At 39.9% G+C, this 288358-nt stretch overlaps 7 protein-coding genes and 1 long non-coding RNA gene across 18 annotated transcripts in view; 5 read left to right on the plus strand and 3 right to left on the minus strand.

The window, feature by feature from the left end:
• Positions 1–6348: 6348 nt before the first annotated feature.
• Positions 6349–53918, plus strand: kcnk4b (potassium channel, subfamily K, member 4b). 2 transcript variants are annotated; one of them, XM_061963391.1, is made up of 8 exons: positions 6349–6367; positions 20353–20473; positions 20632–20902; positions 46971–47085; positions 47175–47335; positions 47423–47609; positions 52958–53100; positions 53170–53918. In XM_061963391.1, exons 3-8 carry the CDS (start codon positions 20714–20716, stop codon positions 53731–53733), a joined length of 1359 nt encoding a protein of 452 aa, XP_061819375.1. In that variant the 5' UTR covers positions 6349–6367; positions 20353–20473; positions 20632–20713; the 3' UTR covers positions 53734–53918. The 2 variants fall into 2 exon arrangements, with proteins under 2 accessions (XP_061819375.1, XP_061819376.1); XM_061963392.1 differs by lacking the exon at positions 6349–6367 and having other exon boundaries at positions 20455–20473; positions 20635–20902.
• LOC133607295 (uncharacterized) lies at positions 10079–18900 on the minus strand. Its single transcript, XM_061961780.2, has 5 exons — positions 18383–18900; positions 13138–18012; positions 11612–12732; positions 10191–10316; positions 10079–10112 (listed from the first exon to the last, which is right to left on the minus strand). The coding sequence occupies exons 2-5, from the start codon at positions 17671–17673 to the stop codon at positions 10079–10081; spliced, it is 5817 nt and encodes a 1938-aa protein (XP_061817764.1). The 5' UTR covers positions 17674–18012; positions 18383–18900.
• Positions 53919–63548: 9630 nt separating the features above from the next.
• esrra (estrogen-related receptor alpha) lies at positions 63549–96589 on the plus strand. 3 transcript variants are annotated; one of them, XM_061962029.2, is made up of 9 exons: positions 63549–63875; positions 65026–65119; positions 78874–79257; positions 80542–80610; positions 85109–85225; positions 85349–85462; positions 86428–86595; positions 90363–90632; positions 95770–96589. In XM_061962029.2, the coding sequence occupies exons 3-9, from the start codon at positions 78879–78881 to the stop codon at positions 96021–96023; spliced, it is 1371 nt and encodes a 456-aa protein (XP_061818013.1). In that variant the 5' UTR covers positions 63549–63875; positions 65026–65119; positions 78874–78878; the 3' UTR covers positions 96024–96589. The 3 variants fall into 3 exon arrangements, with proteins under 3 accessions (XP_061818013.1, XP_061818015.1, XP_061818014.1); XM_061962031.2 differs by lacking the exon at positions 80542–80610 and having other exon boundaries at positions 63573–63875; XM_061962030.2 differs by lacking the exons at positions 63549–63875; positions 65026–65119 and adding an exon at positions 72797–73075.
• Positions 96590–99423: 2834 nt separating this feature from the next.
• Positions 99424–109575, plus strand: prdx5 (peroxiredoxin 5). Its single transcript, XM_061963386.2, has 6 exons — positions 99424–99615; positions 106507–106641; positions 106717–106848; positions 106977–107015; positions 109101–109165; positions 109275–109575. The coding sequence occupies exons 1-6, from the start codon at positions 99520–99522 to the stop codon at positions 109378–109380; spliced, it is 573 nt and encodes a 190-aa protein (XP_061819370.1). The 5' UTR covers positions 99424–99519; the 3' UTR covers positions 109381–109575.
• A 1448-nt stretch (positions 109576–111023) lies between these two features.
• banf1 (barrier to autointegration nuclear assembly factor 1) lies at positions 111024–134847 on the plus strand. Its single transcript, XM_061963385.1, has 3 exons — positions 111024–111166; positions 119597–119746; positions 134389–134847. Exons 2-3 carry the CDS (start codon positions 119621–119623, stop codon positions 134533–134535), a joined length of 273 nt encoding a protein of 90 aa, XP_061819369.1. The 5' UTR covers positions 111024–111166; positions 119597–119620; the 3' UTR covers positions 134536–134847.
• A 1933-nt stretch (positions 134848–136780) lies between these two features.
• On the minus strand, positions 136781–216887 carry LOC133607294 (uncharacterized). Its single transcript, XM_061961779.2, has 7 exons — positions 216628–216887; positions 183279–185347; positions 176988–177290; positions 165764–166023; positions 162025–162068; positions 146059–146158; positions 136781–138874 (listed from the first exon to the last, which is right to left on the minus strand). The coding sequence occupies exons 2-7, from the start codon at positions 185329–185331 to the stop codon at positions 138746–138748; spliced, it is 2889 nt and encodes a 962-aa protein (XP_061817763.1). The 5' UTR covers positions 185332–185347; positions 216628–216887; the 3' UTR covers positions 136781–138745.
• On the plus strand, positions 147677–160866 carry LOC133607422 (uncharacterized). Of its 2 annotated transcripts, XR_009815413.2 has the most exons (5): positions 147677–147757; positions 148954–149001; positions 149494–149599; positions 157224–157351; positions 159892–160866. It is a non-coding gene; the product is annotated as an uncharacterized lncRNA (long non-coding RNA). The 2 variants fall into 2 exon arrangements; XR_009815412.2 differs by lacking the exon at positions 157224–157351 and having other exon boundaries at positions 159889–160866.
• A 9021-nt stretch (positions 216888–225908) lies between the features above and the next one.
• slc8a4a (solute carrier family 8 member 4a) overlaps positions 225909–288358 on the minus strand; it is a 102389-nt gene continuing 39939 nt past the window's right edge. For all 7 annotated transcript variants that reach the window (XM_061963384.1, XM_061963383.2, XM_061963379.2 and 4 more), the window contains 5 exons: positions 264005–264111; positions 261665–261783; positions 250771–250870; positions 243202–243474; positions 225909–227246 (listed from right to left, as the gene is read on the minus strand). In XM_061963384.1, coding sequence (XP_061819368.1) covers positions 226867–227246; positions 243202–243474; positions 250771–250870; positions 261665–261783; positions 264005–264111 — 979 coding nt within the window. In that variant the 3' untranslated portion in view covers positions 225909–226866. The remainder of the gene's footprint in view (positions 227247–243201; positions 243475–250770; positions 250871–261664; positions 261784–264004; positions 264112–288358) is intronic.

The raw sequence follows: 288358 nt of genomic DNA on the forward strand, positions 1-288358 counted from the left end.
TATTGTCCAACTCTTAATTACCGATACCGATATAAACCGATACCGATATATACAGTCGTGGAATCAACACATTATTATGCCTAATTTGGACAACCAGGTCTGGTGAAGATAAGGTCCTTTTTTAAAAAAATTATAAAATAAGATAAATAAATTAAAAACATTTTCTTGAATAAAAAAGAAAGTAAAACAATATAAAAACAGTTACATAGAAACTAGTAATTAATGAAAATGAGTAAAATTAACTGTTAAAGGTTAGTACTATTAGTGGACCAGCAGCACGCACAATCATGTGTGCTTACGGACTGTATCCCTTGCAGACTGTATTGATATATATTGATATATAATGTAGGAACCAGAATATTAATAACAGAAAGAAACAACCCTTTTGTGTGAATGAGTGTGAATGGGGGAGGGAGGTTTTTTGGGTTGGTGCACTAATTGTAAGTGTATCTTGTGTTTTTTATGTTGATTTAATAAAAAACAAAAAACAAAAAAAACAAAAAAACAACGATACCGATAATTAAAAAAACGATACCGATCATTTCCGATATTACATTGTAAAGCATTTATCGGCCGATAATATCGGTAGGCCGATAGTATCGGACATCCGAAATTATTGATTTGCAAAAAATATTTTTTGGACCAATTAGGTGAAGTTGCATAATTTCCCACGGCACACCAGACAATATCTCACGGCACACTAGTGTGCCACGGCACAGCGGTTGAAAATCACTGGTCTATGTCATGTCATCTCCATGTGGGCTCATTTGGTTCAAGTCACAAAGACTCGTTCGACAAAGTACAACACCTAGTTTCTCCCAAAATGGCCACTTGGAATCAACATGGCCGACTTCCTGTTCGTTCTGGGGCATACGTTCTTGAGGCTTTTTTGTGGCCCTCCCATGACAGACGTCCCCGCCTAGTTTCGTGAAGATCCGAGCCCCGGGTGCTGGGGGATATGTTTTTCCTAACTTTGTAAGGGGCCACTAGTCAGTCTGTTTGGGGTGATCTTTATATTGGATTTTTACTTCCTGTATCAACTCTGGACCAAATATGACCATCTGCAGTCCAATTATGACTCTTTGGTGGTCACTGGCGAAGGCAGAACCTTCGCCGCCATGCCACAGCCACCACGTGTGCTGAGCATGCATGTGGTTGACAACCCCAACTCATTATTCTGTCTTACATGCTGACACTCAATGGGATGTCCATCAGACAAACCCGCAGGAGCAGAACACTAATGTGCGTTTTTCATGGCACTTCCTGTCACCACTAGGTGGCACTGAGACTAATTCAGGAAGTGACCTATCCATAAGAGGTCCTGGTCATTATGGATACCAAATATGATGCAAATATGATGATGTTTTATGGCAAATTGTCAATTTGACCATCAAGGTTTGTCATCATGCAACGCCCACATCGTTTATAGAGGCCTGCAACTTTGTTTATAGTGAAGTGCCACATCGTTTATAATGGCTCCCCACATCCTTTAAAGCATTGGTCCCCAACCGGTCCGTGGATCGATTGGTACCGGGCCGCACAAGAAATAAAAATTAAAAATTAAAAATTAAAACAATTAAACATTTTAATTTTTTTTTAAATTATTAAATCAACATAAAAAAAACACGAGATACACTTACAATTAGTGCACCAACCCAAAAAACCTCCCTCCCACATTCACACTCATTCACACAAAAGGGTTGTTTCTTTCTGTTATTAATATTTCTGGTTCCTACATTATATATCAATATATATCAATACAGTCTGCAGGGATACAGTCCATAAGCACATATGATTGTATATCTTTATGACAAAAAAATTTTTTTTTTTAAAATACCACCCCAAAATGACACCCCTCAATGTTTACAATGCCATTTGAAAGAGCGTTGTAGTGCTGGCCCGATGGTCTTGTAGCTAAATTTGTGAAACTTGCTGCTCACGTACTGATGAATCCTTTGGCCATCAGTGTGTGAATGTATGTGTGAATGTGTGAATGTGGAAATAATGTCAAAGCGTTTTGAGTACCTTGAAGGTAGATAAGCGCTACACGAGTATAACATATTTACTCTTTACCATTTTTTGTCCTTGCTTACACATCTTGTTCCCTCCATATAAAAATGTGCCCGAGTTGTTCCTCTTTTTAAAAGTGGAGAGCCAACTGATGCTAACAATTATATTACCAATTTCCGTAGTCTCTGTAAATAAAAACATTTTTGAAAAACACATTATGTCACTCAAGCTAATATTTTATCTCCATATCAATCCGGTTTTCATCCTAATTTTTCTACAACTACAATTCTATTACATTTTCAAATGACTCGTTTGCTGCATCCGACACTGGCCAACTTACAGGTGCAATTTTCATTGATTTATCAAAAGCTTTTGATATGGTCGACCATTATCTTCTCCTGGACAAACTGCATCATATTGGACTGAGTCAAAATGCTGTCCTTTGGTTTAACTCTTACCTTCACAATAGATATTAATATGTTTTTGTCAATCACTGTCCATCTAATTAAATGTTAACTGATAGAGGTGTCCCACAGGGTTCTGTTTTAGGCCCACTTCTTTTCTCTATTTTTATTAATGATTCACCTCAAATGTGCTCATTTTGTCATGTTCATTTCTGTGCCGACGACTCTGTTATTTACTATTCCAATTCTGATATGTCACAAATCGAGTACAACTTGCAACAACATTAAACGCTGGTGTAATAACAACAAGCTTGTTCTTGATATGAACAAATCCATCCATCCATCCATTTTCTACCGCTTATTCCCTTTGGGGTCGCGGGGGGCGCTGGAGCCTATCTCAGCTACAATCGGGCGGAAGATTGAACAAATCATGTTCAATTTAAAAGACTGTTTAAAAAAGAAGTACTGAAGAAGTACGAGGAGGAAAGAGAGTGATGCCCTCAGCACAGAGCGATGGGAGAGAGGTGTATGGTCAGAGAGTGTTTGGGCCTGTGTGTGTGTGTGTGTGTGTGTGTGTGTGTGTGTGTGTGTGTGTGTGTGTGTGTGTGTGTGTGTGTGTGTGTGTGTGTGTGTGTGTGTGTGTGTGTGTGTGTGTGTGTGTTTTGTCTCGTCTTGTCTTGTCTCATAGTAACAGTGGTACTATTGTATTGTTAGTGTACAGGAGCTTTTCTTGTTTTTGTTTGTATAGTATTGTTCTTGTATTATATTGTTTGTTAAATGTGGAATGAGTGAGAGGGGTTGGGATATTATAAGCATCTGCTTCATCCAACCCCTTTTCAAGCCTTTCATAAATGTCCCTGCCAAAATGTTTAAAAAAAAAAAGTGTGTTGTTGTACTGTGCAGGTTTGAAATAAATAATTCAATCAATCAAATGTTCTATGGTGTTTGGCACAACATATCGCTACATATTAATTTCAATGATGGAACTCCACTAGAACGAGTTTATGTATTTAAATACCTTGGTCTTTGGATCCACCCTGAGCTTACCTTTAAACCACATATTGGTTATATTTGTAAGAAAATGTATGGCTGTTTGGGTTCTCTCTACAGATCAATCCGTCGTTTTTAATTTTTGGTTAGAAAAAGAATCATTTCATAATTGTTAGTTCCCATACTAGTGTCTGCGGATGTTGTTTACCAAAACACTACTGACTCTATGCTTAAACCACTCAACATTTTAAATATGTTTTGTGCAGATTTGTCCTGAAGTGCCATTTCAGAACTCACCATTATGTCGTGTACAAGGCTGTTAATTGGCTCTGTCCTAAATCGACTTTCCACTTACATTGGGTTTTGTTTCTTTTAAAAAGTATTTACTTACATGTTTCACCATACTTAAAACAACTTTTACTTCAGTATACAGCTCCCCATTCGCTTAGACATATGAATGATCCATTTTTTACGGTACCAAAAATTAATTAGGGAAATCATCAATCAGCCCCATCTGATTGGAATAATCTTCCTGCTTCTTTGAAGTCTATTACTTCTTTTTTTTTTAAATCTTTGATTCACATTTATTTTCCAACCTGCAAACAAGGTGTTCTTGTTTCTGATTTTGAAGTTGTATTATGTTGCTCCTGATGTTGTTGTATATTATTGCATTGTAATCGATTGCAATGGTTTATGTAAATGTGTGTGAGCAGGTGTGATGTGGGGTGCTTTAGAAGTGGTAGAAGCAGTGTGTTTTTGGGTTTAATTTTGTTTTTTTGTGATTTTTTGTGTTTCTGTGTTTGTGTTAGGACCCCATTGAAAACAAGATGTTGCCTGTCAAGGAGCTATCCTGAATAAATTGAAATTGAAGTTTAAATTAATGGAATACATGTCATTTATTTGCCTGAAACTTGGTAACAGTTTTATTGAACGCCCAGTCAGGGTTTATTTTGGAGTGAAATTTTGCAGTGAGCACACAAGTCTTCTCACTCATCTTTGTACTGGTGTAAGCATTGACATGATCACTGACCGTATAACAACACTCACCTTTCAGGTAACCATTCACACTTAAAAATAAACTGTGTTATTGATCTCTGTATAACCATAATTAATTCAATATTTATTAAAATTATAATATAATCAAATGCATATGCAATTGTGTAATAATATGATGAGCCTATCATACATTTATATTCATATATATTCACTGTTATAAGCAGCTCTCTGAGGGTAGCCATAACTGTAAAGTGTCCCTCAATGAAAACAAGTTTGACACCTCTGATATGGGGCCATAGATTGTGCATTTGAGTGCCCAAGCAAATAATCCCATGCATTTGTGACTCAATTCATTTATCCATTTCATTCCTCATTTATACCAGGGGGGTTCTTAACTTTTTTGACCTCGGGGTCCAACTTTTCCCTACAGAGGAGCCCACTGAAATATTAACACTGAATTAGTAATCTTACTCTTGATTTGAATCTTATTCAATAATTATATCTATCCTACTTACAGTTTAACAGGATACATCTTGTAAAATTATATAAAAGCATGTGTTAATCACAAAGATTATTACCAAGGCTTAGGTCAGGCAGATTACAAAAATAAATACTAATCAAATATAAAGTATAAGAAGGTACTCATAAAAACTGACGAAAAATAAATGTACATGCAATTGCACAGTGCAGTGCTGAAATAAATACATTTTAATTGAATGATCGATGATAATAATGATAATATAGGTTTCTTAAATAAACTGTCAATAAAATTAGAGTGCAAATGAAAATACAGCGTCACCACTTTAGTCATTATTTTTGCACTTAAGAAACTTCTCTATGACTTTAGCTCCAGACTTCTTCTGTTTGTTTGATATTGTCAATACTGCCACAAGTGGTGGAAAAGTGTATTACAACTGAGTACTGCTGCTGCCCAAAAGCACCACATCTGAGAAACAGTTATTTATGGCGGCCCTCTACTGGGCGGCCGCGGCCAAACAATAGCCACTATACACTGATTTATATCATCCTGAGAACTAGCGTCCTCCACAGAGGACAAATAAATATCCACTACAGAGGATGCTAGTTCTCAGGATATGTAATTTGCATTGCTTGTCTGCATGTAAATGATTGTCTATAAAATGTGTTTTGTGTTAACATTCCCACTTCTTAAGTAAAAAATTGCTTCAGTTTTCGTATGATTGTACATGACACACAAAAATTGAGATATGACGTGTATTTTTTTTCCGCTGGCTTATGGTGAAGTCTGCCTGGCAACAAGTGGCAAAGGTGCGAGATTGTCGCTCTTATGTAAGAAAATAAACCACACTCAGCTATACAATAAGATCGTTCATTTCTCTGATATGTGCTTTCATAGCTTCCATCAAATAATAAAAAAGATGACGTATACATTATGCGCTTTATTGGGTTTTAGAACTAATTTAAGCTTGATCCCCACCCACTAACTGAAGTGCACAATACAGCATCAGTGTCTACACACACACACACACACACACACACACACACACACACACACACACACACACACACACACACACACACACACACACACACACACACACGCACGCAGGAGGGGATCTGCATTACTCGTGTCAAGCAGAGTGTGGGCTTATTGAGTTTTCTCCCCAGTCGGCAGCCATCAGACCTCAATGAATCCCTGCATCGACCCCACCTGAATACTCTATCCATAACCCTTGCAAAGACCACCGTCACCGTCAGTTCTCACTCGGTCGGTTCCTTCATCAAGTCAGCTTTCTTGAGTATTTTCTCCCCTCTTGTGGGTTCAGCAGCAACCTCCCCTTGCTCACAATGCACACACACACACAAACAAACACACTGTCTGCTGAGGCACACTCCCCATACAGTATGTGACTGCCTGAACTCAACACTGCACACTGCATGAGGCGACTGCAATTCCGCTTTCTTAAATTATTCTTCATTTTTTGAAGGTAAGTGCACATTATTGTACTCTTGGACCTCCACGCCCGAGACATTTTTACTACGACCATGCTTCAATGAAGCTGCATCAGCATTATCTGCAGTGCTATTGGCACACATAGTATATTCCTTTGTGGAGAGGTGTTAAATCTCACTGTGTTATAGAGACAGCATTCATTTGCAACAATGTTACGTATGTGTGTGTGTGTGTGTGTGTGTGTGTGTGTGTGTGTGTGTGTGTGTGTGTGTGTGTGTGTGTGTGTGTGTGTGTGTGTGTGTGTGTGTGTGTGTGTGTGAGATGCATCAGTGGTTGTATAGTGTGTTCACTTTCAAATTGATATCTGGTGATAAACTAAGACGCCTATAAAGAAGCATTCAAATATATTTCAACCCATGCATGCATTGGAATAAAAATATAGTTTTGTTTACATATGTATTTACAGATTCACAGCCGGATCCTGTGCTAAATTAGTTCCCTTTTTGCCAAACATGAAATACACAAATATGCTGCCGTTTTTCATAAAATAAATAAAATAAATAAAATAAATTAAAAAATAAATAAATACATAAAATAAAATACAATTTAATAAAATTTAATTAAATTAAATGTAATTAAATTTAATTAAAGTTAATTAAATGTACTTAAATGTATTACATTTAATTAAATTCATTAAATACAATACAATTTAATTAAATACATCCATCCATTTTCTACCGCTTGTCCCTTTTGCATGTCCTCCCCGTGACTGCGTGGGTTCCCTCCGGGTACTCCGGCTTCCTCCCACTTCCAAAGACATGCACCTGGGGATAGGTTGATTGGCAACACTAAATTGGCCCTAGTGTGTGGATGTGAGTGTGAATGTTGTCTGTCTATCTGTGTTGGCCCTGCGATGAGGTGGCGACTTGTCCAGGGTGTACCCCGCCTTCCGCCCGATTGTAGCTGAGATAGGCTCCAGCGCCCCCCGCTACCCCAAAGGGAATAAACGGTAGAAAATGGATGGATGGATGGATGTCCCTTTTGGGGTTGCGCGGGGTGCTGGACCTATCTCAGTACAATTAAATTAAATTAAATTAAATGTTTTAATATTTACTTTGCATTTCTTGTGACTGTTTTTTTTTAGAGAGACTCTAATACTTCATACTAGACATGGCCAGTATGTTTTTTTTCAGGGCTGACACCGATTATTAGTGGTCAAGGAGGCCGGTAACTGATATTTGGAGCTGATATTAATTTGCAGTAAAAGATATTTAAAAATGAATAGAATGCGTTAGTAAACAGTTGGACAAGGCTTTCAGTTGGTTTTTCACAACATTATTTTTGAGTAAACGTCGGACCAGTAGCGACATGTTTTATGTGTTGGTTAATTTATGCTGCAGTCAGAGGAGCATCAACATTTGCATTTCAAAATATTGGGAATCTTCTGGGAAAATTGGTAAACATATGGAACTTCTCTACGTCACAATAACTCGCCATATACTCAGTTTTATACAATGTTGTTAGAGTTCATGGATCTAATACACTGTAAAGTTTTTCTTCGTGAGGAACACTGAAATATTGCGAAAAATTTTAATGAAATAAATTCTAGGCTCCTTCACGTAGCTCACATTTGAGACATTTTTCAAGCTGCCTGACATAATTTCTTCCTGGATGTTACAGAAAGTACAAAAATGGTGCATCTTCTTCTTTTCTTCTATTATAAGTTCCCTATTTATATATTTACACAGAATTTGGATTTTTGGCAGGGATATCTTTTCTGTCATCTTAATGTCCATCCACCTCTGCCGGGTTATTTGATTGAAGCACATAACGTTACTGTTATGCCTTGGCGAGAATGAGGACTCAGGTGTAGAAGGGGGACGATTGACACAGGCTTTATTTCAGCAGTTTCTTTGAACTCTCTTTGGACAGAGTGATTTAAACAAAATGGCTACAAACTCTATACTTGATACACTAGAGTAACAAAACATACATAGCATAGGGCAGGGGTCGGCAACCCGCGGCTCCGGAGCCGCATGCGGCTCTTTGACCACTCTGATGCGGCTCAGCTGCATACTTGCCGACACTCCCGGTTTTTCAGGGAGACTTCCGGATTTCAGTGCCTCTCCCAGGGCAAATATTCTCCGATTTTCACCCGGAAAACAATATTGAGGGCGTGCCGTGATGGCACTACCTTTTTTAGCGTCCTCTACAATCTGTCGTTGCGTCAGCTTTTTCACCATACTATCTGAGTGCCGGCCCAGTCACATGTTGTATGCGGCCTCTGCTTACACACGTGAGTGACTGCAAGGCATACTTGGTCAACAGCCATACAGGTCACACTGAGGGTGGCGGTATAAACAACTTTAACACTCTTACTAATATGCGCCACACTGTGAACCCACACCAAACAAGAATGACAAACACATTTCGGGAGAACATCCGCACCGTAACACAACATAAACACAACAGAACAAATACCCAGAATCCCATGCATCCCTAACTCTTCCGGGCTACATTATACACCCCCGCTACCACCAAACCCCGCCCACCTCAACCAACGCACGGACGGGGTGGAAGGGGGGTTGATGTGTGGGGGGGCAGGGTTGGGGGGGCAGTGTTTGGTGGTAGCGGGGGTGTATAATGTAGCCCAGAAGAGTTAGGGATGCATGGGATTCTGGGTATTTGTTCTGTTGTGTTTATGTTGTGTTACGGTGCGGATGTTCTCCCGAAATGTGTTTGTCATTCTTGTTTGGTGTGGGTTCACAGTGTGGCACATATTAGTAAGAGTGTTAAAGTTGTTTATACCGCCACTCTCAGTGTGACCTGTATGGCTGTTGACCAAGTATGCCTTGCAGTCACTCATGTGTGTCTGCAGAAGCCTCATCTAACATGTGACTGGGCTGGAACGCTGCATGTACAGGTTGTAGAGGGCGCTAAATGCAGTGCCATCACGGCACGCCCTTATTATTGTTGTTTGGGTGAAAATCAGCAGACATTCGAGAGAATGATTCCCCTAAAATTCGGGTGTCTCCCGGAAGTATGACGCTGTCAAACGGCATTCATATAAAACTCGCGGGCCGCGCTAACATTACATTTTCATATTAAGGTGCGGGCCGCGTGTCTGAGACCCCTGGTTTTATAAATAGCACAAAGCAAAAACAAACTTTGTATGCAGTGTTATTTCATTTTAAATTTCAAAAGTTTTGTGGCTCCCATTGTTTTCTTTAATTTGTGAAACGGGTCAAAATGTCTCTTTGAGTGGTAAAGGTTGCCGACCCCTGGCATAGGGCATAAAACAATAAACGGAAAATCACTCCATAGGGAGGAAAAAGGCAATAGCAAAAATCTACACTGATCTAATAACAAAAAAACAACAGTATATGATTTGCTACACAAAAGGAAAATCACTCATGCAGAGGAGGAGACAAGTAGCTATAAACAAAAAGTACGCTATAAAGAGCTGAGAAAACTACAAACGAAAGCGCTCCAAGAGGAGGAAAAATTAGCACAAAAAACTGACCAAAAAACTTTAGCAAACCAAAATCACTCTTTATCAGAGGGTACAAAGAAACCAATGAATAAGGCGAGGCAATACTCAACAACTTGGGTCAAGACTGTGGACGACGGCTGGAGGTACGTGACGAGACGATATACTCTGGCAACAAGACAGGGGAAGACGAGGACTATATACACATGAGGAAGGGTGACACAGGTGGGCACAATCAGGCAATCAGGAGAGACATCAGACCAGTGACACAGAAGGAAGGGCGAGTGGCCTGAAACGAGAGGAGGATCAGATTTTCAACATAAAACAGGAAATTTGCCAGACAACCCCAAAACAGGACTTCCCTCACCGCTGTGTGACAGTTACACTCGCTGCGCTCTGAGCCCACACTCCGAGTGCTGTGGACGGAGGATTGGTTGTTGTGTTACAGGCCTCGCACTGAGTAGCCTGGTCCCAGTGTTCGATGTGGTGTGTCCTGTTTTATAGGAATAAAAACGAGACACAAAGTGCTTGATTGCGTTGTCATCTCAGGGTGTGACCTGACTTTTTTTTATTAAACATTTCTTGACTTCTTTACTCTCATTTGCATTTCTATTGTGCTTTTAATCACTTTCAAATAGTTTCGATAATGTTATTTCAATTCCCCATTTTTCATTCACATTGTTAAACAATGACATCCTTACTTTTGAAATTATAAAACAAATCCACAAAAACATGGAGGATTGATCGTTACATACCCCAACACTATATTTCTTGTGTAAAAACATCACGTAACGGTACTGTTACTTTAATGAACATCTTCATTTTACATGTTTGTACTGTATCCTGACATTGCTTCTTTTTAATATTGCTGCTTTCTTGAACGCTTTTTTGTCATTATAAATCAATTACAATTACACACATTGTTACCTGACTATACCTATAATACTTCTTAACAATCACAGTTTATCTTTAACAAGTCTCCACTGCCGCCGCCATTCCCGCCCAACCACGCGCTCGCACACAAAGGGAGACATCGCTTATTGAACATAACAAATTTCATCACAAATACACACTTTTAACAACATACTTCGATATTTCTATTTTCAGAAACGCTTATAATTGCTTGGAGACAAATGTGTTAATATTATCACACTTTACCGACCTGTTTTATAGGAATAAAAACGAGACACAAAGTGCTTGATTGCGTTGTCATCTCAGGGTGTGACCTGACTGAGACACGGAAGTACTAACAAGCACCTCCCATTTTCCTCCTTTCCTATAGGAGTGCTCCCTCTGCTGGCGTGGCGGAATAACATGTCTTGTGGCATTCAGCTTGGAAACATACACTTAAACTGTGACTTTAGATATGAAAATACCTCGAACTAAATTAGGATACTCTATTTACACATTCATTTTACAAAACAATTGTGACTACTAATTGTAAGTGTCACAACACACCCCAACAAAAAAAGGAATGACTCCCGACATTTCACAACTTCAAAATACAACTATCACAAACTCTGTACATCTATGTAGGTGCCTTATGAGACGTACATTGGCATGTGCGGAGATGTTGGTATGGTGTACACGTGTGGTGAACAGAATGACGGGTTGAAAAATTGGGATGGCACGGGATAGGGAAGCAACGGGTGTCCTAGAATACTCCAGGCAACCATTGAGGGGCCTGCATACACCTCTGCACTGTTAACTACTGAGGGCACATGAAAAGAAGGCTGACCAAGGGTATCATAAGTAAATCGAGATGCCGGTTGCCTATTTCTAGTGGACCTTCTTGGGGGTGGTACCTCAGCGTCAGGAGTGGGGCTCAGTTGCGCTTGTTCGTCTTGCGAAAAAGACTGCTCTCGTTCACATCCCTCTTCCATGACAGGTAGATTTCTGGGTTCATATCCTTTAGTTCCCTCATATCCCTCTATATCCCCATCACTGATGTCCTCCAAAATATGTTCATCATTGTCCCGTAAATGATCTCTCTTTCCTGGTCCTTCTGTCCCATTCATGGGTGCATGTCTCCTATTTGCTGAGTCTCTTTTCCTCAAAGTTGGTCCTTGGTTGGCGATTTGGCTGAGCTCCAGCGGGCCTGATTGAATTTTGGGGACCAAGGAGGGTTCCACGTCTGGTCTGTCTTCTGTACAAAAGTTATATCTTAGCTCATAATAGCTAGAACTGCCATCATCATCAGAGCCTGTGTCACTGTTTGAATCAGGTGGAATATTTATGTGAGTTGTTCTTGGTCTCCTTTCTGGTACCTTCTTTCCTCTCTCTTCCTCTACTGGTAGGTTGACAGGTAGGTCATTAATAAGATGCAATAAATTACGATGCAAAACGCGTGACTTGCTGCCATCTTTTTCCGAAACTACCCTGTACACGGGATTGTCACCAACCTGGTCTTTCACAACATAAGTGCTGTTTTCCCAATAGGACCTTAACTTTCCAGGGCCACCTCTTTCACTTAGGTTGCGTACCAGCACTCGATCTCCCGGTTGCAACACTACTCCTTTCGCATGCTTGTCGTAGTACTTCTTACCGCGGGCACTTGACTTTTTGCTGTTTTCTGAAGCTATCCTGTAAGCTTCGGTCATGCGTTTTGCCCATTTCTCGGCATACCTTTTGGTTGTCTGCGGTTCCTCCTGGTGAGTCATCCTGAGGAGCAGGTCTATCGGCAATCGTGGATGACGCCCGAAAAGCAAGAAGAAAGGTGAGTAACCAGTTGCTTCATGACGTGTGCTGTTGTATGCACTGACAATCTGGGGTATGTAATCTTTCCACTTTTCCTTCTTCTCCTCACTCAGGGTTCGCAACATTTGCAGCACTGTGCGGTTAAAGCGCTCGGCCGGATTACCCTGAGGGTGGTATGGGGTCGTCCGGGAATGTCCCACTCCGCTCAGTTGCTGTAGTGTTCGGAATAAATTATTTTCAAATTCGCGCCCTTGGTCATGATGCAGTTTCAAGGGATAGCCAAATCTGGGGATATAATCATTAAAGATTTTCTCCGCCGCAGTTTTCCCTGACTTATTACGGGTCGCATAACATTGTGCAAATCTGGTAAAGTGATCAACTACCACTAGGATATATTGGTAGCCTCCTCTACTCTGTTCTAAATGCAAATAGTCAATTGAGACAAGCTCCAGTGGAGAATTGGTTGTTATGCTACTCATTGGGGCTCGTACGTGTGTCACAGGTTTTTTTTGTTTTATGCACTGGCATTGTCTGGTAACATATGTCTCAATCTCTCGCCTCATGTAAGGCCAATAGAACCTCTGTCTTGCTAAACTTAGGACTCTTTCAGTGCCTACGTGACCCATGTCGTCATGTAAGTGCTTGAGAACCAATGCTTTGAGACTAGCAGGTAAAACTAGTTGACGTCGCTCTGCGACTCTACGATAGAGGATTCCATCTTCGATGTGCAGCCTTGTCCACTCATGCATTACTTTTCTGCCTAACCCTTGCTGACTTTGCTTCATGCTGTCAGTTAGTGTTGCATTTGACTCTTTCAGTCGTAGAATATTTCCAATCACTGGGTCCTTTTGCTGGGCCTGTTGGAGTTCAGTGAGACTAAATGGTGTCAATGTTTCTTTGGTCTTGGGTTCAAGCTGGTCACCCTGGGCCAGAGCCAAAGCAGCTATCCAGGCTACATCTCCCCTTTCGCCTGCTCTGCACCCTCCCCATGTCGTGGTAACAACTTCCCTGGTCAATTCCTGTGTACACTCACTGACATATTTGTTGATATCTAGGGGGCAACGTGAGAGTGTATCAGCGTCAACATTTATTTTGCCTGGTCTGTACCGTATATCAAATCTAAAATCTGACAGTTCACCCACCCACCTGTGGCCAACTGCATTTAATTTAGCAGTGCTCATGACATAAGTTAAAGGGTTATTGTCAGTGTAGATAGTAAAGTGTGGGGCATAATACAAATAATCCCTAAACTTTTCGCATACTGACCATTTGAGGGCGAGGAATTCTAACTTGCCTGAGTGTAGTCTGTAGTTTTTCTCAGCTGGTGTGAGAGTCCTTGATCCATACGCAACCACTCTGAGCATTCCATTCTGTCTCTGATAAAGAACCGCTCCAAGTCCCTTGTCAGAAGCGTCTGTGTGGACTATGTAAGGCAGTTCAAAATCAGGATATGCCAGCACAGGTGGCTCTACCAACTGGTCAATCAGCTTGCATAAGGCTTCTTGATGCGTCCTGGTCCATTCAATTGGGGTTTTGGATGGCAATTGAGCACCTTTTCCTTTTTGAGCCCCTGATCTATTCAGCAATGGTTGTCTCAAACTTCTCCCTGGTTGGAGGAGTTCATAAATAGGGCTTGCCATTCTGGAGAAATCCTGTATATAGGACCTGTAGTAGCTCAAAAAGCCTACAATCCTTCTTACATCTCCGATTGTAGTCGGAGGGTCATTCTTCAAGGCATACACAGCTTCCAAGTCTTTGGGGTCAATGCGCACGCCTTCGGCTGACACCAAGCGACCGACGTACCGCACTTCATTTTTAAAAAGGTCACATTTTGTGGGCCTGAGTTTCACTCCATGCGTCTGCAGGGCTCTCAAAACTTTCCTGAGCACTTCAATGTGATCTTCAAAGGTCTTTGCAAAACACAATATGTCATCCAGGTACGGGATGCAACACTCATCCCTCAGGGGTGCAAGCATTTCCTCCATACTGCGCTGAAATGCGGCTGGCGCATTTGTCAGGCCGAATGGTATGCGTACCCACTCAAATAGACCCCATGGGGTGATAAAGGCGGTCAGATGACGTGAACCTTCTGCAATAAACCCTTGATGGTATGCCTTTCCCTGATCTAAGATGGAGAACCAAGTATACCCCCCCAGGGTGTCTGTGAGATCTTGGATCCTGGGAAGGGGATGGCGGTCAGGGACTGTGCGATGGTTCAGAAGGCGATAGTCAATACATAGTCTAAGTGTCCCATCCTTTTTACGCACGCAAATGACTGGTGCGGAGTAGGGGGATTTAGACTTAACAATCCATCCTTTAGCAAGGAGATCCTCAATATACTCCTTGACCTCCTTGTACAAGGGTTTCGGAATGGATGCATAAGATTTTTGAACAGGGGTATTGTCTTTAAGTGCAATCGACATTTCTAAACTTTTGATACACCCCATGTCATTGTCATCTCGAGCAAATGCTCCTGCCTCCTCTTGCAAGAGTTGTTTGGCTATTTCCTGTTGTTCCTCTGTCAGGTGGTCAATGTTTACAGGTGGGTCCCATGGCTCCACCACACAAGATCTTGTATCCTGTTTGGTGTTTTGAGACACAGCATTTGGGGACTCAAAAGGAACTTTTGTTTCAGTCAGCTGTGGTTCGTCAGTTGATACTATCTTGACAACAGGCTCAATGCTGCCTAATATTGTTTTACAGGATAATGTGACCTCATGCTTGTTGTGGTTGCCTATGGGGATTCTCAAGCAGGGTACTTTTGCGTGGTTGATCTCCAAGAGACTGTCACCGACATCAAGCTGCTGTAACTGTGGGTTATTTTCATTGGGTTCAAAGAGCACCAGGGGGTTTGATGTGTCAAACATAGGTGGAATCCTGCACTTTACTTGTCTAACCGCACCGGCTGGAATAACAACATCATGAAATCCCACTTTAAGCATACCATGTCTGACATCACTATCATGAGAGGCATGTGTCTGAATCAGACTGACAAGTGCTATTGCTTTGTCATTCTCAATGCTTAAGGCTCCACGTAGGAGGGTCACAAGGGCTGATATGAAGTCAGACTCACCCTTCGGTCCCATTATCAAGCATTCAATTACGTTAAAACCAATAAGGGGGCGGTCCATGGGCACACTACTTACTAAGAAGGGTACCTGTATTGATAGGTTTGGGTCGCTATTATCAGGGAGACTCACATTCACTCCCACCCAACCGTCATACGGCAAGGGCTCACCATTCACTGCGAGCACACTTAGAGGTTTACGCCCTATGAGATCTGCTAATGGGCGTGGCTTATGGTCGGGAAGGTAAGTTTTTACCCACTTACGATCAAGAAGACTCACTTGAGCACCTGTGTCAAGCAAACATTCAACTGTAAAATTGTTAATGTTGCACTTGACCCTGCATTTCTTCCCTACTAACTGGGCTACTTGTTCACGCACCTCAGTATCTTTGGACTGAAGAGAGGACATTCCAATGTTTCTTACATGTGCCGGTCTCTCCCCTGGTGGCTTCACCTCTGTAGGGCTCCAGGGGCTGCTGTTCATTATGGTGTGGACATCAGCAGGGGGTTGGTTAGCACTCTGGACACGAGGCCTCTTGAGACAGCCAACAGCTCTGTGCCCGACCTCCCCACATAGAAAACAATGGTGACATGGGCTTGTGCCTTCTTCAGCACACTTGGGGCAGCTATATTGTCTTGCTGTTTGCCTTGGCCTTGGTCTGGCATTTGTGCATCTACAGGGTTGTTCTAACATTTGGTTAGCTGTGAGAGACTCAACCAGTTTTGTCAGGGCATCAACTTTGGAACTAAGTTCCTCTATCACATTGCTTTTATTCTTTGTCTTATGCTGTAATGTTTTTTCCATGTCCTTATCAGTCTCAAGTTGGGCACTGTGAGCATGTGTTACCTTTTGACGAGATCCGTGAGCAAGTCTTCGCTGCCTCTCACTCTCTTCACTGCACACCTGGCTCACATGCCGAATTAGTGCTTCATCTGACACAGCATAGTCGGACAACATTGGTTTAAGTTCGGTGCGAATGTCACTAAATTTGGGTAGGAGACCCTGGAGAATAGTGCGCAAAAACACATTCTGCACTGTACGAGGTTCATACTCAATGTCCATATTACCTTGTCTAGATGCAAACAGCACTTTTTGTTTTAGTCCAATCATCCTGTACAGGAACTGTTGGGGACTTTCACTCTCAAGCTGCCGGGTGCTCATTAACTCCTGGAACAACTCACTTCCACTTTTTCCACTTAAGTGGGAGCGCAAAAAGCTTCTGAGTTCACAGAGTGTTAAATCATCCTTGTTAACTAGCATATCTTTGAACTGTCCGGGTCTGACAATACGGAAGATGCCCTGGATGATTTCACCTTCAGAGTAACTTGCTTTGAGCCCCTCATCTATCTGTTTACAAAGTCCATGGTAGCTAATATCTGACACACTGTCCCCCACCTGACCCCCGTGAACTTTAAATTCTCTACGCTGAAGTAGGGGTATTTCTCGTAAAGGAACCATACTACTAGGGCGAGCGTGAGAAGCGGCTTGATGTAGTGTTTGGGTACCAGCTGAGGTGGGTGTGTGCATGGCGGTATGAGCTTGCCGTGTATCAGTTAAAGTAGGCATGTTTGTGGAGTCGTACATATGTGTTGCGTTATACGTGCGTGTCTTCTGTGTTTCATATTCAGATATCTTTCTCCCCAAAGACTCATAATTGGCCATTAATATTTGGTACTCGAGTGCTTGTGAATCAGCGGAAACATGTGGCAATGTGTCATCACTGTTGTCCCTCTGTCCCTGTTGCATAGTTGTCAGTTGTAAGGGTGGTGGGTTAATGATAACACTTTCTGTTTGCTTAGCGTGACGGACTTCGGCGAAACGACTGGCTCTGATGTCATTAATCGTATCTCTTAGAGATAGCAAGCATGAAATACCTTGGTCTTCTGACTCTAGTAGTGTCCTACAATTTAAGTAAGTACATATATAGTCAAAACAACTCTCTTCATCACCCTTAATTACCCCAGAAGAATCAACATCTGATACCGGTGTGATGTCCTCAATAATTTCAAAAAGTTCTTGTGCTGTCAACTCGTGGAGTATTTTCTTTACCTCCCACGTCAGCTCTTTACGTACACGTTCTCCCATGTTGATTGTGTTACTCAACGACAGACTGTAGCTTTGTTGTCTCGGGCAAGCGGTGCTGCACTCCTCCAGCGAAGGTCCCTCTCACACGCGTTGGTCCTGTTGCTGCCTCAGTCGCACACTGCTTCAACTTGCTTCTGCCGTCACGTCTGCCTTGGATTCGTAGATTAGGAGATCAGCATCTTCTTTTGTCGGATGCCGATCCCAGCGGTGCCTCCAGAATTCTGTTACAGGCCTCGCACTGAGTAGCCTGGTCCCAGTGTTCGATGTGGTGTGTCCTGTTTTATAGGAATAAAAACGAGACACAAAGTGCTTGATTGCGTTGTCATCTCAGGGTGTGACCTGACTTTTTTTTATTAAACATTTCTTGACTTCTTTACTCTCATTTGCATTTCTATTGTGCTTTTAATCACTTTCAAATAGTTTCGATAATGTTATTTCAATTCCCCATTTTTCATTCACATTGTTAAACAATGACATCCTTACTTTTGAAATTATAAAACAAATCCACAAAAACATGGAGGATTGATCGTTACATACCCCAACACTATATTTCTTGTGTAAAAACATCACGTAACGGTACTGTTACTTTAATGAACATCTTCATTTTACATGTTTGTACTGTATCCTGACATTGCTTCTTTTTAATATTGCTGCTTTCTTGAACGCTTTTTTGTCATTATAAATCAATTACAATTACACACATTGTTACCTGACTATACCTATAATACTTCTTAACAATCACAGTTTATCTTTAACAAGTCTCCACTGCCGCCGCCATTCCCGCCCAACCACGCGCTCGCACACAAAGGGAGACATCGCTTATTGAACATAACAAATTTCATCACAAATACACACTTTTAACAACATACTTCGATATTTCTATTTTCAGAAACGCTTATAATTGCTTGGAGACAAATGTGTTAATATTATCACACTTTACCGACCTGTTTTATAGGAATAAAAACGAGACACAAAGTGCTTGATTGCGTTGTCATCTCAGGGTGTGACCTGACTGAGACACGGAAGTACTAACAAGCACCTCCCATTTTCCTCCTTTCCTATAGGAGTGCTCCCTCTGCTGGCGTGGCGGAATAACATGTCTTGTGGCATTCAGCTTGGAAACATACACTTAAACTGTGACTTTAGATATGAAAATACCTCGAACTAAATTAGGATACTCTATTTACACATTCATTTTACAAAACAATTGTGACTACTAATTGTAAGTGTCACAGTTGCAGTAGCGAAGCAAGGGAAAGAAGGACAAAAACTGGATTTACTGGGGTGGAAGACCATTTTGAAAGCTAAGCAGAAGAGATCAATCTGTACATGTAATATGTCAAGCAACCAACCTTGCAGGAGGAAGAGAAAGTGAGGGTGGGGCTGGGCGGTTTTCTAAGCACTGCAGTGAAAAAAAGGCAACTCTTCACAAGCAGAGCAAAGGGGCTGGTGCTTGAGCAATGTTTATAACTATCTACTTGACTAATAATTGTTTTAAATACTAAATACTGATATAATATGTGAATATACTGCATCTGCTAATGTAATTATGTTGTAGTTGTAAAAAAAAGAAAGAAAAAAGACAGATACTTATGGGAAAAAAAAGGCAGATACCAATAAATGTAATCGTTCGATCTTTTGGATTCTACTGTACTTTTCCAACGTATCACATTTATCATTTATGCATTGTAAAATCAGTGACGTGCTGTGAAGTTCATGGCTTCTTACGCACTGACAGCCTTGGATTCCCCCACAAATACTTTAACTTCTTGTGCTTTTTGCAATGTTAATTAAGGTTGCTCATAACAATGAAAATAATTCACTTTTGGTCAACGTTTTTGTTTTAAAAATGTCTTTATATATGTATGTATGTATGTATGTATGTATGTATATATATATATATATATATATATATATATATATATATATATATATATATATATATATATGCATATACTGTATATGTATATTTATATATATATATATATATATATATATATATATATATATATATATATATATATATATAGCCCACCCTCTGGCCAAATTGCCTTAACCCAACATGGACACCTGTTCTTAAGTCTTTATTAACAAAAAGTAGATGAACAAAGAAGCAACGAAAAGCCATTGTGGCTGTGTGAATGGCACACCGTGGAAAAAAATGCAAAAATACCAATGGCAAAAACAGGTAGCAACTGGGCCTGCCAGGAGACACGGGGAATAATCCAAAATGGGGGTTACGGACATGAAGGTAAGGAGCCCCTGACTAAGATGCTGTGAAGAAAACAGTAACCAAAAGGCCACCTCTACGCCCGATGTAGCTGATGAGGCTGGTTAGTGGCAGCTGAGCCCAGTGGCTCCACCATGCTCATCTCCAGGGGAGACAGAATGTAACAGATATTTAGTTTTTTGGGGGAGCTAAAGACCTTCCACACTGTTTGTGGAATACAAGCATGTTGATGGCGAGGAATGCAAACTTACTCGTACCCCAATTTGGAAGATGGGCCTGCAGTGCACTTCTACGCCACTAAAAAATACAAACGTGCTGATAAATAAGTGTGTCAATCAAACCTGAGCAGTATTAGCTCCCAACTATGTGCTATTTGTCGTATACGTTCCTAATGAAGTGTCCAGTGAGTGCTCGGTACATCTCCCTGATGCATTCCTGCCTGTCTGTAGTGTCACCTCCTCCAGAGTGTGATGTGGATGGGCTTCCCAGCGGTTACGGATCCAGGGACTCCATACTCAAACCTGGTGATAAGAAAGACTGGAAGAGGCGAAGGCGTGGTCGCTACAACAGGTTTGTGCAGCTGAAACAACAGCTGCGCTTGTTTGCATGTGATTGTTGACAGTGTCACTTTCCTGATGGTGTTGCATCCGCTGTGTGTCAGCACTGCGGTGTGGCCCATTTGATGCCCTGTGTTGTGTGACGCGTGTGAGGGCATGTTTCTGCTGCAGCAGCTGGGATCAAGGCCACGACAGCGCGGACCCCGGCAGAACAAAACAGGCGCCCGCATTTGAAGTGAGCGGAGGTGCGGCCATGCGCTGCTCCACACTGCTGGCCATCCTCACGGGGGTGCTTTTGTACCTGGTGCTGGGCGCCGTGGTGTTCCGGGCCTTGGAGGCGCAGCGAGAAGAAGGCAAGCACATGCAGCTGCAGGGAGCATGTCGAGACTTCCTGACCAACTTCACATGTGTCGGCCCGGAGAACCTGCAAGCGCTCATCGAGGTACAGCAGGTCTAATTCTTTCCAACAATATGTTTTTATCTTCTTTTTAAGGGGAACACATTCAATGAAACACACCTCAGAGTAGTCAGTGTGCAGCCTGTGTAGCAGTATAAAATTAGTATCATCTACTTAAAAAGGGCAACATAGTTTTTTTAGTGTCTAAAATGTTTTGCAACACAAGTCGGTTTGTCCCGATATTGGTCTGATATGTATGGTGGCCTGGAAGTGCCAAACACTTTTACATTTCATGAAACTATTTACAAGAAAATGGATTAACAAATGACAAAACAACCTGTAATTTCACAAACCAAATTCACAAAAGACGAAACAATCTGTACAAAAAACATGTGCAAAATGATTTCTTGACTTGGCAGTGGTTTGTGTAATTGTGAGTTGTTTTGTCTTTTGTTTATGTTCCCTGAAAGTGTAAGTATTTTTAAATTTTCATAATTTAGTTTGTGTAATCATAAGTTGTTTTGTATCTTGGTAATTTGGTTTGTGTAATCTTAAATTGTTAGTTTTTTCTGTTGATTTGATTTGTTTAATCGTAAGTTCTTTATTTTTTTGTTATTTAGTTTGTGTAATTGCTATTTTGTTTGTCTTTTGTTAATTTGGTTTGTGTAATTGTAAGTTATTTAGTCCTTTTGATGATTAGTTTTATGTAACTAAGTTGTTTTGTGTCTATGAATGTTGTCATTCATCCAGGTCGCAACTGGACTGTTTGGTTTGTCATCCGAGTCGACTTCATCAGTTCGTGCTCATAGACTTAGATTGGTCAGATTTAAGTTGTTTTGTCCTACCGTAATTATATAATAATAATCAAAAGCCTCAATCAACGCTTTATATACACACTGCATGTCTGTATACAGTAAATAAGTCTATTTATAATGTACTAACAGACACGTTCATGACAATATGTAATATGTACAATATTTACCTTATCTTGGTCTTTTTAATCAACAGCAGGACTTCCTTCTCTGGCGCATTTATTTCTGTTTCCATAGCAGCGCACATCCGACTCCCGGCATCTACTGTGTGTTCCTACTTCTGCAAAAAACACATAAGTGTGTTGTAATCATGGCAAACTTGGTAACGGACAGCGAAGATGACTATATATATATATACGGAGTATGAACTGCTGCTTATAGAAGCGAGCACAAAGAAGAGTTTGAAACGTCCAGAGAGTGAGGTCGGTGCGATTTGGTCACGCTGCAAATCTGGAACTTTTGAGCCAAGATATGCCGAATCGACTGGAAACGTCCCCCGGCCAGCTTGACTAAACGGACAACTGTCCATCGAGAATTTCCCCATCACTCGATAACTTGAGCAGAGAGCATAAACAATCATATTACAGTATTTGTAAAGTATTAGCCCACATTTCATGTTTCCTTTGTACACAGCTAGCCAGAAAGTGTATGTAGTTGTACTAAAAAGCATGGTGTGCTGTGTGCATCATGATCAATATTATAGTACCGGTAACTCACTCCATGGACACTTGTCTGTTTGGTCCAGCTGACTTTGGGTAAGCACGCCATTTACGTCCGCATTAGTTGGCTCTAGGGTTGTCCCGATACCGATATTTTGGTACCGGTACCGGTACTTTTCGATACTTTTTGATACTTTTCTAAAAAAAGGGGACCAAAAAAAATGGTATTATTGGCTTTATTTTAACAAAACATCTTGCATTTCATTAAACATGTTTTTTTTATTGCAATCAGAACAATTTTGGCCTTAAATAAAATAGTGAACAGATTAGACAACTTGTCTTTTAGTAGTAAGTAAACAAACAAAGGCTCCTAATTAGTCAGCTGACGTATGCAGTAACATATTGTGTCATTTATCATTCTATTATTTTGTCAAAATTATAAAGGACGAGCTGTAAAAATGTATAATTAATCTACTTGTTCATTTACTGTTAATATCTGCTTATTTTCTGTTTTAACATGTTCTATCTACACTTCTGTTAAAATGTAATAATCCTTTACATTAGTTTTGGATGATACCACAAATTTAGGTATCGCTCTGATACCAAGTAGTTACAGGATCAGACATTGGTCATATTCAAAGTCCTCATGTGTCCAGGGACATATTTCCTGAGTTTTTAAACATAATATTAATTTTTTAAAAAGGAAAACATTTTTGTGACGATAAAAAATATCGATGTAATCATAGTAGTATCGACTAGATACACTATTGTACTTGGTATCATTACAGTGGATGTCAGGCGTAGATCCACCCATGGCATTTGTTTACATTCAGACGCGCTAGCTTTTGTTAGCGGTGACGCCGCTGAGCTACTGCGTCCTCTTACGGTGTGTAGTGAAGCATGTTTAGCTATTCCTCGTCCTGCAGGGGTGATACTAGTACAAGGCGTACTTCATTTGTCACCATGGAGGCGAGGATTAGTGATTTAGAAGTACCTAAAACACTGCCGACAGCGGCTGGACTTTAGCCGCTAGCATCGCTAGCCATGTCTTAAAGCACCTCTTCCTGAGGGCGTTTCACCGTTATAGCTCCACCTTTATCGTTAGTTTTTAGGCCAAAATGTGTCCGTTCTCCCTTTTCTGTCTACACACTGTGTCTGCTTGTAAGTACTATGTGATTGTGCGCTGCCGAACATGCTTGTCTGCTCGTAAACCCAGCAATGTCGTGATGTGATGGCACGCCGTCATGCCCGCTAAAAAAAATCCATATAAAAAAATTGGGAACCCATGCATCCATCCTTTTCCTACGGATTGTCCCTTTTGGGGTCGCGGGGGGGGGGGGGGGGGGGGTGTGCTGGAGTCTATCTCAGCTGCAATCGGGCGGTAGGCGGGGTACACCCTGGACAAGTTGCCACCTCATCGCAGGGCCAACACAGTTAGACAGAACCGGTACTTTTCAAACAGTATGGTACCGTTTTTGATTCATCAGTACCGCGATACTATACTAGTACCGGTATACCGTACAACCCTAGTTGGCTCCAAGTTCTACATTTATACCGGCAAGTCATGCACAGCTCACTCTCTCTGCTTCCGTATGCTCCAACCTTTTACTCTTTCTTCCTGCTCACTTCTACAAGCAGCAGTATGTTCAGCTTCAAAAAGATAAGGTTGTGAAGCCTCATTTGTCCAAAAATAGTCGTCTTCGCTGTCTGTTACCAAGTCTGCCATGATTACAACACACTCGCGTTTGTTTGCTGAAGTAGGAACACACACTTGTTGTCGGAAGTCGGATGTGCGCTGCTATAGAAACAGAAATGAATACGCTGAGGTAATTCATAATACGATCAAAATACGGCAAATATTGAAAATATTGTTATGAACGATTCTGTTACTACATTATATATAGACTTGCATTGTGTAAAACGTTGATGAAGGGTTTTGAAAATGTTTTAAAAGTCTTTGAAGGCTACAACGGTGACTCCCATTATCCACATTTTGCAAGCGTAAAAAAATCCTAAAAAAAAGACGTGTGTGTTACTGCCTCCCATAAGGATTGTGAATGATAGGTAAAATTCCCCAAAAAGCGCAGTTCCCCTTTAAGCGGATGCCACTTTTGTACGTCGCTAGAAGTTATTTATTTAATTTAAAAGTCTTTCTCAAATCCTTTATCAAAGTACGGGCACTCCCAACTTTAGCCGCATACATTGTTGAGCTAGCTGTGTACAAACAAAACATGAAATGTGGGCTAATATTTTACAGATACTGTAATATGATTGTTCATGTTTTTCAGTTAGTACAGATTGGTGTCCTATCGCATTGTGTTGTGCATTACAAACTCTAACGCGTTTCATGCTGATGTAGAAGCTAGCTTATCTCTTTCCGTAGTTAGCTTTTACAGCTAATACCGTAGCACGCCGATGTGTCACTACGATAGAAAAAGAGTTCGTCGGTGTTCGCTCTTAAAATAACAATGTCGCTACAGCTTGGTTATTATACAGGTTACGGAATGTAAATAAAGCATTGTTGGCGGTTTTTGAATGCATTTGCTGCATTGCTAGCCACCAAGCACAAACCGATTTATATATGTTAGAAAGTGGGAAAAAAACTAAAAATCTTTGTCTTCTTGTCTTTCATAAGTATTGCGAACAATAGGCCAAATTCCCAAAAAAGTGCAGTTCACCTTAAGACCTTTAGTACGTCAGGATTAAGTAAAGAAATCAAACAATGTACTAATATGATCCAATTTAAGAAACTCTTCAAACTCAAAGTGTTTACAAAGTACAAAGAAGAAAAAACATGATAAACGGTCCGTGTACCTTCCGTTCATTCTATTTCCAATTCTGAAACGCAAATCAAACAATTAAATTAGGTCAGTTTTTTAATTTTTATTATACATGGCAGATTTTAAAACAAACAAAAAGGGGTTGATTTTTATTCAAATATTGTCATAAAATTGGATTTTGTGCTGTTTTCCTTTTATGGATTTTTATTTTTCCAGATAAACACAAAAATCGAAAAAAATGTGCAAAAATGCATGGTTATCTGTGTGATGACAAAATGAACCGGAAGCAGTATTTTAGCTTTTCCTTTGCATTTAGCATGTTTTTAGCATAGCGGTAATATCTTTGTTCAGCAGGAGTCCTAAAAATCTATTTTTGGACCTTTTTTTTCTATTTTCATTTCTGAAACAAAAGTTGGACACCTATTTAATGACACTTTTTTATATACAGGACTCAATAGGAGTCCTGCTGAACAAAGATGTTACTGTAATGCTAAAAACATGCTAAACGCAAAGGAAAAGCTAAAATACTGTTTCCGGTTCAATTTGTCATCACACAGATAACCACAAATGTTTGCACATTTTTTGGCGTTCATCTGTAAAAATTAAAATCCATAAAAGCAAAACAGCAAAAAATCAAATTTTATGGGAATATTTGAATGAAAATCAACCCTTTTTTGTTTGTTTTAAAATCTGCCATATAAAATAAAAATAGAAAAAAACCGCCCTAATTTTATTTTTTGATTTGCATTTCAGAATTGGACATAGAATGAACGGAAGGTACACGGACCATAAACATTCTGAATTTACCGATAATCTCACCTTATGAAATACAACTTACTTCACTATTTATTATTTATTCATCTATTTAGTAATGTTATTATGTATGGAGTATATTGTGAATAAATTGAGAACAGGAAGTGACCAAAAGTGTTGGAAAAGGTGTAAGATTAAATAAGCTCTGCTTCTTCCCACTTCTTTTCAAACATGTTGAAAAGAGAAACTGAAAATGGTGATGTATCATGTTGTAAATGTATGCGTGTTTGATAAAATAACCATACCCATATTGTTGATTAGAAGTACTTCATTGCATGCCAAATGAGTGAATGAAAATCATGTACACAGAGCATTTAGCATGATGTGAACACGCTGTAAAAGTGACAATGTGCCAGCAGAGGAATGATGTATGAAGTCAAAGTCATGAGTGACGAGACCAGCAAAGTGATCCATCACAGGGAAATGGAATGTTATGGGCCAAGTTGTGGTCCAAGATGCATGTTGTTGCTATTACTTGTGTCATTACTGTATGTATTCGCTGTAAATGCAGCAGCACTTTAGGACCAAAGTGAGTCGGAGCCAACAAGGCCGTGCAAAATAAATATTTGAAAAATAATGCCTCTTTAACATTTGCATAAAAAATGGTGCCACTAGACTGACGAGGGAACCAAGCAGCTGCTTAAATCATTCCTCAAATGCTGATCTGAGCAACAAGCGTGCATTGTGGGATTGGGTTTCAACAAACAGGTTTCAGCGGGTCTTCAATAGATCCAAAGCCTTCCAAGACGATCTGTTCTCGTCTTAAGTAATGTGAGAAGTCTCCTGCTATTATGGCATGGTGCAGGCTGCAAATGCCCCAGCAGTGATTGTGTGGACAGAGTGGCATTGATTCCACTTGTTTATAGAATGCAGTGGTTCCTAGTTTTGTGTAAGTAATCAAAAAGTAATTTCAAAAACTCAGATGAAGACCTAATTGTAAACAAACAGATACTATATTTTCCATGAGAAATATTATATCATAAATGTGATTAATGTACAAAATATTACCAGAAACAAAAAAAATATTTTCTAGAGCTGGGGTCTTCAATGTTTTCAAGGCCAAGGACCCCAAAACCGATGGAGATAAGGTGCGGGGACGCCCTACTTAAATATCTTGTATAAAATTATGATTGTATTACGTATTATTGTAGTACTAGCTGGCAACGGGCGTGTTAATCACTAGCTGACAACTATCGCACTAACCGCTAGCTGGCAAGTAACGCATTAATCACTAGCTGCACACAAACTAGTATGCTGATCGGTTGTTGGCAACTAGAGCACTAATCGCTAGCTGATAACTAGCACGCTGATCATTAGCTGGCAACTAGAGTGTTAATCGCTATCTGAAAACTAGTGCGCTAATTGCTATCTGGCAACTAATGTGGCAATCTCTAGCTGAGAACCAAAATACTAATTGCTAGCTGACAACTAGTGCACAAATCACTGGCTGGCAACTAGCATGTTGATCACTAGCTGGCAACTTGCACGCCAATCGCTAGCTGGCAACTAACGTGCAAATTGTTATCCGACAATTAGGGCATTAATCACTAGCTGACAACTATCGCACAAACCGCTAGCTGGCAAGTAACGCATTAATCACTAGCTGCACACAAACTAGTATGCTGATCGGTTGTTGGCAACTAGAGCACTAATCGCTAGCTGACAACTAGCACGCTGATCATTAGCTGGCAACTAGAGTGTTAATCGCTATCTGAAAACTAGCGCGCTAATTGCTATCTGGCAACTAATGTGTCAATCCCTAGCTGAGAACCAAAATACTAATTGCTAGCTAACAACTAGTGCACAAATCACTGGCTGGCAACTAGCATGTTAATCGCTAGCTGGCAACTTGCACGTCAATCGCTAGCTGGCAACTAATGTGCAAATTGCTATCCGACAATTAGGGCGTTAATCGTTAGCTGGCAAACAGAGTGCTAATCGCTAGATGGCAACTAGCCCGCTAATCATTAGCTGTCAACCAGAGAACTGACCGCTAGCCAGCAAAAAGAGCGCTAATCGCTAGCTGACAACTAGCACGCCAATCGCTAGCTGGCAACTAACACGCCATTTGCTATTCGACAACAAACATGCAAATTGCTAGTTGACAACTTGGGTGTTAATTGTTAACTGACAACTAATGTGATAATCGCTAGCTGGTAATAAGCGCGCTAAACTCTAGCTGACAACTAGAGTGCTAATCGCTGGCTGTCTTAAAATGTTATCATAAATGTAATGATTTATGTAATTATTAATTCATGGCATATGTTATTACTTATCATCAATCAATCAATGTTTACTTATCTACCCCTTAATCACAAATGTATCAAAGGGCTACACAAGCCCCAATGACATCCTCGGCTCAGATCCCACACCAGGGCAAGAAAAAACTCAACCCAATGGGAACAACGAGAAACTTTGGAAGGGACCTCAGATGTGGGTATCCCCACCTGGGTGACCGGTGCAAAGGATGTCGAGTGGATACAGTTAATAAAGTGAGAGCCCAGTCCACAGAGGGGCCAATTTAGTCATGTTAAACTACCGTACAATGTTTTGTCTTCGTATTTAGAGACATGTACATTTGTAAAAAGCTAAATATAGTTTAGAAAATCTACCAAAAATTTCACAGTCCCCCTGCAGTACCTCTGCGGACCCCTGGGGTCGGTACCTTTTGTTGAAGACCTCTATTCTAGAGGATAATTATAGTTTTACAAACAGAATACAAAACACATGACAAATAACTCGAGCAGAGAGCATGACCAATCATATTACGGTATGTGTAAAGTATTAGCCCACAGTTCATGTTTTTGTCTGTACACAGCTAACTCGACAGCGTATGCACTGTAGTTGTAATAACAAACATGGTGTTCTGCGTGTATCATGATCGATATTATTTTGACTCACTCGATGGACACTTGTCTGTTTGGTCCCGCTGACTTTGGGTAAGCACGCCATTTATGTCCGCATTACTTGCCTCCAAATTCTACATTTACACCGGCACGGCGACCCCACTCTCTCTGCTTCCATCTGCTCCAACCTTTTACTTTTCCTTCGTGCTTGCTTCTATAAAAAGCAGTTCATCCTCCGTATATTCAGGTTCAAAAATATAAGGTTGTAAATCCTCATTGTCCAAAAATAATAATAATAATAATAACTGGGATTTATATAGCGCTTTTCTAAGTACCCAAAGTCGCTTTACATGTAGAACCCATTAATCATTCACACCTGGTGGTGGTAAGCTACTTTCATAGCCACAGCTGCCCTGGGGTAGACTGACGGAAGCGTGACTGCAATTTGCGCCAACGGCCCCTCCGACCACCACCTATCATTCTTCATTCAATTCACCGGTGTGAGTGGCACCGGGGGCAAAGGGTGAAGTGTCCCGCCCAAGGACACAACGGCAGCGATTTTTTGGATGGTAAGAGGCGGGGAGCGAACCTGCAACCCTCAGGTTTCTGGCACGGTTGCTCTACCCACTATGCCATGCCGCCCCTAAAAATAGTCGTCTTCGTTGTCTGTTACCACCTCTGCCATGATTACAACACACTCGCGTTTGTCCCGGAAATAGGAACACACCTTGGTGGCAGGAAGTCGGAAGTGCGCCGGAAAGAAGTTCCGGTAATTCATCAAATGACCAAAATACAGTAGTGTGTATACAAAACGTTGATGAAGGGTTTTTAAGTTGTTTTAAAAGGCTTTGAAGGCTACAACGGTGACTCTCATTATCTGCATTTTGCAAACGTTTTTTTTGTCATCTTTAGGATCCTAAAAAAAAGATGTGTGTTACTGCCTCCCATAAGGATTGTGAATGATAGGTAACTTTTGTACTTTGCTACAAGTTCTTTCTTTAATTTAAGTGTTTCTCAACTTTTTTTTATCAAAGTGCTGGCACTCACAACTTTCTGTTCACAACTCTAGCTGCTCAGGCTAAATTTGGGCCGTTTGCAAAATTTTATTTGGAGACCACGCCCCAGTTTAGATTGTTTCCCCCACATTTTTTTACTTATGTGAAATCGGTTTTTAATGTTTCAATCAAACTTGAATTTAATTTGATGCATGTTTTGTACTAAAACTAATTAATTGAAAAGTAAAACGTGATCAATATTTATTTTTTGTGGAAAATAACCTGAACCCTTCAAAGTATTTTGGGGACTTTTTTATCCTTTAAGGTACATTTTTGGTCTATTTTTGGCCATAGTTTCGGTTAAGTTACTCTGAATGGAATAATTTTTTTCCTAATAGGTTTCTTATATATTAAATTTTGACCTTTTTTTTCAGATTCTTTCATATATCAACAATAGATTGATTGATTTTTTAGCTCGATAGGGTAGCTAAAGGACAAAAAAACACACCTGCTACAAAAAACATGACAGAACAAACACTGTTGTGTCACGACTTGGACTATGGTGTGGTTTGTTCTCCCGAGGTGCAAGTGAATTGGACTGGTCACGGCATGAAGGTAAATACATAATTTAATAATAACACTCAAACGAACAAAAGGCGCGCTCAAGGCGGATGTACAAACTTGACTAATGAAAACAAAAGACTTGCACGGGGGCAAAAAACTATGAACAATTAAACAAAACACTAACTGTGGCATGAATCGAAACAAAACTTACTTGGCATGGACATAAGTGCGCAGCGGAGGACAGAGTGTGACAGGGGGCATAAATGCGGGGATGTCGTCACAAAAACAAACTGAAAAACACTGAACTTAAATACTACAGACATGATTAACGAAAACAGGTGCGTGACTCAAGACGTGAAACAGGTGCGTGACGTGACAGGTGAAAACTAATAGTTGCTATGGTGACCAGACAAGGGAGTGAAAGACGGAAACTAAACAAAACATGACTTAAAACAAAACATGATAATACAGACATGACAGAACCCCTCCCTTAAGGACAGATACCAGATGTCCAAAACTTAACAAAAGTCATGGGAGGGCGGGAGGGGGACATGGCGGTGGGTCGCCAGCCCAAGTGGCCCCGAATCCACCGAGGCAAAGTCAAGTGGCGGCGGCGAGTGGAACGCCGCTGCAGCAGGCGAGGCGGACGCCCAGGGATTGGCCACATTCGTGGCCGACTGGGAGGTGGGCGCACTTGGCGTGGCGGGCGACCAGGTAGCGGCCATATCCGTAGCCGACGAGGAGGCAGGCGCGTCGTCAACTTGGCAGGCGTGGCAGCTCGGCGTGGCAAGTCAGGCGGCGAAGCTCGGCGTGACGCGTCCAGCGGCGAAGCTCGGCGTGACGCGTCCAGCGGCGAAGCTCGGCGTGGGTCTTGGTCTTGGTGTGGGTCTTGGTCTTGGCATGGCGAGTCTTGGTCTTGGCATGGCGAGCCTTGGTCTTGGCATGGCGAGCCTTGGTCTTGGCATGGCGAGCCTTGGTCTTGGCATGGCGAGCCTTGGTCTTGGCATGGCGAGTCTTGGTCTTGGCATGGCGAGTCTTGGTCTTGGCATGGCGAGTCTTGGTCTTGGCATGGCGTGTCTTGGTCTTGGCATGGCGGGTCTTGGTCTTGGTCTTGGCATGGCGGGTCTTGGTCTTGGCATGGCGGGTCTTGGTCTTGGTCTTGGCATGGCGGGTCTTGGTCTTGGTCTTGGCATGGCGGGTCTTGGCGTCGTGGAGCTGCGACTGGCGGCACTTGGCGTCGTGGAGCTGCGACTGGCGGCACTTGGCGTCGTGGAGCTGCGACTGGCGGCACTTGGCGTCGTGGAGCTGCGACTGGCGGCACTTGGCGTCGTGGAGCTGCGACTGGCGGCACTTGGCGTCGTGGAGCTGCGACTGGCGGCACTTGGCGTCGTGGAGCTGCGACTGGCGGCACTTGGCGTCGTGGAGCTGCGACTGGCGGCACTTGGCGTCGTGGAGCTGCGACTGGCGGCACTTGGCGTCGTGGAGCTGCGACTGGCGGCACTTGGCGTCGTGGAGCTGCGACTGGCGGCACTTGGCGTCGTGGAGCTGCGACTGGCGGCACTTGGCGTCGTGGAGCTGCGACTGGCGGCACTTGGCGTCGTGGAGCTGGTACCGGAGCTTGGCGTCGTGGAGCTGGTACCGGAGCTTGGCGTCGTGGAGCTGGTACCGGAGCTTGGCGTCGTGGAGCTGGTAGCGGAGCTTGGCGAGGAACTTGGCATGGTGGAGCTGGTGCGGCAACAGGTGCTAGCCTTGGTGCAGGTGGAGGTGGCCTAGCTGGGGGTTGCGGCTTGGCAGGTCGGAAGACTGGTGAGGGCGGTCGTGCTGGAGGCTGTGGCTTGACCGGTCGGTAGACTGGTGGTGGCGGCCGTGAGGGAGGCTGTGGCTTGGCATGGTGATGCCGAGCCACCCCACCAACACAGCTCCCGACCCCAGCCCCCCCCTCAAGGGGCGGATACCAGACGCGCTCCCTGCGGTCTGGAACTCTCTGTAGGGGTGGGTGGGGGAGGGCAGAAATGTCCCCTTTATTTTGGCCAAATTGTTTTGTTTTTTTATCCCCCACCTGGGGTTGTGTGGGCGGTAAAAAAGAAAAAAATTGTGACGGGGGCGGGACTTGAGTCTTGGGGGGCGGGGCATGAGTCTTGGGGGGCGGGGCATGAGTCTTGGGGGGCGGGGCATGAAATTGGGATGGCTGTGACTGACTAGACCTGATTTCTAAAAACATGTTTTGATAATGCTTTATCAAAGACATGGCATTAGAGTCTTTTGTTGGAGGCGGGTGTTCAAAAGAAAAAAAGTTGGAAAAAAAATCCTGGGCTGTGATGTCATCCGGGCGAAGCCGGGCTGGCTGCTGCTTGCTTCCGCCCGGAGGGGGAGGGGCTTGTGGGAGCGGCGTGTCCTGCTGGCTCGCGGAAGTTCTTCCTGAAGTCCTTCGTCGGGAGCGGCGCTTCCGGCACTGCGGCGCTGCGTCCTCCCATTCCTGGGACCAAATGGAGTTTCTGTACTCCACGGAGGAGTAGCGCCGAGTTTCCTCCTCCATCGCGCACAGGACCGCCCAAGAAGCCTCGTCCGCATTGTCCAACTCGGCCAACTTCCTTGCGGAAAAGCGGGTCTGCTGACGACATCTGTCACGACTTGGACTATGGTGTGGTTTGTTCTCCCGAGGTGCAAGTGAATTGGACTGGTCACGGCATGAAGGTAAATACATAATTTAATAATAACACTCAAACGAACAAAAGGCGCGCTCAAGGCGGATGTACAAACTTGACTAATGAAAACAAAAGACTTGCACGGGGGCAAAAAACTATGAACAATTAAACAAAACACTAACTGTGGCATGAATCGAAACAAAACTTACTTGGCATGGACATAAGTGCGCAGCGGAGGACAGAGTGTGACAGGGGGCATAAATGCGGGGATGTCGTCACAAAAACAAACTGAAAAACACTGAACTTAAATACTACAGACATGATTAACGAAAACAGGTGCGTGACTCAAGACGTGAAACAGGTGCGTGACGTGACAGGTGAAAACTAATAGTTGCTATGGTGACCAGACAAGGGAGTGAAAGACGGAAACTAAACAAAACATGACTTAAAACAAAACATGATAATACAGACATGACATGTTGTCCTAATCATTTGTTTTGTTACGTCATCACGCCATTACAGATCACCCCCGTCTGACCGGAAGCCACCAGTGTCAAAGTCCTGTGAGAAACACCAAATTTGTCCCACTTAATTCCAAACAATAAAAATGTAAAACTGTACTCTTTTTCTTCTAAATTAAACCTTGAAATAAAAAAAATGCATGATTATATTGTGTAAAACTGTACAGAAAAACATTGTCGTTACGGTAGTCAAGGGGGACTTATATGTCCTTTGATACTAAACCGCTGTTAGGTTTGGAATTTGACAGAGCAAAAAAAAAAACAATCTATCAAAATGTGTTTTTTAATCAAAATCACTAATCGTATGTATATTTAGTTCTGCTCTTTACCCAAGTACCTCAGCCCTTTTTAACATTTTTTTTTCTAAATAAAACAAATAGTTAAATGGGCATACAAAGGGTAAGCTATTTTTATTTAGGTCTAAAGTTGATTGAGAGATGGAAATAAAAATAGAAAATGAATCTAAATACGTTTATGCACGCTGAACTCCTTTTGGACATTTCGTACTTGTGCTACTCTATTGCTATTTGTTTTATTTATGTATGCCCCACAGAGTTAAACATCAACTTTTAATGATTCCCACTCCTACATCTTTACCAGGATAAAATGCCATTACCACCCCCTTTTGAGATGAGCACTAACGGTGTGCGCCACCGGAGCTAATGTGATTGCATGGCGATTACCAGCGCTTCACTTTTGCCACTTTTTGTTATGTTACAGCATTATTCCAAAATTGAATCAATCAACCTTTGTCCTCAAAATTCTACACGCTTTATGACCCTGGGAGTGGGGATTTATGACCCCGGGAACTGGAAAATCTGTTAAGGGTTCTAACGGGGCTTGATTTATGACCCCGCAAGTGAGCGTAGCATAAACCGGAAATAGGAAGTATACGTCATATTCGACCGCCATTTTAATTTTGTAGTTTGAACTATTAAATCCGCCATCTTGGTTGTAGTTAAAAAATTTTTACTAGGTGACATATGCCTTATATTTTTTTTATCTATGGCAAAGGCACAAGCCTTTTTTTTAAAAGCTTTTTTTTAAGTTAGCTCTAACCACTTTGTATTAATAATGTAACAGTTTCAGTAACAGAGTTGAGTTATTGTCCCATCATAATTAAGTTAAAGTTAAAGTACCAATGATTGTCACACACACACTAGGTGTGGCGAAATTATTCTCTGCATTTGACCCATCACCCTTGATCACCCCCTGTGAGGGGAGGTGAGCAGTGAGCAGCAGCAGGGGCCGCGCCCGGGAATCATTTTTGGTGATTTAACCCCCAATTGCAACCCTTGATGCTGAGTGCCAAGCAGGGAGGTAATGGGTCCCATTTCTATTAATACACATACACTATATTTTAAGCCTTTAGGATGTATTATTTAATTTGCTTTAATTTAACATTAGTTTACATAACATTTTTATTGTTTTATAAACATTATTTAGCTTTAAGCTTAATAACTTAAATAATTAGCTTAATTACTAGTTTACAAGATTTTTTATTTCCCATCCTCACAGACCAGAATACACATACACTATATTTTAAGCCTTTAGGATGTATTATTTAATGTGCTTTAACTTAAATTTAGTTCACATACTATTTTATACACATGAAAAAAAACTAGGCTCTTTCTAGCCTCACGCATGCACCATCACACACGCACACACACGCACATTTAATCACGTTGACATGGTGTCTTCAATTACCGATCAAAAAGGTACTATCACACGTATCCTTATCCCACAGCATCAAAGGGGATTGTCACAAGAAGGAATCGGGGGCCAAATGGCGTTGTTCTACAGATAATATGTTATTGTATAGTATTCTAACTTTTTTTTTTTTTTTACTTGAAATACTTCAATTTCATTCTATAAATCTTAATCCATTCTTCTTAAAGTGGAATGTAATTTGTATTTCTTAATCCACTGTTTTAAAGTTATCATACAACCTGATCATTAATTCATATGCCTTAGGAAAGCCTTCAAAGTTGTTTATTCTAACCCCCATTCCTCACAAGGCAATTTGCATTCACACACACTTACAGACGGGAACACCTAAGCCGCTTCCACAGAATGTGTCATATGTTTAATTGAAAAGCTTCAATTAAACCTTAGCTTCTTGATTTACAATGTTTAAACAAGGGTAAATGTCTACTTTATAGAGCTTTTAGACAATCATGCATTCTTATGGTTTTAACATTGTTTTTCCTCGAGCTAAACTTATTTTGTATGTTGTTTGTATTTTAGAGCACCTTTTTTTTTTTTTATCCAGCCCTAACCCTTTACTAAAGTAATATTAATAATGATAATAATAATAAGAACAATAATAATAATAATAATAATTTTGCAAACTATATTTGCAATATATAGTTTTGGTTTGCATAGCCTCTTGTATGCTTTGGGCCAACCCCATGCGGCAATCGTATTTTGCCTATTTTTTGGTCCCTTGATTAAATAATTATTTTAAACTGCAAACTACCTTCTTCGGGTTTCTGCATTTCCGGTAACACGCCAGATATCGCCGTGATGCGATACGACCGTCACAGAATTGATTTTATTCCGCTAATTGTTTTTATTTTTTTGCATTTTAAAGCTGAGGTATTACACATGCAAAACAAACATAACTAATACTTTAAAAACTATATGTGAATGTACATAATCCAAGACTTAGATTTTAAACATTTAGACATTGTTTTGGATAGCATCCAATTCAGTAATGTATGTCTAATACAGGGGTGTCAAACTCATTTTGGATCGGGGGCCACATGGCGTTGTTCTACAGATAATATGTTATTGTATAGTATTCTAACTTTTTTTTTTTTTTTACTTGAAATACTTCAATTTCATTCTATAAATCTTAATCCATTCTTCTTAAAGTGGAATGTAATTTGTATTTCTTAATCCACTGTTTTAAAGTTATCATACAACCTGATCATTAATTCATATGCCTTAGGAAAGCCTTCAAAGTTGTTTATTCTAACCCCCATTCCTCACAAGGCAATTTGCATTCACACACACTTACAGACGGGAACACCTAAGCCGCTTCCACAGAATGTGTCATATGTTTAATTGAAAAGCTTCAATTAAACCTTAGCTTCTTGATTTACAATGTTTAAACAAGGGTAAATGTCTACTTTATAGAGCTTTTAGACAATCATGCATTCTTATGGTTTTAACATTGTTTTTCCTCGAGCTAAACTTATTTTGTATGTTGTTTGTATTTTAGAGCACCTTTTTTTTTTTTTATCCAGCCCTAACCCTTTACTAAAGTAATATTAATAATGATAATAATAATAAGAACAATAATAATAATAATAATAATTTTGCAAACTATATTTGCAATATATAGTTTTGGTTTGCATAGCCTCTTGTATGCTTTGGGCCAACCCCATGCGGCAATCGTATTTTGCCTATTTTTTGGTCCCTTGATTAAATAATTATTTTAAACTGCAAACTACCTTCTTCGGGTTTCTGCATTTCCGGTAACACGCCAGATATCGCCGTGATGCGATACGACCGTCACAGAATTGATTTTATTCCGCTAATTGTTTTTATTTTTTTGCATTTTAAAGCTGAGGTATTACACATGCAAAACAAACATAACTAATACTTTAAAAACTATATGTGAATGTACATAATCCAAGACTTAGATTTTAAACATTTAGACATTGTTTTGGATAGCATCCAATTCAGTAATGTATGTCTAATACAGGGGTGTCAAACTCATTTTGGATCGGGGGCCACATGGATAAAAATCTACTCCCAAGTGGGCCGGACTGGTAAAAACACGGCACGGTAACTTAAAAATAAAGACAACTTCAGATTGCTTTCTTTGTTTAAAAATGGAACAAGCAGAATTTGAAATTGTACAAATCATAATGTTGTTGGTTTTTTTTACACTTACATGTTGTGGTTAATAGTATTCTATCTTTATTTGTCGTTATTTATATTTTCTGAATACATTATGTGATAATGTTCATCAGTCAACTCATTGGTGTTCATTTTCAATCCATCAATATAAAAAAATATATCAAAATCAAATTACAGTATGTTATTTATGTAGTTTAAATAATTTTCCTCGACTGATGTACTAACATCATGTGGTTTATTTTGTACATATGTAGCATCATCTACAAAGATACAAATAATTGCTATTGCGACATCCAGTGGACACATTTAGAACAGCTTTTTCCTTCATTAAATAAATAATAATGATAAATGGGTTGTACTTGTATAGCGCTTTTCTACCTTCAAGGTACTCAAAGCGCTTTGACACTACTTCCACATTTACCCATTCACACACACATTCACACACTGATGGAGGGAGCTGCCATGCAAGGCGCTAACCAGCACCCATCAGGAGCAAGGGTGAAGTGTCTTGCTCAGGACACAACGGACATGACGAGGTTGGTACTAGGTGGGGATTGAACCAGGGACCCTCGGGTCGCGCACGGCCATTCTTCCACTGCGCCACGCCGTCCCCCATTAAAAAATTTCTGGTTAATTTTTATACTTAGAAAACTCATCCTGCGAGCCGGATAAAACCTGTTTGCAGATAATATATCTAACGCTAATCCTTCAAGTAAAAATCAGTATTTATGTTCAAATTCTACATTTGAAGGCGATCATGCTTTTTGTCAACTTCCTCTGTTTTTTAGTATTTTACAACGTCTAATTTAATGTTGGGGTACGTTAATTGTCTTAACAACAATAATCTTGCAGACTGTTTAAATTAGTAAGCCTATACTTTACTAAAATACAAGTTTCACATGACCATGTCCCTACATGCCCCCCGCCATTCGGTCTATTGGACAAGCCTAAGTTGAACAGATAGTTATAACTACACGATCATACTAAACACAAGCCCTTCTAACGCCCAGAACACATCACTTTGAGACCAATATGAGTTTAAAGAACCTCTGTTGTGATCCAAATTGATATGGATCACTCAGCTGGTAAGTCCTAAAAATTACACTCATCAATAATCGAGAATTTTTTTTTTTCATGTCATACAATTTTTTAAAGCCTGTTTTTATTTATCCTAATACAGGGGTGCTATAAAGGAATCAACGGAGGTAAAAAGGCATGGGTGGTTACCTGGCAAAGGTGCACGATGGACTTGAACACCGCATGGTCACATACGAATGGATAGACATTCTGTCGAGGGCAATACATTACACATCCAACACACCCAGACATGAGGAAAATGAAATCATGGAGAAATGTATGCAAAAAACCAGCACTTTGTCACCCCTGACTGTTCCATGGGATTTGATGGTCCTGAATGTTGCTCACATGTCTAAAACAAAACTGCCTGACATTTTGTAAAATGTGTTAATGGATGGGAATAGTGACCGTTTTCACGTAGCCCGCCTATTCATCGTGTACGCACAGTTTATCAATGTTGTGAGGTATTTCATATGAAATTCCATACCTATAAAAATATTACCGCAGAGTTAACAAACAATAATTGAATTGAAAGCAAAACAATCCATATTAAAGCAGGGTCTCATGGTCATCCAATCATGATGTTTTTATATTGTTTTATTTTTATAGTAGTTTCAATATTATTTATTTCAGTCATTAGATCATTATGTTTGAATAAGTCATATGATAACCCTAACCCCAACCCTTTGTAAACTTTTTTAAATGCTAGTCATAACATGTTTATCTTCATAATTTGGAAATATTTTTAATTATGCTAACTTTTAATTATGCTAAATTATACTAACTGTGTTTTTATGATGTACTAAATACAGCTCATAATCCTAACTTATTAGTTTTATAGTAGCTTTATTATTGTATTTATTTAATTCACTAAATCATTATGTTTAAATGAATTATGCTAACCACAACCCTTTTCTTAAATGCTAACCATAACATTTTTTTCCCTTCATAAGTTGTAAATATTTTTTCTAACCAACTTGTTTTTGAGTACACCATTTCTGTAAACTTTTTTAAATGCTAACATTTTTTCTTTCATAAGTTGGAATATTTTTCGAACCTATTAGTCTTTCATTTTCTCATCAATGTACACTTTCTTAAACCTAACCATTTTGTTTTGTGTCTATGAATGTTCTGATCCGTCATCCAGGTCATTGTCATATCAGGGCATTCAATCGATGGCAACTGGACTGTCGATTACATGCCCTGAGATCTTTTTGTTTTGTATTTTCTTCCATTCATTGCATTTTTTTTCCAAACTTGCAAAGAAATCCTCAAAAATGCCAATTTTAAAAATTTCTATTCACTTTACATGGAAAGTGTGGACAATTTGTTTTCACTTGGCAAATATTTTTTTCTTTCAGAAATATTTTTTTTACCAAAATAAATCAAATCACTAACACGTAACCCTAACTTTGTTTCTTATTCCCTCAGCCTTATGCACATTGTTAAACGCTAACGTGTTTACTGTTTATCAATGTTGTGTATAAATGTCCAACCCCTACCTTAACCCTCACGTCTAAATAAATTGTGCTAACCATATCTCTTTTCCTTCATAAGTTGGAAACATTTTTAAGTTATGCCAACCCTCGCTCTAACCCTAATCTTAAATATTTTTTAATGATGTACTGAAATAAATACATCCATCAACCCCAACCCTTTTTTATTATATATTGTTTATAGTTTTAATAGTGTATTTATTTAATTCATTAGATTACTATGTTTAAATAAATTATGGTAACCTTAACCCTTTGTAACATTTTTTCCCTTCATAAGTTGAAAATGTTTTTTGTAACCAACTTGTTTTTGAGTACTCCATGTTTGTATACTTACTTAAATGATAACATTTTTCTTTGATAGAATGGAAATATTATTTTAGCCCCTTAGTTTGAAATGTTCGCATCGTTGTACATTTTCTTAAACTTAACCTGTTTTGTATTATTTTCCAGTCCTTTCGTGTTTTTATATTCTTTCCAAACTTGCAAAAAAATTCTCAAAAGCGCCAACTTTTTTTCTAAAATCCATTGGCTTTACATGGAAAGTGAAGCTGAGATAGGCTCCAGCACCCCCTACAACATCCAAATGGACAAGCGATAGAAAATGGATGGATGGATGGATGGATGGATGGAAAGTGTGAAAATGTTGTTTTCACTTTGCAAAGATTTTTCCCATTCTTGCAAAAATGTTTCCAAGACCTGCATGTTGTTTTTCTTTCAGAGATATTTTATTTGTGTTCTAAAATAAATAAAATCATTAGACTTAGACTTAGACTTAAACTTCCTTTATTGTCATTCAAATTTGAACTTTACAGTACAGATAAGAACTAAATTTTGTTGCATTAGCTCGTTGTATTACAGGATGAAAGAGCAATAAGGTGCAGAGTGTTTTCATTTACAAAAGAAGGTGCAGATATGAATAGATTACTGTACAGATAAATATATTGCACTTTTGCAAATGCATCCATGTTTATGGATGTATGTTATATTATCTTTATAGTTCACCGAGTTAATCCGTTTTTTGGAGGAATAAGGGGGTTATTATGATGCGTTCAAGAGTCTTATGGCCTGAGGGAAGAAGCTGTTACAGAACCTGGAGGTTCTGCTACGGAGGCTGCGGAACATCTTTCCACAGTCCAGCAGTGAAAACAGTCCTTGGTGGGGGTGGGTGGAGTCTGTACTGATTTTCTGAGCCCTGGTCAGGCAGCGGCTTTTTGCGGTCTCCCGGATAGGAGGATGAGGAGTCCTGATGATCTTTTCCGCCATCTTCACCACTCTCTGCAGAGACTTACAGGCTGAGGCATTGCAGGCTCCAGTCCAGACAGAGATGCAGTTGGTCAGTAGGCTCTTTATAGTGCCTCTGTAGAATGTGGTGAGAATGGAGGGAGGGAGCTGTGCTCTTTTCCTCCGACACAAAAAGTGCATGCGCTGCTGAGCTCTTTTTATAAGAGCTCCAGTGTGTAGGGACCAGGTCAGATTGACAGTTATCTGCACCCCCAGGAACTTGGTGCTGCTTATCATCTCCACTGCTGTGCCGTTGATGAAGAGTGGAGCGTGGCTGGACTGGTGCTTCCTGAAGTCGACGATGATCTCCTTGGTCTTGTCAACGTTCAGGACCAGGTTGTTGGTTCTGCACCAGTCAACCAGATGTTTCACCTCCTCCCTGTAGTCCATGTCGTTGTTGTCACGGATGAGGCCCACTACTGTTGTGTCGTCCAATGTGGTTAGTAGTGGACCTGGCGCAGCAGTCATGGGTCATCAGTGTGAACAGCAGCGGACTCAGGACGCAGCCCTGGGGGGAGCCGGTGCTCAGAGAGATGGCACTGGAGGTATTGTCGCCCACTCTCATAGACTGGAGTCTGTCTGTGAGGAAGTCAATCAGCCAGTTGCATAGGGGGGTGCTGAATCCAAGGGGGGCCAGTTTGCTCACCATGTGCAGCGGGATGATTGTGTTGAACGCAGAGCTGAAGTAGAGAAACAACATCCGCACGTGTGTGTCCTTTCCTTCCAGATGTTCTAAGCTCAGGTGGAGTGCAGAGGAGATAGCGTCCTCTGTGGAGCGGTGAGGGCTATAAGGAAACTGGTACGGGTCGAATGTCGGGGGGAAGTCTGGAGACAATGTGTTCCTTTACCAGCCTCTCGAAGCATTTCATTATGATGGGGGTGAGTGCCACGGGGCGAAAATCATTGAGGGAGAAGATTGTGGGTTTTTTAGGCACTGGAATGATTGTAGCAGTCTTAAAACATGATGGTACCACAGCCTGGATCAGCGAGGTGTTGAAGATGTCTGTGAGAACCCCAGCCAGCTGGTCTGCACATCACTTAATCCCAGAATGTCATCAGGTCCTGCTGCTTTCCGTGGGTTCACTCTCTTCAGGGTTCTCCGGACATCCGCTGTGTCCAGGTTGAGTGGCTGCTCATCAGGGTGAGGGATGGATTTCCTCGCCGGAGTGGTGTTAAGTGCCTCAAACCTTGCAAAGTGGTTGTTGAGGTCCTTGAGAAAGCTGATGCTGTTGTCACAGGGGGCGGGGGAGTAGCTTTATAGTCCGTGATGACATGTATTCCCTGCCACATTCGTCTGGTGTTCATGGGGTTCCCGAAGAAGTCTTGCACTTTCTGACTGTGAGCACGCTCTGCAACCCTAATGGCACGGTTCAGGTTGGTGCTACCATGTCGCCAGATTTAAAAGCGTTGTTCCGAGCCTTCAGCATTGCACGTACCTCACTGTTTATCCAGGGTTTCTCGTTAGACCGTGTGGGGATGTTCTTGATCACACTAACATCCTCCATGCACTTCTGAATGTATGCGGACACAGACTCTGCATACTCACATGTGTGATGATTGTCTGTGGCGGCCCCCTTGAACATGTCCCAGTCTGTGCATTCCAAGCAGTCTTGTATTGCTTCCATTGGTCCCTCTGGACAGGACCTCACCTGCTTCACTGTAGCTTGTTTCCTGATCAGCAGGGGCTTGTATGCAGGAATTAACATCACAGAGAGATGGTCTGAGGAGCCAAGGGGGGGGGGGGGCGGGGTGCAGCTTTGAATGCCTGTTTGATGTTGCTGTAGACCATGTCCAGCGTGCTTCCACCCCTGGTTGCAAAATCCACATATTGATGGAAATGGGGGAACACAGTTTTCATGTTAGCTTAATTGAAGTCCCCTGCCATGATGAAAACTCCCTCTGGATGTATAGATTGCAGCTCACTGATTGAGCAGTATAAGGCATTCAGGGCTTCTTTGGTGTTTGCACTGGGAGGAATGCACACTGCTGTGAAGATCATAGCACTGAATTCCCGGAGTGAATAAAATGGCCTGCCTTTTATAGTCAGTAGTTCTACATCGGGAGAGCAGTGACATGAGACCGTCTCCCCGTTGTTGCACCAGTTGTTGTTGGTGTATATGCAAACACCGCCACCTCGGGATTTACCGGTGAGAGTGCTGCTCCTGTCTAACCGAAACAGTGTTAGCCCCTCAATGCTAACTGCCTCGTCTGGAACGGAGGGTTTCAGCCATGTTCCTGTGAGAAATATTGCGCAGCAGTCCCTCATCTCCCGTCTTGCATTTAAATCCAGCTTCAGGTAGTCCAGTTTGTTCTCCACGGAGCGGACATTTGAAAGCAGGATGGAAGGAAGCGGCGTTCTGTGAGGATTAGCTTTTAGCTTTGCTGTTAGCATCGTTCGTCATCCCCGTTTCTGCTTCTTGTCACACCGCTTACGTCTCCTCCGTCGACGGTCCCCGCTGGTACGAGACTCCACTGCTTCACAGGCCGCTGGGTGTACTCTTAACTTATTTTCTTATTCACTCAACTTTATGTACATTCTTAAATGCCCCTTTTTTTTTACTTAGTCACACAGCTTTATCTACATTCCTAAATGCTAAACCTAACCCATTTTTATTTCATAAAGTAGTCATTAGAATCCTTGTTAATAATCATAACCCTTCTTTCATTCATAAAGTAGTGATTTGCGAATGTTTAAGCTGCTTTGAAACTGGAAAATCCAACTTACAATACAATTTGACGGTTTATATTTGAACAATGTATGCCATTAAAATAAAAATCATACAATTTTAGATTTTAAAATATTAGCACCAGTGATACTAAGCACAATTTTACAAAGGCATAATTGCATTGTGCATTGCAAAATTCCAAATCACTACTTTATAACTGAAAGAAGGGTTATGATTATGAACAAAAAATCTAATTACTACTTTATGAAATAAAAATAGATTAGGTTTAGCATTTAAGAATGTGCATAAAGGTATGTGACTAAGTAAAAAAGGAGGGTAGTATTCAAGAATGTGCATTAAGATGAGTAAATAAGAAACACAGTTAGGGTTAAGTGTTAATGATTTTCATTATTTTAGTGCAAAATTTTAATATTTTTGAAAGAAAAACAACATGCAGCTTGAGGAAGTTTTTTGCAAAAGTGGGAAAAATCTTTGCGAAGTAAAAACAAAATTTCAATGGACTTTACAAAAAAAGTTTGTGCTTTTGAGAATTTATTTTTGCTAGTTTGGAAAAAAAAACATGCAAGGACTGATAAACAGTGTTGGGTTAGTTACTGAAAACCAGTAACTAGTTACAGTTACTAGTTACTTTATTTCAAAAGTAACTCAGTTACTAACTCAGTTACTTAAACCAAAAAGTAATGCGTTACTGTGAAAAGTAACTATTTAGTTACTTATATATTTATTTTTTATTTTTTTAAGGCCCCATTTAATGCCCTTTTAGCCTTCATTTTAGTACTGTTATTGCACTGGAGAATAATACAATCTGTTGATCAACTTGACATGCATTTGCATCACTGAACTCTGCTAAGCAATGTGCTCTACATACAACACACAAAGACAAAGATATGTTTTAAAGGGCCAATTTGTTTCAGACCAGAACAAATTGACAAAACTATTTTAAATAGCTGCAACTTAACATACATAAGTAACAAACAGCATAATAACAACATAGCTGTAAAACAAGAAAGGCACACACTACATACATAAAGCCTAACCAGGCGTTTTCTCAACGAATTCTGAAATAAAATCATGTCTGAAGCCCAGAACACTCTACACATTTCCCCACTTAGTTTAGAGAAAAGGAAATATTAGCCTGGCCCACTAGTATCCCTCTTTAGGTTTGTGAACTTTATAGTCTAAACATTTAGAGTGATGTGATAATCAAACACTCTAAAAGTTTAAAATGAAAGAGTATATAAGAGAATTGACAGAGTGTGTGTACCTTCAGTGTGCAGTGCCTCATTAAAATCCAGCTGCTGTTGGAGGTGAAGTGTGTGTCTCTTTACTAGCTTCGTCGAAGCATGTTGTTTTTGTTGCTGTTTCAGCATATTTGAAACTTACAGTCAACTAAAATGTTCTTTTCTTTGTGGTCGATAAAATATCTCCATTTTAAGAAACTCGGCTTCGGAGTCCGCCATGACGTCTTGATAGTAGACACAGACACGCCCCCTCCCACACACACACACTCACACACCCACACACACGTACACACAGACAGCGCGCGGTGCGCCTCTTTTTTGTCGCCTCTTCAGCAGCGCTGCAACACTCAGATCTTCTCAGTTTCTAGCCGATACTACTTAAAAAATAATGCAAAATAACGCAGTAACGCATCATGTAGTAACGGTAACGGAGTTACTGAATATAAAAAATTACGCGTTAGATTACTAGTTACCGCCGATAGTAACGGCGTTACAGTAACGCGTTACTTTGTAACGCGTTAGTCCCAACACTGCTGATAAATAACACAAAACAAAAAATATGAGGTTTAAGAAAGTGTACAAAGATGAGAAAAATCTAAACTAATAGGTTACAAAAATATTACCTCGAGTGGGAACGACGAGCTAAATAATGCCCCTCCATAACCCTCCATCGGCCAGCCAGCTTTCTGTGGTAACTGTCAATATGTACATGTTATCATTACTCATGAATAGCGATTTTGCATGTATTGAGATGGACTCTTATGGTATTGCATGCATACTGATGGAGGGTCGGCTCTCTGTATTGGCAGAAATGTTGTTACTATGGTTCTGCTTCGGCACAATGTCATATGTGCAAAGTCAAGAGTCCTATTGGGGGAAAATAACCAATACTAACCCATAGGGAATTTAACCCCTAACCCAAATCTGTTGAAAGACAAATCTTGAACAAACAGAACTAATCCATACATTAGGCACACTAGGTTATAAGGCGCACCGTCGATTTTTGAGAAAATTAAAGAATTTTAAGTGCGCCTAATGGTCGGACAAATACGGTATTGATTTAATGAACCAGCGTTGCAAGAGAGGAGACACTGGCAGATAAACCCTTCTGATTGGCAATCAGGGACAGTTGAATCTCCTAATTGCCAACAAGGAATAAGTGAGTAGAAAAGGCTTTCAGAAACAGTAGTGAAATCACAAAAAGACAGACAAAAATAGGAAAGAGTAACCAAAATAAGAGCGTGGTACAGGAAGGAACACTAAACACAGGAAAATAACCCAAAAGTCCAAAACAAACGCCCCTACAATAATATGTGGCAGATGGACTAGTTTCTTGGCCATAAGGCAAAATGTTTATCAAAAAATCAAATCATAAAAAAAGGGGGCGTACAAGAACTGGGGTACTACTGTACACTCTTCAGCAACTATAACAGCAATTTTATCATATGCTTCTTTGAAACTGCTTTTTTTTTTGCACAGAAATGGTTCTGAATACATCAGAGTCTAACATGCATGTACGTATCTATGGCACGCTAGAAAAACCTTTTCAGCACTTTGCACCATGAAAGTAGGGTCAGCAGAACTGTTTTTATCAATCACACACATTCAAAACAAACACACACACACACGCACGCACGCACACACACTTTAATGAGAAACCTCTTGTTCATTATACGTAATGATTGCACCGTATGAGTCATTTTGAACTGAAACAAATAATTAGATCACGAAATGTCTTTGTTCCTGCCCATTTACTCAGAATGAGACAGAAATCTGGGTTGTTTTTAGCTTCTCTGTCTGACTTGTACAAAATGTCTCCATGCCAGGAGGTGGCAGAGGCCATTGGTGCAGGTGTGGACCCTAACAGCAACGCCACATATGTAAGTCAGTGGAATCTAGCCAGTGCCTTTTTTTTCTCCGGAACTATCATCACAACCATCGGTGAGTGCATCACTACAACTTCTACACACACCCTGCACGGCAACACATTCACTTTGATTCTGATTGGTGATTTGATTATGCACATGCAGGTTTCGGAAACATCTCCCCCAAGACAGAAGGTGGTCAGTTGTTCTGTATTTTCTATGCCTTGGTTGGAATTCCATTGTTTGGCATCCTGCTTGCTGGAGTTGGAGACCATCTAGGGACCGGGTTGAGGAAAACGGTTGCCAAAATAGAGACTCTCTTCCTGGTTAGAGTCATTAATAGAACTATACTAGCACTGTGTGTTGGCTTTGTTTGACACCCTATTCCACTATGGTTGCCTCTCTATTGACAGAAATGGCGTGTTAGTCCCACCATTGTGCGTGTGATCTCTGCCGTCTTGTCCATCCTGCTTGGGTGCCTGCTGTTTGTCGCAGCGCCAATCCTGATTTTCCAAAAGGTTGAAGGCTGGACCATGCTGGAGTCTGCGTACTTTGTAGTTATCACCCTGACAACAGTGGGGTTTGGTGACTATGTTGCAGGTAAAACACAAGTCTGACAGCTCACTTTGGGTACCTCACTGTTCGATTATGATTCAAGGGCCAAGGTTTGATTATGAATCGATTATTGATGCATCTTTGTCACGCAGCTCAAAGAGGTGTGTTACATCTACCAATCTGATACGTGGATGACAGTGTTGTTGAACTGTGTGAATAATATTCTCTCCTGACTTACTAGTTCTGGGGGAAAATTTAACGCGTAACATGCCCTTTTTTTTAAATAAAATAAAATAAAATAAACTTTTAGATAAGACATTTTGTATAAGAAACATTACAATAGAATGTACTACAAACAACTACAGTAGTTTGACGAAATAATGTAATAATAATGCAGTAAATGTACAGCATTAACCTTGGAGAGTGGACTTCTACGGCATCCTCTTCCAGCTGCTTATCAAGCAAACACAATATCAGCAGCTTTTCCATATTTTCATGAATAAATGTTTGTTGTTTATGTATATTATTTTAACATTCTTTGTTGGCCTTCTGCCTCAGTATGGTGAAGAGCAGTGATACGCTTAAATTGCTTCGCTAAGATGGCAACGCGTTCTGTCATGTTTTTGATGATTTAATTTTTTTATTTAATGAATATAACCCACTTCTTCTCAGCTCTGTCCTTCACACTTACTCTCTTTCTTCACATGGTTGGAAAAAAAGATCTCGATCTCTAGCTATAAACTAATGCTAGCGATTATTAACAGATGTTTTGGTTCACGGTGACATTTGTTACGCCAACTCGTAGCAGGGAATGAACATTTTTGCAACTGAAATGTTTGCTTGCAACTTAAAGCATAATAGTTAGCCAAGAGACATCTTTTATCTCAAAACAGTTGGGGCACTCTTAAGTAGAGGTAGCATTGTATTTTAATTTGATGAATTATAGGTTTGTTTGTTGTTTTGTACCAAAAATATATATTTTTAACAATTTGTTTCCCATGTATTTGTATTGGCCGTGGTCTTATAGTGGTAAGTATTCTTTGTTGTGGCAGCAGCAACCGTGGTTCGATTCCGGGTCATGGCACCAATTGTTGTAAATTACTGGAGTTCTTTCGGTTGAACAGTCAAGGTTCAGGTCATTTATCAATCAATTAATCAAACAAAGTTCATCTATATAGCCGTAATCACAGATGCCTCGAAATTTAAAGGTATAACACGATCTACTTAAAACATGTGGCGAAATAAAGTCAGGTTAAGGGTGAACTAGAATTTCTCGGAACGAAGTGGGCCAATCTGCACCAAACATTCCAGAGCCAGATTTTTGTGCCAGCCGCCCCTGGTGCCTACTGTGATAAAAGTGTATTATTTTATTGACATGCATTTATTTTGAAAGCCTGAAGGACAAGCGATAGAAAATGGATGAATGGATGGATTTTATAGGTTACATGTGCTACACTGAGGATTTTTTTTCATGAAATTTTACTGGGAAATACAGGAACGGGAAGATATTAAACTGTGATCAAAGCATGTGACATGATCCAACATGACAGTTTTACATTTGTTCGTTATTTTCATGTTTCGTACATTTTCCTGCCTTGGTGCTCCCTATTTTAGCTGTACTTCCTGTTGGATTCCTTGTTTTGCTGCACCTTTACTTTTTGGTAATTTTTTTGCCTGCACATCTGTTTTTCATTAGTTAATCTAACCTATTTAGTTTCACCTGTTGCTCCTTGCCGGTACTCGATCATTGTGCTTTGTACCTCAGAAAGTGTTTGTTTCCTGTGCCCTTTCATGCTGCACGAGATTTGTTTTGCACGACCTGTGTTTTCCCTAATTAACCTTACTTCTTGCCTGTACATCACCTCCGTTGCTCTGCATCCTGAAGTCCAGACCAGAGACTGTAACAGCATGTTGCTTTTAGCTGCAAGTCTGTTTTAGCTGTTAGTTTGCTCGTTTTGAGCCATTGTGTTGACTTGATTAATGTGAAACTGTGCTGGTAAAACCTTAACAAGTCAGCCATAAACATCCATCCATCCATCCATCCATCCATCCATCCATCCATCTTCTTCCGCTTATTCGAGGTCGGATCGCGGGGGCAGCAGTCTAAGTAGAGAAGCCCAGACTTCCCTTTATCCAGCCACCTCATCCAGCTCCTCCCAGGGTGATCCTGAGGTGTTCCCAGGCCAGCCGGGAGACATAGTCTCCCCAATGTGTCCTGGGTCTTCCCCGTGGCCTACTACCGGTCAGACATGCCCATAACACCTCCCCAGGTAGGCGTCCCGGGGGCATCCCGACCAGATGCCCGAACCACCTCACCTGGCTTCTCTCAATTTGGAGGAGCAGCGGCTTTACTTGGACCTCCTGCCGAATAACAGAGCTTCTCACCCTATCTCTAAGGGAGAGCCCCTCCATCCGACGGAGGCAACTCATTTCGGCCGCCTGTACCCATGATCTTGTCCTTTTAGTCATTACCCAAAGTTAATGATCATAGGTCAGGATAGGAACATAGATCGACCTTCCGGCTCAGCTCCTTCTTTACCGCAACGGATCGATACAGGGTCCGCAATACTGCAGACGCCGCACCGATCCGTCTGTCGATCTCATAATCCACTCTTCCCTCGCTGGTGAACAACATTGCGAGGTATTTGAACTCCTCCACTTGGGGCAGGATCTGCTCCCCAACCCAGAGATGGCACTCCACTCTTTTCCGGTTGAGAACCATGGACTCGGACTTGGAGGTGCTGATTCTCATTCAAGTCGCTTCACACTCAGCAGCGAACCGATCTAATGAGAGCTGAAGATCCTGGCCAAATGATGGCATCAGAACCACAAAAAGCAGAGACCTAATTCTACAACCACCAAACAGAATCCTCTCAACGCCCTGATTGCGCCAAGACATTCTGTACATAAAAGTTATGAACAAAATTGGTTAAAAAGGGCAGCTCTGGGGGAGTCCAAACTTCACTGAAAATGTGTCCAACTTACTGCCGGCAACACGGACCAAACTCTGACCCTGATCATACAGGGAGCGGACCGCCACAATCAGCCGGTATACCCCATACTCTCCGAGCACTCCCTACAGGACTTCCCAAGAGACACAGTCAAATGCCTTCTCCAAGTCCACAAAGCACATGTAGGCTGGTTGGGCTCCCATGCACTCTCAAAGACCCTGCCGAAAGTATAGAGCTGCTCCACAGTTCCACGACCAGGACGAAACCCACACTGCTACTACTGAATCAAATGTTTAACAATCCGGCACAGCCTCCTCTCCAGTACAGCTGAATAGACCTTACCGGGAAGGCTGAGGAGTGTGATCCCACGATATTGGAACACACCTTCCGGTTCCCCTTCTTAAATAGAGAAACCACCGTCCCCAATGTCCACTCAATATTGCAGAGTCTTATCAACCAAAACAGCCCCATAGTATACAAAGCCTTAAGGACCACCAAGGAGCTTTTTAACTACCTCGGTAACCTCAGCCCCAGAAATAGAAGAGCCCGCCACAGATTCCCCAGGCACTGGTTTTTCATAGGAAGACATGTAGGTGGGATCGATGAGGTCTTTGAAGTATTCCCTCCATCGATCCACAACATACTGAGTCGAGGTCAGCAACACACCAGCCCCGCTATACACAGTGTTAACAGTACACTGCTTTCCCCTCCTGAGGTGGCGGATGGTGGTCCAAAATCACTTCAAAGCCGTTTACCATGGCTTCCCCGAACTCTTCCTATGTCTGAGTTTTTGCCTCTGCGACTGCCAAACCCGCGTGCCATTTGGCCTGTCCGTACCTGTCCGCTGCCTCTGGGGTTCCATGAGCCAAAAGGAGCCAATAGGACTCATTCTTCAGCTTGACGGCTTGATGGGTTCTGGAATTACCGCCCAGACAGACACCAACCACCTTGAGGCCACAGCTCTGACTGCCCACCTTGACAATAGAGGTACGGAACATGGTCCACTCAAACTCAATGTCCAGCGCCTCGCTCGTGACATGTTCAAAGTTCTTCCAGAGGTGTGAATTGAAACTTTCTCTGACGTGAGACTCTGCTAGACGTTCCCAACAGACCCTCACATTGCGTATGGGCCTGCCAGGTCTGTCCGGCATCCTACCCCACAATTGGAGCCAACTCACCACCAGGTGGTGATCGGTAGAAAGCTCCGCCTCTCTCTTCACCCGTGTGTCCAAAACAAGAGACCGCAAATCCAATGACACAACCACACAATTGATCATTGACTGCGGTCCAGGGTATCCTGGTGCCAAGTGCACATATGGACACCTTTATGTTTGAACATGTTGTTTGTTATGGACAATCTGTCACGAGCACAAAAGTCCAATAACAAAGCACCACTCGGGTTCAGATCTGGACGGCCATTCCTCCCAATCACGCCTCTCCAGGTTTGACTGTCGTTGCCAATGTGAGCGTTGAAGTCACCCAGCAGAACAAGGGAATCATCTGAGGGAGCACACTCCAGTACTCCCTCGAGGGAATCCAAAAAGAGCGGGTACTCTGAGTTACTTTGCGCAAACAATAGTTAGGACACGTCTCCCCACCCTAAGGCGGAGGGAAGCTAGCCTCTCGTCCACCGTGTTAAACTCCAACGTGCAGGCTCTGAGCCGCGGGGCAACATTAATTTCCACCCCAGCCCATCGCCTCTGGCTGCTTGCAACGCCAGAGTGGAAGAGAGTCCAGCTCCTCTCAAGAGGACTGGTTCCAGAGCCCTTGCTGTGCGTAGAAGTGAGTCTGACAATAACCAGACGGAACTTCTAGCTTCTTCAAAGCTAGTATCTGTAGCCGAGGATCGAACCGCCAAGGGATCCTAACTTTGGCCGCCGCCCAGCTCACACAGCCCCAAGCCTCTATGCCCCCTCCCATGAGAGGTGAGCCCATTGGAGGAGGCACCCATGTTGCCTCTTCGGGCAGTGCCCGGCCAGGCCCCATGGGAAAAGGCCCGGCCACCAGGCGCTTGCTATCGAGCCCCACCTCCATGCCTGGCTCCAGAGGGGTGCCCCGGTGATCCGTGTCCTGGTGAGGGAAATCTGAGTCCTCGTTTTTATCTTTTACATGAAGGTGAGTTGCTTTTTTTCTGGTCCCTCACCTAGGACCTGTTTGTCTTGGGAGACACTACCAGGGAGCAAAGAAGCCCCGTGACAACATAGTTCCTAGGATCATTCGGACATGCAAACTCCTCTACCATGATAAAGTGGCAGCTCAGAGAGGAGGAGCCATAAACATTCAAGGATTAATTTCGCTTGTTTTAAATTTCCCAGTAAATCTTTTTTTTTTTGGTATGAAAGATGAAGTTTTTATTTTATCTGCTGTATTGGTGTCTTCTGTCCTAAATTTTGATTCGCAGCACATGTATGGAAGTGTTGACGTAAACTCATACTCTTAAAGGGGATTCGGGACTGGAGGGCAGTGACCACTGGTACAAGCCTCTGGTGTGGTTCTGGATCTTGCTAGGTCTTGCCTACTTTGCATCCGTCCTGTCAATGATTGGGAATTGGCTTCGAGTTCTATCCAAGAAAACAAGAGCTGAGGTACTTTTTCCCCCTGTCTTGTCATTTGTCTGTATCGCATCATTGCTGAGTTTGCGTTCTCCGTGCTAGATGGAGGAGCTACGAGCTCACGCCACCGACTGGACTCAGAACATCCAGAATATAGATTTTCGCATCGCAGGAAAAATTGATGATCCCTTCAGACGGCGTCGGCGAAGGCGGCGCCATGGTGCTCGCAGCCACGGCCACGGTGGCTCCGCTCCTGGAGCTCCTGACGGGGAAGGAGACCAAAATGAAAGCGAAACCGATTCGGAATCGTACACGTCTTACACATCCGAGTCCGAGTCTGGATCAGAGTCAGAAGAACCCACGCAAACAGAGCAGGTCCCTGAAGTTAAGAAGGACCCCCACTTTTCTCAACCTCTGGACTATTTTGGGGAGAACCTAGCCTTCATTGATGAGTCATCAGATGCTCAGAGTGGTACAATACACACAGATCCTCAAATGAGTCCAAAACGCACCCGTTCAGTCAAGAGGAAACACAATAGGAGGCCAGTCCTGCAAATAAGCCCCAAAAGTGACAGAATCAAACGGTCCAGTCTTAGCAAACAGGAGCACAACGGAACAGCAAAACCGGTTCAGAATGTACTGGCGCCGCCAAAGCCTCAGGTTTGATGCAGCGTTAGCACAGGAAATGAATCAGCAAAAAAAAATCCCCTTTGTTGGACAAATCGGCAAAAAATATAGACAAGACTGATTAATATAGCAAGCTATTTGTGAAAATTGTATATTTACAGGCACATGGAATGGAAATGTGGCACAAGTGTTGGCCTTATGTGGTTTGCAAATAATGTTCTTACTTTAGCACGTATGCCTTAATCTTGTGATTGATGACTGTTATGTCTCATATGCACCTGCGTTTGTCTGAGGCATTGCTGCTCTCTACTGGGCTAAGAGAGAATATTCACATTTGATATTATTTATTTATGCACTGTATTCAATTTTAATGAAGTCCTCCAAGATCATGCAGAAACAATTTTTTAAAAAATCAAGAAGGACAAACCAAAAAGTCATAATTTGGTGGTGCTGATTTGAGATAATTGCCTGCAAACAAATCTTTGTGTACTTTTTTGGGTGTTTAACAACATTTTCTATGTCAATACTTGCATTTTGATTGCCTTATGAAGTAATATCACCAGACCTCGAACATGTAAATAATAAAGACAGGAAATGCAAGCAGTGTGTTGTTCAAATCAAGTCCATTTTACAACAGAAGTTATCTCGAGGTGTAGAACCTTCAACATAGGCAGTTGTTATACAGCTGTATACCCTGAAAAGGAAAAGAAGAAAGAATCAAACGGACAGATTTATTTAAACATTTGTAGGTTCTGTTTTATTTATTTTTGTGGGTGGGGAGGGGGTGGTCACCCTGAACAAATCATGCATCAAATCAATTTCCAGTTTGATTTTGAAAAAGTCTAAAAATGGTTTCACATACATTAAAAAAGTGAACAAACCTTGTAATGGGTTGGCTTAGGGGCCCCCAATGTAGGAAGCCTGAATAGAAAGCCGCTCCTCACACAGATAAATATGAAGGGGCAATGGTGACCCTTATCAGCCGTACCTCCGGAAGCAGGGAGAAGCAACCACAAAGAGACTGCATTGTTTACTGTGTAAACAAAGTGCATGATGACAGTGCTGATAAATGTTGTGCTCTAGCTGACACTGTAAACATTACAAACACACGCTTATGTTAATTGATGCTATCTGAGTTGGTGAACTCAAATTTCCAGTTTTACAGAACTCTTGCACAACATTTGACAATTGGTTTTAATTCTTCCTTTTACTAAGACTTTTGTAGGTGGGAGCAGTTTTAGAGTCATGTTCCAGCATGACTGTTCCATAGTTCCTGGTTCGTCAAAGGCATGCTTGGGGGAATTTGGCGAGAAGGAACATTGCACTTCAAACACCTTCAGGATGAACTAAGTCATACATTGTCTGTGACTTTTGACCTCATATTTCATCCTATTATTACTTCCTATGGATGCAGGTGTCCCAATACATCTGTCTACATGGTGCACGCTGGTGAGGACACATTTAGGCTCAGGCTGCAAGACTGGAATAGCACACATACCGACAAGAAACACTCATGCATGCTGTAGAGGACTCAAAAGTCTGACTCAGCACCATGCAAAGATAGATTTATTATGAAATATAGGAAGTCAGAAACGAGCAAACAATTGCTAAAAGCAATCGCAAAAAAAGGCTGAAGGAAGAAATGTGTTCAACATACATGAGAGTGAATGGGATCACACAGGCTGAATATCACATGAGGGTTGATGATCGCAGACAGGTGATACACAACAGGAAACACAATGACAGGAAGTAACGTGTCTGCAATGGGTAACAAATTTTAAAAAAAAAGAATCAAGCGTGACATAATCATGTATTTTTCTAAGTCGACAGTTTATACAAGAACAGAGATATCAAAAAAAATATCCTTCAGATTTTCAAACATGCTAAATCATTTCAATGTAGGTCAAAATGTGTCGTTAAATATATTGAACTCCGCTTTGTGTTGTTGGGGGAAAAGTCAGCAGTTTGAACAGAATATATTACATCCTTGCAGAAAAGCAAATAATGGATAAGACTTTTGTAACTCTCAGCCCTTAATATGCCTTAAACTTATTTATTAACACATTTTAAATGGTCAAAATGTTTAGTTGGTCGCCACTAATAATTCATGAACGATAAGTTGAGCTGGCCTTTAACCTGGTTGTCATGCAAACGCTACATTCGCGCTTCTGTTGCCTGCAGCGCCGCCTTTGTCTCCTTCTAGAGCGGCTAGCGGTGGTACGCGGCTCTAGGTCCTTTCGGCCATAGAGATAACCAGATTTGACGGCGCGCTGAGGCAGCCATGCTACGCGACGTGCTTGCGTGGCGGCCATTTTACCGGGAGTTACCGTTTAAGGCAGGGGTCGGCAACCCAAAACGTTGAAAGAGCCATATTGGACCAAAAATACAAAAAACAAATCTGTCTGGAGCCGCAAACAATTAAAAGCCGTATATAAGTCTTATAATGAAGGCAACATATGACGTAAGTGTATTAGCTATAATAGCCTACTATCAAAATGACTATTTGTCGGAGACTGAAGCAAATCTTCGTTGACAGAAATGTTGACATTTGATATTTGTTCTTCACATTTTTATACATCCATCTTTTAAATCGTCACCAGTATTTTTAGACACGGTGGAAAATTAATTTCATAAACATTATATAGATTCACCCGGTCACAACATTAGGTCCACCTGCACACTTGACTTGGAAAGTGAATATAAAACTGCTGTTTTTAGCAACATTTATGTTGCTGCATGTCACACATATGTGTTGTTATGCACATGCCAATATTAAATGAAAATAATATTTTATCTTACCTTTGTTGTGTTTCCCCTTGACTTGAAGCAAAGGGGAGGAAGCTTTGAATATTGCAAATTCACCTCATCGCATATTTTTGGGGGATATTTTAAAAAAATTTTAGGACCATATTACGGTATTTAAAAAAATGTCTACATTTTCAAAAATAAAAATGACTAACTAAACTAAACATATCAATACTACAGTTGTATTGGCCACTAGATGAGACCAAACCAATCAGAGTGCACTGTTTAGTATCATGGTCACTGATTGGCTCAGCCTGGGGCAGTAATGCTATATTGGATAAAATGACTGTAAAGGTGACTAAAGGGTGTTATTTAATGTTTAGAGGGTTCTCATCTAGTTTAACAAATACAGTATATACAGATGGTCATGAACAATTTTTTTATGTGTTTGCTATTAAAATGTAATCCTTTTAATTAATGATTCCTACTTCGTGGAGTGTCATTTATCGCGGTCATGTCCGGAACCAATTGACAGCGATAAACGAGGGACAACTGTATCCAACATTGTAACATTTATAAGTCAGATAAGACAACATTCATCATAGGTCCCCTTTAATTAGCTAACATCAGTCCATAATGACTGACACCATATATTAGAGATTGATTGAATCTATAGCTGAAGGCAGAGATTGTTTACACATTGGCAATCTAAATTAAATGTGAGAATGTGGAGTTTGTCAGAATGAGGGAAGTCTTATGGTACAAATGAAGAGTCCAAATCATCCCTCTGCTGGCAGCAGCAGGAAAAGAGCAGCAGCCGACTTCATGACATTCACAGGGGAGTGCAAGTATGCCAGCGTGTGTGTGTGCGTGTGCGTGTGTGTGTGTGTGTGCGTGTGCGTGTGCGTGTGCGTGTGCGTGTGCGTGTGTGTGTGTGTGTGCGTGTTTGCGCACGTGCGTGTGTGTACGAGTATGTGTGTGCGTGTGTGTGTCCTCCAGTAAAAGGTCACCCACTGCCAGTGCACATCATCACAGCCTGCTGACTTCCTGATTGTCATGCCAGAAGGCTGCCTGTCATCTTTATACATGGTACAGTAAACTGTTCATTTGCCATGGGAGGAGGGCGGGGCCTGTTAATGCTCACTAGCTTTTTACTCGTCATGCATGTACGCATGCAACAACACCCTGTATAACAAACATAGCAGCACAATATAGATCACATTTCACATTAGTTACTCGTTGAATGCACATAAGCAGGTCAAAGTGTGCAGACATGAGATGCGTTTGAGATGTATGAATATCATTGATTTTCAATAGGACTTGAAAATATGACATGGAAACACAATGCATCATGGGTCTTACCATGAGGTTTATGAGACTGTTTCAGTTGTGTGTGTGAGAGAAAAGCATTTCAGTTGTTTATGTGAGAGCATTTCATTAGTGTGTATAAGAGTGTTTCAGTACTGTGAATTAGAGTGTTCCAGTTGTGTGTATGAGAGCGTTTCAGTAGTGTGTATGAGTGTTTCTGTAGTGTGGGTGAGAGAAAAACATTCCAGTTGTTTATGTGAGAGCATTTCAGTAGTGTGTACAAGAGTCTTTCAATAGTGTGTATGAGAGTGTTTCAGTAGTGTGTGAAAGAAAAACATTTCAGTTGTTTATGTGAGAGCATTTCAGTAGTGTGTATAAGCGCGTTTCAGTAGTGTGCGTGAGAGAAAAACATTTCAGTTGTTTATGTGAGAGCATTTCAGTAGTGTGTATAAGAGCGTTTCAGTAGTGTGTATGAGATAGTTTCAGTAGTGTGTGTGAGAGAAAAACATTTCAGTTGTTTATGTGAGAGCATTTCAGTAGTGTGTATAAAAGTGTTTCAGTAGTGTGTATGAGAGGGTTTGAGTAGTGTGTGTGACAGAAAAACATTTCAGTTGTTTATGTGAGAGCATTTCAGTAGTGTGTATAAGAGGTATTCTGAATAATGTCCCTAACGGCCCCTCATATCTTACTGCATCGGTATAGCAATCTTTACATCGGGTGGAATGCAAGACTTCTAAAGTCCTAAAATTGTGTTGTTTTTTTTAACAAGTTCCAAATATGTCGCAAACGTGCTGAATCAATAACTGCAAGAATGGTTGTTATGATCGCTTCAGGAAAAAAGGATTTGGTGAGATTTGTCTAATTTCCAACAGCTTAGTGAGAAAATAAAGAGATGATGAATAGTCCAGATAGCAACCGTGAGATGATCAAACCTGCCATCACTCTGGTAAGTTTGAATCAATGCCTGTTTTATTCTGTTGCACACATAGCATTTAGTAGGCTGTAATCGTTAGCTAAGCTAAGTTAGCTGTGGGTTAGGAACAACGCACAGTATTTGGGGAAAAAAGCAATACCCCCATTCATAGATCAATAACTGGTAGGATTTTAAATATTTCCCACATTAATGGACAGTGTATTTCAGACTTAAAATATATTTAGTTTGAAACAAATTTCTCCTGGAGACATCACATAGTGACAAGTCCTGTTGACTTAATACCTTCTGAAAGAACAACACTCTTCTCTTTGTGATTTAAAATTTAGAGGTCCTGCAAACAACCAAAGTTGGTTTGTCCATGAGCATTTACAGACTTGGCATTCCTAAATGTTTGGCCTGTAAAAAACCCAGACTCCGTTTATGACCGAAATACAGGACACGTTAAGGCAGCCTGCTCAAATCGGATGTGCTCACATGGATCAATTCCACCAATTGTACTTAATTTGTAAGGTGGTGAGCCTTTAGAATAAGGTCCAATTTTTTTTGAGATTTTTTTTTCCTCCAATCTTTTTTAATCCAGTATGTTTTTCTCTCTCACTGTACTGCTAGTTGAGTACAACCATGTCAAAAAAAAACTTTGTCCGGGGACAATGACTACCCAGCCTCCACAATGCATTGCCAAATCACCTGCCTTTTCAAGCCCAATAAGAGGGGGGTGTCCAAAGTGTGGCCTGGGGGCCAATGACTACATTGCTAACGATGTAGTACGCATGAAATAAAGTTAATTACTCTACCAATTATAAACGCCCAACAACACATCGTATACGTTATATGTTTTTTAGTGCAACATAAAATAGTCAGAAGTGCTGATAATGGATATTAGAGAAGCTTAAATTATTGTATACACTCAAAGCAGCAATCTTTGAAATCCAACTTGGCGGTGAGGACTCTACGACTTTCCGAGTATAAGTCTAACCTCGGAAGGCCTACCTGTTAAAACTTCCGACTACGAACTCGGTATTTCCAACTTCTCAGTACAAATGGAACACACCACATACAGTATAGGTGCATGGACTTTGTGTACAAATAAAGGTAAGACCACAAAAAAATCACATCAAGAAGTAAGTCTATTTGAAAAATGTTTTGACTTGAATACTAAATCAACACTAAATCGAGTGAGAAAAAAGCAAGTAGTTTTCATTATACAACGCTTTGTATTGCATTGCCTTAAACCGAGTGTCACCAAATTCGCGGCTCTCGAGTCTATAGTCCCTGGAGCATTTTTAAAAAAGGATTGAAAATGGAAAAAGATGGGGAAAAAATATTTTATTTGTTTTAGTATGTTTTTGTTTTTTTTAGGACAAACATGACACACAACTTCCCAATTGTTAGAAATGCCACTGTTTAATAGTTTGTGTATGCTTCACTGATGAGAGTATTTGGTGAACATCCTTTTGTTCTACTAATTTTGGCGGTTCTTGAACTCACCATAGTGTGGACTGTGACGCAACAGTTTATTTACATGTAAAATCTTCCACTCCTTCTTTGTCTCATATTGTCCACCAAACATTTTATGCTGCTGCGATGAGGTGGCGACTTGTCCAGGGTGTACCCCGCCTTCCGCCCGATTGTAGCTGAGATAGGCTCCAGCGCCCCCCGCGACCCCGAAGGGAATAAGCGGTAGAAAATGGATGGATGGACATTTTATGCTGTGTGTGAATGCAGAAAGGTGAGCTTTGTTGATGTTATTGACTTGTTGGAGTGCCAATCAGGCATATTTGGTCAGTGCATGACTGCAAGCTAACCAATGCTAACATGTTATTTAGACAAGCTGTATTGGCATATTGCATAATTATGCCTTGTTTGTAGGTATATTTGAGCTAATTTAGTTTAGTTTTGCATGTCTCATGACACATTATTTCTGTATGTGATATTGGATGCATTTTTGTGTGCCATGTTGTTCCAGACCACAGCAAACATTACCTAGCTTGCCAAAGATTGTAATAAATCTGTTAAAAGAAAACAGCCTGCCGTTTCCTTTAACTTGGACACACATCTATACATTTGGCCATTAAAAGTCAGTAATTTCCAGGAGTTATCTCATCTTCTAAGTAGCTTCTGTATACTAATGGTTTGTAATATTGTAATATTATATATGTATATATATATATATACATGTAATATTATATATGTATATATATATATATATATACATATATATATATATATATATATATATATATATATATATATATATATATATATATATATATACACATATATATAAACCGGGGTGTCCAAACTTTTTCCACCGAGGGCCGTATAACGAAAAGTATGCAGCCCTTTTGGTATTTTTTATTTTGTAAAAAAAAAAAATCTAAAATCAGAGATTATATATATTTAAAATCAAAACTTGATGTGAGCTTTGTGTTAAAGGTGACAAAGTGTGCAATATTTAGTTATTACTGAGGTGTCTAAAGTGCGGCCGGCCAGGGGACCATTTGTGGCCTGCTGCTTGAGTTTGATGGCCCACAACATAATGTCCGAAAAAAGCAACAATACAAATGTAAGGAAAAATAGCAAAAAGATGGTAACAGGCAAAAAAGCAGAAATTTTGATTCTAATCATTAATAATAGTACAATGTGGCACTTATAACACAAAGCGGACACTAGGTTTTAATGTATGTTTGTTAATACTTGGCATGTTTTTTTGTTTTTACAAAATACAAACTATCCAAATGGGCCTCACAACCTTTCACTTTTGAAAGTTTCGACACCTTTACTTATTAATATCAAATGTTTGCCTTCTTTTCTCAAAACATTATGTCTTTTTACTATTTTTCCTGATATTTTTACTGTTGCTTTCCGACAACATGATGTGGGCCAACAAAACTCGAGCTGCAGGCCACAATGCCCTTCGGGCCGCACCTTAGAGATCCCTGATTTAAACTACATTACATATATTTGATTTAAATTATGATGCTTCTGGAGAGGGTGGGTGTGGTTTCATTTACAGTCTGGGAACAGCTTGCAGACATAACAAACAGGTTTTAAAAGCAAATGTGAAACAAAATGTACCAATATGTATCATCGAGACCAGCGATTTTCAAACCGGGGCTCCATCTAGTGGTACACCGAAGACTCACAAGATTAAACTACAGTGTTTTATTTTTCTATATTCAAACAGTGTTACTGTTTAAACTGTGTGTAATGTTATAGTGGCCAACGATATGTTATTATATATTATTCTGCCTTGTTTTTAATGAATACTTAGGCCCACTACGCTACTGTATTTTAATGTTGGTCATGAGGGTGGTGTTTGGAGAGTATTTTCTGAGGTGGTACTTGGTGAACAAGGTTTAAGAACCACTGATAAAGATCACAAGGAAATGTTTTGAATGTGTAGTTAAAATCATTGTTGGTCCCCTTCAAACACCGTAACTGTTGTAATTCATCTTATGTTTAGAATATTTCTGTGCATTTTGGTTATAAAGAGCTGCAAAGTGTGCATCCTACTAACCTAGTCATCAAACCGTTATGGAGCAGACGTCTTACCAGTGACTCAATGATGCAGTAATGTGCTTTTCCTGTACATCAAACACATATGCTTCTTGGTATTTATGTAGTCTATCAGCTGACACCTGTCTCAGGTTAGGACCTGCTGTAACAAGCACCCCAGTGACCCCTAGCTGGCATTCACTGTTTGTTTGAACCACCATTCAATATAGTTAGTTCAAGCATGTCCCGTGACATGTAGATAAATCTTGCAATGCATGAGCGCATGTAACAGTAAATCGTATTGTTTGATTTATATGCTAATTCAAAGTTCTAAATCCTGCCTATGCACAGTCAGGTTAATAACGCACACTGCACCAGCACGATGCAGTCCCACAGAATCGCAGTGTCTGCAGCAGACTTCATGACCTTGCTTCAAGGTCGCAATGACACTGCCGTCAGTTCCCCCCCCCCCCCCTCGGCCAACCTGCACCCACAGCACCGTTTCATGCCTGACCACTGCTAGGCGCACCTTTTTACACTGCTCTATGGGGGTGGAGGGTTAATTAGTGCAGGCACAATATCAGCTAAATATAAACAAATGCAATGCCAATTATCTTTATTAATACAGCTCTCATGTAATGTCTTCTTGTTTTTAAAATAGAGAGTTGGCACAACGTCACTGTATGCTGCACAGTTGCATTTTGGGTAAGTGTTACATATGGTGTGTCCCATAGCTCCCTCACTGAGGTGAGGTAGGCCATTGGTCACAAGACCAAAAAGCATGACCACATTTTCCATAGAGGTGTGCTTGCTTTTTCCCTCTCTCTTTCTTCTGTCTCTCTCACTTTCTCTTGTCAGCACTCCCAAATAGATTATGATTATTTCATGAAAAAAGCACAATATTGTTTGGCATTATGATGAGTTACAATGAGTAAACTGACTTTATGTAGTTATGTATTGGTAAATTAAGATATGCGGATAGTGCACGTGCACATGTAGCAAACTCACCTGAAAGTTAACTATTCTATTTTTGTAATACTTACTCTGTGCCCCCGTTATGAAGTTGATGACGCTTTTGGACGATACGCACTGACGTCACGGAGAAAGCAGACGCAAATTGGACAGCGGGAGGAGCCAAGGCACGGGACAGAGGCTGACGTCACTGAGCCGCCAGCAAGTTTGCGAGTAAAACTAGCAACAACGGAATCGTACAACGTCAAAATAAAACAGTAATTAATATCAAAATCAGATTAAACCCTCACTTGCTAAAGTACGCACATGTGAAGTTGCCATATTTTACATTCAAATTGCCTATTTTATTTTAGAGTAGTTTACAACCTGAGAAGTGTGCGTAAGATTTAGCTACAACGACCGGCGGTGTTTTATTGTGAAAAGCATACACAACCGGAAGTTGTATTTCAATATCTTGAACTCGACTCTTAGAAACAGCTTGAGCGGTGGTAGTCGAAGGCGATATTTTTTTTTATCACCACCACCAGTGTCTGGAAGCAAGCAGGAGAAGAAGACGGTATGTCGTCGATTGCTGTCATCACATACTTCCCGGTAAAGTCGCCGTGAGGTGTAAAGAAACGTGACATTGCTCGGACAGCGCTGTTAAACTGCTACAAAAAAAAAACACGGTGGACCTGCCAGTCCCAAAGACCTGCCTGGCTCCAGATTAAGACAACGCGACCCGGTAGGTGTCACCACAAACGTGCGGGGTATCTTAATAGCACATTAATATGAGTATTTGCGGGTGTTTGTCAGTTTATGCATGTCTTGTCGGTTGTCGCTTGGCTTGTATGCACGCTGAAGCAGAGTGGCTATTCACGTTATTGGGGGTAGGGTGCATAAGCCGCAGGAGAATTCATCATTTAGTGTAGTCGTTATTTACTGGCCCCGCACCTCTTGTTTATGCCCATGCACAAAGGACCACTTGCAGACATCATCAGCGGTATTAAAGTTACACGACCAAGCCCCTAAGTCTTTTATGAACCTCCACAAAACATTTGCAAACATTGAGTAAGTCGCAGCAGACCAAAACTACTTCATTGCTGTGATAAATATTTCCTGACTTCTTCCCTCAGTCCCTGCCTTAACACACTGACCTCTGGAAGTAACCAAGGCTGCTGCGGGCCCCAGGATTGAGATCACTGATCTGACGGCGTAATCCACTTTGGCAATTAACCTTTTCACCGGTTGGAGATCAGTAGGCAAGGTCACCCCTGGGTGCCTGTTCTTGGCTGCACAACGGCAGCATGTCCAAAGCTCTAAAATACTTTTAAGTGCACTTATTTGATGCATGCTAGCGAGTAGAGGACATTGTACTTTACACATATGGCACTTTCAGTATGCCGGTTCAAAGTCTGCAAACATTTATATCCCTCTTCTCTTTTGCTAATTTGGTTCCATATCTGAAGTAATCAATAAAGTACTATCTATCTATCTATATCTGCGCCGCCAACTAAAACATGTTTGAAATAATTTTGCACAACTTGTCCATGTAATGATTGATTTACTAAGCGCTGCTGCTACCCAACTTTTCAGCGTCAAACTTAGTACAAGTGAGAGACAAGGTGTTGGCTCCGCTGTCTGTCCTTGAAGCATTCCTGTGACTTTGACCTTTGGAGTGTATCACGCAGCATAAGGGAAGAAGGGGGGTGCGGGGGTGTGTCTCCATAGATCCAAATACATCCAGGTCAGTATACATATCAAGGAAGAACAGACAAATGCTTGACAAAAAAATAACGTTGCCGTGGTCACCACACTGGATCGTGCTTTTAGTGCCATGATTTGATTTGAATGTGGAAAATATGTAACTGCATGAACCTTCATTCACGTTGCAGGACTGATACATCTGAGATCTGCAACCGAAAGCCGCAACAAACACCAGGAGTCATCACGTTCTGTTAAGGCTTCAAATTCCAGTCCAGCAAACAGGTAATGCCCTCTTGTAGCTATTGTTTGAGCTTAGACCACTATTATGCAGTGTGTTGATATAACCTTACAATGCCGTTCTGTCACCGGTTAAGTGCAATTGAGGATTGAAGAAACTAGGCTTTTCAGTTGACGTTAGTAGCATTTTGTTTGGAAATGATTGTGCAAAGGGTTTTTTTATAGCCAAAACACTTTTATCCACAGTACTTCCATCTTTTTAAAAGCAAACAAAAAGCAACTACTCTAATCAAGTAGTTCCATCAGTACACTTCATTAGGAATACTGTGCACTAAGGGTGGGCTATATGGCCTAAAATCTATATTGCAGCCTCCAGTGATAGCGTTTTTATATCACAATATATTAATTGTTATGTAAATGATAATAGAACCATTTCAAAGCAGATTTCAAGGCGTTTAATTTAACTGTTGACGTATGCGGTAACCTATTGCGTCATTTCCGGTTTATATTATTTTGTTAAAACTGCTATTAATCTACTTGCTAATTTACTGTTAATATCTGATTACTTTCTGTTTTAACATGGTTTATCTACATTTCTGTTGAACTGTAGCAAGCATTTAATTATTGTGGTTTATTTGGTCACTTAACATTAGTTTTCAGTTCAGTTTAGTCTATTTCGAACATTCAATTTGATTTTGATTTTTATTAAGGATCCCCATTAGCTGGTTGCCACAACAACCCACTAGTCTTCCTGGGGTCCACAAACTCAATACAATTACAAGTAAAAGCATATAATTATAACTACACAATACAGAAACAAATAAAAGCATCAATAAGCAAACAAGAAAACAATTTAAAGTCAAATAATATTAATTACCATATAAATATAACTACACTATACAAAACCAAACAAAAATCATCAACAAGCAAACTAATTTACAGACTCAGATAAAATATTACTTTCCTTTTAAAAACCTGTTTACTGTCAATGCCGGTGAGAATTCGAGGCAGGTTATTCCAGAGCGATACAGATCTATACATAAAAAGTGCATACGATACAATGTAATGCATCACATATTTCCAGTTGTTTCATTACGGCAGGTCCGAAAAGGAGTAGGAAGAAGCAGAGCTTATTTAATCCTACCTCTTTTCATATCATAGCAGTTTGATCCCATTTGCTTGTTCTCTGTTTGTAACAGAACGATGAATAAATAAATAATAAATGAATAAACATACCATATGTAAGTAAACAAATATTAAACACATAAATAACCATTATATCTTTGTTTTTTTTAAGATTCAAGATGTTCATCATAATTGTTCTTCTTTGTACTTTGTGAACACTTGTAGTTTGAACAGTCTCTTAAACCGAATGATATTGGTTTTGGGCGATACTAAACATTTGGGTATCGACCCAGTACCATGTTGTTACAGGGGCAGTATTGGTCACAATCAAATGGTCAAGATCACTGAATGATTACATTTTTGATTGCAATTACATAACACAAAACGCAGAATGGCGGTGTAACAATATCAATTAAATATTTAAATGATTTCCTCCCACTGGCTCTGATTTAAATCATTTGGTACTTGCCCTTAAATCACTCTTGTGTCCAGAGACTTACTTCCTGAGTTTCTTAACCATAACAAAAAAGGACAGAAGGTTTTTGGAGAATAGAAAATATTGATCCAACCACAGCAGTATCGACAATATGCTGATACTATACTTGGAATCGTTACTGTCGATATTTGCATTAAGCCACCCACCTTTATTTATGTTCAAGAGCTCTAGCTTGCTGTTAGCATATCCTCCTATAGTGTGTAGGGTAGTATGTTTAGCTGTTCCTCAACCTACACTGATGATCCTTTTAAGAAACATAGTTTATTTGTTGACTTAGAAGTTATTTTGCACTGTGGAGGGACGTTAGCCACTCGCAAGAATGTTACATTGCGGTGAGGACACGTTCATTCGCTTGACACTGTTACATTTTCAGGACACAGCTTGAATTTGTCATCTACATGCATTATCACGATATAACAATATTATTAAAAACTTTATCGTCAACGATTTTTTACCATTTATATCACGAAACCTTCCTGTGTACTACTGAACACTCCGTACTTGGAATAATGATGATCGCAATATTTACCTATGTCGTCATTATTTCAAATTAGTTTCTACCCTTTTGCTACGTAGCCAAGATGGCGTCCAGCACTGCTCTCTCACCATTTTGACACTACACTGCATTTTGCCATACTTCACCTTCAGTCTCTTGATTCATTAATAGCTCTTCTGCATTTGCTGACGCATGACTTTCAATTTTGTTCTGAAACACTGGAGGACAGTGTTTTCCTCTGTGAGCAAAAACAGCTTTTGTTGACTAGCTATTACCGTATTTTTCGGAGTATAAGTCGCACCGGAGTATAAGTCTCACCTGCCGAAAATGCATAATAAAGAAGGAAAAAAAACATAAATCGCACTGGAGCCCGGCCAAACTATGAAAAAAACTGCGACTTATAGTCCGAAAAATAGGGTAACTTCCTGTGTGTAGTTAGTGTAAACAATAGCGTCTCAAGCAACATCCATATTGTTGTTGGAGCTGGAACTAATCATTTTGAAACAATGGTCACTTTTACTGTCCATATTGCTCTGAAACCAGAGGAGGAGAACATTTTCACGAAGATGGGTTGTGCGCCCCCTGAACGAGTCGAGGGAGAGGAAGGGCAGGAAGGCAAACACCGAAAATATGTACTAAAAAGTCTACCAAACACAGCTCTGTCGTCCGCTAAATTTTTTGTAGGTGCAAGTAAAGGTATGCCGGAAGGGGGCACAGCTAGCCGGCCTCAGTCATGCAAGCTATGTGATGCAAGAGCAATTTTCAGCCTTCAGTGCAAACGCGCGTTTGCACTCAGAGGACTAAGTGTACTGTAAGTACGTCAGTGCAAAATTTAAGACACTGTACACGACTTTCAGAATATGCTGCTTTTGCCGTTTTAGTGTTTCTTGTTCTTTCATTAATTTGGCAGCTCGTTACAAATACATTTGGACTGCTACGAATAGATTTGTCGCTAATCAGGCGGCATGCCTAATTATAAGCACCTAGTCTGCAAGAGAATAAGAAGGTAGCAGGAGGGATAAGTGTTGCCTCCTTTGTCACTATATTTAACGAGTATTCAGACCCATATGGAATACACTAGGAGTGTAATGGTAAATGTATTCAGATTCATTTTCAATCATCAATCAATCAATTGATATAGCCCTTAATCACAAATGTCTCAAAGGGCTGCACAAGCCACAACGACATCAGATCCCACATCAGGGCAAGAAAAAACTCAACCCATTGAGCGCAGTGAGAAACCTTGGAGGGGACCGCAGATGCGGGCACCGCCCCCGGGCAACCGGTGCAATGGATGCTGAGTGGATACGGTTAATAATGTGAGAGTCCAGTCCGTAGTGGGGCCAGCAGGGGCTACCAAATTCCCACCAGTACGTATTAAAAGTAAAAATAAGGAAGTGTTACTAGTACTGAAATACACGAAAGATTGCAATGGATGCACAGTGGGAGCAGCTGATCCAGACATGCAGGGCGCCTCCACAAACAAGCCTGGGGAGTGTGCATTACCGCCGCCGGGAAAGTTGTGGCATGGAAGCGTGCAGAGCACTTCCACAAGCGTACAGTCCAACCTTTCATTAGCAGGAGTCATGACTAACGATAGTGCTAAAATCGAAAAATGTGACGTTCGCTCTTTTAAAGATCAATCTTCCTTCAAAGAGCCATAAATCCCATCTCTACTAAAAACTGAGCTTGGAGATATTCTTTTGGGTCGGTCATTTAGTAACACTTTGTTTTCCCGGTAAAATACAACATGTAAACCAGGCCACATCAAATTACGCCCCGGGGGCTAGTTGTGGACTGTAGTTACTTTTTTATGGGCATGTAGAACAAAATTGCAACCTAATGTAACAAGAACAAACTAACATGTTGATATAAGGAATCAGGTCTATTAATAACAGAAAAATGAATACTGTTTCATTATTCCAACATTGTATGCACATGCGTCATGCAAATTAGATTACTATACCTGGACAAAGATCAAACAGTATTACCTTGAGTATATTTTGATAGACCAAATAACTTGTGAATAATGGGAATTGATGGAATGATGTTGTAGGTCTTCTAATACCACGTCATGTTTTTATTTCAGCCATGCCGGTTGTAAAACTGACTTGCAACAGATTCATATAAGGCAGGTGTCGCCAACCCATCGATCGCAATATACCAGTCGATCTTTGAGACCCTACCGGACGATTGCAAAAATATTAGGGGGGGGAGAAAAAGTATTAATATGACATTAGTGACACCCCCACCTGGAGATTGGCCAACAGGCATGCATTTTAATCCCTGAACATGCCTGCACGCTTCACATACATATTACCCGCTTGTCTCCCAAAGAAAATGTGGGTGGTGCTAAGGTGTAGTGAAAACATAACATTTAGATTGTTACTGTGACTGTGTTAGTAAGTACGATGACATAAAAGCTCAACAGAAATGAAAGACAGTATGGCAGGATGTCGACATTTTTATTGCAAACATATGGCAGGATGTCGACGTTTTTATTGCAAACAGTCGATCCGTCATTAAAACATATCAAGACACTTTCTCAAACCAATCACGCACTTTTTCGGCTTCAAAATAAAAGCGCTACGCCATACATTCGGTTGAACTACGTTTAGGGTTTCTTCTTAATGTACATGCTTGATATTAGGCGCCACACCTACCAAAATAAAGTAATATAATGTATTGTAGCGTTCAGAAGATAACAAAGTCTGACGTTCTTTTTAGCTTTTATGGCCACTTTTATGCCAACAAGGGGCTCAATTCCAACAAGTATTTTCTCCGTGCACACACGTCTGTCTCCGTGTTTCACTCCTAGACATACAACATTTGTTCATTCTCCACCGACACGGTGTGTTCAAAGACCACTGGAAAAATTACCACCATAACACACTAACATACACATTAACACCAGCCATATGCACGGGGTTGTCTGGAGCGAGGGCAGCGTGTCCACGCTGTGGATGTACTTTAATGAATTTGAAATATACCCGCGGACAGTGATCTTCGCAATTTAAGATGACACTGGCGGTTTTTAATGAGAGAAAAGCTCCCAGCAACATGAAGCAAGTGTGACATGAGGCTCTCCGTAGCTTGCTTTTCGTCACAGACATGGCGCGACAGAATCTAAACAGTGTCTCTAAACACGAGTACAGTCGACAATAACACCAAAACTAGATGCAAGATTTGTTGCCAATCGTTTATTACAGAAAAAGTGACTAAAAGGAAGAAGAGCAATGTCACATTAGCTATGGTTGTAGTTGACCTACATCCATACAGCTTCTCCAGGCAGCATTATTCTGCTCAATACAACACTGGCAGGAGTTCAAAACGTTCAGGAAGATTCAACAATACCTTTTTTTAAGAATTGCAATTCTCCTTCAAATTCCTATTGTAGAAATCCCACATACAATGCAAATAAGGCTTATAAGTAAGTACTACGCCTGGGTGATAAATCGATTTTATCGATGAGTTTTTAGTTTTTTGTCACAGACAATAACAAAATATTAATAAAATCGATGTTTTTTTCTCTTCTTGCATGTTTTATTTCAAACGCACCACCCATATAACCTTAGGGGAGATTGACTCATAGCAAATCATGGCTAATGCTAACGCCAACGAGAGCGAGACATTTGTTCCAAAGTGTTGTCAGTGGTTTTGTTTTGCGGCAACAGGCATGGAACAAATGGCTGCAAAGTTTGTTTAAAAAAGGCAGCAGCCCGACAAACTTATTCCAGCATTTGAAGTCGAGTGGAAGAAATGCAACTCTTTACGAGGCGAACAAGAACATAACAAACAAAACTTCCGCTAAAAGCAGCGTACTATGATGGAATACTTTACACAAAGTATGTATGATGATAAGAAAGAAACAGTGGAAAATGATCATTAAAGCAGTCGCTCTGTACATTGACAGTGGACAGTGAAAAAGACCGTGTTTATCCAGCGATTAAAACTATAGTGACCTCTCAATGCTACATTTTTATTTAAAGAAGTATTTTATTCAAGACAGATGACGTTTTGCCTCACATAGGAAGCTCAATATTGAATAACTTTATTTATTTCAAACAGTCCTACACAAATAGTGGGGCAGGCCCTCCTGGGGGGGGCGCTTTTGACCACGGGAACATGCTTTTTTTTAAAAGCTTGGCTTCACTGTAACCATGGTAGGAGACAAGGAAAGACCGGTGTGTTGTTTCCCTTAATGTTAATGAGCTTACAATGTTATGCAGAGATATAGTTATAACAATTTTATAGACAAATTATACTATTTATAGTCAGAGTGGAGAATGCGGCCGGGGGGGGCACAAAATATTTTCTTCTCCCTGGGGGGAGAACAGAAAATATTTGAGAAGCACTGATTTATAACAATGCCTATTAATCAACATATGAACAAAAGCATTACAGTAAATATGCCGTAACAATCTATAATAGCTAAATTTCATCTGTTTTGTTTTTTGGAAAATGATTTCATACAAAGTCCTATTTATATCTGTTTTAAAAATAACCCAATTTAGAACAAATATTTTGCTAGAGTACTATGCAGTGGCATTTCAAACTGAGATAGGCTCCAGCAACACCGTGACCCCAAAAGGGACAAGCGGTAGGTAATGGATGGATGGATGGCATTTCAAAGTACTTTTGATCAAATAAAAGTGAAACATCTTATGAATTATCTTGGTCCTTTGTATTCATTGGGTTATTTAAAAAGTAGATTGTAAAAAATCTCTAATCATTTTTTTGTGAAAATTTGTAGATTTTATTTTAGGCCATATTGCCCAGGCTTAGTAGGTGCAATTATTTTCCAGATGTGGCATGTAAATGTTGTGATTTAGGGCTATATAAATAAACATTGATTGATTGATTGATTGATTGATTGCTTTTCTCACCATGATTTACTCCTGATCTTGTATAATAAAGCCAATAACTGATTAAATTATTAAGGGACAAGCGGTAGAAAATGGATGGATGGAGAACTGATCTATTTAGAACACATTGATGTAAATTGTGTACACATTGAAAACAGGAAGTGAGCGTATGTGTTAGCAATTGCTATTAAGTGGTAAAAGGGTAGGATTAAATAAGCTTTGCTTCTTCCTACTCCTTTTTGGAATTGTCCTAGTGGTTAGAGTGACAGCCCTGAGATCGGTAGATCGTGAGTTCAAACCACGGCCGAGTCATACCAAAGACTATAAAAATGGGACCCATTACCTCCCTGCTTGGCACTCAGCATCAAGGGTTGGAATTGGGGTTTAAAAATCACCAAAATGATTCCCGGCCGCGGCCACCGCTGCTGCTCATTGCTCCCCTCACCTCCCAGGGAAGTGAACAAGGGGATGGGTCAAATGCAGAGGTTAATTTCAACACACCTAGTGTGTGCGTGTGTGTGTGTGACAATCATTGGTACTTTTTTACTTTAACTTTTGGAATTGTAAGAAAAATGTATAATATGTGATGGAGCATATTGATACAATATAACTTAGACATCTGTTCATAGCTTTGTATGTATTATACAACATTTATAAATGGTGTTGACTGTTAGTTATTTAAAAAAGCTTGATGTTAACATATATATATGTAACGGATAACAATATCCAGAAGGCACGTAGTGAAGTGGAGTATTGTTGGTCATGCAGCTGCAAGCTAGCTAGTTGTCCGGTACATTGAAATGTTGCAGCCTGTTTTCGTTCTAATCTGTGTCATTGTATCGCATATTCGGGAAGTGTACGTGCTACACCAGCCTCCATTTCCAGGTAAAACGAATCATAGTCTGGGTTAACGGCCAAAATAAATCACGGCCCTGGAGGAAATAGCGTGGGTTCCATGGATTAACGCTCAGCGACAGCTAGCTGTTTAGCTAACGGAAGCTGACGTTCATGCTAACACGGTAAGCTAATGCTAACATAATGCTACATTAGATTGCAGTATTTGTGACACGCTGCAATGGAACTTTAAACTCCAGACTCGTGAACTGAGCTAACGGTCACTGCGTGAGTTATAGGCGCAGACAGCAAAACGAACATGTAACGTTAGCTTTAAAATGCTTGTGTGTGACCAATGTTCTTCATTTCGAGTCACACCAATATGTATGTCGATGCACGTAGAATTGAGAAATACTTCCATCCATTTCCTACCGCTTGTCCCGTTCGAGGTCGCGGGGGTGCTGGAGCCTATCTCAGCTGCATTCAAGCGGAAGGCGGGGTACTTCCCACTAAAAAGATTGCATGTGTAATTTGGAATGACGCGATAATTGCCTGATAGAAAACTGCATTTTAAAGCTACTGGGGTTGACTGTGCTGCACTCTCAAACTCCAAATGAAGTTACTTACATTTACTTGTGTTTGAGTTGTATTGCGGTATGTTGAAGCATTTCGTTACAAGTGGGACTTGTTGGGGTGTCTAGATAGGGCATGTGATCCTGCGTGGTCATGTCATTTTAAAGCTTTAGGCCAGACTTTTTCCACTGAGAGCCGCACACTGAAAAATTAAAAGCATATGCAAGAGCCATTTTGATATTTTTAATTTTCAGATTTTTTTTAGCCTTTAGGGCTCCCCTCAAATTTGGTCTCGGAGACCTAAAAGGGCATCAGTCATAAACATTTAAAAATGAGTCATATTGTCCAGGGTGTACGCTGCCTTCCGCCCCAATGCAGCTGGGATAGGCCCCAGCCTGTACCCAAGAGCAACAAGCAGTAGAAAAAGGATGGTAATGTATATATTATTCAACGCTTAACTCTCTAAATCAATTTCAGGTCTATTTGTCATATGTTTTTATGTTTTATGCCAAAGAAACCCTTTTTTAATGGCAAAAATGTCCATCCATCCATCCATTCATTTTCTACCGCTTGTCCCTTTCGGGGTCGCGGGGGGTGCTGGAGCCTATCTCAGCTGCATTCGGGCGGAAGGCGGAGTACACCCTGTACAAGTCGCCACCTCATCACAGGGCCAACACAGATAGACAGACAACATTCACACACTAGGGCCAATTTTAGTGTTGCCAATCAACCTATCCCCAGGTGCATGTCTTTGGAAGTGGGAGGAAGCTGGAGTACCCGGAGGGAACCCAAGCAGTCACGGAGAGAACATGCAAACTGCACACAGAAAGATCCCGAGCCGGGGTTAAACTCAGGACCTTCGTATTGTGAGGCACATGCACTACCCCTGAGCCTTAAATACATCAATAATTCATACCCCATCCATCCATTTTCTACCGCGTGTCCCTTTTGGGATCGCGGCGGGTGCTGGAGCCTATCTCAGCTGCATTACCATTGATTTGAATTCGTTATTATTTTTTGAGCAATGACAACTCGAAAAAAATCTCACTAGAATTCTTGAGGATCCAAAAGGGCCCTATCAATAAAAATGTTAAAAATATATATATATATATATATTTTAATACTTTCAACGCTTGTATGTCGAGGTCAACATATAATCTATCTGTTGTTTAAAAGTTTTTTGTTTTTTTTAAATATGTTTTTGTTTGTTCTATGCCCTTTTTGTCAACGGTTTTTCGTTGTTCTCATTGGGTTGAGTTTTTTCTTGCCATGATGTGGGATCTGAGCCGAGGATGTCGTTGTGGCTTGTGTAGCCCTTTGAGACATTTGTGATAAAGGGCTATATAAGTAAACTTTGATTGATTGGAAGAAAACTTAGTATTTTATATGGCAAACCAACAAAATATGCAATATTTTCACTAAGAAATATTTCAAAGTGGAATATTGATGTGAAGTAATTGGAGCCTTAAATTGGTTACTAAATTATAATATTGATTTTGATTCATATTGAATTTTTGAGCAATGACCGTTTAAAGAAAAAAAACAGCCTGCATGGCAGTTTTGTGTTATTAGAGTTGACATTCCAACTTTGTACCATTTATATTTTACTGTTTCCTCTTTAATTCCACATTTTTATTTTATTTTTATTTTTAATAGTTTTTTTGTTTTTTTTTCAATAGGCTGTTAAAAATTAGCTGGCCCTCAGGTTGCACTTTGGACACCTCTGCTTTATGCTGAACAGAAACTATGTTTATTGGGAATAAAATACAAAAATATAAAACAAAATCTTATAATCCATAAATGAGTTGAGGTACTATGTGGCAACCCTGCATGAAAATAATAAAAAAATGCAATATACAGGTACTTCCTGAGAACAGATTATCAGCACAATTGTTGTGACTTGTCTGCATTGTGCACGCATTCAAGCAAGGTGATCTAGAGGACTTTTCTCCTCATCCTCACATACTGATCTATTATTCTGGGACAGCAGCAGTAGATTAAGACAGTACAAAATGTCCACCTTGGCTTGAAGTGCCTTTTGCACCACTCATACTGTGTCATAGTTAATTTGATATTTGATATCGTCTGTCTATTGAGGTGTAACTTTGCCCACAATATGACACAAATAGGAACCCACCTGCTTGGCCCCCATTGGATTTTATGACATCCTGTGTCAAAGACACACTTGGCTTTACTATGAGTCTCTGGAATGTGCACGGCATAGACAACAACTAAATCAGATGATGAAACTACTCCTATTTAAAAATTGCGTGTATTTTTGGTGCACTCCTTGTGATGCTATTCAGTTTTTTTTTTTAAATTACATTTGATGTATTATAATTGTGATTGTAGAAAACTTAAGTGTGGTAGTCAACACATTTGTTAGTAATTGTCAGTGGGGACTGTGTTGGTATGTAAATTACTTTCTTCTGTATTCGCTAATATAATGTATTGTTACTTTTTGTGTTCAAAGGTATGAGAGGTTCTAAGTACAGACACAGAGGAGAAGGAAAGCACTTTGCTGCAGCACTCTTACAGCCTCACACGAACATTACTTATGCGCCTGGAAAGTGAAGAGCGATCACGCTTTATGAGCCGCGTGACCTTTATCCAGTCACCTTGGCTATTTTAATTTACAAAGATGCCAGTGACAAAGACTTCACACCGACCATGCTTAAAGATTGCAGTTTTTAATAGGTGCGAATGGTTTTGATTGAGTTGAAGCTAATGTGTTTATTTCATGGCTTAAAAATAATAGCTGATAAGCGCACAGGCTTTTCTGTAGATTACTTTTTACTTCAGTGACAATAATAAACAAAGGCTATGCAAAGTAATTCACTAGTGATTGTCAGAGTTGTTGACAAGATGATATAATCCTTTAATAGTCCCACAATAGGTAAATTCATAAACACGTTATTATTGACAGGGAGCTTTCACCTATGTTGGGCAACATTTACACTTCGACCACATACCGCGTTTTTTATAGTAAACATGTCAACTTAAATATAAAATACATTGTTTTTACAAAGTAAAATGCTCCAGCAACACAATGCAGTATTCTTATTTCGGTATTCAGTGTTACTCACAAATACATTCGGTGCTGCCTGTTGCTCCCTGGCTCATAAACACATTATAATGGGACTGTCCATGACTGCAGCTTGTTGTTACAAATCCCTACTAAGATTGCACAATACACATGATATCCCATAAAATGTATGTATTTGGCCCACAATAGAGAGATTAATTCCTACCGTTCAATCGCGCTAATGCATGTGTATGACTCATGCTAACCTCTAAGATAGCGTATGTAAGGAAACAAAAAATAGATTACAACTGGAAATAAAGCAATATATTACCACAAAAGCCAGCAGCCAAAGGAGAAACTTTTGCTGCCTGTAACTTGTTTTGAATTGCTTCTATTATCATTTAAATGACAATTATCGTTATTGTAACCAGTCTCTACGCTGTACAGTAACTGCTTCTTAACACACCTCATCTGCACATAGCAGGAGCGATTATTGTTGCTAACTTAGCGGCTATTCTAAGTTACCAGTGACAAATTGTTTTCCGGTACCGGTACTCAAAGTTACCAATTTTCGGTACTTTTGTGTATGTTCATGTGGTAATAAATCTTTAATTTGTGTAATAATTAAATCTCATAATGTTTCAATTTAACATATTTATTTCTCTATATTTACCCGGCTCCATATAGTCCTTTCAATTTCCATCTGGAAAATATGTGCTGGGGGTCCATTGGGGCAACTAAATTATAAACAAATGAACAAAAAAAGATTGAGTAAAAATAGACAAATATTTTTCAAAAAGTAATAATCTACAAATGAAAGTGAAGCAAAAACTTTACATTAACATTATAAAGTTAAGTACGAGGAACCGAGCTGACTATGATAACTATCGCAAGTTAAAATGCAAAATGCTTCTTACACACTAGATTAGCAGGTGAAGATGATTATGATGTTGCTGTGAGCATCACCAAATGTTAACGCCGTTTCTTCCCTCGTGTCCCTGGCTGCAGCCAAGTCGATAAAGGTGCCAAGTGCAGGAGTTGTAGCCGTACATCTAACTTGGCAGTCAAAAATTCCGCACTCTTCAGCAATGAGAAAAACCCTAAACCCTGTGTTTAACCGGGTGCTTCCTTACATTGCGAGTGTTGCGGATACTTGCCTTGAGTTTTGCGTCACAAATATTGCAGCAAGCGTAATCTGCATCGGTGTCGCATTTGAAAAGACGGGCCACACTTAAGAGCAGGGGTGTCCAACTCATTTTAGCTCAGGGACCGCATGGAGGAAAATCTATTCCCACATGTGCCGGATGGGTAAAATCATGGCATAATAACTTAAAAATAGAACTACGACAACTTCAGATTGTTTTCTTTGTTTTACTTTGGCCAAAAATAGAAAAAGCACATTCTGAAAATGTATATATTACAAATTACCCTCTTGACAAAACATTTCAAGTAGGTATCAACTAACTAATTTGTCATTTCCACTGTTCACTTTCTTTACATTTGCGAAGAAGGCAATCATTTTCTATATCAATGTGCAGTCTCTCATGGTGCGTTTGAAATGGGGTTACCAATTGTTTATTGTACTCCTGTTTGTTTTAAGTTGGGTGGAGGGGGAGGAGTCGCAGCCCCGCTTTACCGTGTACCTCTTGCTTGGTATACTTGCTGGCACCGGAATAAACGTTTGCTTTCCTAACAGGATTGCTATTGTGACATCCTGTGGACACATTTAGAACAGCAGTTTCTTTAATTTAAAAATGCAGCTCAATTTTACACTTAGCAAACTCATCTCACGGGCCGGATTGAACCTGTTCCGCGGACTGCATGTTTGACATGGTATGATATTGTATGTTTGGCATGGTATGATCTTTGGGTTTTTGTCAAGAAGCATTGATGGATTGCAAGATTACTAAGAGCATGTCCGCTTTGAAATCGCCTGTTCTCCACTCAAGTGCTAGCAAATACTCGCCACTCGCCAGTGCTAATACAACCAGATGTGATGCAACCCCTGCACCAGCACCGAAACATGGCACTGCTGGATCTCAAATGAATCGGTGCCCGGTAGCACCGGCCTGGTTTAGGTTGGTGCCAAAAAAGTACTGGATCCGGTGCTGGATCCCTACTTTTGACATAAAACACATATAGAAGCGACAATGCTTTCAATGTTTTATTTACTCTCATGCATCGTGGCCAATTATGTAAATTAGATGAAGGTGTCGTCTCACCACAGATAGATTGCAGTCCTGTGGCAAACACTAATTTTTTTCAGTATTTTTATTAGGCACTATATTATTATAGACCTTTAAAATAGGATTGCAACTTATGTTTGTTCACTGTGTTAGACAATGTTAAGTTAAAGTTTTCTTTACATGTTTTCTTCCCTTTCAGACATCATGTCTTCCAGGGATCGCCGGTCCGACGTCTACATCAAGGCAGAACCGAGCAGTCCGGAGGGAGGCGGAGGAGGGCGAACCAGTCCCGGAGGAGCCTCCTCCGATTCCTCCCAAAGTGGAGGTGGAGAGACCAGGGGAGACTGTGCTAAGCGCTATTCACCGCCGCTTTACACACCAGCCTTGCGTTGCCACTTCAAAGACGAAAGCGGCGATGGGGCGGATGAGGGATCCACTGGAAACGGAGCTGGTCGTTGCAAGTACGCCCTCAGCACACTACCCAAGAGGCTGTGTTTGGTCTGCGGGGATGTGGCATCAGGCTACCACTACGGCGTGGCTTCCTGTGAGGCCTGCAAAGCCTTCTTTAAGAGAACCATCCAAGGTACGACAGTCCACATTTATGATTCACTATGATATTAAGACACAATGTAATGATTTGTGAGTTAAAAGATGGAATTGACTGCAATTTGTAAACACAACTGTGGTGTGGGCAGCAGGCCACTAGCTATAAATTTACTATACAGTCATGTTCTCTGCTTGAACAAATATCATTTGTCATGTTAAATTAACAGTGATTACCCTAAATATGATTTACTGAATGGCTTCAAAAGTTGGCAATCACCCATAATGCACACACTGACATACTCTGAGAATTTCAAAAAACTCACATATCATAACTCCTCCCTGTGAAACCTGTCGTTTAGAAGTGTGTGGATGTTGCTGATTCGACTGTGCCTTTGCATTGCAGGTTCTTTACCTTGTAGAGTCAGCGATTTAACGGTTTACACGGACAACAATTTTCCTCAAACGTAGCATTGTATTATTATTATGTCTGCTTCGCCCCTCACACCTGTGACATCCTGAATGGTAGTTGATAAAATCCCCCACAAATACTTCCAATGTGTTATGCAATTGATCATATATTAAATTGTCTTTGTAATGTACTTGTATACAGGACAATTGTATTCTGTTTTTAGCAATGTTTTAAATTGTGTCCCAAAGTTATTCAAATACAGTATATGTCGTACTTGTATGTTCTACAATGTGACAGCAAACATTTGGAGCCCTTATACCATATCAACTACAGCGGCCACACAACCCTCGTTTATCGCGGTTAATTGGTTACTGACCTGAAAGTGATAAGTGAGTTTCTGCAAAAGTAGGATTCTTATTAATAAATAGAATATTTTTATAAAGCATACAAAAACTGTTTACCACCTACTAATCACATTTTTTAAACATGATTAGAGCAATCTAGAATTGAAACAACACTCTTATAGTCACTTTTACACTCGTTTTACCCAATAGAGTGGACATAATAATAGAAAATAAGACCTATAATATACTTTTAATACATATAGGACATAAATAAGACAATGCGGTATGTACAATAATATAGATTATCACACATGCGCTCTAGGATTGCGCGATATAGACGATATACTACATAAATGACATGAATTTGGCAGACGATAATTTTCAACACAATTGTGATATTGTGATGATGTGTGTTGATGACGCAGCTGTGTCTGCAAATTTGACAGTGACAATTGAACGAAAACACTGTAACATTCTAGCTAGCGGCCAACTTCCCTCCACGGTACAAAGCCACTTTGAAGTCAGCAATCTTTGCCTCCATGGCAGCAAATAAACTACTTTCTTACAGGTATCATCTTTGGGGGACAAGGAATAGCTAAACATGCTACACTACACACCATAGGAGGATATGCTAAACGTAAGCTAAAGCTCTTGAATGTAAACCAAGGTGGGCGGATCAATACAAATATAGATAGCAACGATACCAAGTATAATATAAATATTTGGTCGATACTACAGTGGTTAGATTGTTGATTTTGTTATTGTTTACAAACACTGCATCCTGTGTATTTATCTGATTAGAACTGTGATCAAAAATCAAAAATGAATTTAATGATCTTAAAAATTTTAAGTATCAGCATTGGTATGACCAATACTGCCCCAGTAAATACTTGGTATTGGATTGATAGCCACATTTGTATTATCGCCCAAAACTGATGTAAAGTGTACAAACAGCGGAAGAATAAGTGGTTATAGAACCATGTTAAAACAAAGTAACCTGCTTTTAACAGTAAATTAACAAGAACTGAAGACGAATATTAGTTTTGAGAAAATAATACAACTGGAAATGACGCAATGTATAACCACATATAATATGTCAGCATCTGAATTAGAAACCTTTTTAATCCGTTTTGAAATTAATTTATTGGCATTTATATACCAAGTAATATATCGTTTTAGCAGGTGGCTGCAATATATATCGCAACAAAAATTTTAGGCCATTAATCTTGTATTTTTTTAGTGAAATGACAATAAAACCATTGTATTCTATATCGGCCATCCCTCGCGCGCGCACACACACACACACACACACGCATGCACGCACATGCACATTTCTTAAACACTAAAACCACTAACCTGTGAAAATACTGCAACCTGATGATCTACTGTGCAATACAGATTTGTTTTTCCCGCTAAGTTAATTGATCCATTTTTATGTTTTAAAAGGTTAGATTTAGGACACAAATCTGTAAAATGTGCTTAAAAATGCACAGGCCAAAGTCAAAATTAAAACAGTGAGGAACTGTGATTTGATTTTTAAGACAGAAATACACATTAAAAAAAACGCGACAGTCCATCCATCCATCCATCTTCTTCCACTTATCCGAGGTCGGGTCGCGGGGGCAGCAGCCTAAGCAGGGAAGCCCAGACTTTCCTCTCCCCAGCCACTTCGTCCAGCTCTTCCTGGAGGATCCCGAGGTGTTCCCAGGCCAGCCGGGAGACATAGTCTTCCCAACGTGTCCTGGGTCTTCCCTGTGGCCTCCTACCGGTTGTACGTGCCCTAAACGTGGCATCCTGACCAGGTGCCCGAACCACCTCATCTGGCTCCTCTCGATGTGGAGGAGCAGCAGCTTTACTTTGAGCTACCCCCTGATGACAGAGCTTCTCACCCTATCTCTAAGGGAGAGGCCCTCCACCCGGCGGAGGAAACTCATTTCGGCCGCTTGTACCCGTGATCTTGTCCTTTCGGTCATAACCTAAAGCTCATGACCATAGGTGAGGATGGGAATGTAGATCGACCGGTAAGTTGAGAGCTTTGCCTTCCGGCACATCTCCTTCTTCACCACAACAGATCGATACAGCGTCCGCATTACTGAAGATGCCGCACCGATCCGCCTGTCGATCTCACGATCCACTCTTCCCTCACTTGTGAACAAGACTCCTAGGTACTTGAACTCCTCCACTTGGGTCAGGGTCTCCTCCCCAACCTGGAGATGTCATTCCACCCTTTTCCGGGTGAGAGCCATGGACTCGGACTTGGAGGTGCTGATTCTCATCCCAGTCGCTTCACACTCGGCTGCGAGCCGATCCAGTGAGAGCTGAAGATCCTGGCCAGATGAAGCCATCAGGACCACATCATCTGCAAAAAGCAGAAACCTAATTCTGCAGCCACCAAACTGGATCCCCTCAACGCCTTGACTGCGCCTAGAAATTCTGTCCATAAAAGTTATGAACAGAATCGGTGACAAAGGGCAGCCTTGGCGGAGTCCAACCCTCACTGGAAATGTGTCCGACTTACTGCCGGCAATGCGGACCAAGCGCTGACACTGATCGGACAGGGAGCGGACCGCCACAATCAGACAGTCCGATACCCCATACTCTCTGAGCACTCTCCACAGGACATCCCGAGGGACACGATCGAATGCCTTCTCCAAGTCCACAAAGCACATGTAGACTGGTTGGGCAAACTCCCATGCACCCTCAAGGACCCTGACGAGAGTATAGAGCTGGTCCACAGATCCACGACCAGGACGAAAACCACACTGTTCCTCCTAAATCCGAGGTTCGACTATCCGGCGTAGCCTCCTTCCAGTACACCTGAATAAACCTTACCGGGAAGGCTGAGGAGTGTGATCCCACGATAGTTGGAACACACACTACGGTTCCCCTTCTTAAAGAGAGGAACCACCACCCCGGTCTGCCAATCCAGAGGTACTGCCCCCGATGTCCACGCGATGCTGCAGAGTCTTGTCAACCAAGACAACCCCACAGCATCCAGAGCCTTTAGGAACTCCGGGCTGATCTCATCCACCCCCGGGGCCTTGCCACCGAGGAGCTTTTTAACTACCTCAGCAACCTCAGCCCCAGAAATAGGAGAGCCCACCACAGATTCCCCAGGCACTGCTTCCTCACAGGAAGATGTGTTGGTGGGTTTGAGGAGGTCTTCGAAATATTTCCTCCACCGATCCACAACATCCGCAGTCGAGGTCAGCAGAACACCATCCGCACCATACACTGTGTTGACAGTGCACTGCTTCCCCTTCCTGAGGCGGCGGATGGTGGTCCAGAAACGCTTCGAAGCCGTCCGGTAGTCGTTTTCCATGGCTTCCCCGAACTCCTTCCATGTCCGAGTTTTTGCCTCTGCGACCGCTGAAGCTGCACACCGCATGGCCTGTCGGTACCTGTCCGCTGCCTCCGGAGTCCTACGAGCCAAAAGAACCTGATAGGACTCCTTCTTCAGCTTGACGGCATCCCTCACCGCCGGTGTCCACCAACGGGTTCTAGGATTACCGCCACGACAGGCACCAACTACCTTGCGGCCACAGCTCCAATCAGCCGCATCGACAATAGAGGCACGGAACATGGTCCACTCGGACTCAATGTCCAGCACCTCCCTCGTGACATGTTCAAAGTTCTTCCGGAGGTGGGAATTGAAACTCTCTGACAGGAGACTCTGCCAGACGTTCCCAGTAGACCCTCACAATGCGTTTGGGCCTGCCAGATCTGTCCGGCATCCTCCCCCACCATCGCAGCCAACTCACCACAAGGTGGTGATTGGTAGAAAGCTCCTCCCCTCTCTTCACCCGAGTGTCCAAAACATGAGGCCGCAAATCCGATGACACAACTACAAAGTCGATCATGGAACTGCAGCTTAGGGTGTCCTGGTGCCAAGTGCACATATGGACACTCTTATGTTTGAACATGGTGTTTGTTATGGACAATCTGTGACGAGCACAAAAGTCCAATAACAAAACACCACTGGAGTTCAGATCCGGGCGGCCATTCTTCCCAATCTCGCCTCTCCAGGTTTCACTGTCGTTGCCAACGTGAGTGTTGAAGTGCCCCAGTAGGACAAGGGAATCACCCGGGGGAGCACTTTCCAGTACTCCCTCGAGTGTATCCAAAAAGGATGGGTACTCTGAACTGCTGTTTGGTGCGTAAGCACAAATCACAGTCAGGACCCACCCCCCCCACCCGAAGGCGGAGGGAGGCTACCCTCTCGTCCACTGGGTTGAACTTCAATGTGCAGGCTTTGAGCCGGGGGGGCAACAAGAATTGCTACCCCAGCTCGTCGCCTCTCACTGCGTGCAACGCCAGTGTGGAGGAGAGTCCAGCCCCTCTCGAGAGAACTGGTTCCAGAGCCCTTGCTGTGCGTCGAGGTGAGTCTGACTATATCCAGCCGGAACTTCTCTACCTCGCACACTAGCTCAGGCTCCTTCCCCCCCAGCGAGGTGACGTTCCACGTCCCAAGAGCTAGCTTATGTAGCCGAGGATCAGACCGCCAAGTGCCCTGCCTTCAGCTTCTGCCCAGCTCACAATGCACCCGACCTCTATGGCCCCTCCCATGAGTGGTGAGCCCATTGGAGGGGTGACCCACGTTGCCTCTTCGGGCTGTGCCCAGACGGGCACCATGGGGACAGGCCTGGCCACCAGGCGCTCGCCATCGTGCCCCAACTCCGGGCCTGGCTCCAGAGAGGGGCCCCGGTGACCTGCATTCTGGCGAGGGAAATCTGAGTCCCTGTTGATGCATTCCCATAGAAGTCTTCGAGCTGCTCTTTGTCTACGCGACAGTGAAGCCTCAAAATTCGAAGCACGAAGTGGCGATGGACGACTATAGCTGTTATAAGTAAGTCGAATATACATCAAAACAGTTTTAATTACTTTCTAGTGCCTGCTTTACATTCATCAACTATATCCTTGGAGCGGGGTAAATTTAAATGAATAATTCTGTTAAATTGATGCAATAGTGACTAAAATCTCACAAGCTTAAATGGAAATTCAAAATTATTCAGCTGATTCATTCATATTTACATTCTGTTAGATTGCATTAGAGTAAAGGTCATTTTCATTCATCTGAAGTATTCATTAATCACTGTCTGCCTAATAACCTTTTCATCTTCTGTTCTTGCGTGAAGGTAACATTGAATACAGCTGTCCAGCATCAAATGAGTGTGAGATCACCAAAAGGCGCAGAAAGGCTTGCCAGGCATGCCGCTTCACCAAGTGCCTCAAAGTGGGCATGCTGAAAGAAGGTGAGTGTAACTTCTGCAAAGCCAGAAGCTGTTTGGACTTTTACTATCTGACCATTCGCTGGGCATCTTTTTATTACATCTGGACAATAAGTATACACTTTTTCCCCATGTATTGTGGTGCAGGAGTTCGTCTTGATAGGGTTCGAGGTGGACGACAGAAATACAAAAGGCGCCCTGAAGTGGAGAATGCAACTTACCAGAGTGTTCCCCTGCCACTGACTAAGGAGAATGAAAAGGGTTTGTATTTTTATCTACAAATAGAAACCAATCTCACTGTACTAGAACTAACTTACTGAATCAAACGTAGAAAAAACAATGTACAAACTCTTGTAACCCAGTGGAAATTATTTTTAAAAAGTGCCGTCTACTGCTCTGCCCTGATTTTTTGTGTGTTACACGTTAAAGGTTTGCTTTTTATAATGTATGCTGAAGTAAATGTATTTAATATTTTGGCATATTTTATTAATGTATGCTTTATTCAACCTGTGATTAAGTCCTCATAATGTGCTGTTCTGTGTTTTGATTGGACTGCCTACTTAGTTTCTGTCAAAATATAACGATCAGCTCAAAGTCAAGTCGCTGCATGTTTTTCGTACAAGACTGAATTGTTTTGTAATGTAGCACTGTCAACTGCTGATGCATCATATTTGGAGGAAAAATGCTTCTGTCTTACTATTAAGCCTATCATATGATTTTTTGTTTTTAAATCAGATTAATCACACTTGAATTTGGATTATTAATGATTAATCACAGGTTATTACTCGCTTACATAATTTAAATTACCTTAAAAAGACTCCCAATATTTGGACACAAATGCAGTTTTATTTTCAGAATGTCATAGAGGAAATATTGTAACTGTTTTACTTGAATGCACATCATTTATTTGCTCAAACTTGAGTAGCTAACAGTTTTATCTAAAGTCCAGTCAGGGTGTGAAATTTACCAGCGAGCATACCAGTAGGAATCTCCTCACTCTTCTTTGCACTGGCGTACGCATTGATGCGATCATTGACCGTATAATAACCTTTCTAGTAACCATCCGCAGTTATAGTAGAGGATCATGTACGGTCAAAATCAATTGCGTGATTAATCAGCGTATATACATGATTATTGCGATCTTTTCTTGTTGTTGATAACATCAAGGATTTTTGACAGCCCTACTTATGCTTGCTGATGATGTGCTGCTGTGTTTTGTACCACAGGTTCGTCCATCATCATTGTGTCTCACCTGTTAGTCGCAGAGCCAGAAAAGTTATTTGCCATGCCTGACCCCCTCCAGCCTGACACAGCCCAGCGCACACTTACAACCCTTTGTGACCTTGCTGACCGTGAACTGGTTGTCATCATTGGCTGGGCCAAACACATTCCAGGTAAGAGTCGCAGGGGGCAACAGAACTGGGAAGCTAGTGATGCTTGACAATTAAAGTGAATATAATCTGTTTTCTACCAAACAAATAGAAAACATCACTAAGCTTTGGCCAATAAATAAATTGAAAAAAATTAACTTGATATCTTTGCTGTCATTGATAAATGGCCATGTTGTGTGTGTTTTCTTTGTCTCTCCCTTTTTAAACAAGGTACAAGAGGGTTCACTCTGTGCATTGCTCTCAGCACCTGAGCAATAGCAGAGTTTTCAATTAAAAAAATAAGAGTGAATCCCCCTGTCAGTCATCCACAATCTTTGTCTGTGGACGGTGGCAAAACCGCCCACTTACACACGCAGGATGCACGGATAGAGAGCCTCACTAGTCATGACTACCTAGTGAGAAGCACCATGAGGTAACAACAATTAGGAGGAAAAAAGATGATTGCTAAGCCAAATGTCCCTAGGTGGGAATATTTAGCTTCAAAGAAGCGAGAATGATGAGCCTATTAACATGGATGAATGAGCATATATGCCCAATTTGTTGTGAAGTGATAGCAAAAAAAAAAACTGACCTAGTTTTCCAACTGAGGAACAACTGCACATGTTGAAGTGCAATTTTTTTTTTTTTTTTTCAGAGATTGCGAGTCTTTTTTATTTTTGTTTAACTGAATGGATGGATGGATAATTTAGGATAATTAGACGTTATTGACCTTCCAATTGCAATGGTAAAAAGAAAACCTTTGAGAAGTCAAAGTTTTTTGCATTTGAAAGGAATACTTGCGATATAATTATTATATATTATGATTACATCAGCGCTTAATTTGGTCTGAAAATAATACTGACAATATTGTTTATCTGTAATCATTTGTGAGACAATATATCGTCCAGCAAAATGTATCCGCCCCGACCTAAACATCACCTATTTTTAAGGAGGCAACCATCTTTCCCCCGGGGGTGGATGAGATCCGCCCGGAGTTCCTTAAGGCTCTGGATGTTGTGGGGCTGTCTTGGTTGACAAGACTCTGCAACATCGCGTGGACATCGGGGGCGGTACCTCTGGATTGGCAGACCGGGGTGGTGGTTCCTCTCTTTAAGAAGGGGAACCGGAGGGTGTGTTCCAACTATCGTGGGATCACACTCCTCAGCCTTCCCGGTAAGGTCTATTCAGGTGTACTGGAGAGAAGGCTACGCCGGATAGTCGAACCTCGGATTCAGGAGGAACAGTGTGGTTTTCGTCCTGGTCGTGGAACTGTGGACCAGCTCTATACTCTCGGCAGGGTCCTTGAGGGTGCATGGGAGTTTGCCCAACCAGTCTACATGTGCTTTGTGGACTTGGAGAAGGCATTCGACCGTGTACCCCGGGAAGTCCTGTGGGGAGTGCTCAGAGAGTATGGGGTAACGGACTGTCTTATTGTGGCAGTTCGCTCCCTGTATAATCAGTGTCAGAGCTTGGTCCGCATTGCCGGCAGTAAGTCGGACACGTTTCCAGTGAGGGTTGGACTCCGCCAAGGCTGCCCTTTGTCACTGATTCTGTTCATAACCTTTATGGACAGAATTTCTAGGCGCAGTCAGGGCGTTGAGGGGATCTGGTTTGGTGGCTGCAGGATTAGGTCACTGCTATTTGCAGATGATGTGGTCCTGATGGCTTCCTCCGGCCAAGATCTTCAGCTCTCACTGGATCGGTTCGCAGCCGAGTGTGAAGCGACTGGGATGGGAATCAGCACCTCCAAGTCCGAGTCCATGGTTCTCTCCCGGAAAAGGGTGGAGTGCCATCTCCGGGTTGGGGAGGAGATCTTGCCCCAAGTGGAGGAGTTCAAGTACCTCGGAGTCTTGTTCACGAGTGGGGGAAGAGTGGATCGTGAGATCGACAGGCGGATCGGTGCGGCGTCTTCAGTAATGCGGACGCTGTATCGATCCGTTGTGGTGAAGAAGGAGCTGAGCCGGAAGGCAAAGCTCTCGATTTACCGGTCGATCTACGTTCCCATCCTCACCTATGGTCATGAGCTTTGGGTCATGACCGAAAGGACAAGATCACGGGTACAAGCGGCCGAAATGAGTTTCCTCCGCCGAGTGGCGGGGCTCTCCCTTAGAGATAGGGTGAGAAGCTCTGTCATTCGGGGGGAGCTCAAAGTAAAGCCGCTGCTCCTCCACATCGAGAGGAGCCAGATGAGGTGGTTCGGGCATCTGGTCAGGATGCCACCCGAACTCCTCCCTAGGAAGGTTTTTCGGGCACGTCCGACCGGTAGGAGGCCACGGGGAAGACCCAGGACACGCTGGGAAGACTATCTCTCCCGGCTGGCCTGGGAACGCCTCGGGATCTCCCAGGAGGAGCTGGACGAAGTGGCTGGGGAGAGGGAAGTCTGGGCTTCCCTGCTTAAGCTGCTGCCCCCGCGACCCGACCTCGGATAAGCGGAAGAAGATGGATGGATGGATGGATGGATGGAACCATCTTTCCCAATGTCTATATGGAGTTCTCAGGGCATTTAATCAATCGCTACTGGATTGTTCCGTTTGTCTTAGAAAACGTTTTGTTTTGCCTCTCATCCAAGTAGGTTTTATCATTTCAGTTGTAGACTTAGATTGGTCAGATCTGGTGTTAGACTCTATATCAGGGCTCTCAAATGTACGGCCTGCGGGCCGGATCAGGCCCTTGAACAGATACGATACAGCCCGCAAGATGACTTGGCTAAGTATAAAAATGAGCTGAAATTTTTGAATGAAAGAAACTGCTGTTCTAAATGTGTCGCATTAGTAATTTTTTTTTCATCCCCTGCGCCAGAGCCTGCATGACTTCATAGGGGGCAGAACTATGTTCGTGTTAAAATAGGAGAATAGAGGCAACAATTTTGTGTTTGGATGCTTCGTATTTACGGTACTTATTAGTCATAGTATATAAAATGTGGCTTGCCTTGATTGTCAAGGATGTTGTTGATAATGTAAGCTGTGACATTTCTACCCCCATAACCCATAAATACCGTTTGCTGATATAATATGTATCCCCTTCTAACTTCATGTGATCTTTATGAAATTGGTCTAAATTCACAATGTTTGTTGTAGATGATTGTATATATGTAAATAAATAACCACATGATGTTAGTACATCAGTTAAGGAAAATTAGTAAATCACATTATTAAAATCCTGTAACTTGATTTTGATATTACTAATTTCATCTTCTAATAGGTTAAAATTAACACCAATGGGAGCATTTTAAAACTCTGCCAGAGTTAATTCCATCTAGTTGACTGATGAACATTATCACATCATTTATTCAGAAAGTATAAATAACAACAAAAGAAGACAGAATATTATTAACTGCAACATGTAAGTCAAAACAAATAGCATTTTGATTTGTACATTTTCAGATTGTGAATGGTCTATGTTTAAACAAAGAAAAAAAATGTGAAGTTGTCTTAATTTTAAGTTATCATATGATTTTACCTGTCCGGCCCACTTGGGAATAGATTTTCCTCCATGTGGCTCTTGAGCTAAAATGAGTTTGACACCCCTGCTCTATATGGAGTATAAACTACCTGTGTTGATTAAAATGTGCTGTATGTTGTGATTTATTTTGAAAATATCTTGATAGTTCTACCATAGAATGTTCTACTCTGCATGCTAGAGGTGTGAGCATCAAGTGGATCTCAGTATTGGGGTAATCTAAAGCCCTGCTGCCAGTGCTTGTCTCAGCTCACTCTCAAATTAGAGGCCATTGCCAGTTTTCCTCGTTAACATTCAGATCCTTCACTCTCCCGCTTTTTCTGTTCCCCCAGGCTTCCTGTCGCTGTCGCTGGCAGACCAGATGTCTGTGCTACAGTCGGTTTGGCTGGAGGTGCTGGTGCTGGGTGTGGCGTACCGCTCACTTGGCTGTGAAGATGAGGTTGTCTTCGCCGAGGATTTTGTCCTAGATGAGGAAATGTCTCGTGTTGCAGGCCTGACGGAGCTAAATGCAGCAATTAGTCAACTCGCCCGACGTTTCCGCACCCTTAATGTGGACCGAGAGGAGTTTGTCATGCTGAAAGCCATCGCGCTAACTAACTCAGGTATACTTGTATATCTGTGCATACAGACACTCACATGCAGTAACAGGGTTTCTGTGGTGCATTTTAAGTCATTAAATGGATTTTGCGAAAATTAGGGTCTTAAATGGCAATAAAAAGCATTAAATACGATGTCCAGAGGCATTAAAATGTAATACAATAGTATTGGGCCGATAGTCAATACGTCAATCAATCAAACCATTAATGAAAAATAACTTAATGTTGTGGTCATCGATATATTGCAAACATGCATCAGTTGCATTCTTAGTATGATGTGCATTTATTATTCCATAAAACCTTTTATATTTAAGCCTTTTTAGAGCACATGATTTTAAAGAGATACAATTCAAAAAATGACTTATATAATGTATTGATCAACTAATTCAGAATCAGATGTTCATTTAGAGTGCAGTTTCCCTCTAATAATTTTGATGAATAGTTTTGATTGAAGGTACAGTGTGATGATTGACAGACAGAACCTTTTAATTGGCTATTGTCTATGGCCGGTGCATGAAGTCAGAACACTGGATGCTTGGAATGCTACATCCTGTAAACGTGCTCATGCTGTGCTGAAAGCGTGTAAATGAATACATGTTGGGAAAATGGTAAACTGCAAATTTCAGCCAAAGTGACTGGCTGGCCAACTTTTCAAAACTTTGTGAAAGCCCGTTGATTGTAAACCCTGAAAGGTGTTCTGCAGTATGTGCAAAAAGACCTTCAAACTTTGCTCAATGGGCATCAATGCAGTGAAATTATAAATGCTACTAGCTGATCACAATTTGGTGATTAAAGGCAGGCAGCAGTTAACTGTGCCAAATTTCTTTGGCATGACCAACAAAAGCCACTTCTGGTGTTACCACCACAACTGTCAGCTGTTGCTACCCCTACAGAAAAATAAATACATAACAATTCTCAGATGAAACAGTCTTGCGAGCCAACTTTTCCAATATTCAAGGTTATCATTGTCAAAAGCTTACAACTGCGTTTATAAAGACAATTGTAAGCTTTTGACTACCGGTATATTTTATGCAGTCGGACATGGACATTACATTTTAGCTGATAACTGTAGAAATCCTAAATACACTGTAAGATCCAATAATGTCCTGCACTTTGTGAGATGTTTGTTCTATTCTTACATCTTGTAGCTAAATATGAATAACCATAATATTGGAAAAACATCTAACTGAATGATCACCTGTTTATGAACGATGTCAGCTCGTCGTTGTTTGGTTGCAACAGTTTTTCTTTGTTTTGATAGGACATAACTTTGTCAAAATATTTTCAAAAGTTTGTGTGTTCAGTCAAATTTAGTTGAAAACTAGAAATTGGCGCCTCCCATGTACATATACATAAATATGTCTCCTTGATGTTTTTATTTTGGCAAATGTTAGAGGCTCTTGTCTAAGTATGATGTAAACATACTGCTATAATAATACCTTGTGGGGCGGTATAGCTCGGTTGGTAGAGTGGCCGTGCCAGCAACTTGAGGGTTGCAGGTTCGATCCCCGCTTCCGCCATCCTAGTCACTGCCGTTGTGTCCTTGGGCAAGACACTTTACCCACCTGCTCCCAGTGCCACCCACACTGGTTTAAATGTAACTTAGATATTGGGTTTCACTATGTAAAGCATTTTGAGTCACTAGAGAAAAAGCGCTATATAAATATAATTCACTTCACTTCACCTCCAAATAAACCACCAAAAGTAGCATAAGCATCCTTTTAAAAGCAGAACTCATTCAATTGTAACCAGCGAGAGAGAAACTACAATGTAGAACATTTTGTTTAGTTTTCACAGAATTTTACTGAGCCAGAAAGTTTTCATGTAGCAATCTGAAATGATGTATCGAAATTTTCTAGGTCTTGAGGAACACAAAATTTGGTTTTATGGTTAGAGTCCTGTTAATAGTAGGTCACATTTTGGTGGACCTTATGTGCCTTTTTTTCTCCAACTGATGCTTGTGTTAAATAATGCTATCTTTAGAGATAGTCGTCCGTGGTTTATTGCTGTTAATTGGTTCCGGACATGACGACAAATTAATTTCCGCAAAGTAGGAATTAGTATAAATCAAATATTTTCATAGTTAGGGTATATTTAACAAACCTGTTAACGCCCTTCTAAATCCGTTTATAAAAAAAAAAAAAAGTATGAGAGGTCTCCAGACCTTAAAAAACACCCTTTAGTCACCTTTACACTCTTAATCCAATATAAAAATGCTGTCTGAGCCGGATCCCTCCAAGGTTTCTTGTTGTTCCTATTGGGTTTAATTTTTTTCTTTCCCTGATGTGGGATCTGAGCCGAGGATGTCGTTGTGGCTTGTGCAGCCCTTTGAGACATTTGTGTTTAAGGGCTGTATAAGTAAACTTTGAATGATGAGCCAATCAGTGGCTTTGATACTGAACAGCCCACTCGGATTTGCTTGGTCTTCTTTAGTGGCCTATAGACTACTTCAATATTGATATTTTCTTATTGTTTTGCCTTTTTATGCTTAAAAATACTTAATTTAGGACATAATGATTGTAAAATATGCTTTATCCCTCCATTTTCTGCCGCTTGTCCCTCTTCGAGTTGTGGGGGATGCTGGAGCCTATCCCAGGTACACCCTGGACAAGTCGTCATCTCATCGCAAGGCCAAAACAGATAGACAACATTCACACTCACATTCACACACCAGGGCCAATTTAGTCTTGCCCATCAACCTATCCCCAGGTGCATGTCTTTGGAGGTGGGAAGAAGCCAGAGTACCGGGAGGGAACCCACACAGTCACGGGGAGAACATGCGAACTCTACACAGAAAGACCCCGAGCGCAGGAATCAAACCCAGGACCTTCGTAATGTAAAACACAAACTAACCCTTGTATCACTGTGCTGTAAAATATGCTTTCGAAAAGTGCGATGTGGCGAGGTATGACTTTACCCAAGTTATTGGTATTAAATCCGTTCCAAATCCAAACCGTACAAAAACCAAAGCAATTTTTCTAATAAGAAATACTGAAAAATACAAGGCAAACCCATATTATTTAGATTGATTATATATTTAAATGCAGGAAACAATGCAAAATACATATACATTACATAAATTAACATTTAAGACTCCTACCTTTTAGTGAAGTGAAGTGAAGTGAATTACATTTATATAGCACTTTTTCTCAAGTGACTCAAAGCGCTTTACATTGTGAAACCCAATATCTAAGTTACATTTAAACCAGTGTGGGTGGCACTGGGAGCAGGTGGGTAAAGTGTCTTGCCCAAGGACACAACGGCAGTGACTAGGATGGCTGAAGCGGGGATCGAACCTTCAACACTCAAGTTGCTGGTACGGCCGCTCTCCCAGCCGAGCTATACCGCCCTAAATCACTCGTGATTTAGGGCTTTGAAAGCTAAGGACTGAGGGGCAGTAACTCTCCCTTCACTAATATTCTTATTTTGAGAACTAGCGTCTTCTGCAGCAGACATTTGTTTTTGTCCATTTCTATTTTCTATTGCAAAACACACGTGTCCACTGCAGAGGATGCTGACTCTCATAATGGTGAAATGTCAAAACAAGGATCTGCCTTCCCATAAACGTTTTACTTTACAACATGCCCAGTTTAAATCAAAACACAAGCAATATGTTTACACAGGTCCAAGTTCCTCCATACAACAGGAGCACTCTGCTGTTTTTAAGGACTTTCTGCAAGAAAGCTGGTCAAAGATCATCTATGTGACAGCGCTTTGGTGATTTTAGAAATCTGCTGCAAAAAGTTTAGTCTCTCCTAAGTTTTGAACTGAACTCAAGAGACGGTTTGGTGTCATTCCCAGGCTTGAATTAAATAACCCTGTACTAGTTTGTTGGGTGCAATGTTTGGGACGTATGTAGGGATGTAACAATAAACAGTAATAATGATAACCGCCGTAAAACTACTGACGACCGGTATTACCGTTTTGAATTAAAATGATCAAAAGAGCGAGATCGATAACCGCACTTTGATAAAACTCAGACTGACTGGCGCCAGCTTGCTAGCTTAAATGCTAACATGAAAAAAAGGTACATTGTCTTTCCCCATTAAGAAGTGAATGGAATTAAATTTATATAGCGCTTTTCTCCAGCGACTCAAAGCGCTTTACATTGTGAAACCCATTATCTACATCTTTAAGCTACATTTCAACCAGTGTGGGAGCAGGTGGTTAAGTGTCCTGCCCAAGGACACAACGGCAGTAATGGCAGAAGGAGGGATCGAACCTGGGACCCTGAAGTTGCAGGCACGCCATACCCCAATCTAAACTTATATAGCAACTAAGCTCTTCAAGTGTGCACATTGAACCTACAAGCTGTGATTGTTCTATACTAAGAGAATACGAGACAGTGCGTTCAAGGACAGCTGAACAGAGTAGGAAATAATAAATACTAATAGATTTTATTTGTTACGCACTTTTCATTTAAATAAGTGACTGCAGTACAAACCAACATTTACAACAATAAAAGTTTAGCCATTAAAACAAATAAAATACTAAGACTAAAACACAATCAGTGAAGCATATGAAACACAAAACATGCAAAATAGTAGGTTTTCTAACTGTTTATTTAAAAAAAAAAAAAAATGTTGTCAAAACATTTCAGTGTGTGTAAGTACTTTGACAATACTGCGGTATGAATGGTAACTGTGAAATGAAGTTTCATATTGTTACGTCCCGGGTTGTATGATGAGATGATGTATGAAAACAAAAGCAAAAAATGTTTGTCATTTGGATCATACAAAAAATGGGGCGTACGAAAATTAAAGTACCATTGTATGGTCGACCAACTTTTTAGCCTGTTAACAGAGACTTACAGTATGTGCTTCAGTCCCTAAGACGGATGAGATAATGCATCCAGATAATAACCCAATAACGTAGGGGATATGCGCTTGGTTGTATTTTGAGTTTGTGTTTCAATACAACAACAAATGAAAACTACACAGAAGATTGAGTCTTTTGAAAAGGTTATGCTTTTGTTTGCTACAATCCCAACATGTATGACAATCCCAACATGTATGTACGGGCACACGTAGAAGTAATTACAGTCAACTGCAGGTCATCTGGCAGTTAACATCCACTGTTTTGTAAATAAAGGTTTAGAAAATAAACATTACACGCATTAGCTTACTATGTTTTTCTCCGTCAGACTCTGTTTACATCGAGGATATGGAAGCTGTGCAGAAGCTTCGGGACCTCCTCCACCAGACCCTGCTGGAGCTGGAGTGCCAGCGCCGCCCGGACGATCCCCAGCGAGCGGGACGGCTTCTCCTGACGCTGCCGCTCCTCAGACAGACCGCCGGCCGGGCTCTGACTACATTCTACAGCATCAAGACGCGTGGCGGCATACCCATGCACAAACTATTCTTGGAGATGCTTGAAGCCATGATGGACTCTCCCTAGAGGAGAGCACATCAGGATGACGCAGAGACTGAGCAGTGTTCTTATCTAGTCTTTGAGTGGATGAGTTGTTTGTCACAAAGGAAATGTGTTATTCGAGAATTATTCATGAGGAAGGGGTTTTTTCCCCTTACACAATGAGAGAAATGGTTTAAAAAGAAAGACTTTGCCAGCTCTAAAGCTGTAGCCGTCGGACTTCAGGCAAGCACCCTCAAGATCCACAAAAAGTGTGGAAATAGTAAAAATTCCAAGTTCTTTGCAGTGGCTTCCATGGTGTGTTTCATCACGGCATCATTCTGAAATTGCATAACCACTGGAGAACACAGAAGTAGCAAGAACTGACTGCAGTCATGTGGCTTTTGAACTTGGTGACTCATGAAAGCCATAACATCCGGCAAGGACTTGAAGGTCCACTTTAGTACACAGGGTGCATTCGTCTGCTATAGCTTAGTGCGCCGTTGTAGGCAGTTTTTTTTTCCGGACTTTCTCGCAATATGTTAAAAGCAATATAATGACTTGATCATTGTCTGTCACCTTAAGATGTGGATAATACAGTAAGTTACATCCTAGTTAGTTGTGTGTCTAGTTGTGTCCCCCCACTCTCAGGACCCCAAGTACGTTATTTTATTCCAGCCGTAGACTGGTTTGGACTTGGGAAGAGAAAAGCTATTAAGAATGTGGGAAGTTGGGAACCAGAAGAGGTGCACATTTAAAAATGTCCATAAAAATCCACTACTTCTGTTTGTTAATCTTTCTGGAACATAGGGAAAAAAAGGCTTCCATTTGCAGTCGCAGCCAACAAGCTAAACTTCGACAGTGTGGCAACATATTTGCTATTTTTTCCTTACCCGACTCCACTAGATCTTACCTTGTTATGGACCTTAGCAATGCTGCTCCTGAAAATGGTCTGAGGGCCATCATATTATTTAGCTGCATTTTCTGCAGTAGGGAAAGAGTTGCTTCAATGTGTGATCTTCTTTTGTGTTTGTACGTGGTACTTTAAAGCACCTGCAATGGGCTCAGGGGCAACTAGAAATGCAACATATGCAACGTTATGTATCGAATATTGACTACATACTCCACAGCTCTACTCAGCCCTCTTTATCGTGTTGTAAACTTCCAAAATAAGGGGCTGTCATAAGAATCTTTTCATTCAATGTATAGACTTCCTGAAAACAATATTCATCATTGGCCAAAGTGCCATTAATCACTTGATGGTTACAGTGAAATACATTTTATAATGTAAGGTCATTAAAGCCAGCAAATGTGACAATTTCATACATGTTCCTTTCTAGGCTTTCTGGATGTGTATGATGGAGTGAGGGAATTATGAGACGGAGATTTAAAAGATCCTAGTCTAGGACGTTAGGAATACTGCTTGTGTTTTACTGTAAGCGATGCGGTTTGAAAAGCTGACCATCAAGACGTCATTACATGGATTAAAATGACATGTTTGCTCCCTACTCTTTTGATTTCAGATCTTCTGACCTGTCTGTTTAAATTTGGATTTTGGAAGTCATTAAATATTGTGAAGTTGGACAAATGTCTGTCCTGTGAGAACCGAATTTGGAAACACACGTTTAAAAAACATGGTCATTTTACATCAAAAAAATAAATCGTCATATTAATACTGTTATGTTTTATGTAAATGTTCAAGTGGAGGTCACTGAATTCAACTACGGATTGGACCAGGGTTCATTTGCTGTCTTGCAGGTGCAATGTTAAGCGTATTTCTAGTTTCTGTGTACATGAATATAAATTAGCAATACAATAAATTACCTTGTATAGACACTGTATACAGTTAACTTTGCCACTTGCGATAAATAGCCACTAATCATTTAGAAGCTGAAAGCAATGTTTGTATTTTGACAGACGATTTAAATGATTAAATTCTATTTTTTACTCAATTTACTGTTTGTTGACACCACTTTATTTTCATGTGGGTTATTGACTGTGAATTTCTGTGTCAGTTTTGGTTTCTTTTACAGTTAGATTTTAAAAAAGTTGTTCTGGTGTCCTTGTCTAAACTAGTCTACATTAAAATCACTGTGAATAAAAGTGATACAGTCTACTGTTTGAGCCAACAGGGAGTGGATTATTTGGGGAGCTTTACACCGTGAAATAAATAAGACAACACTAACACCTCATTTTACTGGTGTCACTTCTTACTGCTAAACTTGATCACATTTATGTTGAAGTACAGACACCTTAATCCAGGGGTCCCCAAACTAATGGTGTGGGGAATTGTATATATTGTAAAAAAAAAAAAAAAAGTTTTTAAATTTATTTAACCGGTCATAAAGTTACCTTGGTATTGAGCTATGCTGAGATCTTCAAATAATTGCAGTTGTGCCACTAATCACTAGCTGACTATTAGAGCGCTAATCAGTAGAAGCATTTAAGTCCCATCTTAAAACTCATTTGCATACTCTAGCCTTTAAATAAACCCCCTTTTAGACCAGTTGATCTGCCATCTCTTTTCTGCTCTGCCCCCCTCTACTGCATGGAGAGGTGGGGCACAGATTAGGTGACCACGGATGAAGCGCTAGCTGTTCAAAGTCGGGACCTGGGGTGGACCACTCATCTGTGCATCAGTTGGGGACGTCTCTGCGCTGCTGACCTGTTTCCACTCAAGATGATCCCCTGCTGGCCCCACTATGAACTGGACTCTCACACTATTATGCTAGATCCACTATGGACTGGACTCTCACACTATTAACTAAATCCACTCGACGTCCATTGCACTGGTCGCCCCCCACATCTGCGGTCCCCTCCAAGGTCTCTCAGTGTAGCCCATCGGGTTGAGTTTTTCCTTGCCCTGATGTGGGATCCGAGACGAGGATGTCGTTGTGGCTTTTGTGCAGCCCTTTGAGACACTTGTGATTTAGGGCTATAAAAAACTTTGACTTAAAACTTTGAATCTTGAGCTGGCAATTAGACCCCTAATCGTTAACTAACAACTAGTGCGCAAATCGCTAGCTGGCAACTAGAGTGCTAACTGCTATAGCTATCTTAAATGCTGACATGAAAACAATAATACCATTGTTTCATGTTTTATGTATCAAGCTACTGCGAGTATGGTGTCCATGCTGGTTCGATGTTAATGTTTATCTAAAAACATGTACAATTGTGGAAAAATAAATTCGTACGAGTAAGTCCAATCAACGAAATATTTTACGACCCTCCGTGAAGTACACCCCCTACTGAAGATCCCTGTCTTGATCAAGGGTATATGTCTGCGTAATGCTAGTTTTATAGGGATCACAACAGTGCTGTGTTCAATGGATGTGGAACTTTTTAGCTAGTACAGTAATCACATTCAAGACATATGGCGTTCATGTAGCAGTTGGCGCAGTTAAGATGTAGTTGCAAAGTGAGTGAGTGTGTAGCTACTAGTAAGAGGAAGTCCGGTGTAGGCGTGTCTCCTAAGCGGCTTTGCAATCGCGGCTTGACACGCCACACACGTCATTTTATTCTGACGCTAGCTAGCTAGCATAAAATGATTTCCGCCACAACAGCGCTTATTAAACGCACCCGTGTTGATCGTTGCGCCAGGCTAGTCCACTCCTCTGCTTTCTTCAACATGCCGATTCAGGTAAGGCGTCGTTGTGTAAAAATAGCGACTTGGCAATGACATTGTCTTGCGAATTACACTTTAACCACTCTTAACACATGTTTTATTTTGTTAGCTGCGAACTGTTTCAATGTCCGCCATGACAGCAGTTAGCTAGCAAGGCGTATGTTTGCCGTCTTCATGGAGTTTAACATTCACCTCCTTGCATCTGTCCGAATTAAAGTCCCCCCCCCCCCCCCCCCAAGCAGCTAATGTGTATATTTTATACACATAAGCTGCCTTCTGAATAATTTAGCTGAACGAAATATGCTCGCTGTTATAAAAATCGTAGATACAATACAGTATGAGGCGCATCGGGCTCAGTAAAACATGTTTATCGTCAGACTGGGCACCAAATTCACTGTTTTAATGAAACGTTACATGATAGCGTTCTTGTGTTATGACACATCAACGTTTGTAAGATGTATGTAAGAAATATACAGAATGTGCGTACATACTTTGGCGAACCAATGGGTCAAATACATTCTTCAATGTCATTTAAAGGATTTGCCAAGTCGTTCCGCTATTTGAACCAAATAATTGCTTACTAAGACTTTGTCGGCCTCAAGTGGCGATGAACTGCAACTACAATAAAATGTGCAAAGTCATTCAATAATTTCCAGTATTTAAAACTGGTGTCGTGCGAAATGATGTATTTTGTATCTTTTTACCATGAATTGATTTACGTGGACCCCGACTTAAACAAGTTGAAAAACGTATTCGGGTGTTACCATTTAGTGGTCAATTGTACGGAATATGTACTGTACTGTGCAATCTACTTATAAAAGTTTCAACCGATCAATCAAAAGCACGAATTGGGGCGGAGCTCTGTGCCTCGTTCAGCCAGCGGCAGCACTTAGCGATGTAAGTGGTTATAAATATTATGCAACCCCTACTAACTTTGTGTGATTAATAACATGAGTCCAAATTCACAAGTTTTGTTGTTGATGATGCTAAGTATCTACAGAATAAAACACATGATGTCAGTACATCAATTGAGGAGAATATACACAGACACGTGCTGAAATATTATGTATCCCCTACTAACTTTTTTTGTAATCAATAAAATGAGTCCAAATTCACAAGTTTTGTACAATGCCAAGTCTGTACATATAATCCACATGATGTTAGTACATACTGGGGATGTGCGTGGGACACAGTATTATCTGGCATAAAATATATATATATATTTTTTTGTAATTGAACATGGAATTGAGTCTACTCTGTAGTGTTTGTTCCCACTACATTGGTGTTATTTTATAATCTTTCAGAAGATGAAATAAATAATAGACCAAATTACAGGATGTTATTAATGTAATTTGCAGAAAATATAGCAGGCTGACCAACCGCTCTGCAGCATGACACCGTATACAATAGAGAAGCGTGTGCAGCGCTGTGAATACAAGTACAACACGTAATTTACGGATGATCAAAGGCATTTATTTGGGTAGGAATGTCGCATGTTTACACCAACAACATTTTAGACAATCAAAGCATGATCGTAATAATCCACATTTTGTATCATTGACATCGCTAATAACACGAAAGTCTGAACAAGGAACAGCGCTTTCCCCCCTTGTGCGCTCCCGTGGCAGGGGATACAGAATATTAAAGGGATACAGAATTTCTCACGACACCGGCCCCAAGGTTTCTTTTCGCCCAAAACAAGATTTTGTTAGTGGCCCCATTTTGGTCTTTAAAGTGACCTATGATGATTTTATCTACATTTAAAACACTTCCTTGTGATCTAAACTAATCCATCCATCCATCTTCTACCTCTTATTCCATTCGGGTTCGCGGGGGGTGCTGGAGCCTATCTCAGCTGCATTCGGGCGGTAGGCGGGGTTCACCCTGGACAAGTCGCCACCTTATCACAGGGCCAACTCAGATAGACAGACAACATTCACACTCACATTCACACACTAGGGCCAATTTAGTGTTGCCAATCAACCTATCCCCAGGTGCATGTCTTTGGAGGTGGGAGGAAGCCGGAGTACCCGGAGGGAACCCACAGAGAACATGCAAACTCCACACAGAAAGACCCCGAGCCCGGGGATCGAACCCAGGACCTTCGTATTGTGAGGCACATGCACTAACCAGTGATTATACATATTACAGTATGTATCCCCTAGTTTTGTTGTTGATGATGCTAAGTATCTACATAAAAAAACACATGATGTTAGTACATCAATTGAGGAAAATAGAGGGGGGGGGGACATTATATACACAGACATATGCTGAAATATTATGTATCCCCTACTAACTTTTGTAAAATAATACAATTAGTCCAAATTCACAAGTTTTGTTCAATGCCAAGTCTGTACATATAATCCACATGACGATAGTACATACTGGGGACGTACGTGGGACACATACAGTATTTTCTGGCATAAAATGTTTTATTTTTATTTTTTGTTTTCTTAACATGGAATTGAGTCTACTGTGTAGTGTTTGTTCCCACTATATTGGTGTTCTTTTATAATCTATCAGAAGATGAAATAAATAATAGACCAAATTACAGGATGTTATTAATGTAATTTGCAGAAAATAGCAGGCTGACCAAACGCTTTGCAGCGTGACACCGTATACAATAGAGAAGGGTGTGCAGCGCTGTGAATACAAGTACAACACGTAATGTACGAATGATCAAAAGCATTTATTCGAGTAGGAATGTCACATGTTACACCAACAACATTTTTGACAATCAAAGTATGATCGTAATAATCCACAAAACCACGTTTTGTATCATTGACATCGCTAATAACACGGAAGTGCTGCCGCTGTCTGAACAAGGAACATAACTGTGCCCCCATGTGCGCTCCAGTGGTAGGGGATACAGAATATTTCAGGTATACAGAATTTCGCACAACACCGGCCCCAAGGTTTCTTTTAGCCCGAAACAAGATTTTGTTCGTGGCCCTATTTTGGTCTTTAAAAGGGACCTATGATGATTTTATCTACATTTAAAACACTTCCTTGTGGTCTAAACCAGTAGTTTTAAAACAACGTTTTACCAACTACTACCTCAAGGTTCAAGGTTCAAGGTTCAACTTTATTGTCCCCGCAGGGAAATTTGTCTTGGGCACAGTGCATCATTGCTTTCTTAACATGCACAAAAACACAAGCACAGACACAACCACAACCAGACAACTAACATTTAAACATCAGAACATGGAGCTTGATAGACATAGGTGGCACTTTGATGTAGGCATAAAATCTACAGTATGGAGATAAAGATAAAGTACCAGTGTGCATTGCACTAGAGCTCATGGATAAAGTGCTATGTGCTAAAAAAGTGCTAACCTATGTTTTAACATTCTATTGCTCAGAAAAGACTTGGCTCTCCCAGTACCACAATAACAACCAACATTAAAGTACAGTAGTGTAGTAGGCCTAAATATTCATTAAGAACAAGGCACAAGTTTCATTTAACAAGTATATTTAATATTTTTGACCACAGTAACATTACAGTTTGAACAATAAGACTGTTTGAATATTTCATTAAGTGATTCTTTGGCATACCATTAAAGCCTGCTACCACAGGTTGAGAATCTTTGGTCTAAATAATATAAAAGCTTCTCCCCTTTTGGCTGGGAGCTATACTTGATGTCAAAATAAGTACGTCCACCTGTCCTGGTTGACAAAACTCTGCAACATTAAAAAGGAGATCTGGAGCGTGTGTTACAACTATTTTGGGATCACACTCCTCAGCCTTCCCGATAAGGTCTATTCAGGTCTACTGGAGAGAACTGTGGACCAGCTCAGACATTAGACCGTGTCCCCAGAGAAGTCCTGTGGGGAATGCTCAGAGTATCGGACAGCCTGATTGTGGCGGTCCATTCCCTGAATGATCGGTATCAAAGCTTGATCCACATTCTCGCCAGTTAGTCGGACCCATTTTCAGTGAGGGCTGGACTACGCGAGGGCAGCCCTATGTCACCGATTTGGTTCATAACTTTTATGGACAGAATTTTTAGGCACTGTCAGGTAGGGCTAGGCGATATATCGAATATACTTGATATATCGCGAGTTTGTCTCTCTGCGATATAGAAAATGACTATATCGTGAGTATACGTTCTCACGCAGTTGCTTTTGGCTGCGGGCATTACAGTACAGGCTTTTCTACTCTTTTTTTTTTTTTTTTTGTCTCTCCTTCTCACAGAGAGATAAAAGAAGCGCACCTTCTTACATACTGTCACGCGTGCAACGTCATACGCTCTCGCGGAGCAGAGAGGTAGCAGCAGCATGTGTAAGGTTAGCTGTGGCGAGTGGTAATACGAGAGAGAGAGAGAGAGAGAGAAGATGCAAATCTGGTAACAAATTGAGGAATAATTAATTCCCAAGAAAAACAGCACAGGGTCCATCGTCTGGTGGTGGTTTGGCTTCAAGCGGGAAGATGTTGAACAGACAACCGTAACATGTCAAGTATGCGGCAAAAGCGTTGCTACCAAAAGTAGCAGCACTGCTAATTTGTAGCATCATTTGAAAAGTCACCCGCTAGAAAATGAAGAGTGCTTGAAACTCCGCATGTCAACTTCTCGGCCGGTGCCACACCCAACAAGCAACCAGCACTGACCCAATTGAGCTTGGCGTCTCCCATTTCCACATCAACACCGTATGAAAAAATTGTCAACAGAAGGCGATAACGTACACAGTAACCTACCACATAGCGAAGGACATACACTATTTGATTTCAGTTTATGCAGCTAATATTTATTTGACAGTTATTGAAATATCTTTATTTGTTTTAAACTATTGTAGTGGCGTTCTGTACAAAAAGTGCACTTTAATGTAGTGTTGTTTTTATATGTCATCTTAGTGACATCATGCACAAAAGTGCACTAATAGCTTGTTTTAAAATGTCTCTGACAACCTTGCACTTTCTGTTTTGAAATTACATAAATGTTTGTGCCACTGCTTAATAACTGTTTAATAAATACAGTTTTGGTAAATTGACTTAGTTGTGATTTCCCTCTCTGCATGAAAGTTTTAAATGAGCATATATTAATGCAGTATGAACAAAATGTTTTAATGTAGACACACAGCATCATCATACTGGTGTGATTATATGCATCAAGTGTTAATTCAAGGCTAAAGCAAAATATCGAGATATATATCGTGTATCGTGACATGGCCTAAAAATATTGAGATATTAATAAAAGGCCGCGGGGAAGACCCAGGACACGTTGGGAAGACTATGTCTCCCGGCTGGCCTGGGAACGCCTCGGGGTCCCACAGGAAGAGCTGGACGAAGTGGCTGGGGAGAGGGAAGTCTGGGCTTCCCTGCTTAGGCTGCTGCCCCCGCGACCCGACCTCGGATAAGCGGAAGAAGATGGATGGATGGATGGCATATCGCCCAGCCCTTGAGGGGATCCAGTTTGATGGCTGTAGGATTAGGTATCTGCTTTTTGCAGATGATGTGGTCCTGTTTGCTTCATCTGGCCAAGATCTTCAGCTCTCACTGGATCGGTTCGCAGCCTCGTGTGAAGCAACTGGGATGATCATCAGTACCTCCAAGTCTGAGTCCATGGTTCTCGCCCGGAAAAGGGTGGAGTGCTATCTCCGGGCCTGGGAGGAGATCTTGCCCCAAGTGGAGGATTTCTAGCACCGCAGAGTCTTGTTCACGGGTGAGGGAATAGTGGATCGTATATCGACAGGCATATTGGTGCGGCATCTGCAGTGATGATGCGGATTCTGTATCGATCCATCTTGGTGAAGAAGGAGCTGAGCCAGAAAGCAAAGCTCTCAATTTACTGGTTGATCGACGTTCCTATCCTCACTTATCATGAGGTTTGGGTTATGACCGAAAGCTCAAGATCACGGGTGCAATCGATCGCAATGAGTTTCTTCCGTCGGGTGGCAGGGCTCTCCCTTAGAGTGAGAAACTCTGTCTCCTCTACATCGAAAGGAGCCAGATGAGGTGGTTTGGGCATCTGGTCAGGGAAGTGTTTAGGGTGGGTGCGACTGGTAGAAGGCAATGGGGAAGAGCCAGGACACCTTAGGGGGACTACGTCTCCCAGCTGGTCTGGGAATGCTTCGGGATTCCCCGGGAGGAGCTGGATGAAGTAACTGGGGAGAGGGAAGTCTGGGCTTCTCTGCGTAGGCTGCTGTGCCTGCGACCTGACCTCGGATTAACGGTAGAAAATGGATGAAAATAATGTATTTATTTTACAAGTTATGTAAAGATTTGTACTTACTTTAAATAATCGTGTGTACAATAAACAGAGACTACATTGACAACTACAGTTTAAACAAATATGTTCAGTATTTGTGTTTATATTCCAGCAAATGGTCAAAGCATTTTTTTTAAATTTTTTTTAAAGGTAAAATAGGTCAATGGGCATGATATAGTCTACCACAGTAAAGTCAGTTCAAAAATGCCATGGCGCTTCGCCAGTAATTGAAAAATAAACACACAATAAATGGGCAAAACTATGAAAAAACAAATGTTCTTTTGAAATTAAATATTCAGGAAAAAGGTTTGGCTGTAATATAAATTTAAATTGTACGGTCGTTTTTAGAACTATGGTCGTAATTATGTCACTATAACGGCGTTCAAAGCGATGTAAATTAACCATAATCTCTATGGGCTTCTGAATAGAGGTGGCTGCAATATGCTGCTAAACCGAGCTAACATTTTTACAAAGGACATGTTGACTCACCGCTAAGTAGAAGTTAAGCATAAACAAAGTAGAATTGTATCAATTAGGTCATTCAGTCCATCAAACTAGAACTAGCAAACACCTGCAGAGCATGATAACCACGTTGATGATCTGCTACTAGAGTGACCATGGTCATGTGGTCCAAAACAACTGCACATAGTGTTTATGCTAGGGGCCGGCCTACAAAATTATGAGTTATTTCCTCTCTCAGGTGGGTCAAAGTCTTCCTGCAGTGGAAGTCCAAGAGGGTGAGCCAGGAAATAAGGTGGCAATGAATCAACTCTTCAAGGGAAAAAAGGGCATCCTCTTTGCTGTACCAGGAGCTTTCACCCCTGGTTGCTCCAAGGTAAGCACAAGCCAAATTCATCATTTTTGTAATCTTTTGAATATGAACTTAATGATTATTTGTTGTTGCTTTCAGACTCACCTCCCAGGTTTTGTGCAGCAGGCAGCGGACTTGAGGACTAAAGGCATACAAGAGGTGGCCTGTGTTTCTGTGAACGATGCATTTGTCATGGCTGCCTGGGGGAAGGAGCACGGCACAGATGGCAAGGTACGCTTTAGAATATAATTTCTTCTCACTCAATATCACAGCTGTGTCTTTATTTCCTCAAGTATTCAGTAGCTATAAATATTTATGAAAATATTTTTAGAATGTTTTGTTATTTATTTCTCCTCCAGATTCGAATGTTGGCTGATCCAACTGGAGCATTTACAAAGGTAAGCCACATTCTCACTTGTGTGTACTTGTACTCACATTGAACCATTTGTGTCAGTGTCAATTCTGTTGACATCATAGTTTTCATCACTGACAAAGATCCAGACGTTAGCTAATTGAAATAAATCCATAAAAACCGACAAAATTGATGGATTTGTCAATTAATAAAAACAAGATAGAGGGGATCTTATCAGAACTACAGTCTGTTAGCTTTCGGTGGAAAACTGTAAAATATTGTAAGAAGTTACACACTGCAATATGTACATCGCGGAGAAAAAAGAGCAGCAATGTTCTGTATGGGCACAATATTTCATGTTTGACGCTATGAGGGCAAGACTACCACTAAACTAACTTGAAGCAGCATCTGCTGGCGACACATCCTGACAGAGAAATTACTATTTGCTTAATAATAATTACTATTTTTATGTTACTGTATGTTTTTATTTCTGATGAGCGCAGTTCTATAATAGATGACTAGTGTATTATACAGTGTTGATACCATACAGAAGTTGTACTCATTAATCATCTGAAATAAATATTTGAATGTTTTTGCTTTACTGTTGATACCATACAGAAGTTGTACTCATTAATCATCTGAAATAAATATTTGAATGTTTTGCTTTACAGGTAGCCCGAAATAAAATTGTGTATTTATTTATCGTAATTTTAGTTGACTAAAATGTTGTGAAATATAGTCAACTAAAACTAAATGAACTAATTAAGATGACTAAAGTCTGCGATTAGGTGACGACTTGTCCAGGGTGTACACCCTGCCTTCCGCCCGAATGCAGCTGGGATAGGCTACAGCCACCCCGAGAGGGACAAGCGGTGGAAAATGATTGGATGGAAGAAAGGAAGATGACTAAAGTATGACTAGAACGAAAATGCATGTTAGTAAAAAGCGATGATTGAGAAGTAAATTAATGACTAATTAACAAAGTAAACTGATTCTCCCATTCAGGGCACAGCTTGTTGGCTTGTTCCATTACTTCTATACTCATAATTCAACGGTTTCTCTAACTTTGCGGAGTATTTCAAGTCTGATTATCTATCTTGTCCTAGGTGGTGGCTGACATTAGTTAATTGTGAGTGGAGCATTTATTAAAAAGCTGTATTTCACAGTAAACACATCACATGTGTGCTAGTGTGTAGTCTGCATTAGGGCTGGGCGATATATCGATATGCGCGATATATCGCGGGTTTGTCTCTGTGCGATATAGAAAATGACTATATCGTGATATTCGAGTATGTGTTCTCACGCAGTTGATTTTAGCTGCGGGCATTACACTACAGGCTCTCCTCGCTCTTTCCTGTCTCTCCTTCTCACAGACAGCAAGCGCAGCTTCTACACACGTCGCATACTGTCACGACATACGTCACATACGTATACGCCCTCGCGCAGCAAAGAGGTAGCAACGTGGCTAACGTTAGCTGTGATGCTAGCGGTAATACGAGAGAAAGAAGGTGCGAATCTGGTAACAAATGAAGGAATAATTAATTCCCCCAAAAAACAGCAGGGAGTCCATCGTCTAGCGGTGGTTTGGCTTCAAATGGTAATATGTCGAACAGACAACCGTAATTTGTCAAGTGTGGGGCGAAAGCGTTGCTATAAAAAGTAGCATTACTGCTAATATGTAGCATCATTTGAAAAGTCACCTGCTAGAGAATGAAGGGTGCTTACTCTGCATGTCAACATCTTCGTTTGGTGCCACACGCCCACACCATCAAAATGCCAAGGCAAACATTTCCAGATCAACACCGTATGAAAAAAATAGTGATTTTTTTTAGTTGTGATTTCCTTCTCTGCATGAAAGTTTTAAAGTAGCATATATTAATGTAGTATGAAGAAGAATGTTTTAATGTAGACACATAGAATCATCATACTGCTGTGATTATATGCATCAAGTGTTCATTCAAGGCTAAGGCAAAATATCGAGATATATATTGTGTATCGCGATATGGCCTTAAAATATCGCGATATTAAAAAAAGGCCATATCGCCCAGCCCTAATCTGCATTACTTTTTGATCATTTTGAGTCTATTTTAATTATATCGTAAAATGTGTTTGCATTTCTGTGTTTCTTCAGGCTGTGGACTTGTTACTTGATAGTGATCAAATCGTGCAAGCACTTGGAAACAAGCGATCTAAGAGGTAAGAGTACTTGTGTGTGTTGATGTATTTTGAAAAGCCATTGGAAAGTTTTGCCTGTCTATTGTAGATTTATTGTGTAAGTCTAACTGGGTGTGCGTCTGAGTTGCAGATATGCTATGTTGGTTGAAGATGGAGTTGTGAAGAAGATCAATGTGGAGCCTGACGGCACTGGGTTGACGTGCAGCTTGGCGCCCATTATTCTCTCTGAGCTGTAGGCTTGTTGACGGTTTCTTTTGCAAATTCTAAAAGTTGCACTCACCGTTCCGAATCCTCGTCCCAAAGAGTACCGCAAATGTTACAAAGATTCTAGTCTCTAAAGAAAATGCGCACAAATATGACCTGCAATGCAAAGAACAGTGTAATATGTCATGTACCTTGAGTGATAATAAAATGTATTTCTAAAGCAGTAACATCTGTATTGTTCTCAAAATTATTCTACTGTTTGTTCTATTGATTATGGATAAATAACTGATATTTGATTGTGGTAAAAGTTCATTACCAACAAAACATTGCATTGGTAAAATAAGTATAAAGATAATAAACCATTTGTTTAGGACACTGGCAAGAAGCCAAGAAACCTTGCACACACTTGCATCAAGAGTTGAACCTTGATCTCCTGACTGAAGCAGAGATGTCATCCACTACTCCACTGTGCTGCCAATATTTATGTATAATACAGTACTTTGCACACTTCTGGGTTTGATAAAAAAGTTTGTGTTTTCATGGGCTTCACATTACAGCATCGGTGATAAACCGAGAAAAGCAATACAATTAAAACGCGATCTGGGGCAGCAATGTACCAAACTAACCAGTCTCTCTCTCTCTCTCTCTCTCTCTCACTCTCACTCTCTCACTCACACACACACACACACACACACACTCTTTTGATTCCTGCTGCTGATTTGTCCCACATTTCCAGTTTGCCTCAAATTATGTAGCGACTTTATTGTCTCACGTCATGTGTCCCTCCATTCTGTTGTGTGCTCTTGGCTATGCTGGGTGTGTAACAAATCATTTTGTTACACTCACACAAAGGTCATTAATTTTTTGCATTTTTTTCCTGGATTGACACATTTGTGCAAAGTTTTACCCTTATAAAATGCATGACAAAAATACTGACTATTTAACCCATTTTGATGTGCATTAGTAACCTGGAAGTACAAAACACTCAAATTTCATGAAACACAAAAACAAAAATTACATTTAACACATACGTAAACCAAATCAACAAGAAACGAAAACGTAATTTCATAAACCGGAAAAGGAATGTCTCAAATTATAGATTGACATTTAAATCCGTGAATCATTTTGTCTACGTCCGCCGAGTCTTTGACTGGCTGCATGATTTTGCTGTCAATTTAGAATTTTGGGACATTCCTTTTCCGGTTTATACAAATGTTTTTGGTGTTATGTTTTCCCGAAATTAAGGGTTTTTTGTGTTTTTAATTTGTTTTTTTTGAAATTGTAAGTTGTTTCGTTTTCTAAATTTGTAAAGTGTTTTTGTCTTTTGTTTTTATGTCTCTGTAATGGTAATTTGTTTCATGAAAAGTTAGTACTTCCAGGGCACTGTACATATGAGTCTATTGTTATCCTATTTAGTTGAATTAGTTATTTCTGCAATACTTGAATCTTTGAACATCATATTTAAATGTTTCCTTTTAAACATCAACTACACTGTCTTGTCTCATATATATTATTTTCATTTGGTCGTTTATGTGTAAATGCAAGATTGAATACACTAAAGTTTAGTGTATTTAGTGACTAAACGACGCACGCTACACGTACTATGTTTCCATTTATGGATTAGTAGCGAGTAGTTGATACTCAGAAAATGCCAAAGAATCAAAAGCACGACAGCCGGATCGTTCGCGAACGACCCATCACTACAAGACGAAAACGAACAAGCGCGTTGCATTGTGGTCGCCGGTGCTGGACAGGTGCTAGCATAAGCATTTAGCTCGCAAGCTAACCTGATCTCGTCCCACGCCATCTGATCAAGAGGTAAGATAACGTCAATGTACAAAAACTAATCGACTTAACTAACTGGACCATTCGGGAGCAAATATTTTGTAGATTAAAAGAGACATATCGAACATTACCGGAAGCTTAGCTAACATTAAATCATTATAGGCTAGCTAAAACTAGTTGTGTGGCGCACTAAAGTCAAACAACCCCAACATGGCGCTTTTTACGCTCAGACTAAAACATGAATTTCACAGTAAACTCATAAGGTATTTAATATCTGTCCTTATCAACTAGCTAATAAGGTTTCGTTTTGACAGCGTGCTTTCAGCATGAACTGGATGTAAAGAGAAGGCGCGCGCAGTTCAAAACTGGGACGCCATTGTTCAACATGCCATCGTAATGTAATCATTGCTATCACTAGGGATGTCATCTGTGTAGAGTAAAGGTGGGGGTCATTGTGTTAGGTTGGGTATTGTAGTTTTTGTCTCAATATTGATATGATTAAATTACTCTCGTTTTAGGGTAAAAGTGTTGTACTAGAGTTTTATTGTCTTTTTGTGACAGTCATCTGTGTCAAACTGAAGCTAATATTTTACATGAAACCACTGTTATCAGACATGTCTTGTAAAGATGATCCCAGTGACGTGTCATTTTCCTGTGATAAGTTTTAAGAAAGTTATGGGCTTTTATAACCTGTGAAAATGCACTGCCGATAATTTATGGTTAACTTCAATACAATGTCAATGAGGCTCAAGATTTTAGCTGTGATAGGTCATAATTTATTCACCCCATTTATAAATAAGGTATTCGACACAGTCAGCCACCCCAAGTTACTTACAAAATTAACAACTTTTAAACTGTCAACAGATTATGTCATATATATCTTGTCGGACCCAATGTGTCCGTATTGATTACACAACATCCAGTTTCACTGCTACTGATATTGGCCTGCCACAAGGCTCTAACATCGGCCTTCTTCTTTTCTCCATGTATAAAAACCACCTGCCATCTGTATGAGAGGATGTAAATATCCAGATTTATGCAGATTAGAGATGTCCGATAATGGCTCTTTTGCTGATATTCCGATATTGTCCAACTCTTAATTACAGATTCCTATATCAACTGATACCGATATATACAGTCGTGGAATTAACACATTATTATGCCTGATTCTGTTGTGATGCCCCGCTGGATGCATTAAACAATGTAACAAGGTTTTCCAAAATAAATCAACTCAAGTTATGGAAAAAATGCCAACATGGCACTGCCATATTTATTATTGAAGTCACAAAGTGCATTATTTTTTTTAACATGCCTCAAAACAACAGCTTGGAATGTTAGGGGGTAGCGGGGGGTGTATATTGTAGCGTCCCGGAAGAGTTAGTGCTGCAAGGGGCTCTGGTTAATTGTTCTGTTGTGTTTATGTTGTGTTATGGTGCGGATGTTCTCCCGAAATGTGTTTCTCATTCTTGTTTGGTGTGGGTTCACAGTGTGGCGCATATTTGTAACAGTGTTAAAGTTGTTTATGCAGCCACCCTCAGTGTGACCTGTATGGCTGTTGACCAAGTATGCCTTGCATTCACTTGTGTGTGTGAAAAGCCGTGGATATTATGTGACTGGGCCGGCACGCAAAGGCAGTGCCTTTAAGGTTTATTGGCGCTCTGTACTTCTCCCTAAGTCCGTGTACACAGCGGCGTTTTAAAAAGTCATACATTTAACTTTTTGAAACCGATACCGATAATTTTGAAACCGATAATTTCCGATATTACATTTTAAAGCATTTATCGGCCGATAATATCGACAGTCCGATATTATCGGACATCTCTAATGCAGATGACACGGTTATTTATACTTGGGGAAAGGACGCTGAAACGGTTGCCAAAAAACGTACAGCAGCCATGGAGAATGTGGCAAGATGGCTACATGACTCTAGTCTTACATTAAACATTAAGAAAACGGCAACAATGTATTTTGTAAACAAATATAAAATGTCATCCTTTCCAAATATACCTGTTAATAAGGAACAAATACAAAATGTTAGTGCATATTGTTACCTGTGTGTCATTTTAGACCCAACACTTGGCTTTAAAAAACATATCAAACAGATGTGCCAGAGACTTAAGTGCAAAATAAACATTTTTAAATGTCTCAGGAATTTGTTAACACTGGAGGCAGCTCAAACTTATTTTAATGCAATGATTATGTCTCGTTTTTATTATTGTATAACATGTTGGTCCCAGGCAAGCAAAATTACACTGAGGCCATTGGAAACCTTGCCCAAACAATCGCTTAAAATCCTTAACCAAAAACCACAACACCACCATCACTATTTAGTTCTCCAAAAATATAGATTTTTAAATTTTGTCCAGTTTACGTCTGTTGTGACAACTAAAAACACACAGGCCTCCAGCAGGGGACAGTGTTGCGTACCCAGATGTAAAACCTTGTTTGCACCATCAGCCTTTTTATACAAAGCGATAGAGGAATGGAACAAACTTGAAAAGTCTAACTAAGTCTAATTCTTCATTCACACAAAAAAAGTTGGTATTACAAATCTTGCTAAACAAAGAAACAGTAAATAGAAGTTTCACAGTTATGGTGTATTTTTAATTGATTAAATTCATGAAATTAGCGTTAGAAGTAACAGAAAAGTTGAATAAACATGGCTTCTTGGACATGACTTGTAAGTCACAAAACAAACGGCCAAGCAGTCTGCGGGTCCAAAAAAATCAGTGTGCGAATCGATACATTTTAAAGATATTTGTCAGACTCACAGATAAATGTATAACCTTTATTATCATAGGGATTCCAATGAACATTTTACGCTACATTGATTTTTTCGTATTTTTTGTTGCGTGTAAACTTGCCACATTTTATCAGAGCATTGTGGTGCAAGTACTTGTCAAATCTGAAAATGTGGATATTTTAAATTTGTGTTCTACGTCATGAGTATTGGTGTATAATGCTGATGAAATCAAAGCGAATGCAGTTGAACTCTGAAAACAGCGGTCGGGTTGCTACTCACGATGGCCCGATCAAGTGTGAAATCCTCGGAGTGACCACTGCGGATGTCGAATACACACATAGGGTTGGACAATTAATCAAATTTCGATTATGGTTTCTCATGATCATGAAAATATAACAATAGAAGAAAAAAATAAGATTAATGGGTTGTGCAGCGGTGCATGCAAATTCCAGAGCTTGTGACGGTGAAACGGATGAGTGAGGAACAAAATACCATGTCTACTACAAGTTTGGGACCTCACCATGGTTTCTACGTTTGACACAGAGTTAATGTCTAATCAATGATAACTAAACTCTAAAGTAATGCATATGATTTCCGCGTTCACGAAATCGCGGACAGAGTCCGCCCCTTCGCTTTAGTTTTATTTTTCAATTTGTCGCACTTTTATTATTATTATTTTTATTCTGCAAATTTTTACTTTTTATCGACCCCTTTTACCGTATTGCTGTTGCACTATCTTGTTCAGCACATTCATTGTTTATGTTCTTTGTTTCTTTTGTTTTTTTTGCTCTATGCTTTTTTTAACCTGTAAAGCACTTTGGTTCAATTTAAAAGTTGTGTATATATATAAATAAAGTTGACTTGACTTGACTAGAGTCGCATAATTGGCCAATGAAAGGGAATCTACTGTTGAACGTGTATATATATCGGAAACGTGTGTGTATGTATGTATGTATGTATGTATGTGTATATATATATATGTATGTATGTGTATATATATATATATATATATATATATATACGTGTGTGTGTATATATATATGTGTATATATATATATATACGTGTGTGTGTATATATATATATATATATATATATATATATATATATATATATATATATATATATATATATACGTGTGTGTGTATATATATATGTATATATATATATACGTGTGTATATATATATATGTATGTATATATATATATATATATATATATATACGTGTGTGTGTATATATATATATATATATATATATATATATATATATATATATATATATATATATATATATATATATATATATATACGTATATATCACGGAAATTGACATACATGTGAGAGAAATGCTGTCATTGTGAGGAAAAGGAACATTTGTTGGGTAAAATAATGTGTCCGGGACCGCTCATTCATCCCCGGCACACTCATCCGCCGTCCTGAACTAAACAATGTGGAGACAGCCACTAGAAAAGTGACTAATATACGAAGCTAAAGCTAGCAAGAACAATCTATATACCCACAGCACATCTTATCTGCTTGTGTTGTTGTGAACAACATCATCGATGTAACATCAACGTCGCAACTTGAGAGGCTCTCTCTTATTTATTTATTTATGTTTTTTACAGCCTCACAACGCATCTTTACTTGTCAGGCTGAGAACAGCAGTTCACCACCCCCCTTCACAATGAAATCGCATTGCTTCACTAGGACTGAGCCGATAATACGATATCAATATAAATATATTGCGATTGAAACATAATCAATATCCATATAAGATGCGTTCGATAAAATATATATATTTATATTTTTTGATCGGAATAAAACCAGAAATTATGAAGCAAGATTTGTTTCATGAAGTCACTTGCGCTTTGGGAATACAGGAAACAGGAAATGTCACTGAGCAATGGGAGGGACACGCCAACAGCCAATCACGTAACAGTATCAACTACACCTTTCCTGATGTTTGGCTCCCAGACCGCAGTCAAGGAGCGCAGGGGAAATGTTCCCCCCAGGACCGATGTTTCCGTCTGGGGTAACACCCTTCACTTTACCCGACAATGGGTCTGCTAAGCTTCGCTTTCGATTCGGAATGACGAGGCCGCCGACTTGTGACAATTTTGTCGCTTTATTCTTATTTCTGTTGGACACATTTACCAGTCCCAACTACTGCTGCATGCTACCGCTTGCTTTCCTAACTCGTCCACTCACTCACCCTACACACTGTAATTCTTAAAGGAGCACACACACACACACACACACACACACACACACACACACACACGCACACACACACACACAACTCTCATAACACTAGTGTGGTTGTGCCGTCTTTGTCTTGCGGTGGGTTCTCTGCAAGGAGTGACAAAAGAAACTGATCTCTTGATGAAGCAACTCAATCACAGAAACTTGTCCTTAGTTTTGTTGGTTTTAATGCAGACAGTGCAGCAACATCCTGACACTTCAAATATGTAGGTTTAATGAGTAGCTTCTCAACCTAGTCTGTGTAGTGTTCAATAGCTTATACACTACTGCTATCTAGTGTCTCAAATCTGCAACTATCTTCAAATCTACTTTAATTATTTTATTACCGTAACCTCGATCATCCTACCTGACTATCAAACACTCTCTCCACTGATAAATAGCACCTTTGGTAAGTTGGAAATTATTTTACTGTATTTATTGGCAAGCTTAAATAAGTAATAAAAACTATCAATAATTATTGATATCAATCAATATAAATAATGCATATCGTGATATAGTTTTTGGCCATATCACCCAACCCTTAACTCCACATCCGGTCAGAATGCGGTAGCAAAATAAAGATTTCAAAAAATACCTTACACAAGCATAATGTAATTAAAGTACTTTTTGATACATTTACACAATTATTATGCTTTTGACTCAAAATAATTGTGAACATTGTCCAAAGATGTATTGCACCAATAAATGTGGGTTTCTTTGCATTCATTATCATATATTTTATAAAATGTTATTAGACTCAACAATAAGGCTGAAACGACGCGTCGACGTCATCGACGTCATCGGTTACGTAAATATGTCGACGTCGTTTTTATGCGTCGACGCGTCGCATATTTACGTCACACTGCCGTCATGGCGGAGCGCAAAGCAGACGATGCGAGCGGTGCGAGCGAGGGGAAAAAAGCACGCCAAAAGTCGTCAAAAGTGTGGGAGTATTTCAATAAACGGCCTTATAATGTTGTAGCGGCGAACAGCTGTCTCGTCAGCTGACGCGCGAGCTCGCAACCGTGGCTGTTTAGCAACCAGCCAAACCCCACTTAATAAAATTATATTTTATCTTAGAGCACATCCGCATCCCTATTCACCTAGGCAACCCCAGGAAATGTATATAATTCGGCATTATTTCGGCCAGTCGGCTTATATGATCAGAGCCGATCAGTTTACGTTCACGCGCCGGTGTAACGCGGGGCGCTCCCGTCTCATCTGTTGGGGCACGAGCCCAGTAATTAGACCGCTGTGTCAAATCAAGGAGTACAAAAGACGCCAGCGCAGAGTGGAAAAAGGTTTAGTTCATTACAGATAGAGTTGTGTGCATGTAGCGTGCTTAGTCTGGAGGCTAAATACACACAGTGTGTTATGTAACTGTTGTTTAGTGTTGATATTCTTTGCTTAGTTTGATAAATGTTGTAGCAGTTTGCTTCATCAGGAGGGTGAAGTCGCTCAACTTCAAGTGTTGGATTTAACTGTGTTGGATCATTGGCTGCTGGTGAGGCAATAGAAAAAGGGGCATTTTTCTACCAGTAGACGGCGTTTAAGATTGAGTGTTTCACTGCTAAATTAATAATATATTTATATTGAATATGGATTTTAAATATGTATCTAAATAGGTGGTTAATTGGTTAGGTATTCATGTATTTGCATATTGGGTTTTCTGCTGCATTTATCTATTGTGTTTCTGGGTTTAAATGTATTTTATATGTATCTTGGTGCATTTATGTTGAGACAATTTATTTAAAATCTGTTTTAACTTAAAGGGAAAAGATGTGTCCATTTTCTTGCACTTGTTTAATGGTTAAGAGTTTGATAGCCTAATTAATAATTGTAAATTATGGTATTGATAATTGATTGATTTTTTACAGCATGTTTATCTTGTGGTGTTTTGTCCTTAAAGGTTTTTCACCTACTAAAGAAGCTAAAGGCTACTAAATGCTACTAAATGCTACTAAAGACAGCTAATGACAGCTAAAGAAACTAAAGTCTACTAACACTGCTAAAGACTGCTAAAAAGACTAAAGAAGAAAAAAGAAGCTGTTTCTTCGTTGGAAAAACTGTTGCAAACTAAAGGAAAATAAAAGGAATAAGTAACTACGGTCTGGTCTTTTGAGTGAAATCCAGAAGCCACATTCTGCATTGGTACATCCCTTCAAGTGTGGGATAAGCACAGCGAAAAAAGCAAAACACTTGACAGTTGTATGCACACTGTGTCGAGCGGAAATGGCCTATCATAGCAGCACAACGGCTATGAAGGAACATTTGAAAAGAAAACACCCGACAGCGTTCTTGCCATCACCATCAACTAGTCAATCGTCCGCGTGAGTATACGTTGTCATCATTACACAAAAACATGAATGTGTCATCTGTATCTGCGTTGTAAATTCATAAACTAAAACACTGTTTCGCTCTGAGAGGCGCGTTTGGCGTGCCTGTTCAGTGTTTACAAAGACGCGCTCCTCTTTAACGCTAACGTTAACTAGTTGTGCAAATACCTTTTACAACATTAACAGTTACATATACTATGTACAAACCAACAATTAACTTTCACTTTAATCATACTATCATTGTTGTGTTATTAAGCAAAATAAGCAATACTTTTACTTTTGTTGAAATGTTTACACTGTTACAGAATATTTCCTTTTGCACTTTTTTGTATTGGATGTTTATCTTTATTTTTGCACATTTTAAAGCAAAATAAGCAATACTTTTACTTTTGAAATGCTTATACTACTGCAGAATATTAAGATTTGCACTGGATGTTTACTTTTATATTTGCACATTAAAAAGCAAATAAGCTACTTTTAATTTTGTTAAATGTTAAAAGTTTTAAATGTTTACATTGTTACAGAATATTTTGTCATGTTGTTGTCAATGTTGACTGAGTGGCCATACTTTTTTTTTTGTAAATAAAAATCATGCGTTTTGAAAAAACTGGCCAACATTTATTTTTTCATCTTCATTTTAAATAAAAAAAATAATCGGTAAAAGGAAAAATAATCTATAGATTAATCGAAAAAATAATCTATAGATTAACCGATTAACCGAAAAAAATAATCTATAGATTAATCGATAGAAAAATAATCGTTAGCTGCAGCCTTACTCAACAAAACACATTATGGTGGTAAAATAAGTGTAAAAGGCAAAAATCGGAATTAAAAACAAAACGGAAAAACTGAATTTTATTTTTTTAATTTTGCTATTATTTCAATATATTATTGCTCTATTTGACTTTTTGTGGTTTATTCGTTACTAATTGTTTTTCAGTTTTTTTTAACTGTATTAAAAGTTTAGTTTGGTGGTGAAATAAATACCGGTACTCATGTTTTCAAATAAATGAATAATAGTGTTACGTTGATTACAATATCCATCAAAAATAATCGTGATCCTTATTTTTGCCATAATCGTCCAACCCTAAACACATACTTGCATCTGTTTGCTTATTTATGCATTTGTCGTCTTTCTCTTTCAGTCTTGTGTTGATCTGTCTCTAAAGATGTCTTCAACAACTCAAAAGCACAAGGACTTTGTGGCTGAGCCAATGGGCGAAAAACCTGTGTTGGCTCTTGCAGGCATCGGAGAAGTTCTAGGAAAACGATTAGAGGAGAGAGGTTTTGATAAGGTAATATCTTACATCAAATACATTTGGAATAAATGTACACTACCAGTGTTAAAACATCATTTATAACCTAAAGTTTGTTCAAAGATTTGAGTGGTACTGTAATTTTAACCGCAATTTTTGCATACTATGCTGTTAATGTTATTGTTGTTAACCTAGCTACAATAACGCCCTGAGTCCCGACGTATTTGGACAGTGACAGTTTTTGCATGATTTTGCCTCTACAGTGTACACATTGTGACCACAATAGATTTTAAATAAATGAATGAGCTTCAATTTAGAGGCTTGACAAAAATATGGCATTTATTATTTAGGAATTACAGCTGCAGGCACGTTATTTCAGTAACATCCATTATCATTTTCAGTGATTCAACTGACATAGTTGTATATATATTAATCTTGTTAATACTAGAAATGTATTGATGTTCATGGGCTTTATATAGTGCAAGTGTTAAAATAGTGCTTATATTTTCAGTGTGTGTTTAGGCACACACAATGCTAAATTGTACCTGTAGCTATAATTCCTTAATGGTAAATGTCTGAGATATTTTTGCTACAACATTCCATGAATGTTGATTTATTGATTGATTTATTTCTAATCCATTGTGGATGTGTATACTGTAAAGGCAAAATCATAAAACAAATTGTCACTGTACAATTACTTGTGGACCTTAGAGTAGCTGAGTTTACACACCATAACATTCAGGGCAAAATATTATCAGTATTAAAAATGTGGTAAAATTTGACTTGGAATTGGACTTACTTTTTATTGACATAAATTAGGTGTTCTAAAACTTTCAACTATATAGTGTGTATTTAAACTAACAGTTGGAGAAGTTTTGCATTGGAGCGATTAATGACCGTGTATGTCAGTCAGAATGTTTACGCTCCCAAACAACAACTGAATTATTGCATGAATTGGTTTAAAATAGGCATATAACTGTTGCAAAATATTGCAAAATATCAAAAACGCTTGGTAAAAATGTCAGTGTATAAAATGAAGTGGCAGGAATGTTTAGGATGAACACACTTAAACACAAACATAATGCTATAATATTCTAATCATATTTTTTTCTACAAACAAGTATTTTTTTGTGCACGAACGTCGACTGTTTCAAGCAAATATTTAAAGGTGCCATATGTAATAATTTAATGTCAAGTCATTAAATGACCTAGATATGTCACAAGGCATTAATAAATCATTTTATTTTCAAATACCTTTATAACTGATAACGGAAGAACTTTGAACATGTCACGAGGGAGGTGCTGGACATTGAGTCCGAGTGGACCATGTTCCGCACCTCTATTGTCGAGGCGGCTGATTGGAGCTGTGGCCGCAAGGTAGTTGGTGCCTGTCGTGGCGGTAATCCTAGAACCCGTTGGTGGACACCGGCGGTGAGGGATGCCGTCAAGCTGAAGAAGGAGTCCTATCGCATACCTGCCAACTACTCCGGTTTTCCCGTAATTAGTACGGTTTTCATCAACCTATTCCGGGTTATGGTTGCAGTGATAAAAAAAACGGTTTTTCATTAATAAATTTTTTTTTTTTTTTTTTTTAAGTTTTATTCACGAAATCGCGTAACAACAATGACAATCGACACTGCTTCCTAGGGCTGGGCGATAAAACAATAACAATATATATCGCGATAGACATGTGATCAATATCAATAGAAAATGGGGTCGATAGAACGTTCGATAATTTCACTGAGTTCTGTTAGAAAAAATAGGAAGAAATGCTGAGCCGGAACCGCACGGCATTCTGGGGGGTGTAGGCAGAGGAAGGGCTTTGGCCTCTCAACCTATCACGGCCGAGCCTGAACCGCAAGGCATTCTGGGAAATGCTAACAGGAAGAAAAAAAAGCAACAACGGCGAGCTGACGACGAGGAGTGAAACAAAACGGGAATATGAGTGCGGCGGCACGAGAGGAAATTGTAAATAAAAAAGGAAACGTCACGTCACCAGTTTGGCAGTATTTTGGATTTTTTAAGTCCGATACGAATCAGAGTAATACTGTCTGCAAACTTTGCAAGGTCGTCGTCCCGACCAAGTCTGGGGACACGACAAACTTATTTTACCACCTGAGCCGCTCTCACCCGCTGGAGTACAGCAGTAACAAACAACCACAACCATCTACATCAGCCGGTGCAAGTGGAACAGCACCGAAGCGGCAACAACAGACCACCATCGAGAGATACTCGGCAGCAGTGCCATATGACAAAAATTCAAAACGTTATAAAGAAATAACGGATGCAGTGGTGGATCAATTAGCGAAGGACATGCTACCTACTTATATTTAAAATAAAAGTATTTAAATTCAGCCTTTTTTCTCCTGGTCTTTATTTAGAATATTATTATTTTTTAATCAATAATTATCGATATCGACTGATATGAAACACTTATATCGTGATACATTTTTTAGTCATATCGCCCAGCCCTACCAGTGCTTCCCGTAACTTCCTATTGAGCCATTCCGAATGCCATGCGCGAGGCTATTTATAGCACCGCTGCCAAGCCCGAGGCACCAGTTGCCATTGTTTCCAAACAAGCGAACGATCATGGAATCAGCCGGAGAAAAATCGCATACGAGTCTTAAACCGAAAAGGAAACTGCAGTCATTCCGTGAAGAATATTCAAAAGCCTATCCGGGAATAATTATCCGTTCCAAAAAGGGGGAAAACTACGCGAATTGCACCTTGTGCAGACAAGATGTTTCGATCGGACACGGAGGAATTAGCAATGTAAAAGACCACGTTGGGACAAAAAAACACAAGTCTAATGCCGTTGCTAGCGATACAAGTGGAAAACGTTCAACGTTTTTCGTCGCCCAAACAGATTCTTTGGATGTGATAAATGCCAAAGTTTTATTTACGGAGGCAATAATTGAGCAAACCAAAAGGTAATGACACCAATGTTATCTATTGGAATTGTTTAGTACTGTTATACTGTTAAAAATGTTTATACTATTTATGCTTTCAAGTCCAAGTTGAAGAAATCTTGTTAAATGTTGACAGCATAACTACCAAAATACAGAAGTATGTCCTTAATATTTTTGCAGTGCTATTTCTGTTGAAAAGTTAAAATGATTACATTAGAGATGTGATGTGCCACTTTTCAAGTGTCTGATGGCTTAAATTCATTTTCATTAATTTTTCATATTTTGAATTCTTTTGAAAGGTTTACAAAAAAACTACATTTGAATTGTAATTCCATGCTATTGACAGGACTATTAATTTTAATGAAGTTAGCTTACCATGTTTATAGTATGATAATTGTGATAGAAATGTGAATTTTAGGCACAGAATATTTTTTACAATTGAACAAGGCAGTAGATTATACAAGCTTGGACAGAAAGTTAATAATGACACCAATTTTTTTTTTATGGAATTGTTTAGTACCGGTACTGTTTTACCATTTGTTTACTGTAAAAAGAGTTTATACTGTTTATACTTTCAATTAACAAATTGAAGTCTTCTGAAAGGTTGACAGGATAACTGGCATTAACTGTCAAAATAATTTCAAACTATTGAAGTTAGCTTACAGAATAAACATGTCAATCAACCCATATGATTTTTGCTGTAATATTTTTGTTTTGAAAAGTCACTGTGACTGATAGAAAAGTGATGGTTTTAGCAACATTTTATCCTGTCTGAATGCTAATAATCATTTTGCGTCGGGGGGCGAAGGAACCCCCCACCAGGACTTTGTCCTGGACCTACCAGGGCCTGCGGCCCCTGGACCCTGGCTACTAGGTTTTTCTGATTTCAAAAGTTGGCAGGTATGCTATCGGGTTCTTTTGGCTCATAGGACTCCGGAGGCAGCGGACAGTTACCGACAGGCCAAGCGGTATGCGGCTTCAGCGGTCGCAGAGGCAAAAACTCGGACATGGGAGGAGTTCGGGGAAGCCATGAAAAACGACTTCCGGACGGCTTCGAAGCGATTCTGGACCACCATCCGCCGCCTCAGGAAGGTGAAGCGGTGCACTGTCAACACCGTGTATGGTGCGGATGGTGTTCTGCTGACCTCAACTGCGGATGTTGTGGATCGGTGGAGGGAATACTTAGAAGACCTCCTCAATCCCACCAACACGTCTTCCTATGAGGAAGCAGTGCCTGGGGAATCTGTGGTGGGCTCTTCCATTTCTGGGGCTGAGGTTGCTGAGATAAATGGTAAATGGGTCGTACTTGTATAGCGCTTTTCTACGTTTTTAAGGAACTCAAAGCGCTTTGACACTATTTTCCACATTCACCCATTCACACACACACACATTCACACACTGATGGCGGGAGCTGCCATGCACGGCGCTAACCAGGCCCATCAGGAGCAAGGGTGAAGTGTCTTGCTCAAGGACACAACGGATGTGACTAAGATGGTAGAAGGTGGGGATTGAACCAGTTACCCTCAGATTGCTGGCACGGCCACTCTCCCAACTTCGCCACGCCGTCCCCGGTAGTTAAAAAGCTCCTCGGTGGCAAGGCCCCGGGGGTGGATGAGATCCGCCCGTAGTTCCTTAAGGCTCTGGATGCTGTGGGGCTGTCTTGGTTGACAAGACTCTGCAGCATCGCGTGGACATCGGGGGCGGTACCTCTGGATTGGCAGACCGGGGTGGTGGTTCCTCTCTTTAAGAAGGAGAATCGGAGGGTGTGTTTCAACTATCGTGGGATCACACTCCTCTGCCTTCCCGGTAAGGTATATTCAGGTGTACTGGAGAGGAGGCTATGCCGGAGAGTCGAACCTCGGATTCCGGAGGAACAGTGTGGTTTTCGTCCTGGTCGTGGAACTGTAGACCAGCTCTATACTCTCGGCAGGGTCCTTGAGGGTGCATGGGAGTTTGCCCAACCAGTCTACATGTGCTTTGTGGACTTGGAGAAGGTATTCGACCGTGTCCCTCGGGAAGTCCTGTGGAGAGTGCTCAGAGAGTATGGGGTATCGGATTGTCTGATTGTGGCGGTCCGCTCCCTGTACGATCAGTGTCAGAGCTTGGTCCGCATTGCCGGCAGTAAGTCGGACACGTTTTCAGTGAGGGTTGGACTCCGCCAAGGCTGCCCTCTGTCACCGATTCTGTTCATAACTTTTATGGACAGAATTTCTAGGCGCAGTCAAGGCGTTGAGGGGATCCGGTTTGGTGGCTGCAGGATTAGGTCTCTGCTTTTTGCAGATGATGTGGTCCTGGTGGCTTCATCTGGCCAGGATCTTCAGCTCTCACTGGATCGGTTCGCAGCCGAGTGTGAAGCGACTGGGATGAGAATCAGCACCTCCAAGTCCGAGTCCGTGGTCCTCGCCCGGAAAAGGATGGAATGCCATCTCCGGGTTGGGAAGGAGACCCTGCCCCAAGTGGAGGAGTTCAAGTACCTAGGAGTCTTGTTCACGAGTGAGGGAAGAGTGGATCGTGAGATCGACAGGCGGATCGGTGCGGCGTCTTCAGTAATGCGGACACTGTATCGATCCGTTGTGGTGAAGAAGGAGCTAAGCCGGAAGGCAAATCTCTCAATTTACCGGTCGATCTACGTTCCCATCCTCACCTATGGTCATGAGCTTTGGGTTATGACTGAAAGGACAAGATCACGGGTACAAGCGGCCGAAATGAGTTTCCTCCGCCAGGTGGCGGGGCTCTCCCTTAGAGATGGGGTGAGAAGCTCTGCCATCCGGGGGGAGCTCAAAGTAAAGCCACTGCTCCTCCACATCGAGAGGAGCCAGATGAGGTGGTTCGGGCATCTGGTCAGGATGCCACCCGAACGCCACCCTAGGGAGGTGTTTAGGGCACGTCCAACCGGTAGGAGGCCACGGGGAAGACCCAGGACACGTTGGGAAGACTATGGCTCCCGGCTGGCATGGGAACGCCTCGGGATCCCCTGGGAAGAGCTGGACGAAGTGGCTGGGGAGAGGAAAGTCTGGGCTTCCCTGCTTAGGCTGCTGCCCCCGAGACCCGACCTCGGATAAGCGGAAGAAGATGGATGGATGGATGGATGGATGATTCAGCCGGGATATGCTCATTTCAAAATTAGATTTATAGCCCTGAAATCTTTGTTTTCATTTCGATGCCCCGCCCTCCACCGTTTGACCAATTAGAAAGTCTGTGTGTCACATCCAGGTTGCCAGTTACGCATCGCCACCTTCGTCGAACTACGGCCACTGGTAAAGTTACTAAACATGTCAGACCTTAGTAAATCTAAAAGGCGTCGTTATGATTCTCAACTTATTCATGACAAAGCCAGGAACAAAACAAGAATTTGTATCGGGTGTGCCTTTGAAAGATGGAGATGATTGAAGGCGTAAGATTTTTTCATCTGACGCCAAACTTGCTAATTTTCTCCTTGATAGGTAAGTAAGGCATTTATGTTTTCTTATTACTTGTAATAAATGGAAATGGACATTTTGCATGTAAACTATATTGTCTAATACGGTCTATGATCTTGTCCAACAAAACTAGTATGTTCGTGCAACAAATGCTGAGTGTGATGCTCAGCTTCGAGTGTAATGTGTCAATGACACATCGAGATATAGGCTGTCAGGGGTAATATATGGCCGTTAGCCTGTATGTCGATGTGTCATCCAACTGACAGGGCAAAATATATTTTCGACAAATAAATCCTATGTGGATATGGGTAGTGTCAGTGCCTATTTCGTTCTCAATATGCTGATACGCTGAGGAAATGGGTTCCAACATTAGCACGGCTAATTGCGGTTTTTGGTATTATATGTGCATCAGGCACATATGGGGTGGTATTTGCTTGGCACAATATAATGCATTACATGTAATGATTTTCTACTTTGTGTATTGACATGGTAGTAGGTTATATGACTTATGCGTCACTTGGTTTTTGTGTAACGTGGGTTGGCTCATAGAATTGCACTCTGCACTGAAAGATGGGGATGTGCGTACGTGGAAGAGAAGGCAGTGCGTCAGGTTGGATGCAATAGGGAGTTATGCTGAAAGAAATGTGGCGCTAATTTTACTGTTGGCATTGGCTTGCCATCAAAGTACGGTAGGCCTATATAATATATTCTATATTATTATATATAATTATTTCGATGGTAGTCCGTGTGGTCAAACTAGACATTTTAGCAGGGTAATGCCAACAATCTGTCCCGACTCCTGAGGAAAATATTGCTGCGTAACTTTACAAATACATTTGGCTAATCGACATTAGTAAAATGTGGCATAATTACTTGGTAAACCATCTTGCAAGAAGCATAAATGAGAGAAACCTACGGCGTAGGACTCGTCGATTGCCATTTGAAGTTCCTTGGAGTAGGATTCAGATTCGGCTTTGTATCTGGCAACCTCATTCATGGAGAGTGGGAGGGGACGACAGAATTTTGACCGTGATTGCAGTACCATATCTGGCCACATTACCACATATGGCCCTTTTTAAAATAATTTCTTATAGTTGATGTCTTTAAAAAAACAATACAAACAGTAATGTACAGTTTAGTGTCTTTCAACTTTTACATTATGGGAAGTAAAGCCTCTACAGTGGTCATTTTTGATATCAGCCTGGAAAATTTTAACAAAATGTTTTTATCCACAAACGTAAAAATTATTTGAACGGTGTCTGCAGAATTTTTATCACGTCATATCAGAGGAGTTACATTTTTGCAGACACATTAACAAAAAGTCTGATACCATTTTTAGATATAAAAATGCCTCTTTGTGATTTAATTAGTGGGTGTGTTTATTCTCCCAGTCGAGACCAATACAGTAGTTCAGTCACAAGGACATTCGGTGTCTGCCTGCGAGTCCGCATTTAGGACAGGGTGACTGGTGAGCTACAGTTAAACTAAAGTCTGTCACTGAAGTTGCTGCTCTTTTTCAATTTCTCGGCTAGTGTTAAGTCATATTTTTTTATTTTGTTCTTCTGGGCTCTACTTCCTGTGTAAGGGGGAAGAAGCACAACGCTGATTGAACATTAATTACATCGTGACGAGCCTGACTTGCGGCGGTGGAACGAGATGGTCACGTACACACGCATACGAACACACGCAAACATACACAAACACACACATTCACAGACACACACAGGATCAAAGTCAATAAAGGCGGGTTGTCCTTGGGCTGATGGATTTTGGCCGCTACGATTAAACAAGGGTGATCGCCTGCGATATTAACATTTAAAAAGCAGGCTCCTCTGCATATCAAATAAAGTATTTTCACAATTAACAGTCAGAGCGACTGAAAAACAGTAGACTCATGTGAGAAGAGAGTAAGAGTGGGTGAGAGGGTGACTGACAATTGATCAGCTGTAGCTCCCGAAAATATTCGGGCAAAAAAATGCTTTATTGCATTGGTGCTTCTTTCTCGTAGAGTGACCCACATTTTAACCCCGCAACACGCACTCACCGCACCGTTCTCTAGACATCTTCCCGCTTGTTCCCGCAAACCCGGAAATGCTCGTGTGTGTGTACAAACCAACAAACGCCACAAGAAGTTTCACGGCAAAGCTGCGTTGGTCTGCACATTTAAACAAGTTATTGTGCTGCGGCGACAGGTAAAGCATGAAAAACACTTCTGTTCTTCATTCAACTGCCATCGTTTTTCCATGACGTGAAGCTAATAATCCAAATAGTTTTTGCATAATCTTATTTGTTTATTTTTTTTCCTCTTGTGTGCACTTTATGATTGCACTCTGCAATGGCATATTTATTGTTAGTTAGCTGTTTGTCTTTTGTAAATTTTATTTTATAACTGATTAATATATTTTTGGTAAATTTATTTTTTAAATGAAAGCCCAGTTCACATACTGTTTAAGATAGAAAGGGCAATACATATTTTTTTTTACATAACTTAGTGTGTGTGTGTGTATGTATGTATGTATATATATATATATATATATATATATATATATATATATATATATATATCCATCCATCCATCCATCCATTTTCTACCGCTTACTCCCTTTTGGGGTCGCGGGGGGCGCTGGAGCCTATCTCAGCTACAATCGGGTGGAAGGCGGGGTACACCCTGGACAAGTCGCCACCTCATCGCAGGGCCAACACAGATAGACAGACAACTTTCACACTCACATTCACACACTAGGGCCAATTTAGTGTTGCCAATCAACTTATCCCCAGGTGCATGTCTTTGGAGGTGGGAGGAAGCCGGAGTACCCGGAGGGAACCCACGCAGTCACGGGGAGAACATGCAAACTCCACACAGAAAGATATATATATATATATATATATATATATACCGTATATTACCAAATAAACGCCCTTGTGCAAATAACCGCCCATGTCCTAATAGCCGCCCGGGGTCTGACCCCATTTTGTGAAATAAACGCCTCTTCCTAATAAACGCCTATGTCCAAATAGCCGCCCATGGGCTGGTATTTGCATAATTTAGATTAAAATCATATTGACTTCATTAAACCCAATTTATAAGCTAAAAGGAAAAGCAAAGGTGCAATAATTCTGGTCATTACGGTAACAGCAGACGTTACGTGGGGATTCTGGGTAATCAACATATTGCAATGGGTGACCGCATATAGCGTAACACACACTCAACGACAACAACAAACCCACGAGGAAAAGTTTCAACATGGCAAGCAACAGCAGCAGTGAGTTGAATGAACAGGATACCGGTACACCACAACTGATGGACGGGAATACTTTAAGGGGGAAGAACAGAAAGTTTGACTTAAAGTTCAAGCTAGCGGTTGTGAAGTATGCGGAGCAGAATTCTGGTTTGGCAGCGGCCAGGCAGTTTAACGTTGACCCAAAACGTGTACGAGAATGGAAACAAAAAAAGGGAGAACTACAATCTCAGTCGGTGGGTTTTATACTTGAGTACTTGGTACCATAATTTTATTTTTCCCGGTAGGCTGCTTTATTTAAAAAGTTTATTTATTTTTAGTATTTGTATTCTATTTGACAATTGTTGCACTACTGTCATGTTGAGGCCTTGTTGATCTCTTGTCTTTTGATAGTCTTGTTTTTTTGTTTGTATGTTTACATTAGCTTTTACATTTAAAGTTTTTAGTACGAAAAAAAATACTGGACACTAACCATTGTAACCAAATAATGGCCTGGTGCAGGCTGGTGCAAAAATAAATAAAAGCCTTGTGCAAATAACCGCCCATGTCCTAATAGCCGCCCGGGGTCTGACCCCATTTTGTGAAATAAACGCCCGGGCTACTATTTGGTAATATACGGTGTATATATATATATATATATATATATATATATACACATATATATATATGTGTGTGTATATATATATATATATATATATATATATATATATATATATATATATATATATATGTATGTGTGTGTGTGTGTGTGTGTGTGTGTGTATATATATATATATATATATATATATGTATGTATGTGTATATATATATGTATGTATGTATGTATGTGTATATATATATGTATGTGTGTGTATATATATATATTAGGGGTGTGGGAAAAAATCGATTCGAATTCAAATCGCGATTTTCACGTTGTACGATTCAGTATCGATTCTCATTTTTCAAAAATCGATTTATTTTTATTTTTTATTTATTAATCACTTCAACAAAATAATACAAAGCAATACCATAACAATGCAATCCAATTCCAAAACCAAACCCGACCCAGCAACACTCAGAACAGCAATAAACAGAGCAATTGAGAGGAGACACAAACACGACCCAGAACAATCCAAAAGTAGTGAAACAAAAATAAATAAATAAATGATAAATGGGTTATACTTGTATAGCGCTTTTCTACCTTCAAGGTACTCCAAAGCGCTTTGACAGGATTTCCACATTTACCCATTCACACACTGATGGCGGGAGCTGCCATGCAAGGCGCTAACCAGCAGCCATGTCTTAAAAGGGCTTTATAAATAAAGTTGGTATGGTATGGTATGGTATCAGGAGCAAGGGGTGAAGTGTCTTGCTCAAGGACACAACGAACGTGACTAGGATGGTAGAAGGTGGGGATAGAACCCCAGTAAATGAATATTATCAACAACAGTATCAATATTAGTAACAATTTCAACATAGCAATGATTAAAAATCCCTCATTGACATTATCATTAGACATTTATAATAAAAAAAAAAGAACAATAGTGTCACAGTGGCTTACACTTGCATCACATCTCATAAGCTTGACAACACACTGTGTTCAATATTTTCACAAAGATAAAATAAGTCATATTTTTGGTTCATTTAATAGTTAAAACAAATTTACATTATTGCAATCAGTTGATAAAACATTGTCCTTTACAATTATAAAAGCTTTTTACTCTATATATATATATATATATATATATATATATATATATATATATATATATATATATATATATATACCGGTGTGTGTGTGTGTGTGTGTATATATATATATATATATATATATATATATATATATATATATATATATATATATATATATTAGGGCTGCAACTAACGATTAATTTGATAATCGAGTAATCTGACGATTATTACTTCGATTAATCGATTATTAATCGGATAAAAGAGACAAACTACATTTCTATCCTTTCCAGTATTCTATTGAAAAAAAAACAGCATACTGGCGCCATGTTCTTTCAACTTGCCAAATAAAACAAGGAACATTTTACAAAAATGCACACTTGACGCCCCTGCTATAGATAATAAAAAATGTAATCTGATAAATCTATGGATAAAAAGCAGAGCCTGACGACGCATGCGCATTTATCACAACTCTCTCTGTCTCTCCCCCTCCCCCATGAATGCTGCTGCGCGCACAATTTGTTTTGTTTTTAACCTTCTTAACCCTGAACGTACATTGAAAATACACTCAACCCTAACTCAAAATGCTGGACATTTGAGGCATTTAAGAAACACCGTCGGACAGCCCCGCAAAAGAGGACATGTCCGGTGAACGTATGGTCAGTCTATCCTAGCCCGGTCGGTGCTAGCATGCTAGCAGCGATCGGTTTCACCGGACATGTCCTCTTTTGCTAGCATGCTAGCAGCTAACGGGCTAGGATAGACTGACCATACGTCCGCTTTTCACCGGACATGTCCTCTTTTGCGGAGCTGTCAGGGCGGAGTTTCTTAAATGCCTCAAATGTCCAGCATTTTGAGTATTGTTTACACAACGTGCAGTACGCTACTTAATATGTCCGTGTGGAAACTCGTTCGGTGCACCTCCGCACTGAACCGAAACGGTTCGATACAAATAGACGTACCGTTACACCCCTATTATTTTGATTATTGTTTCCCAGCTGTTTGTAAATATTGCAGTTTATAAATAAATGTTAAAAAAAAAAGTAGCCTCAGCGCATAGCATAGATCCAACGAATTGATGACTAAATTAATCGCCAACTATTTTTATAATCGATTTAATCGAATAGTTGTTGCAGCCCTAATATATATATATATATATATATATATATATATATATATATATATATATATATAGTAATGCACTCAAAATGATCCGATCCAAGTCAGATATATGCATGCGTATATATATATATATATATATATATATATACACACAGCAGTGTTGGTGTTAGGAATCTTCAAACTGGGGTCCCAGGGACCCCATCAAGTCATAGAAATGGGGTCCCACTTTTTTGTAACCGTTTTGAAAACAAATGATAAATGTATGCATTATCCTGTTATATCTCACATTCTATATTGTGTTTTGGAAAAAGGTTGTCAAAAACGTTACTTCATTCATTAAAAAAATAACACAAAAGAAAACAAATGCAGTATTTGTGATCGATAAAACTTTCGGCGAATAAAAATTTAAGAAACTATACCGGAAAGAGCATTACTTTGGAGTCGACCAATAATAAATAATTAATCATTTGACCCGGCAAATATACCGTATTTTCTGGACCATAGGGGGCACCGGATTTTAAGGCGCACTGCCGATGAATGGTCTATCTTTAATCTTTTTTTTATATATTAGGCGCACCGGATTATAGGGTGCATTGAAGGAGTCATATTATTATTTTTGTCTTAATGTAAAATACTTACTTGTGTCTACATAACATGTAATGGTGGTTCTTTGGTCAAAATGTTGCATGCATTATGTTTTACAGATCATCTTCAAGCCACTTTCTGACAGTCTCTTATTTATGTGGCTCACCTTCGACAGCGTTTTCTCTCCGTCATCTTTGTTGTAGCGGTGTAGCGTGCAAGGATGGGAGTGGAAGAAGGGTCAAAAGATGAAGCTAACTGTTTTAATGACATTCAGACTTTACTTCAATCAATAACAGAGCAGCATCTCCTCATCCGGAAACAACAACAACACCGAACATGTGTCCCGTGAAAAAACGTCCGACCGGAACTCTCTAATAACTAAAGTTCTTTGGGTGTATAATGTAAACTCACTACATCGGTATGTTTTAGTGCTTTCATGGCGAGTTTACTGACTGATAAAAGTAATAACTTTACACTACTTTATATTAGAGATGGCACTAAAACATTTACTACTAAAACATTTTGATAGATTTTTGAGCGCCGTGTGTATTGTTCTATATTTTCAATGGAACATTTAAAATGTTGATGGTGTTTACTTGAGACTTATCTCTTATGTTTGACTGCCATCTACTGGTCACACTTATAATTACACCCTGTACCAAATAAAATATGTGACATGTATGGCTGTTGAGTAAGAATGCCCTTCATTCATTTGTGTATGGTGTGTTCAAAATCAATATGATCGTTCTAATTGGCCATGATCATTCATCATACATCATGACAGCTTTTCTTGACATCTTCCATCTAAGACCATTAACACCCATTTTAAATGATTCATCAGCTTTGAGGTGAGTAAGCTCAACCCTTATAGTCTGGGAACTACGGTAAACAAAACACCGGCGGAAAAATAACAGTTTAAAAAAAAAAAAAAAAAAGACCCACGTCCTAGGGACGCGTGGACTTCCGGAATTTCGCGTCCTTTCTGATTTCCATCCATCCATCCATCCATTTTCTACCGCTTGTCCCTTACAGGGTAGTGGGGGGTGCTGGAGCCTATCTCAGCTGCACACGGGCGGAAGTGTGTAAAAAGCAAAAATTCGAGGCCTGTAATCATCCAACCCTACCGCTAAGCTAGCTTGACACAACAGAAGAAACTAGTGTTTAGTGAAGTGTAGATGGAACCACATTACAGCTGAAAGTACGCAAATATTAACAGGAAATTAACAAGTAGCTTTATAGAGTCTAGAGAGAGGATAATATAACAACTGTTGGTGTGTCAGCATTGTCAGGGCCAGAAGTACACATGTAAAAGGATTGATCCATACATTGGTGGTGTTGATACCAAAGGTAGTATCAATACTAGAGTGATTAGATTAAAAAAAATGTATTTTGTATATATTTTCTGTTGTTAATGTTTACAAACTTGCAGACTAATTCCCTGCACACAGCAGGACTTTGAGGTCAAAAATCAAAGATTTACTGTAAATGAGTAGCAGGTTGTTAGTAGTTTTTGCTTTTGTGTACTATTGACTTTGTTTTGATCAAACAACTGTGTGTCATAAAATATAATAAGAAAACTAAGTTTAAATACTGTGAACTTTGTGATTTGATGATTTGACATTGTTTATCACGGGTATCCAACATTGTAACATTTATAAATCAGAAAAGAGGAAAATCCTCAAAGTGTTCCTTGTGGTTAAGGCCTTAAATGTTGGATTTTGTTCTTTGTCCATCAGGCTTACGTGGTCCTTGGACAGTTTCTGGTCCTCAAGAGAGACGAGGAGCTTTTCCGGGATTGGTTGAAGGACACTTGTGGGGCCAATAGTAAACAACAAGGTGACTGCTTCGGCTGCCTTAAGGAATGGTGTGACGCCTTCCTGTAAACCGTGTCCTTTTTTCACATACAGTATGTTTTTGTAGCGCAAACGGTTTTTTCATAGATTTTAAATCCACTGAGGTTTATTGAAGATGATTTTAATTATACTGACCCCTTTATATTGCAGCGTTTACACTGTCGTTCAGTTGAGAGCTTAAAATGGAGACAAAAGTCCTCGATGTTTGCAATGAAAGACCAATAAAATTGCAACGTTTTCACTGTCGTTCAGTTAAGAGCCTAAAATGGAGCCAAATGTCCTTTATTTTTGCAACGAAATGCCAATAAAATTGAAAAGCAAGTTTTTGCTGTGACACATTTACACGTTAGTCTGTTGACTTGAAGCAAACCATCACATGATTATCAGCTCATCAGTACGTTTTAGGATGCTGACGCAGCCTTTATTGACATTTGAACACTTGTGCTAACTAGTCAAACTGTCTACCATGGATTATATTCACACTAATTTCTTGTCTTGGGACAACGCTTCTCAATATTCATTTTTAAGTGTCAGTTGGAATCTTGAATGTCAATACTGATTGTAGTTAATATGGCCTTTAACTGACTCATACACACAATTAGAAAATTTGGTGAAACTCTCGTTTTAAAATGGGTTAAATATCCCTGTCTCGCGACTAAGACTATTTTAACTATTATAGAAATGCAGTTTTAAATATATTCATCCTCCAATTTGAACTCGCGCATCTGTACCATAACTGTGAAAGACCTTTTTGAAAGTGTATTTTTGTACAAATAAAGCTACTAACTCAAAAATGATCACGCAAATAAAAAGTATATTGCTGCTGACCTCACTGCAACTTTTAACATGTATGCTCACTGGTCACTACATTAAGGACACCTATGCATGTCAGATCTTATGCATTCTTGCCTTGTCAATTGCAGCTTTTGCCTTAATTGTAAAACACTTACAAATGACAAAAGTTGGTGTAACTGACTTAATATTTTTTTAAATTTGGTAATTAAGCGTGGTTTTTATGGTTGATTGCTTTAAAAAAAAATATTTCCTTATGTTTCCTCCACAATTTTTCTGCAAAATTGTCTTTAAATACCCATGTTAGTTTTACAATAAAAATGTGAACAATTATATTATAATCGTGTTGGCATCTAAGATTGCTAGCAAGTTTTCCAGCTAGCAATTTACGTGCTGTTTGCTAGCTAGCGATTAGCGGGCTGGTTGACAGTTAGCTATTGTTGCACTAGTTATCGGCTAGCAATTAGTGCACTGGTATCCAAAAAAGCGATTAGCATGGTACTTGACAGTTACGATTAGCCTGCTAGTTGCCAACTAGCTATTATTGCACTAGTTATTAGTGCACTAGTATACAGCTAGCGATTAGCATGTTAGTTGTCAGTTAGCAATTAATATGCTAGTTGCAAGCTAGCTATTAGCAACGCTGTAGTGTATTTGAATATCTTAGAGCAGTGTTTTTTTCACCAAGTACCATTTCAGAAAAAACGTTACTCTCCAAGTACCACATAATGACCAACATTAAATACAGTAGCGTTATAGGTCTAAGTATTCATTAAAAATAAGGCAGATGTTTTATTTAACGAGTATATTTAATATTTTTGGCCACTTTGGGATATTTACTTTAATTTAAAACACAGTTTGTGACAACATATTTAAGGTAGAGCGTGCTCGCTCCATCTCTAATTCAGTTTGGGGGTACTTGGCATTGGACAACATTTAAAAGAGCCCTGCTTTAATCTTTGCTTCCAAAGCATTTAGGATCAAAATCAATTCTAAAAAGATATCTTCACTTCAGCTTACATGTGTCACCTTTTTGCCATATCTTCGAAAAGTGTTGAGTTTGTAGTTGTGTGCTTTTATAGCTCACATACTTTGTGTGTAAAACACTAAGTTTTTTTTCCAGCCCCCCTTTGTGTGTATGCAAGCTTTATGGATGAGACCTTTGAATTTTTCATGCAAATAAGCAAAGTTAAAGTGTTTATTACTTGCAATTAATCACACAAAATTGGGATTATGTCAAAATATTAGTAATTTAAATTCTGCAAGCAAGTCATTTACTGTGATTATTCAGATTTGGTTATTACATAGCATGCCTTAATACCATGGTAGTTGTATTATTTAACAGTTAACACAATGTCTGATACGCTTTTATGTTTGAGAAATAAGACTTATTCAACCGTGTTTTTTTTGGATTGAGCGTATATGAAATAAAATCGCAAGTGAGGGAAAAAGTGTTTCACAAGGTTTTATTTCAGTGCTTTTTTCAACCTACCAGAGTTGCTGATGTAATAGTCATAAAATATTAAAAATATTTTGTCAAAGTAATAATGAACAAATATTGGTAGCAATGGAAAACCCTGTACTATACTCATTCTTCATGTCATATAACTTAAAGTTGAAGGTAATCAGATGTTTGGTTTTAATTACTTTAAGTACACCCACACATTATGAGTTTCAATAAGGTGCCGTGTCATCACAATTCAATGCTCAGAGAAGTATTAACTCTTTATTATTGTGCTTGTAGCAACTGCACTGTACACTGACAGGTGCATTATGTATATGTGTACTGTATAATATTTTTGCTGAAATTGTTTAGTTGCAAAGTACAATAAAACAATGTCTAATTAATAAATATACACCAGGAGATTGACATTATTTGTGGATTTTTATAAATGTGCTCACCCAGCATCTATTTCTAGTTATGTAGATTGACATTTTTTTAGGAAATGCACAGATGAGACGTGTCTATTAAAATATTACATTAAATATATTTTGGCAACCAAGAATACATCCAAACACTATTAATATTGTATGTAGCTTTTAAACAAGACTTAGGTTTTAGCACATCAACATCAGATCAACAACCGTCTTTTACAAGCTCAAAAATACCATAGAAATGGCCAACTCTTTCATTTTTCAAACACGATGAAGGCATAAATAATTTCAAACACATATCCTTACAGTTACCACGAATGTGTTTGTTTTACATGTAGTAATCAGGCGTGGATAATCAGGCGTGGACAGATGCGATGCGCGCTCACGAGTCGGGAATACATTTTTGGCAGGGAGTCAGTTTTTGCCACAACACGAAGCAACAAATAGTAGATTTAACTTAAAGTTGTGTAGATGTCACGATCATTGATTTGCCGGCTGATTGCATCACAGCAGTAAAAATGTGTTCACTTTATCCCAGTTTTACACATATTACCATGTGGAACATGCTAAATCCGCACATTTTGTTTTTGGCGGTGACTTTCTAATCTCGCAAGGAAAAGCATCTTTTATAACTAATCCCCACGCTACTTTCAATGTACACCATTAATAAACTGTGATTGGACATATTCCGATCTTGTCCCACCAATTGACAAGACAGAATTGACTATGATTGGATTTCGTTCCTGACAAAATTCTCGTCTCGTTTTTATGTTAACTCGCGTGTCAGATAATGGTGTTATTATCTTAGCCAACGTGCCTTTGTTTTGATTAGTTATCTTATGTTTACCTGTAAAAAACAAAACCCCAAATAACATTAAGTTTCCAGCCCAAGGTGAGCTCGGCTGACTCTTTTTGCATGATGAATGAGCTGCTCATTCATTGGATTGCACGGATCAATTAATCAAAGTTTACTTATATAGCCCTTAATCACAAATGTCTCAAAGGGCTGCACAAGCCACAACGACATCTTCGGCTCAGATCCCACATCAGCAAGAAAAAACTCAACCCAATTGGAACAACGAGAAACCTTGGAAGGGCCTGCATATGTGGGGGTCCCCCCTGGGTGTACCTGATGAGAGGGCCATTATGGATGTAAATCTACACATTTGTTTACTCATACATATTCGCACATAGCACCTACATATACACACCCTAATAATCAGAGCTAAACATTGTTTGACATGACTCATAAATAAATCACAGGAATGTATCCCAGCCTTACAAGTGGATCTTATCAATATTTAACTCTTGTTATGTATTTATAAATGTGATATTTTCTTACAGATGAATTAAATATTTTCTTTCAGTCCTGTCTTGATGACTCTGACTCATAAATCAGCAGGTTTGCTGAACGTTCTCTAACACTGAGAGACAGTCTAGTAGTTCATAGCAGAGTGTGTGCTGCGAGTACTGTACTTCATGTCTGATTTGATGGCAGGTACATGTACACAGTGTACATACGTGTACACGCTGTACTTTTTGTATTTAAAATTACAACAATCCCTGATTAGTTTTAAAGCAGAGCGCAGAAGAACTTCTTCTCCCTGAAAGGGTTCTCTGAGGTGGGCACGGGTGTGATCAGGGGGTCGTCACAGGAGTGGGCGTCGCAGTACGCCATCAGGTCAGCTGCCGCCTTGGACACCTGCAGAGGATCATAGTGGTTCATGATGGCCAAATGTTGATAAGCACACTTTAATATAGTTTTTTCCCTTCATGTGAAACGATCTTATTTTTCCAATCAAACTTGAATTTAGTTTTATACTAAAACACATTTATGGAAAACTGTTTCAATAATCAATTGTGTTGGTGTCAAAAAGATAGTTTTTAACATATTTTCATATCTTCCTATTTAATTACCAGCCCATCACTAACACTGTGTGCCGTTGTGGACAATGCTATTCTTATCAGTGACGGAGCAGGAAGGGGCTACGAAAATGTTTGTGGTAAAATTTCAAATGGAATTCAGGGTTCCCCTTAATGTTCCATCCATCCATTTTCTACCGCTTATTCCCTTTTTGCGGTCGCTGGAGCCTATCTCAGCTACAATCGGGCGGAAGGCGGGGTACACCCTGGACAAGTCGCCACCTCATCGCAGGGCTCCCCTTAATGTAACTGTGGCAAACCGCCACACCTTAACTTTTTCTTTTTTTTAAAATGTGAAAACAAAAGTAATATAATGTATTGTAGCCTACAGAAGAAGTCAAAAGTCTGAGGTTTGTAACTTTTATTGCAAATCTTATGCTAACTGATCCAATTCCAACACATATTCCCTTCGGGCACACACTTTCATCTCCGTGCTTCCCCAGACACACAACGCTTCCTTATTCTCCACCAACATTTTAAGGCGATCATGGGAACAATGAAAAACAAATCAAAACCACACGAACATAAAACATTACAACCAGCAGGTTGTTACAGTGTGAATCGATGTATATATATATATATATATATATATATATATATATATATATTCTATTATATACGCACTACTGACAAGTGATGAACCAAAAAATCCATTCTTCCATCCATCCATCCATTTTCTACCGCTTATTCCCTTCGGGGTCGCGGGGGGCGCTGGAGCCTATCTCAGCTACAATCGGGCGGAAGGTGGTGTACACCCTGGACAAGTCGCCACCTCATCGCAGGGCCAACACAGATAGACATACAACATTCACACTCACATTCACACAGCTGCCGAAAAAGGACTTTGACCACGGGAACAGCGCTGCCGAAACACAATGTTGTGACGACGTAAACAATATGCACAGGATTGTCTGGAACGATGTCTGCGATATGGACATACTTTAATACATCTGAAATGCACCCACAGACATTGATCTACAAAATGTGCAAATATTACAAAATAGAGAACGTCCAACTAGAGCAGCAGCGTGAAGCAAGTGCGACCTCATGCTTACTGTGTTTAGTCTCTAAACACAAGTAAAGTCCATAAAACCGGAAAAATATGCTTGATTTGTCGCTAGTCGCTTTTTAATAAAGAAAAAATCCCTATTATTCTCGAGTTTGAACACTTTAAAAATTCTCGACTAAGTATGTTGTACAATAAGCAGCAACAAATGAAAATAAAGCAAAATAATATGAAATAAAGTATTTGTCAATACTATTTAAAACAAAGATTTGTTTTGAAATGTATGTATACATTTTTAGAGCCTTTTTAAAGAAAATCATATAGTAGATTATGCAAATTATACGACGACGTCATGGCATACTTGCCAACCTTGAGACCTCCGAATTCGGGAGATGCGGGGGCGGGGTTAAGAGGGAAGAGTATATTTATAGCTAGAATTCACTGAAATTAAAGTATTTCTTATATATTTATATATATATATACAGGTAAAAGCCAGTAAATTAGAATATTTTGAAAAACTTGATTTATTTCAGTAATTGCATTCAAAAGGTGTAACTTGTACATTATATTTATTCATTGCACACAGACTGACGCATTCAAATGTTTATTTCATTTAATTTTGATGATTTGAAGTGGCAACAAATGAAAATCCAAAATTCCGTGTGTCACAAAATTAGAATATTACTTAAGGCTAATACAAAAAAGGGATTTTTAGAAATGTTGGCCAACTGAAAAGTATGAAAATGAAAAATATGAGCATGTACAATACTCAATACTTGGTTGGAGCTCCTTTTGCCTCAATTACTGCGTTAATGCGGCGTGGCATGGAGTCGATGAGTTTCTGGCACTGCTCAGGTGTTATGAGAGCCCAGGTTGCTCTGATAGTGGCCTTCAACTCTTCTGCGTTTTTGGGTCTGGCATTCTGCATCTTCCTTTTCACAATACCCCACAGATTTTCTATGGGGCTAAGGTCAGGGGAGTTGGCGGGCCAATTTAGAACAGAAATACCATGGTCCGTAAACCAGGCACGGGTAGATTTTGCGCTGTGTGCAGGCGCCAAGTCCTGTTGGAACTTGAAATCTCCATCTCCATAGAGCAGGTCAGCAGCAGGAAGCATGAAGTGCTCTAAAACTTGCTGGTAGACGGCTGCGTTGACCCTGGATCTCAGGAAACAGAGTGGACCGACACCAGCAGATGACATGGCACCCCAAACCATCACCCAACCATGCAAATTTTGCATTTCCTTTGGAAATCGAGGTACCAGAGTCTGGAGGAAGACAGGAGAGGCACAGGATCCACGTTGCCTGAAGTCTAGTGTAAAGTTTCCACCATCGGTGATGGTTTGGGGTGCCATGTCATCTGCTGGTGTCGGTCCACTCTGTTTCCTGAGATCCAGGGTCAACGCAGCCGTCTACCAGCAAGTTTTAGAGCACTTCATGCTTCCTGCTGCTGACCTGCTCTATGGAGATGGAGATTTCAAGTTCCAACAGGACTTGGCGCCTGCACACAGCGCGAAATCTACCCGTGCCTGGTTTACGGACCATGATATTTCTGTTCTAAATTGGCCCGCCAACTCCCCTGACCTTAGCCCCAAAGAAAATCTGTGGGGTATTGTGAAAAGGAAGATGCAGAATGCCAGACCCAAAAATGCAGAAGAGTTGAAGGCCACTATCAGAGCAACCTGGGCTCTCATAACACCTGAGCAGTGCCAGAAACTCATCGACTCCATGCCACGCCGCATTAACGCAGTAATTGAGGCAAAAGGAGCTCCAACCAAGTATTGAGTATTGTACATGCTCATATTTTTCATTTTCATACTTTTCAGTTGGCCAACATTTCTAAAAATCCCTTTTTTGTATTAGCCTTAAGTAATATTCTAATTTTGTGACACACGGAATTTTGGATTTTCATTTGTTGCCACTTCAAATCATCAAAATTAAATGAAATAAACATTTGAATGCATCAGTCTGTGTGCAATGAATAAATATAATGTACAAGTTACACCTTTTGAATGCAATTACTGATATAAATCAAGTTTTTCAAAATATTCTAATTTACTGGCTTTTACCTGTATATAGTACAGTCATGAAAACACAGTTCTACTAACTGTACTGTACTTGCTGCTTGCTTAAAAAAAACACACCTTCCTTTCACTATTCGAGTAGCTTTTGTTTTGCCATTTGAGTACTGGCGAGCGATCTCTGAATCCGAGAACATATCCTTCACGGATTTGTTGAAAACATCCGCAAATGAGAACGGAATGTTGCTTGCAAGGTGGCCCATAATACTGCGTTGCCGCCGCCTTCGTGCTTCTCTGACCGTTCATGAGTGACTATATCCATTCGGCCACCGTGTTATGGGCTATAGATAAACCTATGGATAACGGAGACATATATAATAGTCTCCTTTTCAGGTGAGAGGACGCTAAAGGCAGTGCCTTTAAGGCACGCCCCCAATATAGTTGTCCGGTTGGAAATCGGGAGATTTTCGTGAGAATGGTTGTCCCGGGAGATTTTCGGGAGAGGCACTGAAATTCGTGAGTCTCCCGGAAAATTCGGGAGGGTTGGCAAGTATGGGTCATGGTGACTACGCCCACACCATTAGAGGCATCTTGGCAATCTTGGGGAAACCCTGGAAATGCCCTTTCACTCACTAATTGACTTTACATACGCTTCTTCATGCAATTGAGGCACCCCAAGGCCATGTTAGATACAACAGGTAACACTTTCTCACTTATTTTGTGTGTTTACAGTTATAGGTACACTGTTAAAAGCACACTGAGCTGTCATGCAGTAAAAATAAATGCAATAATCAAATGTGGAAAGGCTAAATTCGGTATATTAAGTTTTCCACAAATGCATACCTTCAAATGATTGAATGACTGACATCAAATTGTCAAATCCTGGGAGGCTAAACTATAACATAACATTATTATTACAAACCTCGTATTAAAACTACTGTCAACACACAACAGTGTTTATCCAGGCCTTCATAGTTGCTCTTTAGACTCCTGCTAATGTTCTCCATAAAAAATAAATCAAACTCCACATAACTGTCCTCATATTTTATAATTTTAGCCCAATTTACCTTTGCATCCCTTAAGGAAGTGGACTGATTTGAATATGTGTTCATTGTGTTATTTAGATCAACAGCAGCACCTTTAGTGGTATACATGCTGCAGGAACTAAATGTAGGAATGATAATGGCATATAATCAGTGGGGGAAATACTTTTGAAATGTTTTTATAGTTACTACTTCTTTACCCAAAGCAGTAATTGAATGGATTTACTTCTCAACAAATATAATTGATTACCATTTAAAGGTTTTTTTTTTTTTTTGTTAGTTATACCTCAATTTATACAGTGTTTTGAGATAACAGCTGACTCTCGGCTAATTTTAAATTGCCAGCAAAAATTTGAGTTACAAGTTATTAGTTGGTGTAGAAAATGTCAGTGAACCCTGAAAGAGCCAACCAAAACCATTCTTTCTAACCATGGGAGCGAAGAAAGTGAGTGTGAAGGACAGTACTGAAACGAAGAAGCGGATGAAAAATTATTGAATTAAAGAAATAAATAATCAAAAACGTGACACCAACTTGGCGAAGCAATTTAAGCGTATCTCTGCTGGTCTGAACCATACTGAAGCAGAATGAGTCTTAACACCAGCCAAGAATGTTAAAATAATATATAAACGGTGGGCATTTATCCATGAAAATATGGAAAAGCGGCTGATGGTGTGTTTGACGGAGAAGCAACTGGAAGTCCACTCTCCAAGGTAAATGCTGTACATTACTACATTACTTCATACAACTCCTGTAGTTGCAAGTAGCACATTCTGTTGTATTGTTTTTACACAACATTTATCATCTAAACATTTGTTTTCGTTTTTAAAAAGCATGTTACATGTTAAAATTGTGATGTTTTGGGGGAGACAAGCACCACTACATTGTTTTAAATTTGTTGTAATGGGAGATATTGATTTGATTGATACAAGTGTTTTGAGTTAAGAAGTGAATAATATTCATACATTTTATACTTATAGCGCTTTTCTCTAAAGACTCAAAGCGCTTTTACATAGTGAACTCCATTATCTACATGTTTTTCAAGCTCCATTTAAACCAGTGTGGTTGGCACTGAGAGCAAGGTGGGTCAAGTGTCTTGCCCAAGGACACGACGACAGTGACTAGGATGGAATCGAACCTCCTGGAACCCCCAAGTTGCTGACACAGCCGCTTTACCTTCCGAGCCACAACACCCAGAACCAATTATGTTTATAAGTTGAGGCACTACCTAGAGATGGCTAAGATGGCTACCACGTCAGCAAGTTGCTGAGCATGGCTCCTACAGCGCACTTGCTTTTGTAGATATATCCATATTTACTGTGCTATAGCAGTCATGCTAAGTGATGTTAATTAGATTTTCATGCATTGTACTTATTTGTACTGTCAAAGTGCTACTAATACATATTCAGTTCAGTTTATTTCAAACATGCATACGATACAATGTAATGCATCATATATTTACAGTTGATTCATTTGATTAAAAAAAAAAGGAATAACTATATAAAACGGTTATTCCCAGTTTCCTTGTTTTAAATGTGTGGCGTATTTTGCAACTGTATGCAGAAAAATGAGCTGCAATTATTATTGTCTTAATTTCCATGCAGTCTACAACAATGGTGTACTCTAGCACTTTGTCCATACTAACTTAGCCTAAAAGGACCATGATGTAGCTAGCCTTTATATTTATGAATGGACATGTCTACGTGGCGGTTCACATTAAAGGCAATGCATTTACATCATTGAAAATACATCATGACACGCAGTACTAAAGGGTGTGTCTGCTCCCCGGAAGTAGTTTTGCTGGCATGCTTCCGATTGTGATTAGTTAATTTACATAAATGTCACTGCATTATTGCTAAGATTATGTTACTGTTAACATTGGACATAATTGATACGTGCTGCATATTGTTAATTATTACGGAAATGTGTCAACATTAGAACAACAAAATATTTTGAGAAAATAAAAATACTGATCTAATCACTCTTGTATCGATAATATAATAACGGATTAGATTTACAGTATATAGCACTTTTCTGAACACTTAAAGCGCTTCACAGAGAACTGACAACCCATCATTCATTCGCTCCACCTTCACATTATTGATGGTGGTAAGCTACGTTTGCCCTGGGGTAGATTGACGGAAGTGTGGCTGCCAGTTTGTGCCTACGACCCCTCCGACCACCACCAAATATTCATTCACATCCATACACCAGTGTGAACGGCACTAGGAGCAAGGTGGGTGAAGTGTCTTGCCCAAGGACACAACGACCGTCACTAGAATCGAACCGAAAACCCTCGAGTTGTTGGTATGGCTGCTCTACGATCTGAGCGAGGCCCTCCCATATGCTGATAGTATCCTTGGTATCGATACCAATTTATGGATGGATCAGCCCTCCTACATATTGTGTACTTCTGGCCATGACAATGCTGACACTAATAGATGTTATATATTACCTTGTATACTTCAGTGAGATAATTATACTTAAGACACAAAGAAATGCAGTTTATTTGCCGTACTGAGGTTGATTATTATCAACTTCGGGGAGCGGCTCTACTCTGTGTATACATGTATGCAATTCATTGTTTTCCCATAGCCCTGCGATGAGGTGACGACTTGTCCAGGGTGTACCCCGCCTACCGCCCAAATGCAGCTGAGATAGGCTCCAGCGACCCCGAAAGGGACAAGTGGTAGAAAATGGATGGATGAATGGATGTTCTCCCATAAAGACTCATTGTAGTCCAAAAAGTAAAGTTGTAATTTTTAAAAACAGCAAATTAATCTAGGTACCTTTAACCATAACGGCGTTATTTCAAACACTGCATATGAATACCATTGAAGTGGACCATGTGCGATTCTGTAGATGTTCCTAATATAGTATAGTTCTATGTATTTACCTTTATCCTGCAGAAACTGGCCTCTATCTTCAGTTGCTCCACCAGCTTCCTGGCCTGGCCGACACTCATGGTGCTGTTCACTGGGGTGTCTCCTTTCATTCTATAGCCACAAGAATTGGACACAAAAAGCACACATTTGTTTTCATTTGTTGATTTGATCCTGGTTACTCCATAAAGAGGATTGGCTTTAATTTGGTATTTCATTTTCAGTCAACAGTGTGTATTATCCTCACCACATGCACTAATGAACCACAAACACAACATGACACTTAACGCCGGGCTCAATAATCACAGCTGGGATGTTCATACTCGATTGGGTCAATTTGTGAATAGAAATAATAGTACATTTTCAAATGCTCAGATCTAATTCACCATGCAGGGCCCACCGATCCTTCGAGCACATGTGGGAAGAAATGGAGGCTACAGCTGCACAAATACTACAAATAATACTCCAAATAACATTAGATATGTTGTTAATACAATAACAGATAAAAAGTGAATCTATTCAAGCTATACTAGATTTTGCCCCCATTTTCTTTGCCTCTCCCATTTGTGTCCTTACCCGTATAATATTCCTCTTTAGTTGCGATCTCCCCCAGTCTTGTCTGTCGGTTTTTTTTCACCTCTTGATGTCAGCTCGTGGGTGTTTGGTGTCAGCGTAGCCGGACCCCACCCCTCACAGACGAGCAGCCTGGATACTCCCCTTACTCTCAACAGTCCAGTGCGCTGCAATCCTGCCTCAATGAGATGTGGCGGATCAACCCCTCTGCAGTCAGTGGTATCTGCCAGATGGAGGAAGGGGGGGGACACACACACCATTCATTAGGTTTTCATATGAGAGAGGTGGAACAAGCCATATTTGTGCAGGGAAAATAAGAGGATCTTGTAGATTTGACAGCTTGAAATGGGCCAAAATGATCAATGGGGTTTAAATGTTTGTTGTTTGCCGTGAAAAAACTGTAGTTAGCAATGTCAGCTCTTAGATGTCTGAATCACGACGGCCGTCCCCACCCCTCCCCCTCCCTATCTGATGCCCTCCCTCTCCTCTGTTGCCATGGGGACTGCTGCAGTCCCATGGTTTACACAACATTTTAGAAAGGGAATTATTGCTTAGGAAATGTTGTCTGCAGAACACTGATTCATAGTGCTGCATATGACAATACATATTCAGAATCACTATAGCAGGACATCCTGTACATTTTGAAATACAATACAATACAATGCAATCAAGTAAGCAGTAAAGCGCATCAACGACGCCACAATTGCTAGATTAGTTCTATTCAGACTTTAATAGCGTTTAATGTGTTGCTCACTTCAACAGGGGGTGAATTATTTAGACGTTTTTTATTTCTAGCTTTCGCGCTCCTACTGAATTGTCCCTCCGTGTTTGCTGTACCTGTCTAGGCTGCCGTAGCTAGTTAGGTCTTCAACCTTTAACACGACGTTATTATTCTAATTCATGATGATAATAATACTAACAACGAATAGAATTTCATTACCATGCCTAAAACGCTCACCGGGTGGTCCATGTGAATGTTTGTGTTTTCTCCTCAGAGTGTTATTGTTGAATGGAGTCTAAACATAAACAGTTGTTCACGTGAGTCCAGACCACGTGACTAACACGCAATGCATCCTGGGAAGTAGAGGAACCGCGGGCCAAACTATTTCAAAGCAGATGAGTTGTGCTTATCTACCGCAAGTAAGAACCATTAATTCAATATAAGACGGTATTTCCCTTTCAAACATGTCTTTAAAATACAAAGTCGTCGAAAGTTGGCAGTATGTTGAATGTGACAAAAATACTCGTCTTTGTATTTATTTAACCTCTTAAGGCCCAAGCTGTTTGTTTACATGCTTTTTTGTATTTCTCTTTGCTATTTGGGCTTATTGGACCCTAATTAGAATAAATAATAAGAATCATCTTTTGGTATGATGTACTTAGTCCATAAGTAACAAACGTGTACTTCATGTTTAGTGACATGCTAATTCTTATTTTTACACTTTTTTCCCCCAAATTCCATTGTATGTTATACTCTTCTGACACCACCAAGTGGCAGTATAAGTGTCCACATAAGCGGCCATAAGACCCAATTTAGTAATGTATACAATTTTGGAAATAAGAGCTAAGAGGTGCTAAGCCTTTAGAGGTTTAGAAGGAACCAACTGTACGGTGGTCGACAGGGGCAAAACGTGCAGTAACGTCCAAACCCTCCAAGAAATGATTCATAAAAAGAGGGTCTTAAAATTTGAGCCTTATATTATTTGTTTTAATATTTTAAGATACCTGTTGATTTAGACATAGATAAAAAAAAATCCTAATCTTTTTAATTGCCCTACCTAATACAAAGTGGTGAGGGATTAAACGTTTCACTTGTCATGTGTGTGAAATCCCTGATGCCAATCGTTAATTTACTCCAAAGTAATTAACTATGCTTAATTATGTCCAACTTAATTACCATAATGACAGTGATGATGATGATGATGATGATGTGGAGTCCTGGAGACCATTGAGACAAGAGATGGTACGACTCTAACTTGTTCATATTTTACTTTTAGGCTCACATCCCCCTAAAAATGTTTAAGATATTTATGAAGAATTTGTTTAAAATGATTTCAGAATGTGTTTTTAACTGCCTGTTATTGTCCCCTCAAACGGCAGTTTAGAATAAGCCTGCATGGAAGGTCAGAATGTATTGTTGACATTGGGAATCCATGCAGCTTCTATGCCTGGAGGTTGATGTCAATAAAGATTAAAGCATATTGCTCAAAGATTTTCATTTCAGACCATTTGTGATATTGATTCATGACGGCTGCTGGACACTGACATGCCAGATGGGTTGCTGGTTACTAGCTGGCAATATTGAAGAGTAAAATAAGTGATGTGTTTATTCACAGACTGATTGGAATCTGAACATTCTCCTGAACTGACTTGACCAACGGACTGTAAGTAATTTTCCTGCTTTGGTTTTGAAATTCTAAACTTGTCGTAACAGTGACTTTTGCAACTTTGATGACTGTTTACATTATTAATACAGTTAGTAGTAATATCGCTAGGCTCCCATTGATGGTAGTTTGTACATTACTATTACATATCATTCCATAGTAAAATTACTAATATTGTTACGTCTATTCCAGTGTTCTTGATACAACAGCCACGATTGTGGGCTGATTTATCAATATGGGATTATTAAAAAGAGCACAGCCTTATAAAATGTGCTTCGAAGTAAACTTTGATCTGATTTCTTGCTACATAAGTACTGGAGATGTCCTGATTAAAGGAATGGATATTTACCTTTTTTAAACTATCTTTTTCCGCAGCTGTGTCCAAGTGTTTACGTGGCTAAAGATTGTACTCACGTGAAATATTCATTCAAAAGAGATGCACGCTCATGTAGACACAATCACATTTCCATATTCCTTGTTGCACACATGCAGGAGTTGCATGAAATCCAGGAGGGTGCGTGTCTTGCCAGAACACCGGCTCCAATTTAAGAGCAAGCTGCAACCAACAGTCTATCCACAGTGCGAAGACACTTCGAAGGTACTGATCCTCACCACTATGGCGAAACATAAACTCAGTTTCTTCCAAGTAGCATTATCACTGGAGGACTGGAGTAAAATAAATAGGTAAGCATGCTACACACACACAGCTAACCGCTAAAACTTCAATGTGAAGTAGTGGTGATCGATCCAGATGTTAATACTATCGATACCTAGTACAGTATATATGTATGTAAGTACAGTATATATGTACTTACATATATATATATATGTATATATATATATATATATATATATATATATACACACACCGTATTTTTCGGAGTATAAGTCGCACCGGAGTATAAGTCGCACCTGCCGAAAATGCATAATAAAGAAGGAAAAAAACATATATAAATCGCACTGGAGACTATGAAAAAAACTGCGACTTATAGTCCAAAAAATACGGTACTGTATACATATATGTTTATATATATATATACATTGTACGGCAGGGACGGCGTGGCGCAGTGGAAGAATGGCCGTGCGCGACCCGAGGGTCGCTGGTTCAATCCCCACCTAGTACCAACCTCGTCATGTCCGTTGTGTCCTGAGCAAGACACTTCACCCTTGCTCCTGATGGGTGCTGGTTAGCGCCTTGCATGGCAGCTCCCTCCATCAGTGTGTGAATGGGTAAATGTGGAAGTAGTGTCAAAGCGCTTTGAGTACCTTGAAGGTAGAAAAGCGCTATACAAGTACAACCCATTTATCATTATATATATATATATATATATATATAAACTGTATATATAATTTTTTTTGGTTTATGTATTTATATTTCGTTTATATATACCTAGTATATATAAACGGTACCAAAGTGATTATCAATCAATCAGTCAATGTTTATTAATATTTTTCTTTTTCTTGTTCTTATTATTACAAAGCCTTTTTTTTTTGGTCGGTTTTTTTTATTGTTTGCAAAGTCAGGAAGTAAGTCTCTGGATACAGGAAGGCTTTGAAGACAAAACTCAAATTATTTAAATGGGAGCCAATTGTAGTTTTTGCTTTTGTTTACTTATTGTGCACTAGCCAGTTTATTTTGTTAAAAAATAAATTGTATGTAGCATTCATTAACACAAATGTATATACTAGCAAATTCTACATTTGATATAAAAGGGTGTTATTGTGTTTTACTTTATTTACTTGCTATTAAGCATTTTCAGTTTTATAATCTATAGTCAAAGTATTGAATCGGGGCTAATTCAGATCCGAATCAATTGGATTGAGAGTTGAATTGGGCTGACCAGAACATACGGTAAACTAAAATGGCACTATCACATGGTCACAGTGTAACACAGACATCTAGAGTCTCTTACAAAAGTGTGCGTAACGCTCACATCTCAACAACCATTCATCACATCTTCTCAAAGGACAACATATTGAAATACAACATGGATATACGGTATCCCAATAGTGTAGTCGGTGTACAGCTTGTACAACAGCATAGATTTACTGTCATCTGAAAATACCTCAACACTCAGCAATTGTGGTCTAATTCGCTGGCAACTCAAGTGAATTCACCTCACAGTGAACAACGATTGCATCTCTTGGAATAATGCCACCATCATAAAGTTTACTATAGATGGCCTGACCACCGGTGGAGAAGAAGCTGCACGAAAGACTAACTCAGGTGGTGTCGTGCCTCTCATGAAAATCATTGTGCCAATCGATTGTCCACAGATCTGATTTTCATGAAAAAGTTTGTGATTGCATTTGCCGATTAATACCTTTTAAACACAAATGCTGAGCCCTTCTTGCTGACACTATATGTAGTTTTAGTCCCCTGGCTGACAAGTTAGCAGTTATTTATGTGTCTCCATACACAGTGGGGCGCCGCTCCCTTAATGTAATAATTATCACCTGCATTGTGGCAAAAACTGCATTTCTTAATAACTTAATTACCATTATCACTGGAGTAAAAGGCTAAACATGTTACACACTGACAGCAAGCCAGAAGCAGACATGCTAGTTACTAAGCTAGCTTTAAACAACACCAAGAAATATAGTTGTTGTAACTTATGGGTTATATAGTTAATGTGTGATGATCATTCATAATTTGCATGTTTGATTTAATTGCTGATAAATTGATCTATTATTATTTACAGCTAAAAAGAGTTAAAAGGGAATTGATTTGATTTACACATGTATTTGATATTGATTATTTAAGAAACACTGACACTGAATTGAGTTGTTTTCTACTCAATAGCCTAACAAAGGGTTAACTAAAAGACTGCATGTTCCACAATGCATTGCGGCAAACCGGATGTTAGGAAAGACGGAGCAGGTGCATTGTGGTTGTTGAAAATGAGGATCACGAGCCTACGGGTGATGAATGAATGACAGATAACAAGATGTAAGGATCGTTTTGTACCGTTTTGTATGCCATTTTTTTCTTATATAAAGTACAACTTTATTACACATTTTCGACGTCCTGTCCAATACTTTGATCGTAGTTAATCTACATCAATAGTGCTTGGTAATAAATAAAAAAATAAGTAGCTATCATCAGGAAATAAACAAGTAGATTACTAAGGGTCTAGAGCAGGGGTCTCTTTAACATTTTCTAAGCCAAGGACCCCCAAACTGACGGAAAATACGATAAGGGACCTCTCTACCCTTATATCTCTTATAAGGGCCGCTTATCGCTAGGTGGGGACTAGTGCACTAATCGGTAGCTGGCAAGTTGGAAACTAGTGTTCTAATTGCCAGCTGCAGCCAGCCCAGCCCGCTAATCGCTAGTTGGCAACCAGAGCGCTAATTGCTAGCTATTTTAATTGATAAAACCTTTTCATGTTTACATACACTGCATCTGCACTGGAGTGTGTTGGATCAATATTTATATACAGCTATACAGCATATGCTGTCTGTCATGATACACACATGACGTGCTGCGTGTATCATGATCAAAATAAAGTGTGACTCACTCGATGGACAGTTGTCTCTTTGGTCCAGCTGGCCGGGGACATTTTTTCTGGTTTATTTGGGGGTAAGCACGCCATTTATGTCCAAATAGCTTGTCTCCAAATTCCACATTTGCAGCTTTGAGTCGATTTCACCTCACTTTATTGGCCTACGTCTGCTCCAACGTCTCACCCTCTTCTTCGTGCTCCCTTCTAGAAACAGCAGTTCATCCTTCGTTTGTTCAGCTTTAAAAATATAAGGTGGTGAATCCTCATTTGTCCAAAAATAGTCGTCTTCGTTGTCTGTTACCTAGTCTGCCATGATTAGAAGACACACAAGCGTTTTGTATCCAGAAGTAGGAACACACTGGAATTCGGACGTGCGCTGCTATGGAAACAGAAAGAAGTCATCCCCAAAAATGACTAAAACGATCAAAATATAGTAAATATTGAACATATTACAAATTGTTATGAACGTGTTTGTTACTACATTATATACAGACTTGCAGTGTGTATACAGAATGTTGATTGAGGGTTTTGAAATTGTTTTAGAGAGCTTTGAAGGCTACAACGGTGACTCCCATTAGCCGCATCTTTCAAGCGTTTTTTTTTATGATCTTTAAATATCCTACTAAAAAAACAACAACATGTGTGTTCTTCTCTCTAATAATGATTGTGAACAATAGGCAAAATTCCAAACAAAAGTGCAGTTTCACTTTAAAGATATTTAAATTTGTGAATAAACTGTACGGGGAATATAAATAAATCTATTCTTTAAAAGTCTAATAACCAAAAATTTCACGACCTCCTACAGCTCACAGACCCCCCCCAGTAGAAGACCTCAAGTCTAGAGAGAGGATTACTCTGCTCTTTGTGTCTTCCTTTGTGTTCTTGATGTTTCCCTCTTGTTTTTTGCTTTTTGGTCCGAGTGCCTTCGGGTCTGCACAACAAGGGGAGACACTTCCGTGACTTCTGCGCTGCCTTTCGGTATTTTTGGCCATGGCCATGTTTGCACCGAAGACCAGCTGCTGGCTCTCTGCCACACTGGAGTCCGCGTGTAGAAACCGAGGATGGAAAAGCTTTAAAGAGCCCTGGCTAAATGAGCATCTATCGGTCTCCCTGGACGGATTGTCACTCATCCTCGCGGACCGGACAATGACTGAGGGCTAGTCGGCAGCCTAGGGCGGAGTCGGCTCTCTTTGTTGCTTTGTTGGGTCTGCTCCGAACGTAATATGTAATATTCATTGCTATTTTTTTGTTATTTTGTTGATTTTCACTTTTGTAGCTGTGTGTACAAATGGCTCCGCTAAAGTGGCAGCTGGTTTTATTAGCTTTGTGGTCTTTTAATGTGTTTTATGTCCTATGTGTTTTTTAATGTTTCTCTTTTGTTTTCATGTTTTTTACCTCATGTTTTGTGGACTTTTTGTATCTGCACTGCAACCACATTATTTCCCTGTTGTGGGATAAAGTCTGTCCTATCCTATCCTGATCAGGAGCTCATGCTCTGCTTTACAGTATCACAATACATGTTAGAATTTATATTTGAACCGTGAACCGCAGCTGTCCACTGCCAGCACCACTCATGCAGCGACAACAATGTATGTGTTTTGAGTCATTTTAAGTGTAAAGTAAATCTATACTGCGATGCAAGCTGTACACTAACACTTCTAAAGTATAACAAGGTTTCATGTCTGTGGTATACAGTAGATGTACTTTAATGAAAATGGTGGCTTAAATGTGAGGGGTGTACTCACCTTTGTGCGATAAGTGATTGCACAGGAGTTAATTCCAGCCATAAACTGAAAATGTGCCACATTGATACGCCTGCGGGGGCTTGATCACACATTTTGTGAGTCCCAAACCAAGTGTTACGCAATGCTGAAGGAAGCACATGTGGGTGGGATGATGATCAGAATCATCAATTCCAATTGGCTGTTGGTATTGACGGAACAGTTCAATACTACAGTAGACTTTCAGTTGCTAGGACATGGTTCATTTGAACTTCTAACTAAATTACACTATATGTCCTCCCATTTAAGAAAAGATGCACATGACACATAGCTGTATTTCAATATTATTTTATTATTAGCAAAAGAGCCAGTTCCAGCATGTTTACCAGAAATGAACATGAGAACAACTTCACAATCCATCCATCAGGTTTTGCACTGCACACTTTTAGGGTCCTATTAGGGTTACACTATTCAATTGAGCTAAAAACAACAAAAAGACGGAGGTTGGAAGATAAACATTGCTGCCCCCTAAATCATGGTTGCTACAGAAATGTAAAAAAAAACCCAAAACATTAAAATGCTGCATGTTGTCACATGCAGTCACACAGTCTGAGCTGCTGCTGTCCACATAGCGGACCTGTGTATTGCGCAACTCTTCATCCAGGAATGGAGTTTAAACTCTTGCCAACAAACTCCTCTACTCCTAACGCTTCATTTACACACGTCACTTGAGTAAAATATCAAGAATAATATAAAAGCATATTTCAACCCACTGATGACAAACCCTTAAATATGTGAAATATATGCTACATTAATTTGAATCACAGCAGTATAACTTAAAACGTTGCATATTACATTGTGCTAAACACGCGTTGCCCCTAAGTTTTTTTTGTTTTTTTTAAGTACAAGTGAATTCTAATGGTCGACATATTCCTTATTAATGTCCTAAGGTTCATTTAGTTGATCACAAAAGGCCTTTGATGCTCCAGCACCTACTGTATATAGATATGAAGGTACACTATGTGGACAAAAGTATTGTGACACACTTCCAGGTTAATTGTTCAATCAATTAGGGGTTGGTTGATAATACACTGGTTTTATGTAAGATGTATTCTTTACTTGAATAGCGCATACAATATCGTAATTTCTGGACTACAGCGAGGCGCCTTCACAAACGTGGGAATTGTGAGCATCAAACATTACAACACAAGCAAGTCGTTTTTTGCACACTCCCTGTGTTCTGTATTGTTGCTGGTTTTTCTGTGATAATTACAGTTTTATGTGGAATCTATTTTTTAATTGTTAAATGTGTTACTTAGCTATCATTTTATATATGTTATTGAAGCATTTAAATTCAATTTGAATATCACTAAATTCCGTAAAAACAAAAAGGCATCGTTTCAAACAAGAATCCAAGTTTCCTATATTTTAAGTATTGGTTTAGGTACCGTTTCAGCGGAACCACCGTTTCAAAAGTACCGATTTGATACTAGTAGGAATCGGTATATTAAACATTTGAACGGATACGGTAACGATTCCCGATATCTGGGAATCGATAACGGTACTCAACGGTACCAAATTTCGGTACTTTTGTGTTTTCATGACGTGTTAATAAATGCTAGTTGTTTAATAATAAAATCTCTCTTTTTTTAATTCGACAATTAACAATGATAACTGTGCTGTCCCATTGTTATATCTTGTTTTCTTATTACATTTCTGAGTCTCATTTGCAAGTATTATATAATAGACTTTGTATGCAGTTGCAATTCCAAAACCTTAGATGGCAGACTCTGGTGTGTTGCAAAGCCAGGAAGTAGTCTTTGCCATTAAGTTGAATGTGCCAGTCTATATTTTTCTTGAGCCCTACACTACTATTGCATACCAGCTGCTTAATTTGAATGTGTATCTTAGTTGTATTTTTAAAGACCAAATATGTTGGTGTTGAAATGACCATGAAAAATCACGAACATTGATCGGTAGCATGTACATGGCATATCTAATCTAAATTAGCATCGAGCTGGCGCATTTTCAAAATTGGAGCCTACTGTAATTTTGAGTGCTTTCTTTTGTTTTGTTGGGATGAAATATTACGAGGCAGTCCGCTCTGAGTACGTGATTCCCCGCCGAGTGCTTGAGTCGGTGCTGAGTCTGTGACGTCACGTGCAACAAAAGTATCGAAATATGGTACCTTTTAATTTTATGTAAATCGATACGCAAAATTCGGTCGGTTTTTATAAAACTACCGCATTCGGTACCCTTCCGTAGGTACTAGTATTGGTTATAATTAACTCCAGAATACCCATCCCTTGTTAAAAGTTGCGTCGAGCTATGAAAATATTTATCAAATATAAAAAAGGTGTACTGAAAGACAAGACAAGTGCCATCTACTGTACGGAGTTGAAAAGACAAGCTACGTTCACAGACAGTCCCGTTATATGGGTCGAATATTTTTGTGTTTTTTGTTCCAAATTTATATGCTAATCAGCAAATGAATGTGAAACACTGACCTTGGCTAGTCCATGAATAAGAGTTGTTCACCAACAGTTTTGGGGCAGCTCTAATTCTGTTCCAGTGCACAAAGTAAAGTCCAATTGCAGGTATTTGTTGTGAAAAGCTTGACTAACCCCATGAAAAAACATTTTAGAGTAAACTAAAGAACAAAGATTGTTGTCCGACATACGCAATCTAGGACCTTACAAATGTCCGTCTGGACAAAAAACGTTGTACTAGTTGTCCCAATACTTTTGTCCTTAAAGTACACATCTCTGTCCATGTGGACTGTTTTGCTCTGAAGGTTGTAAGGTTTGGATTCCCTGCTAACATGTTTCTAAACCCAATTAATGGATTCAAATCTAGGAGTCCTCCCTTCTCTTCCTCTATGGATACTTTTTATTGACTTTTTCGTGTTGTGGAAGTGTTTCATCTCTTTGTGATCATTGACTGTAAAAGAAGCTGTATTTTCTTTCCACCGTATACTTTTTTTTTTTTTTTTAAGGAAGACCATACAGATGCTCCAATTGTGCATGCAAAGATGAACACGGCTCTGAGGCAGCACATCAAAGCGTGCGTTAAAATAGCTACAACGTCAGAAGGGCTTCTTTCCAAACCTGCACCTCTTTTGAGGTAAATGCGACTTATAGAGAAGTATTTGTGATATAGCAGCATTGTGGAACTACGAAGACAGACATTTCTAACGTTGTCTAAATAGAAAGACTATTCAATTATGGAAAGGCGGGGGAGGGATTACAGGTTGTGGTAGGGGGACACCAAGGCATTTGAAAATGTGTTGCCTAATTTAATTTTTCTCCCTTCTATTATATTATTTTTTATTTTCAATAATCAGCAGCTTCAAATCTCATATCTGGTACATTAAGTAACACACTGTTGAAACATACAGTAGCTAGTAAAGTACAAACAGGAAGTAGCCACAAGTAAGCAATGCACTGTTTTACAATGTAGGCATCAAAAACACACTTGCAAATCTTTCCTCTTACAAATGCAACAACACACACTCGCACTAGACTCCGACCCAAAGGGAACACTTGAGCGTCTTCACAGTAAGTTCACAAAGCGCAAAATGAAACGACTTCCTTCCGCAGACATTTGCATAAAAAGTCTATAAAAATCATGGGAGTGACGACAACAGGTTTGGCTGATGTTTCCCAAGCTAAAATGAGAACAATAATAAGAACAGAAGAGCAGCATTTAAAAAAACAACAACTTCTAACCAGGAAACGTAACCGTAGAAAAATATACATAACCTACAAATTCACAGTCGTAAAAAGGAAACTGAAGGATGAGGTATTAATTTGGTTTTGAGAACTTTGCAGGGGATTTTACATCTTCAAATTCAATAAGGGATCTATTGATCCTTAAATGATGAAGCCATTTGTGAAGCTATTTAACAAGCTATCTGTGCAATATCCAATAAAAAGTTAAGGCCTATTTTCTTTCAAATCTGAATTTCAGTAATATGAGGTGTGTCAGAAAAGTTCCAAAACTGAGTTCTTGCCACATGGCCAGACGACCAACCATTACGTTTACATAGCAATAATATGGCGTTTGTTTCGCTCAGTGTATGGGAAGAGGCAGGAGTTGTGGCAGGAGAACTCAAGGCTGGGAATGTGTGTAGACTCCAGGGTGATTAGTTTGAATTTGAATTTATGTGACACAAGTCCTCCAACGTTTCTGACACATCTTGTACAGTTGCATTAATACCAGGGCAATACAATTAACCAAGACAATTTTTTTTTAAACCAAAATGTCAATAAGGCTTTGTCATTCTTTTTTCCAATGAAATTAATGGTTAAAATTATAACGTTTCTGAACTACAGGAATACTTTACTTTTCATCCAATTAACAAATCTATTGTGAGAACACACACGTTCACATTGAGTTATCTAGTTCAAGCAATCAACCCTCTTTAACCTAAAGAGTTGTCATTTGACCTGTGGTCAATAAGAGGACAGCACTGCAGTAGGCGTGCGTCCCTGTCAGATTATCTGAATAATAGTATGTCACATTTCAAATGCAAGCATTTTGCACAGCATGTTATCAAAAACAGTGTATGGCAATCTGTTCGAAAATTTTGCAAAAATAATCACAGAAATCCCTAATTATTTGCACAACACCAGTTTATAAATGCTAACACCAACAGGAGGCTACATGAAAAAATCCTGCCAGTCAAAGCGGAATAAACACTAATGGCCTGATCTACTAAGACCCCAAATAACAAGTGCTTAATGGTGTGTGCAAACTATAAAGTCGTGTGCATTATTATTGGGCGTGTTGCGTGTAATCTACTAAGACTGAGTGTACAATTGATAACAAATGCAAAAGTGGAGCAGACCACCTTATTTAAATGAAGATTTTGCATGAACCACTATGAAGACACTCATTTCCTGCACATTCGGCATCACGCCCCAACCTGTGGCTTGTTGCTATGTTGTTGAACATGCAGCGCACAACTATAATCTGTGTCACTTTTTCTGAGCAATATACTCTAGAAAATCCATCTCGACAACAGAAGTTATGTAAACTGCTAGCATCTCTTTCCTTTCTGTGTTGTCTTATTTATTGCAACACAAATTGTAAGTTGCTCTATACACAACAATCTGTTAGTTGACAAAACAAACACCTTTTAAAAAGGCCAGCGGCTACCATTGTTTTGGTGTCTGCTGTCTACAAATCAGCCCTACAGTCATTCATCAGCTTTAAGATGCAATTGTTGGGACAGACTGTTTGTCTCATATTTTTATTTCTGAAATATGTCGATTGCAGCGATCCCAGCCAAGTGTGCGTAACTGCGCTAGTTTGCACGTACCTTAGGCATTGGTAACTGTACAAAAACTGACAAAAGTGACAAAAACAGCAGCCGCAAAACAGTTTCAGGCTTGATAAATCACATTGCGAGGGCTAAATGATTATATTTGTATCTCCTCCTCCCAGTATTGTGGGCGTGAGGAGATCAAGTTTGCAGTTTGCACGTGTTTTAAGAGCATACCTTTAGTAGGTCAGGCCCAATATGCTTTACAGCTTCACATTTGATGACAGAAAAGATTGCATTAATACATTTTTCAATGAAGACACTAAGCTTTGCTTTAGGCTACCCTGTACCCCACCGCTGTTGTTTTCATCCATGTTTTTGTTTGTCTTCCTAGCAGAGCAGAAGTTTGCGGCGAGGCGGTGATGGTGATGCTGAATGAAGCTACACGGCCTCAACCTTCACAGTGGAAGAAGCGCTCACAGTGACTCGAGGTACCTTTTCTATAGTCAAAGCCTTCCCAATACAGCGATGCATAGTCATGAGGGCCACAGTGAGGAGAGTAAGGCATAAGGAGAGCCCATTCTTACTTCTTCAAAAAAGGTAAACAAACTCAATACCAAGTAGATTTGTGAGAAGCGCTGTGTGCGCTCTCTACCTAAAAAGAGTGTAAACATTTTTAAATGGCTCTTTTTTTTCTCTTCTCCTTAAGTTTGCAACACGTAGAAATCCTAAACCGTCAACAAACAAGACACTGGTCTATGTATAAAAAACAGAGAACAAAATTGCTACCTTTTGTTTTTTTACCTTTGACTACTGTTGGCAAAAGTATTCACTGTCCACAATATTAGGTACACCTACACAATCTAATGTAATCATCTAATAAAAGATCACAGGTAAATCACACATTTGTCACTTTTGGTTGATACTTATTCATTTAATAAAATCAGTTTATTGTTGTGGCTGTAGTTAGCATTGACTTGGAACTGTGATGCATCTTACTGAGAGAGATTTCTAGTATTTTGTCTGTTACGTTGCATAACAAGGTGACTTATTTAGGGCTGGGCGATATGCAAAAAAAATTATCACGATTAATTTTTTCATATCATCTGATATCGATTAATATCACAATTTGTTTTGCATTAAAGTGGATTGTCCCGTACAGGGAGTACCACATCCCTACTGTTTACTACTACATTATCTTGTAACAAACATTTCCGGCATGTTTGATTGAGGTAGTATATGCTAACAGCTGACAACTGTCGTTTTGTTAATATCTATGATTGTGTTTACCAGAGGTGCAATAGTACAAGTAACCCATGCTACAGTCTGTACCTGGTTTTAGGGCCACGGTGTTGCTTGTTTTTTAGTACGTTTTGTGGGGGTAAAGAGAATAACTTTTTTGCCTCTCAAAGTTATTTAGTTTTTTTGCTTGTCATCACAAACATTCTGCAATAAACAAAGTATAATTGGTGTAGTGAATACTGCAAGACTTTTACTTCAAATGAAATTTGAGGTACTGTAAAATAATGTATAGCAACACATAAGACAAGTTTAATGATTATTTCAGGAACAAAATGTTTTTGGATTTTTTTTTATCCACAAAGAACTTGGGTACATGTTATATCAGAAGAGTGGAAACTTGCAGACACATAAAGTCTGATTAAAAATATTCAGATATAAAAAAGCCTTTTCTGGTTAAATTAGTCGGGACCAATACAGTCACATAGACGTTCTGAGTGCCTGCAAGTCCATATTCAGGGCAGGATTACTGGTGAGCTGCAGCAGATAGTGAAACTAAAGCCTGCCACTAAAGCCGCTGCTCCTCTTAAATGATGTTTCAACTCCTATGCTAGTGTTTTTTGATTTTGTTCTTCTTATTGTTGTTTTCCTACTGTTTACTACTGCGGTAACTTCTAACAGACATTTCCGCCATGTTTGTAGGAAATATGCTGACAGCTGATCTCCATGATTGAACTCATATTAATCGCGACCATGATCATATAATCGCCCAGCCCTAGACCTATTCTTCAGTGTAATGCACAACAGTTCTACACCACTGTAAACTACCGTTGTACCTCAACATAAGAGTGCCCCAACATACAAGAACGTTTTGAGATAAGAGCTCTCACGCTTAAAGGGGAACTGCACTTTTTGTAAAATGTTGTCTATAATTCACAATCTCTATGAGAGACAAGAACACATATGCTTTTAATGCATTCCTAACTTGTAAATAAAAGTCAGCTTACAATGGAGTCAATGGGAGGTCCTCTATTCCGCCCATAAAGCTCTCTAAATAACCACCCAGAAAGCGCCAACAATACTCCCATTTACATTTTCTGACCTGAATATTAACCAAGTATTAGTGATATTGCTATTATAAGCGCTAAATTTAAGGACCTTTTTTTAGTGGCGCATTGTCACAGAGAGGTAACCTTCTTATGCTGCTATGTTGACGTCATCAGCTGCGGAGCTGTGTTCTCGCCTCGGAGTTCGTGAAAGTTTATCCTAAGTCATAAATCATACCTCTCACCTGTATAATAAAAGGATGAGGACATAATCCAAGAGGTTGGTCAACTGTGAAAGCCAATTAAGCCCGTAAATGGAGAAAAAGACCCCAAAAGACACTTGGTTGTATTCCCTTTTTTCTTTGTGAGGATTATGAGTAATTCTTCATCCAAATGGGAAGAAATAAACATCCTAAAAGTTGGCGTCCTAGTGAGAGCTGACATTGTACACTAAGTGATGTTTCTTTATATTTGTTGTCTCTCATGAAGTCTGCAGTTACTGAGTAGTAATCAGTGATGTTGTTGTAAAGAAAAAGCGAACTTTGTGATGCATTTGTGAATATAATGTGCCGCCGTGTGGTTAAAAAGTTGTTATTATGAATGTTTCTGTTACTACATTACATCCAGTACATCCAGTACATACGTTCCTCACATTTTGTTATGTTACAGCCTTACTCCGAAATGGAATACATTGTTATCCTCAAATTCTATAGACAATACCCTGTAATGACAATTCAAAATATATATTTTTTTAATTTTGCAAATGTATAAAAAAAAATATATATATATATATATATATATATCATATGTACATACAGTAAGTATTCAGACCCATTGGTCAATACTTTGTTGATGCACCTTTGGCAGCAATTACTACCTCAGGTGTTTTTGAATACAATGCCACAATCTTTTTTGTTTGTGTTTTACACACAGTTAACATAAATCCAGTACAGGCAGATATTGATATAATGCCACAAAAAAAAGAGAAAAAAAAAAAGATATAATGCCACAGACAACTGCACTTCCGAATGGCCCCAACATGGTGCAGCAATACACAAAACCAAGCAAAAGGCTCATTAATCAGCCACAATTCAACCACGTCTCAATTGGGGCCAAAATGGAGATCAGTCCCCTTTACATATTTTAAGAAAGCACCCAATACTTCTTAAAATTTTACAGAACACACAAGGGGCGGTATAGTTCGGTCGGTAGAGCAGCCGTGCCAGAAACCTGAGGGTTGCAGGTTCGATCCCCGCTACCGCCATCCTAGTCACTGCCGTTGTGTCCTTGGGCAAGACACTTTACCCACCTGCTCCCAGTGCCACCCACACTGGCTTAAATGTAACTTAGATATTGGGTTTCACAATGTAAAGCGCTTTGAGTCCTTGAGAAAAAGCGCTAAATAAATGTCATTCACTTCACTTCACTTCACTAATGTCAGCCTAATTTTCTCCAATTTAAGAAAATAAAGTACCCCGCCTTCCGCCCGAATGCAGCTAGGATAGGCTACTGAACCTCCGCGACCCCTCAAGGGACAAGCGGTAGAAAATGGATGGATAAGGAAATAAAGAATATCTCTGATCCAGCGGGTGTGGTAGAGAGGCGCTGCAGCCTTCCAGTTAAGCACAATAAGTCTTCCAGCCAACAAAGAAGTGAATGCCACTAGATTCTTTTTGGATTGGCTGAGAGAAGATGACAGAGGGGCTACCCCTAAAAGTCCACTGAGATGATTCACGATGCCACAAGCTTGGCACACTTATCTTTGGGCAGTTTTGCCCATTCCTCTTTGCAGCACCTCTCAAGCTCCATCAGGTTGGATGGGAAACTATGGGTTTCATCCAGGATTTCTCTGTACATTGTTTTATTCATCTTAGTCTAGTCAGGGATGTGACCAAGAACCTGAGGGTCACTCTGTCAGAGTTACAGCATTCATCTGTGGAGAGAGGAGAACCTTCCAGAAGGACAACTATCTCTGTAGCAGGCCACCAATCAGGATTGTAATATAGAGTGGCCAGACGGAAGCCATTTCTTAGGAAAAAGTTTGCCAACATACATACACCTGAGAAACAAAATTCTCTAGTCTGATGAGAAAAAGATTAAACTATTTGGCGTGAATTCCAGGCGTCATGTTTGGAAGAAACTAGGCAGTGTTCATCACCAGGCCAATGCCATCTCTACTGTGAAGCAAGATGGTGGGACCATGATGCTGTGGGGATGTTTTTCAGTTGCAGGAATGGGGGGACTAGTCAGGATAGAGGGAAAGATGAAAACAGTAATGTACAGAGACATCCTGGATAAAAACCAACGCTTCTCATCCAATCTGATGGAGCTTGAGAGGAATGGGCAAAACTGCCCATAGATAGGTGTGCCAAACTTGTGGCATTGTATTCAAAAAGACTTGATGCTAATTGCTACCAAAGGTGCATTAAAAAAGTATTTAGCAAAGTAAATACTTATGTACATGTGATTCGTTTAAGTTTTTTAGTTGGATAAATTTGTAAAATAAAAACAATAAAAACTTACTGAAATTGTAATTATGGAGTATGGTCTGTAAAATTTTGAGGACACACATTTAGGTATTCTATTTCAAAATAAGGCCGTAACATAACAAAATGTGTAAAAAGTGAAGCGCTGTGAATACTTTCCGGATGTACTGTAAATACTTACAGCATGTATATAAAACCTTAATGGAAGTGTTTGGATATTTTTAAAGCGCTTTATATGTAGAATAGAGTGACTCCCAGTGGCTCCGTTGTAAGCCGACCTTTGCTCTGATTTATTTAATAGATAGAATGCATAAAAAAGAAAAAACATGTGTGCTTGTCTCACATAAGAATCGTGAATGATAGGCTAAATTCCAAAATTGTTAGTTCCATGCAGCCACTATTTGTCATAGCAAATATCACAGGGAACCTTGTGAAATCTGTCCAAAACATCTGGTCTTACTAGCGAGCATTAGCTTATAGCTCGAGATCGACATTAAGGTTTTTTCCAACCATGGTAAGGAAGAAATTTGGCGTGAAGGACATAGCTGAGAAGAAGATGCGGATGGTTTTAAAAAAAAATGTTATCAAAAATCAATGAAATTGATTTCATTCATGACATTGGGAGACATTGATTTGAGATACAAGTGTTTTGAGTCAGCAGCGCCGTCACAGAACCAATTATGCTCCTATGTTGAGGTACTTGTGTACAAAAATAAACACATTGTATTGATTGAATACTTCTCTGACAATGTGCAAAGGTCTGCAGCTGCTGTGCTGGATCTTATTAAACGTGCAGGTACCTAAGGTTGTGGCTTGTGAAATAAATATGCATTTCCAATCAACCGAGAAGTACACTGTAAAAGATGTTCGTCTATCTGATGTGTCACAGTTAAAAATCAGCCATCTGGTCACTTTGCATTATAACCACGTCAGCTTTCTAAGCATTAAGTTATGGATCATGTTATTCCAGTCTTTTTGAAATGTTAGTGCACTAGCTTTTTTTCAATATGAAGTTTAAACACTCAACAATTTTTTTGATGTGATGTGCATCCCAGGTTTATACTACTCGAATCTGCATCAGGTCCACGGTGCTCAACCAAGCATGACAACATGAACACATTTGGTAAAGTGCATTTCAGTAATGTGTGCCTTGCTACATTTGTGTTATTCAATTTGTGTATCAAATTGTGGCAATGCAATTTTGCATGCAAGCATGGCTTTCGTCGATAGCGACTGTATTTCTCCTGTAGTAAATGATCAAAACACATAAAGAGGCAGATATTTTTGAATATAATGTTACATCAATATTGGCACGTTATTTATAAACAGTGCAATGGACGCTGCTTAAGTTAAATGAGCTACTCACATGAGGTCATGTATCAGTTTGTCTCATGTTTCACAGTATAAAAGTACAATAATTGCCAAAACATGCTGCCATTTTCCTACTGTATTAACCTGGCATCCAAAGCCGATTCAGTAGCCTTTGTGTTCTTCACACCTGCGTCTCCACACCGTCAAGTTTAGGCATCAGGATGCGAGGAGTCACCCCTGAGTTGAGGTCTCTCTCAAACTCCAAAAGCTGGCCCATGAAGTTTAAATTTGGTGACACCACAGGACGACGGCTACGTACGTATTTATAGGCGTCTGTCATTGTCATGAGGGTGTGCTTCATTAAGTAGGCGATGACGATGGTTGCAGAACGGGACACACCTGCCTGGCAATGCACCAACACTCCCTGCCCACTCTGATATGCCTCCTCTGTGGATAAAAAAATAAATTTTTATGAACTGGGATAACAACAAAACTTACAATGATAAAGTGTACTATTTAGGACTACTTGTAATACAGAGGTACCTCGGTTTTTGTTGTAATCTGTTCCAAAAGGTCAGATGACAACTGAATGGTACAGAAACCGTTGCCCATAAGAAATATTGTAAATATAATTAATCCGTTGCAGACACCCAAAGATATTAACACATTTTATAGAGAATAATGATAGTTTTACAAGTTGTTTGTTTGATGTTCTGCACCCAGCTTAGTGGGTGCTCACTAGCTCAGTAACATGCAGCATCAGACAGTCCAACACAGGGGTCAAACTCAAGGCCCAGGAACACATCTGGCCCGCTCCATGATTTTATGTGGCCCGCGAAAACCTGAAAAGGTGTGCCAATACAAGGCACTACATACTTTTTGCTAAAATTTGCAAACCTTTTGACAGAACAATATTGTACCCCATGTAACTGCAGTTCTTCTTAACTCAATATTGTTTGATGCAGAAAGCAATTCCAAACATTTTGTTTGTTGTTGACATTTATTAAATTAATTCTCTAATAGCTGAACGAGCGGGGGCACTTTAGTAGCTGATCATGGACGTGGTCATCGTGTTCTGTGGGTGTTTGTTAGTTCCACTTTGATGGACCGAATTACCTTTTAGATACAATTATTCTTTGTTTATACTAAACTTTTATTCAGCGGTGAGTCAACAGGTTCGTGTTAGTTTGGTTCATCAGCATGGCGGCCGTGTCCATCCAAAAGCCCAAAGACATAAGTGCTAATTTAGCATCGCTTCAAACACCTTAATTGTGACAGATTTATTACGTATTTCTAAAAGGACCGTACCATTTAATTTTTTTTTATTGTAGCTGAACCTTTCCCCCAAAATATGGTGCCTAAAGAACATTTGTTTTTCATAGTTCTTGCACATTTATTATGTTTTGTTTACTTTTACAATTAATGGCAAAGCATTTATAAATTGGCTTCACTGCAGTAGGAGATACCCAACACTTTTATTTTCTCTTTGGACCTATCAACTTTTTTTCTTCTACCTTTTTATATGAATTTTGCCTATTATCTGGAATATAAACACATAACTATTGAACATACTGGATGGAACTGAATTGTAGTTATAAATGTAGCTTTTTGTTGTAGTGTCCATACGTGATTATTTATAGTAAATACAAATCTTTACCTTACTTGTTAATCATTATTAATACATTATTTCTTAATATCTACCATAATTATAAACATACTTGAACTGCATTTGTGTTGGTTGTGTCTTTTATGCACACACCCAGGCTTCCATAGCCAAATTTGGTCACCAAGAGTAATACAGCAAACCCTCGTTTATCGTTGTTAATTGGTTCCGGGCCTGGCAGTAGTAAATACATTGCCGCAAAGTAGGAATTATTAATTAAAAATTGAATATTTCCATAGCTAAAGCATAAAAGACCTGGTCTAGATATGTTTTTTTAACTTTAAGAAAGCTCTCTCGACATTAAATAGCACTCGCATAGTCACTTTTACAAGTCGCAAACTTCAAAGCGCGATGTAGTGACGGACTATTGTATTACAATAATAATAATAATAATGGATTACCGGTGCATGTATATAGAGCACTTTAGACACTCAAGGCTCTTCACAGAGAAATGAGAACCCATCATACCAACTAGGTTCAGTCAGCCCCGAGCGCCTTACGTGTTATGCGGGTAATTAAAGACCAGAATAGGGCCACAAACAAAAACCTTGATTGGGGCCACAAAAAGCCTTGAGTTGTAAATGCAAAGCACGTTTCCATTAGTCAGTTGGCATACAATATGATAATAATTAAATGAGGGGACAATGGTATCATGAGGAAATTATACTGTACATTTATATAGTTTTGTAGTTAGTAGTTGCCCCTTGAGGGCCCTTTTAACTGCGATGTAGACCAACTATGAAAATTATTTTTGACGCGCCTGGTTTAAAACATACAGTACGCAACAATAAAGTTTGTGTAAATGTTTTTCCATGAAGTTTTCAAAGTAAACACTTCACATAATATTGCAATAACATGAAAACATAAACACCACAGAGAAAAGAAAAGGAAGCTATAAAAATAAATGAGAGAATATTGTTCAATAGTCTCATTCTATTTTTTATCAATCAGACCGATCTGTGAATATTTTCCTGGTTAGGTTATCAGGTAAATATTAGCTATATTTACATGTACCGTATTTTTCGGACTATAAGTCGCAGTTTTTTTCATAGCTTGGCCGGCTCCAGTGCAATTTATATATGTTTTTTTCCTTCTTTATCATGCATTTTCGGCAGGTGCGACTTATACTCCGGTGCGACTTATACTCCGAAAAATACGGTAATTCTTTATTTTTAAACAGGACATTTTTGTCTAGTTAATAAAAAGGGCATTTTATCAAAGAAAAACTCTGGTTAGTGGCTTGATTTAAACCATGCAAACTTTTATGATGACACTGCCTATTCAAGAATCGGAATCGAGAACTGGAATTGAAAGAAGGAATCTGTATCGGAACCGGAATCATTAAATTCAAAGAATGCCCAACCTTAATCACCAACGTGTGAGATTATTTGTCTGGGCTTGTTTGTTACGTGCGGTATTTGGCTGTATAATAACCGGCAACATTTTTTTTCAAAATCCAAATGAAATGAAAAGTGGGGTGTACAAAAACCGAGGTACCACTGTATTTATACTTTCAAATTGTGGCATCGAGGCCAAAAGGTTAGCATCTTCGCCTCACATTTTTAGGACATCAAAGTTTCGTATCTCCATCTCAGTTTGGAGTTTGCATGTTCTCCCCATGTATGTTTTGGTTTTGTCTGGGGATCTTACTATAAGGTAACATATGTATTGGCACAAAATGTATACAGTGTTTATATAGTGTACTGTATGATCATTAAGTTAAACTAGCTACTAATGTGATTTTATACCCCACATTCCAAAACATGCTTGTTAGACTACTTGGAAATTACAGTCACTACGTTTCTATGCACTAAATTAGTCTGATTTCTCAAATATTAGTAGTTCGTTTTTTTGTATTTTCATACATTTGTGTGAAGTCCAAGTGTCCATGCACTTTCTCTAATTCGACTATTGGTCATAAGCAGTGCCGGCCCAAGCCTCCATGGGGCCCTAAGCAAAATTTGATTTTGGGGCCCTCTATTTCTGCCAATAATATTGATTGTTGATCATTCACACACCTACTATAAACTCATTGCGGCTCTGGCAGTGTTGTTTACATTATCCTATTGTCAGCCTGGCATGTCTTTACAAATGACATGTCATTTATAAAGATATGGGGGTGGTCCAGTTAAGAACATAAATAATACCAATGAATGAACGAATGATGTCCAGAGTGCCACATATGGTTCCTAATCTTAAAATGTAGAAAACATTCAGCTACAAGAGTGGCCTGGGGTTGAACAGTCCAAGTGATAAAGCTTTGTATTTACAGTAAAAGTGTCATCTTGTCTCATCAGTCTTGTACATATTAGTCTTTAATTACTAGTTTACATTTTTAGTTAATTGTTCATATTTAATGTTTACTTTGTACAAAGAGAGCGCAGTCTACTGAAGTTAAATTCATCAATAGTTTTCCCCTTTGAAAGACGCAAGGCATAAAAACTGTTGTCGCGCACTGATTCTCCACTTTGTGCGCTCGCGACACCCTTTTGCACGCACGTGGTGTCTTTTTGCGCGCGCGCCGTCTCGGTCTGTGCGCTCTCTGTGTACTCCTGGCATCTCTCCTCGCGCTGTCATTTTTTTTGGGGCACTTTGGGGGCAGGTATGCTTAGACAGTCCCTCCTTTCTGATTGGCTCTGAGCATTTTTCATATGACCAATCATTCTCCAGCGTAGCAACGTTGTAGCCATCTTACCTCGGACAGCTAGCCTCAATCATTACATTGATGTCAAAGCAAGTTATGGTAATTTAATTAGTACATGTACCAATTAAATTACCATAACTTGCTCGATTTTCAACCAATTTACAAACGGTTTGCCTTGTTACAAATCTTATTACATGTAGATATGACATAGGATGCTGCACCTGTTGAAATTACCTCTTTCGCTATAAAAAAAAAAGACTTAATTGTGCAACATAGTTGTGTAGGGTCAGTGATAGTCAGTTCTCTGATTATTTTTAAACTGTTTCAGAATACATTATTAAAAGGCTATTTTTAACATTTTAAAAACAAAATTCAAAGATTATTTCATTAATTTTATGGCTGAATCAAAAGAAATTCCATAAATTAGAAAACAAATGTTCAAGAAGAAGTGAAAACTTTGCGCCTATAACAATCTTGATACATATTGACGATGACCCGCCCTGCTATACTTCTGATTGGCTCTGAGCGTTTCGCCTGACCAATCAGAAAGAAGGGGCCGTCTAAGCATACCCGCCCCCAAAGTGCCAAAACGAAACATGCCAGCGCACAGACCGAGACGGCGCGCGCGCAAAAAGGCACCACACGCGCGCAAAAGGGTGTCGCGCGCGCGCACGAAGTGGAGAATCAGCGCGCGATAACAGTTTTTATGCGCTCGGATTTTTGGCACTAATGTGACGCCATAGCAGGCGGCAAACGTCACAGGTGCAGCAGAGGCAGCTTTACATTTAAAGAGAGGCAGGAAGAATCACTAAGCCTAGATCAGCAGCAGCACTCTGTTGACCTAAAATTGTGTTTTTGTACAATAATATATCTTTGATCATTTAGAAATCATCAGTCAGACTCGTACATGCAAAAAATTAAAAATAAGATTTTTTTGTTAATTGCTTTTGGGGGCCCCCTGGTGGCCGCGGGGCCCTAAGCAAGCGCTTAGTACGCTTATGCCTTGGGCCGGCTCTGGTCATAAGCATGGTGCTTCCCGTACACTGGGGAGCGCTTATTTCTTTTTTAGCGCGGTTAATTTATTTATTTTCCGGTCGAGCTACATGACGTCACACTAGGCGTGTGTGGCTTCTAACAAGTTAAGAGCCTAGCTATGTTGTGCAATCCGCTGTAATATTGACACAAATTAAAAATATTACGTCTCTTATGACTATGCTGCTCCTCTCTGAGCTGCCACCTTAACGTGGTAGAGGAGTTTGCGTGTCCCAATGATCCTAGGAGCTATGTTGTCCGGGGGCTTCCATGCCCCCTGGTAGGGTCTCCCAAGACAAACAGGTCCTAGGTGAGGGATCAGACAAAGAGCAGCTCGAAGACTTCTATGGAAATGCAAGAACCGAGACTCAGATTTCCCTCGCCCGGACGCGGGTCACCGGGGCCCCCCTCCGGAGCCAGGCCCTTAGTTGGGGCACGATGGCGAGCGCCTGGTGGCCGGGCCTGTCCCCATGGGGCCCGGCCGGGCACGGCCCGAAGAGGCAACGTGGGTCCCCCCTCCAATGGGCTCACCACCCATAGCAGGGGCCATAGAGGTCGGGTGCAATGTGAGCTGGGCGGTAGCCGAAGGCAGGGCACTTGGCGGTCCGATCCTCGGCTACAGAAGCTAGCTCTTGGGACGTGGAACGTCACCTCGCTGGGGGGGAAGGAGCCTGAGCTAGTGCGCGAGGTAGAGAAGTTCCGGTTGGATATAGTCGGACTCACCTCGACGCACAGCAAGGGCTCTGGAACCAGTTCTCTCGAGAGGGGATGGACTCTCTTCCACTCTGGCGTTGCCAGCAGTGAGAGGCGACGGGCTGGGGTGGCAATTCTTGTTGCCCCCCGGCTCAGAGCCTGCATGTTGGAGTTCAACCCGGTGGACGAGAGGGTAGCTTCCCTCCGCCTTCGGGTGGGGGGACGGGTCCTGACTGTTGTTTGCGCTTACGCGCCAAACAGCAGCTCAGAGTACCCACCCCTTTTTGGATTCACTCGAGGGAGTACTTGAGAGTGCTCCCCCGGGTGATTCCCTCGTTCTACTGGGGGACTTCAACGCTCATATTGGCAACGACAGTGAAACCTGGAGAGGCGTGATTGGGAAGAATGGTCGCCCGGATCTGAACCCAAGTGGTGTTTTGTTATTGGACTTTTGTGCCCGTCACGGATTGTCCATAACGAACACCATGTTCAAGCATAAGGGTGTCCATATGTGCACTTGGCACCAGGACACCCTAGGCCGCAGTTCTATGATCGACTTTGTAGTTGTGTCATTGGATTTGCGGCCTCATGTTTTGGACACTCGGGTGAAGAGAGGGGCGGAGCTTTCTACCGATCACCACCTGGTGGTGAGTTGGCTGCGATGGTGGGGGAGGATGCCGGACAGACCTGGCAGGCCCAAACGCATTGTGAGGGTTTGCTGGGAACGTCTGGCAGAGTCTCCTGTCAGAGAGAGTTTCAATTCCCACCTCCGGAAGAACTTTGAACATGTCACGAGGGAGGTGCTGGACATTGAGTCCGAGTGGACCATGTTCCGCACTTCTATTGTCGAGGCGGCTGATTGGAGCTGTGGCCGCAAGGTAGTTGGTGCCTGTCGTGGCGGTAATCCTAGAACCCGTTGGTGGACACCGGCGGTGAGGGATGCCGTCAAGCTGAAGAAGGAGTCCTATCGGGTTCTTTTGGCTCATGGGACTCCTGAGGCAGCGGACAGGTACCGACAGGCCAAGCGGTGTGCGGCTTCAGCGGTCGCGGAGGCAAAAACTCGGACATGGGAGGAGTTCGGGGAAGCCATGGAAAACGACTTCCGGACGGCTTCGAAGCGATTCTGGACCACCATCCACCGCCTCAGGAAGGGGAAGCAGTGCACTACCAACACCGTGTATGGTGCGGATGGTGTTCTGCTGACCTCGACTGCGGAAGTTGTGGATCGGTGGAGGGAATACTTCGAAGACCTCCTCAATCCCACCAACACGTCTTCCTATGAGGAAGCAGTGCCTGAGGAATCTGTGGTGGGCTCTCCTATTTCTGGGGCTGAGGTTGCTGAGGTAGTTAAAAAGCTCCTCGGTGGCAAGGCCCCGGGGGTGGATGAGATCCGCCCGGAGTTCCTTAAGGCTCTGGATGCTGTAGGGCTGTCTTGGTTGACAAGACTCTGCAGCATCGCGTGGACATCGGGGGCAGTACCTCTGGATTGGCAGACCGGGGTGGTGGTTCCTCTCTTTAAAAAGGGGAACCGGAGGGTGTGTTCTAACTATCGTGGGATCACACTCCTCAGCCTTCCCGGTAAGGTCTATTCAGGTGTACTGGAGAGGAGGCTACGCCGGATAGTCGAACCTCGGATTCAGGAGGAACAGTGTGGTTTTCGTCCTGGTCGTGGAACTGTGGACCAGCTCTATACTCTCGGCAGGGTCCTTGAGGGTGCATGGGAGTTTGCCCAACCAGTCTACATGTGCTTTGTGGACTTGGAGAAGGCATTCGACCGTGTCCCTCGGGAAGTCCTGTGGGGAGTGCTCAGAGAGTATGGGGTTTCGGACTGTCTGATTGTGGCGGTCCGCTCCCTGTATGATCAGTGTCAGAGCTTGGTTCGCATTGCCGGCAGTAAGTCGGACACGTTTCCGGTGAGGGTTGGACTCCGCCAAGGCTGCCCTTTGTCACCGATTCTGTTCATAACTTTTATGGACAGAATTTCTAGGCGCAGTCAAGGCGTTGAGGGGATCCGGTTTGGTGGCTGCAGGATTAGGTCTCTGCTTTTTGCAGATGATTTGGTCCTGATGGCTTCATCTGGCCAGGATCTTCAGCTCTCACTGGATCGGTTCGCAGCTGAGTGTGAAGCGACTGGGATGAGAATCAGCACCTCCAAGTCCGAGTCCATGGTTCTCGCCCGGAAAAGGGTGGAGTGCCATCTCCGGGTTGGGGAGGAGATCTTGCCCCAAGTGGAGGAGTTCAAGTACCTCGGAGTCTTGTTCACGAGTGAGGGAAGAGTGGATCGTGAGATCGACAGGCGGATCGGTGCGGCGTCTTCAGTAATGCGGACGCTGTATCGATCCGTTGTGGTGAAGAAGGAGCTGAGCCGGAAGGCAAAGCTCTCAATTTACCGGTCGATCTACGTTCCCATCCTCACCTATGGTCATGAGCTTTGGGTTATGACCGAAAGGACAAGATCACGGGTACAAGCGGCCGAAATGAGTTTCCTCCGCCGGGTGGCGGGGCTCTCCCTTAGAGATAGGGTGAGAAGCTCTGTCATCCGGGGGGAGCTCAAAGTAAAGCCGCTGCTCCTCCGCATCGAGAGGAGCCAGATGAGGTGGTTCGGGCATCTGGTCAGGATGCCACCCGAGCGCCTCCCTAAGGAGGTGTTTAGGGCATGTCCGACCGGTAGGAGGCCACGAGGAAGACCCAGGACACGTTGGGAAGACTATGTCTCCCGGCTGGCCTGGGAACGCCTCGGGATCCCCCGGGAGGAGCTGGACGAAGTGGCTGGGGAGAGGGAAGTCTGGGCTTCCCTGCTTAGGCTGCTGCCCCCGCGACCCGACCTCGGATAAGCGGAAGAAGATGGATGGATGGATGGATGGATGACTATGCTGATGTGAAATAGCAGACAGCATCAAGAAATGATCTTGGATTACGCTACGAACATGACGCTACTACCAATAATGTATCGGAGCGGATGCAGGTCCGAAGTAAAGAAAGACCAAGGGCAGAGAGTTTTTTCGAAGGAATTTTTGGACCGAGAATCATGAGAACAAAACTTTTAAATATCTCGTATGTAATTCATAAGGCAGCAAAGGCTCTGTGGATTGATGGAAGGAGTTTTAAATCCGAGTTCGTGCACCGACTGGATACTGTTCTAAATGAACTTGGTTGCTATTTTTCTGGACTATTTTGCCAGTTGTGTGGATTTATTATTAATCAGTTTGGAAATGCTGCATGAAGTGTATGCTTTATTATTCTCCTGTTAATTTGTAATATGTGCTTAATTGTCATTCATATTTCGTTCGGGAGTCCGTATTAAGCCCGCATTCAACATTTCCTTAGTTACCTTATTAAATAAATCAGTTTATTTTTTCTACCATCAATGCACTTGGAAATGTTCTGTTCTTTTAATTTGAGAAGCAAATAAACAGTCTCCTTATCACTATAATTGTTGCTGATTTTATTGAACGGTATCTGCTTCTGGTGGAAGTGCAACACTAAGGGTCCCCTCTGCCGCAACCCTCCCCCTCGAGAGATCTGGTTTCCAATCGCATAATCCAGGTGTGTTAGTCCGACTTTTCAAACACTGAACACCATCGGATTAGGGTGTTTCCATGGGCTGTTTGAGGTTCATTTAAAGCCGAACTATTTGAGAAATCAGACTAATTTAGTGCATGTACACGTACTGACTGTCCACAAGGGTGAATGGTAGTTTGTGTACAAACCCCGTTTCCATATGAGTTGGGAAATTGTGTTAGATGTAAATATAAACGGAATACAATGATTTGCAAATCCTTTTCAACCCATATTCAGTTGAATGCACTACAAAGACAACATATTTGATGTTGAAACTCATAAACTTTATTTATTTTTTTTGCAAATAATCATTAACTTAGAATTTCATTGCTGCAACACGCACCAAAGTAGTTGGGAAAGGGCATGTTCACCACTGTGTTACATGGCCTTTCCTTTTAACAACACTCAGTAAACGTTTGGGAACTGAAGAGACACATTTTTTTAAGCTTTTCAGGTAGAATTCTTTCCCATTCTTGCTTGATGTACAGCTTAAGTTGTTCAACAGTCCGGGGGTCTCCGTTGTGGTATTTTAGGCTTCATAATGCGCCACATATTTTCAATGGGAGACAGGTCTGGACTACAGGCAGGCCAGTCTAGTACCCGCACTCTTTTACTATGAAGCCACGTTGATGTAACACGTGGCTTGGAATTGTCTTGCTGAAATAATCAGGGGCGTCCATGGTAACGTTGCTTGGATGGCAACAAATGTTGCTCCAAAACTTGTATGTACCTTTCAGCATTAAGATGTGTAAGTTACCCATGTCTTGGGCACTAATACACCCCCATACCATCACAGATGCTGGCTTTTCAACTTTGCGCCTAAAACAATCCGGATGGTTCTTTTCCTCTTTGGTCCGGAGGACACGACGTCCACAGTTTCCAAAAACAATTTGAAATGTGGACTCGTCAGACCACAGAACACTTTTCCACTTTGTATCAGTCCATCTTAGATGAGCTCAGGCCCAGCGAAGCCGACGGTGTTTCTGGGTGTTGTTGATAAACGGTTTTCGCCTTGCATAGGAGAGTTTTAACTTGCACTTACAGATGTAGAGACCAACTGTAGTTACTGACAGTGGGTTTCTGAAGTGTTCCTGAGCCCATGTGGTAATATCCTTTACACACTGATGTCGCTTGTTGATGCAGTACAGTGTGAGGGATCGAAGATCACGGGCTTAGCTGCTTACGTGCAGTGATTTCTCCAGATTCTCTGAACCCTTTGATGATATTACGGACCGTAGATGGTGAAATCCCTAAATTCCTTGCAATAGCTGTTTGAGAAAGGTTTTTCTTAAACTGTTCAACAATTTGCTCACGCATTTGTTGACAAAGTGGTGACCCTCGCCCCATCCTTGTTTGTGAATGACTGAGCATTTCATGGAATCTACTTTTATACCCAATCATGGCACCCACCTGTTCCCAATTTGCCTGTTCACCTGTGGCATGTTCCAAATAAGTGTTTGTTGAGCATTCTTCAACTTTATCAGTATTTATTGCCACCTTTCCCAACTTCTTTGTCACGTGTTGCTGGCATCAAATTATAAAGTTAATGATTATTTGCAAAAAAAAAAAAAAGTTGATCAGTTTGAACATCAAATATCTTGTCTTTGTAGCATATTCAACTGAATATGAGTTGAAAATGATTTGCAAATCATTGTATTCCGGTTATATTTACATCTAACACAATTTCCCAACTCATATGGAAACGGGGTTTGTATATGTAATCCTGTGTATGTCAGAAACCAAAACAAAGGCATAAAAATCCTCCTAGGTGAGGTAAAGACTTGCCATCTTTACTGACAGTTGGTGTGAAAGTCTCACCAATAAACTCAAAAACCTCCTCAAAATATTGTCGAAGGTTTTGTTTGCTGTTGTCTGTGGCTGGCAGCCTTTTGTAGCGCAATCCAGATTTGACGTGGTAGAGGGGCAGATGAGTCGTCACGTTCACCACGTAGCCGATGTTGAGGCGCAACAGGAGATCCAAGTCCTGAGCATCCCGTTCGTTTCCAAGAAACAAGAATGGAAGGATGGCACTGACGACTGCGTTCTCCGCATCGGGAGTCATGGCAGACTCATCGGATAGGGAGGCTGGCAGCGAAGATGAAAGTGGCAGGGAAAGGTGCACTGAAAGAGGATAAGACAGGAAACGAGTTTAAAGAAGTTCTTTTGAGAGGTGTTTTGCTAATTACATTCTCACCGGAAGAAACAGTCCCTTACAGGATTTCGCTGCCTTTTTTTGTGATTGTTGCAGCCTGAAATGCCTAAATTCACAGCAGCATTTTTAGAAAGTTGTGGCAAGTTGTAAAGTAAATATGTAAAGTTGTGGCATATGTAGTTCTTAATTGTCTTACCTTCGGTAAATAAAGGTTAAATAAGGGACAAGCGGTTAAAAATGGATGGATACATATATAAATGCATGTAAATTAGGAATTGAGAACGCCGGTGTGTAGCTAAATCTTTACATACTACATTACCCAGAAGACTTACTGTCGTTGGCAAGAACCGGAAGTAAGTCTTTGCTACGCAGGAGGATGACAACTTTGCCATTTTAGCAATACAACATTGATATATTATTACTAGGGCTGTCAACCTTACCGTGATTACGAAAAAACATGCCGCGTTAAAAGTGAATGAATGAAGATTAATCACACTATTTGTTTTGACCGCACCTTAACCTGATTACACGGGCAGCGATTAGGCCACACGCCAGATCGAAGATGATTGATGAGAGTCAGAGCGGTGTGCTCGGCGGCCAACTTCGCTTCAAAACACACGCGGATAGAACTTTAGATACTACTAAGGTAATTAGATGATTGTGCAGCGACAAACTTTCTTATCATCGGCGCACATCAAGTTTAAAATACCATCTTAAAGTAATACACGTACTTGAAAGAAGCAGAGGATGACAAACAACCAATCACAACTACCTAGGCTAGCATTGTACCAAAATAAGAGATCAACACTTTAAAAGGTAAACAAGTTTGCTTGTTTAAGAAACTGGTTAAATGGTGCACTATGTTAAGTTTAATGGGTGTGTTTACTACATTATTAGTGTATATCCTTGTTTACTATATTATTGCCAAGACTTTCAAAAGGTGCACTTAATTCTTCCTATATTGTCACCAAGTGTTGAGCACATTAATGACTTGCAGTTAAGTAAAACATTTAAAAATATTCCTGTATGACTTTCTGAGAATAAAATTGCATTTGTGTATTGAGGTCTTTTCTTAAGCAAATTTTTAATTATGCAAACGAGTAATCACCTGCGATTTATCATGATTAATCCAAATTCAAGAATGCGATCAATTTGATTTAAAAATAGAATAATTTGACAGCCCTAACTTTTACACTTTGTGTACACAAGAAACAAACATATGATTTACTGAGACAGTTGACTTGCACGTTTGAGCTCCACTCAGAGACAAATTTGATTCATGAAAATGACACTAATTGACCAAAATGTGAAGGAAAGTAATTTGCGGGGATTGGTTGAATTTGCGTGAATTGGTGCGATCACGTCATCGTGAATTCCTAGCGGGACTGAATAAAGAGTTGTCAATAAAGCTATTAAACTATTATCTGGCAATCAATGCCAAACGAGAAACTAGTCTGTTGTCTTTCTTTGTAAGTTTTTCCTAATTTCCTATTCTTCCTCTTCATATTGGTACTGTGGATCATTAATATTGCTTTGAAAGTTACTTTTATCTTAATTTATTAGCGTGGCCTTAGAACCAGAAGTAATTTTCTCGATTAACATTTCAAGGGAAGCAGAGCTTGGATTTGATTCATTGGTTTTGTTGCTGGTGTAGTTTGATTCTCATCTGTTTAAATGTCTACACCAGGGGTCCCCAAACTACGGCCCGCGAGCCAGATCTGACCCGCCAACATCCACAATCTGGACCATGGGACATGTCCCAATTAAAACAAAATAATATTAATTACTTTTTTTTTTTTTAATCTGTTGTGTCCACCCGTTCATATCATATTGTTGATGTAGATGCCCATATCTGCTGAACTTACTGTGCTTACTTTACAAAAAAGAAGTGTGGTGTACTTCACTTGTTGCCTTATTTGTATTTGACTTCATTGAATGTTTGAATAGATTTAGTGTTTGTCGCAGCCAGAATGTAGCAGGGGGGAATAGAAAGAAGAAGACAAAAACAAAAGACAAATGGGGAAATTGTGGGGACAAGATAGATAAATAAATAGTATACGTATATATATTATGACTGTCAAAGTTAAGGCAATAATAACGCGTTAACTACAATAACGGCACTAATTGTTTTAACGGGCGATTAACACGAACACTTCCTTTTTGATTCTCTTGCCGTGTCGTGGGGGGAGGGGGGGGGATTGGGCTGCAGTTCACTTGCTACTGAAGAGCCACAAGCGAGCAGAAATGGATAAAGAAAAGGGCACCTTATGGAAATATGAGGTTCAAAGCCATAGCAAGAAAGGACTATTTTTCACCGCGAGAAGAGGCGACATCCCTGCAGCAAACCCCTGCTGCAAGCGTCGTTCTAGAGGTGAGTGGTGCTTCACTTCTGTGTTCAGATTACAGTTAAGGTGCAGTGATAACATAACATTTAGATTGTTAATGTGACTGCTTTAGTAAGTAAGATGACATACAAGCTCAACAAAAATGAAAGACGGTCAGCAGGATGTCGAAAGGAGACTTTTTTTTATTGCAAACAGTCGATCCGACATCAAAACATGGCAAGACACTTTCATAAACCAATCACTCACTTTTCCGGCTTTTAAAATAAAAGCGCTACACTATATATTCGGTTTTACTATGTTTAGGGTTTCTCCTAAATGTAAGGGCTTCATATTCGTCGCCACACCTACCAAAATAAAGTAATATAATGTATTGTAGCATCCAGAAGAAAACAAAGCCTGACGCTCTTTTTAGCTTTTATGGCCAATTTTATGCTAACATCGGGCCCAATTCCAACAAGTATTTCCTCCGTGTTTCACTCCTAGACACACAACCCTTGTTCATTTTCCACCGACACGGTGTGTTCAAAGACCATGGGAAAAATGACCACCATAACACATTAACATACACATTAACACCAGCCCTTCGCACGGGGTTGTCTGGAGCGAAGGCAGCGTGTCCACACTGTGGATGTACTTTAATATATTTCAAATATACCCGCGGACAGCGATCTTCACTATTTAAGATGACAATGGCAGTTTTTGATGAGAGAAAGGCTCCCAGCAACGCGAAGCAAGTGTGCTTTTCGTCACGGACATAGTGCGACAGAATCTAAACAGAGTCTCTAAACACAAGTACAGTCGCCAATAACACCAGAAATGGATGCTAGATTTGTTGTCAATCCTTTTTATTACAGAAAAGGTGACTAGCAGGATTGGAGAAATCTCCAAAAAAAAAAAAAAAAAAACCTCAACAAAGTTCATTGTACAATAAGCAGCAACGATTTAAAAATTGAACAGCACAATATTGTGTAAGAATAATATATATGTTAATACTATACTTAACAGATTTGTTTTAAATGTATGTTCACGTCCCTTTTTAAATAGTATATGCATCATAGCAAATCAAGCGATGAAGTCATGTCGACCACGCCCCCACCGCCGCATTTAATTTGGCAATTTAGGGGAAACCCTGACATTAAAAAAACTAAAATGTCTTACATTACGATCATGCTTTGTCAGAAATGTTTTGTAATGTTATTCTGTGATATTTGCACCTAAAGAAATGTGGGGTGGGGGGATATTGTTCTGGCTGGCTGAAATATAGTATAAATTATTTTATAACTTGTTCTGGTTGAGTCTTCAATTACAGAATGATCAGCAGGCTGAATATTAAATTTTATTAATTAATAGAGAAGGTTAAAACATTGTCATACAGCAATATGAAGCCACCTCCCTGAAAATGACCTGTCTAGAGTACACTTATACCTATCTGCGATTATCACGTCTATGAACAATGCGATTGATCGCGACTAAATATTCTAATCGTTTGACAGCCCTTATCTATCCATCCATCTATCTATCTATCTATCTATCCATCCATCCATCCATCCATTCATCCATCCGTCCATCCATCCATCCATCCATCCATCCATGTATATATATTAGCGCTATCAAATGATTAAAATATTTAATCGCGATCATCGCATTTTGTTCATAGTTAACTCAAAATTAATCCCGATTGTTCACAGGTATATATAATTTTTCATCATTACTAAGTGTACCCTAGACAAATCATTTTCAAGTTTTAACACCATGAACGGACAATTAGTTTGCTTTAAATTAATTTGTTTTAAACATTATGATTTTTAAACAGCTCAACACAAAAAGGACAAACACAATTTAATGACAATAAAAACAAAAATGCCTGCTGTGTGTTGGTTGTCTTGCCAGATTTTGTATTTTGTAGAAATACAGAATGTCTATTCCTGCATTTGCATTCAGAGGAGGAGCTACACTTCCATGTTTAGAGAACAGTTCCACGTATAAATAACACAAGATTTTGATTGTTATGATAATACTTTCATTGTCAAAGATGTTTTTGTTATATCCACCCATTCAATTTCGATTGTTTGTTCCTTTTGGGGTCACAGGGTGGGTGCTGAAGCCTATCCCAGCTGTAATCTATGATATTTCCACCTGAATAAATGCTTCTGATAGTCTGTACATTACATGTTGTACAAGTTAATGGTCCTCCTATTGCCGCATGACAATGTTTTAACCTTTTCTATTAATTAATAAAATGTAATATTCAGCCTGCTAATCATTTTGCAATTGAGGACTCAACCAGAACATGTTATGAAAAAATGTACACAATATTTCAGCCAGCCAGGATTTTTTTTCAAAAGTATTAAAATACAAATGAAGGTGAAACAACAACTTTACATTAACATTACAAAGTACAGTACGAGGAACCGAGCTGATTATGCTAACTATTGATAGTTAAAATGCAAAGCTAATGTATTCTTATACAGGAGGCTTTTTACCTGGAGCAGACCTAGAGAATGATGATGTCGCTGTTATTGTCAACAAATGCTTCCTCACATTGGAAGTATTCCCGCCACTTGCCTTTTTTTTATACGTCACAAATATTGTAGCGAGCGTAATCTGCATCACATTTGGAAAAGACGAGACACACTTTATAGCGTTTTCTATTTGGCATGGTTGGGTTTTTGTCATGAAACATTAATGGGTTGCAAGATTACTAAGAGCATGTGCGCTTCGAAATCACCTGTTTTCCTCTCAAGTGGTAGCACATAATCACCATTCGCAAGAGCTAATTCAAACAGACGTGACATCACGCGCAACCCAGGCACCGAAACATGGCAACGCTGGATCTTACGTGAATCGGTGCCCGGTAGTACCGGCTGGATTCGGTCGATGCCAAAAAAGTACCGGACATCTTCATTTTGAAACTGCAGTTAAACTGGATGTATAGCATAGCACTTTTATTTTGAAGCCAAAAAAGTGTGTGATTGGTTTAAGAAAGTGTATTGACATGTTTTGATGTTGGACTGTTTGCAATAAAAAAGTCTCCTTTCAATATCCTGCCAACCGTCTTTCATTTCTGTTTAACGTTTATATCATCTTACTTACTCAATCAGTCAGTAACAATCTGAATGTTATTTTATCACTGCACCAAACCGTAGTCTGAACACGGAAGTGAAGCACCACCCGCCTGAACTACGTGCATAGCAGGCGTTTGCTGGAGGGATGTCGCCTATTCTCGAAAAAGAGTCCTTTTTTGTCGGGAGAACAACTTGATGTGGCTTTGAACCTGATATTTCCATAAGGTAGACGACTTTCCTTTGTCCATTTCTGCTCGCTTGTGGCTCTAGGCTAACAGATGAACCACAACTGAGTTCCTACGGCACTCCCCGAGGGTCAAAATGGGCACGCGTGCGTTAATCGCCCGTTAAAAAAATTAGTGCCGTTATTGAAATTTATAGTTAACGCGTTATCACGTTAACTTTGACAGCCCTAATATTGTATATATGTATATATGTGTATATGTTTATAATTGTTTACAAATAGATAGCCCAGCCCTCGGCCAAATTATTTTAACCCAATGTGGCCCCCTGGTCTACACAGAATAAATATGAACAACAGTCTTACTTCTGCTCTTCTCTTCATCTTGCTCTCTGTTTAGTGAGTTCAGAGCCAAGTGAAGGGACTGAGCTGATGGTAGCGAATGCCCCCCTTCCCTGTCTCTCTGCCAGGGTTTGGTTTTGATGAGTGTGCTGGGGGCGGACGGTGTAGGCGAAAAGGAAACCGGTGATAGTGGAGAAGGTGAGCAGGGAGAAGGTGAACCAGTATATGGGGCGTCTCTGTCATGCTCAAGAGTGCTGCTCATTCCTACATTGTCGGCTTTATTCAGAAGCCTCCTTAGTGAATCCCGGCCTTCTTCAAATCCTGACCCCGACCTATAGCCTATAAAATCCAAAGCAGCCATGTTTCCCTGCTGTAGGCGACGTCGTCCAGCGTGGTCTGTTAGCTGAGAGTGTGCATACTCTTGAAGGTTATGAGAGTCCAGGAGTACAAGTCCACTTCCGTTGCTTCCATTTTGGATCTGGCTCGAAGTGGTCTTCCCGACACCTACTCCCACGCCGGCACAGTGATTTTTTTGAGCTGTGGAATGGGTCATCTTTCTGGCCAGTTCCTCAGGCCAGATAGTACGCACACTGTAGTCATCGTCATCAGCTTGAAACGTAGTCGCTGAATGAGGCGCCCCAATACTTCTTCCGGGCGGTTTACCTCTGCGAGGGTTAAATGTTACCACTATGGGATCGCTGCTACAGTAGCTGCAGGTGGAGCTACCTATCTGGGAGGCTTTGGGATTGCAGCCTGTGACACAGCTTTGAATTGCCCTAAGAGGGGCAGAAGAGGATAAAGGGGTACACGGCAGACATCCCCCTACTAGTTTTTTACGAAGAATAGCAGGACTCTCAAAGGCTCCAGCCTCACTAGCGCAGGAGGCACAGCGGAGTGGTTTGAACAGATTCGACCGGCGGTCAGACACAGTGCTGTTGGTTGATGAGGTGTTAGAGGTGGAGGTGGTGGACAGACATCCTCCAAGATTTTTCAGCCCCATATCTTTGCCTCCTTTTTTTACTGCCCCAACATTGTGGCCACCGGAAAAGGAGGTGGAAGAACTACCTCCACCTCCTTGGCACGTGGAGGAGTGGCCCTTAGACCCTTTGCATCTTACCAACCTCCAGCAACCACATCCAAAGGGGTGGGTGCAGTCAATGGTACAGGTGTGGTCAGGGCTGGGGAACCCTCCTGTATGGGAGGCGCAGGGAGAGAGGGTGAGACCATGAAGAATGTGAGGACGGTGATCCCTGTGTCGAGAAAAGCGAGGCCCGTTGAGTTGTTGGAAGGAGGCAGGGAAGTGTGCGGGATGAGGGGCAGAGGAAGAGGGGTGGTTTAGGATGGCAGCATGGGGAACAGGGACAGAGTTACGGTGGGTGGGAAGACTGTGACTTGTATGATTTTGGCGCAGAGTGCCCAGCTTGGAATTCTTATAATCCAGCGAGGGAAATTCTTGGTCAGTTCTGTTCAAAACATTTTCCTTTCCTTTTTCACCCCTGAGCTTGTAATGCTGCGCCTGGGCAGGGACAAACTGCAGAAGTCCTCCGGCGGAAGATGACAGCTGATTGTGTCGACTTTGCTGCGACTTGCGTTCACCTCCACTTCTTCTCTCAAACTGATCCAAATGTAAAGTTGGGCATTTTGCCCTTGTACACTTGACACTTCCAGTCCGACCAAGTGAGTTGCTAATTCCTGCTCTGCCGCCTTTGTCTAGTTTTAGTCTGATATCAATCGTGTGTGTGTGGGATGGCAGTCGTGGACCGAGAGTCACGGTTCCATTGCTGTGGCAGTGGCTTGGGGCTTGTTGGTAACCTGCTGGGATAACCAGATGGTTGTCCGTGATTTTCTGTGCACGGGAGGATCTGCGTTTGCATTCCAGAGTCAGAGATTTACACGTGGGTGAGTAAAAGTGAGGCTGAGAAGGGTGAGTCCGGGAAACTCGGGAGACTTGTTCATTGGAAGAAGTGGATATCCGAGAAGTGTGATGCGGGATTACTTGGGGGGAAGCCTCACACAAGACTAAGTTTTCAGGCCGCTGGATGACCACTATGCGCTCGTCGAGAGGAAGAGGAGGCATCTGGGTTTAAGTGAAGCTGTCCAGTAAAGAGAAAAAGAGAGGAAAAGATTATTCACAGCATTACTTTACTTTCAGAAACAATGAAAATGTGGGTCAGACTTTACATTCCATTTGTTTTGACACAAAAATCCTAAAGTAGGATCCTCTTCCAACTTTAATATTCAAAAAGTTTTTTGTATTGTTTTGTAACAAATCTCATCTTTGCCTAGCCAATTATTTAAGTACTTAAAGTCAAACCCCAAAGTACAACAATCAACAAAACATTGGAATGTTTTTTCAGTATGTTTTTCAACATTGTATATATGAAGATAATGTAAACATACCAATCACAGATACAACCACGCCATGTTAGATTGAACATGAACTTGACACACACAATTCCTTCATCACTGGCTGCACAAATAGGATATGGACATTAGACCCACTGGTGCATGTTTGACCTTAATAAATAACATTGGAGGAAGGAACCACTTCCTTTGCCAAATCCATTTAAACATGCACGTATCTCTCTGCTATGTGCTTATACCAAGGCCACTTGCCAGAAACGGAATGTGCATCATAACAATCACATTTTCACACCCACATTTGCTCCCCAGCAATAGGATGTGCCATTACAATGAAACAAAAATCAATACGGAAAAGGGCGAGTGTGTGTTTATCAGCATTGCAACCAAGGATTCTTAAAAGCTCATTTACAAAAAGTAGTGATGAACTTGCAATAACCTTCATCCCTCAGAGGAGTCATCAGTCTTTGCAAGACACCTTTTTGATGTGAAGGACTAAGCAACGACGGATGATAAATATGTACTGCAATACTGCAGAATAGACTATGTGTTTGCTGCTGTGTAAGTGGATGTGTCCCCAGGATTAAAACGTTTGTTTTTGTTTGTTCTAGGTTTAATCTATTATTAACTAATGGGTCTACAGATCATCCAAATTCATTTCACAAATCAAAGATGTTGGTTCATTTGGCCCTTGGTATAAACCAAAGATCAACAAATACACAACAACATAACTTAGCAAAGCACAACTTTTTGCCAACATGACACAGCACAAAGGAGTAATAAATCACAGCGCCTTTTACGGCAGTTGTATTTATTTGGGTCATTTAATCACCACAATCATCACCATTAACATTTAATTACATGTTGGTACACTACATCACAATAGAAAAGACACCCTGATGAACAACACACACTGATGAATGGTGATCATTTGTTATGCTTATTGCATCCAAGACTCATTACTCAGTTGATTAAGTGCTTTGTTTACTATTAACTATACACAAAAAGGTGGTTATGGCTCTGCTGTTCATTTGGGCACTAATACTAGTTTAATGCTAAGAGTTTTGATCAAAGGTGGCCAAAATACTTTAAAATGTAACATAATAATGCAAGCATGGCATGTTTCTGCAGTAAGCTTTATGAAGACTTGTCCCTTAGTGAGATTGGCAGGTGGATATGATTGACAATGACACCATCCTGCATTAAAGAGTGTCACATAGAATGATAACTGACAAGACCTTTTAGTCAGTGTGCCTTTGAAAAGCCAATGCATCTTTGACCTGTGGTTTGGTATTTTAAAGTTATACTAGGATAATCAGACAGGGCTAATAACTAGAGTGGATTCGTGAGGTGGAGATAGCAGGCTAACTCATAAGGTAACACAGTATTTTAACAATAGTATCACATGCTATGCGATTATTGATTCGGTGACCATAAGGAATCATGTTTTCTTGCTTGCATAATTAGTTTGTAACCCGAGGCAACCCTCCAATTCATCTGAGGTTTGTACATGCAAGCTCCACAGCTGGGTGTTCAGGAGGAATCGACCACCCTTCCTAAAAGGTAGCAATGTGTAGTAATACAGTCATCCCTCGTCACAATTCAAATATTGCAGATTCACAACATTGTGGATTGTTTTAATGCATATTTTTTGGCCTCAATTAAAGGAGCTGTTTGCAACATTTACACAGATGCCTAGAGGCGTCAACTTTCCAATGTTTTAGTATATCCCAGTATATAACACATGCACGCGCATTGGCTTTAGGTGTTGTTAGCTAATAATAGCAATTTGGATAGTTAGTGTTAGCTGTCATTGAATATAAATTTTATAATAACAACTAGATAGCAAATTGTTCGTTGCTTTTCTTGGACTGCTTTAGTATGTATGCACGTGCTCCCAGCGCGTACGTGTTGACGAGGCTGCATGAGTGACCGCTATAAACACCAATCATTTTATTCAAGGCGGTAAAAAATCTTATTACGTAAACTTTGTAATTCTGGAAATATAGACAATTGTCAAACAACTGTGTTCTGTTACACCACTAATGGCAACATATGCTAGTCGGTGGTGGTCTTGTTATATTTTTTGCTTTGAAAAATGTTACTGTGAGGAAGTTGCAAACATCACCTTTAAGAGTTCAATTAGGTCTTATTGACGCACATCTTTTACAGTGCGCTGTTTGTGTCATTTCTATTATTATTTTGTGCCGATTGGACTTCTGTTTCCTGGTTAAGGATGACAATAACAACATGGTGGTTAATCAGCGCTACCAACTTTTGGCAGAACAACTTTACCTCAACACCTGCCTCTTCAATAACACATCTTCACATTGATGAGACTTTGACATTATTAACAGCGGGATGTAGCAGGACCTAATGGGACTCGACGCACACTTTAATGCTAATTAGACTGCTATTAGCTCTCAGCTATCAGCTGCTGGCCGGGCAATGCTAAGTGTAGATGAACTTGGTCGATTCACTTCATCTACGACAGCAATAACACAACTTCACATGATATTGGTGAGCCTTGTGAGCGATGTGGAATTACAATGCAGAACGCGCAACGCTAACAAGACAGCTGATGCCTGCGGCTAACTTTTGGTGTGTTCCATTTGTCCGGGAAGCAGAAATGTTCTTGTTCCTAGTTGAAAATTACAACTAGAACGCCCCCCGAGTTTAGATTTCCCACTGGGAAAGTAAAAGAGTCCTCACCCCCCCTGAGTTGGCTTCAAAGATGGCTGCTCTGAATGTAAACACTAATAGAAGCTTATGTAATTTCCGTTATTAGCACTTTTGACTATTTTCTGTCACACTAAATCAGCCATATATGATGTACTATTGGACGTCTATGTTGGGTAATATTACTGTTGTGTAAATCAAATTGTTTTCATGTTTTTTTATATATGTTCTACACCGCTAGCAATAGCGTCTGTTTCTTGCTTATTAATGGAATTTGAAAGTTACAAAAGGAGTGCATATTTTTCCATAAGTTGTTTATATTCAAATGAGTTTCGTGGATGCGGCCATCTTCATTTCTGACCACATAGCTGGACACTCACAACTCGGCTGTGACGTCATTCCCAGCTTTGAATTCCAACTTCCGAGGTAATGGAATGCACTATTTGGTACAACTGTCAAGTTGAACAACTGTTGGCAGGGTAATGCACGCATGTGGTTTCAGCATACCCAAGCTCAGTTCTAATTTAGAGGAATTGCCCAGGATCTCACAAAGTATTTCCTCTTAATAGACCTGTTTTAGTGGCCGGGTGAGCACCGTAGCAATGACGCCTGGAGAATCCTCCGGGCTCCCGGTACAGTAATCTACAGTAGAACACACTCAATGCTACCATATTGGGTGAAACAAGAATAAAGGTAAATATATGGGTGTTATTTCAGGTTTGGAGGGCTCTAGTAATGTAAAAAGGTCATATTTAGAAGGTCATAAACTGTTTTTTTATGCTCTTAACTATGAAAATATTCAATTTATTAATTTATAATCCTACATTGCAGACATTCGTTTAAGCCATTAGCTGCGACAAACGAGGGACAACTGTACCACCAATGCCCATTAATTACCGACATCACAATGGCTAGATATACAGGTATATTAAGAGGAAACTTCACATTAACCTTACTTTCTTCTCAAGTTTTTGATCATCTCAGCTTTTCAAAAGATAGACAGCAATGTAACAGTACACATTTCCACAAAAGTTCACAAGCAATGCATTTATATATTGCATTGAAATGATCTGATTATCTGATGTTTCTCCACTACTTGCATGTAAAAACCCCTAATGTAATTTACTACAGACAAGATGAGAATGTGGTCTCCCATGTACTTTGGACTGTGAGGGTGTTGTTGCCTCTTTGACTAGTTTATGATGGTGACAGAAAAGTGCCTCTTATAGAAAGAGCAACTTGTAATTGAGTAAGAATGAAGCATAAAGGCCAAACACGAATCCATAATGTAGCGTAGAGAAGTTGAATATCCCACTCTTTTGATTGTATATTGTGAGCGCATTGTCTAATTGTGGTTCACACAGCTTATGTTCATCATTTAGTATGTTAGGATTGGCAACTAAAACTCAACTGTTTGCATGGCTCGTTTTTGGAAATGTTTACGATTACAATCAATTGCAACATTCTTTAAATTGCATTATTTCAAACAGTGTGTGTGTCCTATGAGTCCTATTTGTCAACAATCTCACAAGGAGTGCAAAAGACTCAAATGTAACAAGGAAAAGTGAATGATGTGGTGAGACAATAAACAAGGGAAAAGAAAGCGTCACTAAAGGGATGTAACAATATGAACAGGGTGATTGTGACCAAAATGATCACGCTTACCATTATTGTCACGGTATTGTTGAATATGCTCAAAAAGTACTTAATACACACAGAGAACATTTTTTACTAAGTTTTATTTAAATTTTTGTAATACATAAACAGACACACAATACAGTTTCCGTGGTGGAAGAAACTTTGTTTTTTAACATTGTTCTTGCTTCTTAAGAGTTAGATTTTTTGAGTGTTTAAATGTGTTCATCTTTTTATATTATCATTTGTTCACATTTTTTTAATTTGTAAATTAAAAATGTTTTAACAGCTTTGTTGCCCAAAACAGCAATTTGTTCATACAAGTCTAGGGCTGCAACGATTAATCTGATTTAAAAAAAAAAGACCTAATACCTTGAATTTATATTTTGTTGTTTTGATTAATCATTTAATGAGTTTACCCAATAAAAATGTATCAAATTCGGTTCGCACCGAGTTTCTGCACCGCCACTGTAATTGAGTACATGCGAGCTGTGGTGTGTGAGTGCCGCGATCTATGTGGCGGCGAACAGCAGATAGTTTTTATTTTTATTAGGGCTGTGACAAAAATATATATATATATATATTGCATTTTAATCATGTACAGTAGTGTTTCTTAACTATTGGGGCGCAAGTGCCCCCTATAAGACACTCAAAGAATATCTGTTTCTCAGCTGCGGTACTCAGTTGTAATACACTTTTCCACCACTTGTGGCAGTAATGACAATGTCAAAAAAAACAGAATAAGTCTGTAGCTAAAGTCATAGAGAATTTTCTTAAGTGCAAAAATTATGACTAAAGTGGTGAAGCTGTATTTCCATTTGCGCTTTAATTTTATTTACAGTTTATGTAAGAAACATATAGAGTAAATTATTATTATCATTAACTTTGTTAGAATTTATTCATTTTATCACTGCCTAATTGTATTTAAATTAATCTTTCATCAGTTTTATGAGCCCCTTCTTTTGCAGTATATTTGATTACTATTTATTTTTATAATCAGTCTGACCTAAGCCTTGGTAATAATATTTGTGATTATCACATGGTTTAATATCATTTGACAAGTTTGTAAAGTAAGTAGGGTAAATATAATTATTGAATACAATTTAAAATCCAAAGTACTATTACTAATTCTGTGTTTATATTTGAGTGGGCCCTGGGCCCATATGTAGTAGGAGAATTGGGCCCTAAGTTCAAAAAAGTTAAGAACCCCAGATGTACAGTATATAAGCAGATTAACCACACAGTTTAATTTGATTGAACATGCTTCTTAACCTTAACGAGTTGCACGAATGGTTACCTGAAACGAGCATGGGTTGTTAAATGGTCAGTGATCAGGTCAATGCATACGTCAGTGCAAGGAGACTCCGACATGTGTGCTGGCTGGCCATATTCACTTCAAAACACACCTATGTGGGACTTTAGTTAAACTGCAAGTGTTGAACAAATAAATGACGTGCATTCAAATAATATATTTTAAAAATACTCTGACAATAAAATTGCATTAATGTCCAAATATTGAGGTCTTTTTCAACTTAATTTAAATTAAGTGAAGAAAAACCTGTGATTAGTCTTTATTAATACACATTTAAAAGTGTGATTAATCTGATTTAAAAAAAAATGACAGCCCTATTTTTTATTAATATATATATATTAAAAGTAAAAAATTCAGTGATGGTGTGCATTTATTAAAAAAAAAAAAAAAAAAGGAAGGTTATGACAAGTAGAAGAATCGGTTTATTTAAACTATTTTCCCAAAAATACGCAAGTGGGGTTTTTCGAATTGATCGATAGATTACTCAATTCCTAAACTAATCAATTGCTACAGCCCTAGGTATGACCTTTTTAATGGGGAAAGACGTTAATGTATTGTATTTATGTTAGCATTTAAGCTAGTGAGCGAGGAAAAGAGCACTGTCACTGGTAAGTTTATCCGAGTGCGATCATTTTCAAAATGTAAATATGTAATACTAATCGTCGACGGCGGTTTAACCTTAATCGTTAAATCCCTAGTGTCACAGTGTAAATCACAGGGGGGAAATGAACACATGAAAAATAGTCTGCGGATGCCTACCATGCACACACAAAACAGATACCGACCCATAGAGATGGCAAACGCAGCGCCGGTATCCCTATGCTTACGTCCACACACACATCCTGGTGATGGTATCCTCATCTTTTGTTTTTTTCCTTTTTTCTGCTTTGCCTGTGGTAGAGGGGGTGGGGGTTAAATTGACCCAGATTGGTCATGGTCTCTCTCTGATCGCCACTCTCTCAAACACTGTCACTGCAGTCTGGCTTGTGGCCTTTTCACTGGCTACTAGTTATTATTTAGCAGACAGTCAGAGTCACAGAGACAAGTAAAACACTCCAAAAAAGAACAATTAAAGGCAATTTAAGGACACTCACTGATGTGGTATGTTTTGTACCTTAGAAACACAATATTTGAATATTGGAATGGATAAAGAGATTGTCAAGAATCGAAAGAATGGAAAGAACATGACCAGAATATATATTACATATTTAATTCTAATTTTGTGTTAGGTACACTTGCAACTGTTTATAATGAGGTCCAGTACAACAGCCTCATCAAAAATCTGCTTTTACAAAGATAATAACACTCAATTTAGATTAATTCTTCATTCGTCTGGAGAAAAGCTGGTACAGTAGAATCATTGTCCTAAAAAGTACAGTTGTACCTCAACTAGTGTTGTCCCGATACCAATATTTTGGCACCGGTACCAAAATTATTTCGATACTTTTCGGTGCTTTTCTAGATAAGGGGGACCACAATTTTTTTAATTATTGGCTTTATTTTAATAAAATTTTTTAGGGTACATTAAACATATGTTTATTATTGCAAGTTTGTCCTTAAAAAAATAGTGAACATACAAGACAACTTGTCTTTTAGTAGTAAGTAAGTAAACAAAGGCTCCTAATTTAGCTGCTGACGTATACAGTAACATATTGTGTCATTATTCATTCTAATATTTTGTCAAAATTATTAAGGACAAGTGGTAGAAAATGAATTATTAATCTACTTGTTCATTTACTGTTAATATCTGGTTGTTTTGTCTTTTAACATGTTCTATCTACACTTCTGTTGAAATGTAATAATCACTTATTCTTCTGTTGTTTGATGCTTTACATTAGTTTTGGATGATACCTCAAATTTGGGTATCGATCCGATACCAAGTCGTAACCGGATCATACATTGGTCATATTCAAAGTCAAAGCGGACCGGTACTATTCAGAGGCGGTATAGTACCGAATATGATTCATTAGTATCGCGGTACTATACTAATACCGGTATACCGTACAACCCTAACCTCAATTTACGAGTACCTTCACTTACTATTATCATGCTAACTAATATAGAACGCTGTGCAGGTAATTAGCAAAATGACAAAAAATTAAATATTACCAACAGTGAGTATGATGCACAGTTCGAGATTGCAAACTACAACTACAATTATGAACATATTGTTGGATTAAAAAAACAATTTCAGTAGAATGCTGAAAAGCCGAAGCCGAACTAAAAGGCTAACAGTTACTATGCTAGCCTGATAATCTCAGGTAAGAAAAATATTTGACTCAATAGTCCGCATGCATCAAGTATCAAAACATATGAGGTGTATGCCTTCAAAAATAGCTAAAAATGCTAACATCCTACCGTTAGCATGCTATCAGTACGCATGCGCAAAGTACCAAACTACAAACCCTGTTTCCATATGAGTTGGGAAATTGTGTTAGATGTTAATATAAACGGAATACAATGATTTGCAAATCATTTTCAACCCATATTCAGTTGAATATGCTACAAAGACAACATATTTGATGTTCAAACTGATAAACATTTTTTTTTTTTGCAAATAATCATTAACTTTAGAATTTGATGCCAGCAACACGTGATAAAGAAGTTGGGAAAGGTGGCAATAAATACTGATAAAGTTGAGGAATGCTCATCAAACACTTATTTGGAACATCCTACAGGTGAACAGGCAAATTGGGAACAGGTGGGTGCCATGATTGGGTATAAAAGTAGATTCCATGAAATGCTCAGTCATTCACAAACAAGGATGGGGCAAAAAAAATAAGTAAAGTTTATGAGTTTGAACATCAAATATCTTGTCTTTGTAGTGCATTCAACTGAATATGTGTTGAAAAGGATTTGCAAATCATTGTACCGGTATTCCGTTTATATTTACATCTAACACAATTTCCCAACTCATATGGAAACGGGGTTTGTATATGACTTGAAGTGTATACCTGCAAAATTAACCAAAAAAAAGCTTGCATTGTAATGTTAGCATGCTTATATGCTGGACAATATGACTCTGAGGTTTATACCTTCAAAGATACATAAAAAAGCTAGCATGCCAGCGTTAACATGCCAACATGCTAGCAATTGACATAAGCATGGAACAGTTTGAATTGGTTGAGAAAGGTAGGAAATGTGGATGTTTGAAAAATTATCCATTCATTTCTAATAAGATATAAGAAAATGGGGGATTCCTGGAAATGTGGGGACTTGTGGAAAATTAAAAAAAGGACAAGAATACGGATAAAAAATTGGGCCGAATTGTAATTAGAATACTATATTGCTTTACAGCATCCATCCATCCATTTTCTACCGCTTGTCCCTTTTGAGGTCGCGGGGGTGTTGGAGCTTATCTCAGCTGCATTCGGGCGGAAGGCGGGGTACACCCTGGACAAGTCGCCACCTACAGCATTCACACTATTAATACCTTTAATAAAACTGAGTACAATTATCTTTGTAAAAACAGATTTTTTTGAAAGAGTATTAAATATTGTCTCAGATACAAGAGACTAGAAGATAAACCTTGTTGATGTTAACAAAGTAATGCTTTTGTCAGTTATGATTTATGACATTTTTCTATATAACAAACAACTACAGTATAAAGAAAATAAGAGCAGCTGTTTGCAAGTCTTCTATGTAAAATACATACATTCATTATTTTTTCATATTCTTGGAAGGTCTATGTCTAATACAAAAGTAAGTATAAAAATGCAGCAATTAGCTTTGTGCAATAGTCATTGCTCAAAGTTTAGATCTATTGTGGTTTCTCATGTGGCTCTGCAATGGTGCAGTGTTTTGGGGGAGAAACTTTGGGGCAAACAGAAGGTTATCTGGTTGTAAAAGATAAAAAACAATCTTTGTATCGGCTTGCTGATAATCCATCACAGACACCCGAATGCACCCAGAGTGTAACAGAGTGGACATACAGTATTGTGGGGCTGGGAATCGGAAGGACCAAGGATGTGCTAAATCAATATCTCAGGAAATTGCACTACACAGACAATCTTTTTTTTGGTATTGCAATAGAAGATTCTTATAGGTTGATGTTTGTAAGGACATAAATCATCTGATGTTTTTTTTTTTCCAAAGGCCGGTAGTCAGGCTCCTTCTGTCTGAATCACATCTACATTTTGTGCTAAAATGAGAGGAAGTCACCACTAGTTGAGAGTAAAAACAATTGGTGCTGCATGTCTTACAGGTCATTTCAACATTCATGATGACGACGGAGAGGAAGCAGCAGCTATCACACTGCACAAGAACGGATTTGAACTTCCAGTGTTGCATATCAACAAGGTAAGTCTGATGTAAATGTACACTGGGTTGCCAGGTCCACTGATGGAGGTGACTATTTAAGTACATCAGCCCAGTCTAATGAGATCCAGCAGTTTAAAATGCTGCCCTTACAAAGATAAAAATAACAAAGTTTTATTTCAATTCAAAAATCTCATGGTTGAAATAACTGTGGAATTATTCTACACTCATGCCAGAAACAATAATATGACGACATGCGTCATCTAATGAGATCCAACACAAAAACTACAGCAACAACTCTGCTTTTACAAAGGTAATACAACTGAATTTTGAAGTTAACAATACCTGTATTACAGTACTATGTTTGTAATTTGTAATATTGTATACCACAGTTGTGGATAGAGGTCTGAATATTTAGGAAATTTGTTTACAATTACGGGGATATGATTTGATTGTAAATCAATTATATATGCATATTTAATTATTATATTGTATGTTGTTAATATATTGTATATTATCATTAAATATTATACATGTATTAACGATAATGTGTATAAAGAGCTCCTCCTCTGGCTACTACTCCTTTGGCTACTGCGTCATTTGTAATTTTTGGAAGTTATTGCACACAGCGTAGATACGATTATGGTTATGGTTTAATTTATTTAGAACATTTAAAAATATACAATGTGATACATCATATAATAATTACATATGTTAATTTCTCATTACAACATGTTCGAAAAGGAGTAGTAAGAAGCAAAGCTTATTTGGTTGGTTAGACAAGATGGCGGCGCCCTGATGGCAGCGGCTTGCAGACGCTCTTGGAAGTGTAGAGCGATTTGGCAAAAATACCCGTCAATTCTGTCTATTTCATGGCTGGCTCACAGCGTGGACACTTCGTGATCAGATACGACCGACAGACGATTCTGGATGTGGATAGATCGGGCCGTTATAGGCTGAAAGATGCGGGTACTTTCGACCTCCTCGCTAGCATGGGGATTCTTCGCTGGCTACATCCAGCGGCCTCTGAAGCAGCGGAGTTAAGTGCCAGCGGGGACCGTCAACGGAAGACACGTAAGCGGTGTGAGCGGAAGCAGAAGCGGGGATGCCGAGCGGGGCTAACAACAAAGCGAAAGGCTAATCCTCAAAGAAGCGCTAGTCCGGGTGAGAAGTTAGTTAAAATAGAACTAGCCAGCGCCAGGCTGGATAATACCTGCACACATAGCAACTATTTTAGAACAATACACAACTCAAAAAATGTTTTTTCTGTGTCAGAAGTAGACATGCACTCTACTGAGGTGGCAAGTTATGATGCGTTCGGTTTATCACAACATCAAGCAAACAATCGGAAAATTCCCGTCATATCAATTCCTAGATATGGTCGAAATTATATAACGTGCACTACACATAATAAACACAACATTATTAATATTGCTACTACGGATAATTTCAACAAAAACTCCTCAAAACAGCCCACTACCTATAATATGGGCTTCTTAAACATAAGATCATTATCTTCCAAAACGCTATTAGTTAATGAGGTCATTAGAGACAATAATCTTGACGTTATTGGTCTCGCCGAGACCTGGCTCAAACCAGACGATTTCTTTGCGCTGGGTGAGGCGTCTCCTCCTGGCTATGCGGGAGCGCATATTGCCCGTCCCATTAAAAGGGGTGGGGTTAGTTGCACTCATACACAATAAAAACTTTAATCTTACCCCGAACCTAAATAATAAATATAACTCGTTTGAGATGCTTACTATGAGGTTTGTCACACCGCTGCCTCTCCACCTGGCTGTTATCTACCGCCCCCCAGGACCCAATTCGGACTTCATCAGTGAATTTTCAGAGTTCGTTGCTGATTTAGTGACGCACGCCGACAATATAACCATAATGGGGGACTTTAATATCCATATGAATACCCCATCGGACCCTCAGTGCATGGCGCTCCAGACTATAATTGATAGCTGTGGTCTTACACAAATAATAAATGAACCTACGCATCGCAACGGAAATTCGATAGATCTAGTGCTGGTCAGGGGTGTCACCACCTCCAAAGTTACGATACTCCCGTATACTAAAGTAATGTCCGATCATTACCTTATAAAATTTGAAGTTCTGACTCATTGTCAACAAACTAATAATAATAACTACTATAGCAGCCGCAACATTAATGCTGCCACAACGATGACTCTTGCTGGCCTACTGCCTTCGGTAATGGCACCATTCTCAAATTATGTCGGCTCTATTGATAACCTCACTAACAACTTTAACGACGCCCTGCGCGACACCATTGATAGTATAGCACCGCTAAAGCTTAAAAGAGCCCCTAAAAGGCGCACCCCATGGTTTACAGAAGAAACTAGAGCCCATAAATTATCATGTAGAAAGCTGGAACGCAAATGGCGCTCTACTAAACTTGAGGTTTTCCATCAAGCATGGAGTGATAGTTTAATAACTTATAAACACATGCTTACCCTAGCTAAAGCTAAATATTACTCAAATCTCATCCACCTCAACAAAAATGATCCGAAATTTTTGTTTAGTACAGTAGCATCGCTAACCCACCAAGGGACTCCTCCCAGTAGCTCCACCCACTCAGCAGATGATTTTATGAATTTCTTTAATAAGAAAATTGAACTCATTAGAAAGGAGATTAAAGACAATGCATCGCAGCTACAACTGGGTTCTATTAACACAGATACGACTGTATCTACGAAGGATACCGCCCTCCAAAATAGTTTCTCTCTCTTTGATGAAATAACACTAGAGGAATTGTTAAGATGTGTCAATGGGACAAAACAAACAACATGTTTACTTGACCCATTTCCTGGGAAACTTATTAAGGAGCTTTTTGTATTATTAGGTCCATCAGTGCTAAATATTATAAACTTATCACTTTCCTCTGGCACTGTTCCACTAGCATTCAAAAAAGCGGTTATTCATCCTTTGCTCAAAAGACCTAACCTCGATCCTGACCTCATGGTAAACTACCGGCCGGTGTCCCACCTTCCGTTTATCTCGAAAATCCTCGAAAAAATTGTCGCACAGCAGCTAAATGAACACTTAATGTCTAACAATCTCTGTGAACCTTTTCAATCCGGTTTCAGGGCAAATCACTCTACGGAGACAGCCCTCGCAAAAATGACTAATGATCTACTGCTAACGATGGATTCTGATGCGTCATCTATGTTGCTGCTTCTTGATCTTAGCGCTGCTTTCGATACCGTCGATCATAACATTTTATTAGAGCGTATCAAAACACGTATTGGTATGTCAGACTTAGCCTTGTCGTGGTTTAACTCTTATCTTACTGACAGGATGCAGTGCGTCTCCCATAACAATGTGACCTCGGACTATGTTAAGGTAACGTGCGGAGTCCCCCAAGGTTCGGTTCTTGGCCCTGCACTCTTTAGTATTTACATGTTGCCGCTAGGCGACATCATACGCAAATACGGTGTTAGCTTTCATTGCTATGCTGATGACACCCAACTCTACATGCCCCTAAAGCTGACCAACACGCCGGATTGTAGTCAGCTGGAGGTGTGTCTTAATGAAATTAAACAATGGATGTCCGCTAACTTCTTGCAACTCAACACTAAGAAAACGGAAATGCTGATTATCGGTCCTGCTAAACACCGACATTTATTTGATAATACCACCTTAACATTTGACAACCAAACAATTACACAAAGCGACTCAGTAAAGAATCTGGGTATTATCTTCGACCCAACTCTCTCCTTTGAGTCACACATTAAGAGTGTTACTAAAACGGCCTTCTTTCATCTCCGTAATATCGCTAAAATTCGTTCCACTTTGTCCACTAGCGACGCTGAGATCATTATTCATGCGTTCGTTACGTCTCGTCTCGATTACTGTAACGTATTATTTTCGGGTCTCCCTATGTCTAGCATTAAAAGATTACAGTTGGTACAAAATGCGGCTGCTAGACTTTTGACTAGAACAAGAAAGTTTGATCATATATACTGGCTCACCTGCACTGGCTTCCTGTGCACTTAAGATGCGACTTTAAGGTTTTACTACTTACGTATAAAATACTACACGGTCTAGCTCCAGCCTATCTTGCCGATTGTATTGTACCATATGTCCCGGCAAGAAATCTGCGTTCAAAGAACTCCGGCTTATTAGTGATTCCCAGAGCCCAAAAAAAGTCTGCGGGCTGTAGAGCGTTTTCTATTCGGGCTCCAGCACTATGGAATGCCCTCCCGGTAACAGTTATAGATGCTACCTCAGTAGAAACATTTAAGTCCCATCTCAAAACTCATTTGTATACTCTAGCCTTTGAATAGCCCCCCTTTTTTTAGACCAGTTGATCTGCCGTTTCTTTTCTTTTCTCCTCTGCTCCCCCCTATCCCTTGTGGAAGGGGAGACACACAGATCCGGTGGCCATGGATGGGGTGCTGGCTGTCCGGGGTCGGGACCCGGGGTGGACCGCTCGCCTGTATATCGGTTGGGAACATCTCTGCGCTGCTGACCCGTCTCCGCTCGGGATGGTTTCCTGCTGACCCCACTGTGGACTGGACTCTTACTGTTATGCTGGATCCACTATGGACTGGACTCTCACAATATTATGTTAGACCCACTCGACATCCATTGCATTCGGTCTCCCTAGAGGGGGGGGGGGGTTACCCACATATGCGGTCCTCTCCAAGGTTTCTCATAGTCATTCACATCAACGTCCCACTGGGGTGAGTTTTTCCTTGCCCTTATGTGGGCTATACCGAGGATGTCGTTGTGGCTTGTGCAGCCCTTTGAGACACTTGTGATTTAGGGCTATATAAATAAACATTGATTGATGATTGATTGATTTAATCCTATCCCTTTTCCAAGACATAGTTGTTCACTTCCTGTTCTTATCTTGGAATTGTAACAAAATTTACATCAATGTTTACAACAGCTCCCTTAATAGTTAAGCCAGTCATGATACACTTCTGAGATGAATATCTAATTTTCAACAAAATTCAAGATGTTTATCAAGATTCTTATTCCTTGTACTTTATAAACACTTGTAGTTTGTACAGCCTCTTAAATTGGATCATATTAGTGTATTGTTTGACATTTTTGCATAATCTGTTCCATAATTCAATTCCACATACTGATATGCTAAATGTCTTCAGTGCTCTATGTGCATACAAATGTTTTAAATTAGATTTTCCTCTGAGGTTTTATTTCTCCTCTTTTTTTGAGAAAAACTGCTGTACATTCTTGGGTAGCAGGTTATAGTTTGCTTTGTACATCATTTTAGCTGTTTGCAAATGCACCAAGTCATTGAATTTCAATATTTTTGATTAATTAAAGTGTTTGTATGTTCTTAATATGCGACATTATGTATTATTCTAACCGTTTTTGTAACACGATTAGTGACTGAAATGTACTTGTGTAATTATTTCCCCATATTTCTACACAATAACTTGGATATGGTAACACTAGCGAGCAGTAAAGAGTGTGCAGTGATTTTTGATCCACAACATATTTTGCTTTGTTCATTATCAAAATATTCCTTGCCACCTTATGTGGTATATTTCTTATATGTGATTTCCAGTTCATTTTATCATCTATTATTACACCCCAAAATGTTATTTATTTCACCCTTTCATTATCTACTCCGTCTATTTGTATTTGTGTTTGACTTTCTCTTCTACAGTTACCAAATAGCATTATTTTGTTTTACTGAGATTCAAGGATAGTCTGTTTTTGTCAAAACATCTCTTTAATGTGTTCATTTCTTCTGTTATTTGTATTAGTGTGACTGTCTGTCACATTCACATCAGGTTGTGTTTTCTTGGTTGGTGTTTATTTCCTGTCAGCGCTCTTATTTTGGTTCCATTTCCTGCTTGGCTCCCTGAGCGCCGTTTACCCTCACCTGCTGCTGATTGGCGGTCTGGCCACACCTGTTGTCAATCAGCTGGCTGCTATTTATGCCTGCCTCGCCCTCCATTCAGGGCTCAATGATTGTTTCCTGTTTCCTGTTTTCCCTGCACTTCCTTTTGACATTAAAATCATGTTTTCCTGCGCTACGCCTGCCATCTCTGCATCTTGGGGTTCAAGACCAACAGCAGTTCTTGACAATTAGCTTCTGTTTGTTTTGTCTTGAACAAAACATAGTAGTGGTGTCTGCAAATAATACAAGCTTTAAGTCCTTTGCAAATGTCGTTTATATATAGATTGTATCATTTTAGTCCCAGTATTGATCCTTGGGTCACGCCACAAGATATATGTTTAGTTCGCTTGACGTTTTTTCACTTAACTTCACATTTGCTTCCTGTTGGTTAAATAGCTTCTTACCCACTTCAATACCAATCCTCTGATGTTTTATCGTTCTAATTTATTGATTAAGACATTGTGATTAATTGTGTCAAATGCATAGCTAAATTGGCCCTAGTGTGTGAATGTGAGTGTGAATGTTGTCTGTCTATCTGTGTTGGCCCTGTGATGAGCTGGCGACTTGTCCAAGGTGTACACCGCCTTCCGCCCGAATGCAGCTGAGATAGGCTCCAGCACCCCCCGCAACCCAGAACGGGACAAGCGGTAGAAAATGGATGGATGGCATTATTTAGATTCATAACTACTGCTGCTGCACACTTAACATCTATTGCATTGGTTATTTCCTCTGTTGTTTCCATTAATGCCATTAATGTTGAGATGTTTGCTCTGTATCCGTATTGGTTATCAAGTGTTCCACTTTTGTTTATGAATTTTTCTAATCTGTTAAATATTTTTTCAATAATTTTAGAACATTGTGGAAGTAAAGAAACAGATCTGTAATTTGTAAATTGATGTTTGTCTCCAGTCCTATGAATTGCTACAACCTTTGTTATTTTCTTTTTGTTTGGGAATCTTCCTGTTTGAAATTATATATGACATACTGATGTATGTTAAAGGTTCTGAAAGTTCTGCAATAACTTTTATTTATCGTATCTATATCTACTCCGTGACAGTCAGTCGAAGTCTTGGATTTGCATTTCTTTACAATTTTGATGATTTCCTTTTTTGTCACATTGTTAAGGAACATAGAGTTGGGATTTTGATGTATGGTATCATTCAAGCGTACAACTGATCGATTATCTACATCTGAAATCCTTTGTTCCAGATTGATTCCTATATTAATAAAGTAGTTATTCAAGCGCTCAACTACTTCGTCCATGTTGTAAATTTGTATATTTTTGTCCTAGAAAGTATTGTGGGTACTCTTTCTTTGTACTATTTTTAATTATACTATTTAATATGCCTCATGTCACTCTCATGCTCTTTTTGTTCTTGTCTAATAAATGAATGTTCTTTTCTACATGTGCGAAGTATGCTAGTTAGCTTGTTCTTATATATTGTGTACTTTTTTCAGCAGCAGCGGTGGCCACGCTGACACTCTAACCACAAGGCCACTGAGCAGGTTGCATATTGATATATGCAACTGAACAATATAGATATTTTTTTATATTTTATATATATATATATATATATATAAACTATATATATATATATATATATATATATTGTATATATATATATATACTGTATATATATGCATATCATATGAATGTGTGTATATATGTGTGTATATACTATATATATATATATATATATATATATATATATATATATTAGGGCTGCAACAACTACGGTAATCGAATAGTTGGCGACTAATTTAGTCATCGATTCGTTGGATCTATGCGCATAGGCTACGTTTTTTTATTTTTATTTTTTTAAACTTTTTTTTATAAACTGCGACATTTACAAACAGCTGAGAAACAATAATCAAAATAATAGGGGTGTAACGGTACGTGTATTTGTATCGAACCGTTTCGGTACGGGGGTTTCGTTTCGGTGCGGAGGTGTGCCGAACGAGTTTCCACACGGACATATTAAGTAGCGTACTGCACGTTGTGTAAACAATACTCAAAATACCGGACATTTGAGGCATTTGAAAAACTGACAGCTCCGCAAAAGAGGACATGTCCGGTGAAAAGAGGACGTATGGTCAGTCTATCGTAGTCCGTTAGCTGCTAGCATCATAGCAAAAGAGGACATGTCCGGTGATAGCATGCTAGCAGCGACCGAGCTCGTTCCTGACCATACGTCCTCTTTTCACCGGACATGTCCTCTTTTGCGGGGCTGTCGGGCGGTGTTTCTTAGATGCCTCAAATGTCCGGCATTTTGAGTTAGGTTTGCGTGTATTTTTAATGTACGTTCAGGGTTAAGGTTAAAAACACAACAAGTTGTGCGCGCAGCAGAATTCGTGAGGGAGGGGGAGAGACAGAGAGAGCGATAGAGTTGTGTTAAACGCGCATGCGTCGCCAGGCTCTGCTTTTTATCGATTTAATTTGTTATTATCTATAGCTGGGGTGTCAAAAGTGTGCATTTTTGTAACATTTTCCTTGTTTTATTTGGCAAGTTGAAAGAACATGGCGCCAGTATGCTGTTTTTTTTTCTCAATAAAATAATGGAAAGGATAGACATGTAGTTTGTCTCTTTTATCCGATTATTAATCGATTAATCGAAGTAATAATTAAAAGATTAATCGATTATCAAATTAATCGTTAGTTGCAGCCCTAAAATATATATATATATATACATATATATATATATGTATATGTATATATATATGTGTGTGTTTATATATGTGTGTATAAATGTGTATATATGCGTGTGTATTTATGTGTATATATATCTATATATGTGTATATATGTATATAAATATACAGTAAATATACATAACCAAAAACCAGTGAAGTTGGTACGTTGTGTAAATCGTAAATAACAACAGAATGCAATGATTTGCAAAATTGTGAGTTCAAATATTTTATTTCTTTATTTTGTCAAGTTTAATATGTTTTTTGTTACAATTATTGTAATTTCGACAATACCAGGTGAGATAGGTTTTAATTGCTGATGCGGGTTTGATTTTTAAATGTGCCGGAAAATAGCATATTTTGTACACTGTTGAGGTGGGTCAATATGCAGTAGTGTGCAAGTGTGTTTCTGTATAGAATATCTCCAGACATGGTCATGTGGGGACATAAATTACGGTATTTTGAGAGGTAATTATTAAGGTCGGACCTCACTGAAGGCCTAGGTGGGAAACGCACGGCCCACCACTGGTCTTGGTAGATTACCTACAACACCTGTTTAGCGTATGATATTCAGATCTTAGTAGATCAAGCACTAAGTCATGTTACTATGGAGCCAAAAGCCACACTTTATGGATGTGTCAAGATCAGTTTAAGATATAAAGCCCATTGTGCATGATTACTGCATTACCATACTAGAATTCCAAAATGTTTCTGGTGTTTTCTGTGCTTATTGTGTGACAGTGTGCATGCCTGGAAGCCGGTGAGAGAAACAGAACATGTCTTGACAATGACCATAGGACAACAACAATGTTGCTTCCTGCTCAGAAATGATACGATGATGCCTTCTGTAATATTTTTTGTCCAGGAATTATGCTATCACCGTCATTAAAAAATAAATAAAGACAAATGAAACAATTTGAAAATTAAATGAGCCATGACAGTAACAAGCAAATGCTAATCAAAATGTCCTTCTCTTTTGCTAATTAGAAAAAATACACCTAAATTAGACACTTAAATAGCCTGGTAGATGCAATAACGTATTTGAGACAAAGCTTTGCACTGTTTTTTTCAGAAAGCAAGAAGTATTTATTCCCACAGGAAGGGGAAGTGTCACAAAGCTTCGTCTTGACTTTGGTGTCACAGCAGCATGTCAGGTCATGACCCAAACATCTGAAGAGTTGAAATGTCACTCGTAACAGCAGCAGGATGCTTTGTAGAAGGGCAATGGCAGCAGAAGGAAAATCAGTAAAAACGCAATAAAAATGATAATAACTGCCGAATGTACTGTTTGGCTGCAGGCCAAAGTACATTTGGATCAAATATTTCATCCGAATGTCCGAAACTCTTTGGTTTCCAGCCTGTCAGAACCTCTTATGCTTGACAGTATTACCCTAAACAGAAAGACTGAGAGGCAATTAGCACAGCCTTTTTAGTGATAAGTTGCTCAATGTCTACTCAGGCTGCTGCAACAGATGGACCTCATTTGCAAACAAATCTGAAATGGAGCTACGATTATTCAAATCAGAATATGTTGAACAACTTGATGACCATGTTAAACCAAGAAGTCCGATCAGCTAAAAGAAAACCAATGTGTCTGCAGCCTTCGAGGCGTGGCCCATTAATACACACTTCATCATGTCCTTACCTTACAATCCCACACACAAGCATGGGTGTTTGACACATGTCTGATACCGTGTGTTTTACAGTATTACATTGTGTTGTCCTATATAACTAGCATTGCTGTTGTAAGCCAGTTCCTAATGTGTTGCTACTAGGGGTGTAACGGTACGTGTATTTGTATAGAACCATTTTGGTACGGGGGTTTTCGTTCGGTTCGGAGGTGTACCGTACGAGTTTCCACACGAACATATTATGTCTTAACAAGCTGCTCCGCTTCCTTCTGCCTCTGTCTCTGTCAGTACTCTACACAGCACCCAGCATTGTCCCACCCACACAACCATCTGATTGGTTACACACAAAGCGGTAATAGCCAATCAGCAGTGCGTATTCAGAGCGCATGTAGCCAGTGCTTAGCGTTTAGCAGGTAAGCATCAGGCAGCGGACTTTCCCCAGATGATAATAAACACCTCCCAGTCAACTACTAGTAACATCACTATAAGCCCATTGACCTTCTAGAAATATGAAAGGCAGCTCAGCTCGCTCGCAGTCCTGGCTTGAGGTGAAGGCTAATTCGCTTTCAGCATAACGATAGCTCATTTTGCGGTGTGTGTGTGTGTGTGTGTGTGTGTGCGCGCACGCGTGTGTTTGTGTGTGTGTTACGGACAGCAAAGCCCTGTCTGTCTGTTATTTCACTTTATCTTTTTCTGTGTTGATTGAGCTGTGTTGAAGCAGCAAAAAAGGACATTATGTTAAATGAAGAGTTTCTGTCTCTGATAGTTGATATAATAATGTAACTGCATCATTAAGCCTACATGAACTCCATGGTGTTCAGGGATGAATAGTCTCTCCTATTGCTATTGTACTATTTTTTCAGCTATAGTTACATTAATCATTAGTAATGTAGCAGCCTAGTTTTGAATTGCAGGGTCCCTGCTATCACATGTCGATAAAAATATAACATTTACATAATAAAAATCAACTACAGGCTTCCCAAATGCTGTAATAAATTAAGCATGATGAGTTGACTTGAAACTTTAATGTTGCACTTTTTATATGTAGAAGAAAAGTTTTGTCATTTTATTTACTCTGAGCAACAACTTGAAGCAGTTTAATGTTGATTAACGTGGGCAGAATTATTATAGTGTTCCCAATGTTAAAAGGATAAAGCCATTGTTTACAAATTTGGTAAATAAATAACCAAAAAATGTATATTTTGCTGTTTTCTTACTGTACCGAAAATGAACCGAACTGTGACCTCTAAACCGAGGTACGTACCGAACCGAAATTTTTGTGTACCGTTACACCCCTAGTTGCTACTATAATCAGCTTTGTTTCGCTGCCTCATCAGCGCACATGCCACAAAACAGACGACCGGGAGGAAGTCCGAATAATTACATCACATTATCGCCACACTCAGCAGACACTATGTGATGGAAATGACAATACAAAATGACCATATCTCCCACCCTCCTTTTTTTGCAGCAGTCAGTGCAATTATCACAGGCACAAAAACACATGTACACAATAACACATCATGGAAGCATGGCCCACATATATTGTATTAGTATTAGGGCTGTGAAATGATCACACATTTTAATTAGATTCATCTCAGTTTACAAATTGAATAATCATGCACGATTTGCAACTAACAGTGAAGTATGCCCATTTTTACTGTATTGCACTCGTGACAGGACATAATTCTACATACAGTAGTACCCCAATATACGCATATTTCGAGATGGGAGCTGTCTCTGAGATTTTTGATATTCTTTAAGTTGCGAGCATACATTTTGGTTACGTGTTAGCTAGCCTAGGGAACACAGAACGTTAAAATTATGTTAGCTAATGGTTCTCCCATGGTTAGTTAAAACCAAACCTCGCACAAACATTTACACACAATTTTCATTAATGCTACATTTTACAAATGTCTGTATTACTTTTTTTCATACATAAATCTTCGATACTTGGGTATTCGTCCATCAATTCAGAATCGTCCACGTTCTAGTTGTGATGCATTATAGAATCGATAATTTTTTTCACGTCTAGTGACAAATATACATGTTTTGTGTTATTGGAGACTTTTGGACGTATTGCTCTTCTCAATGAGCAACGTGCTGATGTGATCCCTTCCCCCTCTCAAAGCAAAAATTAAAAAAGAAGCAACAGAAAAAAAACAATCTGTAGTTCTAAACAAAAAACTTACTTTTTGTCCCTCCCAGAACATTATTCCTCTCTCTGGTCAAATTAGACAATGACGTCATTCAGAGACTTGTATCGAATTTTAGTTGAGGCAAAAGCTCTTTTGCACACACCACCACAAATAGATTGCCGTCCTATGGGACACACTGTCATCCAAAAGTGTCTGATGAGACCAAATTTATCCAAGCATGCCTTTATGGATCTTGCTTTGTTGACTGGGGCACAGTCACATAAAACTGCCTTCCTCAAACTGTTGCCACAAGGAACACTATCTCTCAACCTCTAATTGACACATAAATAAAATATTAAATAAATATATCATAAATCCTGCAACACCGTATATTTAAATAATTAATGCTCAGCATAAACTAACCCAGTAATGCATCCCCCTTTAGTCCCATGAAGAATGTTCACTTTTTTTTAATGAGTAAGAAGTCTAATCTGTGTGCATGTTAAGAGACGCAAAAAAAAAATTTGCCTAATATAGCGCACTAAGAATAGCAATTGAAGAAAGCTGCTTATAAAAAGAAAAACGTTTTTGGTCCGGTTTTGAGCCCTCTGTCACTTAAAGATAAGAAAAATGACAGTATGCTTCAAAGAATAATCTCCTCTAGGGATGGGCTTCTGAATACTGCTGTCATGACTAGTTCTGAGAGCAATTGTAATAGGCTGACAATTTAAGTCACATATCTGAATGTAAAAAAAGTGTATGCTTCTGCCCAAGTATTTCCATCCTTTAAATGTATGTCAACTTTTTGACATTGAATTTTGCACATAATAATAGAGCCCAGCATAAAAAAGCATCCTCTCCACCAAAGAAACCAAAATATTGGAAAATAAAATGTCATTCTGTGTGTGCATAAGCGATAATACATCACATGTATTACAATATTGTTGATAGTAGATTGTGCAAGTGTACTAAATTACACAGCAAACAATGTGTCTTTACTGATTTTCATTTAAATAAGGGAATGCTAATTTAGTTACAATGTCTGGGTTATATATTACTGTACATGTTGAGGTAGTGCTTATGTCTATATTACAGCAACAGTAAAAAAGCTTTTTTAGTCAATGGCTGCCCAAGTACAACTGGGATAGACTCTAGCCCCCCAGAGGCCCCGGGAGGGAAAAGAGGTATACAATGGATGGATGGATGGCTTAGCTGCTGCTATTCACCCCAGAGAGTAAGTAGAATATGTAGTACTTTTAATTATGGATCATTTGTCACAGAAAATGATGGCGATTAGGAGAACTTGATTCCTTTGCTCTATTTAAACCTCCCATTTAGTGCTGAGAAATGGTCAAAATTCAAAAACGTGTTCCAGTGGAACGTTTATTGATGTGAAAGACCCATGTCAAGTGCTTGAGTTAAATAAGATATGAATATAACCATAATCACATAAGGCTGCCTTCAAAGGATGTATAGCAATATAAACGTAAAATAGTTTTGTTAAACTATTTGAATAGGTAACTATTTATGATTAGTATCTTGTTATGACTAACAGATATGGATAACTTGCTTTGTAATTGTAAGTCAAGTTGACAAATGCGTTTGAAACATCTTGTTGCATGATCAGATAATATTGAGGTTCAAAAGATATGCAGTACATTTTTCTGTCAAAATGGAAAGAACAAATATGTTTTTCCAGGAAGGGCTTTATTATTTCCAGCCTTTTGTAGGCCATATAAATGATGTGGCAGGACACATGAAATAATGTTGCAGGCCAGATCTTAAATTTTTTTTTTTATGTAGACTGTTAAAAAAAATACTAATTTATTTTGCGGTCCAAACCTGGCAGTTCAGTCACCAAAATGTTATCATAAAATGTAGCTTTTGTTTTTTACAGCATATTACTGTAAGCACAAGAACTGTCCCACTCTTTTTTAACGGTAAAATACTGGAGAGTATTCGCTGCCAGGTTTTCTTTTACCGTAAAATCTATGTTTGTTGTTTGTACAGTGTATTATTGTAAATGTAAAAATGGTTATAGTACCAATGTTTTTACGATTATATTCTGCTTATACTAAGCTGCCAGTTTGTTTTTGTTTGTTTTTTACCATAAAATCTATTGTCATTTTTACAGTGTGCTTTGAAATCATAAGTCAATCAGATATTTAGGTACTTATTAAACTTTTGAATGTTTGATAATGTAATATTTGCTACATTATTAGATAATAATTAAGTTTAGAATATATTAAATTGTATGCAGTGCATGATTTATTTCTGTCAAAATGAAAAGAACAAATACATTTAGTAAGGAAAGATACATTACTTATTTGACGCATATTATTTCCAGGCTTTTGCAGGCCATATTAAATGATGAGGTTGACCTCTGTGTGGTCAATGAATAATAATAGGGCTGTCAAAGTGAACACAATAATAGCGCATTAGCTATAAGTTTCTTAAACGGCGCTAATTTTTTCAATGCGCATGCATTCTGACTCCTTTTTGACCCCCCCGAAATGTAACGCCGTTCAGTTACTATTGAGCCACAAGCTTGAAAATAGCGAGCATAAATGCCCAAAGAAAAGGGGAACATTATGGAAATCTCAGATTCAAAGCCATGGAAAGTCGCTCTCCCGACAAGGCTAGACTATGTTATCTTCAATCGCTAAGCGACGACATCATTGGAGCGAACACCTATAGAGGAGGAGCTTTACGCCCATGTTTACATTAATTGCATTAATAACTTAAAATGTAGATTGTTGCACTAACTGCGACAGTAAAATGGAATTAAAGCTTAGCAGAAAAAAAGATGGTATACAGGAAGTCAAGAGTCAATTTTATCGGAGACTTTAGTCAAAACATTTCAAGACACCCTTTTCTCAAACCAATCACACACTTCCAGCTTCACAATAGCGCTACACTTCACATTTGGCTTAACTACCCTAACAAAATGAAAAATTGTCTTCTCAAAGATGTTTTGTAATGTAATCTTTGACATTTCTACTGAAATAAATGTTTTCTGGCAGATGTTCTGATTGATAGTTCTCGATTACAGAATGTTTAGCAGGCTGAATATTCAATTTTATGAATAAATAGAGAAGGTTAAAACATTGTCATGCAGAGATATGAATACCATTAACTTGTAAAACATGTCATGTATAGAATATCAGAAGCATTTACTCAGGTAGAAATATCACATTTTACATTACCAAACATATTTGACAAACAACACATGATCGTAGCAATACACATTTTGTGTTATTAATGCATGAAACTGGTATCTAAACATGGTGTAGCTCCTCTCCTCTGAATGTAAGAACTCCTACAGCAGGAATACACATTCTGTATTCCTACAAATTACAAAATCTGCTGATAATTTTTTTAAATTCTCATTAAAAGAGTGTTATTTTCCTTTTTGTGTGGAGCTGTTTAAAAAAGATTGATGTTAAAAACATATTTTATTAAAGCAAACTAATTATCCAGGCATGGTAACACAAATTTGAAAGTTATCTGTCTAGGGTGCACTTAATAATGACAAAAACATATACTCATATGCGATTAATCGCAATTATTTTGAGTTAAAAGTGAACAAACTGCGATTAATCTCGATTAAATATTTCAGGAGTTTGACAGCCCTAAATGTAATGATAATGATGGATTAGATCTACATAGCAATTTTCATGACATTCAGGGCGCTTTACAGTGACAATTGAGAACGCATCATTCATTCATTATCAATAATACAAATAATTACTAACAATTTTTGTTTACAGTTCTTGTATTAGTGTAATCGGTGGTCTTTTCCTCTGCATTGTGTGTGGAGTTTATGGAATACGACCGACACCATTGGTTGCTGCTCAGATGCACTTTACTGATAATACACAGAATACAATTGTTGTCAATTTTCTGCCAATCGTCAAGCCCCTACACAAATATAATACAGAACAAGAAAGTGAACTTAGGTTTTTAACAAGACAAATGCACTTTTTCTGTTGTCGCGTGGACGCCTACCTCTCCCGTTATCGTGGACGAAAGGGAAGTATAGGAAGGCGTGTCCAACGCATATATAGAGACTGGTGTCAAAGCAATTATTGCAGTAGGAGGGACACTGAGACAGTGGTTCCACATTGACAAAACATCGAACAACCTTCAGGTATTTACATGTAACTTGCACATTTTGTGTAATTATAACAATAATAAAACATTATAAAATACATTATATTTACATAACACAATTGACCCTGTTACATTAGGTCTCATTTAATCATGTTTCCATTCTTTCATATATATTGATCATCACGCCTTACAATAAATATATAATAGGCAACTATGTCTTTTAACATTACAAAAATATGTTCAATATCCGTCTTTTCAATGCACACACGTGAATATTTATTTTTTTTAAGACAATATGACATTCCCCTTGCTACACATTCACTCGGGCAGTGTTTTTCAACCTTTTTTGAGCCAAGGCACACTTTTTTCATTGACAAAATGCGGAGGCACACCACCAGCAGAAAACATAAAAAAATGAAACTCAGTAGCCGATATTGACAGGAAAAAGTCGTTCTCGCAATTGTTGGATATGACTTTAAACCATAGCCAACCATGCATCAATATAGCTCTTGTCTCAAAGTAGGTGTACTGTCACGACCTGTCACATCACGCCCTGACTTATTTTGAGTTTTTTGCTGTCTTCCTGTGTGTAGTGTTTTAGTTGTGGTCTTGCGCTCCTATTTTGGTGGCTTTTTTTTTTTTTTGGTATTTTCCTCTTGCAGTTTCATGTCTTCCTTTGAGCGATATTTCCCGCATTGACTTTGTTTTAGCAATCAAGAATATTTCAGTTGTTTTTATCCTTCTTTGTGGGGACATTGTTGATTGTCATGTCAGGTTCGGATGTACTTTGTGGACGCCGTCTTGGCTCCACAGTAAGTCTTTGCTGTCGTCCAGCATTCTGGGTTTTTTTCTCCTTTGTAACCAGTTCAGTTATAGTTTCATTCTGCATAGCCTTTCCTAAGCTTCAATGTCTTTTCTTATTTTTGGTTTAAGCATTAGACACCTTTTTACCTGCACGCTGCCTCCCGCTGTTTCCGACATCTACAAAGCAATTAGCTACCGGCTGCCACTTACTGATAAGAAAGAGTATTACACGGTTACTCTGCCGAGCTCTAGACGGCACCGACACTCAGCAACACACCATTTGCAGACTATAATTACTGGTTTGCAAAAAATATCTTTAACCCAAATAGGTGAAATACCGCCTGTATCTCACGGCACAGTGGTTGAAAAACAATGCACTAGGGGTCGCACTACTTCATTTTCGGTGGTACTTGCCATACTTGCCAACCCTCCCGGATTTTCCGGGAGACTCCCGAAATTCAGCGCCTCTCTCGAAAACCTCCCGGGACAAATTTTCTACTGAAAATTTCCCGAAATTCAGGCGGAGCTGGAGGCCACGCCCCCTCCAGCTCCATGTGGACCTGAGTGAGGACAGCCTGTTTTCACGTTCGCTTTCCCACAATATAAACAGCGTGCCTGCCCAATCACGTTATAACTGTAGAATGATCGAGGGCGAGTTCTTGGTTTCTTATGTGGGTTTATTGTTAGGCGGTTTCATTAACGTCCTCCCAGCGCGGTAACAACACACAACAACAGCAGTCACGTTTTCGTCTACCGTAAAGCAGTTTGTCTGCCGTAAACAGCAATGTTGTGACACTCTTAAACAGGACAATACTGCCATCTACTGTACATGCATATGTGACAATAACATATACGGCTTTTAGAGAGTGCAGTGCACAACTGCGCACACAACAAGGAGACGAAGCAGAAGAACGAGGAAGATACAGTCATGACGATGCCGACGACGAGTAAGATGAAGAAATACGCTTGTAAGTTCCAAGCCGCAGCTGCGATTGGACCTGGATAACCTCCGGGAAGAAGTAGTGGACTACCAAGTGCTTGGCAGTGAAGATCTTCCTCAGGAAGCAAAGATTGGCCGGTTTTGGGCCATGCTAGGGAGAAATGGAAGATTCCAGACTCTAGTGCATTTGATGAAAGCACTTTTGTGCGTGCCACACAGCAATGCATCATCAGAGAGGGTGTTCAGCATGGTTAGAAAAATAGTGACAGAGAATAGAACAAAGATGGACAATTCAACCCTTAACTCAACAATGAGTAGATGAGTGTTAAGTGTGTGTATATGTGTAAATAAATGAACACTGAATTCAAGTATTTATTTTATTTATACATACATATAATGAAATTAATATATATATATATATATAGCTAGAATTCACTGAAAGTCAAGTATTTCTTATATATGTGTGTATATATACGGTATGTATATATATATATATATATATATATATATATATATACGGTATATATATATATATATATATATATATATATATATATATATATATATATATATATATATATACGGTATATATATATATATATATATATATATATATATATATATATACCGTATATATATATATATATATATATATATATATATATATATATATATATATATATATATATATATATATATATATATATATATATATATATATATACATTAGGGATGTCCCGATCCGATATTTGGATCGGATCGGCTGCCGATATTTGCCAAAAATTGCGTATCGGCAAGGCATGGGAAAATGCCGATCCAGATCCAGTTTAAAAAAAACTCCGGTCCGTGTTTTCCAACGCACCGATTTAAATAATACATTCCACTTTTCTGCTGCTCCGTAATTTCCGTTCCGCATTTTCCAGCACACCTTCAACACATCTACAGGTCTGTGGATTATCACGCAGTTGCTTTTAGCTGCTGGCATTACACGACAGGCTCTTCTCACTCTTTCCTGTGTCTCCCTCTCACAGACAGCAAGCGCACCTTCTTACACACGTCACATACTGTCACGTCATACGTCACATACGTATACGTCCTCCCCGAGCAGAGAGGTAGCAGCATGGCTAACGTTAGCTGTGATGCTAGCGCAGCCGTGCGAGCAACGCTCCCTCTAAGGTGTGCGCCTGTGCAATTGCGCACTGTTTAAGCGCATAGCAAATCTATGCCATGCACAAAATCAAATAAAAAAATAAGCGCATAACAATTTTCGACACACGGACAAGACAGAGAAAACAGTTTTCGTCATCATTGTTCAAATATTGTGACGTCTGTCGAGACGCTTATCTCCATTCGGTGCCACACGTCCACACCATCAAAATGCCGAGGCAAAAATTTCCACATCAACACCGTATGAAAAAATTAGTGATTTTTTTAGTTATGATTTCCTTCTCTGCATGAAAGTTTAAAAGTAGCATATATTAATGCAGTATGAAGAAGAATGTTTTAATGTAGACATGCAAGCCTTGAAAGAAAATTTTGAAAATCAAGACTACATTTCCTGCAAATGGGTGCATTTCTACCCTATATTTTAACTTTAGATTTATTCTCATATCAAACTCTTTTGGCTGTGTTTTTGACACTTACATCCGGCGCCCCCTTCCACACCCTGGATTATAAATAATGTAAATAATTCAATGTGATTATCTTGTGTGATGACTGTATTATGATGATAGTATATATCTGATAGTATATATCTGTATCATGAATCAATTTAAGTGGACCCCGACTTAAACAAGTTGAAAAACTTATTGGGGTGTTACCATTTAGTGGTCAATTGTACGGAATATGTACTTCACTGTGCAATCTACTAATACAAGTCTCAATCAATCAATCAAAACACATAGAATCATCATACTGCTGTGATTATATGCATCAATTGTTCATTCAAGGCTAAGGCAAAATATCGAGATATATATCGTGTATCGCAATATTAAAAAAAGGCCATATCGCCCAGCCCTAGTTCAATGATGCCATTTCTGTTTGTCATGTATAATTGTGTCTATTTTGTGTTTATCCTTGAATAAACAGGTCAGTTTCTTGTTATCAACCATTGTGTATTATTCAAACTCCACTAATTCAGCTGGCTAGTTGTTATCAAGAGTACTAAAACCCTTTTCAACATGATTCTGACAACTAAGTAGGCTAAATAACTTTAAACTTTAATACATGCTCGGATAGGCCAGTATCGGTCAGTATCGGTATCGGATCGGAAATGCAAAAACAATATCGGTATCGGATCGGAAGTGCAAAAACCTGGATCGGGACATCCCTAATATATATATATATATATATATATATATATATATATATATATTACTTGACTTGGTGAATTCTAGCTGTAAATATACTCCTCCCCTCTTAACCACGCTCACAACCACGCCCCCACCCCACCCCCGACCACGCCCCCCACCCCCCACCTCCCGAAATCGGAGGTCTCAAGGTTGGCAAGTATGGTACTTGCACGTTCGCGCTTTTATTGTGTTTACAGAATAAAGACCTTCTAAAACTTGATTATAATTAGTGTCAATTTGGGCTGCTGTACTTAAAAACGGAAGTTGGTTTCACCTCACACACAAACACATAAATAACACCACTGCTGCCATTTGATCAGGCAGTGATAACACACACACACACACACACACACACACACACACACACACACACACACACAGTAGCGTTCTTAATATTAAAATGCAGCATATAACAGAAATAACAACAAACATTGCGTAGGTTTGCAGTGAAGCGGAGCCTCCAAATGTCATGTAGCTCACCAACACGTAGCTGCACGCAGCCCGCAAGGCCAACAGCACAACGTTACGGACATGGCGGTCAACAAAAGAGCGATAAAGACTTACATCAAGACGAGCAGTCCCGGAGAGTGTTCATCATTTACACGCAGCGTCACCTCCCGCCGTCATGCCCGTGCTGGTACCGACCGTTCCGGTCTGATCCAGATGTGTGTGACACCCAGCCTGTCCGCGTGCTCGCGCCGTCATCGGGGCTTCAAAGATAATAACACACTTAAAAAAACAAAAAAACAAAAAAACACGCACACGCAATTTTGCATAAGTAGATACGTTTAAAAAAAATCGTCTTGCTTGGACGAGTGAGTGTGTGACAGTCAGTTGTGTGTGTGTGCGTGTGTGTAAGGAGGTGGGCTCTATTGTCTCTGCTGTGCATGACATCATCTCGAGCCAATGGCTGAGCGCACGAGATCAAGAGTCCGCGGGCGCGCACGCAGCACGTGCGCCGCTGGCGGCGCGTGCATGCCGACACAGCCATGCCAAGCTACACATTCATCATCATTCTACTTGTTTTTTTTTTCCCTCAGCAAGCTTTTGCTGGGATTTACATGACGTCATGTCCGGCTGGCGTCTGGCTCATTAGATATGTGTGGTGGTCAAGCCAGCGTCTGTTCCCAGTGGATACGAGGCACCATTTAGCCTTTCTCGAAGAAAATGCCCTATTCTTGCCTTGTTTTGGGCTGTGCGGGCCATTCAAATTGCGAAAAATGATAAAAGTTTCTTCGGAGTTCCTCGAGAGGTAGTCAAGATGGGCGGAAGAGTGCAAGATTTCACGAAAGACTCCAAAGACATAACCTGACTCTCGCCAGACCCTTGTAGTTCGGTGAGCTCCACACAAGGATCTGGGATCGAGGGCATTGCAAAGTCCTTCAAGATAGCAAAAAATAATGAACCAATCAGATCGCCGGGCGGGATTTCATAGATGTGACGTAGCGCCGAAGCGACTGTTTGATTTAAACAACAATGGCAGCACGCAGCCCTCGCTGCGTCGTATGCTGACATTGATTCTGCTATTTCAACTGTTTTGTCGAATCTATCGAATATTAATTATTTAAAAGATGAACAGAGACCATTTCGCTGTGTCGTTATCCAATATGTCAGCTGTTCTGTTTTGGATTTCCCAGCGTCGCTCTCATCAGCGTCACGGGTTGATTTGGATGTGAGTGGTTGAAGTAGCACGTCATTTAAGATAACGGACAAGTGGTTTATCCAATCACATAAAATTATCATTTTTACAAGGCCCCGCCTTCTGAAATACATCTGCTATTGAGAAGTCCCAGATCCTTGTGTGGAGCTCAGCGAACTACAAGGATCTGGCGAGAGTCAGGTTAGGTCAAGCCAGCGTCTCTTCCCAATGGGTACAAGGCGTCATTTAGCCTTTCTTGAAGAAAATGCCCTATTCTTGCCTTGGGCTGTGTAAACCGTTCAAATTGCGAAAAATGATAAAAGTTTCTTCGGAGTTCCTCGAGAGGTAACAAGATGGGCGGAAGAGTGTGTCGACGTATTTGTTTAATCTGGAGCCAGAAGATGTTTAAAGAGGACACGATAAATGGTAAATGGGTTATTCTTGTATAGCGCTTTTCTACCTTTAAGGTACTCAAAGTGCTTTGACACTATTTCCATATTCATCCATTCACACACACATTCACACACCGATGGCGGAAGCTGCCATGCAAGGCGCTAACCACGACCCATCAGGAGCAAGGGTGAAGTGTTTTGCTCAAGGACACAACGGACATGACTAGGTTGGTAGAAGGTGGGGATCGAACCAGGAACCCTCAGGTTGCTGGCAGGGCCACTCTCCCAACTGCGCCACGTCGTACCCACGATACGTAAACTTAAAATCAGAAGTTTTTATTCCCTATTGGATACAATTCTAATACAATTTGTCTGAGTGCTATCTGTCCCTAGTATCAACACGGCGACTTACACAGGCCTCTCGGAAACGCCCTTCCACTCGCGCTCTTACAATATATATCACAATGTATGAATATGCAATGAGGTGTCTTCTTCCAGGCGTGGAATCTTCCTCTGCTTTCTCCTCCCTGGACTCCGACCCCACATCTGGTGTTTGTCCTTCTGACCTCGACAAAGAAGCCAAGTGACCAGTGAAGATGTGGGAGATATGAGTGTTTGTGCGTAGGCATGAACTTTCACCCAGTTTCAACTGAAACTCAGAACATATGATTAGTTGCACGGCCTATTCTAAGCATACCTATATTAAACGTTTCTTAATCACTTCATCCTTCATTATCTTAATTGTAACCCAACATAATATATTCCAACAAGTGCAAGATTTTAGAAAAGATTCCAAAAACATGCACCTGGATAGGTTGATTGGCAACACTAGATTGGCCCTAGTGTGTGAATGTGAGTTTGAATTTTGTCTGTCTATCTGTGTTGGCCCTGTGATGAGGTGGAGACTTGTCCAGGGTGTACCCCGCCTTCCGCCTGAATGCAGCTGAGATAGGCTCCAGTACCCCCGTGACCCCGAGAGGGACAAGCGGTAGAAAAAGGATGGATGGGATGGATGGACTAGAAAAGTGGCACGCACTGCAGACCAAGGAGCAGAGTCAAAGAACGCGCAAGTTATCAGTGACCACTCCATTAAAGGTGTATTTGATGTAATTTGAACGTTTATTAATTCCCATTTAAGTATCATCTTGATATTTGTATTTTATCTTGTTTCAGATTTCTTAAAACACATTTTTGCTACAAGTGTTTCGAAAAGCACCAACTTGGTGAGTCTAAATAAAAGCAAAATGTGAGTAAAACCTAAAAAAGTGAAGCTATTATTAAATGCAGCAATCATAAATGAAGCTTTCAGCACATACACAATTTATTTATTTATGTATTTGAATTAGGACAATGCATATTCATCAACATAGAACAACAATGTAAATATGCCTCAGTTAACACAATAGCTCATTTTCATTCGTGGTCCTAAGGCAGGTTAATACAGTAAACATTCAACAGGTCATGATACAAAAGAATACATAAATCACAAGACATTACACATTACAAGCATACCAAAAGCACAAAACATGGACAAAAAAATAAAACAAACAAGAAACAAAAAAACAAGTGAATAATCTAATTGTGCGTGCATATCTGATTAGTTTTCAACTACTGTTTCAGTGCAGTATTAAATGTTAAACAGGTGTCACAGTTTCTGACGTGGGCTGGCAGCCTGTTCCATGACTGTATGCCTCTTATAGACCCCACCATTTGGCCAAATGTAGTCCTGCGCCTTTGTACGTTGCAGTCACTGCTCTGGTGTTTGCTTGACTGCTATTTTTTTAAATTAATAAAATAAATCAAGGGACGGAGAGCAACTTTATTTAGAACTCTAAAGATGAGGCAAGCATCAATTAATATCTGATAATTATTTTAATCAAAAATATTATACCTACTTAAAATGTTGCAATAATGATACTTTAGAGGCTATTTGTCTATATAGGCTATTTATACATCACATATTTCACTTACAGTATGTTTCATTTCTCTTTACAACATGCCTGAAAAGGAGTCGGAAGAAGCACTTTCCACTTCATAGCAATTACACATATTTTCACTTCCTGATTTTATTTTATAACACAATTTACATCAATTAAAAACAACAGTTCTTTTAATAGTTAAGTCAGTTGTGATTCATTTAATGAGATGAATAATATCTTATTTTCATTAAGTATAATAATTCTTCTTTCTTGTGCTTTGGAAACAGTTTGAACAATTTCTAAACCTGGATCATGTTAGTACATTGTTTGACTTGTTTGCTTTATCCATTACATCCATCCCATAATTTATAATTCCACATACTAATATACTAACGGTCTTAACTGTTGTACGTGCGTACAAATGTTTTAAATTACATTTTTCTCTAAAGTTATATTTCTCCTCTTTTGTTGAAAAATAATTGTTGTACATTATTGGGTAGCAGGTTATAGTTTGCTTTGTACATTATTTTAGCTGTTTGCAATTGCACAAAATCATTGAATTTTAATATTTTTGATTCAATAAATAAGGAAAGGGTTTGTATGTTTTCTATAGCCAACATTATGTATTATTCGAACAGATCTTTTTTGTAACGCAGTTAGTGAATGAAGTGTACTTTTGTAATTATTTCCCCATATTCCTACACAACAACTCAGATATTGTAACACTAGCAAGCAGGGGTAATTTTTGGTCTAGAACATTTTTGCTTTATTGGTTATAGAAATATTTCTTGCCACCTTATGTTGTGTACATTTTATATTAGAATTCCATTTCAATGTATCATCTATTATCACTCCCAAAAACTAGATTTATTTCACCCTTTCGATGTTTACTGTATTTGTATTTGTGTTTGACTTTCTCTTTTAATGTTACCGAATAGCATTATTTTTGTTTAGTTGAAATGTCAAAGGTAGTCTGTTTTTGTCAAACTATCTTTTTAATTTGTTAATTTATTCTGTTATTAATTGTATTAGCTTTTGTGTGTTCTCTCCTGAACAAAACATCTGCAAATAGGACTAACTTCAAGTCATGTCACTTGTATGAAGATTGAACACTTCTGGTCCCGGTATTGTTCCCTGGGGTACGCCGCATAATATCTATAGTGTGTTGACATATTTTCACCTATCTTTAGGTATTGCCTCCTGTTGATTAAGTAGCTTCTGACGGATATACATTCATACATAATTATGAGTTATTTCTTTCTATAGTCATGTTTGAAATAACTAGTATTTTTTCTTTGTACTCTTTCTATTTTTTCTCCATCTCATGACCGATGGTACACTGTGAATTACCTTGTGCTTGGAATGTGAGGATGAGCAGTACTCCTTTCTTATCTCATCCTGTCTCATCCTGAGCTAAACAATGAACCTGTGTAGTCCAGCTGGGGAGGGTAGGGGCTAGTGGCATATTGAATAGGAGGGCGCTTCCGTAAGGATTTTAGATCAACTTGGCTACGCAATTGAATGTGTTTTTCTAGGCTGGTCTCTTCAAAGCTTTGAAAATAAATTGCAAAATACCTATTCTGTTCTGGTGATAATTTAAACTCATCTTATGTGTCATAAATAGAACTTGGGATTGACCAGTAACTTAAATTCCCTTGGAGGAACATCTGGTCCAAGCGTGACACTTCTTACCCAGTTCAGGACCCAACCCTCTGATTCTAATTTGACCGTTTTAATTTGTTAATTAAGATATTATGAATAACTGTGACAAATGCTTTAGTTAGATCCATAAATACGACAGCTGCACACTGTTTACCATCTATTGCATTGGTAAGTTCCTCTTTTGTTTTGATTAATGCCATTGATGATTAAATGTTGGCTCTGGGTCCGTATTGGTTCTCTGCAAGTGGTCCACTTTTATTTATGGATTTATCAAATCTGTTATTGAATACTTTTTCAAGTATTTTGTTGTTCTGGTGTTTGTCTCCAGTCTTATAAATGTACAACTTTTTTTTATTTGCATTTTGTTTGGGAATGTGCCTGTTTGAAATTATAGATTGTTGATATATGTTTAAGGTTCTGACGTTTCTTTAATAACTTTTTTTTCACTTTCATATCATTCTGTGACAGTCAGTTGGGGTCTTGGATTTTCATTCCTTTACAATTATTTCCTCTTTTGCCACATTATTGAGGAATATTAAGTTGGGATTTCTATCTATGATGTAATTCAAGTCCTCAACTGACCCGGGATCTGGAATCCTTTCTCCAGATTTGGGCCAATGTACAGAAAGTACTTATTGAAGCTTTGAACTTCTTTGTTCATAGTGTCACTCTTTATGTTTTCGCCTCAGAAGTATTGAGGGTAATCCTTCTTAGCACCATTTTTAATGATGCTATTTAGTATGTACCATGTTGCGCTCATGTTGTTTTTGTTCCTGTCTAATGAATGACTGTAATAATATTTTCTGCATGTTTGTAATATTATGGTTACGTAGTTATGTAGACTACAAAGAAGTGTTTTAAAATGTAGAAAAAAAAATCATAATATGACTCTTGTAAAGTCATTAATACATAATCGTTCCGTTTTATAAGGGGGCCATCTGCTGTACAAACAGTGCTATTTACTACATTATTATACCTTATGGCTTCATATATATCATAACAAGTCTACATGGAGAGGATTATTCAAAGTGTGTACAAACAAACCTGAGCTGCTTCTCTTGCTTCAACTGCTTGAACAGTTTTGTTATGGCCTTGGAGTCCATTACCTTGTTTGTTTGTTTTTTCACTTTCTCTTTCTTCATCTTCTATCCAAAGGTTCAACTTGCAACTGCTGGCCGTTTGTCTTTGGCACAGACAGACAACATGAAATGACAGCTTGGACACCTGGGTAATAACAATTAAAGAGAGGTTACATCCCACCATCTTCCTGCTCCAAGTTGGCAATCCACGCCACACATAACACACACGCACGCACGCACGCACCCACCCACCCACCCACCCACCCACCCACACACACACACACACACACACACACACACACACACACACACACACACACACACACACACACACACACACACACACACACACACACACACACACATCATGATAGTTGTCAGCTAATCAAGGGCTGTATTTAAATAATTCATTGTGCAAATTGTTGCATAAAAGAGTCCTTCCATAATTGGTGGACATTTCTTCTGATTGAAGCGGCCTAAAATACCTGATTTTGTGGTAGTTTTTTCAGAATGTTGCGCAAAAGGTTAGATAAATCAAATAATCTGGTTGCGATTAGTTATCAAGTGTTTTTTGTACAACTATGACGGACTGCAATGTGTGGTACCATAACATTATTATTTCTAAAGCCTTTTTATTTGATTTTTTTGAACATTCATCAATCACTTTGCGTATGCAGTTCAGACATGGTCGATTATTTAATCGATTAGTAAAACATCAATAATCGATAATCGATGTATTTATTGTAAATCAAGTAATGCAGGCATTTCCAAAATTTGGCTGACTGCAGCGAGCCACCTCACTGAGATCCGACCAGTTTCTTTTTCTAAGGCACTTATCACCAAAAATTATTCCCAGGCGTGGCCACCGCTGCTGCTCACTGCTCCCCTCACCTCCCAGAGGGTGATCAAGGGTGATAGGTCAAATGCAGAAAATAATTTTGCCACACCTAGTGTGTGTGTGACAATCATTGGTACTTCAACTTTAACTTTAGGTCCAGTTTTGCACACATTTTCATTAAATAAATGTGGGAATTAATTTAACTGTTTCTTATTCCAAATACATTTTTTTTTTTTTTAAGTTGCAAGTGATAAACGCTTATTTATTGAAATAAAAATAAATGTAAAACTGCATCAATCTACATAAATTAAAGATGCATCAATAATCGATTTTTAATTGAATCGCAGCTCCTGAATCGTAATCGTAATCGAATCATAAGGTGGCCAAAAATTCCCACCTCTACTGTATAATATATGTACAGTACATCTTCTCCTCCCAGTATTGTGGCCATTCTGATGATCAACAAATATTCTGCATATTCATGAAGACGGTGATGCTAAACGGATTGTGGTCTTTAATTTGCTCACTTAACAGACGCAATCTACTGCACACAACAAGTTTAGTAGATCAGCTCTGCATGTGCTATCAAGTTTGCACGTGTTTTAGTATGCGCAAACCTTTAGTAGATCTAACACTTAGTGTTTCACTAGAGCTGAATGTAGTTAGCCCAAAGCTTCTAAAACTTGTAGCTCATCCTCCTTATATTAAGGCTAAAAAATATAAGGTTATGGATCCTCATTTGTCCCAAAGTAATCTTTGTTGGCTCTCATAAAGTCTGCATTATTAGTAGTTGTTATTGTTGTCGAAGGAAATAGCGAATGTTGTGATGCCAAAATGTTCCGGTAATGCTTAAAATGACCAAAATACTGTAAATATTACATTTTATTATGAGGGTGCCTGTTACTACATTACATATATGCTTACAGCGTGTATACAAATTGTTGATGGAGTTTTTGGTTGATTCATTGGCGACATACATCTTGTCCCCATTACCTGCGTTGCTAGCTTTTCTTTACGATTTAAAATGCAATAAAAAAAGAAACACCATTGTATTCTTGCTTCACTTAGGGATTGTGAACGATAGGCAAAATTCACAAAATGTGCATTTCCCCTTTAAGTGCAGACTGCTGACAGAAAGTTCTGTGGCGATAAAGTATTTTTAATAAATATTAAATGTGTTTATTTTGCACGAGCTTAAAATAGAAATTTGCCAAGGACGTCTCAGACGTTTTGTAGATGATTAGATTACATTTTTAACCAGATTACTAATAATTTCATTTCAGAAAAATTTCTAAAGTGAGAAATTTGTTGTCAAAATTGGACCTGGAAATGATCATTCACGTGTTCATTTCGTCTCGCATTGACTATTGCAATTCTCTCTTCACTCTCTTCAACAAGTCAACGCTAAAGAGACTTCAGACTGTACAAAATGCGGATGCCAGACTTTTGACCGGTGCACCCAGAACAGCCCATATCACCCCCGTTCTATCCAGTCTTCATTGCCTTCCAGTTAAATTCTGCATTAAGTTTAAGACTTTAGTCCTGACATTCCGTGCATTGCATGGTGGGGCCCCTCAGTACATCACTGACTTGCTATGCCCCTACTCTTCAGGGCAGGGTCTTCTAAAGATCCCAAAAACTTGTTTTAAATCCCGTGGAGACCTGGCATTCCAGGCTATAGCTCCCAGACTCTGGAACAATTTGCACCAGTCCCTCTGTGATCTTGACTGTGTTGAAACTTTTAAGAAACATTTGAAAACTTCTCTTTTTAGTAAAGCTTTTAATTAATATACCTTTTAACTATCATTTTTAATCCACTTTGTATCCTTTTTACGATGTTGCCTCTGTTGTTTTAAATGGAATTGTTGTTTTACTTTATCTATGTATTGTACAGCGCTTTGTGATTTTATCTGTGAAAAACGCTTTATAAATAAAATGTACTCACTTACTTACTTACTAATGATGGATTAACCCACATTAACACAATGGGGCGGTATAGCTCGGTTGGTAGAGCGGCCGTTCCGGCAACTTCAGGGTTGCAGGTTTGATCCCTGCTTCTGCCATCCTAGTCACTGCCGTTGTGTCCTTGGGCAAGACACTTTACCCACCTGCTCCCAGTGCCACCCACACTAGTTTAAAAATGTAACTTAGATATTGGGTTTCAGTATGTAAAGCGCTTTGAGTCACTTGTGAAAAGCGCTATATAAATATAATCCACTTCACATTCATCATCAATGACATCAATGTTATTAAGAATCACACAATTCTCTCTTCCTTTTGCAGTAGAAATGATGACAATAAGACATCTCACATTTTCATAAATGACCAACATTTATTTCCATTTTTATACATTAAACATGCATATCAATATGTTGAAATCAAACACTTCTGTTGACAGTATTATTGTAAATATGGCTTTACAAATTAAATTTAAAAAAACTATTTCATACAACACCCAGGTCGTACATTTAGTCTTCTGTTCCGGCACGTCTCATGTCCGTCAAACAATCCTTTATTGTGCTTAAACTCGTTGCAAAAATGGACCTGTGCTTTTTCCAAAAGACATGATATTTGCTAATGTTCACAGTGCCAGTGTGACAGATAATAAATATAAAGTGTCACCAAACATCTGGAATATTTATGGAAAGTTTGATTCAACGCCCACACACACGCAAATGTAAACACCCTTAAATTGTGAACACAATTTAAAGCAGGCACTCTGCCCTTTTATAAAATGTATTTGCACTATATGGCTATATCAAACATGGCACTGATGACCGAGTGTTGCCAGATCACTGCTGATATTCACATTACAGGAGCACACCAACACACCATTGTCCAAACATTACATAATGTACTATAAAACAGATTTCCAAGAAACTCTTTATCGGCGTGCAAAAAAGAAAACTATACTCGTTCACAAAACCCGCACACACAATGTTCATCTGTCACATGATATACCATGAATATTTAATGTAAAGCTTGAGTAATACATATCAATGTTTGTTTTATAGTCACACCCCTTTCTTCTATCTTTCCTGTTGTATGACTTACAGTATGCCATTCCGTGCTCTCCATTGTTTATAAAGTCATATCATACAAAACTAAACTAATAAAAGGTCTTTACACAGAGGGGAGATATATGTTTTGGATATCCGAGCGGAAATGATGAAAAAAGAAAAATAGAAGTGTAATTTAGGCGTTGGCAGCAAATGTAATTTGTGAAAGTATAGAAACAAAAACACGTAAAAAGAGAGGGTCTGCTTGTGGACCTTCAGAAGCCAGGCACGTGACAGTAGGCCTCCAGGGAGGACAGGAGGATGTAAATAAACCACATGGAGAGGAAGAGGAAGAAGGTGAGGAGTTTGGCTGTCCGTGGGCCACCGAGCTCCGCGCCCGATATGGCAGGTCGGCGGCGGTAGAGCAGCACTACCACGGACACCAGCGCCATGATGGTGAAGAGGGTGACGGAAAAGGCTAGAGAGCCCGGGTTTACCTGGAAAATCTTGCCTTTGCTTTTCCAGTAAACGGCGGCGATGGTCCACGCCACCCCTATGCCCAAGAACACGTTGACTGCGTTGCTGCCCGTCACGTTGCCGATCGATGCGTCAGCATATTGGTCCTGGATGGCCGCCACTTTACTCGCAAAAGTGTCTGGAGGACAAGGAGAAGGTACTGTATTGATCTTCCACCCCACAAACAAGCAAATATATGTTGAACAATTTAAATGTAATATATCCTTCAAGCTACTGACGGACGTTGTCCTTAGGATCAATAGATACTTCTAAACTAGGGCTTTTCTACTGGCGGCGCGTTATAAGGAGGAATTCAGACCAGTGTAAACACAGTGGCAGACTTACTTACTGGCATACTTGGATATTTCGTGTACATTTACAAGTGCTGTCAAAATGATTTTTTTTTTTTAACCACAGTTTTCAATTTTGGATTAATCATGATTAATCACAGGTTTTTACTGGCTTGCATGATTTGACATAACGGTAACACTTTAGTATGGGGAACATATATGTTAATAAGCAACTAATTAATGGTGAATATGTTCCCCATACAAAAGTGTTACCAACATTTGTAGTTAGGGTTTAGGTTAGGGTTGCATGTTAATAAGCAACTAATTAATGATGACTATGTTCCCAATATTAAAGTGTTACCAAAATAACTTAAAAAAGAACCCAATTTTTGGACGTAAGTGCAATTTTATTCTCAGAATGTCGTGCAGGAACATGTTTTAAAGGGGAACATTATCACCAGACCTATGTAAGCGTCAATATATACCTTGATGTTGCAGAAAAAAGACCATATATATTTTTTAACCGATTTCCGAACTCTAAATGGGTGAATTTTGGCGAATTAAACGCCTTTCTAATATTCGCTCTCGGAGCGATGACGTCACAACGTGGCGTCACATCGGGAAGCAATCCGCCATTTTCTCAAACACCGAGTCAAATCAGCTCTGTTATTTTCCGTTTTTTCGACTGTTTTCCGTACCTTGGAGACATCATGCCTCGTCGGTGTGTTGTCGGAGGGTGTAACAACACGAACAGGGACGGATTCAAGTTGCACCAGTGGCCCAAAGATGCGAAAGTGGCAATAAATTGGACGTTTGTTCCGCACATTTTACCGATGAAAGCTATGCTACGACAGAGATGGCAAGAATGTGTGGATATCCTGCGACACTCAAAGCAGATGCATTTCCAACGATAAAGTCAAAGAAATCTGCCGCCAGACCCCCATTGAATCTGCCGGAGTGTGTGAGCAATTCAGGGACAAAGGACCTCGGTAGCACGGCAAGCAATGGCGGCAGTTTGTTCCCGCAGACGAGCGAGCTAAACCCCCTATCGACCCTAGCTTCCCTGGCCTGCTGACATCAACTCCAAAACTGGACAGATCAGCTTTCAGGAAAAGAGCGCGGATGAGGGTATGTCTACAGAATATATTAATTGATGAAAATTGGGCTGTCTGCACTCTCAAAGTGCATGTTGTTGCCAAATGTATTTCATATGCTGTAAACATAGTTCATAGTTGTTAGTTTCCTTTAATGCCAAACAAACACATACCAATCGTTGGTTAGAAGGCGATCGCCGAATTCGTCCTCGCTTTCTCCCGTGTCGCTGGCTGTTGTGTCGTTTTCGTCGTTTTCGCTTGCATACGGTTCAAACCGATATGGCTCAATAGCTTCAGTTTCTTCTTCAATTTTGTTTTCGCTACCTGCCTTCACACTTCAACCATCCGTTTCAATACATGCGTAATCTGTTGAATCGCTTAAACCGCTGAAATCCGAGTCTGAATCCGAGCTTGCTGTTCTTTCCGCCATGTTTGTTTGTGTTGGCATCACTATGTGACGTCACAGGAAAATGGACGGGTGTTTATAACGATGGTTAAAATTGGGCACTTTGAAGCTTTTTTTTAGGGATATTGCGTGATGGGTAAAATTTTGAAAAAAACTTTGAAAAATATAATAAGCCACTGGGAACTGATTTTTAATGGTTTTAACCCTTCTGAAATTGTGATAATGTTACCCTTTAAGTGTCATTTATTTGCTCAAAACTTTTATTAATCTAAAGTCCTATCAGGTTGTCATTTTTTAAATGAAATCTACCTAATCTTTGCACTGACGTATGCATTGACATGATCACTGACCATTTAACAACCCTTATAGTAACCATCCACGATTAAGGTAGAGAAGGATGTACGGGCAAAATAAACTGTGTGATTAATCTGAGTATATACATGATTGATACAATCAGTTTTGTTATTAGTCGCATAGGTTAACTCGTTATTTTTGACAGCCATAATACTTACACTTGTATTGTGCACAACAGGGCTATTTTCGACAAAATAAATAGACCAAAAATAATTGTCCACTACAGAGAATGCCAGTGCTCAAAATAGGAAAGCAATGAAGCGAGGAATCCAGGCCCCCAGACTTTGTTTCCTGGAAATGTGGCTGTTAAAACAAATTAGTTGAATAGTCCCGTGTCAAGATGGCGCATGTCGGCTGAAGGCGTGACTCCAGGATGCAAAGACAGAAAAGTGGCCTGCAGGTAAAAATAGTTTTAATTTTATACTCAAAGAGCAAACAACTACAGAATCAAAAGGCTAGTGCAAGCCACGTACAGTAGCAGAGGAACTAACGCACACTAAAAAAGCAATAAGCTGGCGTTGGCAAGGAGCAGCAGGTGAACCTAAATTGACTGGAAATGGAAAACACTTGCGCTGGCAGGAAACTAAAAGTGAAGATGCAGCAAAACAAGGAGTCAACAAGTAGAACCAAAATAAGAGTACCAGGATGGCAAATGATACAGAACACAGGAAAGTAACTAACAAAGTCCATGTCATGTGGAATCATGACAGAATGCCTCCCTTACATAACAGATCCCAGACATTACAAGAAAATCCCAGACATGAAGAAAAGAGTCCAAAACTAAAGTGAGGGCAGAGGGATGACTGGGGAAGGGATGTCAAACTGCGCCCCCACTACGAAGGGCCGGCCAACAGTCCAGGCCATGTGTGGCCGCAGCCAACGGGGAAGATTCAGGTAGTCGCAGCTAGTAACAGGTGCGGGATAAACGCGAAGTAGCGGAGGTTACGCCCAGTCTCCAGGTACTGTTGCCATTGGTACAGAGGGCTTCCATGGAATTGCCACATCTGTGGCTGACGAGGAGGAAGGTGAGCATGGGAAGTGCGCTCGAGAGGCGGGGGTGCCTCGGGAACAACTACACCCTTGGCCGACGAGGAGGGCAAGCGCCAGCAATTGTATTAAAGTGTTGAAAACAACACAACACCATTCAGCTTTGAAAACATTATTGGATGGACCCTAATGAAACGTCAAGGGCACTCTACCCTAAAGGCTGATAGTTTTACTTCCCTGCCAAGTTTCACAAGCCTCGACCTCACATAAAAATAAGGCCATAATACAAAAGCTAAACCATCGACTTTAGTCAGCAAACTTTGCGTGTAAATGCTGAGAGCAAAACATTCACTCTGGTGGGAAATAAAAGGATATTGTGAGTTGCTTCAGACTTGAGAAAAGAATACGTTTTAGTACTGCAAACTCTGAGAGTACTGTGCGTTTTCAATACTTTCTTTTTATGTGTCGGTTGCGATAATTTTTCCTAATAGTTTTAACCCTATGGGAACACTAGATTTTAATTATCTTTGGATCAAAACAGGACTTAAAAGTCCTGACTTTTTGAAGGGTGTTCATTACTGTAACATGTTGGATTCATATTGTATATATTTTTACTCAAATTTCTCAATTAACTTTAGTCCTAAACATAACTATCAAACTGTTTTTTTCATCATTTACTGTTAAATTTTTAATTTAGTAAAATAAATCATATTATGCAAATGTATATTAAGTGATAACTTAGTATAGTGAAACATAATTTGATCAAAGCATGTTTGGTATTTTTTTTAGGGCTGAAGTTGATTGAGAGATTTCAGAAAAAATGAAAATAAATCAAAAATAAAAATGTTTTCATGCCCTTTGAAAAGTGACTCATATGTCTTGTTTGGCTTTGCACTATTGTGGAATAACTGCCAGTGTACCATACACCAGTGGTTCTCAAATGGGGGTACGCGTACCCCTGGGGGGTACTTGAAGGTATGCCAAGGGGTACGTGAGATTTTTTTTTAAATATTCTAAAAATAGCAACAATTCAAAAATCCTTTATAAATATATTTATTGAATAATACTTCAACAAAATATGAATGTAAGTTCATAAACTGAACATCAAATCAAGTAGGCTATTCCATTCATTACAATGCAACAATGCAATATTCAGTGTTGACAGCTAGATTTTTTGTGGACATGTTCCATAAATATTGATGTTAAAGATTTCTTTTTTTGTGAAGAAATGTTTAGAATTAAGTTCATGAATCCAGATGAATCTCTATTACAATCCCCAAAGAGGGCACATTAAGTTGATGATTACTTCTATGTGTAGAAATCTTTATTTGTAATTGAATCACTTGTTTATTTTTCAACAAGTTTTTAATTATTTTTATATCTTTTTTTCCAAATAGTTCAAGAAAGACCACTACAGATGAGCAATATTTTGCACTGTTATACAATTAAATACATCAGAAACTGATGATATAGTGCTGTAATTTACTTCTTTATCTCTTTTTTTCAACCAAAAATGCTTTGCTCTGGGGGTACTTGAATTAAAAACATTTTCACAGGGGGTACATCACTGAAAAAAGGTTGAGAACCACTGCCATACACCGTTGAAAGAATTGGACATTGAAATTGTATAATTCAACATTAAAACCCTCTTCTGAAAAAATCATGTACAATGTACAACACAACAATACGTTTGGCCAAAATACAGCAAAAAAAATCCTGAAATTAATTTTACCCCCAAAGGGGTTGGAATTGGAGAATGCAATCTCGTTTTGGAACTCCTGTTTCAATTATTCTTTATTGCTGCCAGGTGGAGCTGTGCCATGAATGTCATCATCACAGGTCAACCTCCAATAGCTGAGGAAGTCATGTTGATCTTCAAACTAAGACTGCATATATATTGGATCACTGTTGTCTAGTTAATCAGTCTTTCCAGGATTTTGAGGGCTTTTATCTGAGATTGATTTTACAGCAGGTTTTTCACAATGTTGAGGCAGAAGTTGTAATGTCTTTTTTTTTAAATAACAGAAGCTTGGTCATGATATGGCAGAATTCGGGAGATTGGGGGGAGGGGTCGGGGTTGGCGTGGGGTTAAGGGGGAGGAGTATATTTATAGCTAGAATTCACTGAAATTCAAGTATTTCTTTTATATATATATATATATATATATATATATATATATATATATATATATATATATATATATATATATATATATTTATATATAGTACAGTACACAGTAATGAAAACACAGTTGTTCTACTAACTGTACTGTACTTGCTGCTTACTTAAAAAAAAAAAACACCTACCTTTCACTATTTGAGTAGCCTTTGTTCTGCCATTTGAGTACTGGTGAGCGATCTCTGAATCTGGGAACATATCCTTCACGGATTTGTTGAAAACATCCGCAAATGAGAACGGGATGTTTCTTGCAGCTATCAGCATAGCCATCTTTGTCTCTGCATATGTTACACCCTCGGGTCTCCATTTAGCGAGGTGGCCCATAATACTGGCTTGTGATCGGTGCTGCGTTGCCGCCGCCTTGTGCTTCTCTGACCGTTCATGAGTGACTATATCCATTTGGCCACCGTGTTATGGGTTATACAAACGTAGATAAACCTATGGATAACTGAGACATATATAATAGTCTCCTTTTCGGGTGAGAGAGGACGCTAAAGGCAGTGCCTTTAAGGCACGCCCTTAATAGTTGTCCGGCTGGAAATTTTGGACATTACTACTTGCCGTAGTTTTGAAGCAATGCATGATGGGAATCCGGATGTTGTGTGTCAGTGTATTAACGTGCCGGCTGGAATAAACACACGCTGAGAAATAGCTCCGTGCCTGCCTACTTTATGGGTTATAGATAAACCTATGGATAATGGAGACATATATAATAGTCTCCTTTTCAGGTGAGAGAGGACGCTAAAGGCAGTGCCTTTAAGGCACGCCCCCAATAATGTTGTCCGGCTGGAAATCGGGAGAAATTCGGGAGAATGGTTGTACCGGGAGATTTTCGGGAGAGGCACTGAAATTCGGGAGTCTCCCGGAAAATTCGGGAGGGTTGGCAAGTATGGTAGCCACCTGTGTGCACACCTGATACTCATTTTCTCATTACTACATAAGCTCTCAAGTTTCTTCACTCCATGCCAGTAGATGGCTGATGATTCACCCTTCCAGTCGTGAACATCTCCTCTGCTTTGGCTCCACTTACGCTTCTCGACCCCTGTGGGCATACTTGCCAACCCTCCCGGATTTTCCGAGAGACTCCCGAAATTCAGCGCCTCTCCCGAAAACCTCCCGGGACAAATTTTCTCCCGAAAATCTCCCGAAATTCAGGCGGAGCTGGAGGCCACGCCCCCTCCAGCTCCATGCAGACCTGAGTGAGGACAGCCTGCTTTCACGTCCGCTTTCCCACAATATAAACAGCGTGCCTGCCCAATCACATTATAACTGTAGAATGATCCAGGGCGACTTCTTGGTTTCTTATGTGGGTTTATTGTTAGGCAGTTTCATTAACATCCTTCCAGCGCGGCAACAACACACAACAGCAGCAGTCACGTTTTCGTCTACCGTAAAGCAGTTCGTCTGCCGTAAACAGCAATGTTGTGACACTCTTAAACAGGACAATACTGCCATCTACTGTACATGCATATGTGACAATAACATCTATGGCTTTTAGAGAGTGCAGTGCACAACTGCGCACACAACAAGGAGACGAAGCAGAATGCATCATCAGAGAGGGTGTTCAGCATGGTTAGAAAAATATTGACAGAGAATAGAACAAGGATGGACAATTCAACCCTTAACTCAACAATGAGTAGATGAGTGTTATGTGTGTGTATATGTGGAAATAAATGAACACTGAAATTCAAATATTTATCTTATTTATATATATATATATATATATATATATATATATATATATATATATATATATATATATATATATATATATAATAAATATATATATATATATATATATATATATATATATATATATATATAGAATTCACTGAAAGTCAAGTATTTCTTATATATACTTGGTGAATTCTAGCTGTAAATATACTCCTCCCCTCTTAACCACGCCCCCAACCACGCCCCCACCCCACCTCCCGAAATCGGAGGTCTCAAGGTTGGCAAGTTTGCCTGTGGGTCAGTTTCAGCGTGGCGGTGTAGGGTTAAATGTTACCTCTCTACACCTTCTGTGTGCTATTTATGTTTCTCACACCTTAAGTGTGCATCCTTAGTTATTTTTTCCTCACTCTTTTTTGAGTGCTCTTCTTGTTATTAATTTTATTTATTTTTTCGTCCGCATTGGGGGTCCTACTGATCATGACAAGCTTGTGATTTTACAAATTTGTTATCAGTATTTTAGGTGTTGTTGTGTGATCACATAATTTATAAAGTATACTGTATGATTTTACTACAGTTATAAACATTTACATTTTACCACCAGGGGGCATTCCCATCTCAGTGACTACGTTTCCATGCACTAAAGTAGTCTGATTTTTCAAATAGTTTATTTTTTTGTATTTTCACACCTAACACATGAAGTCCCAGTGTCCATGCATACCCTCTAATTCGACTATTGGTCATACGTCGTGTGCTTCCCGTACACTGGGAGGCACTTTTTTCCTTATTGCGTAAATAAATGTATTGCTTTTGTGGTTGGCATATAACATCACACCAGGCCTCTGCAGCTCATTACAAGTCAACAGCCGAGCTTTGTAGTTCTGGATGTCCACTGTAATATTGGCACAGATTACAAATATTACGTTTCTTATGGCTATGCTGATGTTAACTAGCAGACAGTATCAACAAATGATTTAATATTACGCTATGAACATGTACGCTACTACCAAGAATGTTTCGGGGTGGATGCAGGTCCGAGGTAAAGACAGTCAGGCAGTACAGTTTTTTAGAAAGGAATTTTCGGCTGGAGAATCATGGAAACAAAACTTTTGAATGTCTCGGATTTCATTTAATAAGGCTCTGTGGATTGATGGAAGGAGTTTTAAATCTGAAGGAAAAGACTGTTTGTGCCCTGACTGATACTGTTCTAAATGAAGGTTGCTGTTATTCTGGACTATCTTGCCAGTTGTGTGTAATACATAGTTATTGTTTATCAGTGTGGAGTGCACAAATGCAGCGTGAAGGTTTGTGTATGCTTTATTATTCGCCTTTAATATACCTGCCTCATTCTCTTTCATCTCATTTGTATTTCATTTGGGAGTCGGAATTAAGCCATTTCCTTAGCTACCTTCTTAAATAAAGCTCCCCTTTCATTTTCTCTCCCATCAAAGCACTTCAAACCGATCTGTTATTCTATTTCATGAAGCAAATAAACAGTCCCCTCCTTATTCCAATTGTTGCTTATGTATTTATTGAATGGTATCTGCTTTCGGGTTGTATCCTGCGTGTAGTGACTGGCACATGCGCAATACGAAGGGTCCACTCCAGCGGCGCACATCGAGAGATCTGGTTTTCAATCGCATAATCCAGATGTGTTAGTCTGATTTTTCAAAAACAGAACACTATCGGATGAAGGCGTTTCCATGGGTTGTGGAATGTCTATTTAGAGCCAAACTATTTGAGAAATCGGACTAATTTAGTTCAGAAAACATTCACTAAAAAGTTATTTTTATGTATTTTTTGCGCTCGAAAATTAATCTGGCGGTCCTTTCCCCACAGTATCAATTATTTTTGAGTCATGGGTAGATAACTAACTGTATTTGGAACGCCCCCTTTTCATTGCCAGACGTGATATGCCGCCCCCTCTTTGTGTGGCGCCATCTACGGAACTCGAGCACATTTGCCCACATAGACCGTGTGGATAAAGACCTAAAACTAGTATTTTGATCACTTAATTGCACGTTTTTGCCAGCCTTGTCCATTATTACTTGAAAACTGATACGGTTGACAATATGAGCAAAAATAAATATAAATATTATAAAATACAGACACGATATAGCCTGTGTTTCCTATCTTGTCATGGGTATTTTCTTAAGCTCATTATTACATTTTAATACTTTTTATACTTTTTTTTTTAAAACTTTGCCTGGCCTTGTGTGTTCGCACTCTTGTAAAGTTGCTGAAAATTGGATTTTCTCTTGAAAACGACTTAAGTTTCTATGTTTAAAAAAATAAATAAATTCTCAAGCACAGTTCAGCTCAAATCAAGGTATAATTCCAGCAAAAAACATCAGTAGAAGAGGACGTAAAATAGAATACTAGTGGCTTATACTTTTTTCTCTTCTTTTTCTGTTTTTCTTTTTTTCTACTATGCGGCGGAGCTTCCCCTGCTGCGAGAGTGAAGCAGACCTACACTTCTGTGTTTACGATATGGATACTATTAAGCTTCAAATTGTAGCCACTAGTGTGTCTGCTCTATGCCAAATAGAAGGACACAAAGTCCAACATGTACTCTACATAATATTTTTTTGCTGATTCTGACTCATTATTGCTCCCTTTGTGTGTATTATGTAAATGTATTCAAATACTGCGTGAAAATAACCAGATTTGAGATGAAGATGCTACCAAAACACATAGGGCCTGATTTACTAAGATCCAAATACTACGCGCTAAACAGCATGCGCCAAAAAAAATTAAATAATGTACTATGAGTGGGCGTGTTGCGTAAGGCTGGACAATTAATCAAATTTTAATATTGATTTTGTTTATGGCTTCTCACAATTGATTAAAATATAATAATAAAAAAACAACAACGTGCAATTGGCATGAAAATTCTGGAGTTTGACCAGATGAGTGAAAAATTAGCATGTAGTTTGGGATGTCACTATGGTTGCTATTTTTATTTGACACAACGCTTCTACGCCAATAATCACTAAACTTAATAGAAGAAGTCAGGTACATGATTTCCGGGTTCACGTAACCACGAACAGAGTCACATAATTGGCCAATAAAATGGAATCCGCTGATAAACGCAACATAATGTCAGGGAAATTGACATAATTGGATGTGAAATGTTGTCATTGTGAGGAGAAGAGACTTTTTTTTGGGAAAATAATGAGTCCAGTAGTGCTCACTTATCCCCGACACACAAATGCCGGCCATTCTGAACTAAACAATGTCGAGACGGCCACTTGAAACAGCGACTAAACTATGGAAATAAAACTAGCAGCAGCAATCCATACACCCACAATACATCTCATCTGCTTGCGTTGTTGTGAACGACATCGTAGATGTTACAATAATCTACAAACCTTGGGCACTTTGGCTACCCCTGTGGTAAATTTTAAATGTGCTTTATAAATAAAGTTGATTTGATTTGATTTGGGCGCAACAAGAGACGCTTGCTCTTTTTTTTTTTTTTACAGCATTGAGTCGCCTCTTTACTCGTCAAGCTGAGAACAACAGCACAGCACAATTTCCAAAATATTCTTTAATAAAAACAGAGATGCAAAATGAATTACACGCCTTATTCTGCTCACTAAACAGACACAATCCACCTTGCACACGTTTAGTGGATCAGTTTGTGTGCTATCAAGTTGGTGCTTGTTTTAGTAATGGGTTTAGATAATGGGTTTCACTATGTAAAGCACTTTGAGTCACTAGAGAAAAGCGCTATATAAATATAATTCACTTCACTTCACTTAGAACACGCAACCCTTAAAAGTGGGCGCTCCAAAATGGGATGAAAGTCGTTAGAGAACAAGCCTAAAATCACTACTGTGTCTATTTTGGAGAATTGTACCTGTTAACATAATTTTTAGATCCATAACTATGAAATAGGTGCCAATGTTGTCAGCATAATAGAGGGCCTTTAATGATCGATTGTGACAGTGTTTAGGGGTGGGCCCTAAGCAGGGAAAAACATTTCCGCCCACAACTAAATGGATGCTGGTTTAATTTATGTTTATGTTCATCTCGAACATGGAAACAAGATAACACGATTGTATTAAATCTGTGACATAACTATATGCAACATATATAATAATGATAATACAATTCACAAAAAAATATCAATATACCTGATTTATTATTAAGGTTCAAGATTCTTTCTTGTATTTTGTTAACACTTTCAGTTTGAACAGTTTCTTAAACAGAATGATATTACTACAATGTTTGATTTATTTGCTTAATCCATTCCATAATTTAATTCCTCATACTGATATACTGAAGGTCTTAACAGTTTACGTGCATACACATATTTTAAGTTACATTTTTCCTAAAGGTTATTTTCCTCGTCATTCTTTGTAGCAAGTTATAGTTTGCTGGTGCATAATTTTAGCTGTTTACAAATGCACCAAATAATTGAATTTCACTATTCTTGTTTTGAAATTCAATTATTTGGTGCATTTGTAAACAGCTAAAATGTCACTATTCTTGTTTTAAGACCCTAAGAGAGCTAACCCAACAGCTCCCAGCCTCTCGCCTCGCAGCAATGCGGCGAGTGCGCTGGTATGGCCATGTCATCCGCCTGCCGGGGGAACACCCCACGCGCAAAATCCTGGACTTCAACCCGCAGCGAGCTGGCTGGAGACGCCCTAGAGGCGCCCCCAGGACTCGCTGGCTGGATGTATTAGCCCAGGACCTTAAGGCCTGCAATGTGAGTATGGCACAAGCTCAACACCTTGCCCACAACAGACCCAGATGGAGAGACCTGGTTGCTATGGTCGGCTCTAAGCGCCCTGAAGTGCAAGAGGACTAAGTAAGTAATAAGTAAGTAAGTATTCTTGTTTTAATAAATAGAGGGTTAGTGTGTTCTCTAATTAACAGGATGTATTTGTCACGGCGCGGGCGTATTCAGCGCGCTCACTAGAGCGCTTCCATTCGCACTCCTCTCCGCGGCGCGCTCCTCTCCAGCCGGTTCCAAATCAGCTATCAACGCACCTGCCGCTTATGAGGACGCCGCACACTATTTAGACCAGCGCGTCCTGCGTTCCAGTGCCAGAACCTAGCCATCTGTATGGTAAAGTGTTATACGTCTCTAGCTCTCTCGCTGCGTTTATGCACCTTGTTGATGTTTTCATCACATGAACTTCTGGTTGTTTTTCCCTCACCCCGCAGTATCCCTTTGTTCCCTCGACTCGAGCTGTGTGTCTCGTTTCCCCGGGCTTCCCCTGGATCTCTTGCTGCTTCGATCTCGACCTCTCGCCTGCCCACGGATCCTGACGCCTCTCTCCTGCCCTCGACCTCTCGCCTGCCCACGGACTTCCAAGCTAGCCTCGCCCTCTTTGGACTTCAGCACTCTTCCCAAGACGCACCTTCAACACTTGCCGGTAACACTCTCCAGTTTAGATCACATAGTCTTACACCATATCTTTAGTCTGGTATACCCTTCATACCCTTATTATGATAAACACGCCTAAGTCTAAATCGTTTACCTGCCTCTGTGCCGTCTCCTTCCCCCTGGTACCAACACAGTATTGTTTTATGTATAGCACAACTAGTGACTGATGCATACTTTTATAATGGTTTCCCCATCGTTCTACACAATAACTCAGGTACTGTATGGTAACACTAGCGAGCAGAAGAGAATATGGAGTGATTTTTGGTAAAGAACATATTTAGCATAGTTTTTACTTTTGAAATATGTATTGCTACTTTATGTTGTACTTTTTTTTATGTTTTAATTCATTGTGTTAATTATAACACCAATAAATGTTGTTTCCTTCACTCCATTGATATATCATTGATATATATATATAATGTATATACAGGTAAAAGCCAGTAAATTAGAATATTTTGAAAAACTTGATTTATTTCAGTAATTGCATTCAAAAGGTGTAACTTGTACATTATATTTATTCATTGCACACAGACTGATGCATTCAAATGTTTATTTCATTTAATTTTGATGATTTGAAGTGGCAACAAATGAAAATCCAAAATTCCGTGTGTCACAAAATTAGAATATTACTTAAGGCTAATACAAAAAAGGGATTTTTAGAAATGTTGGCCAACTGAAAAGTATGAAAATGAAAAATATGAGCATGTACAATACTCAATACTTGGTTGGAGCTCCTTTTGCCTCAATTACTGCGTTAATGCGGCGTGGCATGGAGTCGATGAGTTTCTGGCACTGCTCAGGTGTTATGAGAGCCCAGGTTGCTCTGATAGTGGCCTTCAACTCTTCTGCGTTTTTGGGTCTGGCATTCTGCATCTTCCTTTTCACAATACCCCACAGATTTTCTATGGGGCTAAGGTCAGGGGAGTTGGCGGGCCAATTTAGAACAGAAATACCATGGTCCGTAAACCAGGCACGGGTAGATTTTGCGCTGTGTGCAGGCGCCAAGTCCTGTTGGAACTTGAAATCTCCATCTCCATAGAGCAGGTCAGCAGCAGGAAGCATGAAGTGCTCTAAAACTTGCTGGTAGACGGCTGCGTTGACCCTGGATCACAGGAAACAGAGTGGACCGACACCAGCAGATGACATGGCACCCCAAACCATCACTGATGGTGGAAACTTTACACTAGACTTCAGGCAACGTGGATCCTGTGCCTCTCCTGTCTTCCTCCAGACTCTGGGACCTCGATTTCCAAAGGAAATGCAAAATTTGCATGGTTGGGTGATGGTTTGGGGTGCCATGTCATCTGCTGGTGTCGGTCCACTCTGTTTCCTGAGATCCAGGGTCAACGCTACCAGCAAGTTTTAGAGCACTTCATACTTCCTGCTGCTGACCTGCTCTATGGAGATGGAGATTTCAAGTTCCAACAGGACTTGGCGCCTGCACACAGCGCAAAATCTACCCGTGCCTGGTTTACGGACCATGGTATTTCTGTTCTAAATTGGCCCGCCAACTCCCCTGACCTTAGCCCCATAGAAAATCTGTGGGGTATTGTGAAAAGGAAGATGCAGAATGCCAGACCCAAAAACGCAGAAGAGTTGAAGGCCACTATCAGAGCAACCTGGGCTCTCATAACACCTGAGCAGTGCCAGAAACTCATCGACTCCATGCCACGCCGCATTAACGCAGTAATTGAGGCAAAATGAGCTCCAACCAAGTATTGAGTATTGTACATGCTCATATTTTTCATTTTCATACTTTTCAGTTGGCCAACATTTCTAAAAATCCCTTTTTTGTATTAGCCTTAAGTAATATTCTAATTTTGTGACACACGGAATTTTGGATTTTCATTTGTTGCCACTTCAAATCATCAAAATTAATTGAAATAAACATTTGAATGCATCAGTCTGTGTGCAATGAATAAATATAATGTACAAGTTACACCTTTTGAATGCAATTACTGAAATAAATCAAGTTTTTCAAAATATTCTAATTTACTGGCTTTTACCTGTATATGTTAAACAATTTTGATCCAGTATTGACCCCTGCAGCACACCGCAGATCGGTAGGTTGTGAGTTCAACCCCCGGCCGAGTCATACCAAAGACTATAAAAATGGGACCCATTACCTCCCTGCTTGACACTCAGCATCAAGGGTTGGAATTGGGGGTTAAATCACCAAAATGATTCCCGGGCGTGGCCACCGCTGCTGCTCACTGCTCCCCTCACCTCCAAGGGGGTGATCAAGGGTGATGGGTCAAATGCAGATAATAATTTCACCACACCTAGTGTGTGTGTGACTATCATTGGTACTTTAACTTTACCTTAATTATGTGTAGGCTTTAGGCTGGCTTTAGTAGTCAACACGTAGGCGACGCTACACTCTACTGCCATCTGGTGGCTAACATAGAAAGTGCACCCCCACAGTTCATCACTTCTCATGTGTCAGGTAAACCGCGACGAATGGAGCCATATGAGTCCCCTTCCTACTGCACATATGAACTAAATGAGTGGTGTTAAAAAATAAATGAATAAAAGATTGATTTACAAACATCCTCAAAATGGCTGGAGAGGCGATGTGTACAGTAAGAGGTTCCGCAGCCTCCGAAGCAGAACCTCCAGGTTCTGTAACAGCTTCTTCCCTCAGGCTGTAAGACTCTTGAACGCATCATAAGTAAATTATCCCCTCAACTCCCCCCAAAATGGATTAACTCGCTGGAATAAAAAAGACAATATAAGATACATCCATAAACGTAGACGCATGTGAAAAAGTGCAATATGTTTATCTGTACTCCATCCATCCATTTTCTACCGCTTATTCCCTTTGGGGTCGCGGAGGGCGCTGGAGCCTATCTCAGCTACAATCGGGCGGTAGACGGGGTACACCCTGGACAAGTCGCCACCTCATCGCAGGGCCAACACAGATAGACAGACAACATTCACACTCACATCCACACACTAGGGCCAATTTAGTGTTGCCAATCAACCTATCCCCAGGTGCATGTCTTTGGAAGTGGGAGGAAGCCGGAGTGTAATCTATTTATTCATTTATATATATTATATATATATATTTATTTTATATCCATCCATCCATTTTCTACCGCTTATTCCCTTTGGGGTCGCGGGGGGCGCTGGAGCCTATCTCAGCTACAATCGGGCGGAAGGCGGGGTACACCCTGGACAAGTCGCCACCTCATCGCAGGGCCAACACAGATAGACAGACAACATTCACACTCACATCCACACACTAGGGCCAATTTAGTGTTGCCAATCAACTTATCCCCAGGTGCATGTCTTTGGAAGTGGGAGGAAGCCGGAGTGTAATCTATTTATTCATTTATATATATTATATATATATATTTATTTTATATAAATATTATAAATATTATTTATATATATTTATTTATTTATATATGCACCTTATTGCTTTTTTGTCCTGCACTACCATGAGCTTATGTAACGAAATTCCGTTCTTATCTGTGCTGTAAAGTTCACATTTGAATGACAATAAAAAGGAAGTCTAAGTCTAAGTCTAAGTAAAGCTAAAATAGAAGAAAACTGTTTTTGATCATATTTAAGACATTGCAGCTGGGCCAGCACTGTCAGCGATACAACTCGTTAAGACAGACAGCGAGGCAAAGGTTACACCGTTCCTCCCGAGCAGCTGCTCCTGTAGCTGCCGACAGAAATCAGACATAACAGCAGTAGACACTCACCTGGGACAGACGTGCCCAGGGCCACGAACACCACGGCGGTCACTGAGTCCTTCAGCCCAACAGTGCACCCGAAATGAGAGGCCAGGTCCCCGGTTACAGCTGTCAGGACGCCAATTAAGGAGATGGAGACGAAGAAGCAGGCCCAGCCGTTCCAGTACTCGGTGGGCGGGACGAAAGCGAATAGGACTTTCCAGAAAACTGTCAGGAAGTGCATTATGTAGTCAAAGCAGGAGGGCAGCCGCTCTTCGCCGCTCTCTTCCTCATCATCATCACCTGCAAAAGGTGGAGGAAGTTGCCATTAAAACACATACAGCACTTTGTAGTTATTCATGTTATTTGAATAACATGTTATATAGGACAAACCTACAAACAATGGGCCGCCGGGCTTTCTGCTCGACCGCACCCGAACTCTGGAACGCTCTCCCCGACCACCTTAGAGCACCACTGTTGGTCGACCGTTTTAAGAAGGGACTAAAAACCCACTTTTTTTAGCACAGCTTTTATCTAATTTCTCTGCCTTCTTGATTTTAAATGCACTGCTTTGCCTATCTGTTTGATCCAGTGCTTTCATGTTTTTATTTCTTTTTTATCTATGTTTATATGTTTTAAATAGTGTTTTTCATGTTTTTATTTATATTAAATTTTTTTATTCTATATTCTAACTTTTCTTTTTTTTTTACTTTTAAAAAATATATATTTTGTAGCACTTTGAGATTTTAACAAATGTAAAGTGCGTTACAAATGTAATTCATTATTATTATTATTATTTTATTATTATATTATTATATATATATATGCCAGCAACCTGAGGGTTCCTGGTTCAATCCCCACTTTCTACCAACCTCGTCACGTCCGTTGTGTCCTTGAGCCAGACACTTCACCCTTGCTCCTGATGGGTCGTGGTTAGCGCCTTGCATGGCAGCTCCCGCCAGCAGTGTGTGAATGTGGAAATAGTGTCAAAGCGCTTTGAGTACCTTGAAGGTAGAAAAGCGCTATACAAGTATAACCCATTTACCATTTTATTACTCATTATTAAAATGTTTTCTAACATTTTGCCTTATTTTCTATTTGAAATGTTAAACTACTGTATTGCATCTTGTGTACTGGAGAGTGTATAACTGTAGGATTCACTGAGAGGGCCTTGTATAATGTCAGGAAGTGTGCTTCTATTTATAAACTCTGTACACAAACCTCTGTGAACCGGAGAGAAGAACATAGCTAGAAGAGCATGTTCAAAAAAATGACACATCGAATGAGCAAGTCATCTTTCAGCCCCGATGTTACGTGCACTAGTGCACATCAAAAAAATTCTAAAACCAAATGAGTTTTAACTAAAAGGGTGAAAACATGTGTTAAATTTTATATTAAATAAAAAGCACAAACATGGCCATATATACTTAATAGCCATTAATTGTGCAGGCACGGCAAGGCTGCCCACTTCAGTTTTTAAGGATGGGCCACATTCATTTTTCATCAACTTCTCCGGCTTTTGAGAGGGTGTAGTTGCAAGAATTAAGCGCACAGCTGCAGAATTGTTTGCTTGTAAAAACATTGTACGATCGTAAAGTAGAATGATTCTTTCACACTTTTTTATTTATTTGACTGGCCTTCAAAATAAAAGCAGGCCAGTAAAATTGTACGATCGCACAACAGTCACATGTGTAAAAATACCCAGCAAATTAAACCTTGACGTGAGGCTCATGCGGTCTTTTAAAGCAGGGTTTCTTCATCTTTTTGACCTCGGGGCCCTGAATTAGTAATCTTATTCCTGATTTTAAGCGTTTTCAACATTTATATCTAACCTACTTAAAGTGTAAAACATTTTCAAATGATATAGACTTAGACTTAAACAAACATTATTGATCCACAAGGGAAATTGTTCCACACAGTAGCTCAGTTACAAAGGATGGAAAGGATAATGCAGGTATAAAGTAGATGCAAAATGTACCACAGTAGCAATATAAAATATAACATATATGTAATATTTACATATTATATATACAGTATATAATATATACTGGTATATTATAGTATTATATTATATTATGAAAGAATGTGTTAATCACAATTATCATGATCAAGGCTTAGGTCAGGCTGATTACAAAAAATAAATACAAATCAGATACACTTTAAAAGAGACTCACAAAAACTGATGAAAAATACATTTACATACAACTACGCGGTGCTACATTTAAAAAAAAAGAAAAGAAAATATGTTTCTTAAACGGTCCTTAAAAAATAAAATAACAATTAAAATACAGCTTCACCACTTAAGTCATAATTTGTGTGCTTAAGAAACTTCTCTATGGCTTTAGCTCCAGACTTCTTCTGTTTGTTTGATATTGTCATTACTGCCACAAGTGGTGAAAAAGTGTATTACAACTGAGTACAGCTGCGGCCCATACGGACCACAGCTGAGAAACAGTTTCTTTTTGGCGGCCTTCTATGGTTAAAAACCACTGCTGTAAAGGACACAGAAAAGACAACAGGACAACCTGCCTTACAAAACGACTCAATGAGCTGGGAATGCCCTCTAGTGGTAGAATGAAGAAACAACTCCCAACATAAATGTTTGCGAACCAAAAAAATAATGGTTCTTGAAAACAATTACATTACTTAATGTGACCACACGTTACAGTGTGTCACAGTTACAAAGAACACTTAAAATAAATTCATAAAAAATCTTCAAACCATCGCAGCTTTGTGGGAAAAGCATCCGCAAAAATAGGTATAATAGGCTGCAACATTCACAAAAAAGTCAGCAAAATCCTGGAGGGAACTGATTAAAAGCCAAACTAAACAACTAGCCTCACATAGTAGTTGACAAGATGGTAACATTTTCTCATTTTGATGCAGAGGAAATGTTTTATATTTGTCTTAAAAGGCAAGGAGAGCAAAAATAAAACCAAAATGCTAATGAAAAATTGGAGCGCTGTATTTTCGTTTGTATATTTACGGTCTATTTTCTGACTTTGACTGAATGACACATGATGATTAGGACAAGACTCCTGTTTGCTTTAGAGTGCAGTAAAACTTTATGACTCATATGGTGAAAAGCAGGCATGTGCCTGCGGCCGATTTTTGTGAAAAGGTACGCGATCGCCATTGTCGATTAATGCCTTTTCAAATGGTGAATGGGTTATACTTGTATAGCGCTTTTCTACCTTCAAGGTACTCAAAGCGCTCTGACACTATTTCTACATTCACTCATTCACACACTGATGGCGGGAGCTGCCATGTAAGGCCCTAACCACGGCTCATCAGGAGCAAGGGTGAAGTGTCTTGCTCAAGGACACAACGGACGTGAGGAGCTAGGTAGAAGGTGGGGATTGAACAAGGAACCCTCACGTTGCTGGCATGGCCACTCTACGTCCCCGTTTTAATGCCGATCACAGATGCTGATCTGCTTTGGCTGACACTATTTATTTTTAGTCTGCCTGTGGCTAGCAGCTAATTTCAGTTATAATAATCACTTCCATTACGCCAATTATACTACATTTCTTTGTATCCTAAAGGGGAACTGCCCTTTTTTGGGAATTTTGCCTATCGTTCACAATCATTAAGAGAGACTTGACAATGGATGTTGTTTTTTTTGTTTGCATTCTAAATATTAAATAAATGCAATCAAAAGTGTACTTACAATGGAACCCATTTCCACCCACAAAGACCTTAAAAAACAACCAAACACCTCCATTGAGGTTTTATACATACAATGTATTTAGTAGAGATGTAATGTAGAAATGGGCCCCTTTATAGTAACATTTAATATTCACGTATTTTGATCATTTTAAGCATCTCAACGTTTGCTTTTTCCCCCCTTCATCCCTGATTACTACTCACTGCAGACTTTATGGCCGCCAACTAGCATAATAAAACATCACTTACCGTGGAAGTTCTGCTGTCATTAGGATGCCGACTGCTGGGGTGTTCATATATTCCCATTTAGGTGAAGAAGGTCTCATAATTCTCGCAAAGAAACGGGGTGGGGGAAGTGGCGGAGGGATCCAAGTGTCTTTTTGTGTCGTTCTGGCCATTTCCGAGTTCTAAATGGCTGTCAAAGTGTACCGACCTGTCGGAATACCTACTCAGACTTCTTCTGTCCAGGTGTGACGCATTATTTATGATCTAGAATAAACTTACATGGAGCAAGGAAACGAGGAAGCAGCAGACCACTCAATGATTTACACATGGGCACACATGGAAGTGTTCACGGCGCCGCTATAAATAGCTTGTGTGCGTTAGTGCTTATAATAACAATATCACTAATACTTGGTTAATATTCAAGTCACCAAATGTAAATAGAGTATTTTTGGCAGTTTTTGAAAGGTTATTTATTGGATTTAATGGGCAAAATAGAGGAGTTCCCATTGGCTCCGCTGTAAGTGGACTTTTATTCACGTTTATTTAATATTTAGAATGCATTAAAAAAAATCCATCCGTCGTCATGTCTGTCATAATTATTGTGAATGATAGGCAAAATTCCCAAAAAAAGTGCAGTTTCCCTTTACGTATTAATATGAAGTAGCATTTTCACTGGAGGATGAGACTAAACATTTTATACACTGAGAGCAAGCTAGCAAGCTAGGAAGCTGCTAAACTAGCTTGAAACAACACCAAAAAAAAAACAAGTGCTTAATAAAGTTGAAGAAGTGTAGATGGAACTACGTTGTAGCTGAAAGTAAGCAGTTATTAATAAGAAATTAACAGGAAGATTAAAGGAGTTTATAGAGAGGCTTATATAACAGCAACAGCATTTTCACAGTTGGTACACAACATGCAAGAGTGGATCCATCCATGAATTGGTGTTATCGATACCAAGGGTAGTATCACTATATGATTGGTCGATATTTTTATTTTCTCAAAATCATGTTGTTTTTTGGTAATGATTACAAACTTGGTGAATACTTACCATATTTTTCGGACTATAAGGTGCACTTAAAATCCTTTTGTTTTCTTAAAAATCGACAGTGCGCCTTATAACCCGGTGCGTCTAATGTACGGAATAATTCTGGTTGTGCTTACCGACCTCGAATCAATTTTGTTTGGTACGTGGTGTAATGATAAGTGTGACCAGTAGATGGCAGTCACACATAAGAGTATAGACTGCAATATGACGCCAGTAAACAACACCAAAACTTTAAATGTTCCATTGAGAATATAAAACATTACACACTGTGCTCAAAAATATGTCAAAATGTTTTAGTACGACTTTGGTAAGCTATGAAGCCGCACTGCTTGATGGATTGTCAGCACATTACAACTACCGTAGTCAGACATACAAGTATTATTATTGTGTGTGTATATGGACTGCAAAATGGAACCTATTAGCAGACATATTTGCCGTTTTGTTTTGCAATATTATGCAAAACCAACTTTTCTTACCTTCTGGTACCTGCTGATCTGTATTTGGGATCTGCATAAGTCCTAAAAAATTGTGCGCTAATCAATGCAACATTTTGACCAAAGAACCACCATTAAATGTTATGTAGACCCCAAGGAAGTGTTTTAAATGTAGAAAAAATCATAATGTGACCCCTTTAATGCGCCTTAATAAAGTTAAAGTACCACTGATAGTCAAACACACTAGATGTGGTGAAATTACCCTCTGCATTTGACCCATCCCCTTGTTTCACCCCCTGGGAGGTGAGGGGAGCAGTGAGCAGCAGCGGTGATTTAACCACCAATTCTAACCCTTGATGCTGAGTGTCAAGCAGGGAGGTAATCGGTCCCATTTTTTCTAGTCTTTGGTAAGACTCGGCCGGCGTTTGAACTCACGACCTACCGATCTCAGGGCAGACACTCTAACCACTAGGCCACTGAGCAGGTTTTGTATGAAAATAGACCTGAATAGACCCGCTCATCGGCAGTGCGCCTTATAATCCGGTGCGCCCTATGGTCCGAAAAATACGGTACATAAATAGTGAGTTGATATAGTTAAACTGTCAAGAGCATTTACCATAAATATATTGAAACATTTAAAGCCCCACTTAAGGACTTTCAGTTTTGGTTGATTTTGGCGGCGCCAGTGGACCAAAGCGGTAGTGTTTTGCCAGAAGAAAACCACATTTCCCATGAGGACTAGCGCATATAGCATTGAACTGACATGACGCCTGCTGTAATATTGTCACAAACATTACGTCTCTAATGGCTGTGCTGATGGTAAATAGCAGACACTATCAAGAAATGATCTTGGATTGAGCTACAAACATGACACTACTACCAAAAATGTATCGGGGCGGATGCAGGTCCGAAGCAAAGAAAGACTAGCGGGAGATTTTTTCCAAAGGAAGTGGTAGTGAAACTATCACGCTTGTGGCTATTTATTGCTACCACGCAAATTTCCGATAGCTAACATTAGCATTAGCATTTTGATTTGAGTGAACTAGTCCAGCAGGAACATAGCCAAGACAGCATCAATCTGAAATACTTTGTCTTTGAGCTCACATCAGCAAGTCAATGTTGATCCTGTCCTGACTGTCCATTTATCCAGGTAAGCTCCGACAAAACTTTTTGTTTCTTTGGTTGTTTTACAGCTTCTGCCATGATAGCAGTAATTGCACGCAGGCGTTCGCATCGACTTCCGTCTTTTTAACAAACGGGGACAGAGGGAGTGACGTGTGCCGTAAAGCAAGTCAAAACATTTGTATTTTTTGTGTGCGGCAGGGTTCCTGTCCCCCTCCCCAAAGTCACTAAGTGCCAGTGAAGGCGATACATAATATCGGCCTACCGATATTATCGGCCGATAAATGCGTTAAAATGTAATATCGGAAATTATCGGTATCAGGTTTTTTTTTATCGGTATGGGTTTTTTTTGTGTTTTTTTTTGTTTGTTTTTTTATTAAATCAACATAAAAAACACAAGATACACTTACAATTAGTGCACCAACCCAAAAAACCTTCCTCCCCCATTTACACTCATTCACACTCATTCACACAAAAGGGTTGTTTCTTTCTGTTATTAATATTCTGGTTCCTACATTATACATCAATTTATATCAATACAGTCTGCAAGGGATACAGTCCGTAAGCACACATGATTGTGCGTGCTGCTGGTCCACTATACTACTAACCTTTAACAGTTAATTTTACTCATTTTCATTAATTACTAGTTTCAATGTAACTGTTTTTATATTGTTTTGCTTTCTTTTTTATTCAAGAAAATGTTTTTAATTTATTTATCTTATTTTATTTTATTATTATTTTTTTTAAAGTACCTTATCTACACTATACCTGGTTGTCCAAAATAGGCATACTAATGTGTTAATTCCACGACTTTATATATCGGTTGATATCGGTATCGGTAATTAAAGAGTTGGACAATATCGGAATATCGGATATCGGCAAAAAGCCATTATCGGACATCCCTAGTGTCAATGTATCATCCCAAAAGTTATGAAAATATTTAATGAATGTTGAAAAGTGAGTCCAGTAAGTTGGAATGTTTGGATGCTTCAAAGGTGGTACTAATGAGAAGCAGCTGGAAAAGTTGATGAAGCTCTGACTTTTTTGTTTTTTTTTACCTTCCACAGTAGTGAACTGATGGGACTTTTTAAGAAGACTTCAACTCACCTGCACTGACAGTGACCGCACTAACAAACTGTTCCCTCCAGCTGCTGCTCCCCACCACCAGAGCCAGGTTAGTCTTCTTAATCAGCTTGTCAACCGTGCTCTGTGGAGAAACACAAAGACAGCAACTTTGATTTATTTTTTTAAACCGTATCAGTCCTGCATTAAGGTGTCACAGCTAAGCACACAGTGAATCACCAAAACAGACGCAAAGGAGCACAGAACCAAGTGTACCTCAGGAGAAAAGCCTCTTTGCAAGCATTATGTCGTCTTTTTCCACCAGTGCAGAAAATATAGAGCTCTTATGAGCTTGAACTGGAAAAAGATGAGCAAATGGCTTCTGTAGCTCTAAAAGGGAGGAAAGGAGCGAATACTTTGAGATTAAAGTCATGATGTCATCAATGCCAGCTTGGAAATGATGCAGCTCTAATAGAAGCACTTGAGTAGAACCTTAAATATAGGATGGTTCTTGCAGAGTAATAACATTAATGACCTGATTAGAACGAGTGGTACATGGTCGTTTTCCTGCATTGTCATCTTTATTAAAAGCTAATTATAGGCTACATTTGCACCAAACAGTGCATAAATGTGTCTGCTTCATGTCAACCAGGCTGTTACAGCGCACACGCGTTTGGTGCTTCCCTCTTCTGCGGCAGCGCTCAGAAGCTCCGCTGTGAGCACCAGACACGCCCCCTCGCTCATCACGCGGGCCGCGCCCACACTCCGCCGCAGCCGGAGGCAATCAACACCCAACGCACCTGGAACTGATGAGGGAGGACCGTATAAGAACCTTCGACGCTGACTCATCGTCGTCGGAACGTCGTTCTGCTCGCAGTAAGCTTCACGTCTCTGACTTCCCTCCAGCTCACGCTCGTTTGCCTGCTTTCCTTGTGCCTCATTTCCTGATCCCAGTGTTGTCTTTCATTCTTCCCACAGTACCCGTATTCCAGCCTCACTGTATACCTCCGCTGCCATATTTCCCTCCTGGACTCTGCTTGCTCTTCCCGATCCTTGACCCAGTTTTGGACTTCCGGATTTCGCCCTCCTGCCCCGATCTCGCTTGGACCTTGGACCCTCCCCCTTGGATTTCCCTTTGGACTTGGACGCTTTTCATTCAACACGCACCTCAACATAATTTATGGTATTTATATGGTAAATTCACACACATAGTTTCTCATGCAAAACACATAGTAGCATACACACTCCATTCACTCATCAAGCACGCAATAAACCTGTTGAAGCTTGATATCTTGTTATCGTGCCGTCTCCTTCCCCAGTACGACATAACAGTACGTTCCGACCACAATGGAACCAGACGGCCCTCCCAAGTCTTTGCCCGGACCTCTGGCTAGGACCTCCCCCAGTGCAGACTTGTCCTCACTCCAGTCTGCCATCCAGCAACACCAAGTCCGTTTTTCCACCCTGGAGGACAAATTGGACGTTGCTTTCGCCAGCCTGTTGTCCAAGATCGACAACCTCAGCATTGGTCAGGTGACACCCCCCACACCTGTCATTAGCCCACCCAATACACTCGCCACCGGGGGCGCTACACCCCTCCGGGAACCTAAGATAGCAAGCCCTAAAAATTTTGAGGGAAATTTTGAAGACTGTCATGGCTTCTTGGTTCAATGCGAGCTAATTTTTCTACACCAACCTTCCCGTTATGCTAATGACGGTGCTAAGATTGCTTTTGTATTTTCCCTACTATCGGGACCAGCGCTGAAGTGGGCCACGGCTGCTCTCAGTAAAGATTCTAGAATAAACACCAATTTTGCGGCTTTTCGCAAAGAATTTTTGGCAGTATTCGACCATCCTGCTAATGGCGGAGACGCCGCTTCCAGACTACATTCCATGCGACAGGGCCCCCGATCGGTGGCTACTTATACCTTGGAGTTTAGAACCCTGGCGGCAGAGAGTGGATGGGATGACAAGGCACTTCAAAGCGCTTATCGTAGAGGACTAAATGACTATTAAGGACGGTTTGTTGCGAGACAGACCTGCTAACTGTCAAGACCTCATTGAGTTAGCCCCTCTATTCGACCAAAGACTTATGGAACGTGAGGCGGAGAGGGAGAGTAGTTTTGGCAACACAGCTTCTGCTAGAGTCTCTGGGTCCACTAACCGTTCCTTCACCCGAAGTCCTGTCTCCATAACACCGGTTCTTACCACACCTCAAGAACCCATGCAGATTGGCAGGTCCCAACTATCATTTGAGGAACGAGAACGGAGGTTCCAACTCCGACTCTGTCTATACTGTGGTCGGGCAGATCATCTGATACGCGACTGCACGCTTCGGCCAAAAGATCGGACTCACCAGTCAAGGGTATCCTGGTGAGTCAAACTTCTATCCCCACGACTCCCTCCAGGAGGAACCCCAGTATTTTGTTCCCCGCAAGCTTGACCTGGCAAGCTAGGACGTTGTTCATGGACGCATACCTGGACTCCGGAGCCGACGAAAGTTTCATGGACTTAAGGTACGCCCAAGAAAAATGTATTCCATTAGTACCTTTTAGAAATTTTTGTGTCTGCCCAGGCTCTAGATGGTCACCCTTTGGGCCCTATCAAATACCGCACTAAACCATTGTCCCTTACTCTTTCTGGCAACCACACAGAGACCATCAGCTTCTGGGTTTTGGACGCTCCAGTAGCCCCCCTCGTCCTAGGCCGATCTTGGCTCGTTCAACATGATCCCCACATCTCCTGGTCTACTGGCAAGATTCTGGCTTGGAGTAATCACTGCCATGCTCATTGTCTTAAATCTGCAGTAGTTCATTCCAAAAGCCCTAGACCAGCCTCACCACCGGTGGACCTCTCCCGAGTCCCCAAGGTTTACCATGATTTAGCCTCCGTTTTCAGTAAGGAACAAGCCTTGTCTCTTCCACCTCACAGTGCAGTCTGAAGGTCTATCGACCTCATCCCTAATGCAGCCCTCCCTAGCAGTCGATTGTATAATTTGTCCCTCCCTAGCAGTCGATTGTATAATTTGTCCCTCCCTGAAAAACAAGCTATGAAAGATTACATCTCGGAGTCCCTTGCTTCTGGTATCATCAGACCATCTAAATCACCTGTCGCCGCTGGATTTTTCTTTGTGAACAAGGAGGATGGGTCACTTCGTCCCTGCATCGACTACCGTCAACTGAACAGTATCACCATTAAGAACAAGTATCCTCTACTCCTACTTAATTCATCCTTTGAACCTCTCACCCCTGCCACCATCTTCTCCAAGTTAGATCTTCGCAATGCTTATCATCTGGTCCGCATCAGGGAGGGAGACGAGTGGAAGACAGCATTTAATACTCACCTGGGTCATTTTGAATATAAAGTAATGCCTTTTGGACTGACCAATGCTCCCGCTGTCTTTCAGGCCCTTGTCAATGACTTTCTTAGGGATATGATTGATCGATTTGTGGTGGTCTACCTGGATGACACTAATTTTTTCCAAGAACTCTCAGGAACACCAGCACCACGTCCGTCTCGTCCTTCAACGATTACTGGAGAACCGCCTATTTGTCAAGGCTGAAAAATGTGAGTTTCATTCCTTGTCAGTTGATTTTCTTGGTTTTGTCATTGAAAAAGGACACATCAAGGCTGACCCAAAAAAAGTGACTGCGGTAGTGGAATGGCCTCAACCCTCTACTCGTACCGAGTTACGTCGTTTTCTGGGATTCGCTGGATTTTACAGAAGATTTATCAAGGATTTCAGTAAGTTGGCCGCACCTCTTCATGCACTTACATCAACCAACAGACCTTTTCAGTGGAACCGTGAAGCAGATATGGCATTTTGGTGCCTGAAGAGGAGCTTTGTCTCTGCACCCATACTTGTGTATCCGGATCAAGACTGCCCCTTCATTGTTGATGTTGATGCATCAGATTCAGGAGTTGGGGCAGTCCTCCCGCAACGCTCCAAACAGGACAGCAAGATCCACCCTTGTGCATTTTTTTTCTAGACGTTTATCCCCTGCTGAGCGTAATTATGATGCTGGGAACCGGGAGTTAATTGCTGTCTACGAGGCTTTAAAGGAGTGGAGACATTGGTTGGAAGGTGCTAAACATCAATTTCAGGTTCTCACTGATCACCGTAATCTCCTTCATGTCCGATCAGCCAAAAGACTCGATCGGCAGGCCCGTTGGTCTCAGTTTTTTGGTCGCTTCAATTATGTTCTTTCTTTCAGACCAGGATCCTGTAATACCAAAGCTGATGCACTCTCTCGCCAGTTCTCGGAAGAAACCCCCGACAAGACCCCAGAAGAAACCATTCTTCCACTCTCCAGGATTATCGGCATGGTCATTTGGAAAGTGGAGGGTCTTGTCCAAGACTCCTTGAAAGAGAGACTGGGACCAGATGGCGGACCTCCCAACAGATTATTTGTTCATCGGGAACTTCGTCCTCAAGTTTTGGAGTGGGGACATTCCAGTGTCTTCCTGTCATCCGGGATTTCAACGCACTCTTTCCTTCATCCGCCGGCGGTTTTGGTGGCCATCCATGGCTAAGGATACCCGTGAGTTTATCGCCGCATGCAGCACTTGTGCACAAAATAAACTATCCCACAGACCACCGGCAGGACTGCTGTGTCCTCTTCCCATCCCTAGTCGGCCATGGTCTCACATATCTATGGATTTCTGTTACGGCGCACACGCGTTTGGTGCTTCCCTCTTCTGCGGCAGCGCTCAGAAGCTCCGCTGTGAGCACCAGACACGCCCCCTCGCTCATCACGCGGACCGCGCCCACACTCCGCCGCAGCCGGAGGCAATCAACACCCAACGCACCTGGAACTGATGAGGGAGGACCGTATAAGAATCTTCGACGCTGACTCGTCGTCGGAACGTCTCTCTGCTCGCAGTAAGCTTCACGTCTCTGACTTCCCTCCAGCTCACGCTCGTTTGCCTGCTTTCCTTGTGCCTCATTTCCTGATCCCAGTGTTGTCTTTCATTCTTCCCACAGTACCCGTATTCCAGCCTCGCTGTATACCTCCGCTGCCATATTTCCCTCCTGGACTCTGCTTGCTCTTCCCGATCCTTGACCCAGTTTTGGACTTCCGGATTTCGCCCTCCTGCCCCGATCTCGCTTGGACCTTGGACCCTCCCCCTTGGATTTCCCTTTGGACTTGGACGCTTTTCATTCAACACGCACCTCAACATAATTTATGGTATTTATATGGTAAATTCACACACATAGTAGCATACACACTCCATTCACTCATCAAGCACGCAATAAACCTGTTGAAGCTTGATATCCTGTTATCGTGCCGTCTCCTTCCCCAGTACGACATAACACAGGCACATGGATAAAATGCGTCAAACGTCTAATAAACTTTGCTTGATTCATGTAAAATTACTCACGTATTTATAAGATATCTCTCTTTTATAAGAGGGAAATGATTAGTGTTAGTAGCTGCGACCATAGACACCAGCAAAACTCCTACAAAATACTGGTTCTTGCCACACTGCTGCTATACACCTTAGTGTTTATTGTTCCACTAGAATAAATTATCTACAATACATTGCTGTTGACAATCCTCTGGGAATTTATGCTCAGAATTCACACATATAGAATTGTTCAGGACATTCAGGCTATAACATTTTTATGTACAAACACATTTTCCCAATTTCTCGTGTTCACGGAACACTTATTCCCTAATAAAATATTGTTACCACAGCCAAATTTTTTCCATTGATTCAAACCCTTTCACAGTCTTAATCTTAGTCAATTGCTAATATGCTAACATTAGCATGTTAGCGTGCTAATATTAAAATGGTAACTTTTTAATCTCATTTTGCAGGTTTGTACCTCTCAGTCAATTTTTTTTTGATATTTCTTGTATGCTTACTCTGAGCATCCTAACGTTGTGGGGAAAAAAGAGCAAAAAACAAACATGCTAACTTTTTTGCTCATTTGATAAGTCATGTATTTTGTTACTTGAATCCATCTTGTTAGCATGCTAGCTTTTTAGCTAATTTTGCAGGTATATACCTCCGAGTCAAATATTTTATTTCTTGTATGCTAACTTTAAACATGCCAATGTTAGCATGCTCGCTATTTTACTCATTTTGAAAATATACACTACATCTAAGAGTTATATATTTTTGGTAGTATGCTAACATTAGCATGTTAGCCTTTTAACTAATTTTTCAGGTGTACACTTCAGAATCAAATATTTTGTCATTTCACAAATGCTAACTATTAGCATGCTAACATTAGGCCTGGGGCGATAGCAAATTTTGCTGGACGATATATTATTTGACAAATTATTGATGTTAAACAATATTTTTCAACCATATTAAGCATAATACATAATTATAATGCAAGTGACCCGTTAAAACAAAGTCAACTTTTTTCATTAGCATTTTTTACTTTTGTAATTGAAAAATCAGGAACTTTTATTTATCCTAATTACGTAACTTATTTTTCGGACTACAAGGCGCACTTAAAATCCTTTCATTTTCCCAAAATTTGACAATGCGCCCTCAGCGCCTGATGTACGTATTAATTCTGGTTGTGCTTACTAACCTCGAACCAATTTTATGTGTTACATGGTGTAGTTTGTAAGTGAGACCAGTAGATTACAATCACACATAAAAGATATATGTGGACTGCAGGTTGACGCCTGTTCAATAAATGGTGCTAGCAAGTACCCATAAGCAAGCAACACCAAAATGCAAAATGTTATGTTTCATAGAGAATATAGAACATTACTCACACTAACGCTAAAACAACTGTCAAAATGTTTTAATACGACTTTGGTAAGCTTGGAAGCCGCACCACTTGATGGCTTGTCGGAGCATTACGGCTACCATAATCAGACGTACTGTGCTTCAACATACGGGTATTGTTATGGTGTGTGTATAACGACCCCAAAATGGCACCTATTAGGAGACCTATCTGGCGTTTTGTTTTGCATTATGCAAAACCAACTATTGCTACCTGCTGTTGTGTGTTTGGGATCTGCATAAATCCCAACATTTTTCGGTGCGTCTGCCATTGTAGTCCGCGCCGTAGTGAACAATCTCCATCTTCTGCTTTTGCCATTTATAATACCATTTTGGTTTTTTTAGAATATTTGGGGTGGTGTGGCTTGGTTGGGAGAGTGGCTGGGCCAGCAACTTGAGGGTTCCAGGTTCGATTCCCGCTTACGCCATCCTAGTCGTGCTGTTGTGTCCTTGGGCAAGACACTCTACCCACCTGCTCCACACTGGTTTAAATGTAGCTTAAAAGATGTAGATAATGGGTTTCACTATGTAAAGCGCTTTGAATCACTAGAGAAAAGGCGCTATATAAATATAGTTCACTTCACTAATATGACCCTTTTAATGTGCCTGTGGAAGACTTGCTCTTTTGGGTTCTTCTGACCACCAATTATTGACATGACCGCCTCGTTCATCTTTCTGAACAATGATTTATTTTGCAATAAATGTTGTTTGTGTTCGTTTTCAGTCATATCTGTCTGTCTCCCCCTCACTCTCGTTTGTGCTCGGGTTTTCTCTCCACCATCAACAACCTTTCTCCTTCCCGACCGCTGCCTTTAACAGAGCGGCAGGTGATCAGACAAACACCCACAGCTGTGCCATCTACGTACCTGCCGCTAATCTCGTAGCCGGTCCTGACACGCCCCGCTTCTCCGCAGGCCACGCCCCCCCACAGTGCTCTATAATTAGATGTGCCTTTTGCATGAAAATACACCTGTGTAGACCTGTTTATCGGCAGTTCGCCTTATAATCTGGTGCGCTCTATGGTCCAAAAAATACGGTAAACAAGCAATGAAAATAAAATAGACTCTTAATATCTGTCAGCAAAACTTGCTGTAGTTTGGGTCTTTTTTGTTGTTTGTTCGTGTTGATAGGGTGATCTTGCTCATTCGGTTTGAAGCCAACATATTCCCTCAACTTTTCTCTCTTAAGTGTTGCTACCCTGTGGTGGTTCTCACTAGCGACAAGCAAGGCTCTGATGCTGTCAAAAGCTAGAAGTCCAGCTTTAACTCACAGAGACAAAGATTGTGAATGAGTGACAAGAGGGTTTATTCCGTTCATGTAGTTCTGCTATTGAATGAACATGCTGAGGTCCTGACAACGATAGACAGAGTGAACCCTCTTGCACCCAGTTTGGAAGCAAGAGACGAAGAAAAGAAACACACACAGACATGACAATTTATCGCTGCCGAGAAAGTTATCAAGTCAATTTTAATTTATTGTTTGATTAATTAACTTAGGTCCTTAAATGTGGGCGTTAATGGTCAAATCTGACCTTCTGCCTATTCTCCCGTCGATTTGAGTTTATTTGTTTTGCGCGCCCCTTTCAAGCTGGTATAAGTCCAGGGCCCAGAGAAGGTGAAACTTTATATTGCACTTGAATTTTGAATGCAGTGTACACCACTCAAAATAAACTGATGAAAGAAACTTCCATAAAACTATCAAATCTATTCGGGTTGCTTCAATTTAGACACCTCATTCATTGAGATGAGTATAAAAGGACCATAGCGCCAGTCTGTATTAACTGTCAAAAATCAAAAAGCACATTGTTGTTTTGTGTGTGCGACCACAGCGGAAGGGGACCACACGTATATCGACCGTACTTGAACATCCTGGTACTGACAGACGTTCCAAACGATTTCATCTGGCCTGTGATTATTGCCCCAATGTACTGTAACTACTCAAAATAAAATATGTGTATAATGTACAAAACACAACACCAGTGAAGTTGGCACGTTGTGTAAATCGTAAATAAAAACAGAATACCTTGATTTGCAAATCCTTTTCAACCTATATTCAATTGAATACACTGCAAAGACAAGATACATTTGTTATTTTTTGCAAATATTAGCTCATTTGGAATTTGATGCCTGCAACATGTTTCAAAAAAGCTGGCACAAGTAGCAAAAAAGTCTGAGAAAATTGAGGAATGCTCATCAAACACTTATTTGGAAAATCCTACAGGTGGACAGGCTAATTGGGAACAGGTGGGTGCCATGATTGGGTATAAAAGTAGATTCCATGAAATGCTCAGTCATTCACAAACAAGGATGGGACGAGGGTCACCACTTTGTCAACAAATGCGTGAGCAAATTGTCGAACAGTTTAAGAACAACATTTCTCAACCAGTTGTTGCAAGGAATTTAGGGATTTCACCATCTAAGGTCTGTATTATCATCAAAAGGTTAAGAGAATCTGGAGAAATCACTGCACGTAACATTGAATGCCCGTGACCTTTGATCCCTCAGGCGGCACTGCATAAAAAAGCGACATCAGTGTGTAAAGGATATCACCACATGGGCTCAGGAACACTTCAGAAAACCACTGCCAGTAACTACAGTTTGTTGCTACATCTGTAAGTGCAGGTTAAAACTCTACTATGCAAAGCAAAATCCATTTAATCAACAACACCCAGAAACGCCGCCGGCTTCGCTGGGCCCGAGCTCATCTTGACTGATGCAAAGTGGGACAGCGTTCTGTGGTCTGACGAGTTCACATTTTTTTGGAAACTGTGGATGTTGTGTCCTCCGGACCAAAGAAGAAAAGAACCATCCAGATTGTTCTAGGCGCAAAGTTCAAAAGCCAGCATCTGTGATGGTATGGTATGATATCTGAAAGTGAATAGACTATACCAGGGGTCTACAACCTTTGCTATCAAAAGAAACATTTTGCCGCCTCTTCCACTAAAAAAAATAGTACAGATCCGCAAAACATAACACAACCCATAAAAGTTTTAAGCTTTTTTATTTTACAAGAAAAGCAATTTGTCCATGTGTATTTAAACTCTTTTTCCTTTTGTCTTTTCTTTTTTTTAATTTTTTTTAGCAAGTATTCATTGTTAGCTTATCCAAGGGGTTGCACACTCAAGAAGCTGAACGAAACACATAGGCTTCCAGTCCCTTTTATTTGCCTTCCTCGTGCCTCAGGACTTTATATCATTCACGGCCTCACAGTCAGTCGGAAATGACAGAACTCTTTTTAAAAATGCTAACTTTTCTCACTCTGGGGTTCAAAAAATCCTGAGGGAGCCACAACAAGGAGTCAGAAGAGCCGCATCCGGCTCCATAGCCACCAGTTGCAAAACCCTGGACTGTACAATTTTGTCAAATCCTTAAGCATTTCTGGTTTCAAGGGCTCCTTCACAAATTCCCTTAGAGTTTCATCCGTAATGTTTACTGAACGTTCCCATGTTCAGTCTCCAGAGTCAAGAACTTTTGGAGAGCTTTGAAGGATTATTGCCATTCATCTATATTTTAACTGTGTTTCACTCTCAGTCTGTGCAGTTCCATGGTCAGCCGAACTCACCTTTTCACTTCTGATTTCCGTCATCTGTGTAGTAACAAATGCAATCAGACTTAACAGAGCACTCTAGGTAATGGCGACTGAGGCCATTTACCCCTCTAATCTTTGTAGGTCTTGTATTGTCCTCTGCCGTTGTCCATAAAGTGCATACATATTCTATAATATTCTATTCTATACTGCTACTCTTTAAGAGCTTCCAATGCCCAAGGATACTACAAGTTTTTAGTTCTTGCAACCTCACTCATCACAGATTATCATTATTACTTGAATGGACTCCAAAGAAGTCCTGTGAAATGTAATTGGTATCTTGAACCACAATGCAAACTAAATATATCGAAGCCTTTTTTGTTTGAATATAGAAAATCATTCCATTCAAGTATCAAAACCCCGAAAGCTCCACTCCCTCTGTGGCTCTGCACAGAAAAAGCAGCCTGGAAGAAAAGAATGGATGGATGAGCTGTGTTTATATTTTTATCGAGTAACCACCACCACCCTGTGGTCATTTGGAATCCTGTGAATGTAATTTTTAATTCACTTCATTTTTGTTAGAGTTACGTATCAATCAACCAAGGCAGGGCGTGGCCTTAGAGCGTGAAGTTTCATTCAGTAAAAGTAGTGTTTGAGGAATTACCTTAAACTCATAAGACTCCTCAATGACCACCTCTAGGCTGGTATGCTCCCCCAGGCATGGGCAGCCCATCTTTGCCACGTCCTCTGGACCAATCGGTGTCTTGTTATCATTGGTGTCTCCTGCACGAGAGGACAAATGTCAGCTGGGTGTCCAGAACAAGATTGGAAACATTGTAATCAAAATGAGCAAAGATGATAAAATAGTAATCAATCAGTGGTCTTATTTGCACTGCTGGCTCAACAGAAGCCGTGTTAGATAGAGGATCAAATCATCACCTTGTCTAACTTGTGGCCACAAAAGTCATAAAGTGGACATACTATAATAAACATTAGAATGGAAATGTGAAGTTGAAAGGATGCCAAGTAAAAAAAGAAAATTTGTCAGGAAATGGAAACTCAGTAGCATCAGTAGCTGATGTAAACGGTAGTAACCAGACCAAAAAACTTAGTAGGTAAAGAACAGAAATGACAGTATTTTGTTTTATTTTGTACTTTACTTTTCCGTATTCATCTGCATTCTTATCAGTGCTATATTTTTATCTTTATTTTTATTACCATTTTTGTAAGCACAAGAGGTTGTACACCACCAAAATCATGTAACATCTCACAGCAGGAAAGTATTTTATCAGCACCTGCTTTTTAGGTCTTAAACAAGTCAACTATGTTTGCAGTGCAATGTGCAATGCTGTTGTTATGTCATCATGTTGTAAAGACCACACAGATCCATCACCGTGTTTCTATTCATTCCAATGACACTTAGCTGGAAATACGGTAATATTTATGTATGGCATTCATGTGCAGAGCACAGACCTTTGACATGATGTATCACAGGGGTCGGGAACCTTTTTGGCTGAGAGAGCCATGAAAACCAAATATTTTAAAATGTATTTCCGTGAGAGCCATGCAATATTTTTTAACACTGAATACAACTAAATGCGTGCGTTTTTAAGTAAGACCAACATTTTTAGAGTATAATAAGTCGCTTATTCTTTTTAATAACATTGTTATTCCGAAAGTAACCAATAATAAATAACAGTGACGTGCAGTTAGGGGAGGCAGGTGAGGCGGGGCCTCACGTGCCATCATGGAAAGAAAAAAATGTAAAAAGAAAAAAAAAAAATTAAATTGTTATATGTATCCAGTGATTATACTATAAAGTTATTTTCCATTTAACTTCACCGGTTTTAGATTATTTTTATTCAAAATCGCTGAATTTTCACATTTGCCGTTCAAATACTGAGAAGAGACTTGCGGTGAGTCACCAGCCAGTTGAGCCTCGCCGTGGATTGCGCAATGCTAACTGCTGGCCTGCTGTGCAGTGAGACCGTATTGCTATATGAATTATATTATACATTTCCATAGTTTAGTTAGCTGAGGTATATAATGTACAGTGTATTTTGTCAACAACTGTATGTGTGTAACGTATTTCTTGTGCTGAGCAATCATAAAACGGCTGCTTAGACGCACTGGGTGAGGCTCGCAGTAATCCCGCCTCCTGGTGGTAGAGGGCGGTAGTTATCCCAGAGATCATTCTTGCGACTACTCGGCTGCAGAAGAAGTGACAACAAGCAGCAACAGTTAGCAGCGATCGTTTATTTTTTCCTCTCGTCTGAACTTTTAACATGGAGTATTACATACAGTATCTAAAATAAAACAGTTTTTGATATGCCCGTTTGATTGTGGACTATTACTGACACCTTGTGGCGATGGGAAAATGCTGCGCGTCATCAGTTTGGGCACTTCCGGTTTACGATGTTAGTTCAGTTCATGAGACAATAATACCGCACCTGTTCAAGAAGTCACATAAACGGTAAGAAGTATTTTATTTATTAAATAAAATACTTCTTACCATTAATGCGACTTCTTGAACAGGTGCGGTAGAAACGGATGGATGGAATAAAATGCATGAGAATGTTTTATATTTTGAATGTTATTTTTAACACTGTGATTACCAGCGGAATTTGTCATGACTTATCGTGTTAAGCAATTTTGATGCAGTCATCAAAATAACCACATCTGGCTCGAGAGCCATAGGTTCCCTACCCTTGATATATCATATCAAATATATAATCTAAACCATTGCAATAAATTTGCATGTTCGGTGGATGTGTATTTAAGCAAGGTGTGTTTTGATTCAACGCAAACTTGGCGCGATCAAATGATGTCAGTCGGCGACTGGAGACCTGTCAGCTGATTGTTTGCTTCTGAGCAATGTTATGGATTATTATGTTACCTCACTTTTTCACTTTTTTGAGTGGATTCAGGCAATATATCCCGTTTCAAAAGTACTAATTTAGTGCCGGTTTTGGAGAATATGTAAACGATACCCAACCCCGCTAACCATGTCTTTGTCCCACTTCCAGCAGAATGGGCTCCTCCAAAATAATGTTGAAAGTCTTGTTCTTCTCATACTCCTCATCATCGATGATCTTCACATTAAGCAGCTTCCTGGAAGTAGAAGGTCAAAAGGAGCAAAGGGGAGGATGGAAACACAAAGACATACATCGATTAATGAGTATAATTATTCGGGAAATGGCAACCATTTGACAAACAGAAGACAAATGCGTCCGTTGGCTCTGTGCCGACAACAAGCGACTTCTAATGCCAGGTTCGACCTTAAAATCCAAACACTAGCGTTTGTAGTCAGTAGCTGAGGAGCCAAGAGGTAGACAACCCACACAATGAATCATGGTGAGTTGTTGCACAGAATGTGAAGATAGCAGAGCCACTGTTGAGCAATATGTGACTTCAAATCTTTGCCAAGGCTGAAAAACTATTTATGAGGCTGGGTCACAACATTAAGGCCAGTAATCTTATTTGCTCAAAATCAATACATCTCTTGCATAAAACAAAGTCATTTTTGGAAACGGCTCAACATGTGAGCAAAGTGGAATGTTTAGTGGCTAAAAAATAGTTTCTTTTTTTGTTTGATTTTCTCCCAAATTCTCAACAGCAGGTTTAAAACATTGTGTGTTAGTACAGCTATTAGGGGTGTAATGATTGATTGATACATCGATAGATCGATTTATATTCCCTAAAGTTCAAGTATATCGATCTGTGCTCGGCAAGTTTGCCTTCCAAAAGACAGGTATCAATATCCATCCAAGATCGTTTTAAAGGGAATTGATCGACTTTATCAATACTACAAAAAGGAAAATATTGTAAACAAGTTTAGCACTTTTAACGTTAAGTACATTTTACTGTCTGTGGCGTCATCAAAACAAAAATGGCGGATACCTACGGTGGTCAAGAAAGGTCATAACTAGAGATGTCCGATAATGGCTTTTTTGCCGATATCCGATATTCCGATATTGTCCAACTCTTAATTACCGATTCCAATATAAACCGATACCGATATATACAGTCGTGGAATCAACACATTATTATGCCTAATTTTGTTGTGATGCCCCGCTGGATGCATTAAACAATGTTACAAGATTTTCCAAAATAAATCAACTCAAGTTATGGAAAAAATGCCAACATGGCACTGCCATATTTATTATTGAAGTCACAAAGTGCATTCTTTTTTTTAACATGCCTCAAAACAGCAGCTTGGAATTTGGGACATGCTCTCCCTGAGAGAGCATTAGGAGGTTGAGGTGGGGGAGGGGGGTACGGAGTAGCGGGCGGTGTATATTGTAGCGTCCCGGAAGAGTTAGTGCTGCAAGGGGTTCTGGGTATTTGTTCTGTTGTGTTACGGTGCGGATGTTCTTCCGAAATGTGTTTGTCATTCTTGTTTGGTGTGGGTTCACAGTGTGGCACATATTTGTAACAGTGTTAAAGTTGTTTATACGGCCACCCTCAGTGTGACCTGTATGGCTGTTGAACAAGTATGCTTGCATTCACTTGTGTGTGTGAAAAGCCGTAGATATTATGTGATTGGGCCGGCACGCAAAGGCAGTGCCTTTAAGGTTTATTGGCGCTCTGTACTTCTCCCTACGTCCGTATACCACTCCGTACAGCGGCATTTTAAAAAGTCATGAATTTTACTTTTTGAAACCGATACCGATAATTTCCGATTACATTTTAAAGCATATATCGGCCGATAATATCGGCAGTCCGATATTATCGGACATCTCTAGTCATAACAAAACTAAACTCCACAAGACAATGGTGTGATATCTGTGAGGTGTGTGTGTGTGTGTGTGTGTGTGTGTGTGTGTGTGTGTGTGTGTGTGTGTGTGTGTGTGTGTGTGTGTGTGTGTGTGTGTGGCCTGCAATAGGTGGCGCTGTTATGTTTGACTTGTGCGAGAGCGGCAGAGTTAAAAAGTTAAAGTATCCATTATTGTCACACACACACTAGGTGTGGCGAAATTATTCTCTGCATTTGACCCATCACCCTTGATCACCCCCTGGGAGGTGAAGGTAGCAGTGAGCAGCAGCGATGGCTGCGCCCGCAAATCATTTTTGGTGATTTAACCCCCAATGCCAACCCTTGATGCTGAGTGCCCATTTTTATAGAGTTGTGGCGAACAGCAGCTCTTGTACAATTTGTGTGTTGACTCCCTGAGTTTGTTAAAGAGGAACTGCATTTTTTTTTGGAATTTTTCCTATCGTTCATATTCTTTATGAAAGACATGGCAACGGATGTATTTTTTTTTTCTTAATGCATTCTAAATATTAATAAATAGGATCAAAATTCCGCTTACAATGGAGTCTATGGCAGCCGTTCAATTCTGCCTAAAGAGCTCCTAAAAATAATCCAAACACCTCCATTAGGGTTTTATATACATGATGTAAGTATATATGTATTGTAGTGGCAGGCACATTTATAATAACATTTAATATTTACATATTTTGATAATTTTAAGCATACACAGCGCATTGATTTAAAAAACGCATCTTGATGTTTGCTTTTTTTTTTCTTCTCCATCCCTGATTATTACTCACTGCAGACTTTATGAGAGCCAACAAACATAATAAAACATCACTTACTGTACAATGTCTGCTGTAATTAGGATACCGACTGCTGGGATGTTCATATATTCCCATTTAGATGAAAAATGAAGTCAAAGGAATTGTCTAAGATACAAATCTGTGGAATGGTACAAAATAATATCTGCTTCCGTGAAGTGGAATGGAAGACATTTGAAACCACCATGGCTCTTCCTAGAGCTGCCCGGCCGTCTAAACTGAGCGATTGGGGGTGAAGGGCCCTAGTCAGGGAGGTGACCAAAAACCTGATGGTCAATATGTCAGAGCTACAACATTCCTCTGTGGAGAGAGGATTATCTTACAGAAGGATAACCCTCCTTGCAGAAATCCACTTCATAGGCCTGTATGGTAGAGTGGGCAGACAGAAGCCATTCCTTCGTAAAAGTTTGCCAAAATGCCCCTGGAAGACTCTCAGACCATGAGAAACAAAATTCTCTTGTCTGATGAGACAAAGATTGAACTCTTTGGCGTAAATACCAGGCATAATTTTCAACTGTGGTGGTTTTTTAAGGGCTTAATAAATAAAGTTGGTATGGTATGGTATGGTATGGTATGGTATGGTATGGAGGAAACCAGGGACCGCTCATCACCAGGCCAATACCATCCCTACAGTGAAGCATGGTGGTGGCAGCATCATGCTGTGGTTATGTTTTTCCGTGGCAGGAACTGGGAGACAAGTCAGAATAGAGGGAACGATGAATGCAGCAATGTACAGAGACATCCTGGATGAAAACCTGCTCCAGAGGACTCTTGAACTCAGACTCGGGCGACAGTTAATCTTCAAGGGGAACTGCACTTTTTTTTAGATTTTTGCCTATTGTTCACAATCATTATGAAAGACATGACGACGGATGTATTTTTTTAATGCATTCTAAATATTAAATACATGCGATCAAAAATCTGCTTACAATGGAGCCTATAGGAGCTGCTCTATTCTGCCAATAAAGCCCTTAAAAACATCCAAACAAATAATGAAGTTTAATATTTATGTATTTTGCTCATTTTAAGCATACACGGCAAAATAATTTCAAAAACGCATCTCGATGTTTGATTTTTGTTATTAACAACATCACTGATGACTACTCACTCCAGACTTTATGAGAGTCAACAAACATATCAAAACATCACTTACTGTGCAATGTCTGCTGTCATTAGGATGCCGACTGCTAGGATGTTTATATTATCCAATTTAGATGATCCTCGCGAAGTAAAAGGGAGTGGTCCCAAAAGTCTTTTTTTGTCGTTCTCTCCAATTTATCTAATTTGGCTGTCGAAGTGTACCAACTTGTCGGAATACATCCTCAGCCATCAAGATGAGAAGCATGATTTATGATCTACAATAAACTTCCAAGGAGCAGGGAAGTTGGGAAACAGCTGACCACTCGATGATGTAAACATGACACACAAGCTTATGATCACGGCGCCGCTAGAGATAGTTTGTCTGCGCTAGCGCTTATAATAAGAATATAACTAATACTAGGTTAATATTTAAGTCAGGAAATGCAAACTGAGTTTTGTTGGCAGTTTTTGAATGGTTATTTATTGGGTTTTATGGGGTTTTGAATGGTTGTATCTATTATCCCATTGGCTCCGCTGTAAGCAGACTTATATTTACGTTTATTTAATAATTAGAATGCATTAAAAAATACATCTGTTGTCATGTCTTTCATAATGATTGTGAACGATAGGCAAAATTTCCAAAAAAAGTTCAATACCCCTTTAATCACACAGCCAAGATATCAAAGTAAGTGGCTTCAGGACAACTCTGTAAATGTCCTTGAGTGGCCCAGCCAGAGCTCAGACTTGAATCTTATTGAACATCCCTGAAGAGATCTAAAAATGGCTGTGCACCAACTCTTTCCATTCAACCTGATGGGTCTTGAGAGGTGCTGCAAAGAGAAATTTGGAACGACTAATGGGCGAAACTGCCCAAAGATAAGTGTGCCATGCTTGTGGCCTTGTATTCAAAAAGACTTGAGGCTGTAATTGCTGCCAAAAGTGCATCAACAAACTATTGAGCAAAGGCTGTTAATACATATTGTACGTACATGTGATTTCTTAGTTTTTAATTTTTAATACATTTCAAAAAGCCCCCAAAAAATGTTTTCACATTGTCATTATGGAGTATTGTGTGTAGAAATTTGAGGGCAAAAATGTATAGGCTGTAACATAACAAAATACTGAAAAAGTGAAGCCCTGTGAATACTTTCCGAAAGCACTGTATAGGTGGTAATTCTTATCCCAGAAGCTTCACACAATAAGCTGCTAACCGCCCCAAAAAACACTGGAAGTCACAGCTTGATGAGGCCATCAGGAAGACATTGTCTGCAAATAGCAGAGATGAGCTCTTGAAGGCCCAAACTGGACTCTTTCAACACCTTGCTGTGCCTAGAAATTGTGTCAATAAAAATTAGAATCAGAACCGGTGACAAAAGACAGCCATTTCGGAAGCCAATGTTTACAGTGAACAGGCTCGACTTACTGCTGGCAGTGGGAACCAGGCTCCTGCTCCAGTTGTACAAGGACCGGATAGCACCTAGGAGCGTGCCATAAATTGCGTACTCTCGGACCACCGGGATGGACACAGTCAACTGCCTTTTAAAAATCCACAAAGCACAAGTGAACTGGAGGGGAAAACTTCCATGCACACTCCAGTACCCTTGCAAAAGTGTGGAGCCGGTTGAGTGTTCCACGGCCAGGAGAAAAAAATTATTACACTTCCTGTAGCTGAGTTTGTTAAAGAGTGCGATCCCCTTTAGTTGCCACCCCAGTTTGCCAACCCGGAGGTACTGTTCCCGACTTCTAACCAATGTTGAAAAGATGTGCCGACCAAGGCAGTCAAACAAAATCCAGGGCCTTAATGGATTTAGGGCAAAACTCGTACACCACTAGAGCTTTTCCACTGAACAGTTTTTTAACGAGTACTGCACTTTTTTGAGGGAATTTTGCCTATCCTTCACAATCATTATAAGAGACAAGAAGACAAAAGTTGTTTTGTTTTTTTTGCATTCTAACATGTAAAAATCGACTCTTTCTTGGTGGCTAGCAATGCAGCTAGTGGGAGCAATCAATTCTACCACTACTTCATTTACGTACTGTAACCTGTATAGTAACCAAAACTGTAGCGACATTGTTATTGTAAGAGCGAACACTGAGGAACTTTCTTTCTATCGTAGTTACACATGAGTGTGTTTCGGTGTTAGCCGTAAAAGCTAACTAATAAGCTTGCTTCTACGACAACGCGAAATGTGTTTGAGTTTGGAATGCACAACACAATACGATAGGACACCAATTTGTACTGACTGAAAAACATGAACAATCATATTACAGTATCTGTAAAATATATGCCCACATTTCATGTTTTGTTTGTACACAGCTAGCCAGACAGCATATGCTGTCTGTCATGATACACGCATGACGTGCTACGTGTATAATGATCAATATAAAATGTGACTCATTCGATAGACAGTTGTCTGTTTGGTGCAGCTGGCCAGGGATGTTTTTTCCAGTTAATTATAGGTAAGCACTCCATTTATGTCGAAATAGCTTGGCTTTAAATTCCACATTTTGCAGCTTCGATTCACATTCACCTCACTCTGTCAGCTTCTGTCTGCTCCAACGTCTCATTCTTTTAGAAGCAGTAGTTTATCCTCCATAAATTCAGATTTAAAAGACAAGGTTGTGAATCCACATTTGTCCAAAAGTAGTCATCTTCATTATTTGCTACCAAGTCTGCAATGATTAGAACACACTTGTGTTTGTTCCCAGAAGTAGTAACACACATTTGTTGCCGAAAGTCAGAAGTGCGCTGCCATGGAAACGGAAATCAATGCCCGGAAGAAGTCAGATGGAGGGTTTTGAAGTTGTCTTAGAGGGCTTTGAAGGCTACAAGGATGACTCCCATCAGCCGAATTTTGCAAGCGTTTTTTTTATATCATCTTTAAAATCCTAGTTTTAAAAAAAGACGTGTGTTCTTATCTCTCATAATGATTGTGAACAATAGGCAAAATAATAAATAAAAAAAGGGCAGTTCTTTAACTCAGTGTTTTTCAACCACTGTGCCGTGGCACACTAGTGTGCCGTGAGATACAGTCTGGTGTGCCGTGGGAGATTATATAGTTTCAACTATTTGGGTTAAAAATATTTTTTGCAAACCAGTAATTATAATCTGCAAATTATGTGTTGTTGTTGAGTGTCGGTGTGTCTAGAGCTTGGCAGACTAACCATGTAATACTCTTCCTTATCAGTAGGTGGCAGCAGGTAGCTAATTGCTTTGTAGATGTTGGGAACAGGGTTTGTTGTCGTGATCACAATATGAAGACAACAGTGGGAGGCAGTGTGAAGGTAAAAAGGTGTCTAATGCTTAAACCAAAAACAAACAAAAGGTGAGTGCCCCTAAGAAAAGGCATTAAAGCTTAGGGAAGGCTATGCAGAACGAAACTGAAACTGAACTGGCTACAAAGTAAACAAAAACAGAATGCTGGACGACAGCAAAGACTTACAGCGTGTGGAGCAGAGACGGCGTCCACAAAGTACATCCGAACATGACATGACAATCAACAATGTCCACACAAAAAAAGATAAGCAACAACTGAAATATTCTTGATTGCTAAAACAAAGTAGATGCGGGAAATATCGCTCAAAGGAAGACATGAAACTGCTACAGGAAAATACCCAAAAAAGGAAAAGCCACCAAAATAGGAGTGCAAGACAAGAACTAAAACACTACACACAGGAAAACACAAACAAACTCCAAATAAATCACGGCGTGATGTGACAGGTGGTGACAGTACACCTACATTGAGATGAGAGCTATAGTGATGCATGCTTGGTTATGCTTTAAATTCATATCCAACAATTGCGAAAATTACTTTTTTCTTTTTTTTTCTTTTTTTTCTTTTTTTTTTTATTGTCTACTGAGTTTAATTTTTTTATGATTTCTGCTGGTGGTGTGCCTCCGGATCTTTTCAATGAAAAAAATGCGCCTTGGCTCAAAAAAGGTTGAAAAACACTGCTTTAACTAACTAACTTTAACTCGTCAGCGATCCTGTTCTGTCTCCCTGTAATGCTTGTCTGATCTTGAATGGGATTGTGCTGAAAATTTTAATTTCCCTTTAGGGATTAATAAAGTATTTCTGATTCTGATTCTGATTCTGACAACTAACTGAGCAACCTCAGCCATGGCGAGGGTCAAGCCAGTGTTCGTATCCTCAGCCTCTGCTTCCTCTACGGAAGGTGTGTTAGTAAAGTATTCCTTCTACTGCCTGATTATATCCTTAGTTGAAGTCAGTGTTGAGGGGCACTATTTTCCCTTTTTGAGTTGTTGGATGGTTTGACAGAAACTCTTAGAAGCCAACCAAAAATTGTGCTTCATGGCAACTTTGAATTCCTACCACACCTAACTTCTCATCCTCTCTCACAAGTACAGGGTCTTTCCCCATCAGGAAAGTGACATCCGACACGTAGGCCAGGCGCCAGTCTTCAACCACCACCCAACTCACAATGCAAGGGGCCCTTATGTTTACTCTGCAGTTATGGTTCTACGGCAGGACTATCAATTGGCGGCCCGATGGCCAAAGCCGGCCCGGTAACTTAGAAAAAAAACAAAATTTTTGCAACAAATTCCTCAAAACACAAGAGTGCTGTTATATAGACAAACTTTAACTAGCTTTGAGGCAGAAGCAGCCTAAAAACAGCAAAGCGCTCCTTTGTAAAGACAGGCCTATTTACCCCCGGATTTAATAATGCTGACAAAATAAATAGAAAAAAAATAAAATGTCCACTGTGGCGCATGATGGTTCTCAACAATATACAAAATAGGAATAATAGTGAAGATGAAGTCCGCTCCCCGGTTCTTGGCTTTCTGGAAATGTGGACCCCAAAATAATAGTAATAATAATTAATTACTGTATTTTTCGGAGTATAAGTCGCTCCGAAGTATAAGTGGCACCTGCCGAAAATGCATAATAAAGAAGGAAAAAAAACATATATAAGTCGCACTGGAGTATAAGTCGCATTTTTGGGGGAAATGTATTTGATAAAACCCAACACCAAGAATAGACATTTGAAAGGCAATTTAAAATAAATAAAGAATAGTGAACAACAGGCTGAATAAGTGTACGTTATATGACGCATAAAGAACCAACTGAGAACGTGCCTGGTATGTTAACGTAACATATTATGGTAAGAGTCATTCAAATAACTATAACATATAGAACATGCTATACGTTTACCAAACAATCTGTCACTCCTAATCGCTAAATCCCATGAAATCTTATACGTCTAGTCTCTTACGTGCATGAGCTGAATAATATTATTTGATAGTTTACGGTAGGTAATGTGTTAATAATTTCACACATAAGTCGCTCCTGAGTATAAGTCGCACCTCCGGCCAAACTATGAAAAAAATTGTAATTGTAACAATGCATTTTTATGTGTGGTGGTCCAAATTGATGTATGGGAAACACTGGCATGTTTATTATTGTGGTTTTAGTTTATTTGTTATCGAAGGGTACTGCACCATTATGTGAGGAAAAATATTAAAAACTATTTCTATGCAACAAGTAGACTCACCATAAAAACAATAATCTCACAATAGTGTGTAGCTAAAAACAGCATTGTTATCTTCTCATATTTTGCTTTTTTTATCTTCTGCATTGAATATTATTAGAAAGACTTAATGAACCGTCAAGGGAGTTTTTCCCCCCCTTAGCATCCAAGAGGAACAAAAAAAATAGCCCACACAAAATTAGTAACTATTATATTTCTCTCTGTGGAAATTAAGAACTGATTTTCAAGGTCTCAACACAGAAATTTTAGTTTTCCACAGCTTTTTAAATCCTCATGTCTCAAAACCCTGCAGAGCTACACTGTCAAAGTGTGACCGACATATTTTGCTCAAGCCAGCTTCTTCTCCTGCTCTGTCACACTGAGTCGTTCTCCCGCTTTTTCTCCGTCTCCCTAATGATATGTGGGTGGCTGTCTATTTCTGTCTGCACATATACACCCAGGATTCTGCAACAGGCAGGAAGTGTCTTTTGCTCGCAGAAGAAAAGCAGCTTTATTTCAAACAAGGCCGACGAGTCACCGGGGGAAAGTCATGCCAATGCGAGCAAAGAGCCCAGGGGCAGAAAAACAAGGTCTCAAATGCATTATGTTCAGGAAGAAGGTGAATGTGAAGACGTTAGACGGTGTTAGTGTGCCTTGTTTATGCAGATAACATATTTGAAATTATGTCTATTCATCTGCACACAGCAAGATGAACATGATGTTACTGTTGACTATCATTTTCATTTCAAAGATTCTCACATGGATGAAAGTCCGTCGAATATTAAGGATATTTTGTTACTTTGAATGGCTGGATACATTTGAATAGTAATAAGATGATAAATGATGAAGGACAAAAATAATTAGATGTATTTAAAAACTTGAATGACTGGTAAATGTAGTGGTAAAGGTGCCATAATATCGAATATAATACACATTAAGAAAAAATATTTTAAAAGTGGGGACTTCAAGTACGTTGGGGTTTCTTTTACGAGTGAGGGAAGAGTGGATCGTGAGATCGACAGGCGGATTGGTGCGACGTCTGCAGTAATGCGGACCCTGCATCGGTCCGTCGTGGTGAAAAAGGAGCTGAGCCGAAAGGCAAATCTCTCAATTTACCGGTCGATCTTTGTCCCTATCTTCACCTATGGTCAAGAGTTTTGGGTTATGACCGAAAGAACAAAATCACAGGTAAAAGCGGCCAAAATTAGTTTGTGGCGGGGCTCTCCCTTAGAGATAGGGTGAGAAGCTCTGTCATTTGGGAGGAGCTCAAAGTAAAACCGCTGCTCCTCCACATCAAGAGGAGCCAAATGAGATGGTTTGGGCATCTGGTCAGAATGCCCCCCAAACGTCTCCCTGGGTCGGTGTTTAGGGCATGTCCAACTGGTAGGAGACCACGAGGAAGACCCAGGGAAAAGTGGAGAGATTATATCTCCCAGCTGGCCTGTGAAAGCCTCGGAATCCCCCGGGAAGAGCTGGACAAAGTAGCTGGACGGAAGAAGGTGGATTGATGGATTCATGTATTTAAAACTAAGGTAACTTGTTGGTATTGCAGCGACAAACGTTTTCATCATCGGTGCACATCAAGTTTAAAAATACCATCTGAACGCAAAACACGTACTCGAGGATGGCGCCGACAGTGTTGCCAATCCTCTTTGGCGACTTTTTTCAGCATTGTTATCTGAAAAAGGTAAACAAACTTGTTTGTTTCAACAACTGTTTAAACTAAAGAAGAGTAAATGGTGCATTTTGTTAAGTTGTTTATGAGTGTGTTTACTACAATATCGGTTAATAACTGTATCTTGTTTGCAAGGTTATTGCAAAGACTTTCAAAATGTGCACTTATTTCTTACTATACTTACTGTAACCAAGTTTTGAGCAAATCAATGACTTGCAGTTCAGTAAAACGTTTAAAAAACGTTCCTGTGTGACATGCTGACTACCAAATTGCATGTGTACCCAAAAATTGGGTTATTTTCTTCAGCAAATGTTATTTATGCGAGCAAATAATAACACGTGATTAATTATGATTAATCACAGGTTTAGAGTGTGATTAATCAGATTAAAACAAATAATCACTTGACAGCCCTAAAATTACTTATTATCAGACCTTTTGTAATTTAAACGGGCTGTTTGCAACATTTCCGCAGATGCCTAGAGGGCGCCAACTTTCCAAAGTATTTTATACAGTATATCAAGCCCCCTCATGGCTTTTCCTGCAAACTGATGTAATTACGTACGTACGCAACACATGCACGCACATTAGCTTTAGTTGTTGTTAGCAATTTGGATAGCTAGCGTTAGCTGTCATTGAATGTAGATTCTAACATAACAAAAACATGACCGCAAATTGTTTGTTGCTTCTCTTGGACTGCTTTTGTATGTATGCACGAGCTCCCTGCACGTACGTGTTGACGAGACAGGGTGAGTGACCGCCGTAAACACCAATATTTTATTTGAGCTGGTAAAAAAATCATGTATTACATAAACTTTGTAATTGTGAAAAATATGGAAAATTGTCAAACAAATGTGTTCTACTAAACCACTAATGGTAACATAGGCTAGCCAGGAGTGTTCTTGTTATATGTTTTGCTTTGACCTTTAACTGACACCTTGATTTATCGGGTTGGAGAGCAAACTGAATAAAAAGGTCAAAAAAAATTTAAATAAAATATCAAACAAAGGCTAAATCGCAGTTAGTGAGGTCCTTCGGCTCTGGCGCGCAGCACCAAGAAGACATCAAAGTTGACTAAATAGAGGAAGTAAAAGTCGAAGCAAATTTTATTGAATGTGAATGACCTTTTTCAAGAGGAGAGCTACATCTCCAAGGCGGTGTGTGCCGTATCCGGTATAGAGCGAGATCAGTGCCACCAGGGCCAATGGCGGGATTTCAACTGGCCAGAGACACGCGATGACACAGAGAGTTTTGTGTCTGTCAGACTAGCGTGCCTACGAGCATTAATCCTCCCAAAACTATTGGTAAAATATTCTTGTTTGCTTATAAGCTTTATCACTTACTTTTTAAAAACTATTTGTCTGCACACAACAATATTTTTCTAATATTCAAAGACGACGTGATAAACGCAATCTATTTATCCTCCCAACACACTTGTTGTACGCCAGCAGGTATTAACTCGCCTCCCTCCCAGGCAGAGGGGGAGGCAGGTTTTAATGTCCGACGATTCGACTGCGAGGTTGATAGTCCAGCCAGACTTCTCCTAATCGAATCCTCGACAATTTGAAGACAATCCTACGCCGTAGTGTAACTGCGCTACACAAAAAGGTAAACATTTGGCAAAACATGCAACCACTGTGTTGTCACAGTTTGTTAATTTTTCTTGAACAACAATGCCATAGATTCGACTGATCATCGACGATGGACAAAATCTAACGATTCAGATTCAACCATGGAAATCCTTAGTCAAAGACAGTCCTAGTTGTATGTGCTATTATGTTTTCTCATAAATACGCACCTTCACCGGAACATGTCTGTCAAATATGAGCAAGATTAGGGATGGGTACTGAATTGGGTACTTTTATGGGTATCAACCGAATTTCGTCTGTACTACCGGGTATGGATTTACGTAAAATTAAACGGTGCGATATTTAGATATTTGATATTTGACTGCCTCGAGGTAATGTTGCAATTTTTCATGCCAACAAAGCCAGCATGCCTGATAGAAAACACTCACACATGCAGTCAGGCTCCGCTTTTCAAAATGTGATGCTAATTGTAGACATTATAGAGCAGTGGTTCTCAAATGGGGGTACGCGTACCCCTGCGGGTACTTGAAGGTATACCAAGGGGTACGTGAGATTTTTTTTAAATATTCTAAAAATAGCAACAATTCAAAAATCCTTTATAAATATAAATAACAACCTATCTTTTTTCCCCAAATAGTTCAAGAAAGACCACTACAAATGAGCAATATTTTGCACCGTTATACAATTTAATAAATCAGAAACTGGTGACATAGTGCTGTATTTTACTTCTTTATCTCTTTTTTTCAACCAAAAATGCCTTGCTCTGATTAGGGGGTACTTGAATTAAAAAAAAATTCACAGGGGGTACATCACTGAAAAAAGGTTGAGAACCACTGTTATAGAGAACGCAGATTAGCATTATTGATTTTACATGGAGATTTCAACCCTTCCAACTGTTGTAATGAAAACTATGTTACAATTAAACAGCAATGGTGTAATCAGTACAATACTTAGAAGATGTTTCGCCTGTCATCGGTGCAGGCTTTATCAGTTCATGCTCATAGACTTAAATGTAGTCTAGATGTTGGTGTCAAAGCCCCAACTATTTATCTATGCTAATTTCCATTTTAATGACTGTCATTGGCATTGACAGAAGAGTTGTTTTTTTCCACCACAATAGGGCGTTAGCATCCTTGCCTGTGCATGCCCTTCTCTTGTTGGAGCATAAATAGCACCAGCATCTGGAGTAGTTCTGACCAATCTAAGAGGTGATAAGAGGCGAAAAGTTTTTTTAAGACAAACTGAACAAGTTGCGATCGATTGAATGCCCTGAAAATTACACTACAAATACTTTGTACGATACAACAAAAGACTATACTGAACAAAACAACAAAACACTACACCCGGACTGGGCAACACATTGTAACAAAAACACAAGTCTTGGAATTGCAACTGCATGCAAAGTCTACTGTATAATACTTGCTAAATCACCAAAAATGATTCCCGGTCACGGCACCGCTGCTGCTCACTGCTCCCCTCACCTCCCAGGGGGTGAACAAGGGGATGGGTCAAATACAGAGGACAAATTTCACCACAGCTAGTGTGTGTGTGACAATCATTGGTACTTTAACTTTAACTTTAATGATACACATAAGTGTAATAAAACAAGATATAACAACTGGACAGCACAGTTATCATTAGCAGTTCACTGTTACAGTCAATTTTTAATAAAAAATTAGAAGTTATTTTTACAGACAAAAACATTTATAGATTTAAATGTGAACGCTACCCATCCCTTAACAAGATTGGTTCAAAAACATGACTGCCAAAGCGAGCAAAACATCTTTGCAGGGTCACAGGAGGGCCTCAGCAACTAACTGTCCATAAATGTGCATGTGAATAAGTTACATTCTTTAATTTAGGATCCTAATAGCATTTACATTACCCACCACTTCATTAGGTGTACTTATTTTGTAAGGTTTGACAAGAGAGCTGTAAAACAAATTTGGTCTCGCTATTAGTTGTATAATATTTCAGAAACTACAACACAATAAGGACTGTAGTGTCTCTGATAGTGGATCTGTGTAGGTGTTCCTAGCGTTGTGGCCAGTGAGTACATGCACAGCTAGGCCATGCATACAGAATAGCAGTGGGTGGCAGATAAGGGAAGTAAAATGCTGGAGCAATTCCTTGAATACTAAAATTGGTAATAAATTCGAAAGGCGTTCAGGGTGTCACTGAGAGTTGACATGAGCTTAATGGATGACACTACCCAATTCTACTTCCTGTGTCTCTACAGGTCAGAGTGAACTCTGTATGGTCAGATCCTATCAAGCCCGTAAAGCTCCTATTTACTCAGTATTACGCTCATTTGGCTGCTGGCACTTCTGGCAGACTCAGAAATAGGATAAGATTAGATTGCACTTTCATTGCACTTAAAAAGTACAACAAAATTACATTTTAAGCACCGACCCGGTCAAGAGCAGACATACATTGTCAGGTTCGGGGGGTACCCAGCGTCGAGGGTTGGGGTGGGGGGGGGTGGGATTAGTAAAAAAAAAAAAACTAGATCCCTAAGTAGGCTTAGAATTGGGGGTGCCTCCGTCTGGGGCCAGGAAAAAAAATCTTGATAGCCACGATAAGCACATACGACAAAATCACCATGAGAAACCATGAGAATTGTTACAGGGGTGGGGGTTATCTGCCATCGAAGCTGCAACCCTTTGGTTGCAGCTTCCTCCAGCCATTTGTCACACCTCAAGGGGGATACTTGGTGACAAAGGCGTGGCGTGGCATGGTGGGGGTATGTGTGCATACGTATCTGGCAGTCCATGGTCCATGGTGTGTGTATGTAGGCATGGAGTCACTCTGCAGGCACAGTGAACAGAGTTCAACTCACCAAGGGGTTGTTGACAGTGAAGGAAATTGTTGCGTCATCACTGCATTGTCCTCTAGGCGAATCTCAAAGCAACGACCTTGCCAGGTCGCTTTTAGCCAGGGAAAACAATCCAGATTAGAATGTTTGTATTTGAGCAAGCGGAAACAAATATAATTTTCACTCTAACTGTCTATTTCTGGTCATCAAATTCATCATACTTCGCCATGCAGAGCAGACGGCGTCAACAAGATGTTGTCCAGTTTGCGATTTAGTCCAAAATCACAAAAGTCTCAGTCACTCGCTCTGAATCCTCCAAACATTTGTGGCAGCTTTTGGGGTACTTTGAATGGCTTCCAATTTGTCAATACACCAGTGCAATGCTTACTCCAATCAGCAGATGTCCTGTTTTCATGATTCTGAATAGGAAGATGTTGTCAACATCCTCGACTGTAGGGTCGCCAGGCATGGTGCAGTCCGCTTCTCCCAAGAGTCAGCCGTGTGTCCAGCAACAACTGTTTCGTCAGGACAGGCAGGTTCCCCCGAACTTGAGTTCTTGTCAATTTTGTTGAGAGGCCAGTCGATCAATTCCATTGTTTCGATTTTGGAGAGCAGTGTACTCTACTTGAATAGTATCTAAATCTGAAGATTATTCAATACACAAATGCCTAACACACACTCGATGTCGCCATGACTGAAGACGACACTTCCAGTCACTGAAGACGAGCATCACACTGAATATCTCCAAGGGCTCAAGAGAGTGCGTCGGTGATGAAAATGAACACTAAAGCAGAACGGAGGCTTCTCATATCCACCGGCAATATTAGAATCTCAACACATTTGGGATTTAACCTAGAAATCAATCATGTGTTGTGCAAGTAATTCAATACGGGAGGCACTAAGCGCCATCCCGAAAGAGTGTGCAAAAAATAATCGGAACATATAAAAACTTTTTACAGTTATTGTTTTCTTTACTGGAGTAAAACAGCTTTAAAGTTTTACAATTGTATCATTGTGTATAATTCTTTGTTTGATGAGTGCTTAGAGAGCTCAATAACTTATTTGTGACTTTCTTTTATAAATAAACCACATACGTCTTTGAACATACCATAACTGTGCACTGTGTACCTTGTCTCTCACGCATGCAAATCATCATCATCATCATTGATCAATGTTTATGTTTTCAGCCAAACACAATTGCTCAAAACCCCAAAGTGGGCATAATGTCTTAAGATATAACTTAACCGCGTTTGCATCCAAATTGATTGGGCATGACAAGGCAAGCTGGCAAAGTGCCAAACAAAAGTCATATTGTAAAAGATCAAATCTGCACAAGTGCATGCTTGTGCACACTGTATGCACATACTGTAATCTACTTGTGTTAGTTGTTAGGGGAAGCTCAAGATGATGTAATTGTCTATTTAGCATAATTGGCCATGACGGATGTATGTTTAAAGAAAAATATTTGTGTCAATTTTATTCAGCTTTTTCTCGTTACAGTATGCATTTTTGCTTGAATTCTTTAAATTTTCTTGGGTTTGTATTTTGGACACTCCTGATTTACAGGAAGGTGAATTGTTACCAAGAGACGCAATAGTGTCTCCAGGTCCAGGCTCTGTCTTCCTCGCATCATCGCGAGTTATGGCTAGTGCAAAGTTGAACTGCACGCTTCTGGAGAAGCTGTTACCAATCCTGGGGTCCGAAAGAAAATACAGAAGTACATTCATACAATCATACAGAACAATTTACAATTCATTGTACTGACAACAAGTCTCAAAAAGGGTGTGCAGCAGGAAAAGCCTTATATAAGTGTTATAATGAAGGCAACACATGATATAAGTGTCTATATTAGCTATATTCAACTGCAAGCTCTTACTGTATCTGTGAGGCGAGTGCGGTATTTGTATTTGATGTTCATGTTTGAGAATATATGCTTGGACATGTACAAAGCCCGTTTCCATATGATTTGGGAAATTGTGTTAGATGTAAATATAAACGGAATACAATGATTTGCAAATCCTTTTCAACCCATATTCAATTGAATGCACTGCAAAGACAAGATATTTGATGTTCAAACTCATAAACTTTTTTTTTTTTTTGCAAATAATAATTAACTTAGAATTTCATGGCTGCAACACGTGCCAAAGTAGTTGGGAAAGGGCATATTCACCACTGTGTTACATGGCCTTTCCTTTTAACAACACTCAGTAAACGTTTGGGAACTGAGGAGACACATTTTTTAAGCTTCTCAGGTGGAATTCTTTCCCATTCTTGCTTGATGTACAGCTTAAGTTGTTCAACAGTCCGGGAGTCTCCGTTGTGGTATTTTAGGCTTCATAATGCGCCACACATTTTCAATGGGAGACAGGTCTGGACTACAGGCAGGCCAGTTTAGTACCCGCACTCTTTTACTATGAAGCCACGTTGATGTAACACGTGGCTTGGCATTGTCTTGCTGAAATAAGCAGGGGCGTCCATGGTAACGTTGCTTGAATGGCAACATATGTTGCTCCAAAACCTGTATGTATCTTTCAGCATTAATGGCGCCTTCACAGATGTGTAAGTTACCCATGTCTTGGGCACTAATACACCCCCATACCATCACAGATGCTGGCTTTTCAACTTTGCGCCTATAACAATCCGGATGGTTCTTTTCCTCTTTGGTCCGGAGGACACGACGTCCACAGTTTCCAAAAACAGTTTGAAATGTGGACTCGTCAGACCACAGAACACTTTTCCACTTTGTATCAGTCCATCTTAGATGAACTCAGGCCCAGCGAAGCCGACGGCGTTTCTGGGTGTTGTTGATAAACAGTTTTTGCCTTGCATAGGAGAGTTTTAACTTGCACTTACAGATGTAGCGACCAACTGTAGTTACTGACAGTGGGTTTCTGAAGTGTTCCTGAGCCCATGTGGTGATATCCTTTACACACTGATGTCGCTTGTTGATGCAGTACAGCCTGAGGGATCGAAGGTCACAGACTTAGCTGCTTATGTGCAGTGATTTCTCCAGATTCTCTGAACCCTTTGATGATATTACGGACCGTAGATGGTGAAATCCCTAAATTCCTTGCAATAGCTGGTTGAGAAAGGTTTTTCTTAAACTGTTCAACAATTTGCTCACGCATTTGTTGACAAAGTGGTGACCCTCGCCCCATCCTTGTTTGTGAATGACTGAGCGTTTCATGGAATCTACTTTTATACCCAATCATAGCACCCACCTGTTCCCAATTTGCCTGTTCACCTGTGAGATGTTGTAAATAAGTGTTTGATGAGCATTCCTCAACTTTATCAGTATTTATTGCCACTTTTCCCAACTTCTTTGTCACATGTTGCTGGCATCAAATTCTAAAGTTAATAATTATTTGCAAAAAAAAAAAGTTTATCAGTTTGAACATCAAATATGTTGTCTTTGTAGCATATTCAGCCGAATACGGGTTGAAAATGATTTGCAAATCATTGTATTCCGTTTATATTTACATCTAACACAATTTCCCAACTCATATGGAAACAGGGTTTGTATTTATTTTGTTTGCAACAGCCACTTGCCTTGCTCCACGCCGTGCTGAATGAGACGTGTGTCGCAGGCTGACGCAAATCTTCGTTGACAGAAATGTTGAAATGTTATAATTATTTTACACATTTTTACAACATTGGAAAACATTAGTAAAACGGAGGCTTCCCAGACGGTGAGATAACACCTGGAAATGACTGGCTTAGAATTACCAATAGATGTGAGTGTCCATGTTAAAGTACCAGTAGAGTGGAAAAATAAGTTGCCTCTATATTGTAGCTATCATCATACATATCTGATTAATTACACCTAAAGACTTACAAAGTTTGCGAATACATAGATTTGATCAAAATATTATCAATCTCGCACAGATTCCCGAGCCATTTTGAGAGATAATGAGGAAGTGAAAAACATTGCGTGACGTAGTGGGAGGGACCGCAGATCTTCTCTTACTTCGAGGACAACTGATAGAATGTCTATATCTTCCTGTATACATGAACAATTAACACTTTGGCATCCAAATTAGACTTGGAAATGGCGAGAACAACATGAAAAGACGCTTGGCTCCATTCCCCTTTTTTCTTCGCAAGGATTATGAGTCATTCTTCATTTAAATGGGAATATATGAACACATAGGCGCCAATCTACATTTCTGCCAGTGGGTGCTCGGACGGGCGATATATCTTACGCTACTTTTCTGAGCATGCTTGGTGGTGACTTTGAGAGAGAAGTTGCCATCAATCCCAAGTGGGTGCTCGGCATTGTGGGATCGGCGCCTATGTATGAACATCCCAGCAGTCGGCATCCTAATGACAGCAGACATTGCACAGTAAGTGATGTTTTATTATGTTTGTTGGCTCTCATAAAGTCAGCAGTAAGTAGTAATCAAAGCGAACGTTGTGATGCGTTTTTTAAATTAATGTGCTGTTTAAAATGATCAAAATACGTAAGTAATAAATGTTATTATAAATGTGCCTGTTACTACATTACATATATACTTACATGATGTATATAAAACCCCAATGGAGGTGTTTGGATGATTTTTTTAAGGCTTTATAGGCGGAATAGAGCGGCTACCTTAGGCTTCATTGTAAGCAGACATTTGATCGAATGTATTTTATATTTAGAATGCATTAAAAAAAATCAATCCGTCGTCATGTCTTTCATAATGATTGTGAAGTATAGGCAAAATAAAAACTAAAACAAGTGCAGTTCCCTTTTAATACGTGAGCAATGTTCGCCTGTGCAATTGTGCACTATGCAGTACACAAAATCCAAATCCATAATCCAACCTAAACTGTAGAAAAAATAAACACATAACAATGTGTTCCGCACCATTTTCCAATGCAACTCTGTGAGTGACAGGTGTCAAGTGGTCACAACAGATAAAACAATGACGACGTCGGCTAAGACGTTTTAAGGAAAAGTAGGAGGTGGTCTGCATCAACAATCCTTTTGTTGAGCAAAACTAATTACTGTCGGCCATAATCACACCAAAACAACATCAACAACAAATCAATCAAAGTTTACTTATATAGTCCTTAATCACAAATGTCTCAAAGGGCTGCCAAAACAAAACCACTATCCATCAAAATTGGTCAATTTCTACTGTAATCACACCTAAATAAACAAATGATCTGCCGTATTTATTGACAGCAATCGCTCTCTCTCTTTCATTGTGCCAAAAGACGCACACGCTCCTCTCAGCCAGTGATGCGTTCACAGCCACAAAAACCATCGGACAACTCCAGCATCCACATAAACTGTAACTGGCAGGTTGTAACGGTGTGATGCAGTTCACATTCACACGCAGAAAATCAGTGTTTTATAAGTGCGTGTTGCTGTTTTGCAGGTTAGCTTATAACAGCAGAGGTAAAAGAGTTAAATGCTGCATGCTAACTCTCATTTTGGCTCAACAAACAATCACTGTACACCCATACTCCCCAATCACATTTGAGTTTATTCAAGTGGCATGTAAGGGGGGGGGAGCTGTTTTGCAACACCAATTAAACTGATTTCAATTAATTTTAATGGGAAACGTGGATTTGAGATACAAGTGTTTTGAGCTAAAAGTTCCCTTATAGAAAAAATTACATTTATAAGGGAAAAAATTTTCTCAGTTCATTACATTAATTTTCTCTGGGTACACTAGTTTCCTCCCGCAATCCAAAAACATGCATTTTTTGGTCAGTTTATAATCTATAGCACAATATGATACAGAAATATAATATGGTTGATGCCTCACATGCGCCCCAAAAAACGTAATGAGGAGTCAGGTAAGCTAGAACTAACCAGCGCTAGGCTGGAAAATTCCTCCACACACAGCATATCTCGTAGAATAAAACATAACTCACACAATGTTTTTTTCTGTAGTGACTGTGCCAGAGGTGAACATGCATTCTACTGAGGTGGCAAATTATGACGCGTTAAATCTATCGCAACACCAAGCAAATAACCTCAAAATCTCCATCATATAAATTCCTAGATGTGATCGAAATTATTTAAGGCGCACTACACAAAATAAACGTAACGTTATTAATACCAGTGCTACGGATACCATTAACAAAAATGTATGCTTAAAAAGGCATCTCCTCCTAACTATACGAATGCACATATTGCCCGTCCCCTTAAAAGGGGTGAAGGGTTTGCACTAAAATCTAATGAAAACTTTAACCTTAGCCCTAACCTAAGTAAAAAATATAAATCATTTGAGGTGCCTCCTATGAGGTCTGTCACACCGCTACCTCTCTATCTGGCTGTTATCTACCGCCCCCCTAGGCCCTACTCGGACTTTATCAGCAAATTTTCAGAGCTTGTTGCTAATGCAGTGACGCACGCAGATAATATAATTATAATGGCTGTAAAAATATCCATATGAATAGGGCTAAATAAATGTAATCCATTATTATTAGTATATGATTAGCGACTGACGTACCACGATGTGACTCACATTTCGACATGTTACCATAGCAACAACGCTGCAAACATTACTAGCTGATTTGACTGTGTACTTTTGTCCGCTTCCTCCGAGACAAACGGCAAGTTTGCAATAGATGTCAGACTCTTAGGAGCCGCGGAAACACTAGTTGCTAACTTGTTTGTAGAGGAGGCACACAAGGCTAACTGTTTAGCTCACTACGATGCCATGCTGTCTTACATTTCGTGTGATTCAACAATCATTTAGAAATAAATGTCTAATAATAATAATAATAATAATAATAATAATAATAATAATAATAATAATAATAATAAATCATGTCTAATTACCTTTTCCTCCTCTTGCTTCTATGTCCATGAACTGGAACGTTGCACTTGATAATGCTGCGGTGTAAACTCGCAATGGAATGAGTGCTCCAGGCTGCTTGGCTGTCGGGACGAGAAAGGCACCGCTGTGTGGCCTCTCAGGTGCCGCGGCATGCAGGTGCAACCCACGGCGGCAGCCCCGACCCTTGTTGCATTGAAAGTGTTCTTATATTCTCCGCTGAAGCCCTCAAATTATGAAGTGGAGCTCCCGCCTCGGTTAAGCTACTTGTCGCCAGACATTTTGTTCACAACTTTGCTTTAAAAAAAACAAAAACAAAAACTTGTATGAAAAGGGGCGGGGATTATTGGTGACCAGAACCGGAATGCAACATCGCTCACACACACTGGTAAGATGCTCGCACACACACTGGTAAGATGCGCTCATACACATAACTGAAATCTTTGCACACATACTACTGAAATTGTTGTCTCTCACATGCATGTGTAAAAAGCACACACACACACACACACACACACACACACACACACACACACACACACACACACACACACACACACACACACTCACACACACACACACACACACACACAGGTGAAATCCGTTTATACATACTAGTGAAAAATAATTCCAGGTGTGTGTGTGTGTGTGTGCGCGTGCGTGAGAGAAAAACATTTCAGTAGTGTTTATAAGAGTGTTTCAGTAGTGTATGTAAGAGCGTTTCAGTAGTGTTTATAAGAGTGTTTCAGTAGTGTATGTAAGAGCTTTTCAGTAGTGTACGTAAGAGCATTTCAGTAGTGTTTATAAGAGTGTTTCAGTAGTGTATGTAAGAGCATTTCAGTAGTGTTTATAAGAGCATTTCAGTAGTGTATGTAAGAGCATTTCAGTAGTGTTTATAAGAGTGTTTTTGTAGTTTATGTAAGAGCATTTCAGTAGTGTTTATAAGACCAGTTCAGTAGTGTATGTAAGAGCATTTCAGTCGTGTGTATAAGAGTGTTTCAGTAGGGTGTGTGAGAGAAAAACATTTCAGTTGTTTATGTGAGAGCATTTCATTAGTGTATGTAAGAGCATTTCAGTAGTGTATGTGAGAACATTTCAGTAGAGAGTATAAGAGAAAAAGATTTCAGTTGTTTATGTGAGAGCATTTCAGTAGTGTATGTAAGAGGTAATTCTGAATAATGTCCCTAACGGCCCCTCATAACGTTGGCTATTGATTTACCTTTCCAGAAGTGTTCCCCTTCCACTTGCAGCGCTTTTCATGCTCGCTTATGTAACTACCCCGTTATCCACTTCAGCCTCAACTGGTGTTGCGGCACACATACTGAGGTGCAAACAAAAACAGATACAAAGGAATGCATGCACACAAGCATCACAGGATCTGTGTAGGGCTTCAACTAATCCATACGCACACAAAATGCTTGTTTATTTTAGCTCAAAGGCTTATGTCTGTGCATCAACATCTATTTGCTGCACTGTAGAGTTTAGATGTTCATTTCTTTTTAACAGTGGAAGCTTCTTCCTGGCTCTGGGACAAAAGGGTTTAAAAAATATGCCCTCCTCTTTTAGTTCCAACACCAATTGGAACAGCGCGGCACAAAGAATCAGTGACTGCACACACAACAGCCTGGGGCCTGGGGCCTAGGGCCCCCTGAATGACACCATCCAGCTTTGCTTGGAAGGATGAACATGATAAGCACCCTATACAGGAAGCTCATGCATTTGTCGCATATACACGATTGCTGAGTAAACCATACCAATCTTAATTGCTTTAAGGAGGATAGCTTTTGTCCAGATTGTATTTTGTCTGGTGCACGCTCGGTAAGTCTAACACTAGCCGACATAATTACAATCTGATTTTATGAGATTTGACAGAGATATACGCACCTGAACTTGGTGGATTGGATTTCTTAAGCTACATTTCATAGCAGCCAATTGATGAGATTTCGGTGCACACACTCATTATGGAGACATTTTTTAATACATTACTACAGGTGAAAATGTGTCTGCAGTACTATCGGCCGATAAATGCGTTAAAATATAATATCGGAAATTATCAGGATCGTTTTTTTATTATCGGTATCGTTTTTTTGTTTGTTTGTTTTTTATTAAATCAACATAAAAAACACAAGATACACTTACAATTAGTGCACCAACCCAAAAAAACTCCCTCCCCCATTTACACTCATTCACACAAAAGGGTTGTTTCTTTCTGTTATTAATATTCTGGTTCCTACATTATATATCAATGTATATCAATACCGTCTGCAAGGGATACAGTCCGTAAGCACACATGATTGTGCGTGCTGCTAGTCCACTAATAGTACTAACCTTTAACAGTTAATTTTACTAATTTTCATTC

The sequence above is a fragment of the Nerophis lumbriciformis genome, linkage group LG09, assembly GCF_033978685.3.
Source record: "Nerophis lumbriciformis linkage group LG09, RoL_Nlum_v2.1, whole genome shotgun sequence".
Classification (NCBI taxonomy): domain Eukaryota; kingdom Metazoa; phylum Chordata; class Actinopteri; order Syngnathiformes; family Syngnathidae; genus Nerophis; species Nerophis lumbriciformis.

What these genes read in the sequence shown, in the direction of transcription:
- LOC133607295 (XM_061961780.2), bottom strand. Translation starts at nt 17,673, where the DNA reads ATGGGAGAACGTGTACGTAAAGAGCTGACGTGGGAGGTAAAGAAAATA. An exon ending in TACATGACGACATGGGTCAC is followed by an intron (nt 12,733 to 13,137) that starts GTAGGCACTGAA and finishes CGAACACTACAG; the next exon opens with CAACTGAGCGGAGTGGGACA. An exon ending in AGTGTAACTGTCACACAGCG is followed by an intron (nt 10,113 to 10,190) that starts GTGAGGGAAGTC and finishes CTCTCGTTTCAG; the next exon opens with GCCACTCGCCCTTCCTTCTG.
- kcnk4b (XM_061963391.1), top strand. Translation starts at nt 20,714, where the DNA reads ATGCGCTGCTCCACACTGCTGGCCATCCTCACGGGGGTGCTTTTGTAC. An exon ending in ACCTGCAAGCGCTCATCGAG is followed by an intron (nt 20,903 to 46,970) that starts GTACAGCAGGTC and finishes TCTCCATGCCAG; the next exon opens with GAGGTGGCAGAGGCCATTGG. An exon ending in CCAAGAAAACAAGAGCTGAG is followed by an intron (nt 53,101 to 53,169) that starts GTACTTTTTCCC and finishes TCTCCGTGCTAG; the next exon opens with ATGGAGGAGCTACGAGCTCA.
- esrra (XM_061962029.2), top strand. Translation starts at nt 78,879, where the DNA reads ATGTCTTCCAGGGATCGCCGGTCCGACGTCTACATCAAGGCAGAACCG. An exon ending in CATAGGAGGATATGCTAAAC is followed by an intron (nt 80,611 to 85,108) that starts GTAAGCTAAAGC and finishes TCTTGCGTGAAG; the next exon opens with GTAACATTGAATACAGCTGT. An exon ending in CATCGCGCTAACTAACTCAG is followed by an intron (nt 90,633 to 95,769) that starts GTATACTTGTAT and finishes TTTCTCCGTCAG; the next exon opens with ACTCTGTTTACATCGAGGAT.
- prdx5 (XM_061963386.2), top strand. Translation starts at nt 99,520, where the DNA reads ATGATTTCCGCCACAACAGCGCTTATTAAACGCACCCGTGTTGATCGT. An exon ending in TCTTCAACATGCCGATTCAG is followed by an intron (nt 99,616 to 106,506) that starts GTAAGGCGTCGT and finishes TTCCTCTCTCAG; the next exon opens with GTGGGTCAAAGTCTTCCTGC. An exon ending in AGCACGGCACAGATGGCAAG is followed by an intron (nt 106,849 to 106,976) that starts GTACGCTTTAGA and finishes TTTCTCCTCCAG; the next exon opens with ATTCGAATGTTGGCTGATCC.
- banf1 (XM_061963385.1), top strand. Translation starts at nt 119,621, where the DNA reads ATGTCTTCAACAACTCAAAAGCACAAGGACTTTGTGGCTGAGCCAATG. An exon ending in AGGAGAGAGGTTTTGATAAG is followed by an intron (nt 119,747 to 134,388) that starts GTAATATCTTAC and finishes TTTGTCCATCAG; the next exon opens with GCTTACGTGGTCCTTGGACA.
- LOC133607294 (XM_061961779.2), bottom strand. Translation starts at nt 185,331, where the DNA reads ATGCCTCCTCTTCCTCTCGACGAGCGCATAGTGGTCATCCAGCGGCCT. An exon ending in AGATGAAGAGAAGAGCAGAA is followed by an intron (nt 177,291 to 183,278) that starts GTAAGACTGTTG and finishes ATCCTCTTTCAG; the next exon opens with TGCACCTTTCCCTGCCACTT. An exon ending in TTGACGGTGTGGAGACGCAG is followed by an intron (nt 162,069 to 165,763) that starts GTGTGAAGAACA and finishes TGGCTTTCACAG; the next exon opens with TTGACCAACCTCTTGGATTA.